Here is a 288358-nt window from a genome sequence, read left to right on the forward strand (position 1 = left end):
ACTCGACTATAGTCGAGTACACGTTCCACCTCGGACCGCCAACACCCACGCTAACACACCGGGCGGTACCGACGGCCGACCTGCTCAACGGAATAACACGGCACGGTGGTCCGCTGCGACAATAACATGGGCCAGGTTCAGATCGGCATCGGAAGCGCCGGGGTGGTTTGGGCGGCGAGACGGACCCAGAAAGGGCTACGGCGCCGTGACGACGAGACAAGATAGCGCGAGGCCGGAGCCGGGCTCGCCGCGACGACCGGCCAGATAGTCCGGTGGTGAGCCTGAAATCCGTACGGTACCGGGCTGTCCGCTGACAAATAAGGGGTATGAAAAGGTGATAAGCACTGAGGGTTTGGATGTCACCTACGCGAGGATTGAGTGCTGGTGGTGGTATGAGCGTGCAATGGTGTATGTTGATGAAATTGCATGTTTGGTAGGCGATGTTGCTTCTGTTGTAGAGGATGCGCCTGGTTCATAACATGAAAATGTCTCTGGTAGTGGCCAAGAACATTGTCACTTTAAGCGTTCTGACTCCTTCCTACCAATGTTAACAGAACATTGTAAGTCATTAGCGAAATAAAACACACCAGTAACACCATCCGAACATCGTCATTAAAACTGCAGCGTCTGGCGGAAAGAACACGAGGAAACTCCCTAATAACTTTCCAGGCGTTCTATGAATTTCGATAACAATGACTAGATTACCGGTAGATAAAGGCAACTATTTTCGTCCGAAAATGTAACAAGTCCACCCTTCTTTTGGCAGCGTGAGTAAAAATAGCCCATCAACAAAACAGTGGCACAAAAGGGCGGCTTCCAGGCGGGGCGATTCCGTCACGAACATCGTCAACGGACATGTGTGCGAGGCCACTGTTTTATGTCGCTTCGGAAGAACGGGGAACAGTAGCAAGCACTGACGCACCATCCTTCCTCTGACAACAGCCTGAGGCTTGGCCTGAGGTGCCATGAGCGTGTAGACAGAGCCGGACACAGTGGGTTAGAGAATGAAGCGACTGGAGGAAAATGATTAGAGACGGAAATCAAAAGGTGTCAATGGTTCTTTTCGAGAGGTAAATGCTTCAAAAACAATTCCGGAGGTGTTTCAAGACGGAAGGTGTGAGATGGGAACAGTGAGATGCTTCAAATAAGTATGCTGCGCTGCTGTCCCCCACCATTCCATCCACTAATTGTGCATCAAATATGAAACAAATGTATTTGATGGCAACAGGAAACGGAACACAAATTTACCGCGCAGGCTCCCAGTGGAGGCTCAAAAGGGATGTGAAGCCTGTCTGACTAAATATGTATACCAAAAGAAACACAACAAATGAGAGCCGGTGGTTCCAGGGCGAGTTTGTGAGACGGATTGGGGCTGGGGATGGCGCCAGTCGGCCCGGAGACGGGCACCCAGACCGGCCCGAGGTCGGGGACGGGGAGCCGGTGGCGCCGCTAGCCGACACTGCCGACACCGGCCGGCGCCAGACCGACGCCGCCCGCTTCCGGTCCCCGTCGGCACCGACGCTGCCCTCGTCGGCACCGACGCTGTCCGCGGCGGGAGCGGGAGGACCACTGACACTACCGACGGGGTGCGAACTGGAACAGCGCATGGGACGAAGAGAGGCGGCCTGCAAAGACTGAATAGCGGGACATTTCCTGGGGCACTTGTGAAATATGATTTTGATGGATTCGTTGCACTGCATTTGACGCACGTTTCTGATGCATTATGCTGTTATTTCGTCTGGGTTTTGTACCAATGCCAATAAACGGCATCACCGACAGTAAAAGTAACTTTTCTCATATAGATACCACGTAAAAGATAAAAATTGAATCTTATTTACGAATAGGTACTTTGGCATTTAAATATCCAGTATGAACGGCCCCCTTGATCTCCAGTAGGCAGTAGCAGCCCCTTTCCATGACATCAACATTCGATCATCTGATCAAACATTGTCATCATATTAACATGATATACGGCACCGGTATAGCTGTTACATCAGTCTCAGATGCAGCTCATTCGAACTCTTTCCTGCAACACACCATCAACGCCGACATTCCAGCATCCCAAGTGGCATACATGTAGTCACACCATCTTCTCGAGACAAATAACGCCCTATCGTTGGACGATCGAATTCGTAGCGGCGCGATGACGGCCCCTGACTGGCCGGCCTATCGGATGTCGCTATTAGACAATGTCGCCACCATCAGTATCACCATACAGCATTAATTCCAGACGTCAGAGAACAGTCGGCGACTATTTCTGCAGACACGGGCGAGCGTAAGCTCCACTGGAGGCCAATCAATAAGCGTTTGATTTGTTCCCGTTGTGCTGAATGTATAATGGCTTCAATCGACGAATGATTGTGTCAGGTAGCTTATGGCGGCCATGTATAAAGTCGGTGTCGTTGTTTTGCAATTCAGCTGTGGCTCAACTGTAGCTGGAAGGTGTTATTCGTGACGATGGTCTTAGACTGGAGACTTCAGACCCCCAGGGCGGGACAGACTTGCGAGCTGGGTGGTAGTGTCTTATGTTTTGCTGGCTCACAACGATGCATTAATTTTCCAAGACATCCACTTCCTACCTACACGTAACACTACTGCAAAAAAAAAACTTCAAGTGACTACACTCATGACAGCTGATTGTGCTGCAAAGATTAGTGTGTGCCTAGTTTTTACCGCTTGGACGAAGCTCGCTTTGACGCAATAAAGTGAGAAAGATTTTCCCCAGATGATTCGCGTTGTTTGCTCCGAGCACACGGGCACATTATTTTTGAAGATTTTATTTACACCACCTAGCGCTCGTCTCCCACTTTGTCACCGTTAGCCCTACTGTTAACGCCAGACCCCTTGAGACCCTAATTTTTCGCGATTACTTTTAAATGCGTGAAGGAATTTCAACCAAGCTCAGGACATGGCCGTTTCAAGACAGGCCGAAACTTTTACAATTTAGATATTTTATCGCCATTTCAATATTTCAGGCACTTGTCATTGACTCGTAATGTTAAATTTCGAGCAAGATTTTCATCCGGTGTGTAGAGGCTATCACCAGTCAGTCTGTGATACGTTATGACGTCACAGCTAAGCCCCGCCTCTGTGGTCTTGGCCTGCGGCGGTTTCGGGCCGGCGCGCGGTCACTCTCGCTGTGGCGGGGAGCGGGGACGGGCGACGGTCGAGCGGTGCCGAAAGCCGGCGGAGTTGTGCGTAGCGTCTTGGCTGACAGTGCCCAGAGAGCGACATGATGACTAAGGAGTCATAAATGCTCAATGCGCATTGCTTCTACAATGCTGATATGTTCGCTGATTTTTTTTTTTATATAAGCTGCATATGACGGGCAGATGGCATATAACTGACATAAGGTTAGGAAATATTCACCTGTATTTAAAGCCTATGGCGTTGCAGATAATGCGCTAATGGGATGTCGGATGTAACCAAGTAGCTGCCGATTTGTACATCGCTATGCAACCATCGAACAACGCAATAATAAGTTATGTAATTGCCTGAGCTTCACATCATACGGCTCGCTCGTATTTCAAACAGATACCCTACATCGAAAATCGTATTTGTTAGGAATCGTTAACGTTTGTTCGAAGCACGACTGAGTAGTAGGTTGAGGAGTGATGGTCCTCTTGGTCCTATATACAAGAGTCAACAAGAGCCTAACATTTACTTGACCGTCTGCTGCAATTGACTCATAGCACGTGAAGCGTCAGCGAAATTCATAGTCCTTCACAGATGGCAGGGGTGTCGTTTGTACAGAGGTCGCTGATGGGCACGGGTCAATGCCGCAGTCGTGGGCGGAGCCTAATGTCATATGACGTAGAAAGCCTCTATCCAGGATGGAAAAACAGTTAACATTACGAGTCAATGACAAGTGCCTGAAATATTGAAATGGCGATAAAATATCTAAATTGTAAAAATTTCGGCCTGTCTTGAAACGGCCATGTCCTGAGCTTGGTTGAAATTCCTTCACGCATTTAAAAGTAATCGCGAAAAATTAGGGTCTCAAGGGGTCTGGCGTTAACAGTAGTTTGCCGCTAAGACATCCTTTTCCTAGCCCTAGTCTGCCACCCAGTCACCATTTTCCTAGCCTTAGTTTGTCACTATGTCGTCATTTTCCTAGCCCTAGTCTGCTACCCAATCCCCGTTCCGAGACCCGAGTCCTCTCGCTGCACATCCGCCACTACGACGTCGCTCCGGGCTCGGAATGAATGGGTGGTCCGACTCATTCATTCTCGAGAGAATGCTGGTTTATTGTCGGCTCGGCCCACCCAGGCCGGTACAGGGCCATAAACTGGAGTTCATCCCCTCCTGTGCTCTCCCGCGGCACCCACATGCGGCTGTCCAGTGTCCAACCCATTTAAACCTGCTCCCCTTCTCCGCCTGGTTCTTATATCACATTTTCGTGTGGCATTCACACCTGCATGTGTGCAGGTGACGAAGTGGTATATGTTAGAATATTTCGTACGATGCTGGTAGAACTCCTGGTTGATTTCTCGTCTGCTCTGGGTGGCCAGAGCGGCTCGCTCTCTCCTTCACTGTCCGGTTCACCCGCTGAGGACCATTGTCGTAATTTGTCACTGATAGTACACCATAAAAGCCAGTGTCCCGACAGGCAGAGCGGACCACCCCAGCTCCAGAACTAACGGCCCACTCGGTGGCCTAAAACTAATCTCAGCTTATCCCTCGCAGCCAGTAACTTTGACACTTTTGTGTGTGAAATGACTCACTTCATGTGCAAGTGCACCATTTGGTATTCAAATAATTCGCTTATCAGTTCACTCATTTAAGTCACATACCTCAGTTGCCATGTTTGCTTAATGGCATCATGGCTTCTGTCCGGGTAGCAAAGAACGCTGGTGGTCACTTTTACAGCTTAATCCGTTGCATGCGACTGCCTGCAATCCTCCGGAAACCTTTCAACAATATCACGTTCAACGACATCCGTGGCGGGAGTTTTAACTCCGGCGTACATTCCAACTCCGGCGAATGGTGTAAAAATACTGGCGTACTTTTGTTGTAGGGACAACATGGCTGGCTGCCATGTTTCGTATTTTTCCCTAGAATAACACGGTCGTAAGGTTGATAATTAATCAGTCAGGTTCCTAAGTCAGATGTTCCAACTGGCATCTAAAAATGATATCATCTCCCAAATGGAATGATTAACGCTGTTAATGGTTTCAATAATAGGAACCAGGTGTTACCTCTCTTTCTAAGTGCCTGATGATCGGCCTTAGGCAAAATTGCGCCTTGTCCAGCGTTGTTTTGTGCAGTTGTTGGGATGTTTGTAGGCTTACTGATTTTGTTTTACTCCTGATTGTCAAAATCCTTTTGATAAATTGGTAGACTTCTGTCTAGAGCCCAAACTTGAATCTCTTTAGAGACCGATATGCGATTCTCTTGACGGAGATGGTCTGATGTTTGTGAGAGAAGCCACGCTTTTATTTATTTTATTTATTTATTTATTCAAGTGATCACCAACAGGGCGGACCCCCACTGACAGGCGAAGTCAAACTAACACTATACATGATAAAATGACATACGGGCAAACAATGCAGAGTAAATAGTAGGTAAATATTACGATAAATATAGCTAAATATATAATGCACAAAAAATATGTGAGTTAAGATGAATCTAAAAAAAAACGAGCAGGTAAAAAGGCTCTATGACTTTAAAAAGATGCTTTGTGGTGAGTCTATGAGTTTGGCCTGCATTACGAAAAATATATGTCGATTTAGGCTTCGAAATTCTCTGCCCCTTATACCTCGGATTCCTATATAATTCGTACAGTGGAGGCAATGCAGCTTATGTGAAGTGTTCAGTGATTGATATGAAGCCATTACGCAAGTAACCCAGAAACACCTGTGTAACTCCGTTTCGAAGTGAAAATGAAGGCTGCGACAACATTGAACGTTATTCTGTCTTACATAATTACAAACGTTCTTTTTGGGCGCCTCATGCTACCGCTTACATTTTCATTGCACATATTTGGATCCACCTTTGTGAAAAAACATATTCTACAGATGTGACAAAATAAATGACGCCCATCGTCAACCCTTTGTTTGAGTTTATTGCTTAAAATGTGTGTCAATCGTACAGACGGTCGCTGATTCGTGCTTCATGGATAAAGGAAACTCGACGGTGTCATTCTGGCATCGTTTTTCATGCATTTATGACCGTGTCACCCAACATCGTTGACGGATAACCGAACGCGAGGCCCTGCAGGTAGTATGTCAGGCTTAGTCTGATGGATGGACAATTGCGATGGCCAAGCACGTCATTGCAGATATTATCGATCCATTTCATGGCTAACAGCGCAGTGTTATACGATACAAGTCGCATATTGGTCATACGTTGCTGCTGCTTCTCCACATATTGATATTTTTTACAAAAAAAAAAAACGGCGAATATCTTGCAAATTATCATCCGCATTTGTTGAGGGTGGTGTAAACAATCAGAGCAAGTCCGGATGGAATAAGCCGCCCGCATTCTAATAAAGCACAGGACTTCCCTGTAACAGCTCTGCCGTTTTGAAAAGACACCGGACCAAGTAATCAGCCTAGCAGACTACCCTGAGCAGCATGAAGGCACCCGGCGTCGTCCGATCAGCCCAGTGAGCGTCCGCCTCCCATATGTCAGCCGCTCGGGTCGGAGGGCAGCGCACAAATTAGCTGTCCAGCGCGTGTTGGCCACAAAGCCGGTCGGCACGGTCCCATTTCTCCGACACGGCAGGGGACAATGGGACGCGGCTCTTGTTTCGGACCGCGGCGGGACGGCAAAGGCGGCAGAGGATCTCCTCCCAGTTCAACAACGGCAGAAAGAAGGGGCGTCCTCGGCGGCAACAACGGCAGAAATATGCAAGGGACGTACTCGGTGGCACCATCGACATGAATGAGAGGTCTCTGCCGCGCCGTGAGGCAGAGTGGTGAGATTTCTGCTCCCGGCGATAACAGCGTGAATGACCGCGGATGTTGTCCGTTTTTGAAACACACTTATCTGGAATCTCCCCTCTTCAAAGGTTTTGATCCTACTGCACTTCAGCTTGCGCTTCAATTTTGTTATGACACTGAAGGGTCTTTCATTTAACTTGTAGCCTTACCTCACCTGTAGCTTACCTGGTTAAAACAGATATTCTACCGACTGATTTGATATTCACATCACATCAACTCGAACAGTTCGCAGGCACAACTGAACGGGTGACAGGGTGGCAATTAGAGTCTTTACGGCATGTAAGGCAGCTTCAACGGTGCCCATATTTCGGTCCCAGCCAATCTGTGCCTCGCAATGTGGTGCTACGTAACGATTATCTGCCATTTAGCTAGTCATTGAGTATGCGCGCTCAAACTTATATGATATTCGGCACTGAATACCATCGTATCTTGGTGAGAGGAGCAAGAAGGTATTGTAGCGTGACATTGCTTTGATTAAGTTGTTGAACTGTGTGCGTCTGAGAACATCTTATCAATATGCAAATAGCCCGTCGTGCCATTAGAAAGACAGCTTGCCGTTGATAAACGTAATTGTCTGTGACTGTGAAATAGTGTGCCTGCTTTTGTCTCCACCCGTCTCTCTAAATATTAGAGTCTCATTCGGCAACACATAGGGCTTTCATTAGTGTCCTCAATAACGGCTAGTGCTTCAGCAAGCATATAGCGAAGAAAAATAAAATTGATTTATCAGAATCGGCAATGAGAAAGGGAGCACGAATGAAAGGTGTAAGCTTTAGAGACAGATGGAGCGTGCAAAACTTCAGAGCTTGTTTTACCCACATAATTTCACTTGAACGTCGTTATTAAATCAGTGGTGACCGCTCAAACAGTCGCTTGGAACGGTCACTTCAAAGTCGTTTGATTAACCCTAGAACGCCTAGGGGGGGGGTTGTATCAACCCCCCCCCCTGAGGTTTTTTCGAAGTGCACGCTAAACGGCTTGTCGTAGCGGGCTGAAATTTTCAATACCCTCTGGGGCAACCTTTGCGCATCTTTTGCCGAAAAAAAAAATTGATCGGGTCATGTCAGGTCACGGAGTTATGACGTCATAAGAGGTACAGCCTCCGGCCGGATTTTCACAAACTGAGTGCCAACGCCCTAGGTTTCCTGCCGGTGGTACGGACATCGGTTGATGGATCGTGATGAAACTTCCCATGCATGTTGGGGCAAGTATTGGCTATCATATGGTATAAGAAATTTGACCGGGTCAGGTCAGGTCACGGAGCTATGACGTCACAAGAGGAACAGCGTCCGGTACTATTTTTGAAAAGCGCCCGAACCACTATTTTGCTAATTCTTGTCACCTCAATGGGAATATGCCGCAATATTAGCTTCTATAGGGAGCAAATGGACCTCCCAAATCCAAAAATACAATCAGATTTCAAAAATTCAAATTTTGATTTTTCGAATTTCTGCCGCCGACTGTGACCTTGCCGACTTCCGGCGCTCCCAACGCGCCATTTTTAGAGCTAGGGAAACGAAATACATACCAAACAATAGAGAATTGATCAAGGAACACGATAGTGAAGGTTTCAAGTCGATATCTCCCACCGTTTTGCCGCAATCGCCGCCGAAAGTTGAAAAAAGTCTATTTTTCCTAAAATTTGACCTTTGACCGGTCAAAAGTAGGTCAAATGTTGACCTAGGACCAAAAAATATACCACCAATCGCGAGATCTCGTTGAGAGCAATCCGTTGGTTTTTTCCGCTAAGCTCTACGACCTTCCGTTTCGAAACGCCAGGGGGGGGTCGTAACAACCCCCCCCCCCCCCCTGGTCGTTCGTGTTATGAGAAATGGCCTGGTCGTGCGAGGGTTAATACAGCACACTTGCGGAATGCTGACATTTAATAACCAAGTTTCAAACCAGTATCAAACCAGAAGCATTGATAGCTGTGAAATGATCACCAGAAACCCGGGCGAAGGTCGAGTTGGGTGGAGAGGAAATCGACGAGGCAACTGTGCATAGAGTGTAGATGTGCTATATGAAGATGACCAAAAGATAAACAGTTGCAGGCTAGGGATTGCTGACTGAGTAAGATCTCTCTCTCTCTCTCTCTCTCTCTCTCTCTCTCTCTCTCTCTCTCTCTCTCTCTCTCTCTCTCTCTCTCTCTCTCTCTCTCTCTCTCTCTCTCTCTCTCTCTCTCTTTCTCTCTTTCTCTCTCTCTTTCTCTCTCTCTCTCTCTCTCTCTTTCTCTCTCTCTCTTTCTCTCTCTCTCTCTCTCTCTCTCTCTCTCTCTCTCTCTCTCTCTCTCTCTCTCTCTCTCTCTCTCTCTCTCTCTCTCCACTCAAATTAGAGCATGGGTTCGGCGTCTGTTTCGATGTAGAACAGGACATTATGGGTGTAGCGCTGTCACCGGCCGCATTCCAAACTCGCCCTCACTGGCCGGCCGGGAGGACGGCGGAGGACGGGGAGGGGTGGGGAGGCCTCCCCTCTCCTCTGTCGGAGGTCCTGTCCCCACTGGCGGTGTGGAGCTCACCGCTGACACCGGCGCAGCGCAGAAACAATGTCCGACACGGCGCCCGACAAGCGGCAGCCGCAGTATGAGGACCGGACGACACAAACGCACCGTGGTGGCGGAGACGGGGTCTCTGTCGGTTATGGCTCTATCGAGACTGTCAGACTCAGGACGTATGATAGTTGTTGGCAGTTCGCTATTTAACCCTTACAACTGTTTATTTTTTAGAACGATGAACTGAGAGGTTTATAACACCGAGTTAAGTAGCACAAAGACGGTACCACATGTATGGTTTACTTTTGATTAACATATCTTATAGAAAGAGCGACACGACTGTCTACTGTGAACCTATCGCTAAATAAACATTCTCACTCGGCAAGAACAACCATCACATGATTTATGAACACAAATATAGGCACCTGCCTCGCAGCTGTTCGTGATTTACCATGAACTATTGCTGGACTTAAGAGCAGTCATGGCCAAAAAGATATCCTCTCACTGAAAATATCGCCATCTTTAGCATCCCCTTCTTGGGTCATCTGAGGAAAATTGGTTGAAGAGATACATTAGTCTACATACTTTCGTTTTTTAGTAAATTGAGCAGCTACTTATGTGTGCTGGTGTCGTGTGTGTGCGTCTGAGCAGGCTCCTCGCCGGTTGTTGTCCTCGCGGGGGTCAGACTCTCTGAGATGGGATCTCTAGCCGGGTGCCGGCGCCAGGGGGAGGGCGCCACTCGGGCGCCAGTGCGTCGGCGGGAGCGTTTTGGGGGCGCCACTGCGCCCCGGGGCCTTAGGTGACCGCCGCTGACCACAAGGTAATAATCTGTTCTATCCGTCCCAGCAGCAGCTCCGGGTTCAGACTAATCTGTTTGCTAATGTGTGTGAGAGAGATACAAGTATGTACATAGATGAGTAATTATTGACATTGAGTCGTGAGAGAAGTGATCATCGTTCACTGGTCAGTACCGGATCGCTCATGCTACCCAGAAAGTATTTGAATGAGCGATCAAATAAAATGAAAAAAATACGTTCTCGGGCTTGGCTTTGAGTCGCGTATTCCTTTCTGTATTCGATAGTCACCACACAGTGCGACCGACCCATGAGTCATCCGCAATGCTGCTGTGTTGCAGTGGTGGGTGTCATGTCGGGTTTTGGACACAGAACAGCAGCTGGGATCGAGTAACGGATATTGCAAGGGTACCGGTAGAGCTCACTGGTCACTTGATCCCTCCAACAAACCATAGTGGTGCGGTTACCGACAAATATCGCTTTGCGATAGGAGTCGAAATGGCATGTCATGGGACATGAACATGACAAGTCAACAATTATCACGTATCTAAAGCCAATTAGCTGGCAAATTGCAGTGTTGGCAAGCCCTATCATCGGATCGTGCTACTCAGCACCTTTGCAATAAATATGTTGCGAAATATTTGAAGAAAATTCATTGACCCTTTCCTCGCTTCTCGAAAAGTACATGTTGAAATATATAAAAAAAAAATCAAAACCGTGACTAGTTTTCGACCCTTTTCTCTCAGCCCCGACAGCGGCGTTATCGGTCAGTCGCCGGCACTGGTCGGGGTGCACTACCCGTTCCCTGTATGTCCGTCTGCTGTAGTCCCGGCCAGGTGTGGGTCCGGTCCCCCGGGCCGGGCCGGTCCGGTCTGTCGCCTGTCGCTCCATAATGGCGGCCGGCCGCTGCAGCCGACCGACGCCGAAAAAATGACCGAGCCGGCGCCGTGCAGCGGTCGGCAGCGGCCCACGCACCGATCGATTGGTGCAGCGGTCAGCCGTGTCGCCGACATTTTATCCCGCCCCCGGCTGCACCGGGTGACGGGCGAATAATGCTAGAGGAAATGTAGATTTAATGGGTGGACATATTATAAATAAATGCTAGTGGGCTGATAGCTTATGGTAAAGATTTGTTGCGTGATGGGTGACGTTGTCGCTGAAGTTACATGTTATGGTATTTGCCAGTGCATTAGTTAAATAAAATAGATGTAATACTCAGAATAGCAATGTCATTTGAATCAGCGAGCGTTTTGGGCGCCGAAGGAGAAGGACGATTCAGAACGAATCAAAAACTTATCTTTTCCATAGCCATTCATGAACGTCCTTTGTCTTACAACCGTCCAAAGATAGTGCGTTTATTCATTAATCTTCATACAACGCCCTGTTTTGAGACACATCCCAAACAAAAAACACAAGCCTCTCATCTGAATTGTCCGGTAAATTCTGAGCTCGAGAAAAACTCACCGGGAGCATGTACAGGAACAAAGACATGACAGTTATTCGTGTTGTCGGTGTCTGCTGCGGCTCGGCCGGTTCCCGTTCGCGGACACTTGACGATGACAGGCAGGCGAGACAAAAGTCGCCACTCGCCCGCCTGTGTTTATCGTCCGCCGATAAGAGCTGCTGGTTTTGGCCTTCACGAGACCACGCGTGCCACGCCGGCCGGCCGGAGGTGGCGCTGATTATTTTCATACGCTCTCTGGGACAGATAACGGAGACGACAGACTCCTGGAGAGCAGATAGTAGCGACGGATGACAGAGAGACTCACGCGAGATTCGAGTTGAAGCCGGGCTGTGGAATTCGGCCGGCGATGACCCGATAGAGATGTGGGATTTAGCCATGGGTGTCCTGGTGTGGGCTTCCGGCGATGGAGTAAATCTGAGTGCTGCATTCATACAAACGACAGCAACTTCAATAATGAGTGACGTTTTTTATTTTGTTGGTTTTGCCGAGCTCTGTTGAGTTTGAGCTACTATTTCCGACATGGAACAGGCATGACCTATCTCATCTCCAAAGTAAATATACATTATCTACCATGACTTTTCAAATCATTTTTGTCTTGTTCTCGGAAGCTAGGGATGACCTCTTCGTGGGACACTCACATTTACGGATAGTTTGTGCTCGAGAAAACAAACAAGCTGAGAGCTTGTTTTTTGGGCTCTTACACTTGGCGGCGCCCAGCGTATTAGCCAGCCGACACTGCTAGAGCGATATTAATCGTGTACTTATCGCAAATACAAAGATACATATATCAACAACGCTCAAATTGCGATAATGAGCAAAACCAAAAACTAGAAAACAGTAACAGAGAATAAGCAAAAGATTCTTAATGACTGCGTCAGGATCGAAGAAATCTTACTGAACTCCACAACCTCTTGAAGTGCCAATTATTCCTCCTAGACCACGATTCGATAGTTCTTCATCAATTCGATAAACCTGCCTCACTGAGTCCTCGCCGAGCAATCTCTTCAATTAGACCTACCGACCAACCCTTTTCAAGCCGTGCCCACCAGCCCACTTCGACAGCCTTTCGACCATGTGACCGTCCATCTTACTGCATTTATGTGTGAATGCATCTAACAGGTGATCCACTGTCCACCCAGTCCACCGGGTGGGTAGTCCACCAGCCTACCGCGTTCACCGACCGTCCCATCTAGTGATGTCAGTTTTAGAAATTTTGGAAACCAATACCAAACCGATACCGACCAAAACCACTGAGAGTATACCAAAACCGAACCGATTTTCAGAAATAGGGTGAAATACCGACTAGGTACCGAATTCAGGGAATCATCAAACAAATGCTTCAAACTTTCTCAAAACAAATGATAAGCATTAAAAGGTTATACTTTAAAATAAGGCAACGAAAACAAGAAAGTTATTTGCACTGCAAAAAATATAACTGTATTGTGTAACTATTAACAAATATTCAGGTCAGTTACTTAACTGGGATGTGGATTCAAGTCATCTGCATGAGGTGAAAGGACAAGAACTTGAACCCTGAATCTCATCCATGCCTGAACCCAAGTCATTCAATTCGAGTCCAGTCAAGACAGGGTTACGTGTGTTATCATGATCAAAAAATGGTAACCAAATGACAATGATGGGCTAGGCTATACCATTAAAGGAAATAGTTCACTTTCACGAAATTATTTTTTTTTTTTGCAACGATTTATGATTTTTTATGTTCAAAATAATCAGCAAAGAAAATAAAACCTTTTTATAACAAAATATTTTTTTTCTATATTTTGATATAGGAAGACCTTTTCAGTTTCTGTAAGGCACACCCGATCCAGTATGAAAAGAGCATGGGTCCCGAAAATTCTTCAGAAACAGAGAAATTATCGCAGCCACCGGCATTTGGGCGATCTGCTCGATCTGATAATGTTCCCCTGAATGTCCTAATTGATCAGTACGAGAATTTCTCTAGAGTTCTCGTAGATAATTTCTCTAGTTTCTGAAGAATTTTCGGGACCCATGCTCTTTTCATACTGGATGGAAATATATGCAAGGCACACATCCTCAACGCAAGACACCTTTTTCGGGACGAGAAATAGAATATCTTTGCCTAGGGTGATCGTTGGGCTGTAAAAGCTCCTGATTTATGCTCGTCTCAGCCCAAGCTACGGAACTGCTATTCCAGTTCAAAACCCATGTTAAAAAGTGAACTATTTCCTTTAATGTAAACAAAATCCATGATACCTACAGTTCAACTGGTGACGATAGTGACGCAGCCAATTTTCATCATAAATAAATGTTTAACACAACAAATCTTGATAAATAATTACTTACGAGGCACACTGATAGATAGCAGACACCACTGTAATGATATCGCGATGAAAGCTAAGTAAAATGTCCATAATTTTACGGAATCATTGACACGTGTCACGCCTGTCACGTGGCATGGCATCACTTCCACTATGGTAGCCTTGAAGGCGGCGGCCATTTGCATTTAGGCACGAAACGCACGGAACTGCATAAAATAAAGTTTTTTTTCTTTTTTGCTTATGTATACTCAATTAAAAAATATGATGCTCATATTTTGGTTTCTTTAAATTAATTCAAGAAAGATTGTACGCCGCTATCGCTAAAAAATGAAGAACCAGAAAAACAATGTTGCTCAATTATTTTCAATTGTTATTGAGCCACATCGGGTTTTGGCGCAGCTGCGACATTTAAAAGTTCTTAGATGTCTTGTGTTCAGTTTTTAAACTGCTATTTGCGAATCAAGCCAAGACCTAATTATATTTTAGGAATGCTTTTGATTACATTGCTAGGGATTTCTTTCTGTTGAGGAGAGCAGGAAAGAGAACACTAAGTAAAAAAAAAAAATTATCCACAGGATCTTTTTGATGTTGAACGAAGTTGAGAATTTGTGGGGTGATGATGAAGTGATAGATGCTGCCTTCAATATTAGATGATATTGGTGAAGCTAGTGCTATAAAAACAGGGTTTTGACCTTGGGATAAGGTAACTGCATTGCAGTGAAATGGAGAGCAAGACAAGGTCAAGAATATCAATCACAGACTCCTCAAAACAAAGTCAAATTTGTTACCAATGAACGCTTTGGAAATTTTGAGTAAGGTAGTTAGAGTATGTTTTCCAGTATACAGTGAGTTAAACATTGATACATGTTTAATGCAATGTATGTAATGTTTAATGTACATGGTTTGCACATTAGCTTTTTTGTAAGATAATTATCCTCATGGTATTGGAATTTGCTGGCACTGATAAGTTGCCATTTAACATTGGTAGACTGATGTGTTTGATGTTGCAGTTAATGTGTTTGCCCATTTGTTATGACATCATGCATTTGGGAGAAATATGTCATGGTTGTCCTTTTTCTTCATCCAATGTCATTTAGCAAATCAAATTTGAGTTCAGAAGGTTTATCAAAAATGTTTTAATTTTTTATCACAGTAGTTGACTTTCATAATACCGACAAAATACCAAATGCTTTTGGTATAAAATACCGAATACCGAATCGGTATCGGTTCGGTATTGGTATACCGAAATTTTGGTAACCGATTGACACCACTAGTCCCATCTACTGGGCGTCCCTTAACCCATCGAGCCTCTCCGGCGTCCCATTCTCTCCGTCCCTTCCTCCGGGCGGGCAGCCCTCTCCGTCCCATCCTCCGGACGGGCGGACCTCTCCATTCCATCTCCTCCGGGCGGGCGGACCTCTCTGTCCCATCCTCCGGCGGACCTCTCCATCCTATCTCCTCCGGGCGGGCGGACCTCTCCGTCCCATCCTCCGGGCGGGCGGACCTCTCCGTCGCCTGTCACGGCAGGTGGGAGGGCCAGAATGGACGGCCACATTTGTCCCCACTTCCGTCGCCTTTGTCTCCGACTAATGCCCGCGAAACGGTCTCAGACGTGCGACAAATGTCGGAGCACTGGTCACAAAAACGGCGCGCCGCCGACCGGAGTCAGAGAGGGCCAACTGGAGCGGCCCGCTGCACGTGCCAGCTCGGGCAGGTGGTGAGACGGAACAGGCAAGGGTGCCGAAACGGTTTAGTTACTGGCTATATTGACAAAAAATTTACTGATCATTAAATACCTACAATCATGGAAAACAGTTGCTTATATCTGAAATATTTTTCATAATCTTTTTTTCATTTTCTTTCAAATATTTTTTTATAACATTTTAAAAAGCATTTTCATTGACTGTGAGCAATGTATCATTGGTCTTGCGAGAAGCATTAGGAAAAACCTGAAGAATGGTCCTAGGACCTAGATTCAACAGATCACAGAATCTGACGTCTTCTTATAAGTAGCTCTTCACTGGTGGACCTCACAGTTCCTGAAGTCTAGTGCTGATACGCACGGTATCGCTATGCACGCTATAAGATCACCCTAATCCTACCGATTAACCGCACCTGAGTGGCCACGATAGGCTGCCCCAGCCACGTGTAATCGACCCTGTTACCAGGAACAGAGGCCCACATCGCCAGAACTCGGGCCCTATCGGCGTCAAACTGTTCAAACAGCGGCAGGGTAGATTGCAGTGTCAACATGGCTGCCGGACTGTCGGGCGCCACGGTTCGTGAGGCCTGCAGCTGCGGGTTTTGACGGCGGGACGCTATCGAGGACCGCTGCACTGAGTTAACGGTTCATGGGATGAGGGAATATGTGGACATGAGTGAAGGAGTTGTCGACATGAATTCGTGCCTGATGAACATTTTGGGACTGTTGATATTTTGGATGAGAATTGGACCAAATTTAAGTCCAGTTAGCAGAAAAGTTAACAAGCAATGAACACAGTGCATGAGATGTCTTAGGGGTTGCGTAATTAGGGTACGCAGCCACGACCCACGTGCAGATGCACAGGGTTATATGCCGCGTTTGTTTTGTCAAGAGTAATTTTGACTGCAAAATCGAGGAGTTACCTGAAAGCGAGTGCCAATAGTCAAAGCAGAACCGGTCAATAATTTAGTGTCTAAATTACTATTATTCACTACAGAGATGTCAAGATTACGAACGATGGGGCTAAAAAAATATTCAATGCCAAATAGCCCAGGGGTCAGGAAAGGTACTTTCAGACCCATTTAAGTAACAAAAATGCAAAATAAGAAAGAGACCCAACAACGATTTCCGACCGAAGGATTCTTTCGTTGTGGACACGGGGCGGAAACAAGCGGGGCCTTGCAGAGTTGCAGAGCCGCCGGTGTGGGTCAGGCGCCACTATCAGATGGATCTTTGTTGATAAATGGTCTGCGACATGTTGAGCGCTTGTTTCCCATCTTTTTCAAAAGTTCCAAATAACCGGCCAACTAACCGGAAGTTATTTTTAGTTGTACGGGGACCCGCAGTTGCTAGTGTACACGAACCCCAAGTCTAACCGTCTGCCCTGTCCAGTAACAACCGATAACATTGACATCGACTGCCGGCCCTTATACAAGAGCAGCTGAGGTTTTCTGTGCATGCACTCTGAAAGCTTATCGTTGTTCCCTGTGAGGATACTGGGACAATTTACTCAGGGTCGCTGTACAGTAGCAACTGCGGGTCCCCGTACGTACATACATAAAGGTTGCAAGCCAAAACTGAAAGAGATTCAGTTGATGCTAAGGCAATCCTATGCTGAGACAAGGAGAGACAGGAGGTATTATTGTGAGCAAATAATGATTTCTACAGACCTTTACTTCATATAGGTAAAGCCAAAGCAAACCTCCTTGCCTCTTGATGACAAGGTGTGTCAAAAGGTTAGTTAGAGACGAATGTATTTAGAGTTGATTTAAACATGTGCAATGTTCATGGTAGCTAAAATGTACAGTAGTGCGACCAGAAAGATTGTCACTCGAATGTGGTCTTCATCAAGTGCAGTAATTCTCGACATGTTGGCAACGATTTATTATCCTCCACCCCAGCGAACACACATTGGGAGGAGTTTGGGAGCCATTCCGGCCTCTCGAACAGGAGCATGTTCTCGTCGCTACCATTGGAAATGAAATAATTAACTGATATCTGTTTTTAAGATAGTTGAATATGAAACACTTTCATCAGTCTTGAACGACCAAAATTATTGCTCATGAATTTATGGATCTGGAGCAAACAAAATGATTTCGCTTTTGCTTATTGCTGGTAATTCAAAATAATGAAACGGAGTTCAAACGGGAGTGAACTTGAAGACAACTTTATTCAATATCTTTGTCCTAGGTTTGAGCGTACGATTAAATTTTCTCCTTTTTATATATATATATATTCAATACAACCCTGAGCCACATAACATGTTTACACCCAACTGCCAGTAATGAAAAAAAAAATCACAGCTCGCTAATGGCGCCACCTGCTGGCACTGGAATCTAACTGACGTTTGATGTGTGCCGTCGCAATATTTTCATAGCAGGCTGCGCCTGCCGTAGTCGGTATATGTCAGGTGGTTGGCAAAGTCCAGAAGTCCCCGGTAGTGCGTGTCACAGGCTAAAACAATATACCGAGATCAGGCGACCAGGCTACTATGCAATGTCTAATGGCAGGTTCACACAAACGGTTGAACGTGGAGTCATTAGTCGTTAGCTGTGCTGGGTGTACGTACAAACCGCGTTGTCATCGTATTCATCATCCTATAGAAATTATGGGAATTGTGGCTTCTTTCTGGTAGAGGCTCTGCAAAAACTTTAAATGTCTGTCCCAGGATTGATAGGATGGACCTATATTTTCGCTGACTTTGCGATATCCGTCTGTAGCGTCTCAATTGGTCGTGCGTGCATATTTGCATTCTTACAAAGCTGTCCGGTTTAACTATTTTAATGAGCCTGAACTTGAGCTTGAACTTAACGGAATCCTTCAGCTGTGGACGGCCCTTCAAGCCAAAGACGCCTTGCCGCTGAGTGTGATGCTCGTGTCCGCTATCCACCCGCGGTGGGTTCCATATGGGGAACGGACACAGGTCGGGACGACCGACTCAAACCGGTCGCGACGGCCGCTCAGCGCTGCCGCTGGGCCTCGAAGACATTGGATTGACGTAGCGAAGACAGGCAACCGCTAAAGGGTAGGACTAACCAATGCAGGGATGCTTATTTCATTCCTCCAGTATTTCATTCGATTACTGTCTTCGACTTTCCCAAAATGCAGCTTGCAGGCAAATCTGTAAAGGCGATTGGGAATGTCTGAAAACGAAAAATAATATAACTGCAACCGCCTGATATGACATCTGAGATGTAGATATCATTTACGAGAAAGTAACCGTTTTCCAGATGCCAAAGCAAATCAAGATAAAATCTGTCTCTTAGACCGGACAGGTGTGGATGTGGAATGACGCAAGCAGCTTTACTTGCAACACGGAATTAGTTGAGATCAAGCTGGGAAAGTCTCCACACACTGCCGTACATGAGTCATCATTGGTATCTTACTAGCTCAGCTCGTTCTTGTTAGAGATAGGGAGATTATTCACATCTCATGAAACTACGCTTCGATCGGTTTCCTTCGTGTGAGATGAACTGATTTTCGGCAAAATTATTGCACACGTTGTCATGTTTCCTAAATCAGGAGCTTGAGAAAACTATGTGTGCTACCAAGTACCGATACATGCCAGGCATTTAACGGTTGCGAAATGACGATAAGGCTGGTTCTCCGTACAGTTATTAGCTGACTCACGCTAATGACTATATTTTCCAACCGCAGCCTGTCGCGATCTGCAGGCAGCGCAGACGCTTTGGTAAAAGTTCGATACTTACACGACACCTTTTGTCAGATTTCAGCCGCTGCTATTCCATTATCTCGATCCAATGACCACTGCTTTTGGTGAGTGTGGAAACTAACTCTCGTGGGCTCACAATCGGACAAGCGTGACCAATTAGCGTTCAGCGCTGGACCAATCGGCTCCATCACCTCTGAGCGTGACAGATCGGTCCATCGCTCCATCTGGTGTGCACCAATCAGTGACTGGACTGCAGAGGTGAGCCGTTCGCCGGGCGCGGCCGTAGCCCCGGCGTACTGTGCACGGCGACAACCACAGGACCGTGTGGCGCATCTGGTCAACTGTAGACTGAGCGGCTGAGCGGCCGTAAATCACCTCTTGTCTCTTCTCTACCGTATTTTGTCTAACGACCCCGGGAGGCGTCCTCAGCAACTCCGGTCACTCGCGGCGCGCACGGCCTCAGCTTCTTATCCGAACAAACATGGCTTGTCCATTAGCCTCGCCGCGGCAAAAACTGGCTCGGTATTTAATAAATTGAGATAGTGGTCCCTGTTTAACGACTGATTTACCGCTGAATGCGCATTGTCAGGCGAAGCACGGGCTACCGGACATGTTCCAACAGCCAACAAGCTACCCACCGTATGATGCGAGCGCGGCCAATGAACGCTATTAGGGCCGCAACCCTTTCCATCATAGCGCTACACTTCAAACCCAATCATCCACCCGTATATCAATCTAACCGAATAACAAATCGGAACCACAACAGCCGGCTGGCCACATCAGTCGCCGCGGGGCTGCCACAGCTAATCTGTCGACATTGTTAATAGACATCAACAGGCCTGCCATTAGTGGTTTAATGGCCGCTAACCATGGGGGCGGGCTACTCGGTGGGCTGGCCTGTTTAGTGGTTATTTTGGTACCGGACGGCGGCCAGACAGTGCTCGAACCACCGACACATTTGTTTCGTGTATGAGAAGCATGGGAGAAGCACTCGCTATGGGCTGCTGTTGACTGCCGTCGCCTTCCCTGCCGACGTTTCGTGGCACGACTGAATGCCACAGAGCGGGCAGTATGAGATTGCGTTCGCGGTGCATTGGCTGATAGACGGACTGAGCAAAATACACGCCGACTATGGGCGACGAAGAACATCATTAGAAAAAAAGAACATCATTAGATGATCTACATACGACGGGAGAAATGGATAGACGATACCAACCATTCATGTAGAGTTGCGTGATATCGACGTCCCTGCATGATTATGAAATATGATTTTTCCGTGGACAATGAATAATCATTGACCATATTCAATCGTAGTCGGCAGCCTCAACTTCTCGTCAAAGGCAACAGCAAGTCGTCGGAGCTCACTGCTTTGGTGCCGCCTTCCGTCAGACTATCCCCAAATCTCATCTCAATTTGTCAGAGCTCCTGTCCCTGATGGACCGGTCAATCTGAGGCCTCTCATCTCTGTTTGTCCCGGACCTGACGCAGATAATATCCAATAATTAACGCCACCTTGAGGTAGCGCTGGCGGTGGTGGCAGTGACTCTGATGGAGGTGGTAAGAGCCAGTCATGCCAATAATGAACGTCACATGAACCTCCTAGATTACTTTTATGCGGGCATGCTAGCTTACCTAACATAACGTCAGCGTCTTATCACACAAGCCTACATAAAACAACGGAGGCCGGCAGACAAGGGTCATGGTTTGTTTCCATCCCACACGCGCCAGCTCTGTTTCGACCCCGGCCTGGTCTGCGGCCTGCGCACGCTCGCGCCGCCTGGTCTTATCGGCGTCAGGGCCGATCTGGGCCTGTCACTCTCTGGTCAGCTGTGGCCGTCTCTGGACTCTATCTGGGTCTCATTTGTCCACAGTCGCGACGCCATGAGAGACAACCTGTCACGGAGAGGAGATGGGAGGGAGGGAGAGAGGGAGGGGTGACGTCAGCGGGCTGCGGGTCAAAGGTCAGTCGGTGCTGAGTCGCCGCACGCGGTCAGGGCAGATTCCAACGACAGTACTTAGCACTGGGAGGATGTGGGTGAATCTTCGCATGAATGTTCGAAAATCGCCACGATATTAGGTACTAATTACGTCCACAAACATATCGCTTATAATTTTGTGGATGTTTTGCATATATTCACAACGGATACTGATATCAAATGAAATGATCGGCCTCATCTATGAAGATTCATTGTCAATAAGGCTAACACAGGCCACTATTCACTTGGATTACAAAATTGTGGAACTTCAATGAATTAATCGCAAAACATGCCACTGTTCATTTCATTATTCAAAATAGCCGATTCTGCAGGACATTGCCAATGTAGTGCACCTACCACTGCAACCAATGTACCTACATGAATGCCTTTCTTCCGCCTCCAGACTCCATCCTCACTAGCGAGCACGCCACTCCACTCGCCCCTCCCTCTGTTCGCACTCTCTCGACGCAGCGCCCGCTGGCCATCCTAGCACCGTCATTAGCCGCTGCATTGTGCGGCAGCATGAGCGGCATTCATCGCGCCTCGTGCAGCGGCCCGGTCAGCCGGTCAGCGTCCGTCCATTGTTGGAGTGGGGCCGGCCATCGGTCCCTGTCGTACTCCGGACACCGGTCATCCATACGAGAGCAGAGCGCATCATCGGCAGGGGTTAGCGATGGTGTTTTTCATGCCTGTTGGATGTTGATTGGAGTGGACCTGCTCTCGATGCACCGGCCTGAGAGCACTTTGATTGTGAAGGGGAAATCTATCCACAACATTTTCGATTTTATCTAGGTAGGGTCGAAAAATACAGTGATTTTCTCATTATGTGTATTTCCACACAGCTGCTGGACCGGACGAAGGTCGTATTTGTCCAATATACCAACCAGTCCTTACCATATTTACAACAGTAGTGGTTACTGGAAATTATCACATATACTTCTACGATGAATATGCAGGCTGATTTATGAAGGTCATGTGTAAAATCCGACCACCTGGATGATACCAAGCACACGCCGTTGATTATGTCCTAATAATACTGGCATGCACTTCTATTTGGCTGCACAAACGGCAATTAACTTCGGTAATTATGGCTCGAAGCCGTCTGATGGTGGCCACAACAGCTGTTTAATGAGTTGTTTTGTTGTTGCTCTTGAAGCACATACACCAGAAAGGTAAGTACCATTTTACATATAATCAAAGCTCTCTATGGAAAGCAACACGTTTGTCTTTAGAAGACAGATTTTGCAAATGGTATTCAACTATTCAGTCTTACATTTTACAATTTCCGTACAAGGTTAACCCTTTTCAGAAAACCCTATTAAGCCTGATAAATTGTTGCTTAATACTTGGTCCCATATTAGATGAATTTTGAATATCTATGTCTCAAACATCTAAGACAAACATCTAAGCAGCGGGTACTGACGTTGTGTCAGGCAGGGGCCCGGAAATGGCTGTGGCCGACGCTCTCTGACTGGTCGCGCTTTCGGCGCCGGATGAGGCTCCTATTAGGAGAGGATTACTGTCTCCGCCTGTGTCACGTGATCACCCCTGTCTCTCCGTCGTGAAGACCGCTGATTGTGACACGTGTCACCAAGGCCGTCCTTGGACGTCCTTGGTGACACGCGCTCCTGTCGTCGCCGGAGTGTTTTATTATAAACAGCGGCCGTATATCACTGGTGAGTGGTGATATAGCCACTAGCCAGCCATGGGCTGTGGGGTGGGAAGGCCGGAGTTGTTGGCCCGAGTCATTCAGGCTGTCTTACCTTCCTTGGCGCTGGGACTGTTTGTCAGCAAAGTGTTCTACAGACCCAAATAAGCCCGAATTTTGTTTATAGTTAATTGTTTGCTATATGCAGCTCAATTTCGCCGATATAATCATACTTTTACCGTAACTTTTAGTAACTCCGAAAGATTTGGTTTCTGAAGAAGTAAATGCACAGTGACCTATGCATCGTATAAAAGTTTTCGAGCAGTGTATTCAAACTTTGAATAGCTGAAAGAAAACCTCACAGTAGCCCTCAAAACTAAACGAGAAGTGAACAGGCCTTCTATGCCACCACCACCACCACCATCGTTGCCGAACTCCAGCTGTCAAACAGCCTTGTTGAAGAATCGCCACTGACTGAAGACCATAAACCATTCTAGATAATCACTAACTGCAACTTTGAGCCACGCCATTACACACATTACAGTGTGCTAGCCAGTGCTTTCACCTCCTAATCGGTACCCATCCAATGTACCGATTAGGCAAATGAAAAACAATGTTAACAGTCATGTACAAGCTAAGAACCGTTTAAGTATTTGTAGTTAAAACAGTGAGTCTGTCATGAGTGCGCCTCTCGCCCCTGTAAACGAGGCTGGGCTGCCAGTTCTAATTTCAACTACCTCCCAAGTCGTTTATCACTAAACCGATACCAGTGTAAACGGCTGTTGGTTGGTAGTTGTCGAGTTATTTGTGTGTCGATTGGTGGTAGACATTTGAACGTTGTTTCGTTGTCCTCTCCAAGTCTACACGGCGTGAATATGCATTCTGGCCTGTTTACTTATGTCCGACACCATTTTTACATGGAGTCACTCGTTTTTACACCGCTCTTTCTCTGCGACATGATTTATTGCATTTTCAGCCATAACTCACTGGTTTAGTAGAATGTTAATGCCTGTAAACCCAACTGTCCGTTCTGGTACTATTTTTCTTTCCCTGGTTTGGGTGTGGCTAGCAGGCGAGTCAGCAAATGTTCAGACTAATTCCAGCCCCGGCCACAATGGCGGTGGGCGGGACCCGGCCTGGGAACGGCCGCCGATTGGCTGGCGCGGCGTGAGGCTCCGCCCCCGGCGCCGCTCGCCGCCCGGCCGGCCGGCGGGCGCCAGTTGCCGTGCTGCGCGGAGCGGGCGAGCCGCGTGCTGTGGGAGAGCGAGAGAGGGCGAGCGACCCGGCGACCGGCCGCCGTCGCTGCGCACTGTGCCGCACGGAGAGAGAGGGAGAGAGATACGTGAACCTGGACTGTCGTGACCTGAGCTGATCTGACCTAACCTGGAGTTCCGCCTAGCCACGATGGCAGGCTATGCGCAGTTTGGGTATCCGTACGCTACGGCCGCGTCGCAGGTAAGCACGGGAGTGGAGCGAACTGAGCACATGCTCCAAACGGTGCTTCGATTCACTAGAAACATCGGCGGTTTGTTAATAACTTGTTCTACCATTTGATTGAATGCTATTATTATTGTTTATCGTATAACTATTCTATTTTTTAGTTCCATTTGGTCACTTTCATAAGGCATATTTTCACGTTATGAATTTCTTAAATATAGGGGTGTTCCGTTTTTCACGCCTATTTGATTTTATTTGGAGACATGCAGGATAATGCGAAAAACTATCGTTAATTTTTTCACTGTCTTTGTGAACCACATAAGAGAGAAGTACCTAACAAATTACGTATTTAACAAGTTTTGGTATATTATCGGTAGAGTAAAGTGCTTCACAACAACTGCAATTTATCGGAAAAAAATGGGATAAGACGCTTTATTCTCCCGCTTCCAAGTCCCAATTAGCTATCGAATCCCGGTATCCAGTGTCATTCTGTTGCTGTTGCTGTTGAAAGTAGCAGTTCAAACGCATTATATTCATTTGCTGCATTCAAACACACAGATTTTCGGATTAAAAGCGCATTCCGGTGACAGGACGGGCTAAACGGAGCGGTAACGGCTTTAGCGGGCCCAGCGGACCGCCTTCCTCAAGTCCATAACGACTGGGCCGATAATATCTATGGCGTCTTCATTACGGGCACTGACGTGAAATGAATGGTCGCCACAATGAACCGATAAGGATCAGAGTGGGCGGCATGATCTCTCCATTGTGTGACATGATACGGCGGTCAAAAGAAAATGACAGTCATACTTTGGAATGTTGCCATTTCTACGAACCTTGTGCATTAGTGTCTATATAAGAGCTCACCTGCGCCGTGATGCGCGGAGCAAGCGAGCCGCGTGCTGTGGGAGAGCGAGAGAGATTGCCCAGACCGTGGTGTGGGTGCTTCTGACTTTGCTGCAAGAGGTAAATTTTTATCGCATCTTTCCACTGAGTCACCAGTTTTCAATGGTCTACGATGACTATTAGGTGGCGAGGCTGGACTGTATCATAGTAAGCTTTATCGGATGACTTTCTACGGCCTGTTTTTCTCACTGGATTCGTGCGGCGTGCTAATCCAATAGGCTTGATTCGTACCAAGGTTTGGGAGGCCTTCGCTGTCAGAACTTAACTATAATTTGCCTTTTTTGTGCATCTCTCTGACCCGTGTTGTCCATCCCCGACAGCTGCTGATGCCGGGCAGCCAGCCGACGGCGACGGTGGCCGGCGGCGGCGGCGGCTCCGGCTCGGGCTGCTGCGAGACGGGCCGGCTGGTGGCCGACCCGGTGACCGGTCAGCCCGTCTGCTCGTGTCAGTACGAGTCGAGTCGGCTGGCGGCGCTCAATTCGTACCCCCGCCTGCCGGCTGGCTCCTCACTGCCGTACGGAGCGGCCTATTCGGGCACCGACCAGGGACCCTACCCCAGCATCGGCGTGGACAGCTCCTACTTCAGCTCACTGGTGAGTGCCGACTTCCCCGACCGAGACTAACGATTGACCGTCGAAGACTGCCGCAAAAGATCAACGTCCAAACATTGCAATACGCTGTTAGCAATAGATCTTCCTGGCTCATTAGAAGACTTGTGATCACTGACCTGTATTTGTCACACTTGGAGCTCTTCACAAATCCTTACACGCAGACCACTTGTGACAGTACTTTGTCTTGCACATTATGTTGCAGATTATTTTTGCGCATTTGCGAAGGGATGGTTACTACTTATCACCTTCCTTCTGACACCGTGCAATACCGGTTTTGATAAATGGCCACACCAGAGTTGCTACGCGGGTCTGCCAGTTCCAGTGCGATCAGACTGATCCTTGCGTGGACATCTGGCAGGCTTTTGTGGCCGTCCTTTGCTTATCAACACCGGTCTTGGGTCACCGCGCCACAATACCGGCCACCGTACCAGTGCATTGCAATGCACAATGCATTGTCCCGCGTTACCGTTCAACCGGTCACTGCCCTTCCGTCACTGGTCACTGCTCCTCCGTCACTGGTCAGTGCTCCTACGTCACTGGTCACTGAACAACCCGTCGCCGGACCGTCACCAGGTCATTGGGCGTCGATGGCTGCATCACTCGGTCACCGGGTCACTGCATTTACCGACACGGACAGTCCCGGGTCACCGCACTACCCGGTCACTCGGTGACCTTACCACCACCACCACCAACACCACCTCCACACAGTGCCCACCCCGCGCCGGTGGGCCGGTGGGCCGTCCCGTCACACCCGTGTCGTCCCAGCCACTGGGACGGTAATTATTGGCCACCACTCGATGGATGAGCTGCCCAGCGAGCTCCCCGCAGCCGTGTTCCGACTACACGTCTTTTCCATTAGGCGCGGCTGGCGCACGGGTCCGCTGTGGGCCGCAGAACTCGGTACCGGGGAACTGGAGGGCGCCGCGGGGAGTGGAACACACGGGACAGGGGGCCTGCGGGGAGTGTGACCCACTGGGGAAGGCAGATGGATGGGACTGACACCTGCAGGGATTCGTGTAGGTGAGGCTGTGACGCCGGGCTTTGCGCCGGTGGGTGTTAGAACCCGGGGAGTGGCTAGCCCATGCTGACAAGTAAGTGAGAGACTCGACCACGTGATAAGCTAGAACTGATGAGGTCGAGCGTGGGATGAGTTGTTACAACAATTCCTCCATTGAATGTTTATCCGTCTAGTGACACACTGGCCCACTCGGGCCAAATGTAAAATTGTGGTTAATATGAAGTTCTTTCAAATGGTTCAGTTCCGTGAGGAATGAGGATCCTCCTCAGAGACTTATAAAATTATTGTCGTCGTCATTGTTCCTTAGGTATTTGGGCTATTTTAACGAATATTGTCTAAGAACATACATATTACATTTTCCCTCTACCAGATGTGTACACTGTCGAGCTCGGGCATCCGTCAACAAACCTCCAATTCCTCGCTTCCATTTCTCGCTTCATCCGCCAACATTTTGGCCGTCTGATGCACACATCCTCCCAGCCAGCCTGCGTTTCCACGGCCTCTCGCGACTCCCCACGTTGGTCGTCGCCCGCACGTCGCCTCTTATCGTCGCGGCCGTCGCGTTTTTGCCGATCTGTGTGTGTGAGGCTGGTCCTCAGCTCTCATCCGAGCGTGGCCCCTGCAGCTGCCACTGACCGGTGGCCGCGCGAGGGACAAATCCGTCCCGGCGCCGCCCCGTCGCCTGATTCGAGTGGGCCTCAGCGGACGGAGAACAGGGGATGGGAGGAGAGGATTAGAGCACTTCACGGATAGGCTTTTTAGGATCCGGCCCGGCCCATATCCGGCAAGTCATATCCAGATCCGCCCATTATCCGCCTTTCTTTGAATATCAGAATCCGGCCCACCCATGGCCCGTATTTGCAGCCAAACTTCCAAAAAATATCCGTAATAATCCGTTTCACCAATAACTGGTTTCACCCAACACTGGACTAACAAATTCATTCTAAGGGACCAGACAGCCATACATCTCACAGACCATCATGGTTCCAAAAAACATGCTTATAAACCTAAAACCACATAAAAATCACCACATTGGTAAACTAGGTATCATCCTGCCGCTTAACACATTAGGTTAATTTTTAACTTCAATGTTGAATGTTAAAATTTTGATCCATTTTGATCCGGGTTCAACCTTCAATTCCCAAATCCGGCCCGCCCATATCCGTTCTTTTTTAACAAATTTAGAATCCAATCCTATCCGGTCCGCGGATTTATCCGTGGATAACGGATTTATCCGGCCCATGAAGTGCTCTAGAGAGGATGCTGGTGGAGGAAGAAAGATGGGATGAGAAATGAGAAGAGGGAAAAGATAAGAGAAGAGCGAATGGACGAGACCTGTAGGCAAAAGTAAGCGAAATTATTACGAGTGATACGAATGAAGAATTTATTTGGACCATTAGCTAGAAGAAGCGGAGTTGCGATAGGAAAGGAGTAAAAGGGCAATGAGTTGACGACGAAGAATGCAAGTAAGGATGCAAGGAAGATGGAAGGATGCGAGGGTGAGGAGAAAAAGGCAGACGTGACTGGGAATCAGTGCCTCCGAGCAATTTTTGTTTGCGACATCCTCCCGACAGATCCGTTCCTTACGAATAGCTCCGACGGCTACAGCCGATCCTGGGCAGGGCCTGACAGATCCGCTTCAAGAGGCGCTAAGCCGATCTGACCACGTCCCGGTCCCTCTGAGCAGTCTCCCTCACCCCCCCCCCTCCCTGACGTCGTCCTCTCAGCTGTCCTCCCGCAGGAGGTGTCCTCCCCCGTCCGTCCTCGAGGGCGGAATGAATTACCGACCGCCCCTGCCGTAACTTGACACACAAATAATTTCGAGTGGCGCCAGCAGTCGGCCGCCGGCCGGACTCGCCGCCGCCGCCGCCGCCGCCGCCGCCGCCGTGCCCTCCCCCGGTCGGCGGCGGCGGCGGCGGCGGCGCGGCGGCTCGCGGGGCGGTGTCGGGAAATCGATATGTTTCAGAGCGGGTTCCCGCCGAGCCACCGCGCACTGGGGCGGCACCAACGAGGCCGACCGTTTTGCATGAGAATTAGCGGAAAGCACACAACACCGTCGGGAGCCCGGGTGATCGATTGAGCGCGGATGACTTTATTGAATGATAATGACGGTGATGAATTATTGTGATTCAGCGCCACCCGCTGCGTTCAAAACCGATGATCGGTTCATCGAGCAGTAGCTCTCAGCGGGACTGCCATGAATCATTTGTCAAAACACGGCAGGGTTGGATGGCTGCGGCGGTGGGGGTGGCGTGGTGGAGAAACGAAACTTGAGTCATTTGTCTCTGTTGCGCCACAACTGTCTCTGAGCAGCGCTTTGGCAACATGGCTCCCATGCCGGTCTAGATTGGTTCTATGTCTTGTTCCGTGAGGCCGTGATTGCCACCCCCTGCGTCGGAGGGTTACACAAACCAGTGGAGTTACACCCGGTGCCAAAAGAGCGCCGGGTCGGAGTTCACGGCATCGCTTCGGCGCGGGGGTGGCGCGACTTGAGCTCTGTGTTGGCAGTTGTGCCAGCAGCTAAAACACTGCCGTTTCGGCCCCGTTGGCTTTTATGGCATTTGATGGAGGTGTTAAACGTGCGAGTTTTCAACCTGTCACATAATCTTTGGGAAAGTGACTTTCTCATTTTCAGTAAAGTGAGTTTACCTTTGACAGGATGTTGTTCATTATCGCTGGATTGTAGATGTTTTTGAACGAATAAATGAATAGTAATTTTTGCTCGTGTATGTCTTAATTCTTTTTCATTTCAGTCCTGCAGTAGATAAGTTATATCGTCAAAGACCTTAGTTGAACTTCGCCTGCTCCGTGGTCTTCTCTCAATGTCTCTCAAGGATAAGAAACAAAATAGATACATTAATTCATGTTATTTATCCATGCTATAATTAACCACGTATAGAAAGTGGATATAATTGCAAGCAGGAAGCGCTGACCGCTGATAAGAAATTGTGAATATGTTTAGTTTGATGAGCGATGATTTTGGTCCCATTACGCTAATATCAACATAACGGCTAGATGATACGACCGAATAAGCCATAACATAAACGTTCATTGTTTGTTTGGGTAGTTAAATAGCGACGCGACGTTTAAAACAATGCCCCACCAATAAATCACGCTGATTATCATAACCGTTACAGCAATCTTACAGCCCTAGTGACTGCTCTTCATTAGACCTAAATATCAATATCCATAGCCATTCATTTAGTCGAGCAATGAGTGAAGTCAGTCTAAATCACCATTACCTGACGGTACGGCCGCGTTACGGTCAATATTACGGACATTACGTGCCGTGGACGTCTGTGAACGACATAGGGCGGCCGTCCGTGGGACTGGACGGCCCATCGGCGCGTCGGTACGTGCCCAGCTCACGATAGGGTTGTGGTGGGTTAGCTGTGGGGCTATCGACCCGGCAGCCAGGGTGCACCTGAACAACGCACGGTGACGTCGGAATACGACGCACTTTGGGACACGGGTGAAAACATGGTAATGGCTTGTGCGTTGACCGTTGAGTTATAGATTGGAGGATTGGATATCATCTACCTACAGAATTAAGTGCGAATCGGCAATGCGTTACAGACTACCTGGCGCATATCTGCATGATGTGATGCTTTTCTGCACTCTTCTGTCGAATTTCACCAAATAATAATGCCTGAAATTTATCTCTGCCTTACCTTACCAGCGAAACTCTCCGTTCAATGTTTACCATTAGCGGATAGATTCTAGTCTCAATCGAATGACGTTTGTGAAAGTCAAAATTGCCGTTTTCGGAGGCACTTTTATTTGACTATCGATCCCCTCTGCGTGCCTCTAACGAAAGGGAGCGTTTTCGCTAATGCGTCCTTGAAAGTGGTTCATAGTCGTGAGTCGTCCATAAAAAGCCCGTCTCGCTGCCGTCCCGTTTGGAACGCGCTCCGTTCAGAAGCTATGACAAGCACGCTAATAAAACTAATGGTAATAGGCTATAAAATGCGTCCGGCTCCAGCAGGCCAGAGCCGAACGTTGGGCCGAGCCGAGGGGTCTCGGCATAAAAAGGGAGAGGTCTCAGGCGACTGGACTTGTGAAAGGCGATTCAGTGTTCATGAAGATGAGGCAGTCATGAACATACCTACTTTTCGCGAAATGTATGCTTGTCTTTGGTGTATGGTGGTGTGATGTTGTGAACACGGCTCTCCCGGGGGACGAATTTTCAAAGAAAATGCAACCATAATCATCCGGTGACCACCTAACAACAGCGAAAATAGGTCTCCAGCTCATTGAAACATATTACCAGTGAGTGGCGGTTTTATGTCCCAGCTACCGTTACAATGTCAAATACACAGCCCACCTCCTTCAGAACAAATGAAGCTGAGAGTGACTTCTGTGCCATAAACCCGACCATCAACAGCCACTCAGACCCTACTTGTGTTCCTTTCTGATCAACATAAACTCTGCGTAAGTCCCAGCTATTTGAGCTCGGCTAAACGGTGGCTAGACGTGTGGGCGGAGTGTGAGCATAGTATCCGCTCTTTATCCCGTTTGACACATGACTGACAGCCGCCGACTACCCCTGATCCGCAGAACGCCCCGTATGGCCTGAAGGACACGCCCGGCACCGACATGGGCGTTTACGGCGGCCTGGGCAGCACAGCTGGCTACGGATATAGCCCTTACGACCCTTACGGGTAAGTTACAATAAGCAGACACTTGGTGCGTTGTAAATTCGGTTTTATATCATACGCCCAGCGTCCGATATTCTCATCTATAGTAATGTGCAGTCTTTCTAGCATGAGGTAGCATGAGGTGTGAGCCATTGAACGGGGGGAAATTCGTTCCGAGAATTGTCAGGTCATAAATCATGTAAGAAGCCGTCTCGATGTGTTACGTGAGAGCTGTTTGCGTGAGTGTTTAAAACCTAAGCCCCTGTGTCAAGAGCATAAAGAGATCAACTACTATCGGTCATAAATCTTTTATGCAGATGCAAAAGAAACAATTGTTCTTTGCCTACTCTCTAACACACAACAAAAGGGCAAATGACATGCAGAGTCGCATTGCATGGTGCATCTACTTCTCACTTATATTATCCCATTTATGCCCAGGAATATTGACCATCATGAAAATCGACGAAATCAAAATATGTTATGCTCCTACCAGGGCCTTGTATGGAATCGAAAATAATTTTTGCCTGCAGCAAAAGTTTCTCGAGAAAAACGTAAAAAACATGCGTTGCGAAATCGCAACGAAGGGCACACCGGGCGCCATCAGCGTTGCGAAAACGCAACGACGGGCACATCAGACGGACATAAAGTACACTGAACTGCCGTATATGCTAATATGTTTTGACAAAACATCAATCAACTGTTGACAACTATTGCTTGAAAATGCGGAACCCACATCCGTCATGCTCTATAACCCGCCTAAGAGCCTCAGTGAGGAAGCATAACTTCATGATTCGCGAACGGGGAGATGGCAACACGGTCATTATCAACCATTTACGTTGTCCATTGCTGTTCATTTAAAGTTGTGGTCGACACGTATCCAGGGTGATGCTTTCTTTTTGGAAGCTAGACAGATCCATTACCTCCACCTATCAGACCCTGCACAGTGCACACTGAATACAATTAAACGGAGGATTGGGAGTAAACCAGTGCCTCTCGTATGCGCGTATATCCGCAATCATTTTTAACCACCCTCCTAGGAGTAAAGTAAATTCCATTGCAGGTTAGTCGTACCCACTCTCAGCAAAAAGAAAAAAGGACCGATCCGGCTCTAACAAATTACCCGCGTAAGGCGTAGCGCATCACAACAAATCGACTCCCAGTTTATCATGTTTACACCTAATCCAAAATTTTCATGGCCCCACTCTCAGCGACCTTCACGTGTAACCTCTTTCTCGAGACAATGCCAGGACAGAATGGTGATTCGACGTCAATCCGTCCTTTCCATCTTCAGGATAGTTGAATCCTCCTCCACGCCTCATCCCCCTGTTCCGGGCTGGACCGGCAAGGTATATCGCAGTCGGGCAGCTCACATAGGAGCGCGCCTGTAGCCGGGTGCAGTGAGTGCTTGGGAGGGGGGAAGGGGGTGGGTCATGGGTGGCGGCTGCCCACTGGCTGGGCTCAGTCTCCAGTCTACGATTGACCGTGTCCGGTCAGACAAATGTCTCCCCTAATTCCAATAATCCTGCTAGCTCTAAAAATGGTCTGATTAGATAAAAAGCCTATCAAAGTAAGAAAACAGGCGTATACTCCACATCAAGCAGCTTATAAATCTATGCGAGTTATGAATCCTAAAAATTATTATTTTCCCATGGGTCCGCCCTCATTACCCCTGCCGAAGGGCTCAGCTACCCTCAGAGGGGGCCTATCCCACTATTTGCCGACCCTCAGTTATCTTTTCTAACGTAAATGCTGGTAGTCAGCAGATTCTATCCAGAGAATGGCGATGCCTATCTGTCGCCTGATACCAGAATACATCCCCGTTATTCATTATTTATGCACAATGTACATAGTAGATCCAATTTCCAAAGGACCTAATTATCTCTCAGCTCCGTTAGCATCGCCGACCGTTTGATGCATGGGTCCCAGAGGTCTGCACCGGCCGGCTGCAGCCGCGGCTGGCTGCAGCCCCACGGCTGTGGGCCGGGGCGGCTGCAAATATCTCCAAGAACACGGCTACGGCTATGGCCACGGCTGTGAGATTTCAAGCTCAATCTTAAGTACTCAAATATAAAATTTTAAATCCTTAATCTTACATTCTGATAAGCAGTCTAGCCTGTAAAAATCATGCAAAGGATGCCCAGCAGCATTGAAAGTGGTGAAGCCTTTGAAAACCTGTAATGTTTTTACCATTTGCTGTAAGGGAGTTTGCACTCTGGTATAGAATACTAATTATAGGTACCAATTGTTCCTTCATCATCAAGAGCTTGACAGTTTCAGAAAATGCAACATATTACATTGTCACATCCCTCTGAAATCAATCTCACCTCATCACCTGGTCATTAGGAGAGCACCTTACAGCTATTGAAGACTTGCGTTCAATAATTCTTTCAGGTGATAGAAAAAGAAATCAGGCCTAGGTAAAACAGGTAAAGGCTTAATAAAATATTATCTAAAATAACTCTTAGATGTATTTCTGGATTTTCGGCAAGTCCAATTACATAATATAAAACTGGCGCTTTATGTTCTAACTGGTGTGTGAGTGACCGCTAACAGAAAATGCTGATCAACGAAGCCAATGGAATTAGATTATAAGTGAGCATGAACCTTACTTACGGTTAATTCACATGATGGTGAAAACCCTGAACACGTAATTCACATAACGGTGAAACCCCTGAACACAATATTTCTTACGCAAGCTGTTGACTTTACTAATAAAATGACGTCTTCTTCTGAAAATGTAGAAGTTTGATACTTAATCTTTGTTTTAGAGCAAGTTTATAACTGTATAGTATTATTATTTATTAATTATAATTTTTATGGCTGTTTATAGTGACACAAAACAATTTATTGCCACTTCTTTGCTATTGACGTCATTAAAAACTCAAGTAAAATTTTTGATTGAAAGAGGCAATTGTGGCTCGCACGGCCTTGGGGATTTGAGCGAAGATCATTATTTGGAAAAATCAAAATAGATGAATGTTTTTCTTTCTTGAATTCTCAATAGTGTTTTGATGCCTTGCATATCAAATTAGTTTGAGACCAAGGCCGTATATAAGTTTGAGACTTGCTCAGAAGGCTGCTTCGAGTTCGAGCCTGGCATATCACACCCCAGAAAATATGCAAGGTAAGAAAGAAGCAGGAGTTTTGACTAGACAATCACTGTTTGACAGTCTATCAACTTCAGTTTCATTTTCCATACCTAACATTGATAATGAAAAGCATCAGGGTCTGTTGCTCTGTCCCACAACCATGCTTCAGGATTTGGCATTAGATGTCTACATTGCTAATGCTTCTATTCCGGTTCGTTGTTTATGTTTTCTGTTGATGTAGGTACTAACCTACCCATCTTTTTTAACCCCTTGCAAGGGCTTGTGTAGGCATGTGTTGCGCATCAGGCTTCAGGACTTCGGCCTAAAGCCAGATACACAACCACTTAACCTATGATGCTTCATGAGCTTGAGAATCTATAGCCCATTGCAATGTGCTTTTGGCTATATGTTTCAACTAAAAACAACTTATATACTATTTGGTTGCATTTCATTGACAGTATCCACGGCCGGCTGACGGCTGGCTGCCCACAGTTTGCCACGGCTGTGGGCGGCTGTGGCTGTGGAGCCACGGCTGTGGGGCGGCTAGGCTGTGGAAAATTGCAGCCGTGCAGAACTCTAATGGGTCCTTTTCCTACCATGCGATTTTCAGATGCATGGGAACACATTGCTTAGTGAACGAACAGCCCGAGGCCGAAAATCTGCGAGAGAAAAAGAAAGGAGTGTTTGTGGCTGTTTGAGCCAGCAAATATGAAATGTGTCGCAACATTTTACGTGCGAACGCACCTTGCACTAAACATACCTATATACGTCCCTCATGGCATAGGCGGCGGAGCGGGGGGAGGGGGCACCGGGGCACCGTGCCCCCTTGATTTTGCCATTTTAACATTATCCCGATAGGCGTTGCATGGAAATGGAAATGAAAAGAATGAGACCAAAAGTCAGCAGTGCTCCCCCCCCCCTTAATTGAAGATGTTCCGCCGCTACAGCCTCATGGCTACAAAATGAGAGAGAGAAAGAAAGAGAGAGAGAGAAAGAGAGAGAGAGAGGGGGAGAGAGTTGGGGAACGAGGAGGAGAGGGAGGAAGATGGGGGAGAGAAAGAGAGAACCCACAGCGTATCACGAGTGAAGTCTACTGTTGATATTCATGCTTCCGCTACCCTGCCAATGTGCCCATCGTTGCGTTTTCGCAACACCGCTGTCTTTCCGATGTGTCCTTCGTTGCGTTCCCGCAACGCGACCGTAGTCATATTTGAAAATAGTCACAAACCCTTTTTGTAGCATTATTTCTTAACAAAATGCATATCTACGCTATTGTAGGGACTCTGCAGAATATGTTTACACAATTTTCATTACGATATTATTAAGCACTTAGCCTACTTATCTTGGTTTTTGTGACGTCATCACTCACAAAACCTTCGACTTCCCTCTGGGAGCTCTAGGCAGTAACTTACCGGCCGCACAGAGTTGTAACTGCGTAGTATCATGCGCACAACCATGCTACACACGCTGAAACTTGTCTCATCGGTTAGTCTCTTTTACACACTTCTCAAGCTTCGATCACGTCGACGCTTGCTTGCGTTGCGAAAACGCAACGAAGGGCGTAAATGGGTTATTCATTTAAATATAATAATATAACTACAAAGAAAGCAATGTTCGCTCACTAATACGTCCTTTCAATAAATCAGACACATTGCGTGTCTGAATAGCCGTCGAATGTTGTGATTAAGCATCGTCGACGCTGTCTATAATTGCACAAAGTTGCCACCGTTCTTCCCCATAATTGCAGGCCAGCTTGGATGTGGAAGTGTTATTTTCCACGAGCAAAGTGTTGCCAAATGACAGGAACGGCAATTTGGGAAGTCATAATAAAAACATAAACGGTACTAATGCAAATTTACAACTAGAAGTAACACTGTTACCAATAATGCATTTCGAAATTTATAATAGGAGGCAATGGTAGTGAAGACAGCGCTGGCCGCTGCCCTTATTCTAAAACAAATCGTGTCTTTTGTAGTTCCGACTGCCTGTTTCATCACCACCCTTTATTTTCTTTCTATTTCCAAATAATTTTTAAGCACTTAGCTCTTTGGTTCACTGCCCTGCGGCTTTGCGATTTTATTTGAGTTTTATTTTATACCTTAAAACATGATCACTGATCAGTGATCACTGGTCACCCACGTCCTTTCCTCTTTTTCCTTACCTAAATTTAATCTTATACCGCCTGCTATATTTCGTAGCGTCGGTGTTTATTTTAGCATCTGTCGTTTGCTTGAAATCTACTCTGCATGTTTCTTCCTCCATACCGTCATCACACACTGTAGAATTTCTTACATACTTTGACCCGCTATGACCCTTTGTGACCCGCTGTGACCTACCGTGCCAGCTATGACCCTTTGTGACCGTCTGTGACCTGTCGTACCCCACTGTGACCCACTGCGCCCCAGTTTCTCCCCGTCCCTCCACGCAGCTTAGCGCTCCCCTCCTCTCGCCCGCATCTCTCCTCTGTTTCTGTCCCGAGACCGGCCTTAATTAATACGTCTCCCCTCGGTCGCGACTGGCAGCTCGCTGCCTTAATGAACAGACGTGGCTGGCCCTACTGCTCTGTCAGACTGAGAACGCGCGGCGGTGACGCTGGATGGCGTCACATCTCCCCAATTTAGCGCTTAGGGAGCCAGTCGTTTAGATTAATTCCCGAGCTATTTAGCACAACTCGCGGGAGGGAACTTTAACAGGAAACGCTTTTGTGGCTGTTTAGTGCTCATTCGCTGTGGTTTTGTTCCGGCTACCGTGAAAACCGTGGGATCTGCTTTCATGTTGGAAAACAAGACACAGAGTCGTTAATTATCCAGATCACTCATGAGCTAATGATGATTAGTGATGCATGTAAACAAAAGCGCCGGTGTGTGAGCTTGTTTTCGAGGCAATTAGGTTGTCCGGTTTCATTATGAATTTTATCCATCAATCCCTGAAAGACGTTCGATTTTTTTCTTATGCGAAACGGCTCCTGTCTTTGAGGTCTACCACACACGTGGCTTTTCATCGTTATAGGGCATAGGAACTGCTCTTCCCGGCCAGGTCGGTTAGGCTAGCGATTAAAAACAGAAAAATACTGGTCGATCGGTGTTATTACTTCTGTTGTTTTGACTTCATTATAAACAATGCGAGCGGATTTGTGTATTGAAAAATACCCTCGCAGTAAATCAGTGCAAAAACGGAAAAATTCCATTTTGTTTTATTTTCTACCACAGTGTACACTCGTGCCTCATGCCGAGTGTTGAAAGTCATAAGGTGACCCTTCCACAACATCGTCGTGGATACCGTGCATCTAGCCTTTGCATCTCCCTGCACTTTGTTAAACTACGTTCTAACAATATTCATACATGCTTCTCTGGCACACTACAAAGTGCACGGTGCATGTCGTCTGTGTTTGTCTCACCCCTCTGCCGCCTGGGGGTCCCCTCCGGTCCCTTACCCGGGGGCCAAACAGCTATGGCTGCCGACCGGCCGACGCGGCCCGCCGGCCCGTTTTGTTCGCCGGCCGGCAATGGCCGTTGAGCGATGTCTACCAAATGGTGCGTAATTGGCGGGTAGCATGCAAACGGCCGGCTAGCATGAGAGACGGCCGACCGGGCCCGGGCGCACGCCGACACGATTGGACGAGCCGGAGGAAGGGGTGAGCGAGCCGGGATGGAGGTCTTAGGTGTGAAATTAGCCGGTTCGGCAGGCGCACGAGGTCGTCCGAAATGTGCAGTTACAGTAGTTTTGAAGAATAATTGGGGAATAGATGTTCGAGCAGTAGCGGCAGCCGGTAGAGTGGCTGTGCAAATGTGTAATGGGGCGCAGCTAGGTGTCTGTTGAGACTTATCTGATTTGTGAAACGGTGGGAAGGAGAGAAAACGCTGCCTTTTTGGCCAACAATGGATCAAAATTACGAAACAGGTCGGCGACACATGTATGCGGTTGAAGTAGGACTCAAAAACGTTTCACAATGCGGCTTTGCCGCGCGATATGAAATCAGGTTTCGGTAGCGAGGGGTAGGAGGAAAGCGGGCTCGTCACCTAAGCTCGCGAGCATGACGCGGTCTGTGTGTGACGTCTTTGCCTTATCACGACTACTCTTTCGCGAACTACACGACCGGGTAGCAGTGAGCAATGCCAGCTTATGTCAATCTAACTAATAATGAGCAGCCCTAATTGTCATATCTGATTCACTCTTCAAAGGGACGTATAGCCCTTGTCGAGCAAAGTATTCATCGAGTGATAAACAAATGAAGGCTAATTGACGTAAAACTGCATCACCTGGGGTGTAGAAGATGTAGTATACAGTGCGACTCTTACCTCCCCACCGTCTCATCTTAGCAAACAGGTTTGTCAACCTCAGCCAGCAGCCTGTCTCATGCAGCTAGCAACCCGTGACATGGCACGTGATGGGTATAGATCCGGGAGGTAGAAAGAAACATTATGACGTCACGTCAGTCACAGGGCCACGGAGTCGTTAAGGGAGGAGCTATAGTAACTAGTAAGAAACATTCAGTGAGCAAAAGGTCTTGACCTAAAGGGACGTGACCATCATGCGAACCAGGCGTGGGCTGTAGTGCGGTTTGCGGGTAGGGACGAAACGCTCAATATTTAGATCCGTGAAACATTGGAATGGCAGGCGTTCTTGGTTACCACGATAGTCAATAGTCCCCTTTTTAGAGAAGACTCCAGTCACTGCACCTCAGAGTTTCAGAAGTCGCCTTTACCACAGTCTAGCTGAAGACGCGGCGGCCACCCGGGTCCGGTCCTGAAGGCCCAGTTTTTACCGGCGCTGGCCCGTCTCAATGGACCGGCCGGAGCAGTTTTTCCCAGCCAACAGCCGACAGACAGGCGCCAACGGGCGACCTAATAGAACCAATAAAATCCAGATTATGTCCGGCTAAATGATACAACTGTCGACCGTGCGTGTGCCTGAGATGCCAATGATTGATGTGAGCCAGAACTGGTTGGTGGGGCTGGCAGGCACGGAACTCCGAGCATTGACGAGTTGAGACAGCGATACAGACTACACGGCAAAAACGCCAACAACACGATTAGAGCCACACAACAACTGATTTCAATTACTGTCGATTTGAAATTGATGTTGATTTTATTAGGGTTTAATTAGGGAATTAGGAATGGCGTTGCGTGCTGCGCTATTCTGGGGTCACCACTAGGCCGTTTAGACAACCATGCGAAGTCTTCAATATCATTGCTTTTTTAATTGAAAGATTTGAGAAGTTATGTGACAGCTTATTAATATATTTCTCAGCAGAATAGGTATCTTCCTGTGCAAATCACTTATCACTTGATACGACTTCGCTCAATCAATGTGAAGTCACAGCTAAAAGGCATTTTGACAATGACGTCATAAAAAGATAAGATCTGAGAGACCTGTTTTTGAATTATTGCCTAAACATTTGTACACAGTATCTCATGTTGCCAAATTTGATGACGCTATTGATTACAACTCTGGTGGCTCTGGAATCACTCATGCCATCATCGGAAGCAGTGTGTCTGTTTGAAATACCCGACGTTTGGCTACTTATCCACACAACCATGTTCAGATGACATGGGTGTGTTTTGGGACACCAAATCAACGTTAACTAGAGCGTGAGTTTGCAGATGATGCAAGCAGTGTCTTCGAAACATCCATACCTGTCTGTAATATCCAAAACGTTGCAACTTATCAAAAGTCGTCGCTGAAAATATGCGTTGGCTCGATATTACTTCCGTTGATATTGGAATGCTTTTATTCATTTCGAATTTTGATGCGTACTCACTGGATTCCAGTGCAAACAGATTTTCTGTTACGCTGGCAAGCTAGATTATCATTGATCCGAGCAGCGAGCTCATGACTGATGAGTGAGGTAATTGCCGCTTTAGGCACGCGATGGTGCCAAAGCCTCTCATTCTCGTTCCTCCCCGAGTGGCAGCGACCGGAGGGCGGTCATTGTACCCGCTCGTTGACAGTAGGAACAGCGAGCCCACAGTCACCCACCTCCTGCTGCGGTCCACTCCTTCCCAGCCGGACATTCTTGTACCACCAATCAGCCGGGGGATCTCGGATCTCGGATCCCAGTTCGGCCTACCGCGGGCCGGGGTAGGTCGGAGTATCCGACGGTCCCCGGCCTGGTGCGCTCAACCCGCCAGCCGCACATTCTACACGACACAGCGCGTGGCCGCGGAACGCGACGAGAAGCGACGCACCGCGACCCGGGTCAGATTTACGGGCTATAATTGAGACTGATCCGGCGCGATACGTCGCCGCCGTCCGGCACGCGCATAAACCAACCAGCGGGAGTCTGTCGGGGACAGATAAGGCAGAGGTGACGGACGGCGGGGGTCGTCCGGACGCCGAGCGGGCTCCCAGAGCTGATCTACGCCCCGGAGGATGGGAGCTGCCAGCGCGGCTGGCCACCGGCTGCTGGCCCGAACAGCTGAACGCCAGGGGGTCCGGGCTGCAGCCAGTGAAGGGCCCGGGCGAGCAGGGATTGGGTGTCGGCAGTAGGGGCGCGCCCCGGGAATCTGCTGGGCTCAGCCTCCCGCTGACTGGACTAGAGATGGTGTCTGACACACTGGTATGCCTGCAGCGAGCCAGGTGGAGCCATACGCTGACGTGAGGCGCTGACCCGACGAGAGATATGTCGTGCTCAATTTCACGCTGGTTTTCATCGCGAATGTTTTCTGTCGTCCAATGATTAACCGTTTTCCGGCAGGTATGGAGGACACTATGATTTGTCGGCGAGGAGGAAGAACGCCACCCGAGAGTCTACAGGAACCCTGAAGGCCTGGATGAACGAGCACAAGAAGAACCCCTACCCGACCAAGGGCGAGAAGATCATGTTGGCCATCATCACCAAGATGACGCTGACACAGATCTCGACCTGGTTCGCCAACGCGCGAAGAAGACTGAAGAAGGAGAACAAAATGACTTGGGAACCGAAGAACAAGACCGAGTCAGATGATGACGAAAGGAAATCAGAGGATAAAGAAAGAAGTGAGGGAGACAAAGATGAAGCAGAGAAAGGTAAGCATGAATTCTCACTAGATTCCTTTGTTAGCACCACTGTCATGTTCATTGCGAGGAAAGAATAAACGTTACAAGTCCGGCACTCACTTGCTAAACTACGTGGAGATTCGAGATCCTGCGTATTATCAACGTTGCTGTATGCTAATTGTTCACTTGCGTTGAACCTTGCGATGTTTGGACCAATGAGCTAACCCGAGAAGTTATATCGTTGTTGAAGCGTAGCGTTTTTCCTTTCTGTGGGCTAACATGTGCCTCCTGCGTCTTTTCCCAGACTCTGTGCTTGGCAACGACACCTCGGACGCCATGTCGCCGCTGACCGGGACAGAGGTCAAATCGGAGACGCTCTCACCCACCGACAGCTGGAAGGAAAAGGCAGCCGCCGCCGCCGCCGCCGCCTCCCTGGACGACTGCAACGACCCGCAGAAGCCCAAGATCTGGTCGCTGGCCGACACAGCCAAGTGCAAGACGCCGCCGCCGGCGGGCGGCTGGCCGGCGGCCAGTGAGGGGGCCACCACGTTCCCGCTGCCGGCCACCATCGGGCCCGGCGGCACCCCCTTCGGACGTTACTCGCACCCGAGTCACTCGCAGGCGCAGGCGGCCCAGTCTCAGGCGCAGGCCGTCCAGTCGCAGTCGCAGTCTCAGCCGCAGTCCACGGCGGCCGGCTACCACCACAGCCCGGCCGGCGGCAGCTACGTGGCCTCGGGCGGGGGCGGGGGCGGCTACGGCGGCATGGCGGCGCCGCCGCCGCCCGGTCTGTCGGCCGCCGGCTACAGCGAGCCACAGACGGACACGCCGCCGCAGACACCGCCCAGTCTGAAGCTGGGACAGCTGGCCGGCGGCGGGCTGGCCAAGCTCTCGCAGATGGGCAGCGGCAGCTCGCTGGCCTACGGCGGCTACCCGGCGGCCATGTCGTCGGGAGGCCGGCTGTCGAGCGGCCTGGAGCGGCGGACGGACGGCTACTCGACCGGCCACCTGCCCGCCCAGCAACAGCATCACTCACACATGCAGCAGCAGCAACAACAACATCAACACCAGCAGCAGCAGCATCAACAAATGCCGCTAGATATGAACTCCTACGCAGCAGCATACAAAGAGTAAGTACTCCTCATATAGTTTTCTCAGTAACGAGTTGACATTCATTCCCCATCAGTTACAGTTCAGTGTTCTCCAAGCAAGCCACGTCCGGAATCTGTGCCTCTGCTCCCCCATCTCGTCCTCCGTCCTCTCTGCGGCTTTTTCTGCAGCGTCTCTTCTGGGAACAATGCCGCGATTATACATCCTCATTCATCAGATCAGAGAGCTTCATCATGTACCGCTCCCGCCTGTCACGCGGCGTCGCATCGATAACGACTCGCGACACCGACCTCGCGCCCGCAGTCCCTGCCGATCGTGAGCCGATTCCAGATCCATCTGACGCGTCCTGCACAGACAATGCACCCGCTCCGAGTGCGCCCCACGCGACCTGTCGGTGACGCATCTGCGGACGCGCTGAAACACTCCCTCGTGTGGCGCCGCTCCTCGAGTCCCCGACCGGGAGCTGTCCAGACATGTCTATATCAGCGCCTTAAAAATGCAGGCCCCCAATGTGCGGCCATCGGTCAGCGGCTGCGATTTCCTCGGATTGTGTCTGGTTCGCACCTCGGCGGCCGAGTTATGCCACGGCTGAGATGGGGCCATCCGTCAGCAGCGGCGCACGGCGTGCCAGCTGGGTCGCGCGCCGTCCACACGACGATGTCCAGCCTGCGAAGGACAGGTGTCCAGCTCGATTCTGGAAGTCCGAGTGACGGCCCAGACGCATCAGCTGAGACATCGAGACAGTTGCATCAGTGCAAATGGGTAGCCATTCAATGCATGTGTTGATCGGACTGGAAATCTGGTTATATTCAGACTGGGATCGGTGAAGGTCATGCTGTTTACGACCCAGCCGTAAGGTCGACCACACCTTCCCTATCAAACTAAATCGCGCCGGCTGCGGAACCCTGCAATCGCTGTTGTCATGACAACGAAGCGTCGCCCCTGGTTACTGTCCGTTGCTGGGCTGTTTTATAGCGATCAGCAGGCCCCAACTCCCGGTGGAATTTAACAGCCTTTGACAGACAGCCTGGTCTCGTTGGTAACTCATCGGGCAACTCCCAGGCCTCCGTTGACCAGTGCTGATGAGTGATGGGCGTTTCCTGTTGCCTAAAACTCGCTCGTGTGCTGCCGTATGCACACCTCGCCTGGCTGTCATGAGCCGTCGCTGGCCGCCTGCCTTATTTGTCGTCTCTGGTGGCACCAAGCCAAGCTGCAAATGAGCAGGATTTATTGCCGCGCTCGTGTGCAATGCCGGGCAGTTGCATGGCACGCTCAGGGTCGCCGGGGATGGGGTCGCGGCGACGTTCACTGGACACTCGTTACTGGTATGAGGTCAGGGTTCTGGTGACCATTTGGACCCCATACCTTGATGGGAAGGGATTGCCAGGTCACCCACCCGCGCCTAAGGTCCGGCTCGCACTTCTGTGCCGTGGTGGTAGACGTATGTCCTCGTTCTAGATTCATCAAGTCGTCTTTTTGAATGATCTGGTCTAAACGCATTCAATTATCCGTGATCTTCCTAACTACTTATCTGGGAACGTCGACGTCGCGCCATCGCCAATGCACACATCGAGTGTGAGAATGTTTGCCCAGCCAATCTCCCGTCACCTAATCAGCGTGAACTGAAGTGTGTTATTGTTTGGGATCTGGATGCCTGTCATTGCTCATTCGGTGCAAAGTGGCCACCTCTGGGCAATGCCGATACCGCAGGCGATTCCGGCACTCCACTGATCGCCGTGGATCACCCACGAGAGCCTGTGGATTAGTGCAGCGAGTCGGTGGATTAGCCCATCAGTTCAGCGGGTGGTTAGCCGGATCAGTCGATTAGGCGATTGTTTAGCACGTGGCCAACTCGGCGGTCGGCGCGGTGGGGGGTCGCTCGTCTCGGGCGTGCAGTGAGGCGGTCAACACTCGGCCGGCGCCATTAATACAATCGAGACGATCTATCCTGAGCAGCCCTGCCGGGAAGTCGGCCTGGGCAGCCGCAGACGATGGGTGACAGGTGGCTGGTGGTGGATGACGGCGCCGGTTGACTGGAGCTGTTGACTGTGGTGGGTTACCGAGAACGGCTGACAGCTGATAGACGGCAAACGATTGTAGAATTATGGCCTGCAATAAATCATCGGCGACAGTTATCACTAGCGAACACCACCTTCCGCTCAGCGAGTGACACCTTGTCCACCTACACCATCTACGTGTACATCTTTCACCGTTCTCACGGCACGCAGCGATTCTCTCGAGCTCCCTCACTAGCTGCTTCTACGTCATCTCAACCTCCACCATTTCCGTCTTCTGCCGATTCCACGTTGCCTTCTGCACGCCGGGACCAGTCGAGGTAGGGACACACTGAGCCGAGACGCGCCGGGTCGGGCCGTCTTCTGCAGCGTGCAGCCGGGCGCTCGATGATGAAACACGACATGTGAGGCGTCTGAGCCGCGGTCAGCCGGACGGCCGAGCCGCACCGGGGTCGCCATCCATCACAGAGCGCAGAGACAGCTTCGGCCGCGGTAGACAGAGGAGGCTCGGCAGATGGAGTAGGCACTAGGCAGGGCAGAGGAGGCAGGGCAGTTGGAGGAGACGGAGAGCTGACGTCAGGCCAGACAGCTTGAGCTGCTCCCGGCCAGGTCGGACAGCGCATAGTCTCGGCGAAATCCGGCAACATGGAGATTCGTAGCGAAACCTGATGAACCATACTTCGCTCCTGATCAGAGTAGGCCGGATCAACTGAGGTTTGCGGCGAAGCCCGGTAGAATTACGTCTCTGCTCCAAAGTATGCCAGACAGCGAATATTTACCCAGATCTTTCTTCTGGTCTTGTGGGTCGAGCCGGACCACGCAGCCGCAGACAGTGGTTCCTGGTCACTTCCTGTTGTGTCCGAGGCCAGTCCCACTAGCCGCTCCTTCACTTCACCACACATCACTCAATGCCTGCCAGAGAAAAAAGGCGATACGCTGAGCGTGGGCTAACAGGCTCGATTTAGTACTCACGTCACGCGTGCCCAAAAATACAGTCTGCAAGAGGTGAAGGTGTGCTTTTGATTGAGTGCTGCCTTCACAATCCTGCACCTGGCCCGCTGATGCACTGTCTTCGTCGCGTTAAATGAGCTAAATGGGGTGATCCGCCCATTGTTAACGAAATCCTCGAGAGATTAGGAAGTACCCAGTGACCTGATCAAATGTCAGACGATGTCGAGTGTCTACTAAAGGGAGTGGGCGCACCTAACGATTTGTTTGTGGCATAGTTGAAGCTTTTAGGAAGGGCTTGATAAATGGTGAAGGACGTTTTCTACTGTGTTCAACGTTCAACTGATTCGACCTGAGTCTAACAGGCTGTGTTTGCCCCGTTTCAGCGGCAGCTCGGCCTCCATACCCCCTGCCGAGTACGTGTCTCCCGTGTGAGGCAGGCCGCCTGCCTCCGCCCGTGTGACCTGACCTTGACCTGACCTCGGGTCGGCCGACTCGTCCACTGAGGTAAGACATCCCGCCGTTCTCGGGGGAGAAGACCACACAGACCACACTGGACCACATCGGGGACCACACCGAACCCCACCGTCCCTCCCACACCACCCACCCTCCACGCAGCCTGGCTGCCTGCAGAAATTAATCCGGCCAATTACTTGGCCAGATTGGCGTGCGATACCAGCCGCCTGTCGTTCCGATGTACGGGCGTACATCACTATCAGTCGGCTAACGACTCCGAGTTTGTCTCGTGTCGCGGACCAGTCAGCCACAACAGCGCGAGCTGTCACATTTTGCGGCTTTTTACACGTGGAGCGTTTATCTGATTACACTCCGGGAAACATTGTCCCGTGTGATCGCGCTAGGATAGCGCCCAGGCTGCAATACCGGACGACCAGTACGCAGCAGTGTCCGGATGAGAGCATGCAGCGACCGTCAGTCCCTCGGTGGTCCCAGGCTGGAGGCTGGTGCTAGACAGGGGATTCAGCTCGGCCGGCTGCAAGCGACGTTGTTGGCTGCTTGTTCGTGGAGGATAAACCCTAATTGCACGTGTACTATCGGACAAAAACACGTTTTCGCTAATGACCGTCACAGAGACGGGTGTATGCGGTAGAGTTGGAGCGTGACTGGTGACTCGAAGCCAGGTGTAGACGGGGAATGGGTGTATAGCATCGATTCAGGTGTTCATGACAGTGGCACAAAGCGACCGGAGTTACTTGCGACACTTGCGAACGCACATGGCTTACAAGAAATGTCAAACTCAGATGTGTTTTTTCATGCTCGAGTAATATGTGAGAACGCTTCAATGAGTTTCTAAACAACCGATGCCTCGCTCTCATGGCTCCTTTGGACAGAATTCAGAAACATATGTAGCTAATCATGTGTGAACGCACATCTGTGTTATGTGGGTCTGTTCCGTTCATTTAGGTCGTGATTCTTCCCTTTCCCCAGCCCTAAAAGAGGCAAAGCTGAATCCACCAGACTAGACCGGAAACTTGTAGATAGCGCAAGAAAATTACGGTATATCTAACCGCAACAATTGTCCCCAGATTTTCCGGTCTTCAGCGCGGTGCGGCCGGACGCAGCCATCTTCGCGCACCATCAACCCTGCGAGCCAGTGACCTGTGACCTGAGACAGCGTGAACTGTGACCTGGGATGGCGTGACCCGTGACTTCATGACCCACCATCGGTCAGCGCACCAGGCCAAGGCGTCACGAAATTGGTGAGAAATACGTGATGCACAGTGTGACTGGCATGATAGAAATGGGCGAGAACGACACATTTGTCAAAATGGCTCTCACATTATGATGATATGTGTCTTAATGTGATGTAAAATATTACACGAGTATGATGCTGACTTTAGTTATTTTAGTGACTGGATGGGCGGTCTTTCATTATTTGGCAATATTCTATGAGAGATACATTTAAAAAACATATTAATTTTGATATACGTTGTATACTGTTTGTGTACAAATGTAAGTTTTTTCTTCAAATGAACGTGTGTTTTAAAAACAAATGCCTAACTTCCCAATTCCTCACCAATGACTGTGAATTCGTTGTGTCCCTAAAAAGATGGACACTGACTTATAATTAACAACAACATTTTTTTTTTCAGCACCGCTTCGATCGAGGGCAATAACCTCATAAGTCGGAGCTATGTCACCTAACCGACGCCCTTCGTCACGAAATCGTCACGTCACAGTTCGGACCGTCACTGAACCCATCCATGGCGTCGCGCCAGACGGGCCGTTCACCGTCACAGCACGGTCCCGCTACGGCAAGAGCACGGCTAGAGCACGGTCGGTCGCTGCGTTCGAGTCGGACCGACCAATTCAGTGGACTGTGAACTGCGGTCAGCAACATTTGCGTGAGCACACAGACAAGGTCATTTTCACACTGTGGTGGGGCCAGCCTGGACTCAAGTGTCTATTGCGTGTCCATGCTTTGTCATTGTAAGTGGTAATTTGGTGACATATGTCAGGCAATAATGGCGTGTAGGCGGTGTCCGGCGCGGGCAAATTACAGTGATAGGGCTAAGCTCAACACTCGCGTAGGTGATCCTCGATACGTAGTGCGTGTGCTAGTGTCTGTGTATGTATGTGTGATGTGTGTGAGAGAGCTGTTTACCAAATGGAGTGGAGCGATGATGGGAAACAGATGTCCGGCTGGCTCATGAATGAGACTGTTCAGTGTTTGTTCGTATAATGTTAGCTATAAATGACCGAGGGTAAGCGGTGGAGACGTCTGAAGCACATGTCGAGCGGCTCATTTAGTATATGACTTCCGTTTGTTTTGGTAACGCACCGATGTTGAGCCTTTGATTTCTGGTGAAAACCAATAATTTTCATGGGGCTTGTGATTTATAATTTACGTAGGCTATGCCAATTTGTTAACTGTTGTTCCTGTTTTGATGTATGAATCAAAATCATCAAATCTTTGGGCGAATTTGTCCAACCAACCAAGGGTAAACAACTATTTCGTTCTTCTTTTCACTCCTCGAAACTATCGCTTGCCTATCACCTGATTTCCGATGAGTGTCCGCACTTAATTTTACGTGCTAGGGGATGGGCCGAGTACAATAAGATAAGTGTCAAACGGGCCCGCTGCTCTTGTGTTGCATTGTTTTACTTATGTCGGTGTACGCCGGTCGAGACATCGAGTCTCAATCTCAGCAGCCGCAGAGCGCTGCAGCGCAAGATGCTCGTGGCTCGCCATCTGTGATATGTAGGGTGGGTGTGCCACCAGTGTTGAGATTTGTTGTCGGTTTCGTGTGACCGTTCACGAAGGCGATTGTGCTGCTGCTCGGAAAACTATGGCACTGTGTGCGGGGGGTGGAAAACTTGTGTGGTCAACGCTTTTCAATTTGGATGCTTGTAAGGGTGGGACTTGCATTGCGGACGCTTTCGTGTAAATGTGCCATAATGTTCTGTCTTGAGGCTTGTTTATGGGGGTGTGGTGATGTAAAATTATCACAAATGAGTCGTAGACACATCAACGTTAGCGTTCGAGGTGCGGTTATTTGCCATGGGTACAAATTAACATGAATACACCTGAGTGTAACAAGAGAAGGTCCGTGTTTTCTGGAATTAAAATAGACGGGTTAAGTTGGTCATATTGGGGTCTAAAACTCGAAATTATAACTTCAAAGAGGCTACCAAGCTTGTCATTACGGGCTTGACACGCAACGCTTGAGACTTGAGGAACATCCGTAGATTAGAACTATACGCCTAGTTTATTTTCTGTCATAATAAAATCAAACCAGCATTCCAGTAAGAAATGTGGTCTTCTATCGTCAATAGGTATTTTCAGCAAAAGCAGCCTCTTATAGGTACGAAACACTGGTCTGATATGGGAACTGAACAGTGCCCTCATGTGCCTACCAATAGCTCCCCTTAGCACGCATCACTGACCCACAAGCGTCCGTCAGGCTCCATCTCACAGTTGACGCCACTGCAGCTCGGCTGTCCGGAGCCGACCCTTGTGAGAGTCCGCACCGCCGCCATCCCCGCCCCAATGACTCACCAATGGGCGCCGCTGAGGTCCGTCCATCCGTCCGTCCGACAGCTCTGCTCGAGTTATGCCCCGGGCGAAGCCGCGCCGGCCGCAGCATGAAGCACGCATTACCTGAGCATTAATCAGTCCAATATTTGTCGATGTGTGTAATTAGACGGCCATTAACGGGGCCATCACTGGCTGTCGGCACGGTTCAGTGCGCCGGCCGTTGATGGTATTCACTCCGCGGGCGGCTGTGCAGTGTGCACGTCTAACGTCGAGTGAAGTCGAGTGAAGTTGGACGATCGACGACGTCAAGTGACGACAGTGTTGTTGGGTGACGAAAAGTGACGGGACATTGATGGAACTTATATAAGTGACGCCAATGGACGCGCATGTGTAAGGCGAGATTAGAGGAATGTAGGTGAACGCAGCAGCGACTGACAATCAGACAGGTCGACTATCAAGGAAACAGTCAAGCGACAAACATTGGCGATATTCGGAGCATGACGGAAGGATTGTGACCGAAAGGAGCCAGTCGACAAGTAGTAGAGATAAGGCGACACAACTGCAGAGAAGGAACAGAGCGAGCCGGCCGGCCATCGAACCCCGCTCTGCCATTCCGCAACAGTAGAAGCCAAGAGAGTAGAGACAGTGGGCGTATGACCGGATGGCGACAGCTTGATGGCGCTGACCCTTGATATGGCGCACAACATGCGGCATGCAAAGTGGACTTAACATCTTCGTCAGGGCATCACTGTCGAACCAGGGCTGCGCAGTCGCCCGGCCGGCGCCACCCCCGCTGATGTATAGCCGCAGGGCTGATAATTACTCATCAGAGGGGTGATAATTAGTCATCGGCGGCGCCTGGTGGCGGCGGCGGTCCACCACCGCAGCCGTCTCGCAGAAGGCACGCTTGAGTTAGGAGGAGGTCGGCAGCAGGCACGTTTGAGGGAGGGGAGGTCGGTACTGGTAGAAGGCACGTTTGAAAGAGGGGAGGTCGGCATAAGGCACACGGAGGGGAGGTCGGCAGAAGGCATGCTTGAATGAGGAGAGGTCGGCTAGTGTCAAACTACACTGGAATAGCTAATCCATTTTTTTCTGATCCGGATCAGTGATGCCCATGAAAACGTGGTCATAGACGGTGAAGGGGTGCGGCAATACGAGATATCCTAACATTGAAATGTTTTAATGATAAAGAATAGTAGCGTAAATGCCGCCCAGCTATCTTTCATGCTTTATGCATGGAAAATAGATGAGTCATGAGTCATGGCTAAATGTTACAGAGCTTCTCAATTTAAACCCGAAATGTTCTGTGTCCTTGGTCGACATCCTACTTGGACCACTACCGTCCCACTACACTACCGTCCCACTATCTGTTTGGCCTTGCCCGGGAATGTGAGTGTACGTTTTGGACCATATTCAGTCAGTAGCTGAGTCCCTTGGACCATCGGCTCATAGACCTTCAGTAAGAGCTTACCTCCGCTGGACCATATCCCTGCAGTGTCTGTGTCCCCAGTCCCTACACGATGACTCATGGCGTCAGCTCGCCATTATAAATGGTCCTGCGTCTCCATGTGCTTACTCCGCCCGGATGCGACGTTTCAAGCCACGATTGATTAGTGCCATTTGGAGTGACGCACATTTATTTTCTAGTGTATACATTCATTGCTGCAGCTCATTAGGAGCATGACATTAAAGCTGTACTCTGTATCATTGATAATAATGTATCGCACTCGGATGCATGTATGCGACTTGTACGAACATACACAATCGAACATTAAGAACGTTTCACGACAAATGCTAATTAAAATTGACCAAGAAAAAGGTCTGAACTATTCGAAGATAATCACTTTTGTATTGGTCCCAACACCCAACTACCCATGACGAATACCTACTTACGCGTTTGCACGTCTCTACTAAATGGACAACGACCATTTCTAAATGGCGTGCCGTGGACGCTTTGCACTGACTTGCCATCGACATTCAACGAATGTGAGTGAACAGTCTTTGAGGCTGTGTATGAGGTTATCGGTGAAACCAACAAATAACTTATTGAAAATACTTTACTCCATCGATAACCTCATACACAAATATGTCCTTATATAATTAGCGTCTTTGAGGCTGTGTTTCATGCTCAGAGTTGGTGGCGCCGTGTTGGCGCGCCAGTGCCCAACACCCGTACCCTTGGGACGGAGCGGCCTTCACTGTAAAAAAATCTTACAAGCCCCTTGTAGGAAAACCGCTGGCGCAAAAATGAGCATGCAGCGACGTGTAAAAATCGCCTCATATTTAGCTAGTAAGAGGGTACAAGCTTGTTTCGTTAGTAAATGACAAGCCCACGCCTCATAAACCGAGCACCCCCGTGTCAGCCCCTCGTTTCGTTATTCGGTACCTCGTTTGAAAACGAGGGCAAAACCAGCAGATCGGTTCGCCGATTATAGGCTCCTTAGCAGGACTCGCCTGGTAACCCAACCAGCTAGCGCCTGCTATTGCTGCCCAGTAGTAATACTAGCTCAATTGCGTCACCCCCCCCCCCCCCCCCCTCCTTCTCCCCAGCCGCCCCTCCGACTGGTGGACGACCCGGCCAACGACAGCCACGACAGCGTGCCAGCCACGTTACAAAAAAGCATACACAAAAATAACGTTTATTACTTATTAGCATACGATACAAAATATCTAAATATATACATATTACAATATCGTAGCGGAGTGGTGCAAAAGCTGATTCGAGTCACCACCAATAACATTCACAAAATAATACGGTTGCATGAGACACGATCGGGCACTTCCACGGGCTTTGACGCAACGGCACTTACAACAGGCGAGTGAGCAAGTTGATCCTGCCATGTCAGGTACATTGTGCACTGTGCAGTCCATCAAATATTTGACATACCTTGCAGATTCAAGCAAATTTTTTTCTGGGCGAGGCTTACCAACAGAAATATCGCTGGCTTCCGGTATACCTTCATGCCTCAGTCTCCCACAACTTTAAGCAACTCTGCAAACAGAAAAGAAAATTAACTGCTGATTTTAAAATATCAGTGAGGATGGCATTATTATCTACATCAACTGACTTCTGTATAAGATAAATCAATGTGAGGCAATATGTGTAGCTTACACATTTGGCAAAAAGGCTAGACAGCAACTGAAAGAAAGTCCGTCTTCCAACAGTCGGAATTCAAACGAAACAGTGGCCCACAACGGTCAAGGGGTGAATTCTATGACGCAACATGTGTTCAGAATATTACAAAATAAATAAAATGTCCCCCATTGCTACGTAAATATCATACAATATAACGTACCTTCGAAATATCCCAGCCCGAGATTTTCACAACGCACCGTGCCACAACACAACCGCACCAACCGCCGGCAGCCGCAGAACTGAACAATGGCGGCCGGAAATGACGGCCCCGCGCCGGAAGTGAAGGACGCGTTTTAGAAGCAGTCTCAGACTCGTCGCTGCTCACCGTAGCAGGGATTTATGAGGTACTACCGAATCAAAGTCGTTTCGCCTCATTCGGCAACACGAAAACCCTACCAGGACTAGTCCGATGATGAGTTTCCGACTAGGCGGCGTGTGCGCAGGATTATATTTAAAGCACGTGCAGGGCGGTGCCTCATTAGCCGTCATAATAATAATATGACACGATAATGAAACACGCATGTAACTAGCATGCAACAAGCTTCTGGCGGATTCAATTATGAGACTATGCGTAGTTTTCCGACACAGCGCGAAATCTGTTGATAAGCAGGAAGGGGTGTTAGGGAAGCATTTAAGTTATTAGGTTACCGTTTGTAACCAATTGTTTCACTAGCCCACTCTTTAACTAACAACCCTCAGGCTGATAATGTCCCTATATGTAACAGCAAGGTACAATGGACGACCGTGTAACCCACTCCTTGTCATAGAATTGGCTCGTGACATTTTTTTACAGTGTTCTGGTCTCTGTTTCGCCGCCCGACACTAAATGACAGTCTTCCGCGCGGCGACTACGGAACGTGACAGTCACATACGTGGGCAAATAATCTGGCCATCATTGTTCTGGGGGAGCTGAGACATCGATGCCGTGGGCATACACTGTAAAAAATCTTACAAGCCCCTTGTAGGAAAACCGCTGGCGCAAAAATGAGCATGCAGCGACGTGTAAAAATCGCCTCATATTTAGCTAGTAAGAGGGTACAAGCTTGTTTCGTTAGTAAATGACAAGCCCACGCCTCATAAACCGAGCACCCCCGTGTCAGCCCCTCGTTTCGTTATTCGGTACCTCGTTTGAAAACGAGGGCAAAACCAGCAGATCGGTTCGCCGATTATAGGCTCCTTAGCAGGACTCGCCTGGTAACCCAACCAGCTAGCGCCTGCTATTGCTGCCCAGTAGTAATACTAGCTCAATTGCGTCACCCCCCCCCCCCCCTCCTTCTCCCCAGCCGCCCCTCCGACTGGTGGACGACCCGGCCAACGACAGCCACGACAGCGTGCCAGCCACGTTACAAAAAAGCATACACAAAAATAACGTTTATTACTTATTAGCATACGATACAAAATATCTAAATATATACATATTACAATATCGTAGCGGAGTGGTGCAAAAGCTGATTCGAGTCACCACCAATAACATTCACAAAATAATACGGTTGCATGAGACACGATCGGGCACTTCCACGGGCTTTGACGCAACGGCACTTACAACAGGCGAGTGAGCAAGTTGATCCTGCCATGTCAGGTACATTGTGCACTGTGCAGTCCATCAAATATTTGACATACCTTGCAGATTCAAGCAAATTTTTTTCTGGGCGAGGCTTACCAACAGAAATATCGCTGGCTTCCGGTATACCTTCATGCCTCAGTCTCCCACAACTTTAAGCAACTCTGCAAACAGAAAAGAAAATTAACTGCTGATTTTAAAATATCAGTGAGGATGGCATTATTATCTACATCAACTGACTTCTGTATAAGATAAATCAATGTGAGGCAATATGTGTAGCTTACACATTTGGCAAAAAGGCTAGACAGCAACTGAAAGAAAGTCCGTCTTCCAACAGTCGGAATTCAAACGAAACAGTGGCCCACAACGGTCAAGGGGTGAATTCTATGACGCAACATGTGTTCAGAATATTACAAAATAAATAAAATGTCCCCCATTGCTACGTAAATATCATACAATATAACGTACCTTCGAAATATCCCAGCCCGAGATTTTCACAACGCACCGTGCCACAACACAACCGCACCAACCGCCGGCAGCCGCAGAACTGAACAATGGCGGCCGGAAATGACGGCCCCGCGCCGGAAGTGAAGGACGCGTTTTAGAAGCAGTCTCAGACTCGTCGCTGCTCACCGTAGCAGGGATTTATGAGGTACTACCGAATCAAAGTCGTTTCGCCTCATTCGGCAACACGAAAACCCTACCAGGACTAGTCCGATGATGAGTTTCCGACTAGGCGGCGTGTGCGCAGGATTATATTTAAAGCACGTGCAGGGCGGTGCCTCATTAGCCGTCATAATAATAATATGACACGATAATGAAACACGCATGTAACTAGCATGCAACAAGCTTCTGGCGGATTCAATTATGAGACTATGCGTAGTTTTCCGACACAGCGCGAAATCTGTTGATAAGCAGGAAGGGGTGTTAGGGAAGCATTTAAGTTATTAGGTTACCGTTTGTAACCAATTGTTTCACTAGCCCACTCTTTAACTAACAACCCTCAGGCTGATAATGTCCCTATATGTAACAGCAAGGTACAATGGACGACCGTGTAACCCACTCCTTGTCATAGAATTGGCTCGTGACATTTTTTTACAGTGTACAGTATACACAAACGACTGTTAGTGTCATCGCTTAGACTACTGTCATGCATTGGTATGTATCATCGACTGACCACTGTCGGTGGTACTTCAACTTCATAGTGTATTGAGACTGAGACTGAAATAAAGAATCTTTTATTTCCATCTCTTCTCTTTTGCAATTACAAGTTACTGAGTAGGTACCGAGAGCCAGGGGTGTCGATTTTTCAAAATGGTTGGGGGTGCTCAACCCCTGCACCGGGTGAAAGATTGCAGCTTTGCCATGGGGCACAACCGTATAGGGTTGGTTATCCCCATAAGGTACTGAATACTGATAATGCCGAGATTTCCACTAATATTTCCCAAGGGCAGAACGTTCTTCTTGAAAATCATTCTGCTCGCCCTAGTACTTGGCTACCTTATTACATAAACATCTTTCCGAAAAAAGTCGTATATTTGCCGGCAGTATGGCAGCAGCCCCGGCACCTCTGTTAAAAGGTGACAGAAACCGATGACGGCGATTAGCACTGGTGCAGCAGTCGCTGCGGTCCGCAGGGGCGGACATTGCGCGGAAACAACGGTAGCTACGATGCTCTGGCAGTAATTAGACGATCACAATAATCGCTGAAAAAATGAAAGGTGATCGCATTTGGATATTTACAGGTTTACGATTTTCCTCAGTGGCGTAGCCAGGTGGGCCCGTGAGGCACGTGCCCCCCCCCCCCCATCAGGTTCAGGGTCCCCTCGGGCTATTCGGGCCTGAGGGGCCCTGCGGCGCCAATTGGCCGATAAGGGTCCATGTTGACCATATTTGGACTCAGAAGGGCCCCACAGGGCTCGTAAAAACACCTCATGGGCCCACAAGTATCAAGAATAAGATCTCCATAAGGGCCCAAGCCAGCCTCTGAGGGCCCCTTACCGGCCTCGGAGGGCCACTTGCCGGACTCTGGGGGTCCTAACCGGCCTAGTCCCAGCCAGCAAATTTGGTCTTGGCCGTAGCTGGTTTTACTCTGGATAGCTCAGGCATTTGCTCCGGCTAAAGTACGGGCAAGGTCTGGGGCTCTACTGGAGCTGACACGATCCCGGAGCTCGCCCGCACCACAGCCGGACTTATGCCGCATCAGCCGTGCCGTACCTCCACCGTACTTCAGCCACAGTAAGCCAGAGCAGCTATGAGGCAGCCGGACTGGTCGAAGGGAGCCGGACTTGAGCCGTGGCAGGGAGCCGGACTTGAGCCAGACTTGGCGGTCCGGAACCATACCAACCCGGGAGCGCTACGGCCAAGACTGGCTAACCGGAATAGAGCCGTATCGACCCAAACCCCGGCTCTGACGGCGTTCCTTTTATACTGGCCCGAGTCTGGCATGTCGGAGTTGCCGGGGCAAAACGGACTTGCGCCGAACCAAATTGCTGGCTGGGTTAGGGGGCTCTGGGAGCTCTCTGGGAGCTCCACACCCGCCTGTAATAGCCCCACACCTATTTCTCTGAGGGCCCCTATAACGGCGACTGTGAGGGCCCTCACCGGCGCCTCTGAGCGCCACACCGGCGTCTCTGAGGGCCCCACACCCCAACTCTGAGGCCCCACACCAATGCATTTAAAAACCCCACATGGGCGGTTCTGAGGGCCCTTGTCAGTTATCAGCGACCCTGACGGTCCCACACAGGTGACTCGGAGGGTCCCAGCGGCGTCTGAGAGCGCCATGCCGGTCTCTGAGAACCCCACAAGGCTCCTGATGGCACCGGTGACCTCTTGATATCTTCTTGTCGGCCTATGAAGGGTCCGTTCCGTAACAGCAGTTCTGAGGGCCACACGCGCGCCTGTGATGGCCCTAAACTAGTGTCTCTGAGAGCCCCCACAACGGCGCCTGTGAGGGCCATACATTGCCATATCTGAGGGCCCCACACTAGTGCCTCTTAAGGCCCTATATCGGCGGCTTTGAGGACCCAACATCGTCGCTTCTGAAGGCCCCACAAGTGCACATGTGATGACCACCCACCGGTGACATTTGAAGGCCCCACACCGGCGACTCTGAGGGCCCCATCGGCATCTGAGCCCGTGCCGGTCTCTAGAGACGACCCCACAGGGTTTCTGAAGGTACCACCGGCCTCTGATGGCACTTTGCCGGCCTCTGATGGCCCGTCGCCGGTCTCTGGAGCCCCCTGCCGGCTTGTAAAGGGTACACGCCATCAGCTCTAAGGGTCCGACACCCGTCTACGACGGATCCACACCAGTGTCTTTGCAACTTAACGTCTTTTTACGCCCTTCTTCTTAAGACTAGCTTTTACTTTCTTTACATCTTTACTTCATGCATTGTAAATTGCGTAATTGTTTTATTTTTAGTAGTGAAAGACTGCGGAACCAATTATTTTCCTCAAGCAGAGTTAGTGGGAGTTTTTGAGGGACCAAATCATTGGGGATGCTAAACTGGAACATTTGGGGGTGCCCGGAAAACCATTGGGGGTGCTCATTTGAGCATTGGGGGTGCTGCAGCACCCCCAAAGGTATACAAATCGACACCCATGCCGAGAGCTGTCTTTTGTGACACAGTAACGATGATGCTTATTCATGTTTATTCTTCACTTTATTCGCGCCAGGCCTCTTTATTTTAAAAGCTACTCAAATCATATACCTATCCATCAACATCCAACACCTAAATTACCGTCATTTCCCTTATACTTCCCCTTATACCCAATACCCATATACCTTATATTCACCGCTATCATCCCTTCACCAAACTCACTAAGACGATCACTATTGTCGCTTCAAGTCTACAGAAAAAGCGCATAAGCGGATGATCCTAATTTCCAGCTGCATAGCCGCCTGTACTCCCACTGAGTCACTGACTATTGGTCAGATCTGTCGGCACACCAAACTGACCACAGGTCTACGCATCCGGCTCTCTTCTATGAGTTCTGCTCAGGTGGTCCGACGAAAGATGAAAGAAACCAGCGGAACCAGCACGAGGGAGAGCAAACATTGGCTGATGCCGTTTGAAATGGTGATGTTCTTTTGAAAGTGCTGGGTGGGCAGCGTCTCTTATTTTGAGATACCTATAGGTTTAACCCGCGCCCTGCTGGGGGGGTGTGTTTGAACACCCCCCTTGTGGTTTTTCGCGAATATCTCAAAAACGGCGGCGCGGAGCGCCGCCATTTTTGGTACACCTTATCATACATCAATTCTACACATGTTGTGAAAATTTCAGACCAAGGTCATTCAAGGTCAGGTCACCAGGTCACTTGAAGTGACCTCACCTCATAAAAAGTTTCAATGTCTGTCATAGGTACACCGAGTAACCGATCGCTTTGAAACTTTTAGCGATTGCTAAGAGCAATAGCATGTACAAAATGTATATCTCAGAATTTTGATATCAATGACCTAAGGTCAGGTCAATTTTGCGACCTCCCCATTATATGTCAATGGGAGAAAATTGAAATGCGCCTCTTTTGGACGAAAGACTTTATAAACACTCCCAAACACTGAATTACAAGTGGTTTAGACACACTGAACATGAAAATGGTGTCCGTGACCCCTGTTTATGCCCTGAGGTCATCTTAGGTCACGAATGGTATCTAACAGTTTTTCGCAAATAACCTTTGATAGAGGCATTCTAGAGCGATGAAAACGCCTTAGATGTGTTCAGCTCGACGATACGGATCGACTGATATGCAACATGACCCTTTCCGGTCAGGTCATGACCTTGACCTGAGGTCAAATTTTCAAGTTGACCTTTTAAGGTCAAGTTATAGTTCATTCGGTGCGTCTTGACGAGAGGAACACGATGCCGGTAAAAGTAAGCTCGTACAAGGCTTGGGTCAAAAGTAATTGCACATAAACTGTTTCCGAAAAAATCGGCTATTTGTGCAGTTTTTGCCCCCTGCAGGCAAAACCGTTGACGTTAGGTCAAATCTGAGAAAATTACTCAGAAAGGGCGTTAATAGGGCCATCGAATGCGCTTTTCCGCGGCGCTGTAGCGCTATTGGTTCCTGAGTTATGCGTTGGCTTCTTGGAAATTGTCGACATTCGACCTGGAAATCGGCGAAATTTTGCCTTCAATGACCTCTGGTGACCTGACCTTTGACCTGACCAAAAAATTGACTGAAGTGATTTCCTCATTATTTTTGACGCTCTTTCGAACGCCGCATTCTGCGTATCGCTACGTGGCCCAGGAGCCGAGTTAGAAGGTGGGGGTGTTCAAACACCCCCCCCCCCCAGCAGGGCGTGGAAATCCAGGACCCCCAGCCGGGCGCGGGTTAAAATGTGTTCGTTATGTTTTTCCTTCTGTTTCCGAAGCTGTTTGAGGATTCATAGGCCACCCACTGTTCATGTGATCAATTGAGCAGCTCACGCAGATCACAGCGTTTTAGAGCTGAGTATAGACGTACCGTCACGGCAAGTTCATTGTTTGGTAGATCGGTCAGCCGACTTACCGCTACAGTGTCAGAGTTGTCAGTTGTGGAGAGCTGGAGCGGAGAGTCTCTGCGGCTGAGAGTGGCGAGGGGCGTCGAGTCTCTGCGGTCCACTCAGGTGTGTGTCATGGCACGTCCGTACAACCGACCCCAGCTCGGCGACTGATCGCACTCCGATACCGGCCAGATTTGTCACCACGCGGCGCCGCGCGCGACCGGCCGGCACGAGTGGCCGCCGAGTGATGACGTGAGTGTGGTCAGTGACGTCCAGACGTCAGCGAGATGACGGAAACGGCACGAGCCGCTGACGTGATGACGTGGCCGAGGTGCGGGTTATGGCTTTTGCTGCCAAATTGATGACTTTTGCACAATAAGGCGGTCTGGCGGCTTTGGCATGGAGGTAGGCTTAGAGTGTATTCGAGCTGAGTGCGTTGGTCAGACAGGGCTTAAGGAATGAGACACCATGGTGACCTGCATTGACTGAAAATGAATCATAGAAGACAAGATACAGGCAGTCATCGTTTTGTAAATTTTAGTGGTTAACTATGTAAAATACGCGAACAATTGCTATATATAGCCGGATCATGTGTTAGGTGTTGCGTTCATACGGCGAATGGTCACAAGTGCTTGGCATCCTTCCCGTTTTGACTACTGACCTTTTACGTCCAACCAAACCACATCACTGTGTTGATAAATATCGCCAATGATGACCGAACCACCCTGGACTGTTTGCTCATTGTGGACTCATTGTGTACGCTGCATTCCCGACCGTACTCTGCTGCAGTGCGTGGCCGGATTGACTCCAGCGCGCAGGGTGGGCTCGCTCGTACAGCGCCGAGTGCAGAGCACCCGACTGCCGCCTCCCGCGCCGCCTCTCACGCCGCAAAAGACGGGCAGCGACAGATGCAACGCTGCCTGAATTGACCGACTGTCGGGCAGCCGTCAGCCGACCACCTCGGAGCCGCCCCCGCCCCCGCCCCCGCCGCCGCCCCCGGCCGGCGAGATCCTCACAGCCGACAGGCAGCGCAGTAAAAACAGACAGCAGCCGCGTCGGCCACGTCGGCCTGCAAGGTCATGTCAATATGGCGCCGTCGACACTGCGCTACTGTATTCGGACCTCCGTACACCGGACTGAGTCTGATCGGCTCACCATTTGGCATATTGTTTGCTTGATTAGCTTCCGAACAGTGGCGTACCGTTCGCAGTTTAATCGTCACCTGTCGTATGAGATGTATGACTGAAATGATGGCACGCTGGCTGACGGACAGATTGACTGCCGGCGCCCGCAGAGGTGACTGCTGCTGAGATCACCAGTCTGCATCGCGACTTCAGCCGGCGGTGGGATTTGATATCACCCCGCGGCAGTCGTGCTGAACAGTTTGTACACTGGCCGGCGTATGCAATGCGTCAAGCTGTCGGTGCGGCGGCGGCGGGCGGATCTGGCTGATGTCGAGGAGCTGGGACGGCATGTTTACTGATGGTGGATCTCTCTGGGATGGCGTGCCGTGCAGGGTGGGTCATGGTCGCTCGGTTTTGGGAGGGACACCGTCGAGGTGACGTGACGGCATGCCGATCAGATAAACACGCCGGAAATGGTGACACTGTGACCGGAAACAGGCAAATTGAGCGGCGGAGACTCGCGAGACTGCTTGTGCACCACTGCAGGCATCTCAGGATGATAGACCAGTCACCCGTTGCACACGGCGGTACTGATAGAACTGCAGCTCTGGAGGGTATCAGCGGCACCAAGTCTGATCTCAGGACCGCCTAGTGGTGACCGAATGCCGGCGCTAGAGAGACTCCCGAATTCGGATTGAGTTACGCTGACCCCGGTGGTTACTCAGAGTTGTGGCATTTGGGTGTGCTGTTTGTGCCATTAGTCATGTCAGTGATGAAATGCAGCTTAGGAAGGTCACCAAACGATAAATACGTGTAGAATAATTTGTGAAAAATGTGGACGTGCTGCACGGTCAGCTATACCTATTAAGCACTTTATCCGCCGATCATTATCGAAAATTAACGCAACATTGGCATTTGAGCACAAAACATAAGACCTGAAAGACTAACATTTTTCTTTGCATGGTTACAGCCTACAGCATCCTCTCCTGAAGCAAACATTTACCCAAGTTCATTCTTTTCAAATGAATGGGCCATTCACATAGTAGACGACGACACATCAAGCTCATTTCAAACACCTCGCTCCTCGTAGCCCTCAATTCAGACGCACATATATCTGGAAGATTATACACACACATTCACAAGTGCCACAGACCTATGTACTATATGACTATGTACTATGGAAGTCTCCAGCCTTAGGCTGGAGACTTCCAGTTTGCGGTTAACTCGCGTTTATTTTGGTGGCTAACTTCCTTACACGCGTGTAGCTGCCCACCAACTTTTACCCGGTGACTTCCATCCGCGGTTAACTGGTGGGTAGCTACACGCGTGTAAATATTTAAATGCCGACTTACACGCCAGTTTAAAGGGCTTCCCGATCAGCTGATCGGGATGCGGCGATCAGCTGGTCCAATGAACAAGTGCGTAATTCCGTTATTTATGGGGCCGGTGGCCCCCAATCAGCGTTTTTACACATGCAATGAGTACAGCCGTAACAATGGGATGTGGTGATGCATTAACCTAACCAGAACAGCGTTTGAAGCCGTGCCAATCAGCATCAATAATGCTAATCGCCTTGTGTTATTTCACTCCGTATGGCCGACCGCCGGTCTACTGCATGATCTTGCAACAGCCGTATCTCAGATTACTCGTCTGCCCTCGTCGGTTCGTCTCCGTCACCCCCCGTCCTCACCCCCGCCCCGTCACTTCACCGGTGAGGCGTCGTCGGTGTCCAATTCAATGTCACACAAAGGACGATTATCACCGAGTGATCAGTTTAATATGTGCGTGTCGCGGGGGTGGCTGACGTTCCAACGGCGCAGGATCCGGTTCACCACCAGTGCCCATTTGCTGCCGTTTAAACCGCTAATAGTTCTTTCTGGCCGTCCTTTTCATATCTCTCCAGAGCTGTGTCAGAGCTTTCTAGTCCCATTTTTCTACTGACCTTGCATTACAGGCTGTAACAATGTTCTTCCAAGACCGTTTTCGTTCTTCATTACTCCTTCCATCGTGTCGCTTATTTTCGATGACTTCTACTTCAGTCTTCATGACATCGGCTAACAAATGCATGTCTCTACTACTGAAATTGCTGCTCCTCTTCTTCCTGTCCATGGTTGTTGACCGGTCACTCGTATTGCTTCCACTGAGCTGGTCCTCGCCCCACTGACACGTAACGCGAAGTGCGGCGACAGGGGCCCGACATGGCCGGCTGGCTCGACGATCACATTATTTCGGATGCGATACGAATCCCATCTCACTATCCCGAATATTACGAAATAGCAGCTGGTGGCAAGGAGATAGGTGCGATGGAAATAGACTAATACCTCCACATTTGAAAATTTGAGTCCTACATCCTCAATTCTGTCAACTCAAATATTGCTCTGATTACTCATGTATGACTTGTTGAAAACATCTGGATACTTGAAGTGATGAAATACGTAATTTGTAACCCCTCAACAAGCACAGAGGCCAGTTTAACCAACAGAAAAATAGACGCCTGGCGGATTTTTTTGCCTAAAGACCGTTTCACATACGGAGTGTAAACGTGATAAGCACGTAAGCGGATAGGGCTTTACCGCTCTCGATCCGTATGTGAATCGGCCTTTAGGCGAAAAATTCCGCCAGGCGGCTATTTTTCTGTTGGTAAAACTGGCCTCAGTACTATGGAAAGGTGACCTCAAATTCGTCTAATCTTAGCAGCCGAACGGCTAGGCCGAACTGGCTGAAAAGGCCAGAACTAGATTATTGCACTATTGTCTATCACTTGCACATAAAATTTGCACAGAAATAAACTTTTAAAACCCCCTAAGGACCAAAAAAAGCACCACCGAAAAGATACCCGCGAACTTAATACATGGGGTGGCTTGCGTGTAAGTTCCTTCGCTAACTTAGCGAACAAACTATTTACCCGCAGATGGAAGTCTCCGGGCAAAGTTACCCGCCGACTTAAACGCGAGATAAACGCCAACTTACCCGCAAACCACTTACACGCGACTTACCCGCGTGTGGAAGTCTCCAGCAAGAGTTAGGACGCGTGGGCCGAACAACGCATAAATCACGCGCTTGTGAATGGCCTCAGTAAACGGTTACTACCACTGTGGTCAAAATGACGCCGAAATCTGTCAGCGAGCAGCCCAAAGCGTATACAGTGACGTAAGCTGAAGGCACACATACATGCATGAAGGCAAACCAAATAAAGAATCTGTCATCGTAAAGCTTCACTACACACACATATCACATGATCAATGTGACGCGGGCACAATCCCGTCAAACGTCCCACGCCTTATATGGTCTGGTGGTGTACGGGTCGGACATTAGCGACGGTGACCTTGAACAGAAATGTATCAGCCGCTGGGAAGCCGGTAACGATAGTTGTTTCATTTGAAAGCTAACAAATAAGAATGTTTCCGGTTCCTTCCTAAGCTGCAACACTGCAAAGTTTGTGTTCGTTTGAGATGCTGAATTTTAATTAACTGAGGTTGAGGATCCTTACGAGCCGCTGTGGATAGTATTGACAGCAGGGCAGTCCGAGGACAAAAGAGTGAAACACTGTACAAGATTTCAACAAGACGAGTGTGCTGGTGTTTTGCTTACATCCTGTCGGAGTCAGTACAAGTTCGCATTGCGTGTGAACGGGGTGCATCAATTTCACCAACCGAATCTCACCAGTAGGAGGGATAAAAATCAAACAAACATTGACACATTTTATTGGTACACTGAGTCAGGTCATACGCCGAGAGTAAGCGTCAGGACAGTCGCTAAATCAGCCGACATCGCTGACGAATGCATTCCAGTACACATCTCAGATCATAACATCAATCTGAAACTGCCGTCCCATTCGAGGCCTTAGCCTGAAACTCTCGTCTCATTCGAGCCCCAGTCTCTTTGGATCGCAAACACCGGCTTTGAGCATAGCACAATGAAAAGAATATGCAGTCAGGGACATGGCCTCACATCAAAATCATGCACTACCAACAACAAATGAATGAACTACGAATGACAGTTAAAGTATGTACAGTCTGTCTTAAAAGTACCGCGCAAAGTGACGGTGGATCCATCAAGCCTGACCGAGGAAGGGCCTGCTATAATTTGAAAGTCACCGAACCAATGGAGCTGGGGAATGGACGAGGATGTCCATTGCTTCGGTGACTCAAATTTGGCAGTCCTTCATCGGTCAGGCTTGATGGATCCACCGTCACTTTGCGCGGTACTTTTAAGACAGACTGTACAGCCCACCGCTAAAGTAATGCAGGGTTTTACCAATCTCAACGGTTGGCTTTGACTGGCGATTGTTAAATGCGGAGTGATCGAAAAGAAGATATCAATAGCTAAAGTTGCAGCTGCAAGGGTGACGATACATATAAGCTACATTCAAAGTTTCACTGTAGTCTGGCTAATCGTTCCTAAGCTTCAGATGCAGAACATACCCATGACTGAAACCCCACATTACTTCTGCTGTGGACTGTACCTACAGTTTGGGCATAAATTAATCGCAAGCCACAGAACATGCATGCCGTTGCCCAAATAGCCGTCGCATGAAGCTACCAAACTATGCAATTGAGACAAAGAACATCTAACATGTACCTAAACACCTTTAATATCTAAAATTAGGGGCAACATGGAGCTTGGCGAGGCAGTGAAAGAACGATCCATTGGAAACATGACATGCTACAAATAGCGTTCTTGGTGGTAGCTCAAGTCGAATAAATGCAGCAAACCTGCCGACAAGCACATTCAACAAAACAGACACCTAGACAGAAAACCGTGAAGCACAATTCAAAACAATCACAACGCAAACGTAACAGCCATAACCAGCAAATTATGATGAGAGCGGCGCACGATACTAACGGAATAACAAACAATTTGTTCCCGAGTGAGCATGCCACCGTTTGTGCCCATACAATCGTCCAGTCTCTGGCGGGAGACTTCGAATGAAGAACGTAACACAATAAGTATTTTCACGTTTTTTTTTGGGGGGGGGGGAAGGACACTTGGTGCAAGAAATTAAACGCCATCTGCACTCTGAACACATACTTATGTTCAAATACTAATGGGAATGACACCAAACAGACACGGAACCCAGTTTTTCCTACAAATAACACTTGTAAGTTGTAATGCCACATCATGAAATATAAAAAAAACTTGCGATCAACCCACCACGAGAATAGCTTTAGGCAAGAGCACTGAGAGCAAACGATTTAAATGGATAGGGAACATGAAAACAACAGGATTGTAACGTCAAATGCATGCATTCACATTAGGCTATTGTGAAGCGCTTTACTACATAAAACACATTGATAACATTGGATACTCATGTGAGATGAAATAGAAAACACCAAGCGACGTCCACTGAGGATTGACACAGATAAGCCACAACGACCTTACAATACCAGCAACAAGAAAACTTGCATAGAGCAAGCAGCCAGGCTCAAGTCACCTATCCATGAGACCGGGCCAGGCAAGTTGGGCGCTTTGGCTATTTACCCAGCTACTGACGCATAGGCGCGTCTTCTAGGCTGTACTAACCATCGAAATGACACTGTGCAGGTTTGGATCACACACGTCATGATGAGCTACGGATGGATTCAAAATGCCAGAAAGGCATGGTGTTGGGCACATAGAACACTAAATAAAGGGCACACAGTTGTGAAAGCACACCGATGAACCATGCACAACATTCACGCAGCTACAGCTAGTCCGTGCCAAGCTGGGATTGACACATACGATTCTCTTCTTCTCCCGTTGTACTTATTGGTCTGTAGCTTGTGTACCGCATTCAAAGGGCGCCATTCTTTATAATATCTTTCGATTTTCAGCCATTTCGATTTTCTGCTAAAATGCTCTGATCTCTGCCCGTTTTATCGATACGTTTCTCTCCACATGACCAGTCCTTGGCTCGGACCAGGGCTGTTTAGATCCTCTCAATTGCCCACACTGAAAGTTCAGTATCACTTCTCATCACGTTCCGTCCGCCCCTGCCTCAGACATGATCACATCGACACTCTCCGCCGCTATCACAGAGTCCTCTAATAACACCCGATCCCCATACGCACCAATGTCCGCCGAGCCCAGAATAGTAAGAGCCGACACGAGCTCCATGCGCGACCCCTCCTCCAGCTGCACAGGGACATACAGCACCAGAGGAGGCTCGGAGCCGGTGCCTACCTCTTCCACTACTGATGGAGCAGCAGGAGGAGGGTCGTCAACTTCACCTGGAGGTGATGGAGGAGGCGGTGGTGATACTGGTGCCTCGGATGGTGGGCGGTCCTCTGTGATGATGACGTCACACTCTGGTGGAAGTTTGACGTCACAGTCGAGCTGTTTTTCCGGGCAGGTGTGAGAAGATACCTCGGAGGGAGGCAGCTCCTGGAGGAAGGGGGGGGGGGGACGGTCAGTGAATGGGCACACACGACCGATACTTCGTCCGTATAAAACAGGCGCCAAAAAACTAGCAAACACCCTATAGAACTTCAGGTCAAGTGAGGATAGCAAGCCGAGGAACTTGCAGAGAGCAGCATAGCTTTGCAAACGTGCTATAAACGTCGAACAGGTACGCTCCCTTATCACAATTAGCAGTAACATCTACCATTATTTATCACCCATAACAAGAAAAGCAATCCATCGACCAGCAGAGACTCGTCTGCTTTCGAGTCATAGATCTAGCAGCTTCACAACTCAGAACAATTACTACACTTCTCTGCTCCCCACACCCCTCCCCTCTCCAGCCCCTCCATCCCGCTTACCTTTCCACAGGTAGCACACGGCACCATCCGCACGCAGCGTTTGGCGTGTTTGGTCATGGCGTCCTGTCTGCTGTAGAGCTTGCCGCACGTCTTACACTTGTGCCGGGCGGCCGCGTGCGTCACCACGTGCAGGTTCAGCTTGTCTGCCAGCGTCATTGAGGAAAGGGCGGTCAGAATAAATATGGAGGCAGGCAGCGTATCATACATAAAGCCCCAGAATGTCGCGATGCAAGCGAGTAAAACACTCAAGTTCCCAATAAACGAGCTCGTGGCTCCCAATACACAAATCCTTGGCCATTTGTCTTTGCCATCGCCCACCAAACCGATGCGGAGAAATGTCAGCTGCACCAGCTAGCTATTGCAAAATCGGAAACAAAAACACTAACGAGTAACGACTACAGAATAACAAACATAAGAACAATACCAGATAACAACATAGGAACATAAGAACAAACATAAGCGAGTTGGTGTACCTTGGTCCTTGTATAAGTGTCACGAATGTACGATCTGAACGACTGAATAACTGCGATGTATTTATAAGAACAATATGACAACAAATTAGCTCAGGTTTAGCCACTGAATATGCCACAGCATATCACCGGACAGTCTTCCGCCCCTAACGTGACCACCACCCTCCAAGGACAGCTGTCGCCACCTACCGGATCTGGAGAAGGTCCGCGAGCAGCCGTTGTGCGCGCGGAACGGGCAGAGCAGCCGCTTCTCGCTGTGGATCACCTGGTGGCGACGCAGCTGGTCCCGACGCTTGAAACGCTTATTGCACGCTGCGAATGAGGTATTGGAATGTGTAAGCATGGAGGACAGTGGTACTGGTAAAAGGCAATGGAAAGTATTGAACTTCAGGAATACAAATGTAGGCTGACTGCAGTTTCGCACATAGTTAGCCATTTTACAGTTTATCAGCTCGTATCCCTTCTCGATACCTCTCCGCGTTTCCCTGATCCTTCTTATCCTAGCATTAGATAAACTTATCAAGTCATTCCCTATGCTTTATCATAAGCATGCAGCCTAAATACATTCTTATGAAGTCAAAGTTACATCTTGATCCAGTCAAATTTCCACCACCCACCAATCGCAAAACTACCCCATCTCCGAAAACCACCGAGCCCCGTCGTTTCAGATTATCCACTCACTCTCACAGACGAATTGCCTCTGGTCGCTGTGTGTCTTCATGTGCGCGCGCAGGTAGCCCTGGGTGTTGAACGCCTTGCCACACTTCTTACAGGTAAAAGTCGGTGTGGAGGAGTGGGTCTGGAGGTGGCGGCGCAGAAACCGCTCCGAGTTGAACACCTGGAGAAGAGGGGTGCGGTTAGAGTTAGCTCAGATGAAAATGTTCAGAGTATGGCTGGAGCAAGGACACAGTAGCTAGTCAGGTAAGTGTCTTAAAAGTGGAATCGTCCAGTCTTTGATTCCATTGATGATTGGATACCTAGTGGAAGTGTGTGGGCGTGTCTGTGTGTGTGAAGGGAAACGGATGACAAAGCACCGAGTGGGGGGGGGGGGGGGGGAGGACAATTACAGAAAGACGCCGCGAAATAAAACTTTAAAAAAAGAAATAACGTGCCCAATCAGACAGCTGTACTAACTCATCACATTTGGTAAAGCAGTGGATATCGACTGCTTACTGAAGCATCACTGCTCTAGTTCGGCGCTCGCCTTACGAAAACCACACGGCGCTGGTTGACACTAAATTACGTACCTTACTGCAGAGTTTGCAGGTGAAGTTGTGACTGTTGGTCTGAAGGTGATACTCCAGAGCGGACAGAGAACTGTACCGGCTCTGGCAGCGGTGGCAGAAAAACGAGGGCCTGCAGACAACGAACAGGTCACGTAAAACTCATGGGTGATTCACTAAGCAGTGGATAGGGATGTCTCATGACGTGTATGGGTGCGTATCAGGGAGCAGGGGTAACACCGCGGTGAACGGCGCGATGAAAACACAAACATCGGGCCTTCTCCTAGTTCACTGGCCACAGCTTCCAGTATCCGACATAAATATAAACTGATAATAGTGAAATGCATTCGGCCTGATTTTCTCCCAGAAGCATAATTAACCCGGCAGTTGCTGGGGTATTTCGCCACCCACCGTTTGCTGGGGGGGGGGGGGGGGGCGTTAAACGCCCCCAGCCGATAACTCGAGAACCAATAGGCGCAGCGAAACGCACGAGGCGGCAAACGAAAGAGCGCGACGAGACGCTTCAGATGAGTACTTTAAAGTTGAATTTTGAGGTCACAGGTCGGGTCAAGGTCAGGTCAAACACCTGAAATCGGGCTTTCAGTAGCATGGATTTCAGGACTTCGCAATAGGCGCCTCTCGTCATAAACTCTGTCAAAACGGTGCACAATCCATCATATAAGGCCTACAAGAGTGTCAGCTCCATGTAGGGGTCAATCAAGCATAGGTCAGGGTCAAGGTCAGGTCAACCGGGTAGGCACATATCCCCGAAAATCAAAACTGATATTCGCAGCCTGTGACACATGTTTTATGGGTACTTCGGGGCGTAGAACACGATGGTCACATTCATTTTATCGTATGTGTACGTGTTTGGCTCAAAAACTTCAATTTAAGAAATGCATGTATCATGGTCGTGAAGTAGTCACGAGAAATTGCCAAGATTCAATTCAAGATTTTGGAAAATGCGGAACGATAATCAATAATCGAAGATAGCCATTTGATTGTTCATGGTATTGGCAGTCTAGTGGCGTTTACGGCATGTCTGTATGTCTATTCTGTGATTTTATATGATTTTTTGAACATATGCCGTTTTTGGTCGAAAACTCAGAAATCATGACGTCACTAAAACTTCGATATCTCAAAAATTTTCCGACCGATTTTTTTGAAACTTTGACACAATAAACTTCAATCAATTCCCTACAGGTAACCAAAATTTGGCGCGCCTGCGGCGCGCCGTTTTTATGCTATGGCCCGGCGAAAAAAGTGGGGGCGTTTAACGCCCCCCCCCCCCAGCAACTCGCGGGTTAAACGGCAGTCAGTGATAAAAGCGAAACACTATCCAGAGTGTCCCAAGTTCCAGTCAGCTGATTTAGCTCGAAGACGTCATGCCAGCCGCGTTATAATTATCATCTCCCTCTCTCCCACACGTACTTTTCCGTCTCCTCTCCGTCTGCGAGCCCGCCGTGACTGGCCGCCACGTGATCACTGAGCAGGCGTAGCGAGGTGAACACGTGGCCACACACGTGGCACGTGAACTCGAGCTGCGCGTGGTGGCGCCGCAGGTGCTCCAGGAAGCGGTCCTGGTCGTCACAGGTGGCGCCACAGTCGCGCTGCGGACACCGGTACACCTGGCGGCGGGAGGGAGAGGCACGAAGGTTAGAGAGGGCGCTTTGATGGTGGGAGGAGAGGACAGAAAGGGTACATGCATGGGGAAAGGGGTAAGATAATTGGTGGTGGGACACGGGTATCAGAGTGCGCCTTGGTGGGGAGACGTGAAGGTCAGAGAGGCCGCCAAAGGACTAGTAGGGACGGAGAGGTACAGATGCGGGTTTGGAACCTGATCGGGTAGCAGTGGGGAAGGGAAAGATCACAGAGGGCGCTGGGGGTCTAGTGGCGTCAGGCAGGATCAGGGAGGCCAGAGAAGACACCAGAGACCTCAACTGCGGCGAAACGAGCTCCGTTCACTAACACGTTCACATGCAAACTACCGCCTGCCTGCCACACCCGTGCTTGCTCCACACAACGACCCATATCTGAATTGTCCCCGCCTTTACCCCAACACTGCGTCTCCTGTCCGTGCCACGTCCTCTCTCTTACCTCCTACTGCAACCCTCTCTCATAACACCACTCCCCTCTTCCCATTGCAACGCCCATAAGCCTCCTTCCCACCTTGATCTCGTCATGCTGCCGAAGGTGTGACTTGAACGCGCCATATCCGTCAAAGGTCTGCGCACAATGCCGGCACTGGTGTCCGCCGGCGGCCGCCGGGTCGGAGGGGAGCGTCTCACGCGCGCCGCCAGGCCACACGCGGTGCGACTCGATGTGACGTTTGAGGTTGGACTTCTGCGTGAAACAGCGACCGCACACCGGGCATCGGAACGGCTTCTCACCTGGGATGGAGATAGAGATGTTTGGTGTTAAACGATGTTCATGAGGGTAGACAGAAAGGTTTACTGGAGTGTCATATTCACAAGTACAAGTCCCAAAGCGTTGGCATAACGTAAGCCATAATACATCTTGGTGGCATATAATTTGATATTGCATTCAAATACGATTACTCCTGTCACTCTGTCGTGCACTAGTGCGAATCAAAGAGCCTTAAAAAAATGAAATAAAATCCCTATCTGCAAATTGTGTGGAAATATTACGTCTCTGTATCCGATGCAATTCATGAAAAAAATAGGGCTTAGTTCATAAAATTCAAACGACGAATTTCGTATTGTACGCATTCATGCGCAGAAAACCACGTTAATCTATGTAATGCGTTGCATCACACAACCACGAATGAAGCTTTATGCAGAGCGCAGATGTTCAGATGTCTGGTGGTTGGCGGACCGAAAACGTTCATCGTACCACCAGCGTGACGAGGTTATAGAGCCGCTTCTGGAAATCGTCCCGCATGAGCACAGACTTTGTGAGGAGAGTTCAGACTGGGTCAGCGGATTGTAAAGGCGCATCAAAGATGGCGTTGTCCGTGAACGGTCAAAACGGGCGCATCTTCTAGCAAACTCATCGCCAGTGGTGGGACTATGGACGATTATGAAGAAAATAGTGCTATCCTGTTTAGACATCAGCCGTGCTCCAAAATGCACACCAACTTTCTTGACCGAGGTAAAACAACCTGGGCAAAGATGAGACCTGTGTGCACGGATTATGCGGTTTAACGGATTTTGGAATAACTAGAATTGGACGGTTTGCTCACGATGAACGCAAAGGACATCGCAGGACGCATGGATAAGGCCTCGCCTTGGGCACACCCGTAAAGGCTGAAAAAGTTCCAGGAGTTGGAGATTGAGGCGTTCGCAGAGCGTAGCGGTTCAGAGGAGCGAGTGAAGAGTTGAGAGTTCAGACATTGCAAAATGACGGCCAGGACATGGGTTTCGTTTCAGATACGAGCTGATTGAACAATGAGTTTGAATGAAATTCATTCAATAAATAGAAAAAGGAACATGCAATGAGACTCGATGAATAATAAAAAAGGCGTAATTGCGAAAGGCCTCGAAGACAATCAAACAACAGTGTAAATCTTCCTGCGCAATAGCCATGCACACAACAAAAAGGCCATTCCTCTCCACCTACCGGTATGCTTCCTCTGATGCTGCAGCAAGTCGAACCGCTTGCTGAAGGCCTTGTGGCACACATCGCACGTGTTTTTGGCAGCGGGCGCGGCGGTCTGAGCTGTGGAGGATGGATCGAGCCGATCCAGCTCCAGACACTCCTGTTCCAGGAGCGCCACGGCGGCCGGGTCGTCGCCGCGCAGAGAGGGGATGGTAGCCACCGTCTGCGATCACCGGGTCACCAGAGGTCAGGTGTAATACACAAACTAGGTACCGGAGGTCAGGAAGTTGCACTTGTATTTGTATTTGTCAGGTAACGATGCGGACACGGCACAGAATTCAGGTGACGATACGACACTAGCTACACGTCAGACGCTGTAAAGGCTACATACAATAACAGATATATTGATGACTGATAATCCTATTCCTGACGATGATAATAACGATGATCAATCGTATCAAATCCATCCTTGAGAACATTCATACAACCCGCAACACTAAATAAAAGGCAGACGTCTCTCCCCGAATAAATCACAATGATCACCGTATGAACGCAAATCTGAGGTAAGATTCTGTCACAACACCGAGAATCAACCGACCAACCGGGTCCAAAACCATTCTACCGTTGCTTGATCAGGCCAGCAAGGCTCGGAATACAGCGAACCAAACGGGCAGCGCCTTCTTATTCCCCGCAAACCGCAAAGTCTGTCGGCACAATTCATAGGTGTCAAAAATACTCTGGCGGGCGTGTTGTGAACAGACCGCTTCGGGAGGGTATTCCAAATAAAATACGGCATCACGATCCATATCATTCGCCGAGATGGCCCGTAATCACATGATTACCAACTATGAACATATCCGGGAGCGTTACTGGAAACGGCAAGCCCACCGGTCGGCCCGTAAGAAGACGGTCGAATCGTACGTCATATATGCAGCCCAGCCTTTGCCGTGGAGGTGGAACATCCAGTCTCAGATATAGATAGAGATCTAAATTAAATCACCTTTGATGGGGAGATAGCTGATACTTTTTTGTCGGTCAGGCCGCACATATTATAAGATGATGAAACCGGCGGGAGAAACATCGGGAAAAGTTTCGTGTGACGTTTCTAGACGAGTACTGGGCGCAAAATGCGCACAGCTCGCGAGGACCGGAGATTTTGACGTGTGGGGCGCTGCTGGCGCCAACCCCACCTTCCTATGACGGGACAGCCGGCGACAGCCACGGTCACATGACAGGCATACATCACGCAGCGGACTTCTTCGGAATGACCGGCCTACATAGGTACAATGACAGCGTGGTCCACTACGAGCTACAATCTACCGGCGTTATCTAGCACTGATTGTAGTACTGATAGAGGCGCTGATAAAAGGTGTATGATCGGGTTAGTCGGGAAGAGATTTCAGATGCACATACGATTATCCTCTCAAACCTTCTCGTCAGATAAGGTAATGCAAATTAATCAAGGAACATCCGCAAAGTTCTTGCATAGTGCACGACGGCTAGTTGATTAAATCTCATTGGAATCGGATCCCTTTATCTTTCACATCGGAAAATCAAGATCCATCATTCATATAGTTATTTACATAATAATGAGTTCTGCAAATGATTGCAGGTTGATAAAACGACCATATTCGACATCAAAAACAAGTATATAACTTATGATCAAACCCAAAATAGCAGGCAACTCTGACGGGTCGACTTTAACTTCCAATTAATAATTGATCTCAAGTTTTGATAAGGCATTTAATCTGCAACAACATCCAGGGAATATTCTTATCAGCAATGCTAATTCATTTCGTGGTTAGTGACCCACAAATCATCGTAAATTTGTCAAGCGGCTTACACAAGAAAAGGTTGACTACCAAACAATGCCGATTTGGTGCCTCCTCAGCATGAAGCAATTGATAGATATTGGAGTCCGATCATCCGATAGGTCAAACCAGACCTACCCTGTACCAGAACACCCATCTTTTCTCAGCCCCTATAGACTAAGCGGCTGTGGTCTGCCGTCCAGTGTCAATGCACTCAGAGGCAGTTCGCCCGGCGGCAGTCGGCACAGTGTCAGTGCGCCCAGCGACCACATCTGGCTGCAATCTACTGCTCGCCGCTCAGTCGGCAGCAGCCACCTCCTCTGCAGGGCCGCATTCCTCACCGCCGATCGGCATCACATCTGTTCTCAGCCGACGCCGATCGACACACGATCGCTGCTGGAAACCCGCCGCCCGCTCATGGCTGACCAGAGTCCGCGGAGCTAGGGAAAGTGGCGCGCGGGAGGCCACCGCCCCCCCGACCGGCCAGAAACCCGGCCAGATAATGACAAACTCAACACGTGCGGCTCGCAAAACCAGTCGGATCGCATTTCTAAAACGAATTAAGGGGCTCTGAACATGACATGGCCTCAGCTGTATGTTTTCAGATTTCATGAAAAAAAATATATTCGATATGCTGAAATGTGACAAAAGAAAAATGGGCAGCAGGAAGGTGATAAAATCAAATTTGGTTGACGAATTGAGCATGCATTGCAAAAAGCATGGCGTCAGATAAAAAACGATCTTCGAAAGTTGAAGATTGCTTGCTAACCGTAAGAAGCATATCACTTTTCATACTGACAGATAAATATACTACTCTCATTTGATTTCATATACTATCCCGAAATCCCTCAGGGACAGTTCATGGTATAACGGAGCGCCTGCTAACAGGACTTGATGCTCTACGGCGAAGCGGTAATCCAGTTATGCAATGATAACTCAACCGGAAAATATACCGTCCGCTTCTAGTCGAGATAGAATCGCGTGCGATCCTTAACGTGCCATAGAATGCCGCGGCCGGTCGGACCGGCGCGCGGTCGCACCGATCCCCTTTACCCAGCGATCTGCGTCACAGACCAACCACGCTACCCCGACATTCCACAGAACTACAGGTTGGGCCTTCGGCGTGGATTTTTAGGGAGCGACACAGCTTCTGTTAAATAAGTACAGTCCGATTTAGAGGTGGTCTAATTGGGATTACAATCTAAGTCTTCGTGAAGAAGGGAAAATAGCTCTGCTCTGTGCGACTGACCCAGACGTCGACAAACTTCTGAGAATTATATCGAGGCACACAGTTTTCGAATACGGCTCGGAAAGCTTGCTTTCAATACTAGCCAGAGAAATTCTCCCGACAACTGAAGGTCGAGGCAAATGAGCTAAAAGAGAGTCCCAAACATCCACCAGAACCCAACTATTCAGCTAAGTGCTCCATAACTAGAAAGTAGGACTGGGAGCTGACTAGGGTAAGGGCAAGACCTCATCCTAATACCCGGCCACCCGAACTTACCAAAGTCCCACCTCAAGGCCTGTCATCTGCCACAGAAGCACCAGTCCTGGAACGCTTTTAGTCAGGCATTGTCCTCCTGTTGTTAGACCTCACCTCACTTCTTCTCCGCTAGAATCTTGGCGCTCTAACTCAGCTCTGAGCTACCACAGCCCTGGCGCTTAAACTCACCTTTGAGCTGCCTACTGACTTCGCCTGACCTGCTTCACCTGGCCTCACCTCTTAGCTGCCAGCTGATACACCTGACCACGGCTATATCCTCCTGGCACCACCCTACTCCATCCCAGCTGCATCACCCTGCCTCACCCAGTGGCCTCACCACTCAAAGTCCTACCTCCCAGTCGCCTACCTGGACCTCCGAGTCGGGGATCTCGATGGAGAACTCCATGGCGTCGTTGTCGAGGATGAGGCGCTCAGACAGATCGCCCCCGGGCGGTGTGACGTCATCATCCAATGGCACGTGCGTCAGTGGCCGGTCCACCACCGACTGAAAAACGAATACATTGTGAACGACGAATGGAGGATGGCCTCTGGTTGATAGATACATAGAGGTACGGTAATGAGTCAACTTAATCTAGGACAAGGTAAGTAAATACAATTTGACTTCAAAAAACGATATTGTACTAGCAATTTTCATCAGAACGATTTAGCTCACGTTTTGATGGGGGAAATGTGTATTGTATATTATCAATGATAAAAGGCTGATAGCATCATTCATCATAATGCATCGTTCTCAGTTTGCGACGAGTGGTGGTCGGATCGTCTCATTCGTTATCAGATTATACCAGACAAATCACTCCACCAACTAAGAACGGCCATGCACCACCACTTGGTGGTCAACTCACGGGAGCAGCACGGCAGTAGGTGCGGACCAGCTTCTCCTGAGTGCGGGGCGCCTCCTCCGGGCTGCGCAGGCTGGGAGGGGGAGGCGGTGGCGGCGGCGAGGGGGCCAGAGTGGATACCATCGCTCCTGGCAATCCTGTGGTTGAATACAAGAAGGCAGCAATGAAGATCCATACTGATACAACACATTAATGTTGGTATATTGATAGGTACTAGATATCAACTCCAGACTTTATCTGGTTCCCAGAATATTACTGACGCTAAAATATTGAAATATTCATAAAAATCGAGATGTTAAGAATAGGTAAGCTTAAAAATGATAACTGGTCATAACTAACTGGTAAATTCTAGTAAAACATTTCCATCACTGAGATTAAGCTGACTAGCTAAACTGCCCTTTCTGGGAAAAGTTACTGTATGAATGTACTGTACCTCCACATTCTTCCTGTTTGTGCAGCACAAAATCTGTGAGAGCGGAGAACTGGGTTCGGCACCGACCACACTGGAAAATGTCCTCCTCATCTAGGGTGATTGTGTTTGAAACTGGAAAAGAGCAAGGGTATCAAATGCATGACTGAATATTATGACAGCGTACAGTGTACACATGACAATCAACAGAGTCAATTTATACAATAGACATAGGTTTTTTTACCAAAGGCATTAATGAAAAAAGAAACTGGCATGAGGACCATGGGCCAGGCGGCAGGCAGTCAAAAACACTTCCTATGCCTTTACGTAAGATAACAATCAACTTTTAAGAACACTTGATGTTTTGACATTACAATATGAAAGGCTGGTTTGGGTTAATTAAAAAGGTGTGATTAGCATTAACTCAATGAAATCATTCTTCTCTTATCAATTTTTCACTTTGGTGTAGGAGCATAAATGACTGAAAAAAGGATTATCAAAAGATATAACAAGAACATCTTTGAAGAATTAGATATGTACCTAATGTATCAGAATGCAGATTTTCCTCCGGCACTGCCAAGATGTAGTCAGCATCAAGCTCTTCTTCAGCCATTCTGAAATGTCAGAAGACGTTACACTCTCACAAGGTAATGGTAATGCAATATGCATAGGACACTCACATTTTGATTCCACTACATGAGTATCCAGAAAATCAAGTATATTCATGTGGGGGAGGCAATCCTACTGGACATTGTTGGAACCCAACCAGGTGAGTATATTGACATGCTTCAAACTTTGAAGAAAAAATACTGAATTGGCTAAACTCAGGTAGTGCAGCTGTATGTATTGATAAAATAATTTTTATTCCAGAACACCAGCACGCTTTTAATTCCAGTGAAACCTGGAAGTCTCGCCAAGCGGCCAGACTTCACACTTCATAGGTCATCGGTGACAGTGTCAATAGCTGCATGCTTTGTTGCACGATATTTATTCATTATTTCGGACTATGTTGTGTTGTAAAAAATCATCACCACCCCTAAATTAAAATATTTTCTATAAAAAACTCCAGCTAGTGTGACATACTGAAATCACGTCAACGTCCAAATAAACAAGGAAATAGCGTAACTTTTGATGCAACATGACCATTTTATGATGGCAAAGTTCAAAATTTCTGAAACTATCCTGCATCTCAGCTTAAAAAATGACTTAACATTTATTTTACATTTATTTTAAAAGCAAACCTTATACTCTAGGATGCACAGCTACTGTCACTTATCCCACTTCGCTAGATGCACTTTGACCTTATCTTTCGAATAGCATAGTCTCAAGGGGCTATTTAAGCATCATAAATAAATTAGAAAACAATATAATCACCTGCATGAAGCACTTCAACACAAAATCAAACGAAAAATTTCCCAGAAACGGCAATAAGACTATTTGGCGCAGCTGCGCCACGGTCGCCGGCAATGGTAGCCAGCTGACTGCCGTGACGTCACGGCAAACAGCTTAACGTTGTGACGTCAGTGATCTGTTGGAGATAAACACCGCGATACTGAAGCGGGGCCAAGAGGGATAGTCGCGCGATAATAGTGTGTGCGGGAGGGTGCTGTGCGCGCGCTCTTATCACCAGCCATGTCGCGCAGAAAGCAGAGCAACCCGAAACCCTGCAAACGTGAGTACAAGTTGGGAGAGGGCGTTTTCAGTGTCTCGTTGGTGTTCGCCTGCCGTGGCGGGCCCTGCAACCTCTGAGAGCTCGTGGCTCGGTGACGGGACCAGAGGTGGGAGCTTCTCCCCATCGTGAGTCGGGTTTGGTTTGCATGAGGGAGGGTGAGTTGGCGAGTGATGGTCGTCCACTGCATGGAATCGATTTTCGGTCTTTGTGCTCCATCCGATGCTGCTGCGTGGTGCCTCCGCCGCTGGTCGCGGCCCGCGCGGGGTACCGCCGCCCGGCCGTCCGATTCTGCCGCTCGCGGTACATGGGTTCCGGCACGGTTCCGGTAGGTACGTTTATATCGTTGTCGGTGGTAGGACCGTACTGGCATAAAAGAGGGTCTCGATTTTAATTTTAGCAGCATTAGATTTCGTTCCCATTGGGCAATAGATGTGCTCGATTCATGAACGTCCTGCGTCAAATGACGTCTTATGCAATATTTATGCTGAAAATGACACGTAATTTACCCAAAACCGTTTAAAGAATTGCTTTATCCCATGTGTAGACCTGGGATTCATTTTATCCACCGACTCCGTCGTAAACGGTGTATTCTGTATTTTAATTCAGCACTCATCGACTCAGTCCGAAGCTTTGTTTTCAAATAAATTATTCCCTGGTTAGTGGTTAGGCACGTTTTACCAAATTTTCATTCGCTATGCCTATACCGGGGCGAAACCCTTTATCGGTGAGCGAACGCCTGCAGGAATATTAGCTCACACTATCAGCATACTTATTCATCCGTTTAAGTTTTGAATCAGAAGTCTGCCTATTTTGAATCAGAAGAGCTGTAGGCCTATATGTTCGTTATTATTGTATATGCTGTTGCCATTATTTACCTACCTTTCCATGACAGACAGACATTCGTAATTCTTTTAGGTCATTCTAGGTCACCTACAAATCGAACCGCACCGCCAGGGGCCTTCATTTGCTCCCTCTTCAGCTGCACAGTGCACGCCACATAGCACATTGCAAACAGAAGTTTCCCCCGTTCTTCACTATCGCGATTCGCGAACGGGCAGTGGTGACGTGTGCCGCGTGCAATGCGCCAGTTACAAGCGTTATTGACCAATATTGGTCGTAGAACACGAAGAACGTGAGTAGCGACGATTTATGACGTGGATTAGGTGGTGTCAAATTACCAGTTTATGGCCTATGAGAGCGCTCTATGATACTCGTTAGGTGTAAAACAAATAAGGGGCTGGTTTTATATATCATAATGACCTGTACTTTCTATCTATTGCGGACACACTAGGATAGTAAAGGCCACTGAAAGTTCAAGTGTTTATCGGAATAAAACGGCCTCCATATTTCACACAACTATAATAACCCGCGCCCTGCTGGGGGGGGGGTGTTTGAACACCCCCCCTTGTGGTTTTTCGCGAATATCTCAAAAACGGCGGCGCGGAGCGCCGCCGTTTTTGGTACACCTTATCATACATCAATTCTACACATGTTGTGAAAATTTCAGACCAAGGTCATTCAAGGTCAGGTCACCAGGTCACTTGAAGTGACCTCACCTCATAAAAACTTTCAATGTCTGTCATAGCTACACCGAGTGACCGATCGCTTTGAAACTTTCAGCGATTGCTAAGAGCAATAGCATGTACAAAATGTATATCTCAGAATTTTGATATCGATGACCTAAGGTCAGGTCAATTTTGCGACCTCCCCATTATAAGTCAATGGGAGAAAATTGAAATGCGCCTCTTTTGGATGAAAGACATTATAAACACTCCCAAACACCGAATTACAAGTGGTTTAGACACACTGAACTTAAAAATGGTGTTCGTGACCTTTGTTTATGCCCTGAGGTCATCTTAGGTCACGAATGGTATCTAACAGTTTTTCGCAAATAACTTTTGATAGAGGCATGCTAGAGCGATGAAAACGCCTTAGATGTGTTCAGCTCGACGATACGGATCGACTGATATGCAACATGACCCTTTCCGGTCAGGTCATGACCTTGACCTGAGGTCAAATTTTCAAGTTGACCTTTCAAGGTCAAGTTATAGTTCATTCGATGCGTCTTGACGAGAGGAACACGATGCCGGTAAAAGTAAGCTCGTACAAGGCCTGGGTCAAAAGTTATTGCAGAAAAACTGTTTTCAAAAAAATCGGCTATTTTTGCAGTTTTTGCCCCCTGCAGGCAAAACCGTTGACGTTAGGTCAAATCTGAGAGAATTACTCAGAAAGGGCGTTAATAGGGCTATCGAATGCGCTTTTCCGCGGCGCTGTAGCTCTATTGGTTCCCGAGTTATGCGTTGGCTTCTTGGAAATTTTCGACATTCGACCTGGAAATCGGCGAAATTTTGCCTTCAATGACCTCTGGTGACCTGACCTTTGACCTGACCAAAAAATTGACCGAAGTGATTTCGTCATTATTTTTTACGCTCTTTCGAACGCCGCCTTCCGCGTATCGCTACGTGGCCCAGGAGCCGAGTTACAAGGGGGGGGGGGTGTTCAAACACCCCCCCCCCCCCCAGCAGGGCGTGGAAATCCAGGACCCCCAGCAGGGCGCGGGATAAAGCATAGTTTGTGCCATGATACATTCGGTCTCGCATTTGCGCCCTTTCCATGCATCTCTTTTACATAAGGTATAGCCCATTTTTATATTTTTTTGGCCAAAATTATTGGAGGTGAGACGATAAGTCCAAGGCAAATATGCGTTGAGGCACTGAGGCAGTCGTCGATTTTTGTTTTAAAGGTAGACTGCCACCTTTTTTTCACAAAACGGTTTTCACTAGAGCTGAGCCACCTATGTCCCAGACTGAAGTCGGTTTTCCGAAATTCGAACCCGTTTGCGAGAAATCGGAGACCAAAGTTCAGTTTGATGCCATTTTTTTAGTCCAAGAAAACCGACATCTCTACTGTTTATCGATAACTTTGAAACATGAATTTTCTTATCTTTTGGTAAATATATGTCAAAACTTTGATTGTTTCGAGATCAGAGAAGAATTTTGGAGTGTCAAAATAAAAGTTAAACTTATATATTCAGTAGTTCATTTTTCCAAAAAAGTGTGGGAAATGGGGTTTAACATGGGCCAGACCCATTCCAAATGAGCCATGATTTTTTAAATGTTTTACGAACTTAAATGCAAAATAAATTAAACATGGCCAATTTCTTATGAAATCATATATTAGTAAATCATAAAATACCTTACTTTTTCAAATAAAATGTAATAATCTTATGACCTTGAAGTCTAGTGATGTGTAAACATTGTCGCTAGACATTAACCGATTGATAATTGTATGATAATCGACAATTTTTTTCGCGATTCACGTGATGATACTTTGTCAGGTGAATTCTAAAATTTTGTTTTGTCCAGGAAATAAATCATAGGCCGATCTGAGAAAACTTTTTGAAGGTGGCAGTCTTCCTTTAATCGAAAATTAAAGCAACTTAAAATTACCGAACCAAAATCAATTTTATTTAATCTTTTAGCACTGCTCGATTTTGCTCTTTGTGATATTGCGCCAGTGCTATGTTATTTTTAAGATTCAAACAACGAATGACTCGACTTAGCAGCCTTTAGTGCATTCGTAGACGATCCTAAATGGTCGAAACAACTTCCTACCCCTCCCCATGAAATAAAGTTACAACGAGCACATTTCTGGATCAAGCTGATTGCTGACTAATGACTATCACATCACATATGCTCACATAGTTTCTATTCAGGCGTTAACTTACACTGCACGGGCCTGTCCCAGGTCCAGGCGTAGTGGCTTCCGCATACCAATTTATGTATTCCCAACAATGGTGAACGGTTAGCCATGCAAGATGCAGGTGGCGCTACCGCAAAAAAAAGACAGATCTAGGCAAGCAGTAATCATTTAATCACGATAAACAAATTTTTATAGTTTGAAGCGCTATGTAATATGCATGACTCCGGTAGTGGGTACCGGTATGTATCAACATTTGGTCCCATGTTGATGATTGCATACTTTACTCCCATTACAGCGGTTGTGTATCCTTGTTGTTTCAGTTTGTCTGGACTTGGAGTAACCTTAGGTTGAATCTTATCCTGTGTTTTATTTAATACTTTTCCAAAGCCCTTCTTAAGAAGTGGCGAATGTATATTTGTTCTGTGCTCTTTATTCAGCTGATGGCTCGGGCCACGACAACATTGAATTTCTGCTGGCATAAATTGTTTTTTTTCTTAGGTCGGTCTTGGGTCTATCTACCATTTGTGTGGGCTTGCGTGAGTTCATTATTGCGTTTATAGTCTTTTTGCCCTCGATACTCGTAAGTTTCAATAGTCTCTTTCGACTCCAGTTTTGTATTATTTGAAGACAATCCACCAAGTGTTTGGCTACGTTTATGTTTAAAAGGATTTCCTCCTTGCGGAGATGGTGTCACGAATTCATTGTTAAGGCATAAAACAGTGAGCAGGTGGTCACAATTTTTCTAGATATCCTGTTCTGATAAATAATTAATTTGCTACCGGGAAAAGATTTATAGATCAATCTTCATAAAATAGTGAGAAGAATGCAAGTTACATGCAATCATGGTAAATTGTGAACATCTTATGGCATGCAATATGTTATCTTTATTTGATAATGAAACCTTTCGTGCGCTTTTTTTACATTTTCCGCAATAAGTGGTAGTCTGACAGTGCATAAATGTGCAATTGGCTCACTGGTATGCAATGTTTTACAAAGTTTCCGGCACGTGTTTTTAATATCTGAGGCCTGTTTCACTAACAAATAAAACTTGTATTTACAAAGAAAAAGCTTGAGTTTACAAGAAATAATTACCAACATTTGAGATTTGGATTTCAGGAAACCTTTGAACATGAATTTTGAGTTTAAAATTTGCAAACTTTTTTACAAGAAAAAGTTTGCTAGAAAACATGGGAATCGCAAACTTTCTGTTTCACGAAGACCAGAAACTTGAAAGAAAACATCGAAATTACAAACCTGAAATTCCAGTGGTCCTGACGTTCGGAATTTTGATACTTTTTGTGCAATAATGCAAAACAGTCATATATTTAGAACAACTATGCTTTGTTGAGTCGTTTCATGCTCAATTTTTACTTAGCACACACCCTAAGAAGCAAAATAATCGGTATTAAAATATCGTCATGTTTTGTCATTCGCGCGCCATAATTGCATTCAACAGTCTTCTGCTGTCAAATGTTTTGAGTGTTATTTTCTTTCAATTATAGGACAATGTGAACTATCATTTATATCTTTTTCCAACAGCATCATTATTTATAATTTAATTAGGCAGCTTTTGACATGAATACTAGACAAAATTTGATAAAAAGAAGCAATATCTTTAGCATGCTATAGTTCTTGATTAAAAACATTTTTACTGTTTACAAGTTTATTTGCAAACATTTTCTTATCGGAGGTGCCACTGGCGATGAAGCTTAGTGAAATCGGTTTTTACGTAGTTGGTAAAAATACTTATGAATTGTAAACTATAATACAAACACTTGTAAATACAAGTTTTTAGTGAAACAGGCCTCAGGTAGTGAGCACCGGGCTTTTATAGCATTATGACATGACATATTGGCATAGTTTACTTGGCCGTTTGCTGCCATTGGCCATTTATGATTTTTTTTTTCTTGCTAAGCTTGCTAAGCATGAGTGTGCATTAATCTGTCTGTGGTAGCGGACGAAAACAAAACAAATGCATGCCAAGCGCTAATTTTAAAGCAAAAAAAAAGCTTCAACTTATCTGTAGATTTCAGTTGCGAAGGACTGAGTGCGGATGATGGACGATATAAGTTACCAGTAAAAGGCTATTCGACTGGCCACCCTTACCACTGTTGACCATCTTTTTGGCAGTCCATGGTCACCCGTGAAGGCGTCCGTATGTCTATCCCAGATCCTGACAGTGTTTACCTGTGTCAACGGTGACCTGTGTCAACGGTGATCTGTGTCAACGGTGACCCGTGTCAAGGTGCCACTCCTGACATCTCCAAGCGGCACGCTATCAGAGCCCCGGAGGCTGTTTAGCGTTTACCCTATATCGCGGCTGCCGATTTCCACCCTTGGGCAGTCTGCGCGCCGGTAGTCTGCTTCGGACATGGCCGGGTGTGTCTAAGAAGAGCCTGTCGTTCATGCTCCAAACACAGATGCCGTGCTGAAGGTACCTGAAGCTTATTCTCACGGTCACGGGTAGCGGTGAGGTCATGGGCAATAGACAGTGTGATCGTGAGCTTCTACCTTCTACCTTCTTCTGAGCTAGTGAGGTGAAAAGCTGTGCTTTATTTCTATGTTGATGAGTTGTTTGCTATTTTCTACGCTGGGAACGCAAAGTATATATCCATTATCCAATATCGATAGCGTGTGATGGCTGCATGCATCGCCTGATAAAATGCATCACTAAAAGGCTTAGCATTCTAAGTGCTCTCCATTTCACTCTCGGCACATTTAACTTAGCATGCAAGCCATTTGGCTTATTTCATTTAAAAAATCTGATCAATTTGCACGTAAAGCAATCACAACACCTGTTCATCCGGACCAAGGACATGCTTCCCAAAATATATGGGTGGAGACTTCCATTTCGCGTCTACCTATAGCGTCGTCTTAGACGCGTCTAGCTGGACGGCAGCTGCGTAAATCTGGCGACAGCTAACTTTAGACGCGTCTAGCTTGGAAGTCTCCGTCCAACAGTTAGACGCCAAGTTAGACTCCAACTTGGACGTCTGCTCAGTTAGACGCCTGTTGGACGCCAGTAGAAGTCTCCACCCATTCTCTCTTACATCTTGACACCAGCGACACTTCCCCCAAGACACTGGCAGCCATTTAGTGCCATCCTTTCACCAGCTACACACTACCTCCTTCAAGCCTATTTGTCACATCCCCTTCACCCCTCCATTACCTCAGTGACACCCAGACCTCAAACAACCCCGGGAGGTACCCCGTTAGACCCGTCCGCCTGCCGTGTGCCCGCCACCCGGCCTGCGACTGTCAAAATACCGTGACGTCTCCTTATAGGCGGGACCATCGGCGGGCGCCCTTGGTGAGACAATTAATGAGTCGCTGATACAATCGATCCTCTATCCAATTTCGTGGCATGTTAAGCGGCCGATCTTGGTCAGTGATGACGCGCGTGACGACGGTGACGCCGCCCACTGGCGAGTTCAGGGACCCGGGCACGGGAGAACAGACACCTAAGCGCAGTCCTTAGTGTTTAGTACAACACACATGTGTGTTGTCGACAGATGCATAGTGCCAGCCTGGGCATTGCTCACTGGCAGTTTGATTGCATCAATTCTAGCTGGATTCAAACAAAAGTTTATAACTAGGTCCACAACTGGGCCACAGTGTAAAGACCGCGTATCTGAATTAAGCCGTAAGCGAGTTGAAACTATTCTCTTGCGTCCTTTACGAGTATCTATTGCTGTAATGCATCGTTAATCACTTGGCTGATTGGGGTTTCGATGTGTGAAGCCATCCTTGTGAACAGCTGGCTATTGAATTATTCAATGCAAAATAAAGTTGATCATTACAACATTTAATGATGTCTTTTTTGTGAAGCAATGCAAAGTTAGCTGCAGCGTGCGCTATTTCTTGGCGACTGCGGGACCATCGCTCACTCATTAGAGGGTTTGGCTTCGGCTCTGCTTTCGATATAGCCGAATACCAAAGCGGAATCAGAATTCATTAGACAGCTATTGGCGCTGTTGCTCGTCATGCCCAAATTGTCTAGCCATCTAATCAAGAATGTTTGGTTCTCGTGAGTCTCCCGCTCACGCTATTAGGCTCTGCTGACGCTGCTTGCAAATATCAGACCAATAAACGTCCTATTCGTTATCTTACTCTTCGCGCTTAATTAATTTTGCCGTCATCGGGCGAGAAAATATGATCCTTGTTTTACAGAACATTGATAAGCCTTGTCTGGGTCATTAATTTCGTCTAATTTTCTCGTGTCGGCATTAGATGCTACTGTTCAACTCGTGTTTAAGCTATGACCCTCCCTTCACACAGTGCTTGCCTTGCGAGTAGCAGCGCACTCATCAATCAGCATTTCTATGATAATTGTGATGTTCCTGTTACTCTCGCGCTTATTCAGTCATTCTTCCCAAGGCCCTGTGGTCCTATCCAGTACCTTGAGGGGTACCGTGACCTTTGGTGGATCTCATGTCCTTTGATGGATCTCGTGTCTCTTGGTGGATCTCGTGGCCCTTGGCCTTGGTGGATCCTGTGCCCCTCGGTGGATTTTGTACCTACTCACTGTTGGATGTGATACCCCTTTCTTGGATATCGCGTCCTTTAGTGAATTCCATAGGAATCGGTTTTCATCAGGTGGTGCAAAGAGAAAGTGATGATGCATGGTCCAGAAGCGCGCTCCGGTGGCAGTATCGCGGCCCATCACGTAACCTGCAGCATTGCATAAGACGTGTGACGGCCGCATATCCTGGTCCCAGACTGAGTGGTGAGGCACGGATCATTGGTGCACTGGCCATTCGCTCGCACTGTTGTCTAGATCCGAGATGTTTGGTTTGCTTCTCCGCTCGAGCTGTTTCCTGCAGCCTTCCGATGCAGTTTAGCGCTCACACTTTTCCTGTCGCCTATTTTGTTCATGCTACCTGCTTAGCGCAAAGTTAATACAGTTTACCTTGTGGAGGCCACACAGCTACCACAACTCTGAGGACATCATCGTTTGGACGTCATCGGTCCAGACGTCATCACGAGCCGTCATCAGACGAGTCTCGCTCCCGGCGGCCGGCTCCGCCACCGGTATGCTGCTCCGGTGCTCCGCTCCGGCACCACCACACCACTAATGAGAGCCGTAACTTACGGCACCGTACCGTCCCGTCTAGGAGGGGCGGGAGCCAGAGTAACCGCTGCACGATCAGAACATTTGGCCCGCTGAGTGGCGCGAGCAATTGGAGCGGTGTGAAAAGGTTAGCCGGGAGGGTGTGGGGTGATTTGTTGTTTGCCGTGCGGGAAGGGATATGAGATGGTGCGGTTACGTAGAACTGGTTTCTGTAGAGCGGATCTCTTCGGCCATTTTCAAGCTTTGGCTGTAAAGCTGATGTGATAATGCTAATCTCTAGAAATGGGATTATATAAATACATTATTTCAAGAATGTATGACGGAGTACAGCTTAGTGTGAAAGCCTTAGGTGAGCTTTATTTAGCCAGTAATGTAAATACCGGTTCATACTCTTACTAAAGTCAAATCATAGTCGCCATGGCTGTTGGATATTCTCTCAACTTGGTGAGGCTATTTAGCCCAACAGAAGGTACAATAAACAAAACAACAAAGCTGGTCAGATGGTCAATGCTCGCAGTCCTGTTAAAACATTGATTCGTCAAATGTTTGTCACGCCTGTTCGCAGATGAATTTATTCAGTTTTGGCATTCTGAAAATTGCAACATGGGTCCCATCCTCTCTCACCCTTCTTTGTTGCATATTAACCCCTTCTGATCAGTTGAGAACGGGCTGTTCCCAGACGGGTGATAGAAGGGAAGCGCTGATCGGAGCCCTCAGTCAACTGCCGTCGGCAGATCGGCTCGCCAGTGCCAGAGCACCCTATTTGACGTACACAGATCTTCTCTGGCACCGAGTGCTTATCAGTGCCCGGCGGCGCTGCAGTGCCCCCCCCCCCCTCCAGCTTCACCCGCCCCGCCCCCTGAGTCTCGGGGGGGGGGTGAGGAAGCGCACGCGGATGCGACCAACGTCCGGCGCTGCTGGCAGAGACGCTGTTTGCGGAGTGCGAACCATTGTTGCCGGATGGAGAGCACGTGCTGGTTACGAGATATCCGTTGGATCACGAGGTCTCGGATGGATCACGAGCTGTCTGATGGACATGCAAGGACTTGACTTTGGTCCGTGAGGTCCGCGTAAAATGCTGGATGCACGTGACTGCCGATGCTTTAGGTCACCTGTGATGTGGTTGATGTGCGCCCGAAACGTGTTGATGACTTTCTTTGCGGACAGTCTAGACTAGTCCACTCGTCGAGGAGACTAGTCCACTAGTCTACCTGTGGACGATTAGCCGTGCTGACTGCTGGCGGCCATGTCTCACAGCTTAGGTGTACCGAGGTCTAATGTAGACAAGTGGACATTAACCTCTGGCCCCCACCCGCCGAATGTCGCGCCTCTCGGCATCGATAACGTTCCCCGTACCGATCTAGCCCCAGTGTATATAGAACCGGACTGCAGCGGACGCGCAGACAAGCGGGACCGTGTTAGCCACCGAAGACAAGATTGACCGCGCTGACCGTTAGGTGACCGTTTCCGACCGCTTCTGACCACTGCACGATCAGTGGTCGCTCGGAGTCGGAAGTGGAACGGGACCGGCACGGGATGCACATTGCACATTGCACAGTTCTAGAAGGAAGGGGGTGTGCAGTAGCAATGGCGATGAAGACTTAGGGCTGTCGGGAAGAGTAACAAAATTTTATGAATGTCATAGAATGATAACAACGTGCCGGATTTAGCTCAGTGATTGCTCTATAGCTTATGGACGAAGAAGGGAAATTTCGTAGACCGTTTTTGTGTTTTTAAATCAAATTGCCTCCCTTTGAGCTGTAAATTATATCGGGAAACTTTCATGATATGTTGTGCGAATTCATTCGCATAGGCCATAAAATCATTTCGCGTAATTTACAACTTGAGTTATACCTAGCAAGGGGGCTGGAGCGCATTCAAAGCCTGCCTGCCTGCAACTCAAAAGCATCGTGCGCGTCCTGTGGTCGATTCAATTATGAATCCTTATGTATCATAAATGTTACACGATAACTGGGCCATAAAGCGCGTGCGTTCCAGAGCGGGCTGCGCTCAGGCCGGAGCGATTATACCCAAACAGCAATGTCGGTCACTTAGATAGTGGCCCAGTGCGTCGCCATAAAACTGTGATACCATCGTGATCTATGGAAGGTCCAGTTTCACCGCCGGTCGCAGCGCAGCATCTGCACTGCCAGTGGGTGCCTGCTAGACAGACGGTCAGCTTTGGTTAGTGCAGTGGGGAACATTAGTGCCGTGCTAGTGCTAGCATGCTACCCGTATGTTTCAAATGCAGAAACATATGGTCATATTTGATCAATCGAGTGCTGCCCTGGTGAATTCAAATTTATGTTTTGTTTGTGTGTAAAGGCCAATTTTTTCACATCTTTGCACAGCCGGAGCGAGCATGCAGCAATATGCAATTACATGAGGAAGCAGTTAACCGTGGACGACAGACGTACGAGTAGCGCAGAGCTCCCTATTTACTGCAATTCACCTGCAATGTTTTTCAGTGAGTCACCTGCTGAATTTGGCACGCCCTTTGTAAAAAAAAAAAAAAAATCCCAAATGACCTTCCTGTTGGCCTGTGACGTAAGAGACTGAGGAAAGGAAACAGCAGATTTATAATGATAATTAGCGTTTTCAGTTTGGTGCGCAGGTGTCGCCGCGCTCAATGCTCTAAGACCGTTATCTGCGAGGGTAGGGCCGTCGATAGTGTCTGCCCTTCCACAAAATCAGTTTTTGTCCGTGTTGTGTGCGGATCGATTGAGCTGCATTGTAAGGCGTTAACACGTCGACAGGCGAACACCAAACAGATTACGTTCAACTGTCAAACGAGATGTTGTGATCAGGACTGCCGGTCGGGGGGAGGGGCACCCGTCGCGTGCGGACTAAGACGTCCCCTAATTGGCGACCGGTCAGTTTTTGTGGTCACCTGGTGGCCAAGGTGTGACATATCCGACAAAAACTCGGCCCGGCGGCCGACCGGGCGGCTGGGGCGGCACTGTGCGCTGCCTGCCGCCCGCTGGCGCACAGTGGGACCGACACTTTTACCGCCCTCCTACCTCGCAGAGCCCCACTGCCGTCCGTCCCGTCCCGTCCCGAGCCCGCCCCTCCGCGATGAGCCCCAATCCCCCAATCCCGTCCGCCAGCGCTCGCGGAGGCGACTATTTGCTGTTTACGGGACTTGATGGGCGAGATAAAGGGACCTCGCTCAGTATCGGTCCGAAATCGCGCCCGCAGACATGCAACTATCGATTGGGAATTTTAATGACCAATCCGTGCCTCTCTAATTAGCCCGATATGTAATTTTTATCGCGGAGATCTGTCGCGCAGGGCGATAAACTACTCAGAAAAACTGGCCCGGCAAAAAGTGGACAGATTACAAGGTCTCAGATTTATCTCTGGTTACGGCGATAGGTGTTTGTGTGCGCCCGCTGGTGCTGGGAACGCGTCCCAGTCAGTATCTGTGTCAGATACATGGCTGCTGTCCCGGGAAATACTATAGCCGTGGAGGACGCCTTTCTTTAGTGTGCTACTCTGCGAGTAGGCGGTGCGTGAGTGGTTGACAGATACATGCGCTACTTGAGATACTCGTGCTGACATACATTATGAGGCAACATGTTTAGAACATTTTGAACGAACCATTATATAACCATTAACCACCTCATGAGCGCTATCTCAAAAACGATTTTCAGAATAGCTCCCCTGCCACATTCCTGACAATCGTTATCAAATCACCACTTATGTTATGAAAGCGCACTTGACGACGATGCTCAGCGTCTCCTAAACAGAAGTGGCCGTCTCGACGGCCCCTCCCCCTTCCTCCTCCCGCTATATGGTCATGTCGAACGGTCGAATCGGCCGACTGTTGCTCGCTGGCCTTGCCGACCGGTCGGGTTGATAACGAGGCTCGGCCGGTCGGCCACCGGGCTCATGTCGCAGTCAGGTGCGTGCATAAGGCGGTTAGTCGAACGACCAATGGTCAGAACCATGGCAAATTGACCAGCGACCCGTTGACTATTGGCCGACCAGCAGACAGTTGTCTTTTTGCCTTTATGACCAATCGTTTGCGAAAAAAAAACTGTCAAGTCGATCGTAGCGTGCCATCGTCCGCCCAGTGACCAAAACCTCTGACTCCAGCTCGTAGGTATTTGGTGATCATTTTGTGTGATATTATTTAATGACTGAAAATGTCAAATTTCTGAACCTCTGGGTCAAACCTGGCCTGGCATCGTCTTTTGGCTGAAATTGACAGGGAGAGATGAACTTACTGTCCTGTTCACACTGACCATTGGCAGGGGATTTCTATGTTTACTCTGCAAACGATGGTGGTGGCATGGGGGAGGGGGCTAGGAGCAGCTGAGGGGGAGGGCACACAGTGTATAATCTCGTGTCTGGTTAGTCAAACCAGTTGAACGTCGATCATTGATGGCCAGTTACTGGAAACAGAGATCACCAGATGCCAGTGTTGATGGACAGTTTGGATCGGCCTAATCCGAGGCTAGTTATGACGGACATTAAGCGGTTGTCTGCGACTTCTGCTGCTCAAAATCGTGAAGCAGCCACGATCGCACGCTGGCAAGTGTTAATGCCGTTGTCGTGAGGCGTTCAAAGACATTTATTACCTGAGGCTGAGTCCAATGGCGTCTGTGTTATATTTATGGTAGGATATGCATAGAAAAGCTTTACGCACGTAAACTCAAACGCTGGCAAGTTTTTTGTATGAAATACAATGACGGCAAGCCACCGTAGCGAGCAGTCAGCTCTTAGGTAGCTGTGGGCTGTCACATTTGAAATCTACGTCGTGACGCTGTCCAAGAAGTCGAGCGTCACGGCCGCTTATCTCCACTGTTAAACAGTCCGATCTGCGAGCGGGCAATGTTTGGATCCGTGCCGTACGGTGTTCCCCCGGGGGAAACAGTTCCTCTGAGCGCTGGGCTGTCGACTGATTGTGGGGTGTACGGGTGTCCGGCGTCGAGCGGGCACCGCGCTGCTGCCGCCGCCCGCCGCCGCCGCCGCCGCCGCCGCCGCCGCCGCCCGCCTGCCCCGCCTCTGGCCAGGCGGGAGAGATGCAGTCAGAGATAGATGTGCCGATATGATCCCCGGGTGATAAGGACAGCGGTGGAGGCAGGGCGAGGGGAGATACGGCGGTCCGATCGGCAGGGGCGGCTCCAGGGTAGGCAAAACCGTCGGTCCCCCTCCCCTTGCCCTGTCAGACTTCTCTTGCTTTTACCGCTATTCTTGCTTCAAATTCAACTCTACCTCTGTATCTCCCCCCCCTGTTTCTATCCCTCCTGTCCCTACCCCTGGTCCCTTCTTGTCCCCATCCCCTGTAATACCACACCTCTGCCCCTGCCCAACTCCTGCCCGTCCCTGGTTCCTCCCTCTCCCTCTCCCCGTCCCTGGCCCCTGGTCCCTCCCCCCCCCCCCGTCCCCGTCCCCCGCCACGGAGAGTATCAGCCATCACATCAAGTGATAGGCCCAGCAGATGGGTGGCGCCCGTGACCCATGCGGGCGGCCGTGGCGAGTGCCCCCTGGTGACTGTGAGGCACAACACAGGAGTACCCCATGATGTAACTATGGTGATGATGTCAGCAATTTTGTGGAAAGGTTTGTAATAGATTTCGGAGTCGATGATAACAAACAATCACGAATGTCTTTTCACGAATATTTGGAGGCTTGGACGTAAAAGTTAAAACAAAATTGACTTGTGACTGGATTAGTACCTACGTATTTGTCTCTATCCGTTATTTAAGTCTAAAAATAGCACTGCTAGTTGACCTGATGAGCCACACGATCCGAGACCCATTAGTCGCTGCTCTCATTAACCACTGCTGCAATACTGAGGGTGGGGAGGGGTGAGGGGCACATGTCCCGTGACCGGCCAGCGTTCCTCGTGGTCGTCACAGGCGCCTCATTTGGCGCAGCCACCGGATTCTGGACGCCGTCTGATATCACTGGCCTGCTATTTAGCGATAACCAACGCCAATTAGTGGTACGCTTGTCTCCGCTTGCGCTGGTGCACGGCGCCACAGATAACTGGAGCTATGCGCAGGCGGTCACTGCAGTGCTACATTGCCGGATTTTAGGGAGCAGGACCTGCAGTCTGTCTGCCGCGACTTACACACACTGATAAGCTCTCCAAAGTCATTGATCTAGGTATGTGCGCTTATAGGAGACACAGGCTTCCAAGACCTGCCAGCTTGGTGGTTTTAACTTTGTGGATATTTCCAACGTCCTCGTCTGCAATATGGCATCCCCGAGTTCCATCTCGCTGGACCGATTTCGTCGCACAGCGCTCACTCCCGACTGTGTTTGGAAATCCTGCGGAAGCGCGGATGTGATAGCCGGGAGGTCGGCGATGCCAGCTGGCGTCTACGGTCGTCTCGGCCGTGTATCGCTCCAACACCCGGTGAAGGAGCTCATCTCTTTGTGCCTCCCCCTCCCAGAGAGTAGATGCTCGCCGATACATCGGCTGCCATCTTTGGGTTCTGATCTTCTTTGGCATCAGCTGCCGTGCGGCTGGCGCAGGAAAACAAAATCTCCTTCACAGTGTGGCGACGCCTCATGTTTTTCTTTTCTTTACGGATATATTTTACAGAAAGGTGATATTTCTGTGCTAAGTGCCCTCTGATGACGCTGTCCGACCAGGTTTGAACTGACGTAGGTCCTCACCCTTCCGGATAATTAATCAACTTGGCTCGGGTCGATGAAGGTTTCGATAAGAGTCATCAATCTTGCCCGAGTTCTTACACCGTGCAATATCTACCGTCCAGTTCATGGGGCTCCATTCCTCCTCATGGCTCCGTATCTTTCACCTGGGTATCCGGTGCCCTGTCCCTTCCCATGTCCCTACGGCGGCAGTCCCATCGCGTCCCATCCCACCGGGCCACGGTTCCCTATCGGTGGCCGAATCTGCTGTTTGTTTCCTACGCTGAGAGATACGCTACGTTACGCCGGACCCGTGTCGTGCGATTGTAGAGAAGACTCGAGTGTGCTGATAGGCTCAGGTGAACCGCCATTCAACATTTCATAGTGCAAATAGATTACAAACATAGTGGGTGTCTCAGCTAAAGAATTTCGAGCATCTAACGTGGGTGGCATTTCACAAACGCCCTCTTGACTCAGACGCTGTGCGCATGAAAATTTTTGATGAAACCTGTGCTATGGAGTGTAGCACCTATACCTAAATTACGTATCCCTGCAGATATTGCACTGTTAAAACATTCGAGCCCACCATTGCCATACAGCATGCCTCCTCCGTGCAGACCGTGCCACTGTGGACGACCGGCGTCGCAGTGGCGCCGCTGCTGGCGCTGCTGTGTTCTCTCCACTCTCCAGACCGGGCTTATCTTCACAGAGATAAGGCCCGGCTGGCCTTCGGGCCCCGGCCGCGCGATAACACTGCAGCCGGGCTGCGGCGCGGCCCAGAGAGCGATAACGCTGGGGGGCGAGCGGCCGACGGCAGCGGCGCCGCGACGACGGGGGGGGGACGCTGGAGCCGCCTCCGAAAACGTCGACCCTGTTTGCGTCGCCGCAGGGCGCGGGGGACGACGGGAGACGAAGGGGAGGGGACATCGACGCTATCGCTCGACGGGAGGACAGTCTGAGATTGTGCTGAGGGTGGTTCTTGGAGACAGATATTGGATTTCTTGAAAGATGGTTTCTTGGAAGATCTGGACGTGGCTTTGAGAGCTGGGGAAGGGGGGTTAAATTTGTTTTCCCATGTGACCTGGTGCAGTATAGCACGGAGCTAGAATACGTGAATCACAAACGCGGGGAGCTCGGGCATAGACCGAGTTTGAAATGCAGGAAGCGTGACTGTGACAAGCCAAGGTGAAGCAGGCACGGCTGGTTCCCGAACCGTGTCGATCGAGCCAGCCCGTCAAGATGAACATCACACCTGGAACGATCGAACCAAACCGGCCGAGCGGTGTGGCGTGTGATTGGGCGACACGCGCGAGCTCAGTGGGGGCCCGACGAGTTTTACCGACGCCAAATTAACAGATGTGCGGCCTCGTGCCGATGACGCCGTCCGCCGAATTCCCCGATGACTATCGTCATGAGCACGAACTATGCAGAACCTCGGCGTCGCGTTGACACGCAAGGAGTGCTGCTTGCCAGGGACGCCGATCAGTTGGTGCCGCGAGACGCTGGTCGATCTTTTGATCGGTCGGTCGTTGAAGCTCTTGCAGGCTCCCTGGTGTGGGTGAAGCTGGAACAGGGAGCATTGAGCTCTTTAGATCATAACTACGTGCATTGTGCGCCCTGCATGGATGTCACTTCCTTCGCGCTACAATATCGCATTGCGCAGCGCGACGCTCCAGGCATATGCGTCCTTCTTCGCTGTAAGCCCAACGAACTGGCTCATATGAATTCTCCTCATGACGTAAGGCGTGCTGTCTTTGATGCCGCACTGCTAATAAATAAGTCGACTGGATTTACCCAAAATGCGCACTAACCTGCTACCTGCCTGCCAAAACAGCGCAGCGTTACGCCTGCTGACTGTGTTGTGAACGTTTCGAGTGGCTCAGTAAGGGAAGCTCTTTATGCGAGGCCGATGACAAAGGCGGCACAGTCCTCACAGCGACTGGTGGCACCAAATATAGCGTGCTGCAGTCGACGTGACGGTTATCACCGACATCTAGTGGCATGTGGAAGCAACTATCGCGGTGTTTATCTTTGGCGCTGATGGGGCGGTTGGTGACGGTCGGTGATAGGCCACGAGTGACCCCGCGCGCCGCCACGGGGTGCCCGCCGCCCGGTCACGCCGGAAAGGGGCTGGGGTGCCAGGCGATAAACTATAGGGCTGAAAGACCCCGTGCGCCGCTGCTGTTGGACTTTCTGTCATGGAGTGGACCCCTCGAGACACCAGCAGGTCTGAGGAGCTGTTCCGTCTAACCTGAGGGGCCTTACCCACCGGATCAACGAACAGATACACAGAAAAGAGAACTGATGAGTCCTGGACTGTTCCCAGTCCATATCTCGAACTAGCCTGCCTTCCCGGCCCCTAACCTTCATCCCGCGCCATGCAGGTGACCCCCAGTTCTGGCCTGTGGCTAGCCAGCGCTGCCCCACCCGTCTATAGTTGAAGGCTGCCTTCTCCGGCTGGTGAGCGCTTTGACCTGACCTCTGGGCCTGTGGCTTGCGGGCGTTGCCCCACCCGTCCAGTTGCAGGCTGCGTTCCCCAGCACTGGACTAGGACCAGCCGCTGCCGGTCATTACCGCTGCCCCACCCGCTCCGTTGCAGGCTGGGCCGAGGACCAGCGGCCTATAGGACCGGCCGCCGCAGCCACACCCGCTCCGTTGCAGGCTGTCTTCCCCAGTGGCTAGGACCAACGGCCTCAGCCCTGAGGGTAACTATACAACTGAGCGGGTGGCTCCGTTGCAGGCTGCGTTCCCCAGCGGCTGTGTCAGCCAGTGAGCGCTGTATCGGCGAGACTATCTGGCACCGCGGGCCGCCGATGGATTTACCGGCCGGCTCGGACAATAGGTGGCACCGTCTGTCGCGTGCCGATGTCATGCTGGACGACAGCGGCGCTGCCTCCTCGGCGCTGATGTCACCGCCCCGGCCCGGGGCAGCTGGGCGGGCAGGGCTGCCCGCTAGGACACTGCCACGGCTAGATGGGCAGGGCTGCCCGCTAAAGGACACAGTAGCGGCGGAACACCTGCAATTAACCCGCGCCGGGCCGGTGCTCTGAAATTCCGCGCCGGGCCGCGGGGGGTGTTTGAACACCCCCCCCTTCTAACTCGGCTCCTGGGCCACGTAGCGACACGCGGTAAGCGGCAATCGAAAGAACGTCAAAAATAAGGACGAAAACACTTCGGTCATTTTTTGGGTCAGGTCAAAGGTCAGGTCACCAGAGGTCACCAAAGGTAAAATGTTGACTATTTCAACATTTTGGAAACTGACAACGGCTATCTCGGGAACCAATAGAGCTACAGCGCCGCAAAAAAGCGCATTTGATAGCCCTTTTACAGACCTTTCTGAGTAATGTTCTCAGATTTGACCTCAGGTCAACGGTTTAGCCTCCAGAGGGCAAAAACTCCAAAAATAGCCGTTTTTACGAAAAACGTTTTTTCGGCAATAACTTTTGATCAAAAGAGCTATGACATTACTTTTGCCAGCATCGTGTTCCTCTCGTCGAGACGCGTCGAATGAACTATAACTTGACCTTGAAAGGCCAACTTGAAAATTTGACCTCAGGTCAAGGTCATGACCTGACCGGAAAAGGTCATGTTGCATATCAGTCGATCCGCAACGTCGAGCCGAACACATCTAAGGCGTTTTCAGCGCTCTAGCACGCCTCTATCAGAAGTTATCATCGAAAAACTGTTAGATTCTGTTCGTGACCTGAGATGACCTCGGGGACATAACGAGGGGTCACAGTTGCCATTTTCTGGTTCAGTGTGTCTATTTTACCTACATCTCGATGTTTGAGAGTGTCTAGAATAGCGTTCGTGCAAAACAGGCGCTTTTCAATTTTCTCCCATTGACTTATAATGGAGAGGCCGAAAAATTGACCTGACCTTAGGTCACCGATATCAAAATTCCGAGATATACATTTTATAGATAGTGTTGCTCTAATCAATCGCTGAAAGTTTCAAGGCAATCGTTCAGTCGGTGTAGCTGTGACGAGCATTCTTATTTTTTCTGAGGTGAGGTCACTTGGCGTGACCTGGTGACCTGACCTAAGGTGACCTGGGTCTGAAATTTTCACAACATGTGCGGAAAAGATGCACAAACAGGTGTGCCAAAAACCGCAAGGGGGGGTGTTCAAACACCCCCCGGCCCGGCGCGGGTTAAGGGGGGGGGGGGCACTGCCGACTTTTGGTCCCATTCTTTCCATGCAACGCCCATAGGGCCAGTATTAAAATGCCAAAATCAAAGGGGGGCACGGTGCCCCGGTGCCTTCCCCGTTCCTCCGCCTATGAAAAGACACTGACATTGCTGGAGGGGCAGCTGGATGGACAGGATTAATCGCTACAGGACATCAACTGCTGGACGCGCAGGGCTGCCCGCTATAGGACATCCACGGCTGGAAGGAAGCGGCCATGGAGAATGAAGGAGAGACTGCAATGCAATTGCTTCTTATGTTTCTAAGCACCGGGCTAATAAATGGAAGTGGTGTGAGTGGGCTATGGCCATACTATCCTGATTCTCTTCCCTGAAGCTCTGTTTTGTTAGGCACTAATAGTTATTATTCACTTAACTGAACGGTTAACTGAAGATTTGCATTGGTGAGGCAATGCGCAATCGTTTTGCATGGTTCCCTGATGGGACTGGCTTCGGAGCTTAATAAGCTCATCAGTGGTGCTGTATGGAGCCATGCGGCTTGCAGTGGCACTATCTGGAGACTGGTAATGGCCTTTGGCCCGAGATGATATCACATTGCGGTTGCACTCTGCTCATTATTAGCTGTTTGGTGGTTGCTAATGAACGTGTTTGCAGGCCGATTTTTTTTTTTGTAGTCGTCCCTAGAGGAGTCTATCAGTGCCATCGCGCAACAGCCACCGAAATAGTTAATTTATTTGTTTGTGATGTTTAAAATCAAATACCCCCTAGGCCCCTATACAATTATCTAAACAGGAATAATTTTAACAAACATATGTTTGTTTTGTTGGGTTAGGCCCTTTCGGTCGACAAGACCATTGCAGAGCCGGAAGGATGATAGGATATAGGGGGAGACATTGGTCTGGGCAGGCACCCTAGTGAGTCGCCGGGGCTGAGCCCGTCCAGAGGACAGGCCACCCTGCCCCAAGGCACTCACTGCACCCGGCTACGGGGTGCGCTCCCTCGGGAGCAGCGGTGCCGCTCCAAGGGAGCAGCCCGCATGAGATAAAGTTACCTGTCCAGCCCGGAAGGTGGTTGCGGCGTGGAGGAGAAGGATTTCAGTATCCTGAGGATAGAAGCACGGATAGGTGAACAAACATATGATTGGAATAAGTTTTCTTCTGACATAGTTAGGTATGTCTCGCTCTTTGAAATCTTGCATCAAAAAGCTCCATCATCTGTCCTCCAGATGTCCCAAAGACCTGCAGCGACCCTGCCGCCCCCGCCCGCGCGTCCGCCCGCGCGTCCGCCCGCTCCGGCGACGCCAGCTTTCATGCAAGGCGCGCTGTTTTGCTGTCGTGTCTATTCTAGATGGGGCCGATACGGCTATCAGCGCCATCTCTTATCGACCCTATCAGCTCCAGTCCGCCATTGCCGCCGCTCGGCGGGCCGATCCAGCGATACGTCGCCGGCGCACTCGCCCAAACGATCCTATCGCCAGCGGCCAATGTAAAAACCCAAGGAGAGCGGCACATAATGGCTCCAATAATAATCCAGCCGTCTCCGGTGTATAGTTACCGAGTGATTATGCGTTTGGTCTGCCAGGCGAATCGGCCCGAACGCGTGTTGACGCCCCGACATGTGAAGGACCAGCCGTCGGGCCGGCGAGGTGTCTGGTGCCATATGGACAGCGTATGAGCGGTGCCGGTTCCGTCTGCCAGAGAGCACATCTAATGGAAGAGGTCTTCGAGTGCTGGACGATGGGGCCTCCGTGGACCAAATCTGCGCCAGATCTCACTGCTGCTGATGGTGGACACTCGAGGACGCATATATTTTGGTTAATTGTCCTTATCTCGACTATATGTAGTAGTGGCGATTTTTAGATTACATTCGATGAGGGAGGCTGACTTGTGCTGGAACAGTCGACTGGCATTCAGTGTAAAAGTGGCGAACTGACCTCGGAAACTACATACTGTTTGGTTGCGATCAGTTGGGTTTTCTCACTCTTCAAACCGATAAGTTATTGTTTTGTAGCTTATTGAAACTAGTTAGAGAATGGGCCGTGAGGAGAATAAATCAATGACCATCTTTCGTGCAATACAGCAAGTGGCTTGTAACCACACTCTACCAGGAGCCCTTCGAGCATTTGCCTGGCTTGTGAGTCAATGTTGAACCGAGCTCGTTTCGGCCAACTGAGCTGTTCAACTGAGTTTTGGGTTGAGCTGAGATGTCTGTTGGACTCAGCTCATGGAATGGAAGTCGGCGCTGGACCGATATGGGGAAATTTAGGGCATGCTGTGGTATTGAGGCTGCTTGGCGGAGGTCAAGAATGAAACTGATGAAGCATTGGCTTAATCTGGTGGTGATGCTGGCACTGGGACAGTGACTGAGCGAAGTCTAATGATGAGACTGAGACCACCGAATGAAACTGAGTCGGAAATAAACTGAGTCTGGGTCCGAGTCGGAGACTGAGTCTGAGTCTGACTCTGAGACTGGACTGGTCCTGCTCCAGGTCCGGCCGGGCCATCTCGCCCCGCCCGTCTCTGTGTCGCCGTACATCACCGGATAAGCCACGGTCTGCGATACCATCGGGCCTTCTTTGGCCGCGCGGCCGCTGCCGCGGGTACTGCCGCCTCTGCGCTGCACGTGCCACGGAGCTGCAGCCGACACCCGTGGCATGGGACAATGGGACGGGAGCCTCCGTGTGATCACCAGATAGTGGAACAGGACGCAGTAAGACAGCAAGAGTTATTGCAGAAGTGCGTGAAAGTGGTGCCAGATTAATGGATGGTTGTGGTCATGTTCCATTCGTGCATTATGCTTCTTGTATGTCGTGCTGCAATTGTTTCCCTGTTACATTCTAATTGCTTGCATGTTCTCCGCACTATTTTCTACTTCCCTATGGCTTATATAATATGTTCCCTCTATATCGCGTTGTTCGCTGTCCCGTTTCCACTCTGTGGTAGCCATGTCATGCTGCCTCGTCGCCTTTTTCACTTCTCTCTGCTCCACGAAATGCCCTGTTCTGTGGTTAATCCTCAACTGCTTCTCGTCTGCCTACTTCTGTAAATCCCAATCCGGAGTAGCCCGTTATCCCACCTTTCCGCTGGCGGTGCCACAGCCATCGTTCGACCGGAGCTAAAGAGTTCCAGCGCTCGCGCGCGACTGGCACTCACCGGTATTTCCAGTAGCGCGGCACGAGAAGGCAATTCGGCCATGTAGCCGTCATTGGCGAGGCTTTACCGGGCGTTTCATGACACCTTGGCGCACGCGCTCGACTAGAGCGTGCCGCTAGTGGTGGTGTGATAGCACATCCTAATCAAGGGTGATCAGCGAATAGAAGCTCACATGCGATGGATGGACTTAGGGGAACCGAAATAGCAGAGCGAAGGAATGGGTGTGGTAGTCAATAGTAGGTAAGTGCCATGCAGTCATGTTACAGTCATGTTACATTTTTAAGGAAAAATCAACACCTGTGCTTTTGGGGGACTATTCGAATGATTCTACACTTTTGCTTTAGAGAACAAAAACAATCAATTCCGATATTCGGGAGGCTGGTAGCACATAAAGTGCGCTACCACAAAAGAAGCCTCCTTTTTTGTACAAGAGACCGAAATGGTATCTGTTACGCAACACGATTTCGGACTTTATACGTAGCTGCACTATTTTGAGAAATGTCTTACCGCAGCGCATGCTACCACACTGGAACTGACGCACAGGATTACACCCCGGCCATTCCGTGACGCACTGTCAGAGCTCGTGATTCATCTGACCGAGGTCACGCGCTCGAGCTGTTCTAATCGACTGGAAATAGCGACTGATGTCGGCAGACTGCGGTCGCACCACGCTGGAAAGACCAGTGCGGTCGAGCCGCGATCATCCAGCACGGGATGCTCTAGATGCTATATCATCGCAGGGTACTTCCAGTCCCCGATAAGACCCGGACACGTGACTCGTGCCCTTGTGTGACCTCACGGCTCGTGGCCCACAGCCGGAAGCGGCGGGCCGCCCAAGTGTCCCTCGCTTCCCTTCTGGCTCCTGGCGATCCAGATCCATCTTCCATCCTCCCAAAAAGCTCCAGTTCGTGCGGCGGCCGGCGCTTTTTACGGCTGCCGCGGCGGCGCGTATCTGCCTTATCACGCTGCGCCAGCGGCGGCCGGCGCGCCAGATACGCCGCACTGCGCTGCGATCGTCGGCCGCGCCGATTTATCCGCATTAGAGCGGCGGTTGTGTTGTCGAGCAGAGATAAGCGCGCGCTGGAGCCATTTGGACGCGAGCGATAGACGGAGTAAAATAGAGATGTTTCTGGGATAAATCCGCGGCCCGATGGCTGGACAGATAGGCCGGAATCAATTCCCATATATGCAGCCGGCGGTGGCTCGGTGGCTCGGAGAGAGCTGCGCCAGCACAACAGAGCTGCTGGCTGCTGGTGCTGGTTGCTGACTGCAGTGCTGGTGCTGGCTGCCGGTCGATGTGAGGGAGATTTCTAGAGCCGCTGAGGGTGGCAAGTGCCCGCGACCATCCCGCGACAGCACTGAGGTGTGCGTCCATGACTGGCTGGCTTCAGCACTCCCCTACATATATTTTAGGTATATGAGCATGTGGGTTTGGTTGCATGGGGTGAAATGTAAAGGATTACTTTTAACAAAATATCCCAGGTGCCGTCTGTTTGCATAAAACAACTAGGTATAAACAACTGACAAACTGTCAAAATGCTAACCCGATCCTGTCAAAACCAAACCCTTCCTCTGATTTCCAGGCCTCGGTGAGTAACTCCAGCCGGCCTATATTTGCCCCTAACCGTCATCAGCCCATTCTCGACTAGCTGACGGACCCTGCCGCCTCCTCCAGAGTCTCTGGACCACTGACAGGGCTGTGACATCCGGTACGCTAATCAGACGGCGATGGCTGGCCTTATCTGAGTTTATAGCCGCTGGCGCCGCCGGCCGTCGGTCGTCTGGCCAGTCCGTACTTCCGTACGGCCGCTGCTCCCATAAACAGAGGCCAGTGTTACCCCAGACAGCCCCCGGGAATAGTGCGTGGTGTGGCCTGTTGCATGGTGTTGCGATTGCAATAATATGAGGCGAATTGAGTCATCTGTGATGACTTTTGTCTGAAGAGTGAAGGGATCATTAACTGGTTATGGAATGCCATTGGAAAGCTGGCTGAATTTGACCGCCTTAATGTGTAATTCATGTATATGAAAAATAACCGAAACTAAACGGCGTGACGACATTGCGGACAACTACAATGTTGTTGTACGTTACTTGCCATGTAGCCGCTTATATAACCGTGGCTAATAATTGACAAATCAAAGCCACTTTGCTAACAACATTGTCTGCACTGAAATAGCCGCAAAACGGACCTATGACACTTGTCATGTGTTGTGGCATCACGAATGAATTTTAACAGCCGATTTGTGTCAAATCTGAGACACTGCCATCACCAACCGCTGGTGTTCTAAACTCACGGTATTCGGTCACTGCCGTTAACTGTTGTCGTACAGCACGAGCGACCCCAAATCGGCCAATTTACCTGCCGACGCGCGGCGGGTGGGCGATTTACCGAGAACCCCAATACCGTTGCATGGTGCGGCTAAAAACGTGGGCTCTATCACAATATCAACTGAATGGTAATTAGTGCCGATACCATCAGAAATTACGACGGCCTCGGTCCGGATAGCCATCTTTGGCGGCCGGTATGCGACGCTTGATATGGCCGGGTCGTAGCTTAGTCCTCCAACATGACGTGTCGCTTTACATGTGGCAAGGAGGCCCGTTCGCCTGCCGGTGACACGCTCGTGCGCATGCCGGGCCATCACCGGAAAGCGGGGTGGCCTTCTGTCGACAAACGGGTGCAGTTTGGAGCTGCTCTGTCAAACTGTCAGTGGCGGCCCGTCGCAGCGACCACAAATAGAGACGCGAAGGCCCGCTGCTGTCGGTACCTGTCCCTGTCGTGTCCTGTCCTGCCGGGCCGCTGCCGCCCCGACCGCCCCGGCCGCTGCTGTTGCTCCTTTGTCTTGTCCCGTGTGAGATTGTCCGATTCGCTCACCAATCCCTCGATCCGCTGAGCCGCAGATCCATCTGTATCCGCTGACGCGGCGATCTCGGGATCCGGTGTAGCGGCGGTTCAACTCAGCGGGAACCGGCTCCTGACGGGAGCCTGCGAAACGTGACTGGTCATTAAAAACTGGCAGATAAGGTGCCAGATACGTGGGCAGATAGTGTGGCCATCTGACCAGGGCTCTTGGTGCGGTGGGCGGTCGGGGCAGCTCGTCTTTCCAAGCGGATGCCGACCGGTTACTGGGCAAAGATACTGTTGCCTTCCCACAAGTAATAGATACCTTCTGCAGATTTTGGACCCCTGAAAGCCCTGCATTGTTCGTGCAAAGCTTGGATTCATCTGACAGACGTTTTAGTCTTTTCGCACCATCGCAGGAGAGTGCGAGGGTGCACCCTCTGCGCACCTTCAATCACTACCTTTTCGCAGGAGTCCTCTCTAAGTAGCTGGAATCATATCAAAGATGTTGGACTCATCCATCAGACACCCGCGGCCCGCCGTTACCCAGATGAACCCCAAAGAGCCCCGAGTGTCCCAAGAGTGTAAGTGAGCACAGGCGTCATGAACCTTTCCATATGCAAGCGGGTATTTCCCAGTGATTGCGTACTGAATCTCTGATCAGTGGGTAAGTACTTGCAGTCCCTCTCTTGTGGCAAGCAGAACTTGAGGACTATATACGTCACAGAGGGACAAATTATACAGTTATATAAGGTGTCCAACGCTTTGTCATCGGCACCAATGACATGTTTAAATCAATTGTAGTTGTATGTCTAGCTTTTAAAGGGTATCTCCTATATTTTTTGTTTGCGTTGTCATCCATGCATGGCACAAAACGGTATTACTCACCAATATCAGACAACAAAAGCACGATTTTAAAGCCATGGTCGCTACCGAGTAATCATGCATACCCATTGTGTCGATTAAGTTTGGTTATTCCTCAAGCCAGCACGCGACTTGGGGAACAGATGGGTAAACGCGGGGTTTCTCCCGACTTCCCTGATCTTCCAACCCGGTGGATCTGGGGCAATCACAAGAACGCAGGTGTTGCAAGAGGCAATAAAAATGATCGTACAGATATTAATGTGCTCCCAGAAGCTTTGGAAATGACTGAATAGCAAGAGCGTCTGGAAGTGTTATCTCTGCTGCCGGTGGGGATGAGCTCAACTGTTTCAGTAACTCGTCGTTGTGGTCAGGTCAGGGTGCAAAGGTGAGCTCCGACCAAGGCGGTGAGAACGTGAAGTAAGCAGGTGCAGATGGCGAACGAACGAGACTGTCACAGTTTATATAGAGCTACTGTGATTTACAGCCTTTATCGGTGCACGACATTGATTAAACATGGGGCAAAAATTGTTACGCTATTTACATTCGGTGATCGATAATGATTATTATATGGCATCATTGATTACGATTGAATCATTGCAGTCACGAATGCTTGAGAGGCACGAACATCTTCCATTCCTTCTTTGCCATCCGCCTTCGTAATAATCCCACCTATTTTCAGCATGGGAATATGTACTCCGAATCGGTCGGAAACTCGAATTAGGGTATGCGTGACTGACTGAAACTCACCATATCCGGTACAAGTACGTGACAGTAGCCTCTACACACCCTCCAGCGGTAGCCTCTGACGGCCGGCCCTGATATACTGGACTGGGTGCGTCGTTATCAGCGGATCACAATGACCACGGCATCACAAAGCGATGCATGCAGTTGCCGCCCGCATTGGGGGCAGCGCGCGCCCGATACACATCGAGCCCGCGCACTGGACACCGAATTTTAATCGTGCTGCCCTTTTTGGGCCATTAACAGGGAAAACGGAATCTGCTCCAAGTCACGGAGAGGGATAAGATACTATCGGGATTCCACCCCTCCCACAGGCGACATCAAAACAAAATGGCCGCGGTCACCGGCTATCCGTGGCGTCAACAGTGGAAGCGACCAGGTGGCGGCGAGATGAGGGTCGGAGATTTCGCTTCCGGCGCCCGGTGGCAGCGGCGATGACAGTCTGATTTGGTGTTCATGCTTGCGGCGTGCCTGTGCCGCGTGCGGTGTTGATGTCGGGCATGAGCCACATTGACTTGCTGTGAGCTACTGCAAGGGCCACTCTTTGAGCTATGGCACCACAGGTATATAGCCTGACCTGTGAGCTATGACGCACCCGTGGCAGGTGTAGAGAGCCACTGTGTGTCATGGATCGGCGAGATATTGCTCCATGGGACCCCTGGCTACTGATCTCATTGCATTGTAATCAGGACTTGGCGAAACATTTTGGAGCGCATTAAAATTTGCATCTTGTCATGTGTACGGTGTTAACATACAATACGAAGGTGTCGTGCCACTCAAAAGTTATCTGATGCATGGAATAAGTAATAAACACGTAGTCACTAGCCCACCTTACAACGTATAGAGAATATCGCTTGTTTCGACTCCTAACTACGGGGCTCATTCAAAGTCAAATAAATTAATGCATGCGCTCCCTGAACTTTCTTGATGATCAAGAGCAGCTGAAAATTAACCATGTTGCTTATGTGACGTTTGAATGGCAACAAACTAGGCTACCATCTTTACACGATAAGAAAATAAGGCAAATGTTGCTTAATGCTTGTACGTAGTCATTTTTGGGCATTTTTAATGTAGTCGGAGTGTTTGTTGTTTGCCCAGGTGCTGATGTTTGCGCATGAAAACATGTATTATCTAGCTGGGCAACGGTGCGAGTAGTGCGATATCCCATTCAGCACCCTTTACCCCTGAACTTTGCAGTGTGAACATTCGTTGCTGCAGGTGAGCCGGAATCAAATATGCAAATACGTCACCCCGCCCGCGCAGCAAATGTACATAGTGCGGCGATATCTCTTCATCTTCTTGCATTCTGAAAAACCCAGCTCGACCGGGAACGGTTAGGTATTTGTTCGTGGTAGTTTTCTGTATTCATATTGCTCACCAGTAACCGTAAAAAAAGATTCAAGTGTAGCTCTAACCTGTATATATTAATTTACTGTCTGGCATCCCTGCCATTTAAAATGCCTTTTTGATTACTTTGCCCCATTTCTTTAAACTAAATAGTTGATTGTTAAAAGGAACAGCAAAATAAAAGCATGGCTGTTGAAAAGCACAAATGTCAAAAACAAAAACAAAACCAGAACCGATTCTTATTAAACGCCCCTAACCAAGAGTAGCAGCCGTGAACTACTAACTCGGCGCAAACTGTGATATAGAATCAGTACATTTTTTCAACAAGGATTTCCTGCTTATCCATGATTCTAGCTGCCGTCTATTTTGCATTTAAGCCCGTCGACACAAGGTTTGCAACCCAAATAGACATTCCTAATTTCGTGGTCGCCATGTAGTTGATAGTTTCCCTGTGAGACGGGAGGGGCTCAGGTGGACAGTTTCTGACAAATGCGGCGTGGGTTGATGCCATGAATTATTCGTGGGCGATGGTAAAGCGACTTTGTAGCGCAGTTCGGGGGAGTTTGGGTGCCCATAATTGCATGGTGATGAAAATGCAATCACATTGCTGGCAGCGGTTGATAGCGATTGGCAGTCACGAACCACCGTGCGCTTCTTGGGCGTGCCATTTTTATGTCGCGATAAGCTAGGACGTTTTGCACATTGCGATTCACATCGCAAAAATGCGGACGATTGCGCATGTTGACAATCAAGGAGGTATTTATGAGAAGTTTGATGTGGCGGCTTTTGCGGCATGCCTTCCATGTAAAGGGGACTCTGTCACGCTCTTGCAGCATAATTAACCTCGCTTGACGGAATTTTTCCACTGTAACTGTTTAATCACAGTGCCTAAATTGACCTTCGTCACAACATTCGATATGGATTGCCTGTCTTTTGTCTGGCATTTCTATCATCTCGATCTAGAGTCGCGGCTCGGGGAAGGCCATCGGCCCAGCTTCGTCGGTGGTTGGCGCGTGCTCGCGAGGCAGCTGCGGTAGGGGAAGGAGCTGTAGCAGCAGTGGGGGTCCCGCAGCTGCCGTCTGCTGCGCCGCTCCTACACACCTGCTTGCAGTGGCACGCAAGGAAACTACGTAGTCACTGTACTGGTGTATGTACAGGACCAGCAGAACCAATAACCATCTTAGTATCCTAGATCCGTCTTAGAGTCTCGCAGTGTCCAAAGACTCGGCTGAGCCTGGCTCAGTCCAGCAGAGGACTATCTGTGGCTCAGAGGAAGACCTCTCTGGAGTTCAGCTGCCAGTGTGGATGCATCTTCCGTTTCCTGTCTGATAGCAGTCGTTGCGTTACCGAACGATGACCCGACTCTACCTTATCGCATTGGGCTTCCTCTCCTCTCATCGACGGACTTCCGTGCTTCTCCCGTCTTCCTGACCGCCTTTTCCTTCCGATATTTTTAGTTTTAAGTTTGAATGCGAACTTATTCACTATCATATTGTTTTTATATCATAAATATCATCTTGTTTTGTGTACCTTTTCTTGATTTTTTTAAAAATATTTCCCAATCCTTGGTCCCTTGTGCTCGTTTCTTATTTATGTGTCAAAAGGTATGTGCGTACATGTGCCTTTTTACTTGTCCGTAAAGCAAACTTCTTTTTCGTTTCTGTATGCGTCTCTAGCCGGTCGCGCTGCGCTGTTTTGTGGTAGCCTTTCTCCCTCTCTCGGTGTTCCTCTGATCCGTTTGTTCTGTGCTCTCCGGCCGGTCGCGTTATCGGCGCATTAATCGAGGCCTCTCTGCGCTATCGGTACCCGTATCGTCGGTCTCCGACCGTATCTGCGCGTATCGCTCCGAGTGGCCCGTATCGGTCGGTTAGTGTGGACAGGACGCCGGGGCTCAGGATCGGTCACACACTGTCACATACACTCCCGAACTGTCAGATACTTTTTGAAGTGTCAGATACTCTGAAACTGTCGGATAAAGCCCGAAATTGTCACATAAAATTGCTGACGCATTCAAAACATGGACAATAAACATCCGACAGTTTTTGCTCATATTATTGAAATCATGCTCGGCAAAAAGTGGGATCTACCTACCGCTTATCAATAGCAACTCTTCGCTTTTCTTCTCTGAATAAAACAAGAGAAACCACAGCGCAGATGACATGAGTTTCTCTTAACCCGGCCATGCATATCCGTTACATCTCAACGTGATTGTAGTTCTAGCTGAAAGCCAACCAGTGTCCCTGACCTGCCTGAAGAAAACCATTTAGTCTCCTAGCGCCTGCTCATCAGGCACGCCGGGCACTCCAAGCACTGATACTCTATCCTCACGCGCTTTCTTATCTCGTTCTTCTGATCCTGCCCGGCCACGAGGCTTGCCGTACGAGAGACTCGGCCGTCGAGTGTGCTGGTTAGCGAGACATATCGCTAGGCAGTAGGTAGGCACCTGACTTGATGGCCATCTTATGGAGATTTGGGCAAAGGAGGATTCACCTCGATGCTCGATCTGATAGTCGGCGAGCAGTGTCGTCTGTCCTGTGGCCCGGTAACCGACGTTCACTGAGCAGTCATGCAGAACGAGAACTTCACCAGAGCTGGAGACAGCTGCCGTGACGGGATGTGACGCGGATACCCGTGACGGTGGGTTGTCTGCTCTGCCGAGTGCACGACTCAATGTAGACAGCGAAGCTGCCTGAACATCCTCGTCAAGGAACATCCGCAAGACGAATCGTGCGGAATGTTTGCTGCACTGAACCGTATACCTACGTTTACCGTGCAGAATGCGGAATGCCACTGCTATCGGATCTCTTAACTATACCCAAAGGAATCTATTTAGTTTAAAACGTTCCAGTGTTTGTTTTGCCATAGCTGTGTCTTTTTGTCAGTTCGCAGCTGCCTTCTGCGTGCCGCGGCGGTATCGATGGCAGTCGAAGTGGGTTCCTGACGCCTCGATGACGGTAGGAGCGGTGACACTAGTTCGAAGGAGGGGCGTTCTGCCGGTCGTCATCAGATAGCGCCCGCTTTGTCCGTTAGAACAGGACGGTCGGGCGCGGGCCAACACGCCGGTCCATTTTTAATGGCTGCATGGTTGTACATGGAACGACAGCCAGCCATACGCACATGCATAATGCATGGCGGTCACGTGACCGCCGCTATCTGTCCCAGGACTCCGCAGTAAGATGATGCAAGGCATTTGGGTGCATTCTTTCAGCCCCTGATATCCTTATTGGCTGGTGACATGGTGTATCGGCGGCACCTTTGGGCTCCAACGAAGAGGTCATTGGCAAAGCGATCTAGAGGACGTTCGAATGATATTGCAATGCGTAGGTAGCTACGGTGAGCATCGCTAACTGCATGGTGCTGCTTCAAAGCCAGAAAGCCTTTATGCAGCAGGTGTCGGTGAAGACCTGTTTATCTATTCATATCATGCTGTTCACTAATTTACTTGACGTGCAAGAATGTTTGTTTGTCTTCTGTGTGACATGCAATGGCCACACAATAATGACTGATTCATAATAACGATTATCACACCCATCAGATAAGGAAGCCATGCAGGACCTCCTTTGGCCTTAATTGTGGTTAAATATGCATGCATAAGTGTTACTTTCTCCTCTATTCAAATTTTTTCCCTCGTTGCTGTCAATCATCCACAACTGCACCATTCCTCGCTCGTGACGCTCTTGCTATCCGTTCTCGAGCCGAGGCAGCCAGTGGCAGTATCGCTGCCCGGCAGCCCTCGAGTGCCAAGTTTGCTACAATAAGACCGACTTGAGCTTAATCGGCCCGTATAGTGGGCGCTCAAGAGCCGCGTGGTCGGCCTGCGATAGCGGCTCGCTCAGCGCACTCGGTAGTACGCTAGGCCGACCACGTGTGCAAGCATGATTGCCGATACACCGCACTGTATTCTCCCAGGCGCCAAGCAAAGGTCACGGCCGCTCTCCCTCTCTTCTCAAACTCTTTTGCGGATAACTGTTGCCTCATTCGTGCCTTCTCGGGATGGAGTCGGTTATTTGGAATTGGATACAGGTAACGGTACGTGGTAACATACGCTGGGTAAACAATTTTAGTTTTGTCGTATTCTCTTTTTTCCGTACTTGGTGCACGTTTGCGGCCGATTTTCTGCGAAACTCTGGCGCAGCAGGTGTGCCAGATAACGCTTGGATAGTATCATAACCTCGCAGGAGCGACGGTGCCAGCGTCTGGTCAGAATGGCTGCTGGTCAGTGGTCACTGGTCACCTTACACCCTTGAACACGTTGTGCGCCACATTCGCTCGTACCGCGTCGCTTCCGGCGACAGCGCTAATCACGACGCCGCGATTACGCCGGTAGCGTCGCATCGGTCCTGTCAGCGACGCCCGCACCACCCGTCCGCTTCCCACAAACACGGCGTCGGCCGGTATCAACTAACCGCTATCGACGCGACTATCTCTGCAACTGTGTGCAGCCCAGTGATACCGGCGGTCGCTTCGGACAGCGCTGCACCGGTGAGTGTACTCTGCCGCGATAATATGGCCAGCACCTGGCGAGTATCTCACACTATCAGTCAATGCACGGGAAACGGCGGACGGCCCCACGAGACGCTGATTTGTGAAGCCTCTGATGGGACTTGACCATGACCTTGGCGTTGGGAAGCTGTCGCCAGTGGCGCTGCTCTGAGTATAGCACGCAACTGGTGAATGACTTCATCGTGACGCAATAAGGTGACACAATCATACGGCCGTATGATGTCTGCCAGCGTCGTACGAAATCGAAAGATAGCGCCGCAGCCTGACATGGCCTCAAGCAGCAGTTTGTTTTGTTTGGGTGATGGACATCCCGCGAAATGCGCATGCTCATCGCCCAAAAAAGTGCGATTGCAGGATGTGTGCACATGAGGGGCGTTTATATAGACACACGATGGGGGCGGCGCCGCTCTCCGATTGGAGTGGGGGGGGGGGGGGTGGACGCCCCCTCTCGGCCGACAGGTGCGCTGTTATCGCGGCGATAGTGGCGCACTATCGCGCCGCGCCAGATAGTCCGACATCGGGCGACGCCGTGCACTCCTCGTGCTTCAGTCGGGGGCCGGGACGCAACGCGACGCGACGCGACGCGACGCGGCCGAACGGTGGGAGCTGAAACTTGCCGACGGCGTACACCACGCGTCTGGCGACGCTAGACTGCTGGACTGTCGCCACGTGTCTCCACGAAATCACCTGACCTGACAGCATCAGGTAGGCAGCCGATTCGCACCGCAGAGATCATTCCATTACTCATTGTTTGGCAATGCTTACCATGAATATGAAATCATCACGAGCTGTGAGATGAACGTGGTTAAAATAGACCTGCATATTGATAACGGCAATGCTCAGCATACATTTGATGACGTATATGCATCCCAGATTCTTTGTATTCTAATGTATAAGGACGTACATCTGCGAACATGATATCAACACGCTGATCGCATGGTGACGATCCGTGTAATTAATTTACCCCGTCATCGCGGACGGCTTTGCATACACGACCACATCTCCACTCCCCATGACACCCTACTAACACTGGCGCTCAAGTTTGTCCAGCGAGGCATATGCCACTTAATTAATGAGCGGATATCTGTGTGTACGGCGTTGCGCGATAGGTCCGTATAAATTAAGTAATCGCACGTGCTGGTTGGCTCTGGTGGTGCTGTATTTGCCGGTCGATGGGGTGGTGCGGATCGGACAGTCGACCGTACCACAGTGAGGTGTGTTCGGAGCCACCCTGAGGGGTTCTGTGCTGCTGAAGTGTGTCCGCTTCTGTTCCTTCCTAACCGGCTCAGGGGGTAAGTTGTGGGACAATGCATGGCTCCTGAAAATGTTGGGGTCCTTTGAGATATGCTCATGCTATGTGTAATTTCGTCAACACATTATCAAGTCATTAGGTAAGGTTCCCATCCAGCTTGTCTTTTGAATATCTTCTGGCATATGTGTTTCTCTTCATTTTTGATTTGTTAGTAGCATTCCCCATTCCCATACCGATACCAATGGCATTTGTAAGATCAGTTACCTAACCATTATACTGCCACAAGGCCAAGAGGCCCACTTATCAAACTAAATCCGTTATCAGCCTGTTGTCTCTCTGTCGCTTCGCTTATCCCCGATAGGCTACAAGACGAACCAACTCAAGTGTTGCGGGGAAGCGGGTGGAGTTAATTTGGAAAAAAGGTCCGGTTAACTCAAATGTGAACCAAGTTGAATTTACCCAGTGTCGCTTGGGTAAAATATAATGCATGCGGGTACCGGTAAAGCCACATTTTATAATTTTGTCCTAAAAAGATTTTTTTCTACAAAAATTACAAAAGTTTGTAATTTTTACCCCGTGTTCATAATGCTCAAAAAGAATGACATGAATGTTTTATAACAAATAAAGTAGAAAGGCTAGATTTACTTGTCTCTTGAATTTAAAATTCACTTTGCTTTAGGGCATATACAAATATTCGTTTCACTTTGCCTTCGCTTAATTTACAAGTCAGCGTTTTTTTCGTTAATTTGCCCTTGACTGACGTAAACGGCATAGTCTGCTAAATGTTTTATCAGCATCTTGTTATGGTGTTGATTATGTGCAGAAGTTCATCGTGCTGTAAATTAATTAGAATGTCGTGGCATGCTGATGGTGGTTCCTTTTAGCACACCTTTTCGTTTATTCCTGTCATTATTTTTGTAGCTTTTTGTGTGAGCAGAACAGTGTGTAAGCAGTGGTAAGAACAACGGCTACATTTTAAGAGTGTCGTGTTTTATACATACAATGCCGCTGTAGCAGAAAGAGTCACGTACATTCACGGCACGCCTTATGACGCGAGCGTGCTAATGTCAGCACATACAGTAATGACACTCTTTTAGCAAGGCCATTTTGTTTAGATTGTGTTTCGCATGTGTCAATTTTTGTCTACTTATTGCTAAGAGATATTGGAAACCGTACTCAAATAAATTAGCACCTGCATGGGCCTCCCCATAGGTCTCAGACACGCAATTTTGAAAGCACGCGACCCAAAGGCGCCAAAATTTGTTGTCAATATTAATGAAGGCGACAAAAGTGTCATTGAAATATGCATCAATTTGATCGTCTCATGTCCGCTGTTCGTATTAGGCATGTACTGATGACTAACCATGTTGTAAAGTGGGGTCGGAAACGAGTATCTATAGTTCGGCGAAGTGTCGCTGTTCGGCGACTCGAACGCCTGCCGCAACAAAGAAACCGAATGGCGGATGTTCTGCCGCTGTGTGCTTACAAGCCAGGTTTTCACGAAGGCTATCTGGGGTGGAGAGACGCTTCTTGTTTAACATTGGCCGTATCACGAGCTCCCATCTGTGTCATGCTTTTCTCTGCCGTATATCTCTGAACAGATGCGTCATCCGCCACAGATGCGCCACATACGCCACAGAGCGCCAACGCACGGCCCAGGTGTCGTATCAGAACATTGACTTTTTCACGCAATCGATACAGATTATCGCTTTGCTATCTTATCTCACGTTGGAAACATTTTGGCTTGTTACTAAGGTGACTTACGTAAACCTGATTTCGTTCTCCACGATTTATCTACGATTGTCAGTCACTCCTCACGTATGATCCGATTCAAGATATTCTGCTTCTGCCACAATGCTCCCCCGTTTCTTCTGTATTAGTTATCACCTCGCCCCTGCTATATGAACCTATGGAGAGGCACCACTGTAAGCCATAGCCTCCTCAGACGACATACGGTTACGCCTCCCTGGAACCGCGCACACCAGATCCGACCTCTGAGATAGGAACTCTCGGAACCAGAGGCCGTGGTGTGCGATGGGTGTGCCATGTTCGTCGGCGCCGCTTCTCATTAGTCTGGTGAGGAACCCTGCTCCTGATCAGTGGGGAGGCGGACTTCCCCCTAAAGGGCTGCCGCTCTTGATCGGTGGCAAGGGAAGGGCGACTCCGCTACTGATGGACCCTCGCTACCGATGGGCCCACGCTCCATGGTCGCCATTCCAGTCGGCGAGGGGGCCGCTTCGATCGCCAGCTATCCTCTGTCCTTGCAGAGCCTCAGTGTGGCGTGGCAGCAACACAAGATCGTGATTAGATGTGACCAGTCATGTCGCAGGCGAAATAGGATTTACGCCGATAAGATGCTTTGAGCGCGGCGTATGGAAGTAAAAGAAGTTTGGAAGAGTGGTGAATACAGGCGGCGCCGGCGCGCGGCGTGACGAACGGTGTGTTCCAGATTACTGGAACGAGCAGGTCTTCTGTTAGGTGGGTTTCCGCCGTTCGTCATCGCCCCTAGCAGCCGTTTTTACATGGGCACGGCCTTGCCTTACATACTAATCCGATGTTGGGCGATTTTTGCATGTTTACTGTGCATTTTGTTTGCTGGCGCTTTGAACTGCGCTTTACTTCGTGACTGGGTGTTTTTGTACGTGTCAGGAGGGTGTCAAAGTGGGCGCTGCTTGCCCGCACGAAACGGGACTGCGACACTCCTACTCTTAACAACTGTTTGGTCATAGCTCGGCTGATGGTAGGTAGCATGCATACCAGATTTGTGAAATCCCGCCGACATTTTCGGTGCCAAGAACGGATCGTTTATCATTGCAGGCGATAAGGAGTAAGGACTAGACTTCATATTGATTTAATGTCTCATGGACGCTCAACGATTAACAATCTTTGTATATACGATGTGCATATTTGTGTGGATGATAGCTCTCTTTCTTCTATTGGTGCTTTTTATCAGCATGTTTTAACAAATTTATTTTGAATGATTAATTATATCGACAGTCTGATGAACATGAACGCGATCATCCATTTCGTTTATATCTCCCGATAACTTAATCTCAACAATAGGCTCATCGTATGGGACTCAAGTGCCTTTCTGGCGCCCTTCAAAAACAATAGTCCTCATTCAACTCGCTTTGTCTCTCTTCTTTATTCTCCCATCAACCATCCAAAGCACGCCTCAAACTCCGTTGCACATCGTGCTACCGGCATGACACACCGTGCCGCTCGCGGCGCAGTGCGCCGGCATTTGTCGCATGAGCGGCACAGTTGACGCAGTCAATATTTGAACATCGCATATGGCGCTGGCCGCTACACACAGACTAACCACTTGTGCATCTAATCTTATCGTCTCTAAACAGAGCACTATCTGGCCGACGTCGCGTACAGTTTGTGTTGGAGAATAAATAGGCGCCGCGGTCAGCCCCGCGACAGCTTATGTTGATTGCGGAAATCAGTGACAATCCCGGCGCAAATCAGGCGCCAGATTGCGCACGGCTGTGTCTGTGCCCTATTTTGCGCATACAATATGTGAGGATGAGCGCAGTACTGGTACGGTCTGCTGGTGTTGAATTGAAGTCTATATTTGACATTGTTTAATGTTTATTTACCCTTTTGATAGAATGTGAAATTCCAACTAAAATGATTTACCTAAAAAGAACAAAACCCCTTTTTTATTGCAATTTCAATAAAAGCTCTCTTACTACAATAAATATGTTAAAATAAAAAAAATATTAAAAAATAAAAAATACATTAAAGAAAAATATATTAAAAATAAATTGTGAACATACATATTTGATATTGCAAAGGCACTGATAATTTTACTTAGATTTGTAAAATTTCGGTCCAGTCGGCACGTCACGATCCTGCCAGCTTTCCGCTTTGTCAATCCGCGATCGACATTCGGCGGCCGATAGCCCACGCTCCGCTCAGTGCGCGAGCCGCGAGCATCTCTCTGTGAACACGACACCATCACAGGCGCGCCACTCGACAGAATCTCCCTCCATTGTCCCGTGCTCTCTCCGCGGTCCTCCGCTGCTCTACCCGCGGTCCTCTGCGGACCATTGAGCCACCGAGTCGCGTGCCGGATGGTCTCTCTGAGCCTCAGATCACGCTGTCTCACCGAGACACAATGGACTGCCAACCGCAGAGACTCAAACTCGATGGCGGATGGTCGTCTGCCGCACAAGTGGTCTCGCGGATGACACGCTCCTCTCCCTGACGAAAAAATCGGCGACTAAGCCGACCGAATGTCGTCTGCCGTCGTGAGCACGTGTTGCGGTGTGACCTGACCAGACCGGTTGGTCTCCTGGCTTGCCAGGTGACCTGGGGTGTTCTAGTAAGGAGGACGCTGCTGCGCTCGTCGCCTGCGCTGGCCACAGCAGTGTGGTCGACAACAGAAGGTGGCCGGCCGTGGGGATTTCCGTAGCAATGCGTCATCAACAGAAGCGTTGTGTTGCATGTATACAGCAGCTGCTTGGGCCACGTCAGCAGCTTGATGGCGATGCTGATGAGCTCACCCAAATCCCCAGCGGTATTCGGATTTAGTTTATGCATTAGATTTACGGATTTGCTACCTGCTTGTTTTTGCAGTTTTGACTGCAAGCAAACAGTAAACTGAAACTTCTGTTTGGTGTGATAGTTCAGGCTTGCAAATTTGCATATAGTTAGATAGTTTACCCGTGCACGTTTAAAAGATTTGTACGGTTTACACTGGAAATTTATTCGTTACAATCCATGCTGGTGTGGGTATTCTGGCTAATGGCTATGGCCGGCCGCGCCGGGCAGCCGCCCGTCGGGTCTTTGAGCCCGCCTGGGCGCGGCTCTGCGGTCGGGCCTGCCTGGCTGGTAAGGTAGTGTCACTCCTCTACCAAGCCGGACCCGGCGAACTGGGCCCTGATCCGCTGCTATGTCGCACTCCTATTCCCCAGATATCATCGCGGCTCAACATCTATAATTTAGTGGGGCTGGGGTATTTTATTCCGACTATCAGGCCATTTATCTTGGCCCGGTGCGATGTTATCGAGGGTTTAATCAGCACCAGTTTGCCAATAGCATGCTTTATGACCCGGCAAAGGGTCGTTTCCCTGTGCGTGTGCCGCGCTCCAAACACGGCGGCCGAGGCCCGGGGGCGGTGTGTGCCCGGCGGTGCAGCATGCCTCCAGGCGGCCCGGCCGCGGAGACTGCATTCGCGAGTGGGGGTCTAACACCAATGCGGCTGCCGGCCCTGCACGCGCCCGGATACGCACTTTTTGTGAATGCCACCAGCTGGGACAGGGTGGGCTTCTTCGATTACGTCACCAGTCATCTATGTATGGGTAGATGCAGACAGAGGAGACAGTCAAAGCTGTCATTTTTGCGGATGGTATGCAAAAGCGTTGCGAGTGGCCGCTCGATGGCCACGGAAGCGGCCGTGGGGTCGGGTGCCGTGCCCGGCCGTGCCACAGGGCGGCGCTCCAGTCCGACAAAGCGTCACAATCCATCGCGGCCCGTGATGCTATCACTACCGCGCGTGATTTGTTATGGCGTCCGTGATTATAAAAGCGAGATGCGCCCAGCGAGCCACTACTAAATCAACTCGTTTTCAAATAGATTACCTGCATGTCCGTCTCGGTAGTGATGACTATCGGGACGGCTGATTCCAATGTTTTATCGCGTATAAAATACCACGATGGAGCCGGCCGATAGGCGGTGCGAGAGGCTCGCCGATCGTATCGCGCTGATCTGTCAATTCCAGCAGGCGACTCCCCGATGCCATTTTAGATAACGGGGCGCGCCGGCGCAAAGCAAGGCGCCTCCGCAACGTTGAAGAATCGCGAGCGAGACGAACTCGGCGAGCCGGCCATCCGGGCTGACAGCTCACACGTGCGGCTGAGCTGCGCGTGCACCGGCTCCGGCGGAGGTCGGCAGGCGCGCCGGCAGTGGGGGCTAGGCGTGAAACGTGCAACATGCAAGGCCTCCAGCAGAGCTGGCGCTGAGCTGCTCAAGGATTTTAGACAAACACCTTCAGCTTTGGAGAAGTGATTTTCTTTTTCGCTCAATGGTGGGTGCTGTGCCATTTATTATGACGTATCTTGTTTCACGTTTGACCGAGTGTTGAATTTTAATTGTAAGGACGAGCAGCTCGGGCATTCCTTGGCTCCCGGACAAGGATTCCATTCCTGAAATAATGTTCGTCATGACATGTGCCGAAGACTCGTTCCGCACTTGTAAATGTTTAAATGTCGTCAATGATAGTCAAAGTTGTTCTTTGGCATTATTTCGCATAACATTTACGTGTCTTATAGTCAAAAGCACCTGCACGTGACTGGTAAATAATTCCTTATGTTGCCCAATCAGAACACCCATTTCCTAACCTAAGCCTCATTCAATCACCATGCATTAATTCATGATTCATTACAACTCTACCGGATTCCGCCGACACCTGTGGCCCATGATGAACACTGCGGCCCATTTTGTTGTCGCTTCCGTCTAGCTCTGACCGCCGTTTCATCGGTGAACTGATGAAGTTGTTAGCTGCCGCTCGGCGTCACGAAACTCTCAGACTGTGCACGACTCCGATCAAATGCCAGTGGGCCACGCTCAAACCGTCCGCGTGGAATGCATGCTAATGCCATCTGCCTGCCGTAGAAAGTTTATCGTCACATGGATGATGGCTAGTGCATCCTTCATTTTTGACGGGCAATGTTTCTCGAAATGCTCGTCTTACCACCGCTCTGGTAATCCGGCACAGTCTTAGCCACTGCGCCGCGACTGCGCTCATTTGCATTGCCAATAATATATCTCCTCTATCGCACCTTGCAATCGGCGCCTGGGCCTGCAAGCAGCCCCCGATTGAAAACCAGATAAGCATTGCCCTAGCAGATGGACGGATCGCATCTGGTATTTATTACCTCACAGCGGGTAGCCTCATAAATCGATGGAAACAGCAATGCTTTTTTAGATACGGATCGCACAATGCGGCCTGGGTGCAGATGGGTTGCAGGTGCCGCGCTGGCCACCAGTGCAGGCTGTGACAGCGGACTCCGCGGGGCGGACTCCGCTGGGCGGACACGCCAGAGGAGCGGCGCGGAGTCCGCCCATATGGAGCAGTCACAGGCGGTCGCTAGTTTCCGGTGTCGCCGCCAGGGGTACCACCGTCGCTCATGGCACTGACGTCCACTAGAGGGCACTGGGCTGAATGATAGGCTGAAGTTGGCCCGATCGCCGTTCGGTTTACCAAGACCAGGGGAGGGGAGGGTAGTTTGGGTCTGGGTGTGAGGCGCCCAAACCACCGGGCGCCGCCGGCTGCTGCGCCAATGCCGGCCCTATCAGCTGCCATCTAAATCTGACGACCAAGGAGACGTTCGGTTTTGCCTCAGCCGGCGCGGATACAATCGGGTTTTACCTGCACCGACCGATACCGGCGCCAGCTCGAGATGTCCATCTGCAGTAACTAATCGAATATTCGATATGCTGGCGAGGATTAGGAGGCAGTGATAGGATCGAATAGTCATCCCAGAAGACGGTAATATCACAACTCGTTCCAAGAGACTGCAGGGATACAGGGTTTCGGAGAACGCTGCCTTATTCAGGATCAGAAAGCCATATCCGTTTGGCCAGATGGCCAGATGGCAGCTGCATAGCGTGATTCAATCGCAGGTTTTCCGTGCATGAACGTCATAAGTTGGGTTTCTGACATGCCTCCGAAGGGCGATGCGGCGCGGAGATAAGTTTGCGGTGGCAGGGTGTAATGCCTGCCATGTTTCTGCCACTGCCAGACTGCCAGAGTCCGGCGGAGCCGGAGCTGGGGCGGTGATGAAGATGCACTTGTCAGCTGGATGATGACCACGGCTTAGCTTCAATTAAGCTCGCAGGAAAACCCTGCCATGATCTTTACTCATGGCACTTGAATCTGAGATAACATCTTAGTTAATTGTGCTGTGATACTGATACTCTGTGCGCAATTTGATAGTATTAAGAATTTCAGCGTCTGCTGGGATTTTTGCTTAAATATCTTGGCTATTTGTGTTTCTGGATCAATTGCTGTTCCAAATGCCTTAGCTGTCGTGATTACTGATAATTTGTATTGAGGCATAGATGTTTTATGAAGGATGCAGCTTGCCATAACCGTTTAAACAGCACAGAGTTTTGGTGTTGGTCTCTGACAAAAATTAAAATGAACAAGTACAATTTGCCTCTACATTTTCAGGCAAATGGGAAAAAGGGAAACCAGTGCCCGGTGTTTTAGACAACTCCAGTTATGGACGTCATATGTCCAGCTCAGTCCGCGCTGAGTCTCATGGCTCAGCTGCGTTCGGTGCTGAGCTCAATATGTCTAAACCCAGTCCAGGCACTCGCTCAGTGTGAGCAGCTGGCTCCGTGTCACCAGTCTTAGCGCTGTCAGTATCACCATGGACGACTGAAGTACTTCCTCTGTCATTTCCGCACCGGCTCAGCCCGGCACCTATCGTCACCTCAGGCGTCCGCTATGGTGTGGTGATAACCTCCTCTGATGGGTCCATCAAGTGGCATGGGCTGAATTAATATTGAAAGGCTGGGTCTCAGTTGATATGGTGAGACTTGATATGAGCTTACCTGGGAAGATCTGAAGTATGTACAAGGAAGCATAGTTAGATCACGGAATATACATATAGTCTACGACATGGAATGGACAGATCGCGATTTAACCACGTTAAACGTGTAACTCGAAAGTAAGCAAGGAGGAGCCCATAGTATAAACGCACACAGTGTTCTCGCGCTACAAAATCAAATATTTATCGCAAAACCACGAAAAAAAAAACTCGACCACCTAAACCAAGACCTAAACAAAATTCGACATTTTTGTGCAGACCAAGGCCACATATAGTGCGCAGACTACTACACAGTGCAGTAGTGATTCAAGGGTAGAATCGACGGTTTATTTAGTGCTGGTAACGGCAATTTACCGTTAATCTTTTCATTCATTTGATTTTTTTTTTGTACTTTTTGATTGTGATTAGGATTATTAATGAGTTTGCGGATTGACGTTTTTTCGCAAATTTGTGAGCTTGAAAAGTGATGTGGCCCAGCGCGGTCCGCTGTGGCTACTGCCAAAAGACGATATCAAAATCGCAAATTTCGAGACACCGGAGAAGGCTGCATCCGTGGTTGCCTACAACCCGGCCCGGCCGGCCCCGCAAAAGCGAATCGCAACCGGCTGATGGTGGTCCTTCGCCAGTGGAGCTGCTGCTTCTGGCTGCAGGCACATTGCCGGGTAAGTTTGTATCGCCTTATTATTAAAAAAAAATAGTGGTTTATAGCATTAAGTTAGTGATTTATGTATTAGTTAGTTATTAATACAATTATTCTAGCCTTCGCGCTATCGTGACCGCCGACCGCCCGTCCAGTCACACGGACAGTTATAGGTACATACTTCTGATCTCCCTGTTCTACGAATTTGTTCTGATCTGTGGTCTTCGCGCATTAGTAACTAACTCATTTTTCTTTCGTCACATATTTCACTGTACCCTTGACGGGGAGCCCCAATGTAAATGTGAATACCAATTGCCTTTTTATACTTAATGTTTTTACTATTGAATATTTATATAATAAGTGTGTCGTAGACTATACATATATTCCGTGGTTAGATCGACAAGAATTTGAGGCGAGAGCTTGGGGCTTAAATTCGCATGGAACAGTCATTTGGTCACAGGGACGCCGGGCTTTGCCTGGCCTGCCTTGCAGTTTGCAGGATCATTTTGGTTTTAAAAACCTGACCTTTATGATACATTCTTAGGCTCAGTAGGCACTACTCTGCTTTCACAGAAGTATTTGCCAACTTTACTACTTATAAGCATATTTTAGCTGCATAGTGCATCATATGGCGACGGATGATTGAGATGGAGATGGGTATCCTCGGAACATCCTAGCACTACCACCTGACTAACGGGATGTTCAACTCCCCCGCAGGGGGTTGGCAGTGGCGTGGGTCGCTGTTGGACTGGGCTCCTTGGGCCCTCGCCCCGCGGCGGCCCTGGCCTCGGCCAGCAAGGGGAGTAGCGCCCCCTCGGCCCCAGCTTGACCCATGCTTGCTTACGATTTGCTTTTGATCACTGGATGGACAGATGGTACGGCCCGACTTTTCTTGGTTTCCGTGGTTTTGTTTCTCTTGAGCGGTCTTTGTTTGCTTTTACTTTGCTTTTCACCGGATGTCCGCGTTTCGTTCGATCACAGCTTTCTGATTCCTTTCCCCTTTTTTCGTTGTTTTTTACACCCGCAGGAACACAGCCGAGTTGGGCTAGTGTAAGGGGAGTGGCGTCCCCTCGGGTACCAGCCGGTTTTACTAGGCTAGGCGAGCCGACCCGTACCCCAGGACAACGGGATCCTGGAGGTTGAGCCCCCCACCGTGCGGAGCCAGTCGCGGTGGCTGGGCAACACGCCTCTTTGGCCCTGAGTTCTGTAAGGGCGGGACACTCAGTGGGGCGCCGCACTTGAGGAGCCATTCCCAGTCGTGATGCCGCCGGGGGTGGTGTCGGAGAGGTGTCGCCGGCGGGGTTCGGGCATTTGTGCTCGTCCTCCGTCGGTGGGACTGATCTGTCGCTGCCCCTGGCGGTGACTCGGCTAGGCGTCAAGGGAGGAGACGGTATCCGACCGTGGGGGGTGGTGAGTCTCTCTCTCCCCCTCGGAAGGTGCCGCCAAGTCCCGTACAGTCAGCTCGGCCGTCCCAGGCCTTGTAGCGGCGCCGTTGCGGAGCGTCGGCGGCCGAGCTGGCGGAGACCAACAGACTCGCATGGATACCTTGACCAACCCCTCCTCCCCCTCTCTCACCAATCCCTCGGCTTCGGCCGATTCTCGGCCGCCGGCCTCGGCCGACGGGCGAACGTTGCACGTTCCAAGACCGAAAAATCCCAGAATCCTCATCTTCCGGAGCGCAGACAGGGAGCTGAGCTCCTTGTCGCCCTTCCAGCGAAAGGACGGTTGTGACCGGTTTGGCAGCATCGTCCGCTGCGACCGCATGCGGGACGGAGCACTTGAGGTGGAGTTCCGTAAGAGCGAAGAGGCGACGAATGCCTTAACTGCCACTCGATTCGTGTACTCGGAAGGACGTGCCTCCGGTCGGAAGCTCGTTTCTTTGCCGCTGACGGTGGAGCCACACCGCTCCAAGAACTCCTCTCGAGGAGTTATAAACTGCTTCGACTTGAGGAACGTGAGTGACGAGGACATAGCGGACGGGCTCTCGGAGTACGGCGTGACAGCCGCCCGCCGCATCCTCACGCGAAGAGGCACGGTCCCGACAAATAACATCATTCTGACATTTGACACCACCGACATGCCGAACGAGGTCCGTGTGGGGTACATCAAGGTCCGCGTGCGCCCATACGTCCCGGCACCCATGCGCTGCTATCGGTGCCAGAGGTTCGGCCACACGAAGGACAACTGCCGGGGTAGACCCACATGCTCCAAGTGCGCTTCTCAGGACCACACTGACGATACGTGCGACTCGGAGACCCCTCGATGCGTCAACTGCGGAGAGGGGCAGAAACCGCACTCCGCGTATGACAGGTCCTGCCCTACATACGTCAAGGAGAAGGAGATTAACACCATCAAGGCTACCAGGAATCTGTCATTCAAAGAGGCCCGGGAGGTATATAACCAAAATCACCCGAAGACCTCGTATGCCCAGAAGGTGAAAGTGACAAACGCTACCGATGCCTCCCAGATGAGCGTGGCACAGCTCGTGCAGCTTCTCAAAAGATTTGGCCTCACTGTCGTAGCCACTGGTGACTCCGCGGACTCTTCGGCGCCTGGTGCGCCGCCGAGTGACACAGCAGACTGCTCAAGAGTCAGTGTGGGGTCCACCCAGTCCCGCTCCAGCTGCGAGCGGTGAAGGAGACGATTGGACCGTCGTCCAGCGCCGACAGGGTGGTCGGCGCCCCCCGGCGCAGGGTAAGGCGCCATCCACCCCGCCCCGCCCCCGACCGCCCACGGCGGTGCAGGAGGCTCTGCGGCGGGGAGAGGAGGAGAGGAGGGCACGAGAGGCGAGGAGGGCTCGCCTCGTTCAAAAGGCCATCGAGGCTAAGGAGGCCTCTGTTGCCGCCTCCGCCTCCGGGAGTGCCAATGCGGCTGTCGCCGCTGACACCCCGGAGACCCCTCAGGCGGGGACTCGGCCCATCATGGGTCCCCCGCCCCCTCCCTCGCTCTCGCAGCAGCGGCGGCCTCCGCCGTCGCTGCCAGACACACCTGTGTCAAGGACACAGGCCGCCGCCCCGACATCCCCGTCGGGGCAGCCTCAGCCCCCTGCGGCTCCGGGGCGCCTTGCCAAACGGCAGACGCCCCCGAGCTGGTCGCCCTCGGAGGGTGACGCTCCTCGGGCGAAAAAGCCCCAGCAGGGCTTGAGTCACGCCCGATCTGCCTCCGCAGAAGGCAGACTCCACCGAGAGGGCTCGGGGCACCCCCGTATCCGCTACGGGGGGAGCGCCTCTTCGGAAAAAGAGGACTTAGTCTAGTCATTTACTCTAGTCATTTCCTCTTTTATCCTTTTATCTTTTTCGCGCTATTGCGCTTTTTTACCAGGTGCGTTTCTCTCGGTGTTTTTTACCTTTTTTGTGGCCAGTCAGGTATCTGCGTGCGCCTTTGCCTCATGTTATACGCGCCCTTTTTGCGCCTTTTTAACCACGCCTTTTATTCTACAGTGGAACTGTAGAGGCCTCCGGGCCAACTACCAGGACCTACAGTCTCTTATCCGTTGGCGCACACCCTTGTTTTAGGTCTCCAGGAGACCAAGCTAGCGCCAAATGTCACCTTTGTCATCAAGGGCTACTCTGTTTTTAGAAGAGACCTAGATACCCCGACCGTTGCCCATGGAGGTGTGCTTCTGGCGGTTCACCATAGCGTACCTGCGCGCCAGGTGCCGCTGCAGACTCCCCTGCAGGCGGTGGCCGCCAGAGTTGATTTCAACCACCGGGAACTGACCGTGTGCTCCTTATACCTACCACCAGGTAGAGCGCTCCCGGTGGTTGAGCTACATCGACTTGTCGATGAACTTCCACCTCCGGTCCTGCTAGTGGGCGATTTTAACGCCCATAGCCTGGCGTGGGGCTGCGACACGACTGGCACTCGTGGTCGACTTTTAGAATCTTTTATCCGCGATGAGGCGCTCTGTATTTTAAATACAGGACAGCGCACCCATTTTACAACACCCTCCGGTCAAACATCGGCTCTGGACCTGAGCTTAGCCAGCCCGCAGCTAGCTCAGCTTTTTAACTGGTTCGTCCATGACGACCCACTCGGGAGCGACCATTTCCCGGTGTGGCTGGAGCACCAGGAGTCCCCAGTAGTAGGCAGCCGTCCACCTAGGTGGAATCTTCGGAAGGCCGACTGGGGCGATTTCCAGACCGCCGTAGAGGCCTCTGTTCTATCCAGAGCCGACACCTCTGTGATATCCACAGAGGAGTTTACGTCCCTACTCATTGATTCCGCAAACGGGTGCATACCCAAGACGTCGAGTCAGCCTCGTCGTCCTCCTGTTCCGTGGTGGACCAAGGAATGCGGAGACGCGATTCGTGCCAGGAAACGCGCTTTTAGAAAGTTTGACCGGAGTGGCACTACTGAGAACCTCATCGCTTTTAAGAAAGCGCGGGCTTTTGCCCGACGCGTTTTAAAAGAGGCAAAGGCTGTTTCATGGCGCACTTACGTAAGTTCCTTAAACCGTTTTACTCCTACGACCCAGATATGGGCACGCATGAAGCGCATTGAAGGCCGGTTCAGCTCTGTTCCGCTTCCGGTTTTAAGAGTGAACAACACGGACATATCTCACCCTTCAGACGTCGCAGAGACGATAGGCCGTGCACTCTATCAGCGCTGCCGAGGAGAGTCCTCACGACCTGCACCAGCCGCCGTGGACTTCAGCACAGCTGAAAATTTCGTGTACAATGAGCCTTTCACCATGGTTGAGCTTACGTCTGCCATCAGCTCGTTGCGCAGCGTCTCAGAAGGTCCGGATGCTGTCCACAACGACATGCTCCGTCATCTCCCCGCAGTAGCCCTCGAGGCGCTGCTAGCAACCTTCAATTCGCTTTGGGAGACTGGCACCTTCCCTGAGACCTGGCGGGAAGCCATTATCATTCCTATCTTGAAGGCTGGCAAGTCGGGACATGACCCTCTCCATTATCGGCCCATCTCTCTCACATCATCGCTATCAAAGCTGATGGAGAAGATGGTCAATGTGCGTCTTAGCTGGTTTCTGGAACATCACGGTGTTTTTACAAACGCCCAGTGCGGTTTTAGAAAACACCGCAGCCCTGTGGACCACATCTTAGCCCTTGACACCGAGATACGCACCTGTTTTACTGAAAAGAAGCACCTTGGAGCACTGTTCTTTGATATTGAGGCGGCCTATGATACAGTGTTACGACACAGAATACTTTCCAAAGTACATAAGTACGGCATACGTGGCCGAATGGGTCTCTTTATCAAGAACTTTTTATCGGGTCGTCGGTTCAAAGTCCGTGTTGGCAGCCGTCTTTCGAGCAGTTTTATTCAGGAGAACGGAATTCCTCAGGGCGGAGTGCTCAGTGTGGCGCTGTTCGCTGTGGCGATCAATGACATTGGCGACAATCTCGCACCATCTATCGGCAAATCACTATTTGTCGATGATTTCGCGATCTGGTTTTCAGCTACGACCGCCCGTCACGTTGCCAGACAGTTGCAGCTCGCTGTAACCCGTCTGGAGAGGTGGAGCGACGACAACGGCCTTCGTTTTTCAACAACGAAGACCGTCGCTATGCACTTTTGCCGCCGCCGCTGTGACGACTTAGCCTTGGGAATCAAGCTCCATGGACAGGTGATTCCTACTCGGCCGGTGGCGAAGTTTCTTGGAATCTTTTTTGACAGTCGTTTGACGTATAGAGAACATTTTAGAACGCTTCGGGAACGATGTTTTAAATCCATGAACGTTTTAAAATGTGTCGCCCGCACATCTTATGGTGCGGACCGCAGGACCCTTCTTCTTCTCTATCGATCGATTATACGATCGAAGCTGGATTACGCTTCCTTTGTCTATGATTCAGCGAGTGAATCCAGCAAGAAGGTCCTGGATACAGTCCATCATGCAGCACTCCGAATAGCCACCGGAGCATTCCGCACCTCGCCCAGGAGCAGCATTCTTGCTGAGGCGCACGAGCCGCCACTTTCTCTCCGCCGTCAGACGCTGGGGATGCGTTATGCTCTTAAACTACGTCAATTCCCGACGCACCCGACGTACCCGTACGTCTTTTCGCGTCACATTGCTTCATCTGGTAATGGGACGAGTCATCCATTCGGAGCACGCATGAGAGGGTTATTCTCTACATCGAATATAGCCTTGCGCGGCGTTCGGCGTATCTGGGGAACGCCTTCTCCACCCTGGAGAAACGCCCCGCCGCAGGTAGACCTCTCGCTTTCCGAAGTAAAAAAGGATAGCCTGCTGTCCTATGAAGCACAAACCAGAGCCTTGGAGCATATAGCCTCGTATGATGGTTTTATTTCAGTCTACACAGACGGCTCAAAAACATCCGAGGGAGCGGGTTGCTCTTTTGTCGCTGGTCGGGACACCCGCTCGTTTTCCCTTCCACCCAGCGCCTCGGTGTTTTCCTCAGAGCTAGTCGCCATCGAAAAGGCTCTGTGTTTTATTGAGGTGTCCGACGGTTCTTTCTATTTGATTTTATCAGACTCACTAAGCAGTCTGTTGGCTTTACGACGGTTTAATCCTGACGACCCGATCATTCAGGACATTTTAACTCGGCTAACTTCGGTGGAACAGTCCGGAAAAACTATCCGGTTTTGCTGGATTCCCAGTCATGTTGGAATCCAAGGCAACGAGCTTGCTGACGCCGCCGCGAGACGCGCTGCCGCAGCGCCCTACACTCGGCGATTTCCTCTGCCTGCCCGGGATTACTATCCCGTCGTACGATCTTCCATGCTCTCGCAGTGGCAGGCAGAGTGGGACTCGCGCGCGAGCAGTAAGCTGAGAGATATCAAGCCAACTCTCGAGCCTTGGTCGTCATCCATGCAAAGTAACAGACATAACGAAGTCGTCTTATGTAGGCTGCGCATCGGCCATACGTATGCCACGCATGGTCATCTCCTCCGCGGAGAAGAGCAGCCCACCTGTCGCAGGTGTACCGTGCCTCTCACTGTCTCTCACGTGCTTTTATCTTGTCCTCTTGCTGAACCGAACCGGACACGCTACCTCGGGCGCATCGCTCCGGGTACCACTATCCGCCGCTTACTGGGTGACGAGTCACCCTGGGTTTTATCCGGCAACATCTTTTCTTTCATCCGTTCGATCAATTTCCAAGTGATTTACTCGACCTGACCCCAATCCAACTAGCCCTCTCTAGTCCTTTCATCTAGTCAGTTGTCTAGGACGACACCTTTGCGCTGTTTTATCTTACCTTGCTATTTTATATCGAGTCTTACTTTCTAGTCTTAGTATCTAGAAGGTTCTTTCTTGTGGCACACTTGTTTTATTAGTACGACGTTATGGGCGCAAAATGACCTTAGCAGTCGGCGCGCCCTAAAGCCCCAATCAACAAACAAGGGATGTTCAACTCATCCTGCTCCGTCAGATTTTTTCCTCCAACCCCGAACTGCGGCGGGATGGTGGCGAAACGGGATAGTTAGGAGCGAATCAGCGCTATCAGATGACGCCCAAAATACAGTGATAAGTGTCGAGGAACGGTTGTCGATCGCCGTGGTAAAACAACACGCCTGATCCGGCAGTTGGAGGTCTGTTGTGAAATTCTCATCTCGGAAAAATCTCCGATCGGGCCCCATCTGTGCGCGGGGGCTCAGGGCTGTCACACGTTAACCACCAAACAAAGCGGCACGACACTCTTATCGAGACGTGTCTGACAGGCCAGCCGGCCAGAGGAGATCTATCGCGGGGCCTTCCGCTTTCACTGGCATCCATCATTCGCGCCGGTCCGCCGGGATCATGGGAACGGCGGTGGAGGAACAGACTCCGATACCGGCCGTGGACACCTGTGTCCGCAGCGATAGATCGACGACGATTTCGGCGTGGTGATTCCGGCGCGGCGGTGACATGGCGGCGATCTGTTCGTATTATTTTCGTGAGAGCGGCGCCAAAGCCTCTACTAGACCTCCGCTGAATCTTAGTGGGAACTTCAAATGTTCTTACGCCCTCCATTAGCACTTCGTGGGTCCTCAACAGACCTCCAAATGTCCTCCGCTGCTCTTCCGCTGGTCCTTTGCTGCCCCTCCACTGCCCTCCGCACGTCATCCACCGGCCTTCGCTGGTCCTTCGCTAGCCCTCTGCGGGCGCTACTCTGGCCCTCCGTGGGTCCTCCGCGGTCCGCCACTACTGGTGTTACCTCCGGGAGCTGTCGTATGACGGATCGAAGCCTCCAGGAGGGCGCGGCTGAGCTCGCCAGCCTTGACACGACCCCCGCCGATAGAGGCGGCCGCTCCGATACCGCACAGACCTCCCATGGATACGAGCCGATGGCGGCGGGGTTCCGACGGCTCGGCACTGATCGGGCTAGAAGCCATCGGTCTATGTCGTTCACCGGTCTTCCAGAGCTCCTGTGAACGCCGAACGTCGCCGGAGATCGGCAGAGCGGTGTTTTTGCGTCATATCTTGTGGTTGTGAGGCTCCCGGGGGGCCACTGGGCGGGAAGGGAAGGTCGTCTGTGCATGCCGGTACCCCGCTGGGCCCCATTTGTCCTATTGATGGGAGTCATCGCGATGTTGGAGATGGCTACTTATGGGGAACATCTGACGCAACAAAGGCGAAACTGACGCCGATGGGGTGGCGGCAGTCAGCGAATGGATGCTGGATCGAAGCGTCATGCTTTTCGAATCACGACCAGTTTTCAGTAATCGTGGTTTGTTGGAGCAGGACAAAACATCACGAGAGGAGAAGCTCGTACCTGGTTGTTGATATGAGGGCATCGTGCTTCAGAAACATATGTAAAGCTGTTGCTCATCTGCTGGGGAGTTTTACTCTAACCTTAATTGCAAATAGCATAAGGTATTTGATGTAGATCTACGTTAGTTATGGTTAACATTAGCCACAGTTACTGCTAAACATTATTTTCACCTCTAATCCGATGAGAGGATTGCAATCTCTGACAACGCCACCTGCTTCCTTTGCTGCATTATTAGATACTTTTTCGAACACCATGGATTTGGAGATACCGAAAACACTGGCAATTCGTAATGTCCATCCTATCTCTGTGCTGGTCTAACACTTTGATAAGCACTTTCATCCCGTGGAGTTCGTAGAACCCTCCCTCCTGATTGAGCCGATCCTCTGGTCAAAAATCGGCGCGGACACCCGTGCAGCTCTCCCGGACACGACAGACACCCTGTGCCGGCTCACCGCCGGGCACTGCTCTGTGCACAGCAGTGCACGTGCACGGCCGGCATTCCTCGGCGCGCGCGCGGCACCGGCCAGCAGGGGCGGCCGCTGGCTCTGCAGGCCGTTCTGACAGGTGCTGATTTGGACATCATCGGCGGTGTCGCCGTCCAATCGTGCCATCGGTCGCGGCCTCGCGCCGCGCCGCTCTCGTCCTGCCTGCGTCGCTCGGCGGACGCTGATAGTCAGTGTCGATATGCAAAACGTCGCGTCGTGGCCCCTCCGACCGGCGGCAGGGCGCTCTCCGATCGGACCGGGCGCCGTCGTCGCGCCGATTCAGCCGATAGCGGCATCGGGACAGCGTCCGCGGGGCGCCCGACTAGGACTGAGGTGACCCGCAGCCAATGACCTGACCTTGTGACCTGACAGAGACATAGCCTGAGGCCGTGGGCTGCAGTCAGCAGTGCTGCTGATGAGTTCAAGAAGAGATCTGGTCAGAGACATCGTTCTCACGAGCTTTGTATCCACATTCACTACTGAGCTTAGGTTAAAAGGGTGGTGAGCTAATAGGATATCAACTGGTTCATTGTCGAACGATGGCTTAGAAAATGGCCTATTAGTATTGATTTTGAACAATTATCTGATGGATGAAGCTCACCGGATTGCTGAGCCGACCTAGATACTCTGGAAACCATTTGGTGTTGCAGATACAACACAATATTTGAGCTACTTCCCGTTGCACCGGTCGGTGACTCCGTGGGTCAGCGATCCGAGACCCAAAATCACCTCAGGTCACCAGGTCGTCTGGGGCGCGTCAGCTGGTGGAGCGGCACCTCAGGAGGATGTTGATCGGCCCGATTCCCGCGGAGGTGATCCGTGCAGCTGCTGGGTCGCCGAGATGGGCCCACTGACAGGCCGATGGGGGCTGCAGCGGCCGGCGCCCGACCGACAGACATAATGCGGTTTCCTTGCTGGCCGCTGGAGATAAGAGCCGCGAGTGTCGGACGCTCGCCTCTCGGCTATCTGTTAGCGCACGCCGTCCGTCTGTTCAAAAGGCGAGCACACGCACCCGATCCTGCTGTTCGCAAAACTGTGTCGGAATGCAGGCAGAGAAACGCCGGTGAAATGCGGCCGACGTGATTTTTGAGTTTCCTTTCGCGTCTGATTTGGGAAAATCCGCGGTCTGATAATTTGTGGCTAGATACTCTGCTATGGTTTGTGGCTATATACATACGCCGCTTCAGGTGATGCTGAGCTTCTATGTAATTATCGGCTTAGACCTTCGGTGCTTATCACTTTCTGGGCAACACTGGGGATTCTATCAGTACTTCCCAGTCTCCGCCTCACACCTTGGGCCGAGATTGACGTCACATGTTACATGTGAGCCTTTTTCGCTTTCGGATCAATTATGTTTCGGTAGGCAGATAAAATTCCACTGTGCTGAGACTTTAGAAACAGTAAGCTTAGAAGATATTATCTAGGTATTTGTCTTTACCAGCCCTGTGGTGTGAGACAAAAACCAGCGTTTAGTGAAAAGATACCCACTAACCCTCCTCAGACCCCACCCACTTCTTATAACCGTCATGTGGGCTGCCCTTACGGCCATTGACCGACAAGGGTGCTTTATTTCATCTGCCGACATCAACACAGTGTTTGGCCACTCATTTTCACTTTCACGACTCGCTGGGAAGCTGGATTGGGGTATTTGCCACTGGAAAATCCGAAACTTGATATGATTGCCGTATTTCAAGCTTGTGGCATAGTTAGGGGATTGCTGATTGTTAGGGACACGAAGAGATGCAATCACTGAAAATGTATGACGTACGTGTGACGGATAGGTGGTAACGGGAGCATTAGAAAATTAACTGTCCTCGTAAATTTCGTCTTATGTTGTAATGCACCTCATTCTTAGGGTTCCACCGTAATGTAATAACGCATTGCATATTCATCGCCGAACGGAGTGAGTCATTGCATTATTTTACAGCTCCATATAATTATTTTACGGCTCCATTGAATTACAGGAGTGGCGCATTCCGATATTTCCGTGAGTGCCGTGCATGGGTCTGTAATCACAGCGCCAGCTCGCTATCGGCACCCTCTGGAGCCTTGCCGTGCTCAGAGGATCGTCTGCGTGCGCAGAGATTTCCGCCGAGATATGGCAGCTCTCCAGAGCATATGGCAGCTCTGTGGCATGTCGGATCATCAGATGTGGCCCGATCGGAACAAAATTATAGGTGCCGCGGTGCCGGCCTCTTGTGGAGGTGTTCGTATCAGACACACGACTCCGCCGCATCATACCGCATCATGGCATCGCGTTTTTCAATCAAACACGCTCCATGTGATCTGACCTGTAACGCCAATGGTGACATTGAGGTCATTCTTATAAAGCTACCTGGGCTCTCTAACCCGTTTGGAACATGATAAACACTCTAGTAAATTTATATATAAATCAACATATAATGAATATATGTAGTCTACAAATCAATATGGATCGGATTATGAAAGCAAATCAAACACCATTTGCGCGATGGTGCCTTCAGCGAAAGGTTCATCGATTGGGCTGTTATTTTAACATTTGAACTTATTTCTACCAAATGTTGCACTTTTGTCTTGACGGTGGATTTTTTTTGCGTATACTTCGTTGTCATATGGCTCACTCTACCGCTGTAGAGCAACGCTCACAGTCACCATCATATCTTCCCAATTTGTTTCAATGCTGCTGCTTTCTCGCTCGATGGTTTGCCGCAGATATTTTCTTAGACGCAAGCAGCCACATCCTGTTGAGGTGAGGATGCTTTCCATCCACACCAATATATCGACGCTAGCAACCCTTCGTCACATAGTTAATCCACACCATAATTGAATGGTTTACATTCACAGCACGAGCGTGGCTCCGAACAGCCAGATAAGACATCTATGAAGTGTTGCGGCTGATTGCATGGGCGTCCCTGTAAACGTCGAATATTTATGTGCTGTCAAGTGTGTAGCCAGTGATAAATCACACACCCGCGGCGTCTTGGTGCCACCGCGGCTTACATAGCAACTCAGAAATGATGCAAACTCATTCAATGTTGAGTGCTGGTTTTGAAATACCTGTCATGGATTCAATGGGGTCCTGCCTGATTAGCACAAAACATTTGATGGGCGGGTTTGTTAAATCATACAAGATGCTGTACCAAATGGTTTGGTGACTGTCCATTGCCCATCATTCACCACGTAACAGCCCAACAGCCCTTGGTAGCACCAGATTGTCTCCTCTAATCCAGCTCTACCCCCCCCCCCCATGTCTCCCTCTCATGGCCGTTGACCTTGGTCATTCACACCATGTTCCCAGCACTGGATTCCTAGCTGACGGGGTGATACCCGTTATAACCGTCCGATAGGGGATGCTATCTTATCCACCAGTGCACTCCCGTTGGGGACAATGGTAGGACAATGAGCACTGGCGTGTTGATTTCGACTCTGATTGACTCAGTGACTCGGGGCCAGTGTCTTTCTGACTCGCGACTCCGACTGTGTTGGTGGGACTGATAAATGCGACTCAAACAGGCTCTATCATCCTGCTAAGCCAGTTCACGTATGCTGGTTGGCTACTTAATTTCCATTAGCTCACCTGGGTCGCATTATATTATTTCTTACGGTTAAAGGAAGGGTGCCACCTTCCGAAATTTTTTGTTCTATGAATCTATTTTACTTATTTGAATTTTTAGACGTGGTTAGCGCGTCCACAATATACAAAAAACCGAAACATTGCATTTAATACATTGGCCAAAAAAAAAAAGATCGTTGTTTATATCACCACTACAACTCAAGGTCGTTTGATGTGGCAGCTAGGACGGCTGGCATATCCTGTTGTCATGGCAACATATCATTCTGCCATTTGCATTGATGGCGCAACTGAGACAAAAAGATGAACAAATAAAAAGGAAGAATATAACATGATTTGAACTAAGTTGTAGGTAACCAAGTAGGTAACTGTTGGCCATATTTGCCAACAGTTAAAGAACATCAAATAAGTCGAGTAAAGGTTTTTCCTTTACAATGCTTAAGAGATCTATGGAACCCTTCACCCTTCATGCAACTTACTAGAAAAACTTCCCAATTAAAATTTTAAAACTTAAGTGTATACCATAAAGAAAAAATATACCCTTTCAAAATGATAAAACATGCTTCAAAAGTATAACTTTTATACATACCTTTGCTGATTTCATGTTTTATAAAATACCCTTAACACGACGAGGAAATAGTGCTGAAGATTTTTGCCTGCCCGAATGCTGGCAGCAAAACTCGCAAATGATAACTTCACGTGCGGATTCAATGCTGACCGTCTCGAGCATAGGTAAGTGAAGCCGGTTTTTAGGTTCATGTGAGGCTAATCTTGTAAAAACTGCGTTGTGTCCAAAAGGTGGCACCCTTCCTTTAAATTTGAGACCAGCTCGCTGTAATCTGACATTCGGGACGCAAAATGGTCTGGACAGTCGGCGCGTCCTAAAGTCCCCAATAAACAAGCAAGCGAAAAACGATGTTATTCCATGTGAAATGCTGTCTGCCTGAGTCGGCAAAGCAGAATCTACGCCGTGACTGGGGCGGCAGATTCAATGAAACGCCGCCTTGCGGCTCCCAATTACAACACCGCTAAGCGAGAAAAACTGTAATCTGGCCGGCCGGCGGAGATATATCAGAAATGCTCGTTTCTCGTGCTGCCCGGCTGCTGTCGGGATGTGGTCTGTGATCAAAAGATAGCGCTGACATCGCTAACACTGTGTGGACAGAGGAGAGGACCAATGAACGCTCGCGGCGGTCGACTGACGGCGCACGCCGAACACGGCGTCTCGATGACTGCGGCTGCTGATGGCTGGCCGATGGTAGAGATGAACCGGCCACCTGAGAGGCACCCAGGCGACTCCTGGACGGACCCAGGGCGACAGATGGTCGCGGATCGGTGGCAAAACCCGATCGCAGATAGACGGGACCGGTGTTGGGAGCGCTGAAGCCGAACACTGCGGCAGGTGGCTGACCCTGCCGACTGCAGCTCTGTCTGATGCTGATGCCACGGCCGCCGGTTTTACCGCTCCACTGATGGTCGCCAGTCAGTCATGGCGCGTGTAATGTCGCCTTCAGAGCCTTGTCCGGGGAGTGGCGGTGTTAATCGATCGCTGAATGACACGCCGCGACACGGACTCTGAATACACTCAGCGGCGAGCTGACTGAGAGATTCATACACCACTCTCAGATGAAGGCCGGAGCTTGATTCATTTGTTATACATTTTGTGCGTGTTATTGGACACGAAAACATTCGGAGCTGCATTATCGATATTGAAATTGGCGATAACGAGCTCAGTTTTCTTTATTGGTTTATTTTAAATCGCTTGAATACCCAATAAAATCTGAACGAACTCTAAAATGATGTACGTAAAACTGTTATCACATTTTTTGTGTTCACTTACTGTAAGGTTCACTGGGTACAATTGGGAGCATCCACATTCCACATGTATTACTTTCAAGCTTCCACATCGCTTTTAGCGATAGAGGGTCGTACTACACAACAGCAGTGTAGATTGCAGTCTCGGCGCGACACTCACCTGGGCAGGGCATGCAAATAGGGTGCCGGCAAAATCGCACACACGCGAATCGCTGACAGATCGACATCGCCGCAGTGCCGATAAAGTTATCGCATGCGGCACCTTCGGAAATCCAGAATAGCGTCTCAAATCGAACACGGCTCGACCTCGGGTCGGCGCGATGTCGTGCATGCCGAAGGTGTCACTATAGTCAGTCTGTGAGCGTCTCAACAACTGGAGACGTTCCGATAGCGGCTGGGGACGGTCTGATAGTGGCTGGGGACGACCCGAGCACACGATTGTTGCAGTCGGGAGCGAGAGGGACATTCCAGTGGTAATTTGCGTTTCGCCATCTCAATCTGCCATCTGTAGTAGCTGGTGGTGGTTCTTTTCCTATAAGCCTCTGAGGAGTTAATAATTAGGAAGGAAAATGAAGCGTTGATGGGTGTGTATTCTTATCAGTTGGTGCCTTTGGCCTGTCATACCACAGAAGGATTGGCATGTTCTTTTACTTGAGTCTTTCAAACGTGACCGTTCTCATAACATGTCTCGTCCATAGCCAGTAGCATCGTTTAGCAAGTATAATGGAGGGCATTTGGCCACGATGTGGCAGTATTCCGCTCATAACTCTATTGCTGGCCCGGTTCACGCGATCCAATCGTATCGTCAGCCTGTCGTCGTGAGTGGCGTTGTGAAGGGAAGATACACGTCAGCCGCTGGGACGCCTCGTCCCTGAACAGCCGCGAAGGTCTCAGAGATCCCCCCAGCGCCCGGCTCAGGCCGCAGAAGGGCACGAGGGGACCGGGAGCGCCATCGTCCCGTATCGGCAGCGACGACGGCAGCGGCCGCTATCAGCCGGCCGCGGCACCCTTCACCCGTCATCGGCGCCGACGCGGCCGACGCTATCGCGCCGCAATCGTCGACGCGTCGGGGAGCGTCGACACTGCGGTGGCGGCCGGCCGTTATCATCGTTTCCACCCGGTTGTGCCGTCGGAACCGCTGTCGGAGTCGTTGCCGTCAGGAGGCTGGAAATCTGGACCCTTGTCTGTCCGAACCCTATGGGTCCCTTTCGTTCCCTGTGGGATTTTTGGCAAGGAGTCGTTGCGGAGTCTATTGGTAGTGCTGATGATTGAGACTATCTGTTCAGGGCTGTGTGCAGAATGGTCAGTCGAAGTAGTTACGACTCTGGAGATGGTGATATTTGATGTCGATAGGCAATAGAGTAGATAATGAACATATCTGCTGGATATAATCAGCTGGATAATTACTGACTAAGGGGAACTGTGGCTGTTGATACAACTGGATAAAAATGAAGTAGCCTGCTTGATCTACCATATTTCCTGCTTCACACTGCTTCGGTGCTGGGGGCTGCCGTTTTCATTGTCCTACTGAAAATGTAATTAAGCGTTAAGCACGCGTCTTTGTGGTTATATGTGTGGCTGCAATGAAGTGATCCAGGCTTGTTACATAACCTTGGCATGGTCGTTTGGTTGTTTGAATAAATGACAAGCTCTTTAAATGTTAAATTCGTTGCGTGCGTGTATTGAATAATATTGAAGTCCCATCTCCATATGAATTCATAAATGGTATCAATATTATAAATGCTACGCTATCCATTAGTCTGAAGAGGAAGTTAGTTTTTATCACTTTAGCTGCTCTAAATGTCCACTTTGAACTTGCGTGAAAAGCACACAGAATCTGAACGAGGGGAAATTATTCGGCCGTGTTTTATGCGCTGTTTCCCTTCTAGATGTCACTAGCGTCGAGCGCCTGAAGTTATACTGCACCGCATGGCTGCGGGCGAAGGAACCCGCGTACGCAAACGGATGCGAACTGCGAAGTCATACGCGGTTGAGCGGGCAATTCATTTCGTTACCTAGTAGTCAATGCAGACATTTCTTTCTGGCATATATTTTGTGCTCCCAGTAAAACTGGCTACCCTATTGCATTGAGCATGTCAGCAAAAACTGCTAATCCAAAACTTATACATCCAAACGATTTAATCCACAATGTCCCCTTGCATGATAACGCGGTGTTAACCTGACCAAAATGAAACACCAGACTAAAATATAAAAAGACATAGCTTCCAAGTGACATAGCATAATATAAGATGGCACTCAGAGACAGAGGGTATAGAGTGACACGCCAGTCTCCCATCAGCGGACTGCATAATACAGCCACAGGACGGCCGGCGGCCGGCACAGTGCGATAAGATACATATCTAGAGGCGCTATCCGGACCCATCCGGCGAGCTGTGCGATCCATCAGAGCGCCTGTGGGCCGACACGACAGGTCCGGAGTGGGGAGACACACCTTTCCAGGCACCAAACGGCCGCATGATGGCGCCAATGATATCTGTATTCTCCGCCGTCAAGACGCCCTACAAAATAAATGAAAATAATCGTCGTCCTGTTCGGATAGACAATTGGCGAGTTTTGTTTCCAGCAATAATTCTATTGTTTAATCGTTCCTAGATATCCCAACGCATGTGATGTTTGACCACTGTTCAACTGCTCTTCATCCTCCAACAACCATCAAGACCCAACATCTAACATCCCGCCACTGGGCTACGAGCTCCCAACTGCTCTTCAACCATCCCTAAATCTCCTCAGCCACCCCCACCAACCCCCGACCACCCCCACCCAGCCCTCAGCTGTGGCCTCCGTAGATTGCTGAGTCGGGGAGGCGGCAGCGGCGACGGCGGCGGCGGCCGGCCGGCTGACATCTTTTCAATTTTGTGTCCCGTTTATCGTGGCGGCGCATCTGGGGGCGAATGTTTAAGTCTATTAGGCGGTTATCAGTGGCGAGCACCCATCGCTGCCGCTTTTTGATATCGCGCCGACGAATCCGCAGCGTCGCACCCGACGCGCGTTGCATTGAGGCGATAGGCGACGGCGCTGTTGATTTAGAGGCAGCCAGAGAAGCCGGCCCGGCGATAGAAACATTTTCCAATTTACAACGGCTAAGTATAAATTAGGCGCCGCCTCAGAGTCGGCCCCATTCGTGCCCTGGGGGCGGCGGTGGTGACACGGGTGCCGCGGTGCTCTGTCGTCTTGACCTGAACTGGCCCTCTGACCTGACCCGGGGTGTCTCCTCTGAGCTGACCTGGCAGTGTCCAGGCTGGACCGACGAGTTGACCTACCCGAGCAGGCGCCGCACGATCTCACACCGGTGAGAGGGCGATTCACGGATAGCGGTGAGTCGGAATAATCATCATCGACCACGCCGGCGTCTATAACCTTTCAAACGCCTGATAATAGCGTGGTTAACATGCATAGGAAAAGGACTTATGTCTAATGTTGATGCATGCATTCAGAAGTCGATTAGCAGTGTCATGTTGAGCGCGGCCCGACAGTAAACTGGTAGACCTGATAGCGATGGCGACTCGTGTCTGCTGTAACTTGTTATCACGCCCGTTAGCACACATCAAACATTTACAGAGGCGAGACCGACTTCGAATTGGGCGCTAATATTGGCGCACATGGCACCTTTTCCTCACAGACGGATGCATAGCAATGGAAGTGAGTTTCTGCACAACTAAAATGGTCTCTTTAATCATTATAATAGCATGATGAATCAGTTGTAAGGCGTAAATATGTTAAACGGTGTATGGTGAGTTTAGCGAAGTTAACCTCCAATTCGACGTTTTGTCATTCTTCTTTTTTTCCAATAAATATGCAGGAACGATTACCTCATTTTTCATATTGTCGATCAAGTTGACCATTTTTATGGCATGCTACATGCAGAATGATGATCAAAAAGCAACGCCTATTCGCAATTGCATTGAAAACATGCAATCACGAGTAGCTGCTAGAACCCTTACGTTGTTGGTTGATTTGTGATGTTTTATGTTATGATATAAAAGTGATAGGTATAGGTTTATATCTTACGAAATCGACCTCAGTGCAGTGTAAACGGCTTACCGAACAAGGTGGCTTACTAAGCAGATAAGATATGGAATAGAAGGCTCGATTCTATTTGAATAACTCGATTTGACTATTGGCCCATGGCGTGCCTCAGTCTGTTTACTGTTCTTGCAGTATTCAGCAGGAATGTTTTAGAAACATGGACTGTTTGCTTCCCTGAGATGCAGCAGCGAAAAGTTGTCTGCATAGAGGGGAGTTGCGTTTTGATTTGGTATGAGGAAAGTGTATTTCTTTTTGCTCGTTTTTTTAATTTTATTTCCAGAGAGACCTACATAGCGGAATAGCTCAGTGAATAACGTTAAACTGAATTATCGCCCGGATCATTGTGGACCTGATGAGCCAAAGCAGCGCTGCCATTCAATATTTTATATTTACATTAATACATTAAAACGCCAATTTCTAACTTATCCATGATCACATTTTCGGCCCAATTCCGAAATGAATCGAATTATCATTAGCTAAATCCCGCTGCACCTCCATTTTCATCAGTGGCTGCCCTGATAGGCTGGCAAAGAACGCCGTTTCCATTAATTCACATTCAGTTTCCTTGGCGAATAACCTGATAGTGTCATCGTGCGAGATTAATACTCCCGTATCGCATCCGGCCAGTGGCTACAAATCTAGCCACCAATCATAGGCATAATCTGAAAAATATGACGCCACCAACTGAGGATATGCAGGGTAATAGGATTTCATTTCGGCGCCCCGGTCTCTGTCGCGTCTTGGCGGGGGCGGCGGCGGAGGGGGGGGGGGGCGGGCGGTGGGGGGGGTGGCAGGGGGAGGGACGAAGGGTGGAGCCCTCAGCCCAGGGTCGGGCCCCTGTCCAAATCGGGTTCCAGCTCACCACAGAGAGGCGTAGCTGTCAGGAACACACAAGTGACAGATGACCTGGGTGATAGAAGTCGATTGTCGTGTCCAATTTCGTCAGGTGCATCTGACGAAACGTGCGCTCCCGTCGCCCTGCGGGTTTCCGACTCCCGGGCACGGTGTTAAACCCGCTGTTGCGTGTTTGTCGGTGCGGTGCAAAATTTGCATGTCAAGTTCAGGAGGAGACCACGCGCACTGGAGCTCCGGAAGCGGCGAGCTGAAATAACAGGCCTGGAGTGGATATCATTGGCAGGAAAAATCCACCATCGAAACGATTGTTTTGGTCAAAAGCGAACGAAATGCTAAGAATCATGGATGCATGATTCATCATTGGTCCTATCTGTTCAGTGCTGAATATGTTGTTGGGTTTGTGAATCCGTGGTGCTTTGTTTATTATTCGTAATATTTTTTACATTTCAGGTTCCGCAAAACAGCTCCTTGTGCATACGTTTATCATCGTTAGTCTTTGATGAGCTATAGATGCATGCGCCGCGATGCGATCTCTAGGTCCATCTCTTTGTTGACTGTATATGGTTTGCTATCATGCCCTGAAATCTGTGGGGGTTTTGGCCATCAATCTGTTTCCTGCCACAGCCCGTAGCCCTCCCGTGGCACTATCTCAGATGTCTGTCCAAGCGGAGCCCACCCGTTTTAAGGCGCCCTACCAGAGGATCCCCCGAGCCCGATACGTGTATGTACGACCGTCCCAGACTTTTCTTTTTGGAAACATCCTATTAGAGATAAGGTCGTCTTAAATCGACGTACATTGACAGTTGGGGCATCTGTGGGCCGTGTACAGATAAGGATACCAACTGATGAGACGATACGCCCTCCCTCCGCCATCGCCGCGCTACACTCAACAGTGGGACACTGATTATTTTTTTTTCTTCTTCTATAAGACCTTAAACCCCTCGTTCCAGTTCAGCCGGTGCGCTAGACACTGAAGCCCATTTTCCGGGAACTGAAGCATACCAGTTATTGATGCCAGCTTGCCGTGTAATCGGCTGGAAGCGGCTAAAAACGCGCCCAATATGGTGACAGCACGGCGCGGCGGCGTGCGGCGTGCCTGCGCCGTTTGTGCACGACTTTGTTGGCACGTGCAGCGAGCGGCCCGCCCGCCGCCGACGGTCGACGACGTTTTCCGCCCTCGCGCCGCGAAAAAGTGGCCCGCAAAAATGGTCATCGTTGACTGTCCGATCCTATAAATTGGTGACGCGGTCCGTGGATAAGGAAACGACGCCGATACCGTGCCGGGCGGTGACAGCGGCACGGGTCGCGCTGACAGGCCGGACAGGTGACAGGTGCTGTCAGAATGTCGGTCTGCTGACGACTCTGCCACCAGGGAGATGTCAGATGAGTCAATTGTGACTCATTTATCAATGTTTCTTTGACTCTGAGGCCCTAGTTACTCTGGGAGAATAATTTCCCCTTATAAGGAGTAGCTAACTGGAGTGGTGAATCGAACATTTTGAAGGGATAACTTTAAGAATATATGTGATGGTTTGGAATGTTTTTGCGTATGAAAATATTTGCATGTCAATTATTATTTTCTTTAGTGTTATTTTCTCTTGTAATATTTGGTTAAATACTATCCATTGGTTAACCCTCGCCCTGGCAGGGCATTTTTCATAACACGGCCTGGCAGGGGGGGGGGGGTCGATGCGACCCCCCCCCCCTCGCGATTGGCTCCTATGGCACCTAGAAACACCAAATTTGGTAGGTAGGTGGGCCCCCTGGAGTTCTCGCCCCTGTGCAAATTTGGTTGCTCTAGGTCAATATTTAGGGGGGTTTTGGGGGGTATAAATGTAAAAATTTCGCTAAAAACAGGTCAAAAGTTTTTCGCTTATAACTTTTGATCTAATTAAGATAGAGCAAAAAGAAAAGCACCAGTGAACTCAGCACGTCAAGGCGCGTCGAATGATATACTTTTTAGCTTGTTTAAGTGTACTTAAAGTTTTTCTTAAATTTTAAGTAAACTTAAATTTATAAATTAAGTTCAAGTTAACCAAATTGCGTCATATCGTATATCATTCGATTCGGCTGATCACGAGGAACACAATGGTACCATTTTTTAAGCTCTAGCGTCATTATGTGCCAAGTTATTGACAAAAACGTCATTTGACCTCAGTTGACCTCATTTGACCTGACCCATGGATAAGTACACCAAACAAAGAAGCACCAAGTGACCTGCTGTTAAGTACTGTGATTTCAAAGCACAAAAATGATAGAACGAAGCGGATAACTCCAGTATTTTCCGAATTTAGTATTTTCCCATAGGCTTAACATTATGACGTAATGACCTCTAACTGACCTCAGGTCGGTGACCTCAACAAACCCGAACTATATGTTATACAACTCGGTGAACTTAGCACATCCTGAAAGTTTGAAGGAAATCAGTCCAAAACTGTGAGTTGGACAGGTGCAAAAAGAAAATTGAAATTTGACCATGACCTTGTACCGGTTTTTCTGACCTGGTGACCTGACCCAAGGTCATCCGGACCTGAAATTTTCAGGTCATATGTAAAAAGGTTGCCCCATAGGCTGTGCCAAATTTGGCGGCGCTGCGCGCCGCCGTTTTTACGCTATCTTCGAAAAACCTTAGGGGGGGGGGGTCGCATCGACCCCCCCCTGCCAGGGCGAGGGTTAAATACTATTGAGCCCCCCCCCCCCAAACATAATAAACATCAAATACTTTAATAGCAAACTTTGCATGATTATGACCGTTATATCAAACACAAGTGTTCTTTTTGTTGCTGGATCATAAACCAATCGGCTCAAAGCTCTTCCACGTTAGGCGGCACGGGCGGACATCGATAGCAGCGCCTCTATCGGTCAATAGGGAAAGCTGGGCTGTAGGCGACGAAATACCGGCTGAGTTGTCACACGTTGAATAGGTTTATAGACATCCGTCTTGTGAAAAAGTTGAACTTTTGCCTTCAATATTTCTACAGGCAATTTTAGAAGTGTCTTCACATAGATTACAACACCGTTTAGATTATTGTATTCACTTCAAGCCTTCCCTATTGTTCTTGATGATGCGGGAACTATTTCTAATTAGTATTTCTAGCTTAACCCGCGCCCTGGTGGGGGGGGGCTATTTTTTGCCCCCCCCCTCCAGACTTTTCGATATATCTCCAGAACCGCTGCGCCGATCGCCACCAAACTTTCAGTACCCTCTCGGACATCAATTTTACACATCGTGACTAAAAAATTTTCCAAAGGCTATGATAGGTTGGCTGGAAATGACGTCAGAGTGACGTCATGTTCTGCCGTTTTCGACCAAAAAAAGGGTTTCGCGGGAAGAGCTGTCAGGCCTAAAGCTTTGCAAATACAGAAAAACGATATGGACATAAAAGATGTAAAATTGACAGGGCTACAAAACTGCTATCTAGGATTTTTGAAATTTTTGGATTTTGACCCCCAAAAATAAAAAAATAGATTTTTTGAATATAATAACCGAAAAATCCAAAAAGTTTTTGAAGTTTCGCAAAAACCGGAATATATATGATAGTCCTTACCGCCTTCTATCCACATACCAAATTTGAGATTGATACCTCATTTTTTGGCGAAGTTATAGCGAAAAAACTGTTCAAAATTGATGACGTCAAATTTTCAAACTCAATTTTTAGCAATTCTAGACCCCGTAGCGCAAAACAAAGACCACCATTAGACTCCCCGTGACGAGCTGCATCGAATCAATACCCATTTTATGCAAAACTATCAACTTTAAAATTTGACCTTTCTTGACCTGACCTTGACCTGACCTTCACCAGAAAGTGACCTAAGCCGTACCTGATAGTCTTATAACCAACACCATTGAGTTGGAAATGAAAAATTGGCCATAAAACATGCATCGCACAACCTTAGTACCTAATGTTAGGTTCATGTGACCTGACCTCTGGGCTCTGACCCTTGGTGACCTGACCTGTGACCTGACCTGGTATTGTCAGTGACCTCTTATAGCAACATATGTACTAGGCAACTGACGCCCTATCGCTGATTCTCGACAAAATGCGTTTTCTTCGGTGTTATAGCGCATTCCCTAGATGACCCGTGAACGGTGAAACATGTCATCTTTGACCTGACCTGTGACGTCATCGGTGACCCCGAGGTCAATGAAATTTGGTTTCCCTCGACAAATTTGACAGGCCTTTCGAACGCCGTTTGAATTTTGAGGATCCGTCAAGTAGTTTCGGAGATACGAGGGGGGGGGGGCAAAAAATAGCCCCCCCCCCCCACCAGGTCGCGTTATAAACATACCCCACCAGGGCGCGGGTTAATAAAAGAACATATTGTGCAAACGATGAAAAAAGCATAGATGGAAGATTTCAAATGCAATTTTCTCTAGCAATTAATGGTAAATTCTCTACAGATCAAGGAAAAGATGCATGCTAACTGATAATTTAAAGTTTTTGGGGCCAGTTGTTTTCTTCTTTTCTTACGTCGCCCCAATGGCCGCGAATACACTTGTGATAACGCCTATCGAAGGGTGGCGCCGTTTCTGTAGTTTCAACGGACGCCGCGTGTACCGACCGCAGTGCGGGGGCGAAGGCGGGCCCCTGTGGATGAAAGTACCGATAAGCTGTGTAATTATTTGACCAAAGCCAGTGTCCGTTCCGGAGCCGATATAATCGGACCGATATTGTCCTACGATATCCCTGATCGGCGTCGTCTTCCCACCGGCCGGCCGGGCAGCTTTTCTTCCCGGCCCTGGCGCCGGCCGGCGCGGGAGATAGAGGTCGACAAGTGGCGATAGAGAGGAGAAAAATGACCTCCCGGTACCGATAGCCGGACACCAGACACAGATGATCAATGGACGTGCCGAGCGAAGCCGGCCGCCGCGGCAGTCGAGCTGTCGAAGCTGGGGCTGAGGTGTGCTGCAGCTCCACTGCGCAGAGCTGTCGATTTGTCGATGCTTCTGCTGAGGTGTAGTGCAGCTGGTTGGTCTCTTCACTGATTGTTTCTAGCCTATCCCTAGTGATTGATTCCCATATCAGATGATGAAACTTAAAAGTCGATGATTAAACTGTGATGAAGCCTTGCAATTATGGTGTAGAAAAAAAGAAGAGAACGGGCATGAGTGAATGCTTCGACAACATTCATCAAATTGAAGTGTGTCGATATCGATCTTAAAAGCTCTTGTGCCACCCAGCCGAGGGAACGAAGTACGGATGATACCGTATAGGTGAAAGATCATTGTTGGCCAAATATCGTTTTCATTGAGTGGAATATGTAATAATATGATGGATAAGCGCTCTATGTATATGACAAAATGATCATTGAAATGCCGTATTTTGAACTTCGTGTTTACGTCACACTTACCGACTGAATTGTAAATAGGTTTATGCTATTTTTGCACAATGATATCATTCGATGTAACAAAAAAAAAAAACTCTTTGAACAGTTCTATCTCAGGAATCAGAGTGTTTGCAACTGATGATTAAACTCCGTTGTAGGCAATCTGAAAGGGATGACGTTTCGTCCACAACACTTCTTATCTCCGATATCCCTTCCTCTTACTTCAGCCTCTATCGAATGGCGCCAGCGGCTGCGGCCCGGTCTGGTTCCGTCCCGTCCAGGCCCGATCCGCACGCACCAGTGAGCCTTCCAGCGCGCTTTTTACGACGGCCTTATCACAGCCGGCCGGCGCCTGGCCGCTGCCTTATCAGCGTTGGACGCCCGCGCCGCCCGCGACGTCAGCGACGCCGCCACGGCGGGGGCGGGGGTGGTGGCGGCGGCGGCGGCGGCGGCGGCGGCAGCGGCGGTGGCAACAATGCTATATCAATGCTGGTGGCGATTGGTTCGTTGCCGCATTCTGATAACGGCTCTGGTTAGCTGGACGGACAATAGCCAGCGGTGCCCCGTCCCCCTCCGAGAAGAGATAGAGCACCCCCGGTCCCGTTGCCCCGTCGTCGTCGTTGCTGCAGCTATCGTCGCGGCCGATACCTCGGACGGTGGCGGCAGCGACGCCAGATAAGAGAGAAGGGTGGGGATGCAGATAACGGCCGCTAGAGTCGCTGCCTCGGCAGATACGCTTCACACGCAAATGCAGGGCGAGGGAAAAAGTGGCCGAGCGCCGCAGAGTGTGGCTGAGTGATGGTATCGTGATGGAGAGAGGGGGTAGAGGGGGAGAGGGGTCGCTTCTGGGCAGGTCCAGTCCGGTATGTGCCATAACTGGTGGGCGGGACTCGGCCTGACTGGGCCGCTGTTCAGCCTATCTTCTAACCTCAGCTACTCAATGGGGCCTCCAGCTAGGATCAATGTGACGGTTGCCTGAAATTCGCTCGAGGCAATAGATGTTTTAAGCCCAGGCACACTTCTCACTGCTGATTAGTTTTCGGCTATAGTTCTTATGCCACAATGATTCCATTATGTTGATTAGTGTTTTACGTAATTTTGCAACGCACATTGAATTGTTTTAATTTCCTCAAGCCGCTTATCTGACAAATCCAGCATTTCCCACATACCTTCAACCGCATCGCTGACAGTCCATCTCTGGGAGCGTCAGCAATCAGCGCCGACTGATTGATATTAGCAACGACCAACGCATGGCCTACACTTTGGATCTCTTTGGAGCCTCAGAAACTCTGAAGCTGCCGCTGTGCCGCAGTGTCGCTGTGCCACTAAGAGCCGCTGAGGGCTGCAGGACCTCTGGGTCTCTGTCCATTGCCGCTGTCCACTGGATCGCTGCCTCTGGGCTGCTTAGGGCCGCTGGGCCGCTGTCTTTCCCCGCTGTCCGCCACCGCCGGTCCGCTGGAGCCGCTGCCTGGTCCGTTGTCCAGTGCCACTGGACCGCTGGGCCGCTGTCCACTGTCCACTGCTGCTACCGCTGGGCTGTTGGGCCGCCGTCCGCTGCAAGATGATAAGCGTTCGGCGCGGCGCGTGTGCCGCGGCAGCTTTGACCCGTCGATCGCAATTCAATGAAGTGGATAGTTGTGTCGTCGGCCAATGGGTATCGCGTGTCGGGGCGCGAACTGCGATCGGCGGCGCCGGCGACCGATAGCCGGCCAGAGGAGCCACCGCGTGTCGGTTTGAGGACGCTCTCGCGATCGACCTCGGATGAGGCGGGACGGTTAGAGACTAGAGAGTGACTGGGTATGACACGGCCGGTGGGCCGGGCGGATTGTGGGGTCGTCCGAGCAGGTTCCGTTGAACAGTTTAACCCTCGCCGGCCGAGGGGGGGGGCGGGTGCCGCCCCCCCCCCATAGGGTTTTTTCGCGATAGCTCCGAACACGCTGGCGATAGAGAGCTGAAACTTGGCATACCTGACCTTTGATCCAAGCCGGATCTTTTGACACCAACCGCATTTTTGGGTCAGGTCAGGTCACTGACCTATGACGTCATAGGTGAACCTCTGCACGATCTTCAGATGTCGCAACTTCGTAACGCCCTCACTGCCAGAGGAGATGTCACAGGGAAATGAAACTTGCAGGATCTAGTATCCATTATGAGTCCCACAACTTGTATATCTCGGATTTTTCCTAGAGGTCATATGAGGTCAGGTCATTTTCGTGACCTCACCATTATAAGTCAATGGGGGAAAATGAAAACTGCTATTCTGGCGCCGGGAACGATCTCCAACTATCTCAAGCACACAGAATCGTGATTTGATGCACTCCTTGCAAGGTAAGATGCGTCACTTTTGCAATGTTGACCTTGCGTGACGTCATTTATGACGTCATCAAGGTCATATTAGTTTTTCGTCAATAACTCTTGATCAAATTGGGGTAGCGAGTCGGGAAAGCCACCAATGGACTCAGGAAGACCTGCCGAATCGAATGATATGCGACATGACCTATTTCGACCAACTTCGTGACCTGGGGGTGCTGACCTGACCTTGACCTGAGGTCAACACCCCAAGTTGACCTGACCCGGACAGAAAGTATATCATTCGACGCGCCTGAGCGAGACGAACACGATGCTGCCAAAATCGGCGCTCGGCGGCCGTTTTTTGCGAAGTTATTCACCAAAAACTGAACCGTACCTTGGGGCACTTGACCTGACCTCAGAGGTCACCGGTTGACCTAGGACCTTAAAATCGGGTACCAATCTCTGCGTCTCGTAACGGCGCACACGCTCGTTTTTTCCGCGACGCGCTAGCTCCACCAGGGGCGAAACGGCGAGGGGGGGGGTCGTACCCGCCCCCCCCCCTCGGCCGGCGCGTATGTAGAAAACCAATAGGTCCGGCGAGGGTTAAAGGAGCGGCAGTAGCTCCTGGTGGTTGTAACTGCTGAGCTACGTTGTTCTTCATGTAGAACTGGTGCAAGTTTGGGGAATTATTTAGGGCTCAGGCCATGCTTTCCGTGATCCTTTGTTGTCTTTGTTTCTGTCACTTACGTGTCGTGCTCTGACGTAATTCCAGTATTATAGTAGGCACTCCGAAAATAAAATTCGTCAGTGAATATCAACCAAGCATGCACGCAGAGTTTGAGGAATATTTCCTCTGGGTAGTGCATACTCAATGCTTGTGCATACTGAGCATCCAATTCCTTTATGTGGTCCTGAATACCGTAATGCACAATGCACAAGCCCTATCAGTTCCAACACCTCAGGCATGCCGTTTGAACGGTCTCCAGCGCCCTGTTCTGGCACAGGTCCGTCTGAATGTTGAGTGACCTCCCCACCCCTAGTGTGACGCCTCGGGTGACACGGCGGGCCCCTATCGCACCCACTAATTCATTTGATCCCCATCACACTAATGGAATAATGAATAATGACCGGCTTATTCCCGCCGTGGCCCTATGATTCATTACTGGCCGGGCCGTCGCCGGCAATTCGCGTGTAATCACGAACCAGCCCGAGACGCTGTCGAGGGGGTTCACGGTGGGAGGACGGGGGGGGGGGGGGCATGAGCCGAGGATGATCCGTTGCGTTGGTTTGGATAGTATATGCTAATAATGTAGGCTGAGTCATCTAAAGTTATCTTCATGGTGGTGATAGATGGTCTGAAATTGGTTGTTGCAGATTGTTCGGAGGGCTAGAACTATGCAACCTGTTGCAGCTAAGATCAGTTATCGATCGCTAATTCCGTCCTATCGACTGTAGATTGTCAATGCAATGCATCAGTTACAGTCTCGAACATTTCTCACTCAGCAAGTCGAACTAGTCCTTAGTTCAGTCTACTTGGTCCAGACTGATACCGGGTGTTCCGCAACTATAGCTCGACGTCCTGCTTTGCCCTGTCGTTTGGCTGCACGCTATCTGCGCTTTAGCTGTAAGTGACGGGTCGTTTGGACCGCAGGTGACCTGCCGTTTAGCTGCAGGTCACTTGTCGTTTAACCGCAGGCTACCTTCCGTTTAGCTGCAGGTGACGGGTCGTTTGACCGCAGGTGACCCGCCGTTTATCTGCGATTGAGCTGCAGGTGACCGGTCATTGTGTCATGCAGTATCATTGTATATCTTATGGTCAGAGAGGTGGGCAGCCACGATCTCCACGGCTCTGCTCCGCCACAACCGTGACCGCTTCCCGGTCCCATCAATCGGCCGTAGGCAGCACGGATTTGTCAACGCTCTGGACTAGCATCGAGCCAGCTTTATGTACGGCCGATATCAGTGCAATCGGTGTGCACAGAGCTTCGTCCGACGATATACGGTGTCGAGAGGAACGCCAGACAGGACGTCCGTCGTCTCGACGACAGCGGAGACACATAGAGACAGACTGCGCCTGATCGACGCCTAATGGGCAATTACTATTGGGGACATTTGATAGGAGATGGGTGCGATTTGTTAACGGGGCGCGGTGCGGCTTCGGGAGATAATAGGATGCAGTGTTAGTGAACGGGGGGAGATTCGTGGAGGAGGAAAATGTCCTTTGGATAAGGATGATCATGTGTCTTGTGTGTGTAAACACATAGAGGAAGTTGTTGGTAAGATAGGGTATCTTCCCGCCGGGACTCACCGATTTCAATGTGTCATGTGTTGATTTATGCAGCCATGAGTCGGTGGTTGTGTCGCAACTCTGAGCCACTGCGTTCAGGAGGGACACCCGGCTCATTTCAGTGGTCCAAGATGATTATCAAACTTCCTGGAAGCGACACCGATCGATTAAAACATACGGGGAGACATGTTGCTGGCGAACCGTGTAGCCTCATCAAATATTCATGTGCGGACGGATTCTAATCTCTCAGGTCACGAGTGCTGGTGAGGTGTCATTACATTCATCGCAAACCCCAATCTAGACCCGGCTTGACCTGGCGTGTCACGGGGCGTTCTATTTTTCAGACCACTTCCGCTCTAGTGTTCTGAACCTCAGTGCAAAGGTGTCGGTCAGGCTATGTATTTTACATGGCTGCGGCGCCGCTGCCCAGCGGAGCGCCGTGCCGAGGTGTTGGGTGCTTGGAGCTGGCTCAGCGGCCCAGGTGGCGCCCCCTGGGCGGACCAGCAGGGGGCGGCGCCGACGGCTCCTCCGCCAATGGCCTGGCCGGTCGCTGCCATCTCTGCCCCGATCGCGCGATCGCACTAACACCGCACGCTACACATGGCACAGCGCGGCGTGGCAGGCAGACCGCGCGCGCCGCGGCGCCCTGTTCCACGCCGTAATTGCAACGAGTGCGCCGATCGCGCCGCCAGACAACCGTCTCTGGCGCGCCGCCACTGTCGCTGCCAATGATATGCGAGGCCGCAGTCCGTTTCTGTGGTGACTGTATCTCTCCCGACGACATATCCCATCCTGTTCAGATATACAACGCTCGGCGGCGCTCTGGCGGCGAGAAGCGGCGCAGAGCGGCTCCGGCGCCCGAAACGCCAGATATCGGTCTATGGTAATTGTCGGAGAGACACGAACAGTGTCCGAAACGCTCAAGTGAACATATCATAGCGTTTTCTATCCAATCACCTTGTCGTTCTTCGTCCGGCAGAATTTTAACGGCATCGTCACGGGTGATAGGCGATGATATCAGTTCAGAAAGTTTTCAGTCACCTTGTTGGGGCGTTGTGGTCGACAAGTCGCGTAATGATGGGGTGGGATCTAGTGAGAGGCTGGCATTTTATTGGGTCGGTCGTCCTAGGTGCTAAGGGCCTAATCAGCTAAGATTCGCTGCTTCTGGATGCGGCACCTGGCAGCCTCCCGCACGGCACTGAAAACGTGCATAGCCTGCTGAGGCTGTGCTACACCCAGTGTTCACTGTTCACCACCATACCACGCTGCCGTGAGCGTTAACAAACGGTCTCCTCCCGCTCAGCACGGCCGGTCGATGGCTCAGTATCTCACAGCTCCCTGCCGTACCAACGACCGCAATGTGCTCTGAGATGAACGTTACGACCGTCCGTCCACGGCACCGGACGGACCAGGGGTGGGCCCACAGAACGGATCACTCCAATCAGAATCAGGCGCCCGCTGATCGGAGCGCGATTCCGGGTCAGTTTGGAGTCAATTGTCGACGATTAACGCCCCAGGGGCTGATGAAGGGAGGGGAGAGCCAACACTATCATGGTCGTTATGTGTGAAACCGATCGACACCCTGCCGTAGATAACGACCACTCTAAAACCGGTTAAAGCGAGCAGCTCATGTCTGAATGGCCGATTTCAAGCCCTTCCATCCATTGTTGTCGTTTAAGAGCGGATAAAGACTGAGACAAGCAGATCAAGCTGATGGTAGGACCATACAACCTGTCAGAAAGATACGGAAGGCAGGTCAGATCAGGCGTAGGGCGTGAGAGAAGTGGTTACCTACTGGTCAGCGATGAGCGGATTCTGCAGGTTTGAGTTGTCGTGATCACCTCTCGACACACACCAAGATGAAAATGACGACTGCTAGGTGCCAATGGGTGCCGCAACTGCGTCTTTGGCTTAGTGATAATGTATGAATTTTTTTTTAATACGAGAGGTTCATACAGATTCGCTTAGCAATGCTGCCGCCTGGTAGTATTCGGCGCTCGGTTGAACATATTATCTGCAGTTTGGACAGCAGTAAATATAAATTAAAGTAGACGCAGCTAGAAAATAGCTACACAAATAAGGGATTATGACCTGTAGAGTGTAGACCTATTTATTTTAACGACATATTTAGATAGTTTAATCCAAGATGGCCATCAGTAACTGGGTAGCAGCTGGGTCATCCGTGACGACTTGGCACTGCTCAATGCAGACCCAACAATCACCAACAGCCCTTTGACACATTGCAACTGAGACATCAACACTAAAAAATGGGCGTCCAGCTCCGGGCTGGAATCTGAGAGCCGATAGCCGTGTAGGCCAGTCGCCGGTGCCGTCCTATTTTTCACCAGACGCTGATCGCTATCCCGTCACATGTACTACAAATGTCACAAGATATTGCTCTATGTTTTTATGCAGGCTTATGAGCGATGGCGTTGCCACAAGGCGGCCAGATTGCATACAGAAGTGAGCGAGAAGAGAAACTCATGCCATATCGGGTGGCGGCCAATCATGATCGAAGGCTTTGTGGTCTGGCACCCTCCTTTGATTGGTACATTAAGTTATGTTGTGCTCCTGGGCTCTATCAATGGCTTCGATTGGCGTGCACTGTTGAGTGTATTTTGTGTCTGATTGAACCCACAAATAACGATTCTATTTCGTGGGTGCAATACTGCCAGTCGGCATAATGCCAGCTGCATAATCAAACCGTGCGAGGAGAAGCTCAGTTGAAGTATTCTGCAATGAATATGTATGTAACTAAGCAGAATTTCTGTTGCAAAGGATGCGCTATCACTTATGACCGAAGGAGCGGACGGGGAGACGGTCATCTCGCCTCTCGGGGAGACGGTCACCTGCATGTCTGAGAGAAACAGTCACTGATGTAGGAGATTCTTCGTTGTTGTTGTCCCACCAGTAATGTTTTGATCGCTTTGACTTTTGCGTATTTTGGTGCTTACTTTATAAAAAATAGCGGTATGCTAACGAGCTCGGCCTGTCGTTCATGTCGAGCCACCCTGTCTCACGTCAGGGCACCGACACCAGGCTGGTGCTACCACGCTGACACCACGCTGGTGTCGCCACCTGCATTGGTGCTGCTCTACACCGCCACCTACTTCACCCATACCAAGCAGCTCTGGTCCATGCAAGACGTGCATTTCCACAGCAAAGGGGTCATGTCTATGAACGCTAATCAACGCTTATTCATGATATTGTTTTCACCCTCTGCTGTTATTTATATCAAGAAAGAGTACATGTGTGTACGTTTAAAAAGGAATTTCAGGACATATTGCTGACGTGTTTCTCCTTTTGATTTCAGACCATTCGGAGGAGGAGGAAGAGAACCTTCACACTGTCCCCGACATCAAGTCTGAGCCGGCGCTGTCCAGCTCGGGACGGACCGACAGGAGCACATCTCCAGAGAAGGAGAGGCTGGCGGAAGAGACGGCGTCCACCGACCGGGAGCCCTCCCCGTCTCCTGCTGCGGATCCCGGCTCCGCCGCCGCGGAGCCTGCTGCCGAGCGCCCGCCGACCGAGGCTGCTGATTCTCGCAGTCCGCCGCTAGGTGGCTCTCCGGACCGGCCGCTAGATGGCAGGAGCAGCACAGTGACGCCGCCCGACCCTGCGATGTTCGTCTCGGCTGAGATCAAATCGGAGCCAGGCAGCCCGCGAGGAGAGCGAAGGAGCCCGCAGAGGGCCAGTACGAGTCCTTCATCGGCACAGCCGACTTACCTTCCGATGCTGCCTGGACTGCAGAGTAAGTGAAACTGATTGTCCGACTGAGCTGAGCCTACATTCATTCATGTGTGCACCAATTACGATAAAAGTTCCATCAGCGGATGCTCTCAGGGATAGTCGATGATGCATCACATTTTGAGGGGGTTGCTTGTGAATGACATAAGACATTCCAAAGATGTACCGAAGGCTCCCTCCTAAACATTACGGCTCTATCTCTACGGCTCCTTCTCCTCCCTCTTTCCATAGTCCATACCATACCCCTCTCCCTCTCGTCCTCGTTCCCCCTGTGCCCTCTCCCCTCCCACCCACCAGTCCCATTCTCTTTCCACACTCTCTCGTCCTTTCTCTCTTCTTCTCCCACTCATTCTCGTCCCTCATCTCTTCCTCTTTCTCCCTCTCCTGGTCTCCTCCCGGGTGGTTAGCACAAGGATCGATGTGCCATCTGCACACGGGCGTAGTGTTACCTCAGATTGGCAGTATCCTCGCACCGTTAGCACGCTCCTTGTGACGTGCGTGACGTCATCCTCCCAAACACGTGCTATGTCACGTGCCGTTCTGTATGAAAGACGGATGGCAGGTTTGCTCTCAAGCTGGTCCGCCTAAATCCCTACAAATCGCACGGCCATTATCTCATCAAGGCGGCAGAATTACCTGCAAATTTTGACTGACTGATTTGCATTTGCCTTTAACGTTCTTTTCTCATTTCTGAGGTCACATATATATTGCGTTTGTTTTGTTATTACTTCTATTACCCATTGCTGTGATGACACATGACATCACATGACACATGACACATGACACGCCGCGCGGAATTATCTGAGGTGGTGTGGTCGCTGAGAGAGGCAGAGTGGTGTTTTCCAATCTACTGCGTCTGAACCGGACCAAACCGGCTCACACCAGCCCCAGTCGCCTCAGGGGTGCACCATTGCGTCTGGCATCCTTGTCTCTGTGCCACAGTTTCTGTGGAAAAGTCACACTTGGCTGGACTCGTTCGCTGAACGCGATATTGGTCTGATGCCCCGGTAACTCCGACTCTAGACACATTTTCGACTCAAAGTGCGTGACTCTCCAGGCGTGTTTAATTCAATTTGACCCCTGTCGCGAAGAAGCGGCTGCACTGATAAATGTGCTTGCACGTGCAGAAGTGCGCTGAGTCTTATCTTTCTATTAAATGGATGCAGACATTCGACCACCCATGCTTCGGGGAATCACATGTTGAATGCCTCAATAGCTTGTTCTTGCCAAGCGTCATTTGACGGGGCCAACTAACTGTGTTGGAGCAGAACGTCACTGAGACATTTTACTGCATCGGTTCAGTCGAACAGGCGTAAAATTGTTATTTTCAAATATCGTCTGAAATAATCGAAGCATCGGCAATCCATATATATTTCAATATCTTTTCCATGTTCTCGAGAAGGGCATTTAAAAATTTGAAAAACTTTTCATATAAGCCAGTAAAAACCTTTTACGTAAGAAGTAAGTGCGATAACTCAGGGTCTGAACGCGGGGCTCGTTTGTCCCCCTGACTCCCACCCGGGGGTCGGAGCGTGGCACCGCGCCGGCCGGACGACAGTGAACGGAGCACTGGAGGCTTTCAGATGATATGAAGCGTCGATGGATGATTGGCGACGCTCTATATCCGCTAGCCGGCTCATTTCCTTCGACCGAGAATAAAGGAAGTTATCGGGATCGAATGGGAGAAATCGAGGCATCACAGCTATGATAGAATGCCATCCAGACTCAGCTGCTGCACGTTAGAAAGGATTCGGAGATGGCCGAAGTCAACGTTACCACCAATGATTGAAAATGCATAACTCCTTTTGATAATTCATCACAGAAGCTTTGTTGAAAGATTAACATCAGGCATATTACCTACATTTTTGAAGGTTCTCTATGTTGCCCATAATGGTGGTTGCTGGCGGGGTGTCTTCCGGAAATTGCCACTACCTTGCAACGATTACTTCGGGTTTTGATAAAGAGCGTGACAAATATTGTGGTCTGGTAGACACCAATGCAGTATCAGGAATCACAATAACTGCCCTATTCACTCTTTTGTCCATCGACCCTTGCACTGCAGTGCATCGAATCATGTTTTCCTATTGACATTTATGAGTATAGGCATAATACAAATTCATGTCATTACAACTACCTACTGAAGAGCAGGCTGAAATTATAATTTAATTAGTATGGATTGACTCTGGCTGTGCTACTATACAGAATAAAAAGTCCTTATGCTGTGTATTTTTTGGAAATCACTCATCCGTACATACCCCTTGGCATGGGGCTAACAAGCCTGCTTCATTTTAACTTGGCAATCACTTGAGTCGATGCTCTTTCAGTTTTTGAATCAACACTCGGAGATAGCATGATTTCAGCCATTTCAGTGATAGTTGCTGTCAGTTGAATGGCCTCCGATTTTCAGCACAAGAGACCTGCCGCATCTAATGACATTTTCTGAATGCTCTGGTTCTGGAAAGGACTGGTAAAGATGACGACATATTTTCCGTCAATATCAAGAGATGAAAATTCTGAAAAGACACATAAAAGATGGTGTCTTATATACGCACTACGCAGCTGTGATCTGGACCTTTATAAACCCAGGTTTCATCACTCAAACTAGTTAAGTTAATTGCTCGAGCTGATATCATAGCTCACTGCACTGACAAGAGCAACCGCAGGCGTAAAAACGTCGGTGCGGTTTTCGATAGAACTGCCTCCGCAGCTGCTTTAGTCAGCGACACTTGGCTACCAGGGACCCAAGAGCGTCGCGTCGCTCAATTACCTGTGGCCCCGGTCGGCCGGCAAACGAAGCGTTTGATTCGCGCACGGCTGGAGGGGCACGCCGTGCCATCCTACTTGATCATTCAGTCGGGCTTGGCACGCCTGGCCGGCTCCGCGGCTGCCTGGCGGGCACTTGCGGCGGCGGAGCATGTATCTCATCCAACATCAGCGGTTACTTGCGGCTCAGAGGCGGGCTTTCATCCGTAAATTGCTGCTGATGACGTCACGTACTGTGACGTGTCATGATCTCTGACCTCTGACCCCGCGACGGGAAGGGTCCGTGAACCGTGTGCTATTTCGCTGCCAGCTGCTGGGCTGACGGCAGGGATTTTCTCCCAAGTCTTGTTGACTGTTCAGTGTTCATGCAAATGTTATATGTATTTTGAAAATAAATTGAGATTAATTGACAAATACAACTAATGATATAGGCAGCATATTTCATATGTGCATGAAATACCAACAGGGAGTTCTGGAACTGAAAAATAATGAGTATTGACTGGCTGTGAAAGGTACAAAAAAAAAACATCAAGCCTCCTTCATACAAATAGCATCGGCTAAAGCATATTATATATCGAAAATTATAGCTGTTAATGTCGTAGATGCATGATCAGAATGAGGCCGCATTAAGTGCCTTTACCATGGCCTAAGTGCCAAACCGGAAACGGTCTGTTTTTTTTATCAACAGCTATCTACATTGTAACTTGCCTATATGCTGCAATATAATTAAATGACTAATTATACTCATTTTATATTATATAGCATACTAATTGATATTCACTGCATATACACAGTTACCAATATTAAATTGTTTCTGTGGCGGTCTGACATTTATGTGACGGCGCTGCTATGTGCTGCTTAGTGCTTACCGTGGTGTTTTTCGCCCTGCACACATAAGTTGTTTGCGAGGCACGTCCCTGGTTGCGCCTGTGAGGTAGTCTGTCCCGCCGCCCCCCGTGCTTTGCGGTGCAACATACCTCCGCAGGATCTCTGAGACGTGCGCTCTGCGGGAACCTGCAGTCGTTCGGCCTTACATACTAGCGGACTCAACGACAGAAAAAACACGCAGAACGTCTCGCCCAAAGATTCAAGCCACTCCATAACCTGTGTCTTGTATTTCACAGCGCGCGGGATGCTGTGCTCGTGTGGGATCAACTTCAGTTCGCTCAGCACGCTGGCGGCTCACCAGAAGTACTACTGCACCAACAGGCCAAACGCTGACGATACGCCAGGTGAGCTGTTGGTTACGAATAGACTGTTAGCTTGTCCTACACTCATCTCCCACCTTTATCCCACCATGTCCTATTTTATCTAGTCTAAGTCTTTTCTAGTCCTTGTGTGTAGTCGGTTCACTCTGGTGGCACACTCGTTTTACCATTTATGTATGAATGCGTGCGAACTCTTCTACAAAATAACTTCTTCCAAATCAAAGTCAGCTACTGAAGCCTCAACGCTTTTACGGATAACCTATATCACCTCGTGAGGAGTGAGGACTGTATATGTAGATAGCTGCTTAAACGAATAATCATACGCTTCACTCATCTCTCCCCCCCCCCCACCGATTTTTAATTAACAAACTTTTGTACAGCGTACGAAAAGGACGCATTATGTAAATAGCATTCGAATCCGATATCGACGTCGCTTCACTTCTGATGCCTCTAACTGCACTGCGCTTCGGCGCGTGTAACTTCGGCGCGCGTGTTATATACCGTGAGGCGTGAACGTTTACGAATAACAGCCCTGTCAGATAGCTCAAGCGGAACGAGTCGAAGCATTTATATTTGTATTTTACCACCAAATCGTAGATGGTTCGTGCATGACTGGTTTGCTATCACAAAGAAAAACTTTCAGAGAACACGCCTTTCGCTTTTGTCACTCACGCTCGTGTTGTGACAGGAATGTCAGCTGCGTTAGGCCGATCAACATCAGAAGTCAACAGGGGTTGACAGGTGCCGTCAGGTGCGACCCAGCGAACATAGTCTTGCCATTTTTCATGTTTCAGCAATGATCGTAAAAAAAACTACATTATTACATTATTTTAGCCACACTTTCTTACTACATTTTTTTAAGCATGGTACTGAATTTGTTTATAATGCATGATTTAAACTTGACTGACAAATGTAATGTAATTCGGATCATATGGTTGCCCATGGTTATCATAGGCATGAATGAGAAAGTGCCCACTGGCGACTATCTCATCGATGGTGTAGGTAATGCTGCACCGCTATGCACTCTATTTTCACCAGTGCATTCCTGCCCACACTCGTGGTCCTCTGACATTTACCCAGGCATCATTTCGATGCAGTGTCGCAAGGATAAGTGACCTTTTAAAGCTAAGGTAGACTGCTTCACTGATGAGATCAGTGAAGACTGCTCGCCTTCAAGCTTGCCGTTGCTATTTTATTTACATTTTCTGCGAATTGTTCGCGATCTATATTACCTACCGTTTCTGAATATTTATTATGTGCGCAGCTGGTTGCAGAAACGCATATGTTTCCGTTCTCGTCCTGATGACTGGGAAATGCGGATCGTCTGTGCTGGGCATTGCAGCTTGATTAATTAGGTACCTGTCGACGTCAAGTTAATCTCAATTTCCATCCGCCTGCGCATCCCTCCTGCCACATGTTGACCAAAAATATTCGTGCATGACAGTTTTCGTGGTGATTTTGCTATAAAGTTACCAACCGTTTCGTCTCATTTGGTCTGAACGAGATAGGGCTCGGTAATTATTTAGCACCTAATGATATGCTTGTAGCATTTTCAAACAACCTGACTGTAATGTCCTGTTTATCGTAACTAAATACATTTGATGTCAGTTTGTGACATTCGCTGCATCACAATCCAAGCTCTCGGACGCTGAATCGGAAACACATATCTACCATTATAGACAAATGCAATCCAAGCTAGCACCGTGAAAGATGCTCGGCCGTAACAACGCCGCTGTCTCGGAAGCCCGGGGGACAGAGAGACGTGTTGATGATCAACGCGGTCACTGGAGCCCTCCGTCAATGATCACAGATCAGTGTGACTAACAGACGTCCAGTGCAGCGGCGCGGAACATATGACTTCTGACGCTGGATTTGCTGGGAATCCGTGCATGTACGACGTGCGTACAGCTTTCTATCGATCCCTGTTCTGTAGCTACAGGTTCTGACTAGTTAGGCCAGCGCTTCTGACGTGTTCGGCGAGCAGTGAGCTTAGGCGCGCAGTAATACGACAGGAAATGACACATTGCCTGAACGGTAAATCGAAGGTGTCAGTGACAGACATGACTAGGACGGATAGTTATTGTATACAGGATAGTTAACACGGTATCGAATCTGACAATAACTCGAGAGTGCAGTGTTTTCGGGCTTGGCTAGACACAGGATGACAAAATAACCAATGCCAGTTTTTCAGCGATTGCTACGAAATCTGAATTAAACAATTAAACATTTTACAAGGTCTTCCGAGTTACAACATATCCATCAATTGCTTTATGTACCAGAAAAAAAGTAAGAGAAAAACTTAAAAATGATTTGATAATAATTAAAGTTTAGAGAAAGTAACAACATTTACATTATATCCATCCCATTGAATCTCAATTCCTTATAATACAGGCGTAAAACCAGCTCAAAGACCGTCTTGATGTTCCAATTCAAAATCACCTTTACTTCCAACTAAAACATACGCTGGGGTTCATCCATCCAAGCTCATCTGTCATATCTGTAACGCCACCTGCATCGCTCAGAGCGGTCATCGCTCACTTGAGCGTTAAAACTGAGGGCACGATGGACCAGCACACTCATATGGGCATCCGGGACGGTTTCGGCTCACCACTTGCGATAGATCTTTGACGCGTCCTTTTCTAGACGAGCCTTCATCGAAAATTAACCAGCTCGCCGCTCGCAGGGGCGCCGACACACTCACGGAAGCTCCCTGCGGAGTTCGGGCCGCTCAAGTGGAGACAATCTATATGGGTTCGGCGAATTTAAATGCCAGACGGCTGGCAGCGCCGTGATCGAGGCTCACCGGCTGATGATCGATATACAGTGCACGTCTCTGGTCATACCGTGATGAGGTGGTGGCTTTTCATACCCGGCAGGGGTGGCAGACGCCGTGCTGTCCTCTCTCTCTCTCTCTCTCTCTCTCTCTCTCTCTCTCTCTCTCTCTCTCTCTCTCTCTCTCTCTCTCTCTCTCTCTCTCTCTCTCTCTCTCTCTCTCTCTCTCTCTCTCTCTCTCTCTCTCTCTCTCCCTCTCTCTCTCCCTCTCCCTCTTTCTCTCTCTTCCTCTTTCGCTCGCGCACACCACTTCCTCTTTCCGTCTATCTTTTGTGTCACCGTCTCTTTTTCTGTCGTGCCTCTGTCTTTCCCTCCGTCTCTGTCTCTTTGTCTCTTTCCTCCCTGATCTCTCTCTCTCTCTCTCTCTCTCTCCCTCTCTCTCTCTCTCTCTTTCTCTCTCTGTCTCTCTCTCTCTCTCTCTCTCTCTCTCTCTCTCTCTCTCTCTCTCTCTCTCTCTCTCTCTCTCTCTCTCTCTCTCTCTCTCTCTCTCTCTCTCTGTCTCTCTCTCTCTCTCTCTCTTTCTCTCTCTCTCTCTCGCTCTCTCTCTCTCTCTCTTTTTTTCTCTCTCTCCATATTCAGAACGAAGATAGAGCAACATGTAGGCTTATGTTTCTCTGGTATTGTGTTTTCTGCTCAAAGCTGACGGGAAACCTACTCTGCTGCATTCAGTCGGCAGTCGCAGCTCCTTTTTACTATAGGCTGCTTCTGAAGTAGACTGAGCCCTAACTAGCTGATGTAAAATAAATGTGCTCTGCGTTTTCATTATTTGCGGTTAATTAGACCTAGTGTAAAATGACACCGGGCTTTACATCCGCTGACTTCATATAACCTTTTCCAGTCGCATTTAGTTCAGGCGTACTTCGTTTACATACCCAAGTTTGTAATGCTAGGCTAGTTAAACTGATTTCAAGCTTTTACGACTAGACATCTTAATTCAAGGTAGGTACGTTTTTCGGCTACTAGTCGTTTATTGTTCCGGAAATTCCCGGAAATTCCCATTCCCATTCCCTTCACACGATGCATGTCATTGTCATTGTTATAAGTTTCTTGACAACGACCTCGATGCGAAGGTCGAAAATTCGAAACGAAAACAATAAACGACTAGTAGCCGAAAAAAACGTACCTACCTTGAATAGTTAAACTGAGTTGCAAGTTTTACGAACGAAATGCAAAGTTCCCCAGAGTCTTCACATTGACATGTCGCTTCAAAGTATCCCTATTTCAAAGATACTGAGGATCGAATGGAAATTGAGAAGGTCTTTAAATTGATGATAGGCCACCGGGCGGCTCCGGCAATGGAGTTCGGTGTTATGTGTGTTCGTTGCCGTAACGTCCACTCACGGCGCATATGTTCACTGAAATATTCAGTCCAGCACATCGCAGTCATAACTACACGTTGATTGATTTACCGATCTGTGCGATAGCTACCGTGTACCGACAATGACTCCATATCCCTCTGGCGCCCCCACTGTGTGGCCGGGCGACGCTCTGTGACCTCTGACCTTTTACTGACGCGCCTCTCCCCTCTGCCCGCAGAGCCGGTGGTGGGCGGCACGGAACCAGTGGTATCTCCAGGACCTTCCGAGTCGTCAGTCTCAGAGGCGGCCTGCTCCCAGACCGACGCAGCCGCCAAACGACGCGTCTTCGCGTGCCCAAAGTGCGCCTTCACAACGGACAAAGCGAATGGACTCAATCGGCACATGCGCATTCACGTGCCGCCTGCTGGAGGTGCTGGTGACAAGGAGCGCGTCGAGGAGCGCTTCTGCCACAACTGTGACATTCAGTTCTCGTCGATGAAGAACTACCACGTGCACAAGCGGCACTACTGTCAGACGAGGCTGGGGAAGGCGCCGGGCGGCGGGCCGCCTGAGCTGGAGCCGCCCGGCGCGGGCGACGATCCCCAGCATCACATGCTGGCTCTTCCCACCTCGCCAGTGCTGCTGATTCCCTACCAGCTGCTGCAGGCCGCCAGTTTGGTGGCCAGTCCCTGTCCTCCCGGCTCACCGCCGACGGCGTGTGTGGTGCTGCCGGACGGCACAGTGCAGCCGCTTAGTCAGCTAGCCCAGCAGTTGGCTGCTAAAGAGGGAGCCGAGACCCCGCGACCAACCGTGCCGCCCCTGCTGCCGTTCCCTCTTCCTGCGCTGAACACAGCGGCAGCGGCGGCGGTGGCGGCCGCAGCCGCCTCTCAGCCACTCGACTGGTTAGCTGCGTACGGCAAACGGGCGAGGACAGCTGAGAAAGACTCGGCGCTCGACCTGACCATCAAGCGGCCGCGGATTGGCGCCGTGCCGACCGACTCGGAGAGCGAGGAGGAGCGTGGGGCGCCTCTGACGCCGGCCACTCCGGGGCGACCGAGCTCAGTTCGCTCTGGTGCCGCCTCTTCGGGAGCGACGCATCTGGCGAGCCCTCGACCCGGGTCAGCGGGATCTGGGGCCGGCTCGTCGAGCGCTGAGCGCCGGTCGCGCTCGCCGGAACCGTCGTTCCGCATCTCCATCAAGCCGCCGGATACCATATCGGAGTCTGACTCTGTGACAAGTCGCCGTCCGTCCGAACTGGCGGCAGAGCCGGCCACCGAGGCTGCGGCTGCGGCACGCTCGCCGGCTTCTGCCAGTCCGGGGGCAGCGGCGGTGACTACCAACGGACGCACGCCTGATGCTTGGCTTCCTCCGGTCCTCTCCTCGGCACTGGCTCGGCCTTCGTCAGTGAAGAGCGCCGACTCCAACGTCAGTGCGGGATTCTTCAAACAGGAGAAGAACTTTGAGCTAGCTAGACAGCGACTGGCATCAGCACGCAGCAGCGGCGATGAGCGCACCTCGCCATCACGAAGTCCTCCCGCTGTGAAGACGGAGTGTTCTCCTGCGACTGACGCTTCCCCTGCCATTGCCGCCGCCGCAGCGGCCGCGGCAGCCGCAGCCGCCGCTGCCGCTGCTCGCTTCCAGTTCCACTGCTCATCATGCGGCACGAAATTCACCTCACCTGACACACTTCACGCCCACCAGGCTTACTACTGTACCTCGGATGAAGCCGGGAAGGTGGCGGCGGCTGTGGCAGTGGCAGCGGCGGCGGCTGGACAGGAGAGTGGCCGTCGCTCTGCGTCCCGCTCCCATCCTGCGCTGGCCACCGGCTGGAAGTGTCCCTGCTGCGACGTGTACTCTCCCACGGCTGCGGCAGCGCAGAAACATCTGGAGACACACAACAACGTGCGTGCTTTCAAGTGCTCGCTGTGTGGCTACAAGGGTAACACCCTGCGTGGTATGCGTACCCACATTCGCATGCACTTCATGGACAAAAAGTCACCAGATTTGTCTGAGGAGAATTTCATCACTTGCATCGTGGCAAACTCTGACGAAGAGGAGTCTGGTCGAGAGGACCGCACGGAAAAGTGTCCGCTGTGCTCGTTCAAGTCAGGACACCCAGAGACGATGCTAAAACATTTCACCCTGGCACACCCGCGGTCTCGCTCACGTGTCTCCACTGCGCCTTCGATGATCGAGCACCGGCGGCGCGGCTCCGGCTCCCCGCTGGCGTCTCGGCCCTCGGAGAAGTGCCCGCACTGCAGCTTCTACACGAACGTCCCGGAGACGATGTTGACCCACCAGCGACAGCGGCACCCGGAGCGTCTGAGCCCTCCGCCGGACGGCATCCTGGCGCGGCTGGCTCGCGGCTCTCCGGAGGCCGGGACTGGTCGGAGTACCGCCCCACCTCCTGCCAGCCCGGCTGGTGAGCGACCCCCCTCCTCTGGTAACACCAACGGCGAGTCGCCGGCGCCCGACAGCCTACACTGCCACCACTGCAAGATCGCCTTCAAGCAAGTGGCCAGCTACGCGGCGCACACGCAGTTCTACTGTCCCGGTCGAACGGCCAGTGCTGTTCGTTCAGTAACGCCGGTCCAGTGAGAAAGCGGGCCCGCCCAGCTGCGGCGTCCCAGCGGACAGTGTGTGCGGTTGACTAGTCCTGACCCCAAGCGGCTGTGTTTTCGTTGGTTTGTGTGCCGGTAGTTTTGCCATCGTCGTGTTAGGAACTGGGGTGGGAGGGAGCGAGTGATGTGCGCATATCACCCTGCGGGCCAGACGCGAGTCATACCTGGTCGGGCCTGAGTCACGCGGAGGTCGAGTCGGCTCCGCGCGCGGGAGGGCCTTCCCGGTCTGCGTCTGTTCCAGTAAGGCTGGAGCTTGTGTGGATGTTTGTGGACTGTGGATTGTCGATGTTGTGATGGTTGAGACCGTGGCCCTATGCAGGAGCGGTCTGTTGGTACACGTCACGTGGCCATGCCCCACTACTCGCTTGTTAATCAGCGTTGAAATGTGTAATTCGTGTAAATTAAAAAGATCAAAATATGTGGCTTTGTGGACTGTGATTTTGCATACTGCTGCCAGTGGATGGCATTGAGATAGGAGCAAAACTCTTGCAATGCGTTGATTAATGACCGTAAATTAATTACTTGAGGAAAGATTACACGTTTCAGTAACGGTAGACGTCTTGAATAAAAGTGAACATATTCACTTGATAAAATGCATATGTGGTGCAACACGAATGGCACATCCACCAGGCGACTCATTTCGTAGACATTGCCACTTTTTATCTCTAGGAGGCATTACGGTCCAAATGTCATGTCAATGCAATTATATAGTTAGAGCCTAGAGGAAACCACACGTAAAAGCTAGCTCTGACGGCAGGCAATATTTCTTTCTGCGCCTATCTGCCGTGATTAATCAAACAGAATCCAGGGCAGGTGCCTAGGGAGCTATTTTGGGCCATGTTCATCTATTCGTTAGAGCGACAGCTGCTTCGGGGATTCCTGCATCAGGGACGAGCTCTGCAATGTTCACAGCGGAGACGACCTACGACTATGAGACTCAGCGACGCTCAGAGTGTTTTTACTAGTAAAGCCGAGCTCCGCAATCTTCAGTCTTCACAGCAGCGGGACCGAAAAACGAGCTATGCAATGTTCACAGAGGTTGGGCCCAGTGAGAAGCTTTCAATTATTTTCGCTGATGGGGAAGGGGGACTGTAGCAAATATAAAAGTTAAATAGACAATTTCTTGTTTCGTGATAGTCTGTTTCGGTAGGACCTCTTGTTATTGCCGTTCAACCAACACAGTCTTATCTTCCAAAATGTATCACAGGTTTAGTATATAACAGAATCCAAAATGACGGGCAATTGGCCGAAACTTTAAAAACGGAACGTCAGGCCACGACGGTGATCAACTTAAGAATGTTCCTCTCACACACACAATGTCTGGACGCGCCGGCCGACTTCACCAAACGTCACACACGCGTCATACATGCAGATGTACGTCATATCAATTATCATAGCACCAATCAGAAGCGGGCCAGGACAGGCGACACAGGTGAGGAGCGAGGACATTATATGGATTTGTTAGTGGTAAGGGGGCTGGACAGTAAGTACAGAGGGAGGTAGAGGACGGGGTAGGAATGAATTTCGTTACAGAGACAGGAGACTAAAAGAGGACCTAAATAAGGATTTTCGTAGGTATTTTACTAATTCTTACTTATACTCATTCAATGTGGTCCGCAGTGAGATCCAGAGGAAGCTCCTACGCACCGCTTCGGGAATGTGCCTATGCCGTACTGAAAAAGCCAGTGGGTTGAAGAACGTAATAAATATAGCATGGGTTACGACAAAAATAGGATGGTAAAAACTGAATACGCGTCAATCAGTGAACATAAGAACCATGAACCAGGCGATACCAGGACTTGGTTTACATATTTAGATCTGCAGATATTGCACATATACGTGAGCCGTTAGTTGCGTGACCCAAGGCAGCTTACGGAAGATACAAGAGTAACGGAACGATGTTATAGTTACCTGCATTTCTTTCGTCTCTCAACATATAAAACAGCTTCTCCCGACTTACCCGAATCCGAATCCGAATCAGAGCCATTAAATTAATCACACTCATAACTTCTCTAAACTTTAAATGAAGTTCTTCATCTGTTGCAAAGCTGGATGAAACGAGGTCCTCCATTATCACTGGAGGAGAGGCAGTTCCTCATTGCTCTGAGCTCTCATCTGAAGACTGCGGTACGTGCCAGAAAGCTCCCTCAGCTCGTATAGTCGTTCTCAGAAGGTCTCACTCCGTGTATACTCACTGGTCAGCACTCTCTGCAGGGTGTGTCACATCCAATAAGCCCGAGAGATTGCTGTTCGGCATGCACGTATAAATGTACTGACGTTACAAGGCTCTCTCAGTACCGCACGTGAACGCGAGAACGTGACTCTACCGGCATGAAGGAGCTGCGGGACATTTCGGTCTGCGCCCTGTCGAGAAGGCACTGTTCGAGCGTTTTTCGTTTCTTTTTGTACGCCATTGCACTAGAAATAGCATAGGTATGTATTGACCACGTTACCTCAATGAGTTGAGTATTTATATATCATTGAACTATTGTAAGTACAGTTTTATTCAATTATCGTTTACTTTCCAAAGGCTTCTCAATTTCTTTTTTCATCACCACATTCACGTTTGTTACTAGCTGGCCAGCTACCTACATAGCTACCACATGTCTCTTGAAGAGCACCATAAAATACATGGATTTGTTTCAAGTCCCACCATAAAGCCAGGCTTGATCACTGGAAAAAAGAAAGTTGCAGTACATGCCTTTGCCATTTTGTAACCTACGACGAGACATAACTAGGTAGATATACCAACGTGTCCTTCTACATCGATGGCATCAATAAACCCTCACCGTCTTCATCACCAGAGGGGGAAAATCGTTAGCGACCGCCGACCAGTGAACAGTGACGCTGCAAACGCCCAAAGCTATTATTATAAAAAAATGTGCTAAAGGCGTGCTAAAATACCCCTGTGTCTCAATGTCGAGCAAGTTAACAATACTCCTAGCAACCGTGGCTTTTCGCATTAGTACAGGGGCGGATCCAGGAAAACTCCAAGGGGAGGGTCATGAATCGAAGTGGTGCCCCTACCTATACCCAAAATTAACCCGCGCCCGGCTGGGGTCCTGGATTTCCACGCCCTGCTGGGGGGGGGGGGGGTGTTTGAACACCCCCCCTTCTAACTCGGCTCCTGGGCCACGTAGCGATACGCGGAAGGCGGCGTTCGAAAGAGCGTAAAAAATAATGAGGAAATTACTTCGGTCAATTTTTTGGTCAGGTCAAAGGTCAGGTCACCAGAGGTCATTGAAGGCAAAATTTCGCCGATTTCCGGGTCGAATGTCGAAAATTTCCAAGAAGCCAACGCATAACTCGGGAACCAATAGAGCTACAGCGCCGCGGAAAAGCGCATTCGATAGCCCTATTAACGCTCTTTCTGAGTAATTCTATCAGATTTGACCTAACGTCAACGGTTTTGCCTGCAGGGGGCAAAAACTGCAAAAATAGCCGATTTTTTCAGAAACAGTTTTTCTGCAATAACTTTTGACCCAAGCCTTGTACGAGCTTACTTTTACCGGCATCGTGTTCCTCTCGTCAAGACGCATCGAATGAACTATAACTTGACCTTGAAAGGTCAACTTGAAAATTTGACCTCAGGTCAAGGTCATGACCTGACCGGAAAGGGTCATGTTGCATATCAGTCGATCCGTATCGTCGAGCTGAACACATCTAAGGCGTTTTCATCGCTCTAGCATGCCTCTATCAAAAGTTATTTGCGAAAAACTGTTAGATACCATTCGTGACCTAAGATGACCTCAGGGCATAAACATGGGTCACGGACACCATTTTCATGTTCAGTGTGTCTAAACCACTTGTAATTCGGTGTTTGGGAGTGTTTATAATGTCTTTCGTCCAAAAGAGGCGCATTTGAATTTTCTCCCATTGACTTATAATGGGGAGGTCGCAAAATTGACCTGACCTTAGGTCATCGATATCAAAATTCTGAGATATACATTTTGTACATGCTATTGCTCTTAGCAATCGCTGAAAGTTTCAAAGCGATCGGTCACTCGGTGTAGCTATGACAGACATTGAAACTTTTTATGAGGTGAGGTCACTTCAAGTGACCTGGTGACCTGACCTTGAATGACCTTGGTCTGAAATTTTCACAACATGTGTAGAATTGATGTATGATAAGGTGTACCAAAAACGGCGGCGCTCCGCGCCGCCGTTTTTGAGATATTCGCGAAAAACCACAAGGGGGGGTGTTCAAACACCCCCCCCCCCCCAGCAGGGCGCGGGTTAAAAACTGAACGGATTTCGTCCACTTCATTTTGGTGGTGCCCCCATTTTCAGTTTTTTCTTTTTATTTTTATTTTTAGTCAGTATCTTAACTCTTAGCCACAACCACATTTACCAATTGTAAGCAAGTATATATGAATGTGCTATGTGATTGTGTATATACCGGGTGGCCCAGAAAAAACGTTCCCAACTTTAAATCAATATTTCTCAGAAAGTGTTAAAGATACAACATTGAAACTTCAAATAGTCAATGCGGCACACATTTTCAGTAAATGGTGTGATTTTCATGGTGTTCGGTAAATAACTTTTCAAACGGTTCGTGTTTCAAGCATGCCATGTAAAAATTACTTTTTTGCTCCGATGTTTACTAAAAAATGTGAGTGAACGGGTCACTTTCACCATGCGGCACCGCGGCCTATAGAGCCATGACTTCTACTGGCAGCTAGTCTCATTGATGGTTCGGGTCCTTCGGGTCTCAGGATGACACATTCCCTCAGAAAACCACGATGGCTCTGTGCCAGCGGCATCGGAAGAAGTTTCCAGTTTTCTAACCATCTTGTGGCTCAAATGCTTTCCTGGCTGACATTCCTGGGAAAAGGTAGCTTTTCAACCAGTTTTTTTTTTGTCATCTGCTGGCAATGTTGTTTTCATAAGCTATTCTGTGGTCTTCTGGCACAGGACCCAGTCTGCTTTAGTTTGTTTTCCTTAGGTCGATTTACTGTTTGATCTACTGAAAGGAGGGTAATCAGCAGTAATCCATGCACCGTGCCACTCATGCTCGAAACATGATTTGGTGTTGAAACGAATGACATCCATCATGAGCCCCATTTTGGCTCAGTATTTGAACATTTGGCACATAAGTGAGACAAAAATATTTAAAATAAGAACATATGTGTTGGTTTCATTCACGTGCTCTATTTTTTATTCTTTTTATAACACGGGACGTCTAACCCAAATCACTATCGTTTGACATCGGCAAAAAAAGCAAAAACGTCTTGCTTAATTCAACTCAAGATTGCCAGCTTGAAAATGATGGTATAGTGTTATATTTTGGCATACCAATGCGCAAAGAAATGACGCAAACTTGATGAAAATTTTGGCTCGTTATTTGTACTCGTATTTGATTTAAAGGCCTCCAAAGTTCGGAACGTTTTTTCTGGGCCACCCGGTATGTTGTGGACGCTGAGTATTGAGTACTTACCAGGAACGTTATCAGGTAAGCGAATCGTTGTCAGTCCGATGAACTTGACCCTGGCGTCTAAAGGGTCTGTCCTTGACACTTCAGGCTTGTCAGGGGCACCAAAGTCCTTCCAGAGACACCACAAACCTGTCAGGGGCACCTACGGCCTTGTAGGGGCGCCACAGGCCCGCCAGGGGCACCACAGGCCCGCCAGGAAGCAGGGGCACCACAGGTCTAGCAAGTATACACGACAGGCCTGTCAGGGGCACAACGGGCCTGTTGGGCCCATGAGCACCCCTAGGGGCAGGGGCACCACAGTCCTTCCAGGGGCACCGCAGGCCTGTGAGGGGCACCAGCGGCCTAGCAGGGGCACCAGTCAACACAGGCCTGCCAGGGGCACCACAGACCGGCCAGGGGCACCACAGACCTGCCAGGGGCACCAGAGGCCTGCCACCAGAGGCCTGCCAGGAGCACCACCGACCTCGCAGGGGTAACTTGGGCCTGTCAGGGGCACCACGGGCCTGTCGAGAGGCACTTCAGGCTTTTCAGGGGCACCATAGTCCTCTCCGGGCGCAGGGGTAGCAGGGGCACCAGAGGCCTGCCAGGGCACCACTGGTCTATCAGGGGCACCACGAGCCTGTCATAGCCAGGCATCTCAGGCTTGTCAAGGCCCAGGGGCACCACAGGTCTGTGAGGGGCACCAGCGACCTAGCAGGGGCACCAGTCAACACAGGTCTGCCAGGGGCGCCACAGACCTGCCAGGGGCACCACAGACCTGCCAGGGGCACCAGAGGTCTGCCAGGGGCACCACCGGCCTCGCAGGGGCACCTTGGGCCTGTCAGGGGCACCACAGACCTGCCAGGGGCACCAGAGGTCTGCCAGGGGCACCACCGGCCTCGCAGGGGCACCTTGGGCCTGTCAGGGGCACCACGGGCCTGCCGAGGGGCACTTCAGACTTTTCAGGGGCACCAGTCCTCTCCGGGCGCAGGGGTACCAGCGGCCTAGCAAGGGCACCAGACGCCTGCCAGGGGCACCACAGGCCTAACAAGGGCACCACGGGCCTGTCAGGGGCACCTCAGGCTTGTCAGGGCCCAGGGACACCACAGTCCTTCCAAGGGCACCGCAAGCCTGTCAGGGGCACCAGAGGCCTGCCAGGGGCACCACAGGCCTGCCAGGGGCACCACCGGCCTTGCAGGGGCGCCTCAGGCCTGTCAGGGGCACCACGTACCTGCCGGGGACACTTCAGGCTTGTCAGGGGCGTTACAGTCCTGTCAGGGCCCAGGGGCACCAGGCCCGTGGTGTCCCTGCTAGGCCTGTGGTGCCCCTGGCGGTCCTGTGGTGCCCCTGTCAGGACTGTGATACCCCTGATAGGCCGGTGGTGCCCCTGGCAGGTCTTTGGGCCCCCGGGCCTCAAGGGGGGGCCATGACCCATGTGACCCCCCCCCCTGGATCCGCCACTGCATTAGTACCTGGTAAGTGGTAGACTTGTATCATCCGCTATCCGACATAATACCTATGACGATCCTTTACCAACACAGAGATATAAAACTCATGAGCTTGTCCTAAAAAGCCGCAGGCGGCAGCATATTATCTATCTCTGTCCCTCCCTTCCTCTCCAGTCTCCACTTCCCCATGCACAGGACATTGACCACATGACAGTCACTGCAGGTTCATTGGCCATCTATTCGTGCATCTATCATATCATCTGAATGTCAACATTCGTCGCTGATTGGAGTCTTGTGACGACGCGAGAAGGAAGTATGGATCGATGATCAAGTAGTGGGCGAGCTGTCCGCTCTCGAGCAGTCTCGTGTATTTGTTTCTCGGAGAGAAAATGAGGGAGGGGGGGTCGCACTAAGTCCCTATATATGTGACTCATATCGTTATACATATCTAGATATGGATAAGATAGGCCAAGAGAAGTAGGTAGTGGTACACACCTATTGAACAACGTCCATTTAGACCACATATTCGCAAGTTCTGCTTTGTCTAAAACAAACGTGTCTTATTCGAGGTAATACCGAACCTTATATAGTTCCCTATTACAGCGAAGGGTCACACTCGCAAGAACGCAGGTCCTTACACGCACTAACATGCATGCTCCTTTCCTCTCTCCTATAAACCCTCTCTCTCTCCCTCTCTCTCTCTCTCTCTCTCTCTCTCTCTCTCTCTCTCTCTCTCTCTCTTTCTCTCTTTCTCTCTCCGTTTTACGGCAGGGATCCAGGCTAGGAAATGCCAACAGGATCGTTATTGCTAGCCGATAAGTGCCACCGACTTCCGTCCTTTGCGCTCTTTGGTCGCCTACAAGCCCGTTACGGTCCGTCCGTATCCCGTCAGTACATATATGTACGGATAGGACGATGGCGAACGATGTGTGTCGTTTTAGCCGTGGAGTTCATACTTCATGATCAGGCATGTCAACGTGTTTGTGCGACTATGCTTACCTTTACCTACGTTTTTTTTTTTAGCTGAGTTCTAAGTAACGACCATGGGCCAGCATCTCATCGTTTGATCATCGAATGATGATTTATCATTATCAAACCAAAGCACGGAAGACCCTGTTTTCTGCTTACAGTCAATTATGTGAACCGGGTGCTCGGGAAAAGTTAGAGTGGAGGGTCTATCATGTCAACGTATTCCAGTAAGTTGCTATGTGTATGTTGGTATAGGCTTCACCGGCGGTTGGCGGCTGGCGCTGCTAGGCAACCTTTCATCTATTCAACCATTTAGCGTTTCTAAAGCATTAAACTAGGCTTCAATGGGCTGTGGAAAATTCTCAACGACCAAAACAACGGCGTTAAATTTTGAAATATCATTAATTTTAGACTTGTTAAATGTATGGCTTGCAGCCGTCAAAAGTTTCTGTGTGTGTACATTGTACAACTGTGCAATATGCTGACAAATACCGTAACTCGTTCGCATTCGAGTATTTCATCGTTTGCCTGCAGGTACTTATTTGGCTGTGAACTCTGTGTTTTGTAACGCGCAAAATACTTGGCGCATTTGACGTGACAAGTTGTCGTGTTTATATCTGTACAGTGCATACGCCCCTTCGGAGTAGGTATCTGTTTAGTTATAACTAACAGGAAGGCATTGCATTTATAATCTAAGCATGGCCACCGCGTGTTTAACTGAAATTAAAGCCATGGCTCCTGTCTCATGAGACAGCTTGCCGAGAAATTGGCCAGGTCTGTCAATAGCTTCGTCTGTGAAAAAAACTCACCACCCTAGTCCCTATTCTTTCGTTTTGAGCTCTTCTGCTAGCTAATTGAATCAAGTAACGCGAGAACATTGTATTAGCACATGTATTCAAATATGACCCTTGAAGATCATGTTTACAAATCGGGTATAGGGTAACAACTGTGTCGCTTTTGCTGCCCTTTTTTATTTTTACGAAGCTTACACATTTCAAAAACATTTGTGGAGACGTAACTGATAACAGAGATGAAATTTAACATCACAATAAACATAGCACACCAAGAAGAAAACATCACATAAATTTGTTTAACCCTCACCGGCCGAGAGGGGGGGGTGCCACTCTCCCCCGCCCCCCCCCCTAGGATTTTTTTTCGCGATAGCTCGTACACGCTCGATAGCTCGTTTTTCTGCGACGCGCTAGCTCCACCAGGGGCGAAACGATGAGGTGGGTCGTAACCCCCCCCCCCCCCGGCCGGCGCTAGAAACCCAATAGGTCCGGCGAGGGTTAAACATTTTACTTCCGAAACAAACCTACAACGGAAACATCCTTAAACATACACGAACATTGGTGAGAACATTTGAGGGCTTGTTTTAGGCTTCAAGTATAATATTGCAATACAAATTTCACAAAGTACTCAAACAACTATTAAAGTAAACATGAAATCAGGTATTCTATCCCCGACTTCCTACCACCTAAAGCATTCCATTGGGTACACATGAGAACATAATGACATACATAGTGTAATACACAATACACATATAGAATACATCAATAGTGTCACATAACAATGCCGATTAAACCATTAGACATTATAACATCTTATCAGTTCGTAGTTATAAACACATAACGTATGTAGTAGTATGTAAAACAATATATCGAACCTGAAACGAAGTTACCGACAAAGCGGTATCCGTTAGCCCGGATATTATTTCTGCGTGTATCTAATACCAATCTCAAGAACCTCATTGAAAGCATTCATATGCGGTTGTCAGTTGTGAGTATCATGAACTACATATGTTGTTAATATATGTATAAGCGGATAATGTAGTCATTTATGATAGGGTAACATATACCTACATACGAGTACATGTGAAATGGATAGCGCAACTTGCCGCAGCAGACGTGGGAAAGGACGTAGCCCAGCCAACGCTGAGGTAGATTTCTTGATTTACAACAAATCAACACTACCTTTCGATACTCACTTTTGTTCCATTTCCCCCCCCCCCCCAAAAAAAAATGATCGAGAAAATCCCCAAGGAACGTTATTTTTGTCTTTTTTTTTCTGCTGATATTGTAAAAACACAAAACATATATAAATGCTCCAATAACGAGTACCTACCTAAATAAACATTCAGCTGTCTGTACATAAGTTTTTAGAAAAAAGTAGCAATGATTTACACGTTGGTGAGATCTTCCAGTGAGCTTGAATCTTACACATATTTCACAAGTCATATAGTCTGTCACAGGTCAGTACAGTGTAGCTTACGGTAATACGTCATGTCCTCTCGTGTGATTGTTTCATATATGTAGTTCCTCACACGTATGATGTTACCTGGAGACAGGAGTTGATCCATTCAATACCCCCGTCCCCCACACGCGGTCTTACTGCGGCGCTCCCAGCAATCAGACTGTCTAAATGATTCTCAGAGCAGCTGAGTGATGTATCACTCGGCTCACACTCGGACGAGGGGTTACACATATGAGCGGTGTATCGCGCGACTCACACGCAAACGACGAGTTACACGTAGGAGCGGTGTACCGCCCGGCCCGGAGTGCCACGAACCGTCACTCCAGAGCGTTGCAGACCACTGCTGATCACCTCCATACCATAATAGGCTGCAGGACGCTGCTTACCTGTCACAAAAGGAACCCACATGTCAAAGGGGTAAAACAGGGCGTTTTGAGACCAACTCCCTCCCCACTTAGACCCACCAAAGTCCTTCACTTAGGACAGGGCGTGAGTTGATTTTAACCCATTGGAAAGGCATATGAATGTGTCTTCATAAATGACAATTTCCCATGCAGTAATCGCTCTAAGGATATTACTTCTTTCCACTTACACCGGATTAGACGGAACGCCTGACGAAACGCTCGACGAAACTTGGCCGACATGGCGTTGTACAGAATCGGATTGATGGCGCTGTAACAAGAGACCCGTGTTGAGACGAGCACAGTACTGGCCGGGTACGGGGAACTGAGGGTAATATTCTGTAGCCAGTGGAGACCGGCGCGGTCCGACTGAAAAGAATCGCTCGCTGAATATGGCGGGACGAGCCCAATGACGGTATTGAGCAGCGCCGGGTGGGGTGATAATGACGGGCCACAATACAGAGATGCTGTCTCTGCATTCAGGTGTACGTAGCAGCAAGCGAACTTTTTTCTCTTCACGACAATTTATGTATAGAACGGAAAATAACCGTGTCTGACAAAGCGTACCTCAGCGGCAATAAGGGCTAGAAAACAGGCAGTTGACGGCATCACTGACCAGAGCATGGAAACACACAAGGACACAAGTAAAAAAGCTAACAAGAACTATTGGTTGACTTTTTTTGCTCTGATAAGTGTCGAAGGGCGATAATCTCGCCTCTTATGGTCTGTCCGTAGATGCTAGTCAAAAGTGTTTAATGGTGAACATGTGGCTAAAACGGCCGAGCCTTTTGACATTTATTTGCTCAACCACGTGGAAAACAAGGAGTTATTAATCATCTGTTTGAATTATGGGGAGGTAAGCTATTTTCGTTCGGTAAGCTTAGAGTAAATCAAACCTTGAACCTGATCTGCACTTTTAGGCGTTCTGACAGTTTTTTTTTGCCCAGCCGAAACATTTTAGGTTGGTCATACATTGGCTACTGGTGCCGATCGTCCGCCCCTAAGTTATATCTCAATCAGGGCACTTTAGAGTCGCTCAATGAATGTAAAATGCGATAAGTACCGAAAAAGAGCAGAAAGGGCTGGCAAAGAAAGTCAGTCATTAGAGTATCATTGAGCTATCTGCAGCCCTGTGCTGGCAAAGCGGATATATGCCTGATTTGTTCCGAATCACCAAGCCTAGAGGCTTGGGTTGAAATCTTTCTTTCACTTCCCTCCTTCACTTCACCTTTTTCAGAACTCACTCATAAGAGCCTACCTGTTGATGTAGACGCATGTCTTGGCGAACATGAGGAACCACAGGTCCATGTACTTGTCTTCGGCCGTCTGGGCGAAGGAGTTGTAGACGAGCATGCTGCGGTAGGGCAGCCAGAGCAGCGCGAACAGAGACACCACCATCACCAGCATCTTGATCACCTGCGCAATAAAGAAAAATATGCGAATGCCGGGTCTCCCCTATTTCTCAAAAATATCACAATCACCTTTAAAAGCTCTGAAGCTTTGTCTCACATGACATGAATGCTCGAAAATAGCTTCGCACCAAATATGCATATAAAAATATGTGTGCCTTTGCAGTCTGCAACAGTCGACACCAGGGCTGGGGAGTCGGAGTCGGAGTCGGAGTTGGAGTCGGTCGGAGTCGACAATTCTGCCCGGAGTCGGAGTCGGAGTCGGAGTCGTCAAAATCTTACCGACTCCGACTCCGGAGTCGGAGTTAACGCTGCATGGCTCCACGTCATGCACTGCACCTGCTGAACTGACGATACTCCTCTCGAAATTAGATTTTGTCGAAAAAATGACCACTTCGCTGTTTTGGACGAACGTTTTTGCAGTGAAAGAAGCAGACTACGGTGAATTCCCCAGAACCTGCTTGTTAATTCTGAATATTGTTGTTATGCATATTTGCAACGCAAAGCCCTGTAACGCACTAAGGATCGTTTCAGGCAAAATAAAACATATCCATTATGAGCTTCAGTATCACGATATGGATTTTAACCCGCGACCTGTGGGGGGGGGGCTATTTTTTGCCCCCCCCCCTCCAGACTTTTCGATATATCTCCAGAACCGCTGCGCCGATCGTCACCAAACTTTCAGTACCCTCCCGGACATCAATTTTACACATTGTGACCAAAACTTTTTCCAAAAGCTATGATAGGTTGGCCGGAAATGACGTCAGAGTGACGTCATGTTCTGCCGTTTTCGACCAAAAAAAGGGTTTCGCGGGAAGAGCTGTCAGGCCTATAGCTTTGCAAATACAGAAAAATATTTGGATATAAAAGCTGTAGAATTAACAGGGCTACAACACTGCCATCTCGGATTTTTTATTTTTTTTATTTTGACCCCCAAAAATCAAAAAATAGATTTTTGGGATATAATAGTCAAAAAATCCAAAAAGTTTTTTGAATTTCGCAAAAACCGGAATATATGTGATAGTCCTTACCGCCTTCCATCCACATACCAAATTTTAGATTGATACCTCTTTTTTTGGCGAAGTTATAGCGAAAAAACTGTTCAAAATTGATGACGTCAAATTTTCAAACTCAATTTTTAGCAATTCTAGACCTCGTAGTGCAAAACAAAGACCACCATTGGACTCCCCGTGACGAGCTGCATCGAATCGATACCCATTTTATGCAAAAATATCAACTTTGAAATTTGACCTTTTTTGACCTGACCTTGACCTGACCTCCACCAGAAAGTGACCTAAACCGTACCTGATGGTCTTATAACCAACACCATTGGGTTGGAAATGAAAAACTGGCCATAAAACATGCATCGCACAACCTTAGTAAAGTTGGGTTCATGTGGTGACCCTTGGTGACCTTTGGTGACCTGACCTGTGACCTGACCTGGTATGACCAGTGACCTCTAATAGCAACATACCTATGTACTAAACAACTGACGTCTTATCGCTGATTTTCGACAAAATGCGTTTTACTCGGTGTTATAGCGCTTTCCCTAGAAGCCCCGTGAACGGTGAAACATTTTATCTTTGACCTGACCTGTGACGTCATCGGTGACCCCGAGGTCAATAAAATTTGGTTTCCCTCGACAAATTTGACAGGGCTATCGAACGCCGTTTGAATTTTGCGGATCCGTCCAGTAGTTTCGGAGATACGAGGGGGGGGGGCAAAAAATAGCCCCCCCCCCCCACCAGGTCGCGTTATAAACAGACCCCACCAGGGCGCGGGTTAATAGAACCGTCCGGAGTCGGAGTCGGAGCTGGAGTCGGAGTCGGAGTCGATTTTTAAAGCCGGAGTCCGAGTCGGAGTCGGAGTCACCCTAAAATCCATCGACTCCGCAGCCCTGGTTGACACAACGCAAGGCTGGGCAACAACTTTTCTTCAGCTGAAAATTTGTCGTTTTAGAAGTTGTTGCATCAGCTGAAACGAATACCCAGCACAAAAGACACCCTGACTCACACCAACATCAACACAAACACACGCACACACGCACGAACTCCCAAGCATTCACGAAATGATGTGGTGACATGGCTGAGCCATCTAACTTGTAAGTTAGGTATTAGGTAAGCTCCATATCCTTCCTGAGGAAATCGATGGTGCGCTCCGGAAATTGACCCACCGAATGTCTCCAAGTACCTACTCTTGACACGTGACAAAATCTGTTCACCTCTTCGCCGCACGTGTTTACGTGTCTAGAAAGATGGCAAATGAAACAAACCGTAAATATCAAAGATAACTTACATTCCTCTGGGTAATTTTGAAAGCAAATTTCCACTTTCAACCAAATAAAAAAGTCACTCCAGGAATCCTACGACAGCATGAAAAAGCAAATGAAATACCGACACAGATTTGGTCGCGGCACAATAATCGTACAACAATGGAAGGATGGCAAAGGTATTTATTTTTCGTGTTATTGTTGTTTGTAACTGTAGAGTGTATATCGGGGAAGCATGCCGAAGCCATTGTCTTTTATTCACGAATCATGACACATGGCTGGTTGATATGGATTTTGCTGCTTCGCATTGACATGTCCGACCAATGAGTAGCCTCTATGTTCAACACTCGATAACCGGCTGGCGGTCGTGCTGTATCCAAACAACACGCAGGTGTCACACCACGCTCACTTTGGGTAATGGTTTTCCGTTGACACACAGACAGCTAACGGATCATACCCATCGAATACGATGGACACAGTCAACAGTCAACGCGTGACTTTGGGTTCTGTGAGGGTTGCCGTCACGAATATCATAATTAAAGACTACAATTTTATCCGAGTCACGATCCAATTAGGCTGTATTGTGAGTTCTGTGAGTCATTGGATCGAGTCGTGGTCAAAGTAAATGCTGCAGTTGAGTGTGCCCATGTGTAAATCGTCGCAGCTTTTGAAGTATCAACCGTGTTCCAAGATACCCATGAAACAAGCAAGTATCTGCGTCGTGTAGCCGGTAATGAAGGTAGTACTAGCAATCGCTACATGCATAATTAGTTGACTTTCAGGCGCGGAGTTGGTCTCGCCGCCTATAGAGACGACAGTTTAGTGAACTTCGGGGGAAAATCACCCATATGAGCTACCATTAACGGCAAACCATACGGAAGTCCACCTCGTATAACATTAGAAATGCAGTATCCATTACCTTTGAAACCGTATATTGGACAGCATTAACGAGCAAAGACCTTGCGTTCAGCTGGCGTATCGGGAAGTAGGTATCGCTAGAGTGGATATATATAGTGTCAGCCTTGGGTATCGGTAGTGGAAAGCCGTGGGCAACCGGGTGCACGACCAGCAGACCCCACCGCTCATGTGGTGTAACCAAACGGGTCAGTCTGTATTGACCTGCTCCGGTTTATAGAGTGAGTTATGGCGACGGTTTTTATGTCGATTGAATGCAGAATGACGGCGGGCAATTGAAACCCTATTTGATATTCTCCCGCAAATATCGATGAAGTTCGCCCGGCGCAAAATAAAGACATCAGTGCTAAATTTGACAGTGCCACCTCTCTACTCTCGCTCTGCGCTGCTCGTGACCTGGAGATTCTGATCTTCAGTGAAAAATATTGCATGAAATAAACAAGAATTGCGAAAGCAAAAAGGCTCCTTGATATAATGGAGACATCCGCACATATGAATGTCTGTGGTCGCGTTGTTTTCTAATGAGGGCCAATCAAATGTCTGTGAAAATATATATCGTAATCAATATCCAAACTCTATTCCCAATGATAAACTTAAATCATTTTCTATAACCTCATTCGCTTCAGAGGCCCATAAATGAAACTGTTTGTATGCCAGGGAGCCCATTGCCTTTGTTGCGAGCAGCGAGGAGGGTTTTGTTGATATAGTGGCTGGCGTCCTATTAAATTTAGGTTCCTCCGCAGTATGAGCCAACCCCATTAAAGCTGACGCACCCGTTCACCATATTCGACAGTTGAAACTGACTGCAGATACAGCGTCGCCTTATTAAAGAACACTGCCCATCAGTACTATATACATATAGAGTGCCAGTAAAGATGAGTCAATAAGTTTATATTAAAATAAACAAATACATTTTACCTATTTCTTGTTATTACATATTTACAGACATGCTAAAAAGAAAAACGTAAACAGAGAGTACCTGCATGCAGACTGGGTGACCATGGGCCAGTCCGACACGGTGTGTTCAAGGATAAGGATGGTTTAGTGCTGACGAATGAGGGGTTGGATTACTTGGGGAGAGTCAAGCCTTAGCCCCTTACCGACTACAATGCTAATCCCCAGTACTTCATCCTTTGAAGTGCAAAGGTCGTCCGGCAAGACAAAGCATGCCGCTCAACAGTCAACAGTCAACACCAATGGAGGACGTTGAGCAAAGCACGCAAGCCCTGAGAGAGAGAGAGAGAGAGAGAGAGAGAGAGAGAGAGAGAGAGAGAGAGAGAGAGAGAGAGAGAGAGAGAGAGAGAGAGAGAGAGAGAGAGAGAGAGAGAGAGAGAGAGAGAGAGAGAGAGAGAGAGAGAGAGAGAGAGAGAGAGAGAGAGAGAGAGGAGGGAGGGAGAGAGAAAAATAGAGGGAGAGAGCACCATACTTACAGTTGATTACCTGCATTTGCTCGCTTTCTGCCACGCACGGCAATTATAGATCCCTTAGGACTCCCCGCGGGCGCTTCATCTGCATGGCAGTACACATTCCAAATATAGATGCTCCCCGCCTTTTCATCTGGCACTGAAGGGGAATGTTTGCCGGGTAAATATACGAAACCCGGCTTACAAAGGAGGAGGCGAATATTGCCCGAAAATTGCAAGCTACAGAGTGGGAAAGAAGTCATGCCATTGGGGCGAAATTCTGTCATTATTTCGCAAAACGCAAACATAAATGTGAAAGCAAACACATTTCTCAGGTACTGCTGAAAGATATGAAAGAACGTGAGGCATTGCTAATAAAAAATCCAACACTAGAGTAAACAAATTGCTTGTGCCTGCTTAGAATCATGGTTCTGGAAACTAATAAGTAGAAAAGGCAAATAAAGCTGTGCACTCGATGTTGCACAAGGCTCTCCCTCGGCAATGCAGTACCTACCGTGCCCGGTGAAATTATTCAGCTGCGTATGTTAGTGATGATCTTTATGGGTGCTTTCTTCCTTTTCACCTCTCGGACTGCGCCGAATAATGAGAGTGCATCCATGAAACAAGCACTGCACGTGTTCTCATAAAATCTCGGGCTCCTATCGTAAAGTAAGGAAATGTTGGCAAGGCAAATGCCTTATGGAGGACGGACGTTAAAATACGTTTTCAGCGGATTTTAGTGCAGTTTTGATGTCCGATGCAAGGCAGAACGGTGTGATGTTTCCTCAGTGAAGCAAATCAGGACCAGCTGTTACTCGAACCAAAGATTTGGCCACATTATTGGGATCGGACCGAGCCAACGTACGCCCCGCCGGTGATCCGGCCAGCACATCGGCGGCCCTCTCGTAGATGAAAATCGCCATAGTTTTGCGCGAGGCTTCGGAGTCAATGGATTTCTGGTGACTCTGACTCCAACCGCGACTTCCAAAAACCAACTCCGACTCCGGGCTGGGTAATCAACTCCTACCGACTCTAACTCCGACTCCGCAGCCCTGGTTTTGCGTCTATTTCGCCCCATAATTAAGAGAGGTTGTGTGAACTGCACAAACCGAAATTGTACCGTAGGTAACACAAGTATATGTACACATTCCAAACTTCTGACTGGAACGAACCAAATGCGTACACAATATACCGGTTTATGTCATACCATAAATCGTAGTTATAAAAAAAAAACATATTGGACAGATTGGTAGAGGACAAATAAGGCACAAGCCTAATCTCTTGCGACTTGAGTAGGTACAATAAAATGCTCCGAACTGTCGGAAAGTTGTACAAGATGTCGCCTCTCCAAACACAATGTGCCGATTGACTCCGCGACAGCCAGGAACCGGGCAACATAACACGTGAAACAGAGCGGTGGCACCTCAGCACAGGCTCCCCAAGCTCGTCAAGGCGGCGAGAAAGGTCCGGCAAGTCAGTAACAGGTTCACCACGGCAGCGACAGGTCAGGCAGGTCGGCAGCAGATTCACCAGGGCGGTGGCAAGTGCGACAGGTCGGCAGCAGGTTTACCAGGGCGGCGACAGGTCCGGCAGGGCGACGACGGACCTGTTTCACCAGGGCGGTAGCGTAGACGCGGCGGCAGGCCCGCTGGGGTGGCAGCAAGTCCCAGGGCGGCTCAGGCTCACCAGGGCGGCGACAGGTCCGGCAGGTCGGCCTCAGCAGCAGGCAGTCAGCACTAGCAGATTCTCGGGGCAGCCCTGGTTGAGGTGGGATGTCATCAGAAACTGCACGTCTGGGTGCCGGTGTCGGATGTCGTACAGACCACGCAGCGAGGCTTTACTGCGCAGCACGCCCTGCTGGCAGCGCAGGAGTGTCGGCAGCCCAGCGGGTGCTTTCGGGTTGCCTTCCTCAACTTCCTTTCGGAAACTGGCGCTCGCCACTCAGGGACTCGGGAGTCGGGCGACGTCTCCAAAGCTGGGAGACAGATGCTGAAGTCGATATGATGTGATTTTATACCCTCAGCTCGGTGCCAGTCATTGTGTTGTTATGTGCAGGTAGCCACTCCTCGCCGTCCTGCACGCCAGAGGACCAGCCCCGGACCTGCAAAACACATTACCAAGTTTATTAACATAATACAACATGAAAAAATTGACTAGGCGATGGCAAGCAAAAATAATCAATGCCCAAAGGTGCCTTTTCTTCGATTGCCTTTTCTATGTGCTGATATGAAGCCTCAAAACATGTACCTATTTCATATTTATGTATTGATTGCAGGCCTGACTCAGAATTCAAGTGAAACAAGCAAATAACACAATTTTCCATTAATATTTTGAATTTGGGTCTGGCATTACTGTTCCATGCACAGGTGCGTCTGCGTATAAAATCATATGAAGCAAATGCATTAGGTAAATAGTCTCAACAAATAGAAATTAGTAGTAGCACAGGTGGTATAAATAGAAACCAATATATAGACATTAGACAAGGATGAGCTTGTTTAGTTAGCAAATGTCAATTACATAACATTTACATAAACAAGAATGGGATTTTCAGCAATAAGCATGTCAGAAATCCTTTTAAATTCAAAATTTGCATCCAAAATTTGAAAGTTTAGATACAATTATAAAATCTGGCAACTAATATTGAAAAGAAGTAACAATGAGCTTCAACTTTGCACAAAAGATGTGCCAAAATTTTGGTGAGAAATCACTTGCGCTGAATTTTGAGACCCGAATGCCCCTGGGCCCTGACGCATCTGACAGTGTGTGAATTTTTTTTCCAGTCTGGGAGGTAAGCATTGATTGATTTGTTATTTGATACTATCTAATTTGACAAATAAGTTGTTATTTTCACAAAGCATTAATATTTATAGAAGCTAGCCACTTCCGAAACAATTTACAACTATTCCATCTCCATTCTCCTTCTCATTAAAATGCTAAGGCATTTTACAACTTAATATGAGTTTATCATGCTCCCTTTGAAAGCCAAAAATGACAAAAAAGGTTAAACCGGGTTGAGCTGAAACGGGGCTGATCTGCCTATGATACTCATGCTTATACAGTTGAATTAATTGAATACCTGAGCTGAACTGCTGAAGCTGGTCATTCTTCATGATCTCTGAGACGACAAGTGTGTGAATGCCACTTATGTGCATGCTTTTCCGATCTTCAAACGCATAAAAAGTGATATTATTATCAAATAAATAATATTCAAACTCCGTATAACAATACACGCAACGGCTGGAAAACACTGCGCCGGTGCGCCAGAATTGACAGCATCGCCTGAATCTCAGCGACCAATCAGCTTTCGACCATCCCAGTGACGTCACATTGGCAGCATTTGGTAGCAATTTTCCTCCTATGGCCCGGTAAAGGGACGGACCCCCCCTGAAAGATAGCATGGTCCACATAGGCAATTACTGAGCAGGTTTCCTTCCACCATGCTTCCTTATAATTTAAGTGTTTCGTCAAGTTTCGTTGCGAAAATTCTTAATATAATGAAAACCCTGCTAAGTAAAAGCATAAAGTGCATGACACAAACCTGAAAGAAATGTTGCCTCACGAAATAAATAGGGGTGTGATAACAGCGATTTGATATATGCGTGAAAGACAGAGAGAGAGAGAGAGAGAGAGAGAGAGAGAGAGAGAGAGAGAGAGAGAGAGAGAGAGAGAGAGAGAGAGAGAGAGAGAGAGAGAGAGAGAGAGAGAGAGAGAGAGAGAGAGAGAGAGAGAGAGAGAGAGAGAGAGAGAGAGAGAGAGAGAGAGAGAGAGAGAGAGAGAGAGAGAGAGAGAGAGAGAGAGAGAGAGAGAGAGAGAGAGAGAGAGAGAGAGAGAGAGAGAGAGAGAGAGAGAGAGAGAGAGAGAGAGAGAGAGAGAGAGAGAGAGAGAGAGAGAGAGAGAGAGAGAGAGAGAGAGAGAGAGAGAGAGAGAGAGAGAGAGAGAGAGAGAGAGAGAGAGAGAGAGAGAGAGAGAGAGAGAGAGAGAGAGAGAGAGAGAGAGAGAGAGAGAGAGAGAGAGAGAGAGAGAGAGAGAGAGAGAGAGAGAGAGAGAGAGAGAGAGAGAGAGAGAGAGAGAGAGAGAGAGAGAGAGAGAGAGAGAGAGAGAGAGAGAGAGAGAGAGAGAGAGAGAGAGAGAGAGAACAATTATAGTGATAGAAAGTAAAGGGGAAAATATAAAACGATGTAGAAATGGGGAAGCAGGAATTGAGGCAAATAAGTGATTCGAAATAATCGAATTGGCGAAATCACGCAGCCTTACAGATAAAGAAATTATTTTATAGGTATATAGAATTGAAACTACGATTGGGTGCACAATGCACATGGTTAAGTTGGACCTGCATTGGCCGTCAAATCTCAGCATCTCTATCAAATGAAACTTGGCAATTGTGATCTAAAAAGACCAGGAACAGAAAGTGAGCCTGCGCTCCGTAGGGTCATCAAAGTGAGATAGAAGTAGCCCATCCAGATAGAGAGCGATAAGCCTTGAAATGCTTAACAGGAGTTCGAAGCCCTGGCGAACGCTGATGAAAGTGTCGTTAAATTCCATGGCAGTTTGTTGATGGCTCTAGTCATCTTTCGCTTAGTGCTGTTTTATTGTGAAAGCGATCGTTGAAAGAGAGTTGGAGCATAAACTTGTCCAATGTTTTTTATGCAAGGAGCAAAACAAAATAAATGCATAGCCTAATCTGCCCTGACTTGACTTACGTACCTACTTAAACTATTGTCAGTTGCTCATTAAGTTGAATATCTGAGCAAAGTCGACAAACATGAAGAAACGCTTTATAACTACATTTCAGGGACTTAGAAAAAAAACATAGAATCAGCACCTATACCTTCCATTATCCTAACACCATATAATTCCATATTCGCCGGATAATCCACCAGTGCAGATAGCGTCAGGGTCCCACTCACAACAACATCTCGACATATGTAGCGGTTTACTCACCCGCTATAAACGGCCAAGCATTCGTCTGTGCTTCACATCAGGTCATAAAGACCATTCTAATCTGTTCTCGCGTAGCTGGACTGATCTGTGCTGCTGTTTGTTGGACTGCTGTGAGTCCTCACATGAGCCTTCATTGAGTTCAACCGTGTGTTCATCTGCACCACTTTCATCGGGGCGCTGTCTGTAGCTATAGTTGTTATCTGTGCTGTCACAGAAATGCAAATACGTACCCTGACCACTGCCATCGCCACCATGTGTTTTTCTGGGATCACTCTTCACATGTGCCACAAATGTACTGCAAAACCTTACCTTTTCTACTTACAAAAGTGTTCCGCCAAATCTCACACGTGATGCCAGTGTACCGCCATTTAATCTCACCTGTTCTGCAAATGTATCACCACCAAATCTCACCTGTGCTCTGGCGTTGTTTGTGTGGCGTACCTCCGCCACCACTCCGCCAGGTCCTTCGGACTGCTTGAGCACCATCGGAGGCCGGAAGACCACGACAGCGATCCGCGTGTAGAGCACGCTGCTCACCAGCAGAGGCACCACGTAGAACAGTACGATGTCGGCAAAGAAGTAGCCCAGGTAGGCCTGGCGGGTCAGCTTGAAGGTGCACTGCTGCACGTCGCTGACGCCGATGTAGCGGACGGGGCTGACCTTGGTGAGGAAGACCCAGGGGATGCAGTAGAGGAAGGCGAACACCCACACGGCCAGGATGATGCGCTTGGCGCGGCTGACCGTGCAGATGGTGCGCGCCTTCAGCGGCAGGCAGATGGCGATGAAGCGCTCCACTGTGAACGCCGTCACGCTCAGCGCGGACGCGTTGATGCCCATGTTCTGCAAGAAGACGAGGATGGCGCAGCCGGCGTTGCCCCAGCGCCAGGCTTGCGCTACCAGGAAGTACATGAAGACCTCGTTGGGTACTGCGGCGATGAGTACGGTGATGTCCGCCACTGCCAGGCTGACAAGGTAGCAGTTGGTGGGGGTGTGCATGGCTCGGGACCTGTACACCACCACCACCACGAGGATGTTGCCGAGGAAGCCGACCACGAATACTGTGCCCTGGAAGATCGCGCCTACCGCGCGGTAGGGCATGGAGTAGTACAGAGGAAAGTGCAACTGCAGACGCATCCTGTCGCTGTACTGCTTGGTGCAGTTGTATGCGGTTGCCAGAGCGTGGCGGCTTCTGCGTAGCTGATGTCGAATGCCAGTCTCCAGATTCAGACCGTTGTCAGTCAGGCAAGTGCAAAACGCTTCTTCTGCGAGGGTTTCATTCTTGATGCGATTGACAACGGAGGTTGTGATGTTTGCCATGCCTTCGAATGTGTCACTGACATTGACGGAGGGCTGAACATTGCCGAAGGGATGGACTACTTGGCCGGAATTTTCGGCAACACAGTTGGACGGCAGGAGGCTGAGGATGTCGCCCGCCTTTACCGATCCACTCAGTACCAGGAGCAGGAGAGCCACCTCCATCGCTAGGGTCCTCACGGCAGCGCGACGTCAGCCAGCCAGGTCTGGGTTCTATAAAAGACAGAAAAATTGGTAAAAAAAAAAAACTAGAAAAAATTATCGCAGCGTACCGTGATGGTCAGGTCAGAGTGAAATTGTATTAGACAACATGAAGGAAAATGCACCCTGGTGCATTTCAACATTTATTCGTCCGTTTCTTAAAAGATTATCATGAGCGGCATCCAGAAACAAATACATTCGCAATGAAATTAAGGACATTCTCTGAGACTTGAAACTTTGTGTTTTGTAGTTAACTACGTCTAACTATGCAAAAATGTCTGTTTTTGCATACCTAAGGCCTGTAACCGTCTGAGAGATTCAATATCTAGCACCTTGTATTTCTAATAAGTCTGCCTAAACGTCACCCTCCAAACGGTTCGCATACCTGACTAGAAACACCTGACAATATTGCGTGTTTAATTAAAAGCTATCGAGCAAATCGTTTAGCGCACGGTGATCTCTCGGCTAAATGCTGCAGTGGACCCAGCATCTGGTCTGTTGGCTGGATCATGGAGCCGGCCTGCTACTGATACCATGATTGATTGATGGCGAGGCCAATAAATTCTACCCCTCATAGAAGATTGCTTTCTTGGATGAAGCAGCTTTACCTTAAACGTTAAGCACACCGCATGATGAGTGGGGTAGTCATGTCTGGTGTGGACTCGCGAAGCAAATGCACTTTTGCCTAACGGTTGAACGTGTTTACAATGTCTTGAACACTAGGTCCGGTCCATGCAAATCACCATCGGTAAAAGTGCCTTTGGTCAAATGGTCATATTTCTGTGTTGTAGTTCAACGCAATAGGTTAAAGGCACCCCGTGGAAAGTATGTAATCATGAAGTCATCTATTCAAACATTCAGTCAGCTCTAAACAATACAGCTTTTCAATTTTATGGTGTAGTCTAATCATGTCAAGATCCTGTCATCGAACTTAAGATGAAAACCATTGGGAATTAATCCTGCTCGCGTTTGTCTTAATGGATGTTTCCCTTTTCCAAACATGCATATTTACTTCAACCACTTCAAAATAACAAGTATAAGATAACCAATACCGTTTCGTGTTTGTTTCCTTCGTTTTGTTTCAACAGCCTTCCCATAGCTTTGGTCTTATTCCTCAAACACTCAGCCTTAGCCTGCTGGAGCGAATGACCGGACACTTGGTTGTTTATTGCCCCCCTGCGACTGACCGGGCTGTTTGAGCCGGCTTGGGAGGTCGCCTTCATTCGGCTAAGTGACTGAGCGATGGACGTGCTGAATGGGCACTCGTCTTGGGACGCTGGTCGTTAAAACATAGTCCACGCAGAGTCGTCTCAGCACTGCTGAAAATGCTGTCCGGAAATGCTTCGCGGCCTTGCAGGGAGAAGGCGGGGAGGTGGGAGAGGCCGTAACTCTGCTGGAGTTTGGAGTTCGAGAGATGGTAATAAGGAAAGTGTGACAGTTGATAATGATTTCAGCAGATAATGATCTGTTGTTGTTGTTGCTCCCCCCGGCTACCGCCGGGATGGTAGCATAGCTGGTGGATAATGATCTCGTGGGCTATCACGGCTCACAGCTGAAGCACATCAAAGCTACCTATGATATTAGGATTAAATGAACTTCTTCACAATTAGGTATGTAGACATGCATATCGCATAATTGTTTCAAGCTGAAACCAACAACACTTGGATGCATTCAATGTTTATTTATCTTCGACTTAAATCTAAAGCTTCGACATCATAGTTCGAAGTTCGGTACAGGACATAAAGCAAATTGCCATAACTTTATACATCTATCCCTGATGAAAATATCGGCAATGCATCGTAGAACCACGATTGTTTATTACATAACGTCTGCCATGACCGTTGACGTTATAGCATGGAGTGATCTGATAAAACTGAAATGCATTTATCATTTTACGGACGAACTTCTAGGTCGCTTTATCCATGCCATGATTTTGTCCATGCCATTATTGTCGAGTGGCCTCTATGTACTTGTATGTTTGGAAAATGACGTGTATGCAATTATCATGTTATGCGATTGTGAAAATACGGGACATACTTGTACCTTAAAAAGGTACGTCTCAAGCCTTTCCGTCCGTACCCACCTTTTTGCATCGAAATGTGGTAAACAAAGCGATGAGTTGTTGGTCTCACCATCCATGCAAATTTGGCTTTTATAGATCCAACACGAACCAATTGCCGTAAAAACAAAAGACTGCCCTGCCCCTCAGTCCTCATCCTAGGCGTTATGAAAATGCAATAATTTTAAGTGGGTTTGACGCTAAAGCTGCTGGAGCGAAACGTACCATAGCAATATACGTCAGAGGCTGTTTTATGTTTCTACGGACATCTTTGTACACATGTGTAAATCATGCAATAGATATGTGTGAGAAATATGTAATGACAGATGATCGTTAATTAGTCTTGTCACACGCAGGAAGTTAGCCTATGGACGCAGTCAATACGGTGCAATATCCAATATCCTCATGTACTAACTTTCAACAGTGAGCGGCAGGGCACTTAGCAGTTGCTCCAACAGTTGCAGGATATCATTCCAAATGACGCATTCTCTGGGAATACCAAGCGATCACACTAAAACAAAAATCGCAATAAATGTGATGATAGTATCATAAGATGACCAAGTAATTAACAAAGAGCTAATGCGGGCAGTTATACCCACTGGCTTATTTCTCCACTAATTGATATTTGTTTCAATACATTTTACGTAAGCATAGATTTGTGCAAAAATGTCTTATATAATGTTTATGGATTGTAAAAAGTTCTCCGGTCTGACAGATAAGTTAAAACATTTCTACGGAAATCAAAGAGATTATGAAAACGAGCAACGTTTATATGTGTGCAAGCGAAGATTTGTGTTCAAGTAAAATTATTCGTTAGAATTGTGTTTTTTATTGAAAAACAAACCTGACTTCCCGGACATTTTTGCATATATGATCAACAACATGTGTATTGTGTACTACATGTGTAAATATCTGTCTTCATCTCTAACGTATATATGCTCTTCATCTCTGTAAATGTATATGCAATAAGATTATTTACATGCATATATGTAGCTTACATTATTGTTATAATACATACGATTAGCAATTCAGGGATGCCTTCGAGACGCTATTCATCAAACATACATTAGTGAGATGATCAAACGGTGAAACAACTTTTAAACAAACGGCTAGTTAATTTACAAAGTGCAGTCAAGCTGTCCAGTGTCCACCCACCTATCCGTTACTTGATATTCCCTTATCGACTATTCGATTATTGATTAGTTTTTAGCGACAAAAACGGCTACAGCATGCCGACTTGACGTTTGGTACACACACAATTTGTCTGCTCAGGTCGCAAGACTGCATTAAAATAGTAAACTTGCCGCCCCCTCCCCCCCGTGATGACACTAAAGCGCGCTGGCGTATGCCGTTAGCCAGTTTCATGTGAAACGGAAACATGACTGAATAGTCCGGGTATGTCCAGATAATGACGGATAGCGTTGCTCGTTGTAGGGCAAACTTGAGTCCCACGGAGTCGGGCTAGAGATGAAGATAGAGTTTTGGCAGGAAATAGGATGACCGTGTATAGCAGGGAATGGGTAGCAAAAAGTGAGGCGATTTGAACAAGTTGAGGAGTAGCGGTAGAGCGCTAGGGTTTTTTTCTCTCTCTCTCTCTTTCTCTCTCTCCCTTTCTTCCCCAGGCCATTCTCTATCTCTCCCTCTCTCTCTTTCTCTCTCCCTCACCTGTCGAGCAGAAACAGCCGCGAGCTGCCCCCTCAGTCCCTCGCCAGACCCCACAGACTGAGGCCTTCAGACCGACTGGCTCCCTCCACGCCGGGAGGGGGAGGGGGAGGGGAGGGGCTGGCGCGCCAACCAGCCGGCGCAGCTCCGGATGAGGAGCTGGGCGACTCGTCATAACCTCCGCGCCACCGAATAGCCATTCAGGCCGAATACTTATGAACAGAGCTAAATTTGCCGGCTCAAGTGCTAAAAGGGCAGGCGTCCGCTGGGATGCGATCTTATGAGTAGGATGATGAATTTGATAAGGAGCAGCATGTTAAGAATGTGACTTCGTGAACAGGCTCAGTATATTGTGGATGGAGGAGGTAATGCAATCAAAATACCTCATGCACTGTTGAGTGCTGAAGCTTCCCCTTCAAGCTTATACTATCGATAATAGATGGCACTAGCGGTCAGCGCCTGCAGGTTATGCTGTGCCGCCGAACACGTCTGCTGCTTTGGAAGTGGGACTTTAGCTTGCACAGGGAAGATTAGGTTAGGTTAGGTCAATTACCAATTCTGACTGCTTTTGCCTCCTGAATATACAGAAATAACATAAATTATCCTCCTTATCAATGTTTCTAGGAGGTGCTTCTTGACATACACAGATTGCAGGCATCGACATAGGCTATCCATTAGTACCTACTAGTCATCCAAGCCTCTGCAGTCGAGGTTAACTAACGCGACCGGATGCGTATAACGCAATCCTGGCTTCTTTTGATTAAATATTCTTATGGTTTTCCCTATGACTTACTAGGTTGAAATGTCTAGCAATTGACACCTATTGAGACGAGGATTCAGCCGGTCCCCTGCACGTGACTTTGAGCTAATTTCCACGGATGAAATAATAATGTCATCCCACGCAGCTAGACAGCAACTATGGTTTCTATGAACTCAGCTGAAAGATTAACGTTGTTTGCTTTCCATTTATTGACGGCTGACATTAAGCTGTAGGCTCATTTCGAGAAAACACGTGACTGATTATTCGTGTTAATGAACAGTGGGATGGAGTGATTGCAAGATGTTAACGATGGGCGATGGCAGGACATTCAATATACTGGCTTCTGGCAATGCCGTTTTACAATGACCACCGAACTGTGTGAAAGTATTCTAATAGACCTGATGATAATCAATAATAAGATTGCAGCATCTTAAGCGAATGACAGATGGCAGCTCAAGCCAAACAGTGCAATAGTAGCTGAGAAACATGGGGCGGCTAAACTTGCCCATTGGCTCATCTTACCTCACTCTCTCCTACACTTTTTGGTTTTCTGAACTTACCGCTCAAACTACGCAACTAAGCTGTACCAAATTTGATCACATGGTAGCTGGATCACTTTCGAAAGCACATGCAAATTTTCAGTTATATAGGGCTATTCACTTTCAGTTGAATGACAGAAAATCATACAAGATTTTTGGGGTAAGTTGGAAAATTGTGGGGCAAGTTGTACACGATGTGGGGTGGGGTAGCATGCTACATTTCTCTATCGCGGTTCCTTCAGAAGTATAACGCTCTTTAACCATCTTATCGTAGACGATCATGAGTCTCCCTTTTGATAAACGCTAAATACGCTCTCTTTTTATTGCCAAACAAGAGCAAAAAGGCTTAAATCCCTACTGATCCTCATACGCCTGAAACTGACTAGTCTAATATAATATGGCTCTGTCTCTAAGTGACGGCACATTTATCCTCGCTCTAACACAAAGGGCACTGAAGCGTTGCCGAACTGACAGGGATCGGCGTTTGTGCACGAAATTCAGGCCCAGGTGGAGGGATGCGCGCCAATAAACGTCCTTGGACGGTCATGTTTCAACTCACCCCGACCCTCTGGCTTCCGACCTTCTCACGGTTGAAGTCCAATTATTGAAAACATCATAAGACTAGCGCTTCTTACTTGATAATCTTACAAAATAAATGATCAACTAATATTGACATACATTCCACATTGTAACACAAATGGCATGGACGAGAATTGACTCGAAGTTTCGATCAGCAAAACTTACTTACGCTGTCACAACTTACCCCAGTGCGCCTACAGGGCGATATAGCGTTTTATCGGATCTGAGCCCACGTTATAACGTAAAAATACGTAGCCTTTTTGCTAGCGTAAATATTGGTGCCATATCAACAGTATCTTAAAGGTATTTGATTTGTAACAATTTACCCCTGTAACAGATAGCCCTACTCTCCCCTACCTATCTTATCCCGACGTCTACTGCCACAGATAACAGTAGGTAGTGCTACCATTATCTGTGATTCTGCCGTTTTGGTATTCACACCTCCAGATGGCGCAGCGCTGTACCTTAAACAGAGGTCGCTACGAGCGGGGTTTCCCACTGCGCGTGCCACTCCAGCCCACTCCACCGATCCTTGAACAACCAGTTGGCAGCTCACACATTTTCCTGGTGGTTATACATCTAGCTGAAGTTGTATTCGTCTGAATGTCTGGACATGTTCCACCAACGTTTCTGGCTATTCTGCTAGCTGCCAAACGAACGGGGCATTTATAGGATGCTCTGGCTCAGAAGCATTCAATATCTACCAGTCGTGATCATTTGTTCCGAGTCTTATCGCGTAACATCCAGTGCGCTCGTATACCACTGTTTTTGTGTGCATCTTCATGCAACTATTAACAGCAGTGCATTTCCTTATTTTCCGTTTTCGCTTATTTCATATTTCGTGGCTCTTTGGGTCTCTTCAGATTCTTTAGCGTCTTGTGAACGCGGTGGTGGGATGAGGAATCGGAAGTTATAACCCTCGCCCTGGCAGCGGGGAGGTTGATGCAACTAAGGTTTTTTCAAAGATAGCGTAAACACAGCGGCGCGCAGCGCCGCCAAATTTGGCACGGCCTATGGGGCAACCTTTTTACATATGACCTGAAAATGTCAGGTCCAAGTGACCTTGGGTCAGGTCACCAGGTCAGAAAAACCGGTACAACGTCCTTGTCAAACTTCAATTTTCTTTTTGCACCTGTTTAACTCACAGTTTTTCACTGATTTCCTTCAAACTTTGAGGATGTGGTAAGCTCACGGAGTTGTATAGCATATATGTCGTTTTTTATGTCACTGATCTGAGGTCAGTTAGAGGTCAATACGTCGTAATGTTAAGCCTATGGAAAAATACTAAATTCGGAAAATACTGGAGACATATCCGCTTCATTCTATCACTTTTGTGCTTTGAAACCACAATGCTTATCAGCAGGTCACTTGGTGCTTCTTTGTTTGGTGTACTTATCCATGGGTCAGTTCAAATGAGGTCAACTGAGGTCAAATGACGTTTTTGCCAATAACATGGCACATAATGACGCTAGAGCTTAAAAAATGATGTCATTGTGTTCCTGGTGATCAGCCGAATCGAATGATATGCGATATGATGCAATTTGGTTAACCCGCGCCCCGTTGGGCTCTTCCGAGCAACGCGCCCTGTTGGGGGGGGGGGGCAATTTTGCCCCCCCCCCCCCCCTAAGATCTCGAGAACCACGCAACCTAGCGACAAGCGGCAAACGGTGTTGGATAGCCCTATCAGGGAACTACCTTGTGACCCAATTTTATTGACCTAGGTGAAACCGATGACGTCACAGGTCAGGTCAAATGTCGAATTTTCACCGTTAAACAGGCATTTCAAGAAATGCGTCGTAAAATCGAGTGAAATGCATTTCATTGAAAATCATCGATAGGGAAATGTTCTTCAAACACATATTTTGCTATTTGAGGTCACTGATACCAGGTCAGGTCACAGAGGTCAGGTCACTAAGTGTCACAATATGAAAATATCATGTGATGCGTGTATTATGGTCCATTTTATATGCCAAATACGATTATGTGGGTCAGGCAGCCTTTGGGGTCAGTTTAGACTATGTTTTGGTGAAGGTCAGGTCAAGGTCAGGTCAAATTAGGTCAAATTTCAAAGTTGATATTTTTGCATAAAATGGGTGTATTCATTTGATGCAGCTTGTCACGCGGAGTCCAATGGTAGTCTTTGTTGTGCCCTACGTATTCTAGAATTGCCAAAAATTGAGTTTGACAATTTGACGTCATCATTTTTGACCAGTTTTTCGCTATAACTTGGCCCAAAAACGAGATATTGATCTGAAATTTGGTATATAGACAGAAGACGGTAGGTAGTATCACATATATTCCGGTTTTTACGAAACTCAAAAACTTTTTGTATTTTTTGGCTAATATATCCAAAAAAATGCATTTTTGATTTTTTCACAAATTTCAAAAATTCGAGATAGCAGTTTTGTAGCCCTGTTAATTCTACACCTTTTATGTCGTGATCATTTTTCTATATCTTCAAAGCTGTAGGCCTGACAGCTCTTCTCGCGAAGGTCTTTTTTCGGTCGAAAATGGCAGAACATGACGTCATTCTGACGTCATTTGTGGCCAACCTATCATAGCCTCTGGAAACATTTTTGGTCACAATGTGTAAAGTTGATGCCCGGAGGGATCCTGAAAGTTTGGTGGCGATATCTGCAGCCGTTTTGCAGGTATCGACGGAAAAGGACAGGGGGCCGTTTCGGCCCCCCTACGGGGCGCGGGTTAAGGAGGCCCTGAGGGCTCTAGGGAAGCACTGCGAGAACTGTGTTTGTCTTAACAGTGGTTATTTGGATAAAGGAACATTTTTAGTCTGGTAAGTCGATGTCGTTTCTCTACTCCTTCATGGTCGGGCCGAGAACTTTTTGAACACCCCTCGCGTACATTAGGGAAGCCATCTCACTTCCCCATGGGGCAGTCGGTAGATTAACCCGCGCCCTGCTGGGGGGGGGCTGTTTGAACACCCCCCTTGTGGTTTTTCGCGAATATCTCAAAAACGGCGGCGCGGAGCGCCGCCGTTTTTGGCACACCTTATCATACATCAATTCTACACATGTTGTGAAAATTTCAGACCAAGGTCATTCAAGATCAGGTCACCAGGTCACTTGAAGTGACCTCACCTCATAAAAAGTTTCAATGTCTGTCATAGCTACACCGAGTGACCGATTGCTTTGAAGCTTTCAGCGATTGCTAAGAGCAATAGCATGTACAAAATTTTAATCTCAGAATTTTGATATCGATGACCTAAGGTCAGGTCAATTTTGCAACCTCCCCATTATAAGTCAATGGGAGAAAATTGAAATGCGCCTCTTTTGGACGAAAGACATTATAAACACTCCCAACCACTGAATTACAAGTGGTTTAGACACACTGAACATGAAAATGGTGTCCGTGACCCCTGTTTATGCCCTGAGGTCATCTTAGGTCACGAATGGTATATAACAGTTTTTCGCAAATAACTTTTGATAGAGGCATGCTAGAGCGATGAAAACGCCTTAGATGTGTTCAGCTCGACGATACGGATCGACTGATATGCAACATGACCCTTTCCGGTCAGGTCATGACCTTGACCTGAGGTCAAATTTTCAAGTTGACCTTTCAAGGTCAAGTTATAGTTCATTCGATGCGTCTTGACGAGAGGAACACGATGCCGGTAAAAGTAAGCTCGTACAAGGCTTGGGTCAAAAGTTATTGCAGAAAAACTGTTTCCGAGAAATCGGCTATTTTTGCAGTTTTTGCCCCCTGCAGGCAAAACCGTTGACGTTAGGTCAAATCTGAGAACATTAATCAGAAAGGGCGTTAACCCGCGCCCTGCTGGGGGGGGGTGTTTGAACACCCCCCCTGTGGTTTTTCGCGAATATCTCAAAAACGGCGGCGCGGAGCGCCGCCGTTTTTGGTACACCTTACCATACATCAATTCTACACATGTTGTGAAAATTTCAGACCAAGGTCATTCAAGGTCAGGTCACCAGGTCACTTGAAGTGACCTCACCTCATAAAAACTTTCAATGTCTGTCATAGCTACACCGAGTGACCGATCGCTTTGAAACTTTCAGCGATTGCTAAGAGCAATAGCATGTACAAAATGTATATCTCAGAATTTTGATATCGATGACCTAAGGTCAGGTCAATTTTGCGACCTCCCCATTATAAGTCAATGGGAGAAAATTGAAATGCGCCTCTTTTGGATGAAAGACATTATAAACACTCCCAAACACCGAATTACAAGTGGTTTAGACACACTGAACTTGAAAATGGTGTCCGTGACCCTTGTTTATGCCCTGAGGTCATCTTAGGTCACGAATGGTATCTAACAGTTTTTCGCAAATAACTTTTGATAGAGGCATGCTAGAGCGATGAAAACGCCTTAGATGTGTTCAGCTCGACGATACGGATCGACTGATATGCAACATGACCCTTTCCGGTCATGTCATGACCTTGACCTGAGGTCAAATTTTCAAGTTGACCTTTCAAGGTCAAGACATAGTTCATTCGATGCGTCTTGACGAGAGGAACACGATGCCGGTAAAAGTAAGCTCGTACAAGGCTTGGGTCAAAAGTTATTGCAGAAAAACTGTTTTCGAAAAAATCGGCTATTTTTGCAGTTTTTGCCCCCTGCAGGCAAAACCGTTGACGTTAGGTCAAATCTGAGAGAATTACTCAGAAAGGGCGTTAATAGGGCTATCGAATGCGCTTTTCCGCGGCGCTGTAGCTCTATTGGTTCCCGAGTTAAGCGTTGGCTTCTTGGAAATTGTCGACATTCGACCTGGAAATCGGCGAAATTTTGCCTTCAATGACCTCTGGTGACCTGACCTTTGACCTGACCAAAAAATTGACCGAAGTGATTTCGTCATTATTTTTTACGCTCTTTCGAACGCCGCCTTCTGCGTATCGCTACGTGGCCCAGGAGCCGAGTTACAAGGGGGGGTGTTCAAACACCCCCCCCCCCAGCAGGGCGTGGAAATCCAGGACCCCCAGCAGGGCGCGGGTTAATAGGGCTATCGGATGCGCTTTTCCGCGGCGCTGTAGCTCTATTGGTTCCCGAGTTATGCGTTGGCTTCTTGGAAATTGTCGACATTCGACCTGGAAATCGGCGAAATTTTGCCTTCAATGACCTCTGGTGACCTTACCTTTGACCTGACCAAAAAATTGACCGAGTGTTTTCCTCATTATTTTTGACGCTTTTTCGAACGCCGCCTTCCGCGTATCGCTACGTGGCCCAGGAGCCGAGTTACAAGGGGGGGGGTGTTCAAACACCCCCCCCCCCCCCAGCAGGGCGTGGAAATCCAGGACCCCCAGCAGGGCGCGGGTCAAGCAGCACCCTGCACCCACTGTTCTACCTACAGACAGCTCGCTTTTCCAGCCGGACCCGCCGCCAGCAGCCTGAACCATTTTCTCCTGCTCTCTACTCTCTGCAGGTGCGCCGAGCGGCTCGCCCCCCCCCCCCGACCTCGCCCCCCCCCCCCCGGGCGTGTGTCGCTAAGAGGGGCGGGTCGCCGCGCGGTAGCGCAGTCGCCCCACGACGCCGGGTCAGGTCTGGTCCTTAGGTGCGAGCTTACGGTGAGCGCTGGAACTCAGGAGGGGAGTGAACTGGCGGCAGTAGAACCAAAGCACAGTGCAGTGAGCGGTCTTTGAAAAAAAACGAACTCTGCCAAAAAGCTGACGCGGTGAAACGCTTGTACATACATCGGGATAACAACACGTAAAAGCAAAGGTAAGTGTTTTGATCGAGAGGGCATACTGTGTAGTTGTGTGCTGGTGTATTCACTTCTGCAACATTTACATTTTGGCTAAATTATTTAACTTTATTTTGATTCAAACTGCATATGATTAGGTATTAATTATTTTTACGCTATGGTGGAAAAGAAACAATTGCAAATTTTCATTTTTCTCTTACCTTGAATAATTGATCAAGCTGCAGCAATTTTGTCCGTTCTGATTAAACAAAAACCATTCGGAAACATTTGTCGAGAATCGAAGTGGGCAACTCATTCTCATTCAGCTCGAGCTTGTCCACATGTCTGTCGTTTATTTTTCCATAGCAATAAATTATGTACATTCAACATTGCATAGATATACAAAAAAGCACAACTTTAAATGTCAAAGTAAATAATACGACCGTTGACGACAAAATATATCTGTCTCTAAGAATTCACCAACAAGCTAAAGTACGGGACAAGCTGCTAAAAGTTATTGCATCTCAACGCATTCAAATGAATCTGACCTTCCATTGTGTTCACGCTGAAGTAGATCAGCGCTACATCGACCGTTTAAGATGGTTGTTATGGCCAGTGGTAGGTTTTATGGAGTACTTGTAATTAAAGACCGTGACTTGTCAGCAGTCAACTTTTTGAAGTGATGGTCAAGTAAAGCTATAAAGAAAACTCCCCTAGAGGCGGTTCACGACCTCAGTGGTCAGCTTCCCGCCTTTTCGATGCGTTGGAAAGAACCCACTTTGAGTTTCTTGCTCGCCCTGATAAACACTTCTCAGGGGCAAGGAAAGAATAATCGAAAGACAGAACATAGGTATTAATGATAAATCAAAACACCAATAATGCGCGCTTCACATATTTCTCCATTATATGTGTGTTATTTATTCATTTATTTATGTTCTATTCTTTCTTCTTCTTTTTTGTTAGCCCTTAGCAATTATTGCAGGGTGCAGGTTTGATAGTTTATTGTTGGTCATTGCATTATCCATAGAATGCTCTACCTAAATATATAGCAAAGTGTGTGCATTATCATATTTATTCATGCATGTATCGCATCAATAAACTAATGCAAGATATAAAGCGTCCATACCTTTTATACAATTGCGAAAGCTAACTCAATTACCAACAGACCAACACTTATTTTTCAGATGACCCCTCGTGTGCTACTGAATGCTGCCTTGGCCGCTTCCATTATCGTGGTAAGTGTCCAGCATTTTTTCGTTTGAATTTATTGCTGCATATCGCTTGCAATCGCGAAGCCTCGAGAGCATAAAAGAAACAAATTACTTGTTGCCGGTAACCTTTATAGTGCTAATACTTGATTTCCACGCACAGCCCTTAGGTCCCAACGATGCAAGTATGAATATTATTCGGAAGTAATATAGCATCTGATAGCCCATGTGATAAGCAAAATCTGTATAGCAAGAAGTAGACTTTGGGATAGAAAAGCATGTCACTGTCATGTTTCAAATGCAAATGAGCAACGACGTTATCGAAACAGAACTTATAATCAGATGTTCAATTATCAAGTGCAGAAACTTAAGGATTCTTCAGGGCTACCGGCAAGTTGCATTACTTCTTTTTTATCGATATTGCATGGGACATTTAGGATAGATAATACGGTTTCATCACATATCTACACGTTGTCACTGTTTTCCAGGTACGTTCCGAGTTATCTTACAGTCAGTTGCCTTCCGGGAAGTTCAAAGCATTCCAATATCTGCTTGGTTCACTTTCCGCCCACTTTTCCTTTATCTGCTCTAGATAACCCAAGCAGTTGACAAAATTTGAAACTTATGATTTCCTGAGGAAAATATTTGGTGCGCTGAACAAACGCGTGAGCTCAAACCAATATTCAGAGTCTTTAGCGCTATCTTTTTCTTTGCATCGAATGCTCTCAGATTATTTTTGCATCACCATTCGTCAGATCAGACATTACAAAGTATTATGGAACAGGTGGGGAAGTGAATAACTAATAGCGTATTGATTATGATTATCATCTCGAAAAACAAGGCTATAAATATAAAAAAATGAATTATGTAGGATCATTGATGACGACTAACAAACTTTTGCCAACCACAAACCGTCGTATTGTGACACTGGCACCTGCCTGTCTGAGGCCGGGCTCGGCAGCTGTCTCACTGTCTCACGCCGGGTTCGGTACTTGTCTCACTCACTGTCTCACGCCGAGTTCGGCAGTTGTCTCACTGTCTGACCAGTTGTCTCACTGTCTGGCGCGGGGTTCGGCAGTTGTCTCACCGTCTCACGCGGCGTTCGGCAGTTGTCTCACTGTCTGACCAGTTGTTTGTTTGTTTGTTTGTTCGGTATATTGCCAACGGGATAAGGCCTTCCACGACTAGGCAAAGTCATCCGTATAAAACAATTTTGTTGTCTCACTGTCTGGTGCGGGGTTCGGTAGTTGTCTCACTGTCTGGTGCGGGGTTCGGCAGTTGTCTCACTGTCTGACGCGGGCTTCGGCAGTTGTCTCACTGTCTGACGCCCGCCACCAGGTGTGCAGCGCGGAGAGGGTCACACAGGAGGTCTACTTTGACATCGATATCGGTGACCGGCCGGCCGGCACCATTCAGATCGGTCTCTTCGGAGATGTGGTGCCGCGAACCGTCAATAACTTCGTCCGTTTGGCCACCGACGGCGCCACCTTCGACGGCCACTACGGCCGCTACGAGGGCAGCATCTTCCACAGGGTTATCCGCAACTTCATGATTCAGGGTAAGTGGAAAGGGAGATGAGTAAGCTGAAAGACGAAGTCGAGGATCCAACTCAGGGCTGATCTTCCAGTGCATTCTCAAAACTCAGCGATCCTGCGACGCTTCTTGAATATCTCATCTTCCATTTTGTGTTTTGTTACGGAGCGAGCGAAGCGAGCGTAGTCTTTCCTTAGATTAACGGAAATTTCTGAGTATGAGCGGCCGGCCGGCCGGCCGTGGTCACGCTTTTGCGAGGCTTATATCTCAGCAACCACTTGACCGATTTACACGCGGTAATTTTTGTAGGGTAGCTTCATTCCTTCTACCAAGTATTGGACTATTCCTGATGCATGTGGGTGACCCCTTATGCACGTGCCACGTGCAAAACGAAGAGGTGTCCGTTTTGTAATTGTTGCAATATCTCGGTAACTACTTGGCCGATTGCGCTGAAAGTTGGCATGTAGGTAGGCACCCACTAGGCACTGCATATCCATGTGCCACAGTTGGGGTGCTGCTGCACGTGCGCACGTGCAGGGGTCGTTTCCAGATCTCGAGAACGGCTCGACCGATTGCGCTCAAATTTGGTACACAGTTAGGGACCAGTTAGTAGGGTGCCGTGCACAAGTCAGTTGGGACCCATTTTGCACGTGCGCACGTGCAGGATGCCGCTTCCAGATCTCGAGAACGGCTTGGCCAATTGTGCCCAAATTTGGCACATCGCTAGAGACCGGTTAGTAGGGTGCCGTGCACAAGTCAGTTGGAGGTACCCCCTCGCAATTTCGCACGTGCAAGGCCCACCCTCTCGCTCGCTCCGTTAATCGCCCCAAAAGGCGTTATACTGGTTTTTAAATATGCCTTATGAGTGTTTCCTGAGCATGGTCTTGATAGCTTAGTGTTTTAGTTTTCTATTAACTCTTTTGAACCTCTTTTCCCGCTGGGTACGAAAGTGGCAGCACTTTACCCAGATTATTTATCGCAGGCGGTGACTTTGAGCGCGGTGACGGCACTGGTGGCTTCAGCATCTACGGCGGCACGTTCAAGGACGAGAACTTCCGGCTGCGTCACACGGGTCCCGGCATGATCAGCATGGCCAACTCGGGCCGTGACACCAACGGCAGTCAGTTCTTTATCACGACAGTTCGAGCGCCGTGGCTGGACGGTACTCACGTCGTCTTCGGAAAGGTCAGAGACGACAGCGTGAAGTGCGATCATGAGAAGAAGAAGGTCGCTAAGGCCCTGGATACATTTTGAACAGTCAAAACTTCTAAGATAACCGAAATATCTAAAACATAATATACAATTACCAGTGTTTCTATTTTTTGGCGATAGCGCGGCATCACACATCAGTAATCTCTTGTTCTCTTATGACCAGACAACTTGACATAGGTGACATGTTATATAAAACGGTTTGATTGAAGTGTGATGGCTGAAAAAAACTTCCCAATGCCTTGTATTACCCTCCGCTGATCGTCTGTGACCACAGGTGACCAGCGGCATGGACGTGGTACGTCAGATTGAGCAGCTGGCCACAGGTCCCGACGACCGGCCCCTTCAGGAGGTGCGCATCCGACGCTCCGGTCTCACCAACACGCTGCCCTTCGAGATGGACCTGCGCGACCCGCTCTTGTAAGTAAGCTGGCTCGGCAGTGGCCGTCGACAAAGGAGCAAACGTTGCTACGCATGAGTGGTAATTTTTATGAAGTTAAGTTCAGCATCAAGCGCTCATTTACTATTGAATATAAGGCAATTATATCTATGCTTTCCTTTGAAATGTTTCGAAAAGTGGAGCACAAATTATATCAAGCTTAGGTATATAACTAGATGCCTTGACTTGTCTTGTGTCCTTTTATATATTATGTTTCATCACTTCTTTTGGTTTTGATTGTCCGCCACGCTTTCGCCCCCTTTCAAGTGAATCTCACTTTCTTGCATGCCAGGAGCAACATGTTCTGGGTGAAGTTCGTCGTCATACCAGCGACCATAACAATCATATTAGCTATCTTCTTCCGGCATGTTCTGAAGAAATTTGACGTCATTGATAGCGCATATTATGAAATTTGCGAAAAGAGACAAAAACTAAAGAAACAAATTAAATCGGGCAAAAAGGAAGAAGAAAAGCTTGAGCCTGTCCCAGAAAAAGCTGAGGCGAAGAAGGATAAATAAATAATATATAAGGTTATACAACATTAGCATTTTATAGGTATATTAGCATGGACCCATTACCGATTAATATAGTTAGTATCTGCACTATTGCGTCTCCTTTTAGCACAAACATTCCCTATTCAAGAAAACTCGATTACGATTGTCCTATTTTGACTGCAAAGCGTTATCTAAGTAGAGCGCAGTCTCGCTTTAGGTAACTAGCGTTTTTAGCACAGTTTGTATTCCATGGCATGCTTAGATAGCTCTGACTTGTACGCCTTGTCATGTTTCATTTTCTTGCTGCTGTGTGGGTGAAGCCCAGCAAAATCTGTTCGCCTTACAAGGAAAATGTTCTCAGAAATGACACAGAAATTCAGCATTTTCCTCTTTCTTTGCAGAGTTTCCGTGAGACTTTGCGGCTACTCGTTGTATTAGTTTGTCACCCCGCATGTGTGCATTTTATCTCCAGTTCCTGGAATTTCCTCCAGAAGTATGGAGTCAGTCATCGTTCTTTGTATTTTGATGCTTTTATACATATTGATTTATGTCTGTCCACTTATCAGCCTGGCATCCAGCAGCAGTTAGAAGAGCCTCGCTATGAAATCTGAGATTTAGATGCAATACATATATGCGGACCATTAAACTTTTGCAAGTCGCAACCAGCCATGTTTCGCTTTGCCCTCTGATGACCCTGATAACCTCTAATGACCTCTGACGACCATTGATGTATACCTTTCTAACTGTGCTGCGTGCTTTTCACAGCGGTTCCGCAGCGTCGGCGGTACCATCTTTCCTGACGCTGGCTTTGGCCGTGGTCGCTGGACGCCTGTGAAGTGCATCTCACACCACCCAGGGACGCGAAACAGCAGAAGAGCGCCCCTCACTTTGACCTGCGTGAGCGCCCCTTTCGTCCCGAATGGAAGTCTTTTTTTAGGTAGCTGTCGCGAGGCCATACAAAAAGCATGGTCATCACTGCCTTGGTCGAAAAACGAAGTCCTACAAGCTTTATTCGGGATTTGAGTGATGCTGTGAACGTCTGTAAAAGTGTGCGCACGTATGTACCTTTACGTGGCTAGGAAGTATGTTACGAGCAGTATGAGCGTCGTTGACGCCAAAGAGCTTTCTGGAGAAGTCATCTGGCGTATTGCGACGCTTACTGCATGAATGTGTTGAAAATAACTGCGGAAACGTGCATTGTATTTGTATTTATATATAATCAAAAAGGGATGATACATGGAAGAGAATAGAGAAGTAGTGTGTACTTGTAATGTCTCAGCTGCGAGAAATCGTATCTCAAAATGCTGAAACACGGTATGAAGCTTTACAAGTCGTTTTTAGGGCGAACGATAGGGTACCATCTACATAGGTGACCAATGCTGAATTAGTAGAGTTTTGATTGTACAATCTGCGAATTTACATAGACGGTTTCTTTTATTTTGAGTGCTGACCGCTGTTTTGTTTGTAAAAAAGCAATATGACACGTGCTTGAAATGTAAAACAAAAATGCGTGTTTGATGCGTGTTTGATGGGTCACCTGAAAGCTGACTCATACTTGTTTGACAACATCACGTTCAGATAAATCGAAAATAAACAAAATGTATGTAGATAGCCAAGTGTTTATATCAATTTTAGCTCCAATTCAGCTTACGATGGAAGACTGCATTCATAGGGATGGGTAAACGTAGCTGGCACACACATATGTAATTCAGCTCGCAATTGCTTCCTTGAAACAAATGCTACCACAGAACCGATTTGAAATTTATCTTGGCACGATACATTAAACACATTTTGTTTTGACCTCGCTTTATTGCAAATAGGTTGGCTCGCCAGGGAAAAATCCATTTTTGGCAATGTTAATGGGCTGTTTGCGCATCTCTACAATGTTTCATAACTCAGTCTTTATATCACACAGCAATTATTACATAACTTGTCACTACGGAAAGATAATTCTAGAGTGAACCAGACAACCTGCACAGGTAACTGCTATCACTAAACGCACGCGATGTTCAACCTTTCCTCTATGCTCTCGCTCTACTTTTACGAGACTCAGATACGCATCAGTCGCGCGGCCGATCCTGGGCCAGACACGGACAGTGTGCGGTGGAGATAAGTTTCCTGATCGGAGAGTTTCCTGGTAGCAATGGTGGCCTTATCTGCTCGGATCAGACCGGCCCCGGTTGCCTCCACGGCACGACAGTGCAGCCTCCCTCTGCAGCACGTGAGTCTGCGGGAATAGAGCTGCAACCGGGCTGCAAACTGTTACCCACAAACCCCGCTGACACACAGACACATTCACACATGCGCATTCAGTGGCTGCTAAACGTCATGTCTCATTGTGGAGATTGGAATGTTTAGACTCAGCAAACGCAGTGCGCAGAGCGGGCACTTTCCTCTGGCGTATCCGGAACTGCACACTCGCACAGCTGCGTAGCGAGAGAGATGACGTGCACACCAATAGACGGCTAAGTACTCAAACCCGGTGAAAGCAATAATTTCAGTTTGTTTTGCCGATAAAGAAACATGGAACGTTTGCGACGAACTTAAATGAATGGTCGCTCGTTTTGTTACTTTGTTTGGCACTTGTTTTTACAACGTTTACTGTAGGTTTATAAAGGTCACATAGAGCAGCCAATAAAGAGGAAATACACCACGAACTTCGTGCATCATAGATCAAACAAACATCAAACATTAAACAACATATAATTTTCGGAAACATTGTTAGGTTGAAATCACGTGTCGCTGAAATGGCACACAAATAGTCGTTTTCACGACGGCAATCTGGTACACATTCTCTTCACATCTGGTGCAGATTTGGGGCAGATATGGTCAAATTAGGTGACTAACTGTGTTCCTGAGTCAGACCTGAGACATTATCAGTTCTTGTTGCAGTTACTTATACACCTCATGTATTTCAAATTTCCGGACAAAATTTTCGTTTTGGGCAAAATTTTCGATTAAAACACTGAAATAAGTCCATGAAGATGTTTGTTGAAAATAACTTTGATACATATTTGGTAAGGTTTAGTGCATTTGCTAGAAAACCCGAAGTGATAGTATATAGTAGCAGCGCTGCGTCATAAAATCTGTTTTTGTGACCTACAAATATATGCATTGATATTAATCACTCCTTAGTCCTTATCTTCACAAAAATAATCGCTCCCAATCATGCCTGGAACGCGGCAGAGCATTTTTGCTCATTCCATGACCCTGACCCAATGGAGTTGTCAACGCGCTCTGCTACCAAAGTGCCGAGCACGGGTTGACAGTTTCTCTCACGCTCTCGATCTGTCAAAGTGTGCATCAATCGTGTTCCCGCAGTTCCCACACCCTGGACACGAGTCAGCGATTGTCACAAGTCGGCAGGAAACGTTCAGTTGAACAAATTGGCTCCACGGCGCAGTGCCTGACGGGACCGGCGCCCCGCACCCGTGCCTCCCTGCCTCGCCGGATCTACTGATAAGACGTGACACTCGAGTTCTACCCCCTGCAGCTGCCTGAGCTGCGGTCCTGCAGGAATGCACGAGGGAGGAGCAGGCTGGGAGGAGGTGGAGGCGTGCGTGACACCCGCCGATCGGTCAAGGTGACGGTAATTGTTACTTTGCCGAGGTCTACATAGATTACGACAGCGCCAATATAGTAATGGACGACATCCGCCGGAGAAAAAGGCATACGCGTTTCGTATCACGTCCAAATTGAGCGATATAGCGAGTTTGAACGAGACCTTTTCCTTCACGTTCACCGAGTATTTGTGAAAAAGCCGGTGCTGTACTATTTCCCTCGGCGTTGATTATTGAAACTTGGGAAGCAGGATTTGTGTCTCCTGTCTATGTATAATACCTTGAGCAGCATCTTAAAAAGAGAGCAGTGATTTAGGCAGAGCTAGATGATAATGCCTTCTTCCTGTTTCCGGGTGCACCAAGTGGGAGCCCAGGTTCCATCCACTCCCAAGCGTTTGTAAAATTGATGGCTGACAGGGATGGCCTGTGGCTGATGAAGTGAGCCCTGCAAACTCGGAGCGGCACCGATCAATAGGTCTATGTGACGGTATATTGTATCTATCTACTACAAAACCATTATCGAGAGCATCAGCATCAGCACTCAGCAGCATCAGCATCAGCAGCGTATATAGCATTAACTTTGTTATAAAAAGCAGCTCCATGTAAAGCCTCAGCAGCACTGCAAAGCTACAATGTAAATTACTCGCCGTTGCAATAGCATATATATGTTTTGCGGGAATACCTTACCGATTGCATTTAATGTAAAAAATAGCCTGATGTCTAAAAGATTCAGAAAAACGCGCCAAAATATGACCTAAATAGTTCGGTGGTGGAATCCAGGATGCTGTTCACAAGTCTACGGTTTCCTGTACGGACATTGATTTGTGAAGCCCTTGGGGGCGCCGGTGGCGGCCTGGGGTGGGTTCGGGAGGGGGGAGGGGGTACGTCGGTGGCGGCCCTGAGGCGCGTCCGAGCGAGGGGAATCCTTACACAGACACACGCCCCTACCCTTCCCCCAACTCCCACCACCCTTGTTCACGGAAGAGACAACCATCGAGCTGGGACGGGCCCCTATCAGACCACACCATGATTTGCAGGACAGTTCAAAAAGGCAATGATCATTGATCATACATACATGTATATGGTGCATGCGTAGTCACTAGTCAGCTCCGTATAGTTACCACTTACCAGTAGCCGTTTTCACGACGGGATATCTGGCGAAAGCATCTAATTTGACCAAATCTGCACCAAATTTCTTCTACGACAAAAATCTTACTATCATTGATCTATTTCAGTGTTATAAACGAAGATAATGTCTGATAATTTGAAAAATCAGGTCTGTAAGCATCTGTGCAAACCAAACTGACAATTTATAAGAAACACAATGAACCTAATTTGACCAAATTTGCACCTTATCTGCACCAAATGTGTACCAGATGGCCGCCGTGAAAACGGCTAATCTAGTTGGCTAAGAACGGTCAATAAAATATATTATGCACTGAATGACCAATGTTTGATCTGAAGAGGGTTTTGTGTTTGAATTCGGACCGTGACAACGCCGCGGGGTCGAAACTCACCAAGCCGATGAATGAGCTTGGTCATCTATCGTTTATTGGTGAATTTTCAAGGTCATTTGTCTTATTAAAGCATCCCGGCACTACCATAACTAATTTGCTCGTTACTAGTATAATCGATCCTCACTGAGTTTTTAGTTTCCGTCTAAACAATCGAGGCCCCAGCGCAAACTCAGTCCAATGTGTCCGTACACTCCGGTGAATAAACCGTCCATCTGTAAATCGTTCAGGATGATCGGGTGTTCAAGGCTGGTTCAAGCTGGCAAACAGCGTGTGGTGATCGTTCGGCCAGTGTAGCTGCTGGAAACTGGCGGATAAGGATCACACTGCTACACCAAAGAGGATCAGACTGTCGTCTTAGTTTATGGATTTACCTACAGTTTGAATGCCTGAGCGCCGGTGAACCAGGCGAGGGATGCACGGGCGATGGGTTCGTGGTGTCACTTGCAGCAAGTTCACTTAGCGAGGCGCCGGGACTGCAGGGCCACAACCACCCACTTGTCCATTCGGGTAAAATCTCATTTTTATCAAACACTAGTTAGAGTATAATGTTAAAGTATAGTTAAAGTATACCTACCTGTTTTGCATGTCATCACTTGTGTATCGTCTTCGAGTATTTTCGTATTTCAAACCAGTGAACAAGGCTACTCAATAAAGCCTAAATATTTTTTAAAACAATTTTTGTACTTCAGTGTAGCCCGAAACGAATACGAAATATAATCATTTACATGAGGAAGATTGGAAATGACACTTCGTCAAAATAATGGTGTTAATTAACCACTTAGCAAACACCTCAACGTTTTAAGTTCATTAATGAAAGTACGGGATAAACAACACTACGCTGGCTCCCGATGATGAAAGATGTTTTGATGACAGAGAGTAAGTCATTTCCTTTGAATGAATATCTCGAGATTGCCATTGATATGAAGGCACGCAATGGCCTTGAAATAACGACCGAGTGACAAAGCAATGCAGCGGATGTAGAGTGCGCCGCTCAGGCGCTGTGCCCCGGATGTGTAGCGTGCCTTTGTGGCGTGATGTGCCACCATCAGACGCAATATATCAAGGTCACGATCGTTCGCTTACTCATATGCGGGCGACGTCTCTGGTCAAGGGCAAGGACAAGATTCAGGCGGTGTACGTCGCCCTCCAATCGCAGATCAGTGGGATGTGGGTTGAAGCTGCCATTTTACGTGAGCCTGAATTGTAAACCGGAACCATTTGACACGGGACACCAAACAGTTCAATCAGAAAACGGTGTTGGTATTCGTAAGTTGATGTGACCGCAGGCGGCATCATAGGGTGTCGCGTGCCAGCCGACACGATTACCAGTGCTGCCATTGATTATGGCTGGAATAAGACATTGACCTTACTCTAAATCCTTTGAAGACAGTCATCATCGAGCGGTCGGTCCGTGCTCCGATATGAGCATCCAAGAGAATAGCGAGAGAGATGTCATAGCATAACTTCAGTTCACCAAACCCATAGCGTTCCATAGCGATAAGTATTGGAAAGAGCAGTAGTAGGTTGTCGCAGTCTTTTGCAAGTACCTAATTAATCTTCTGCTTCCATTGTAAGGCAGCATTATGAAATGAATATATTCGGGGCGAGTGGATATTTTGCAGCGATACTTTCCTTCAGGCATGGTACCTGATTTTGTTATCTACCTACCCGACATGGCATGTTCTAGCACCTAACTGACACAAAACGACAGATCGTCGGTACTCTTGTTTCTTGAGAGGAGCCATGAAAACAGGCTATGCAGCAACACACGGCATTTTAATTTATACACAATTTGACTGAATCGGGCACTAGGTACCGTATACCGTGTACCGTGAGAGTGCCGTAATCAATCACACAGCTCCCCATTTTCAACCAATTTTCAACCATACAGGTGAGGTCTTGACGGCGCGCAACGCGAGCAGAGAACACTGTCAACTGGGTTTGGTCAGGATCATATTTTAGCTGTAGACACGGCGCTGGCTTTAGGCAGATACCTTGTGTAGTGTTTCCCGATTAGAATTAAGCGTTTCGTTTGTACCGAGTACTATCGCCAGTGGGTACTTGTTTCTCTATTACGTGCTCCTCTATTGGCCGCCATACTGGCAATGCTGAGCGAGAATACAGTTTAGTGACGAGTGGTGGCGCGGCGTGTGGGACCTGGCGGTGCGGCTGAAGCGAGAGGAAACGCTATATTTCTGGCGACGAGATATGAACCTCGACGGGCTTAGGCCGCCTTCAGCCTTTTTACCCACTCCGGGTAAACCAGTTGTACCGTGGGAGACATGGAAGCTACGTTTTAATACTTACCTGCTAGCGACGGGCGGTGACGCATTCGCCGCAGAGCGGAAGCGAGCTATTCTTTTGCATTGTTTAGGCGAGGAGGGCCAGCGCATCCAGGAGACGCTTCCTCCAGCCGTGAAGATGGAAGGAGACGATGCCTTCACGTTGACCCTACGCCAGCTGGACACATTTTTTATCCCACGAGTGAATGCCATTGTCGAACGCTTTTCATTTCGACAACGAGCGCAGCTGCCGCAGGAGTCTACCGCAGAGTATGTATCAGTGTTGCGAGGTCTGGCAGTAAACTGTAAGTTTGGCAGTATGACTGATGATATGATCCGCGACATGGTGGTGGAAAAGACGATCCACCCACGCCTGCGAGAGAAGTTGCTCCAAGATGCAGAGCTCACGTTGGACAGGACGCTCGCTACAGCCGACGCATATGAGAGGGCCCTCCGTGAATCGGCAGTAATGGCGGGCCAGCAATCTTCTGCTCCAGTCGTCGCCAAGGTGTCCCACCCTCGTCAACCGAAGAAAGTCAAGGCACACAGCGGACTGCCTGAACGTCAGGCCCCATGTACCAACTGTGGTAGATCGTCACATCGAACCGGCTCCAAGGACTGTCCGGCTCGAGGTCGCAGCTGCAGCTCGTGCGGCCTGCGGGGGCACTTCGCTGCAGTCTGCAGGTCAAGCGCCTCCGCTTCAACCGCAGCTGCCGCCCCACGACGCCTGAAGGACACAGTTAAGGAGGCTACCGTGCTGAAGGTCAGTGACTCCCCTCAGAAGGTGCTCTGTCCTGTCACGCTCTCTGTGGGTGACATTCAGCACTCGGTCGACATCCAGGTCGACACTGGAGCTACCTGTTCACTTTTGTCTCTTCAGTACGCCCGAGATCTCTTCAAGGGGAAGGAGTTTCAGCCGAGTAGCTCCAGGCTTTTCGGGTTTGGCAGGAAGCCAGTACCAGTAGCAGGAACACTCCCTGTGACTGTCACGTTTGGTGATAAGTGTGCTGACGCCCAGTTCTTCCTGGTAGAGACGCCATCGACCGAGGCCATCATGGGTCTCGATCTGATCCAGCAGCTGGGCCTGACGCTTCACCCGGCGTCTGGACAGATCTTCAGTGTGGAGCTCCAGTCCGAGCAGCTCCCAGCCATCGAGGGCTACACGCACAAGATCATCCTCAGGCCGAACGCCCGGCCTACTGCCTACAGACTGCGTCGTCTGCCGTTGGCAGTGAGGGAAGAAGTCAGTGCTGAGCTCCAGCGCCTGCTGGACGCTGACATCATCGAGCGTGTGGACGCCTCTGAGTGGGTGAGTCCACTGGTGGTTTCGAGAAAACCGTCAGGCCAGATCCGACTGTGTGTTGATCTGCGTGGGCCTAACTCACAGATTGTTGCTGAGGTGCACCCGCTCCCTACCATAGAGGAGCTTCAGTCTCGACTCCTCGGATCTGTCTATAGCAAGATAGACCTTCGGTCAGCTTACCATCAACTTGAGCTTCACTCTGACAGCCGTGATGTAACCGCTTTCATCACCCACGAGGGCCTCATGCGCTTCAAGCGTGTCCCTTTCGGACTCGTCTCAGCTGGCAGTGCCTTCCAGCACCTGTTGGATGACCTGCTGCACGGTATTCCAGGATGCGGACATTATCTGGACGACATCCTCGTCTCCGGATCCAGTCAGGCTGAGCACGACCAGCGTCTCCAGGCGGTGCTCGACCGTCTCCGAGCAGCACGCGTCACAGTCAACCACGCCAAGTCGTCCTTCAGCCAGAAGGAAGTCGACTTCTGCGGACACCGGATGTCTGCAACAGGAGTGACGCCGACTGCCTCGACAGTGCAGGCCGTCACGGAGGCCCCGCGCCCAGAGTCTCTGAAGGATCTCCGCAGTTTCCTGGGACTCACCGGCTGGTTCAGTCGCTTCATCAGCGGCTATGCCGAGGTGGTTCGACCCATGGCTAGCCTGCTGAAGAAGGACACACCCTTCGAGTGGACTCCATCCGTCGAACGGAGTTTTCAGCGCATCAAGCAGCTGGTGGCCGGCCAGCCGGTGCTGAAGCCGTTCCAGCCCGAGCTGCCGACCATCGTGACGTCAGACGCCTCGGACCGTGGCGCGGGCGCCGTCCTCTCCCAGATACAGGAAGACGGCTTCGAGCATCCTGTCGCCTTCTGGTCCCGCAGCTTCACCGACGCGGAGCGCCGCTACTCGGTCTCCGAGCGCGAGGCGCTCAGCGCCGTCCAGGCCGTGGAGAGGTGGAAGGTGTACCTGTGGGGGAGGAACTTCACTCTCCGCACCGACCACTCCGCTCTCACCACGCTGCTCTCTCCCAAGTTCTCGGGTAGAGCGGGAGCGCGCGTCGCGCGCTGGCAGGCGCGGCTCCTCCCGTACGCCTACGACGTGGTGTACGTCCCGGGACACCGCATCCCAGCGGCCGACGCGCTGTCCCGGCTTCCCCTGCCGGACACCGGGCCAGCAGAGGAGGATGATGAAGTCATCGCCCTGGTGACCGACGATGCAGCCGACGTGATCTCCGAAGATGACGTCAGAGAAGCGTCCCTGTTGGACGACACGCTGGAGCGGCTGCGGTCCGTCATCGCTGCCGGCTGGCCGGACTCGGCACGGAACTGCCCGCCCGACCTGCGGCCGTTCTTCCACGTCCGACACGAACTGCACGTGCGCCGTGACGCCGTGGTCATCCGTGGAGCGGACAGAGTGGTCGTGCCGGCCGCACTGACCGACCGGTACCTGCAGCTGGCTCACCGCGCTCACGACGGCATCGTCAGGATGAAACAGCTTCTCCGAAGTCTGTGCTGGTGGCCTGGAGTCGACCGTGCCGTGACAGAGGTCGTCAAGGCGTGCGACCTGTGCCAGCAGAGCGACAAAGTGCTGTCACAGAAGGTTCGACCTGCGCCGCTGCAGCCAGTCCCGCTTCCCACAAGGCCGTGGTCGAAGCTGGGTGTAGATATCGTGGGACCTATCGCCGGAGTTCCCCAGTCTGCACGCTATGCAGTCACCCTCACGGACTACTACAGCAAGTGGGTGGAGGTGGGACTCTGTGCGAAAGTCGAGACAAGTGACATCATCAGGATTCTGTCTGTGATCTGGGCCCGCGAAGGATATCCTGAGGAGATCGCAACGGACAACGGGCCCCAGTTCATCAGCCGCGACTTCGAGACTTATCTACAGCAGAGGAAGATCAAGCATCTGAAGTCGTCTGTGTACTGGCCGAGGGGCAACGCCGCCGTGGAGCGATTCAACCGATCGTTCAAGTCCTGGGTCCAGGCGGCCGCACAGCAGAGCCAAGTTCCGTTCCAGGCCTACCTGCAGGGCCGACTGGCGCGCTACCGTGCCACGCCGCACTGCACCACCGGTGTATCGCCGTCTGAGCTGCTACACGGCAGGAAGATGAGGCTGGACCTGCCGGTGTTCGACGACTACTGCGTCACCTCTGATGTGGCACGACGGGTCGTCAAGCAGCAGCGCCGCAACCGTCGCCACTACGACAGCCGGCACCGGGCGCGGCCGACCGAGATCGCTGTGGGCGACACGGTCTGCGTCCGCCAGCCCGGTCACGTCCAGAAGAAGGGCGCCAAGTTCAGCAAGCCGCTCCGCGTCGTCAGCCGTCACGGACCCGCTACGTTCGGTCTCTCCGACGGTTCGCGTTGGAACGTGGCTCACCTGGCCAGGAGGGAGATCGGCGCCGCCCCGTCGACGCCGACTCTGCCGGTCAGCACTGAAGCTGTTCCTGCGCCGCCGCCGCCGCCGTCTCCGCCGCCTGTGGTCGCGGCGGCCCCGGCATCGTCCGTGTCGTCTCCAGCGGCTCCTGTGTCTTCACCGCCGGCCGGTGCGGCCGCACCTCGCGATCCGCTGACCGGCGAACCGACCGCCTGCGCGCCGGCGCCGCCGGTCGGTGCGGCCCTGGGCCCGCTACCGAGCGAGCTACCGAGCGCGACCGAGATCGTGGCGTCCCCGTGTCCGCCGGCGCCACCTGTACTAGCGCCACCTATCGATCCGGTTAACCGAGTGGACCCTCGGGTCAGTGATCGTGGACTACCTGCCTCTAACCGCAGTGACCGCGAACTTACCGCGTCGTCGCGAGGCCGTCGTAGGTTTAAGCCGACTCGCTTGGACCTGTGATTGTGTTCTCCAGCTGAACTCGTGTGTGATTGTTCTCCAGCTGAACTCGTGTGTGATTGTTATCCAGCTGAACTCGTGGAGTTTAAGTTTAAGTGCGGGGGGATGTAGTGTTTCCCGATTAGAATTAAGCGTTTCGTTTGTACCGAGTACTATCGCCAGTGGGTACTTGTTTCTCTATTACGTGCTCCTCTATTGGCCGCCATACTGGCAATGCTGAGCGAGAATACAGTTTAGTGACGAGTGGTGGCGCGGCGTGTGGGACCTGGCGGTGCGGCTGAAGCGAGAGGAAACGCTATACCTTGCACTTACATAGGCATAGGCACACTGTTTTTGCAGATAGGTACCTATACTGTTTGACCTCAAAAGACACCGGTCCAGTTCCTGCTCAGAGCAGGAGGAAGGATAGTGTCACCAAGAAATATGCCGAAAGCAGTGCCATGATTTAATCGCTCCTCTTAGACAGGGAAAATAGAGCAAGGAAGTCAGCAGTGAGCGAGCTGGCGAGGACCGAGAGCAAGGGAGCAATTTTGTTGACAGCGCCCCCTACAATAGAGAGGAAATTTCCTAGTTCCTTGTTCACGCATACATTCATACCGAGCTGAAATTAGGACTTTGTGGCCAGCGTGGCAAAGGTAAATTCTAGGTTTGAGCGTCTATTCTCGACAGAGTGATGTTTATAGGCCTGCACATACCTACAACAGTCACCACTTGTTTCACTGTCACTACTTTCTCATTTGTTGGTCAGTTTTGCAACACTGAAGTCTGAATGTCATCAAACCTATGATGCCAATGAATGCCATCAAAAGGTCAACCATAAACTGGCCACTGGGCGGGACTCTTGCTGACAAAAAAAAAAAACTGAAGACATGGGCAGTCGGAGTAACGTGCAAAGACACTAAACCAGACAGTTTTACTGTATAGCATCATTCATTAGGTACGATATGGGCGGAAATATTTCAAACAATACCCAGACGATTTATCTGAACAAATAATAAATTTGGCGGACATATTTTATTTCGACATTTCATGGGTTCCGACACACACACAATACACATTGCATTCTCACAATATATGGCAAACGTGTACGTACCATTAAATCACTTAAGCCATTATATATCTATTACACATTCATGTCCAAGCAAACAGAAATAAAACGCTGTGTTGCACGATAAATCATATAACAATGTCGCGGCCGTCAGGACGAGGTAAACAAACATTGCCCCTCAGCAATCAGCATACACCCAATGCAAGCGAGTCACCAAAATCGTCACACAAGTTCTCCTAAGTTTTTTTTTTATAAGACCTCCTTCCTTTTGTGACGATTCATGACACCAGACATGCTACTTTATATACGTCCAGAACCATGTCACCTAGGCAGCATCATTGTACTTCTCCAGTGAAGTCACCTGACACGAGAACATTAAGTTTGAGTGCCTCGTATGCCCTGCATAGCGGTAACTTTCTATTATGCCATCGAGTACGGTTATCATTTCGGCATACAAAACAATAGGAAGCTTGCAAGAAGGCGGCGAAATCGAACGGTATTTTCATTCATTTCATAAAACGTGACCGGGAAGAAAAACGGTTACGTCGGAAACCTAAATAGGGCAATACGAGTATATGTTTTTTTCTAAAATAGAAAATAGCATAACCCAGCACAAAGTGATAATTGCACAGTTCCGACGTTCGATGCCCAAGATAAAAGGTGAACATTAACGATTTTATCGATTGCAAATCTCCTTATTGACAGCCTGGGGCAAAAACTAATCAACGAAATACACGGAAATTAATAACTATTATCAAGTAACCGCTACGTTATTCCGGTAAAGTTCTGATTGCTAATTTACCTTCCGGAAAACAAACAAAATCACATCGTTAACAGATAACTGGCCAACGTTTCCTCAACAATACTTCATCTAACACCGACGGAATGTATCTCACAATACCGTATCTCAGACAAGTCGTGTCAATAACAGTTTACAGACGAGAAAACTAAACAGACGATTTTTCGAAATGCTCTGCTATACAGCGAGTATTAGAAAATGTTTTGCTGAATAACTTTCAGTAGCAATTTACCTACCTGTAGTGATATTTCTCAATATAGACCACCTAAGATCTCACAAGGATCTTTCCAATAACTATCATGAAAACATACACATACGCACTCGCCGTATTAATTGTTTTAAAAACAATTTTCATAAAATGATTTGAAATTGCTCATACTAGGAGCAATATCTTGAAGACATTTTATCCAACGAAAAATAAAACAAAATCATATCCAGCGAAAAAAACAGTAAAATTACTAAATCTTAATAAAACAGCTAACAAGAACAATAAGGCAAAGCGTGCAGGTAAGTTGATTGCGACTACACTTGTTGGCGTTTTCATGGGTGCATTCACATATGAAAGTCGTTTGACTCTGATCACGGCATGACCCGCCGTTCGTTGTATCCTGCAATAGTGAGCCTTTGATACGCACACTGCCCGAACATGATAATGATTATGCAATTGTGAGCCATGCCTCATCAGATCCACCGCGGCATATTCTACTCCTAACCTAGGGCACTATGATGCTCTAAACGATACACCAACATTTCCACGCTTCCACCTACAAACTAATCACCACATAGCTCGTCTATCCATTCCCAGAGATTACCATGTTGTGGCACGATGAAGCATGCGTCCCTGATAAGCTTCTGTATGGCTCAAATAAAACCTCACTGGTGAGCGACCAAAGCAGCCTGAGCGCCCTTTTCACCCCATTAAAAATTGCACTGAAAGCTCCTCGGCTCGATGCATGTGGGGGCTGACTTAGATTTGTGACACAAGAACCGATGGCTTCGTGGATGCACACGAGGCTTCCAAATCCCCACACAGCTATTCTAACACCCTGAAATATCGCAAAGCACATTTCACCAACGCAGATCACCTGGTTCAAACTGGCGTGACCTTTGCACATTCGCTTCCCTTCACTTGAGATGACCGGATCACTCACGCTCGGCGTCTTTCACAGAGTAGTGACCTGTAATGGCCCATTATCCCCCGCAGGCCGATGATCCAGCACCACATATTTCGTCGCATAGCCGTTGATGCCAGAGCGCAGCACCGGAGTGTCTGGCGGCGTCACTGGGGGCGTCACAGGCGTCACGGGAGTCACGGACCGCTCCAGTAGGTGGCGCGCCTCAGCCGGCTCCGAATGTTCGTGTGACTGTGCGCGCTGTGCTGGAGGTCGGGGTCGGCTGGTGGCCGGTCGTCCACAGCGACGTCCGTCTGCCAGCAGACTCTCTGCGCCGTTCAGTTGGACCACCGACAGGGGCTCGTCCAGACAGCGGGAAATGAGACGAGGGTGCTGCACGCCCAGCACCTCGACCAGCCGACGCGCCTCGGGACGGTCGTCCGGGTCAAACGACCAGCAGGCCTCCAGAAGCTCAGCACTGGAGGGAGATTGGAAAAGGGTCAGTGGCAGGCCACAACGATCAGTTCACTGCACCTGGCCTTGTCTGCTGGTGTCCACATCAGGTGAACACCAGTGTTGATCATACTTTTAGGGACTGCAAGTAAATGTGGATCGGATTCCTAAAAAGCCTGATCAGTGATCGACCCGTATCAAAACACGAAGCAATTCACATTTCATCCTTTGGCAAAATCGCCAACATCGAAATTTCCAAGCATATCTATACACCAGTACAACGCCTTTTTGGGGCGACCAACGGAGCGAGCGAGAGGGTGGGCCTTGCACGTGCGAAATCGCGAGGGGGATACCTCCAACTTACTTGTGTACTGCACCCACTAACCGGTCCCTAGCGATGTGCCAAATTTGAGCGCAATCGGCCGAGCCGTTCTCGAGATCTAGCAGCGGCACCCTGCACGTGCGCACGTGCGAAATGGGTCCCAACTGACTTTTGCACGACACTCTACTAACCGATCCCTAGCTATACACCAAATTTCAGCGCAATCGGTTCAGCCGTTCTCGAGAACTGGAATCGACCCCTGCGCGTGCGCACGTGCAGCAGCACCCCAACTCTGGCATATGGATATGCTTGGTAGAAGGAATGAAGCTTCCCTACAAAAATTACCGCGTGTAAATCGGTCAAGTGGTTGCTAAGATATAAGCCTCACAAAAGCGTCCGCACGGCCGGTCGGCCGCTCATACTCAGAAATTTACGTTAATCTAAGGAAAGACTACGCTCGCTTCGCTCGCTCCGTAATAAGTGCCGCGCCAGTCAATTACACCTATGCAGTGTTGAAGGCAATCACGTGATATAATTGTCCATAGCTGGCAGACTGATATGTGTGTCTGCCATTTCACTAAGAACACCTCTGGTGACTGGCGAGTGAACTAACAGTACGGAGTTTCTTCCGATAAGGCTTTGTATGTATGTGACCGTTTTCAGCCGCCAGGCCCGACTCCACGAGGCTTTTCTGAGGTGTGGCCGTGTGGGGCAGTAAATCGACAGCTTCGGTTCTCGACATGGCTTGATAAATAACGTCACACCATATGTATCATGAAACATGGTGATTTACGTTGTGCTATAAATGAAAAAAACAGCGTCCCAGGCATTAGACACGTACTTTCGAAGGGGACTTAATCCTGGACAATCCTGTTTTTTTTTTTATTAGGTCCTTTCGGTCCAATGGGACCATTTCAGAGCCGGGAGGATGATAAGATATAGGGGGAGACATTGGTCTGGGCAGGCACCCTAGTGAGTCACCGGGGCTAAGCCCGTCCAGAGGACAGGCCACCCAGCCCCAAGGTACTCACTGCACCCGGCTACGGGGTGCGCTCCCTCGGGAGCAGCGGTGCCGCTCCAAGGGAGCGGCATGAGCTAAAGTTGCCCGCATGAGCTAAAGTTGCCTGTCCAGCCCGGAAGGGGTTGCGGCGTGGAGGAGAAGGATTTCAGCATCCTGAGGGTAGATGCACGGAACGGTGACAATCCTGGATAACTAACTGGTCTTTTGTGCGAGGACAGCACCCATGACAGCACATTATACGTCAGGAGAGGTTACTATGCATGTGACAGCAGTCGCTCGCAACTACATATCTAAAACTCCCCAGCTCGGGACAGAGCTGTAGGCCTATACAACTGTCAGTGTGATGATGTACTGATACTCACAATTCGGGCTTCACGCCGGGTGGGATGGTGATATGCCGACCACTGCGCACGATATCAAGCACCTGCCCGTTCTCATAACCTTGGAACGGGAAGCTACCACAGGTGGTAATCTCGAACAGTAGAACTCCGTACGACCAGATGTCCGACATTGGTGTAAAGATACCCTCAGCCAGCGACTCTGGCGCCATCCAGCGGACAGGCAGCATGGCTGAAGTGAAAGAACAGGCCGTCAGAGTAAATCGATTCGATTGGCAATGGGAAAGCACAGGATGGTCAATGCAATGTTAATTACTCGGGCTGAAAGGGTCGCACAGTCGATACTGCCACATCATTCTGACCTGGCAGCATCGGCGATGCTGCTTTGCGTATTTTCGTCACAGTTCACGCAAATCACTCAGAAGTCACGCAAGTCACTCACTGACGGTCTGACCTCCACTGCCCGCCAGTTTGACCTGACCCGCCGGCACCGGGCGCGGGGCCACCCCAAATGCGTCCGTCCCTGGCCCCGCGGGCCCGACCCGACTCCGATATAGCCGATGTGAGTGCATTTAAGTATGATATATGCACGATGTATGAGTCCATTTAGACAGGAGTATAAACTAGCGCAGTAAAATGTGCCAAAACAAACTACATAATTTATAATAGCCTACATCGCTAGCGCTCCCAAGCCGCACGTATTCGTATTACCTTCTCGGTGAAACTTGTAGTAGTTGTTCTCGCTCAACGATCTCGTCATACCGAAGTCGGCCAGTTTCACCACGTAGCTCCCGCTAACCAGACAGTTTCGGCAAGCCACGTCCCTATCGGCACAGCATGGTCATTGCTCAATGTGTGGCCCCGCAGCAGCCAACCAATGTGTTGTAATCTGTATTTACGAGCAGAATACGAAAGCTAAACAACATCGGCAATTCCTGTTCCCACCACTTGGGCACGGAGTTTATTGCCACTTGTCCATCTAGAGCAAGTACTTTGCATAGTGTAGCGAGGTCTCGTCGATAAAAGCAATCATCAAAAGCTAGGTTTCCTGCCTTTTCCTCGATAACGCCAATGTATAATAAACCTATAACGTAATTCCTATCATCATGATGATCATGACGCTTAAATTTTATAACACAGCGTGATGATGCAGTATGCACTAAAATAGCAGATGTTATGCATTTTGTAGATAGCTTAATGCTTATGAAATGTTGTTGGATGGTATAACAGACAAGAAATTTGTTTCCATTCTTAATTTCATTTTGCATGCCAGGTACGACATAACATTGGGGTAACGTTATCTACTACGTGACCATTTCTAGTTTTCACTATTCGATACCCCGCGGTGCTCTGAGATTCCGCGCCGGGCCGGGGGGGGGTGTCTGAACATCCCCCTTCTAACTCGGCTCCTGGGCCACGTAGCGACACGCGGTAAGCGGCAATCGAAAGAACGTCCAAAATAAGGACGAAAACACTTCGGTCATTTTTTTGGTCAGGTCAAAGGTCAGGTCACCAGAGGTCATCAAAGGTCAAATGTCCGCTATTTCAACATTTTGGAAACTGCCAACGGCTATCTCGGGAACCGATAGAGCTACAGCGCCGCGGAAAAGCGCATTCGATAGCCCTTTTACAGACCTTTCTGAGTAATGCTCTCAGATTTGACCTCAGGTCAACGGTTTAGCCTCCAGGGGGCAAAAACTCCAAAAATAGCCGTTTTTACGAAAAACGTTTTTTCGGCAATAACTTTTGACTCAAAAGATTCATGACATTACTTTTACCACCATCGTGTTCCTCTCGTCGAGACGCGTCGAATGAACTATAATTTGACCTTGAAAGGTCAACTTGAAAATTTGACCTCAGGTCAAGGTCATGACCTGACCGGAAAAGGTCATGTTGCATATCAGTCGATCCGCAACGTCGAGCCGAACACATCTAAGGCGTTTTCAGTGCTCTAGCACGTCTCTATTAGAAGTTATTAGCGAAAAACTGTTAGATTCTGTTCGTGACCTGAGATGACCTCGGGGACATAACGAGGGGTCAGAGTTGCCATTTTCCGGTTCAGTGTGTCCATTTTACCTACATCTCGATGTTTGAGAGTGTCTAGAATAACGTTCGTGCAAAACAGACGCTTTTCAATTTTCTCCCATTGACTTATAATGGAGAGGTCGCAAAATTGACCTGACCTTAGGTCACCGATATCAAAATTCCGAGATATACATTTTATAGATAGTGTTGTATATATATATATAGATATATATAGATAGTGTTGTATATATGTAGCCGTAGCAGTTACTGCGTATATTTCTGTGGCGTGGCCCCGACTCTGTCTAGACGAGTGGTGTGGCCGGTCGCGGCGCCCGGGGCCCTGTGACGTATTGGACCACGTGACCTCGCCGAGACCGGGGATGTGCGGGCCGATGGCCGGCAGAATGGTGCTGGCCTTGATGCTGGAGTGACGGCCAATACAAATGCAGTGAGTGACTCCGAATGTGAGAGTGCGGCAGTGCAGTGACTGGCTACATTTGGTGGCAGCGGGTCCGGACAACGCTTTTTCGGACGCCTGTACGAGACCAGTTTGTCTCGTGCCTTCTGCGATTTTCAGCGCTGCATGTGTCGTGTGTCGCCGTCTGCACTCCGCGATCACTCGTGACGCTGCCTGTCGTCTTCGCTGCCGAGTACCTGGTGGCGACGCGTCTGCTGGTATCTACTGGTGGCGACGTGTCTGCTGGTGTCTGCTGGTATCTGCTGGTGGCGACGCGTCTGCTGGTGTCTGCTGGTGGCGACGTGTCTGCTGGTGTCTGCGCGTCTGCTGGTGTCGGCGCGTCTGCTGGTGTCGGCGCGTCTGTTGGTGTCGGCGCGTCTGCTGGTGTCTGCGCGTCTGCTGGTGTCTGCGCGTCTGCTGGTGTCGGCGCGTCTGCTGGTGTCGGCGCGTCTGTTGGTGTCTGCGCGTCTGCTGGTGTCTGCGCGTCTGCTGGTGTCGGCGCGTCTGGTGGTGTCGGCGCGTCTGCTGGTGTCGGTGCGTCTGCTGGTGTCGGCGCGTCTGCTGGTGTCGGCGCGCCTGCCTGAGCCCTGACTTGGTGTCTGTGCGCCTGCCGGACTGGTGTCTGCGCGCCTGCCCGACTGGTGTCTGCGCGCCTGCCCGACTGGTGTCTGCGCGCCTGCCTGACTGGTGTCTGCGCGCCTGCCCGACTGGTGTCTGCGCGCCTGCCCGACTGGTGTCTGCGCGCCTGCCCGACTGGCGTCTGCGCGCCTGCCTGGCGTCTGCGCGCCTGCCTGCCTGCCTGGTGTCTGCGCGCCTGCCTGCCTGCCTGGCGTCTGCGCGCCTGGCTGCCTGGCGTCTGCGCGCCGGCCTGCCTGGCGTCTGCGCGCCTGCCTGCCTGGCGCCTGCCTGATTGGCGTCTGCGCGCCCGCCTGCCTGGTGTCTCTGCCCGGCGGCTCGTCTACGGACGCTTCTAAACAACCGGTAGGTTCAGCCCTGCAGTTTTTTACCACCCGTGTTCTTGTAGTGTTTTGCCGTGCAACCTGTCATAATGGATGAAAAACCATGTTCTGTGTCGCCCGGTGCCACATCGGGCCCTGTAAATGTGGGGATGCCTCGATTTTCGGGAGAGGGATGTGTTCGTCGTTTTCTGGATGATTTTGATCGGTATGCTCGCCTACAGTACTGGACTGATGAGCGGAAAGTAGATATCCTTCCTCTCTGCCTTTCTGGGATCGCCAGAGACGCGTTTGACGCTCTGTCCAGGGAACAGCAGCGGACGTTTCAATCGGCTGCAGATGGTCTCCGGGCTGCTTTTTCGCAGCGCAGTGCCATTGACTATCACCTAGCCTTGCGAGGCCTGCGATATGATCCACGTGAGTCACTGGATAACTTTGTAATCACGTTCCGCAAGCATGTGGCAAATGCGTTTCCCAACCAGCCTGCGGATGGTCAAGGCGAGCTACTCTTTAACCATTTTCTGTCTGCTCTGCCTGATGATTATTATGCGGCTGTGATTGCTGACGGTATCACCTCGTTCGATGCCGCTGTCGCTAAGGTGCGAAACAAGCGCAATGCTACCAAAGGCGTTCCGCATGACGCCTCGGTGCGTTCTCTAGCGGTAGGGGGCGACGATGAGTCCATAATTGCTCAGTTGCAGCGCCGTATCGCGGAGCTCGAGTCACAGCTGCAAAACCGGCCAGTGGGGTCGCGTGGCGCTGGCCCCCGTCAACCGCGAGACTGTTTTGCTTGTGGTAAGTCTGGTCACATGAGGTGGCAGTGTGCCAAGCGGGACCGGTAAATGTCAAGTTTACGTCCTAAGCACATTTCAATGATATTTCTTTCATAATCTTACATATTTTGACATGCTGAATCCAAAAATCATACTTACATGTCTCGCAAGAACAAAATTATCACCAATACACTAAGCAATTACACCTTCCCACAACACACGATCAAAACAAATCGAGAGGAAATTGAAAGTGTCCAGCGTTGCCATTTGTGAAAAATATTTTGTCTTTTTTTAATGTCGAGAAATAAAAACATTCAATATATTATAAAAATAGATAGGAAATATGTAAAAAATATTTATTTAAAAAGAAATATTATTATTAGAAATAGAATAGCAAAACAACAAAGGGGAAATGTTGGGAACCGGGGTTATTGGGTGGGGAGGGTTAGAAAAACAGGGAAATGTTGGGGATCGGGGTTCATGGGTGGGGGAGAGAAAAAATGAAAATGACGTCATAGGGAAATGTCGGGAACCGGGGTTTGTGGGGAGGGGATGGAGAAAAATACGATAAGAATGGTTACAATATTTGGGAAATTTTAGGAATCGGGGTTCTTGCCTCAAATCTAATTGTTACCTAACCTAACCTTACCTGACTTGACCTAACCTAACCTAACCTAACCTAACCTAACCTAACCTAACCTAACCTAACCTAACCTAACCTAACCTAACCTAACCTAACCTAACCTAACCTACTGATTTTTGCCTACCGGGGATAAGGAAAAAGTTGCTTGCAGGAATAGATTGCAGGCAAGAGTAAATCAAATATTTTTAGGTTAAGTGGTCATGCATCAGGCTTCAGGCCTTCGGCCTGAAGCCAGATACATAACCACTTAACCTAAAAATATTTGATTTACTCTTGCCTGTAATCTCTCCTAAGGCATTGCCTTCGGCACTGCGCTGCTTCGCCGCGAGAAATATTATGACGTCATTATTCACAGTTGAATAGCAACTGTTAGATATCATTCTTGATTTTGGCCAACTTTGCACAAGTAATCGCCCCCCAGTTCTCAGGATTTTCCTTTCCTCCCCCCCCCCTAGCCAATAACCCCGGTTCCCAACATTTCCCCTTTGTTGTTTTGCTATTCTATTTCTAATAATAATATTTCTTTTTAAATAAATATTTTTTACATATTTCCTATTTATTTTTATAATATATTGAATGTTTTTATTTCTCGACATTAAAAAAGGACAAAATATTTTTCACAAATGGCAAGGCTGGACACTTTCAATTTCCTCTCGATTTGTTTTGATCGTGTGTTGTGGGAAGGTGTAATTGCTTAGTGTATTGGTGATAATTTTGTTCTTGCGAGACATGTAAGTATGATTTTTGGATTCAGCGCGTCAAAATACGTAGGAATGTGAAACAATTATCTTTGATATGTGCTTAGGACGTAAACTTGACATATACCGCGGGACCATCGTTGTCAGCGGTGCGGGTCCCTGGGGCATGTGGAAACTGTTTGTGGCAGGTACCCTCAGGCGGAAAACTGGCGGGGAACCGTCCCGGGGTCCGGGGTCGGGTCCCGCGATCTGACGCAGGGCCAGCCGACGGCGTAATCACGTTGCAACCGGATATGACATTCACTGCGCTGTTGAACGGAGTCAGTTGCACATGCTTACTGGACACTGGCAGTAACATCAGTATAGTCAATCGTTCGGTGTTTGACGCTCTCCCGGGCCGGCCGTCGCTGCGCAAAACCACGGTGCGTGCCAAAACTGCCTCTCTGGATGATCTTCCGTTGTTGGGAACAACCGTCTTGTCGTTTGATTTTGGGGTAACTTGTGCATCGGTTCCTGTATTTGTATCGGAGTCCATCGATGTGCCGTGTCTCCTTGGGCTGGACTTTTTACGTGTGTGCCCGTGCGTCATTGATGTCCGACGGAGCCGGCTGGTACTGACGCCAACAGCTGCTGTGCGTTCGGTGTCGGCCGAAGCCGTCTCTGTGGGGAATGTGGTGGTGAGTCGTGACACGGTGATATATCCGGGTGATGAGGTACTCGTACGTGGTTTTGTGTCCCGCTGTGACTATCGTGGCCCAGCTGTTGTGCAACCCCAGCTGGAGATTGTGGGTCTTGAGTTCGTCAGTACGCTAGTCGAGGTGTCCGGGCCATCCGTACCTTGTGTGGTTCGGAACATAACGACTGAACCGATATCGATTCTTAAACGTAGTGAATTGGGGCAACTTGAAGTGGGGTTTGCTGAGGAGATTGCGGACGCGCCCATTAGCCCTCACGGTAGAAATGTTTGTGATAAGTTTGATTTGAACACATGTGGGCTATCTGATGAGCAAAAGGACCAGGTAAGGGATGTACTAAACAAACACGAACAGATGTTTGACGGACATATTGGTTTTACCACCCTAGTTAGCCACAGCATTGACACGGGTGACAGCCCGCCGGTGCGTCAGCCACCGAGACGCATACCTACCCATCTTGCCACTGAAGTGAAGGCGCAGATAGAGGATCTTGTGAGACAGGGTGTGCTGGAGGAGTGTATGGGAAGCTGGGCTTCCCCGATCTGCCTGGTGAGACGGAAAAACGGTAAGATTCGCATATGTGCGGATCTCCGGCGGCTCAATTCCGTAACTCGACCATCATCTTATCCCATTCCTCGTGTGGATGAGTCACTTGAAGCGCTATCAGGTTCCAACATGTTCTGTGTCTTGGATATGAACAACGCGTATTTTCAGGTGGGAGTGGATCCGGATGACAAGGACAAAACTGCCATAATCACTCCTTTTGGCTGCCATCGCTATTCTCGGATGCCGTTCGGCTGTTCGGGGGCCCCTTCCACGTGCGCTCGGCTGCTTGATGTGGTGCTCAAAGATGTGCCATCTTCCAGTTGTGTTCACTATTTTGACGATGTGATTGTTCATGGTTCTGATTTTAAAGATGTGCTGGCCAAACTAGACTGTGTTCTGACTCGTTTGCAGGATGCTGGTCTGACATTGAACCCGGAAAAGTGTGAGTTATTTCGTTCCAGCGTCACATTTTTAGGTCATGTTGTTTCTAGTGAAGGAATTGGAACCGACCCAGAAAAGGTTAGGAAAATTTTGGAGTGGCCGCAGCCGTGCAATGTGAAGGAACTTGGTAGTTTCCTTGGGTTGGCATCTTACTTCCGCAAATATATTCCTCACTTTGCAGAAGTGGCAGCCCCGTTATTCAAACTTACCCAGAAAGATGTCACGTTCTCTTGGTCACCAGAGGCACAGTCTTCGTTCGAGGCGCTGAAGACTGCTCTGACGGACGCTCCAGTGATGGCCTTTCCACAGTTCGGAGACGGTGCTGGTGTCTTCACGCTGGACTGTGACGCGAGCGATGAAGGCGTTGGAGCGGTCTTGTTACAGGAGCAGGGTGGCGTGGATCGGGTCGTAGCCTACGGAAGCCGCCGACTGTCCAAGGCTCAGCGAAATTATAGCACGACGAGGAAGGAGCTGTTGTCGTGCGTTTTATTCACGCAACATTTTCGGCACTACCTTCTTGGCCGTAAGTTTCGGTTACGTTCAGACCATGCCAGTCTCCAGTGGCTTTTAAATTTCAGACATCCTACTGGAGTGATTGCCAGGTGGTTTGAAATTTTGTCAGAGTTCGATTTTGATATTTTGTATCGTCCAGGTGCAGAGAACGTTGTCGCCGACGCGCTGAGCCGACGACCGGCTGACCGGGTGGAAGTCTCCACACAGACCGACGAGCCCACTGTCCGTGCAGTTTCAGCCCTTTCGTGGTCGTCCAGCTACCTCAGGGAACAGCAGGATCAGGACGGGGCTGTTGCTGAAGTAACGCGTTTTCTGTCCGCGGGTGTGAAACCTCGAAGGCGTGAGGTGTCTGCGGCGGTGTCGCCGTTCCTCGGGCAGTGGTCTAGGCTGACTCTTCTGAATGGTGTTCTTTACAGGATGTACAAAAGACGTGCTGGTGAAGCTGAGAGACTGCAGGTTGTCGTGCCTGAGTCGCTGGTTCCGGGAGTGCTGACATCGCTCCATGCAGGTCCGGCTGGTGGTCACTTTGGAGCTGAAAAACTTCTGGAACAGATTCGGGCCAGGTTCTGGTGGCCTGACATGGCTCGCAGTGTTGAGACGTTTTGCAGGAGCTGTGAGCGGTGTAACACCAGAAAGGACCCGGTCCCTCGACCTCGTGCTGGTATGGGGGAATTGTATGCAGCTGAGCCTTTTGACACTGTGTGCATTGACATTTTGAGTGGATTGCCGACAACTGGTAGGGGAAATAAGCATCTGCTTGTGGTGTGTGACGCGTTTACACGATGGTGTGAAACATACCCTCTTCCTGACATGAAGGCCACGACTGTAGCCTCAACTCTGGTCAATGAGTTTTTTGCCAGGTACGGCTGCCCTCGGCGACTGCATTCTGATGGTGCTGCAAATTTTACAGGTGCGATTCTCGCGGAAACCTGTCGGTTGCTGGGGATTGAAAAGTCGAAAATATCGTCCTATCATCCAGAGGGGAACGCTAAGGCTGAGCGCCTCATGCGTACCATTCTCGGCATGCTCTCAAAGTACCTCGACAATAATCACACGGAATGGGATCTACACCTCCCTTTGCTAATGCTGGGGTACCGCGCCCAAATCCATTCTTCGCTGGGGTACTCACCCTATTATCTGATGTTTGCGCGCGAACCAAAACTGCCAGCGGAGGCGGTGTTGGGTGCGCCAGTGCCGACGAGTAGTCGATCAGTGGCAGAGTATGTGGACGGGCTTTGCGCTAGTCTGCGGTTGGCGCACCACTTTGCCATCTCTGCATCTGATCGCCGGCACGCTCGCAACAAACGAGCTTATGGAAGTAAGTTGAACGAGTTCACATTTCACCCAGGCGACCTGGTTTACCTACACAAAGCGGTAGTTCCCGTTGGTCAGTACTACAAATTCTTGAGACCTTGGAAGCCCGCTACGATACTCCGGAAAGTGGGCGATATGAATTACAGGGTAAAGCTCGATGGCAATGGTAAAACGATTTTGGTTCACCATAATCGGCTAAAGCCTCGAGCTGTGTCCCCGAGAGACGTGTCTGAGGAGCCCGAGTCCGAGTCTGTTGGACCTGATGTTGATGGTGTTCCTGATGTGCGTGCCGAGCAAATTGTCCCCAAAGCCGGCCGATACGGAACGCACAGTGCATTAGATAATCGTGGTTCCCTTGAAGTTACAGCGCCGGATGTGTCTACCTGTGTTGGTGTTGTGTCAGATGTGTGGAACAATGGAGGGGAGTGGATTGTGTGCAGTGGTGTCCCGTCTGACGCCGCCTATGCCCCGTCTGACGCCGACGTTGTTCCGTCTGACGCCGCCGGTGTCCCGTCTGACGCCGCCGGTGTCCCGTCTGACGCCGCTGGTGGCCCTCTCGACGTTGTTGTGGCCCCTCTTGATGTTCCTGATGCCTCACCTGGCGCTGCTGGTGCCCATCCTGACGCTGTTGGTGTCCAGTCTGGCGCCGCTCGTGCCCCTCCTGACGCTGCTGGGATCCCTTCTGGTGCTGCTGGGATCCCGTCTGACACTGCTGGTGTCCAGTTTGACATCGTGGATGCCGGTGCCACGCCTGGTGTTCTGGGTGACGTTGCTGGTGCTCGGGGTGACTCTGGTAATGCGCAGGGTGATTCTGTTCATTATCATGAGCGGGGTGACTGTGTTCCGGGCTCTGATGTTGGCGCTGTTGTGAGTGGGAGTCAAGGTGCGTCTGTGGACTCCGATGCAGGTGCAAGTGTTGAGTCTGAGTTGGGTCCGGGTGGTGCGCGGCGGCGTCCGGTTCGGTTGCGTAAACCACCCGATTACTATGTGCCATGAATTTTGTCATTATGCTCGTTGATAATGACTCTCTGTTGCAGTGCCCTGCGATCAGACGCTTAGTGCAACTGACTCCAGTGACCCGGAGGCCCCGGACTCGTGGGTGCCGAGTCTGACCGTCTGGTCATGCCCGCGGCCGGCGCTCGTCTTCCTGTGATGTAGCTCCGAGAAGATGCGCGGCATGCGCGGCCGCGATCGTGAGCGCCGGTGGTTGTGCGCCCTATCCTACGGTTTCGCCGCGATTTGTTGCTGTGTGTCCTGCTGGTGGCTGTGGCCGTGAGAGTTTCTGTTGGTGTCGGACGTCTCCCCGCGATGTTGCGCCGGTCAGATGCGGGGCCCGCGCGGCCGCGCTTCTGGGCGCTGGTAGCTGTGCCGTTCCGATCGACTGTTTCGCCGCGATATGTTTGGCGTCGTGTTGCGCCTGCGGTTGTAGCCGCTAAGTTTGTGTTTTGTTTCACGGTTCTGATTGCGGGAGTCCGACAGCTTGCTAATGTATTTATGAGGGGGAAGAGTGTAGCCGTAGCAGTTACTGCGTATATTTCTGTGGCGTGGCCCCGACTCTGTCTAGACGAGTGGTGTGGCCGGTCGCGGCGCCCGGGGCCCTGTGACGTATTGGACCACGTGACCTCGCCGAGACCGGGGATGTGCGGGCCGATGGCCGGCAGAATGGTGCTGGCCTTGATGCTGGAGTGACGGCCAATACAAATGCAGTGAGTGACTCCGAATGTGAGAGTGCGGCAGTGCAGTGACTGGCTACATATATATAGAATCAATCGCTGAAAGTTTCAAGGCAATCGATCAATCGGTGTAGCTATGACGAGCATTCTTATTTTTTCTGAGGTGAGGTCACTTGGCGTGACCTGGTGACCTGACCTAAGGTGACCTGGGTCTGAAATTTTCACAACATGTGCGGAAAAGATGCACGAACAGGTGTGCCAAAAACGGCGGCGCTCCACGCCGCCGTTTTTGAGATATCTGCGAAAAACCGCAGGGGGGGGGGTGTTCAAACACCCCCTCCGGCCCGGCGCGGGATACTATGTAGAATATGTCCAATAAGAGTCAAAGTTCCTTTGCCTGCAATTGTTTTATATTAGAAGTTCAAATCAATGCTTCAATAGTTGTTTCAGGGGCTGCAGAGTCGGCGTCGGAGTCGGAGTTGCAGTCGGTTGTAGTCGACAGTTCTGCCCGGAGTCGGAGTCGGAGTCGGAGTCGCTAAAACCTTACCGACTCCGACTCCGGAGTCGCAGTTGACGCCGCATGGCTTAACGTCATGCGCTGCACCTGTTTGATTGACGATACTGTACTCAAAATTAGATTTTGTCGAAAAAAGGTCATTTCACTGTTTTGGACGAACGTTTTCAGCGAAAGAAGCAGAGGACGGTTAATTCCCCAGAACCTGCTTTTTAATTCTGCACGCTATTTGTAATGCATATTTGCAACACAAAGACTTGGAACGTATACAAGGAATCGTTTCAGGCAAGATAAAACATATCCATTATTAAAGGGACCCTCCCACCTTCAAAAAAGTTTATGAATTGGCATTAAAGTGATGTCGCTCGGTTCAGAAAGAGCGAAAACGAATGTAACGCTGGCGCGTTTCATTTTCCCTCCCCAAATCAACCCGTTCCCAAATTCATCCTTCATAACAGCAGCGCGCCGGCGACCAGACACCGATGACCCGCCGACCATCTGGCCGACACCGGACGGCAGGACAAACACGGATCCGAGACCGCGCCGCCAAATGCTATTATCCGGCGGCCCTTACAGAGCCGTCTCACCGCCGCCGACCGTGGGAAGGGTCCAGCAATGGGTCCCAACCCCGGTCAAGGGGGGCCGGGGGGACGGATGGACAAAGGCACGCAGCCTCCTACGCGCGGCGAACGGACACCGTCAGCCTGGGAAACAGGACACGACAGCGCCGCTGCGGCAGCGGGAGGCCGGGGCGCCCGGGACCAAATTGACCACCGGTATCACACTTCAAAGGCAATTTCTTCAAAACACGGCTCGAAATAGCACATTTCCAGGATGTGCCGAGACTGGCGCCGACAATCAGCATCGTGAAACTGGGACAGCCGACGGAGTAACAATATCCAAATTCCAGTATGGCACGGCACATCCGCATTCCCGGGCCCATCTTCCCACGCTGGCAAACCTGGCCGGCGTGGCAAATCTGCCGGCATCGCCAGGGGCAGAAGATTCAAATTCACCTATCGGCGCCAGAATATTTGAAGGGAGGAGGAGCACCCAGAGAGGATGGCAGTCACCATGGAAACGGCACGCCGGAGGCTGCACAGCGGAAAAACGCATACGTTTCGGCCCAACATAACGTTAAATTTAATAGGAATCTCACCCTTTCGGCAACCAGACTCAGCAGAAAATACAGAAGACTGGTTAGACGGAGAGAAGACCTGGAAAATTGGCCCTTACTGGAAATTCAGAGAGCAGCAGAACTCGGAAGAAAGAGGCGGAGCGAAGACGGCAACTCTAGAGACAGCCCGAGGCAGATGGAGCTCCAGCAAAACTTTGAGGATTTTGAGGATAGAGGGCAGTTCGGGAAGGAGGACGCTGGGCAGCAGTTGAGTTCGGTTCTGGGGAGTGCAGTTGGTAATTTGAATTATACCTTAGTGGCCGGCATTTTTCCGCTCCACTTTCATTTAATCGAAATGTGACCTACCTGTGAAATTAACATGCTCTACCTAACAGTTAACGTTACCTGGTTTGTATTTCCGGCAGTATACCCCATAATCATCATTTGATTTCACGATTGTGATCGAGTGTGGCCAGAACGATTTTGCTAAGCTTAATTTTAAATTTGCCCGAACGCCGCTCATTATCTCCGACAATTAACGACGATATCAATACCGTTTATGAACGATTTAAATGTCCCTGCCCGCGCCGTCCGGACCCATCAGCCGACTGCCTGTCGCCGGCTCGGCCCGACCCGGCTAATCCCCGGGAATGTGCGTGGAAGGAGGGGGTGTCCCGCCCGTGGGGAGGGGTTACCTGGCGGCTGGTCAGACGGTGACGCCGGCGGTGGGGGGCCGGCGCCGGTCGAGAGAAGCGGCCATCTTTGGGTGCCTGATCGGTCCCGGCCGCCGGTCCTGCGGCGGCTAGAGCAATTAGCGCGTGCCACTGGCCGTCCAGCGCGGGTTCACAGGGAAACTGGGATGGGGCGCTAGGTCCGACGGCGGCACACGATCACTCGACGCGGTGGTAGAGCACCGACTGAAGACGGATCATGGATGCGCCGCGTGTAAGAATACGATCTATCGACTTTCCTCCTTTCCTATCATTCTTCTCCGATTGATTGGTAATGCAGTCTCTGAGTGTCGGCCAGCCGGTCTGTCGGCTTGTTGACCTGTCAGTCTGTCGGTTTGCCATTCACGGTCTGATGGTCTGTTGGTCTGATGGTACGTCGGTCTGTCAGTTTGACGGTCTGTCAGCACGCCGGTCTGTTGGTTGGTGACCCCTTGACTCGTCCGTCCGTTCGTTCGTCAGTCTATCTATACGTTCGGCCATCTGCTTCCATCTGGCTCCCTTTCTCTGTCTGTCCGTCTGTCTGTATGTATGTCTCCCTCCCCTTCTCTCTCTCTCTCTCTCTCTCTCTCTCTCTCTCTCTCTCTCTCTCTCTCTCTCTCTCTCTCTCTCTCTCTCTCTCTCTCTCTCTCTCTCTCTCTCTCTCTCTCTCTTCTCTCTCTCTCTCTCTCTCTCTCTCTCTCTCTCTCTCTCTCTCTCTCTCTCTCTCTCTCTCTCTCTCTCTCTCTCTCTCTCTCTCTCTCTCTCTCTCTCTCGCACTCATAGCTACCAGCACGCGTTTCATGTCGTCAGTCGGTAATCCGGGATTGTGTCGTCTGGTCTACTGCGTACATGACGTCACGGAGGAGGTGCTGTCTCGGGACGCGTGGGGGAACGGACCCCAACCCGCAGGCGCGGCGACGCCCGGGCCGGACGGGCTCGGCCGTGCTAATGATCAGGGGATCGGCGGGTGACCCTCGCTGCTCGCACCGCGCTGGGGTGCGGGATAACAATGGCTGAGCCGAACCCGCAGTCAGAGGTGACCTGTGGCCCACTGAGAGCGGCTATCGCTACACGGACCGCCGAGTCATTAACAATTATACCCGGATTGACATAAACATCACCGATGATTGAAATAGGGTCAGGCATCGCTTCCAACTTCTAATTGTTAAAGTCGGACAATGTTTTTTTATACGAATGGGTTGAGTTAATGCTTTGTCAGAGTTACATGATTTGTCGAAATTAGAACACGTTTTTTCACTCTACAAAATGCTTATCGGTAAAACTCGAGGAAAGGAATTAAGATAAATCGTATCGAATTAAGGGGTACTATATTAGGGAATAAATCGGGGCTGCGAGGCCAGTCTATGCGTGTCGTACCCCCGTGTACGTTGTGTTCATCGACACGGTTGTCTACACTTACGGGTGATGGGACGGGTTTTTGTCTGGGTTGAACGATTGAATGTGTAGTTATGATTGATCTGATGGCATTTGGGCCGAAGCTCATTTTAAACTTACAAATAGGATTATTGGTTAAAGCATCAGTGGTAGGGGGTTTAACGTTGGCGATTTAGAGGTGCTTAATTCTAGCGATTGGTTTGTTCCGGAACGGTAGATTAAAACAGCTAGGTTATAGAGGGAATACTGCTTTCTGAATAGGTTTGGTCGGAGAAAGATCTGGTGATTGGATCTGGTGACCTGGTGATCTGGAAACTGTTCTGATGCGGTAAATAAGTGGCAAGGGAAATAAGTATGTATGGAGGTCGGTTCAGGGGAACCAGGTCATTGTAGGGTTACTGGAAGCATGTTGCAGTGGACGTAGGCACTCTGGAAGTAGGCTCTGAGAAGATATTGGTTGGTGGTTTGCAGTTCAAAGGACGGTTCGACGCTGGGAGTGCGCGTATTCATGTTTGGAGGCATCGTTTTTTTTTTGGGGGGGGGGGGGCTCGTTTTTAAGGTTTCATTATAGGTTTCATTATCGGTCCGTTCAGTGGTGGTGATTCCGGGCGACGCGTGCAGCATGCTTTGTTCTTGTATGGTTGCTCTCGTTCGATGCCCCAGGCCGGTGGCACGTCGTAAGTCGGGCAAAATAAATAGCCGTGTCTTGGTCTCGGCTAAGGTTCATATGATATATAAGTCCTGATAATTCAGGCGGGAAACCGGTGGGGTGCGACGGAGCATTCACGATGAGTGTACAGGCCATCGCACCACCTGGCTTTGGGGAGGTGCCAGAACGGTGCCTTTCAGATCTTATATCTCCCCAATGACCAGTTCAGAGGGACACAGAAAGTGTTGCTCGATTACGGGAGGTTCTCATGCATGAATGTTCGATTCAGGGTGTGAGTTTTCCCCGGTATTGCGTGAGGGCACAGCGTCTCACGAACGTGGATTGTCGCGGAGAGAGCCACCGTACGGGATTGTTCACCCGTTCGTCAACATTTCGGCCGCCGGAGTGGTTCTAAAGCGAGGGTCGATCGGCATGGATCGGTATACCCCTCAGGCAGGAAGCATCCCACCCGCCTCTAACTCCCCACTCCGGTGATAAAAAGTTAGGATGTATCCGGCGTGTCCTGCCGAACGGAGTCCACCGCAGGAAACCGCTCTCAGCAGGTCACGAGAACGGAATTGGGTAGGACCTGGTCACGCTGCTAATTATTGCGCAGGTATAGCGCGGGAAGGCATTCAGGGAGGTACAGGAAGGATATTGCGCCTGGAGGGCGCGGGAAACCGGCTTGAGTTCCGGGGCCGACCAGGTAACATTATATACCACGCGTGCGAACCATGTGAGTGCTGCGAGCCGACACTGGCCATGTCGTGAACAGCCACGTAGCCATGGGCGCGCGTTGGTCATTTCGAGTAGGGTCTGCGACGGCAGTTTAGGGAGGGGACGGCCGGGATATCGGGGTCCAGGGAAGGGCGGTAACCCGAAGGCCGTGTAGACTGTAGAGGCTCGGGTGGCGTCCCGAGGGGGGGGGGGAGACTAGCGTATCAGAAAGATGCAATATTATTGTCTCAAGATCCTGGAAGAGGGAGGGCTCCAGAAAGGTGCACTAAGTACTCCCTCCGGCCAGATGCGGGGTAGTGGCAGATAGGTCCGGCTGCTCCAAGACCCCTGGGCGGGAAGGGACCCGGGGGGTGTGGGAAGATGGAATACCCCACGGGCGTGGTTGGGCGCGGTAAGGGCACCACGGGGCGAAGTAGCTGAGTCGTCGTTAAATTTCGGCCACCCGGAGTGATTCGGAAGGAGGGTTGGACCCTCTACAAAGCAGGGAAATCCGGCCTGCATTAAAATCTCACTCCGGCAAAAAGGATAGGTTATGTCCCTCATAGAACCCACGGTGTAGTGTTACCTGCGGAACCTAACTGACAGTTTTATGACCCGGGGGATAGGTAGGGCACGGCCGCGCCACCGGCGACGTGCGGGTTAGGCCCATCACATGCCGGCACTAAGACGGCGGTGGCACTCGTTTACATCGTGCCACCACGCACCCTTGGTCCGTCTCGCGTCGGTCATGTGACTGTGGCGTTTAATGTTAGGGTTTTAGGCCTCCGCAGGCGTGTGCACTGGTCAGTGACGGAGACGGGAATGACCAGCCAAGACGGATGATGCCGGTGTGCGTCAGACATATGCCACCACTGAACGAGACATGGATTAGATTAATTGGTTGGGAAGTGGAAGCTATGGGATTTTAAGGAGTTTTTTTTTTTGGGGGGGGAAGGTTTTTAAACGCTCGGCGAGACGTAATTGTGTTGCAGTGACCTGAGCAGCTTTGGGGCCAGTTTTCTTTTGTCATGTTCGGCGATGTCATGGGTCTGACATTTAGTATGCTTACATTTAACGAGCTTCTGTACACCACTGGGGGGAAGTTAGGAAAATAGGGAGGGATCAGACTGGAAATCTGACATTTTATATGTGTGCAAGGGATGTGAGTGAGAGCATGGGTGAAGGATGATTGTGTGGAAGCATGGATGTGTTATATCCAGTGGGAGTTATCCACCTCCGTGCAGTTGCCGTAATGTCAAGCGTGTTCCGATGTTACACGGTAAAAAAAATGTTTAATGGGGGGGGGGGGTCCCAACCGGGTTGAGAGAGAGCCTCGGGCAGCCAACCTGAGTAAATTATCCTCTTTGAATGCCCGTAACCCAATGACCCATCACTGTACAGTTGTAGCAGCCTATATGCCCCAGTGACTGACCAGCCTCGCAAATCAAATAAACAAATAATTATCTTGTAGCTGAGCCCCGCTACACGAATATCTACCAAATTTCACCGAAAAATATTCACCGGTTTTCAAGATATTAGACTTTTACTTTTGTTTACTTTTTTGGGATCTCCGCTGTTTCTAGCGACTTTATTTTAGAAGTGCGGCGTTTGCGGCAGATGTTGCGCGCAAATAGCATATACCACCGCGTGCTACAAAACGTTTTAGTCAAACATTTAAAAATCGTTAGATATTTGCGCTGACGTCACACATTCAGAGGGGTATTCCTAAGCATTAGCCCCTCTGAATCAAAATGCTGCAATTTTGAAATTCAATATTTCCGATTTAAGGGATTTCTCGATGTTGTGAGTGCCGAAACCGGTAATTGTGAGCCAGGGACCCCATTTTGGCTATCTCAACTCAAATCTAATGTTAAGGTGGGAGGGTCCCTTTAAATTCAACATCATGATATGGATTTTAAAGGGACCCTCCCACCTTCAAAAAAGTTAATGAATTGGCATGAAAGTGATGTCGCTCGGTTCAGAAAGAGCAAAAACGAATATCTACCAAATTTCATCGAAAAATATTCACCGGTTTTCAAGATATTAGACTTTTACTTTTGTTTACTTTTTAGGATCTCCGCTGTTCCTAGCGACTTTATTTGAAAGTGCGGCATTTGTTGCGCGCAAAGCAGCATATACCACCGCGTGCTACAAAACGTTTTAGTCAAACATTTAACGGACGTTCGAAAGCCTGATGACGTCATCAGATTCCCGTAATGGTTAAGAGATAGGGACCACGCTGGTCCCACCCTGCAAGTAAAGGGAAGAAATTTCTTGAACACCATAAAGCTGCGGGGGTTGCGACCAGGATAAATGGTGGTTTCTGAGCCTGGCCGCAAACTTGGCTATCTCAACTCAAAACTAATGTTAAGGTGGTAGGGTCCCTTTAATAGAACGGTCCGGAGTCGGAGTCAGAGTTGGAGTCGGCGTCGGAGTCGGAGTCGATTTTTGAAGCCGGAGTCGGAGTAGGAGTCGGAGTTAGGGGAGAGTGGGGTAATTTGGCCGTTTTTTTTAGAAAACGATATAACTTAAAATTGACGACACATTTCTGCATTTTCTCAACGCTGGCAGGTGTCGCATTCATTTTACTTTACTGGACTGTGAACTTGAAATGATAGAGTAATTACTTATATTGAAATTGTGACGTATTACAAAGGTCTGCAAGGCGGCCAAATTGCCCCACTAGCAGGGTTATTTGGCCGGGGGTGTGGGGTAATTTGGCCGGTGTTAGTTTGCGGTCGGGATTTTCTGTTATATTGCGAGTCAGCTTCAGATTCAGCAATGACGTGTGTCCTATGACGCATTTGCCGCATTTTGGAGGTTGGCTCAGGGGTCACAGGGGTCAAAATAGCCAAATTAGCGGCTCTAGATGCGATCACAGTTTTTTACGAATAACTTTTGAAGTAATCAAGCTAGGCCAAAACTTCGAGTACCATCGTAATTCACTCGTCAGTCCGCATCGAAAGATATATGTGTTGACCTTGAGAAGTCAAGGTCAAAGGTTGACCTCAGGTCACGTTGCATCAGGTCGCTTGACCTCAAGGTCACGTGATTTCAAGGTCATCATGCATATCATTCGATGCGCCGTGGCGAGCTGAACAGAATGAGACCATTTGTGCGGCTGTACCATTTTTATGTAAGGATTTATTAGCAAAAAACGTTTGGTAACCTTTGATGACGTCACATGCTCTTACAGTTGACCAATCGGAAGTAAGGCATCAAAGTAGTCAAAGTTGGTCATGAATCATGTCATTTATGGTACAATTGACCATGAAAACTCGGCCGTCCCAGCATAGTGACCATGAGCGCACCGGCCAAGTTGCCCCGCTAGTCCCGGCCAAATTACCCCACATTGCCATTCTGAAAATTTTTGTCTATAAAGTCATCACGGCTTTACGGAATTAGATAAAATTGCTCTTGGAACCGCTGAACACCCCCAAGAATGGCGCTATAATGTCTGAATTCGTTTTTAGCCCAAATACTACATGTTATACAACTTTGTAAACAGAAGTAAAAGTTACCATTTTCTAATGAAATTAACGTTTTATTAATTTTGAATAAAACTACGAGGGGCAAAGTTTTGACATTTGTCCTCCAGTTATTTCTACCCATGACAAATGAATAGAGACTAGAGTTATTTCACTCACTTTTATTAGACATCGTACAGGTGGGGGCGGCCAATTTACACCACCGGCCAAATTACCCCACTCTCCCCTACCCTAAAACCTATCGACTCCGCAGCCCTGGTTGTTTCACAGCGACACAGCTGGAGTGTGCATACATTTTACTGACGATAGCATGTCGTCAATTCTTAACAAAGCTGCTCATTAATATTCAGTCGTGATTAGACTTTCACGCTGTTGAATGGCTATAACTCAGTTTAATAGGCAGCCTTCCTCATTTGCCGCAGAATTATGTTTCGTAAATATTAATGGAACATTCATGCATGCTTCTATCTTGTTCCGAGAGGATAGCAGCATCGTTTCCGACGAACCATGAACACATTACGCCGCTAGATGAGCAATCATTTCAGGCGCGGACCCACCAATCTAAGCCACCCACGCACCTGTGGACGAATTTCCGATCGGCTAGATAACTGAGAGCGCACGCCACGTCTCTCGCCATCGATGTGAGGTTCTTGTCGGATATTTCTCCGCATTCATCCTTGGGGTTCCGACGAGACAGCAGGAATGTCTTGAGGTCGCCTGCAATATTGTCAGGGTGTTAGTATAAAAAGATGCGTAACATAAGTGCATCTTTTATCAGATGTAAATACGCTGGCCATTATCATAAATATAATAATAGTTGACTTTATTCCCAAATGCTGACTTCCCCATATGTGGCTGCCTGGTACGATTTACAGACAGCTACTGAGCCGAAATCTCCAAAGGTGAAACACGTAGGCAAGCATGGAGATCGGTCATCAACAACACCATTTTCTGACAGCAAAACTCCTGCCAGCAGTGATAAAAAGGGTTTATAAAACTCTCGCTCTGGTGAGACCTATGATTGACAGCACGAAATTTTATTCTGGGTCCAGGAAGTTGAGTTGCATGGAGTAGAATGGGCCCCTAACAGCACGGACTAACTTCCTCTTTCGTTCCCGCTAACTCGCTTTAGAGCAAAGCTGAACCTCCAACCGAGGTACAACACCAAATGGAAACGGCGAGTCCTAACTGATCCCGTTTGGAGAAAGTGCTTTGGAGCAGAATCATTTCGGGAGCGTTCCACTTCGAATGAAGCGTCGTGAAATTGTGTCGGGCGAACATGGGGCGAACAACTTTTTCCTGAGTGCTTGTCTGTTTGTCCTCAGTCCTCCTGACCTTTACTGCTGCTAAAGACTTTGGCCAATCAGAATTTACTACGGGGTAAGGAGAAATGCTCAAAGGAAACGTTTAATGACGCATTGAGCACGGAGCACTTTCAGAGACATGATGTCAAAATCGCACACAAGTCAGCAAATGATCGATATCAGTCTGGAGACATCGATTCGAGGGCGAGGGCCACAAACCCTCGCCCCGACTTACCGTGCAGCATGAACTCCATAACGGTCAGCAAGGGTTCAGCAAGAGTGCAGACGCCCAGCAGCCGCACGATGTTGGTGTGGTCGAAACCCTTCATGATGTCCGCCTCCCGCAAGAAGTCCTGCTTCTCCTCCAACGTAGCGTTCAACTTCAGCGTCTTCACGGCTACAGAACACTGGAGAATACAAGTCCAAAACGTCACCGTGCTGGGACACATGTTCAATCCGTGAAATCGCCTTTGCGAGATCATACATCAACAGTTGTCATGATAACGTCAGTAAATGAACATTCATCATCAAAATAAGACAGTTCGCTGGACTGGGTACGACAAATGTGACAGTAACCGGGCACCCAGACGTGCGCAGTACCCCATCCGCGCTTCATTAACCCGGCCGGGCCCGGGGGGTAATCCCAACCACCGCAGCCCGGGGGGGGGCGTTTTTCGCCCCCCCCCCCTGTCTAACTCCGTAAATAAGGGAGCTACGGAAACAAAAGCGATACCAAACGAAAGGTCCTTACGAGACGATTCTAATGCACCTAAAATTTTTGACCTCAGGTCAATTTTCAAGGTCAGAGGTCAAGGTCAAAGGCCAAAACCGGCACATGTGTAGTGATCTCAAAGTAAGCCTTCTAGAGGACGGCAGGCTGCATCAAACCGGCAAAATTGGGTGTCAAACGAAAGAAGAGAATCTGAGGATTCTGAAAATGTGCTCCAAATCAAAGGTAAAGGTCAAGGTCACGCTCAAAATTGACCTCAAACTTGGCACTTTTTCGCACATCTTGCGTGCTAACTTCCAAGATGTTTTGAAATGTTTTGAGGCTTATCAGTTCCCTATTTGTGGTTCATCTTACGATACAAGGCTGCTCAAAGGTCAAGGTCACAGAAGAGTATCCCTGCTAGAGGCTATTTCACTGATTCAAGTTAGTAATAATAAATAAGACAATTTTGCCATCCGGAAGCTCTAAATGAAGGCTTAGAGGAAAATAGATGCCAGATTCGTGATCAGCGGGTACAAATCCATCATAAACGACCTTTCATGTGTCAAGGTCAACCAGAGGTCATTCGAGGTCACATGAGGTCAACATGAAACTTGACCTTTTCCGAACAAAATATATATCATTCGACGCGGCTTGACAAGGCGAATGCGATGGTACCACTGCCGAAGCTCTAGGACCATTTTTGTCGAAGTTATTTGCGAAAAAGTAAAACCACATTTCGGGGTCGTTGACCTGACCTCTGACCTCAGGTCACCAAAACTATTTTCCTATTTTTATCTAGGTCAAACGCTACACAGTCGTGCTCGTAATTTGTCTTTATCTCTAAAACTCTATTTTTAGCAGCTATTTGAAGTTTGCGTCTGTGACGCCGATTTTTGCCGTGCAGGGGTCTAGGAAAATGGACCTTGTGACGTCATCAAGGGGGCTAGGTCCAAATTTTTTACTTCAGAAGATGTCAAATTGATGGAAGAAAAGGTACTGAAAGTTTCGCCTTCCTATCCCTAAGCGTTCGGGAGTTATCGCAAATATTCGCCAGGGGGGGCGAAAAACGCCCCCCCGGGCCCGCGAGGGTTCAGGAAGTGCGCAGCACCGCAGCACGCCCCCCCCCCCCATCCACGTCCGGCGGACCCCCTGCCCCCCCTCTGAGGGGTCCACCGGAACGAGCCGATTGGAGAGCCGATCAGGCACAGGGCCGGGTCGGGTCGACAGAATGACAGGCTCACTAAATACCTAATCGTCTCCGGTGCACAGCGTTAGGCCTCCGGCGAACTCCATGCAACGACGATCCGTGTAATTCGGCGATCCGTGTAATCCGTGTAATTCGGGCGCAGTGGAACCAGATGGCACGAAAATCCACTCGCCATAACGGCCATCAGGAGATAATATGGACCAAAACATGACGGGGCGCTTAATCGCATCCACTGATCTCAGAGCATTTACGGAGAACTGGAGGCCCGAGGTCATATCAATCACAAATATAACAATAGACACTGCATAGTGCATATCTATTGTTTACAAATATTAGGCCTCGTTATGCAAAAGCTACCCCAGTAAGTTGATGGTTGAGGGAGATAAATTTATGCAGTATTCGTCATTTTTATTTCGAAGTTGTTAAAAATTCTTCGAACCCTTCGAATCCCCACGTTTCCTGACGTCGCAATCTAAACAGTAAACACACTAGCATTTGACGCATAATTCTTCATAATATTTTGCAGTCCCGTGGTTTTCGCTTATTATTTGATGTTCCAGAAGGCTCTGTTTGGGTTGTAATACTTGATAAAAAAGATTGTTCACTTACGCCTATTCATGTTGTATTTTGAGCGGAATGCGTGCTCCCGGGCTCTCGTCTCGGCACCGAGGCAACCAACAAGCCCGGTCCCCAGAAAGGCATGCTCGACGCGTCTGCCTCCTACGCGTCCCACGGCTCGCTCAGTGCCAATTTCGGCTCTCTTCACGGCTCACCGCACAAAGGAAGCGGCTGGGAGCGGCGTAGCGCAGCTCCGGGCTGTACCAATAACCCTCCTCTCCAGCGCCACGGAGCGTCACTGACCACCAGGACAAACTCGGAACTCCTCTCGCTTTCAGGGCAGCTCTAATCACGGTCCCTCACGTAATATCGGCTCTCGCTCGCGGCTGCCACCGGCGCAAAGACGGTCACACATCAACAGCCCCAGGAGACGTGGCCGCGCATGAAGACTGAGCTATTTTCGAGAGCCGATTGCGCCCCCGAGCTGCTGTCCTCAGCGCCGCTGACAACAGTGGACGGACGTGCCAACACTGTCCTGAGCTCGCCGGGAAAGCTGATCAGTGGAATCCGGCTCCAACACTCCGATACGGGCTGAGCTCAGTGGACATTTTTTACAGACAGCGGTCTATAAATAAAGACTTTTTACAAACAGAGAGGCTCAATGTATCAGTACGCAGGCGATATCCAGCATAAGTTTTGCAGAGCTCTCTCTTTCTCTAATAAGGGTGTCATCCAGAGCAATACCTCGCGGTCGTTCGGTTGTCTGCTTCCATTAGGGGTCCGCGCCATGCCATATCACACGCCTGATTGAGGGCGGAAATGGGTCGTCTAATTAAGCCAGGATGACGTCCCACCCCTGCCGGAGTCCGTCACATAGCTATAAATGGCCCGCTTCATTACTCAGTGAATTGATCATATGGGTGCCATGTAAATTGAAAATAGAAAAGAACCTATTCAATTTTATTGATCGCATGCTCAAATTCGTAATAAGAAATGAATCGTATCCGTTCAATCAAATGCGGTTTACCTCAAACCTCGCTTGGGATCGCAGATTCCCACATCGTGCCGTGTAGGATTTGCGTGATTTGAACATGGCCCTGCTATTTGTAAACAATATCACAGCGAGAAAATTGCTATCCTCGATTATCATCAAAAGGCTATGCAAATATGCAGCCAGTCATTTTTAACGGAAGCAAATAGTTCCGGTGCCGTCATTATGAACGATCAAACGTCAAATTGTGGGTTCTTGCGGCTCACGCTGCATGTTCCTATAGTAGCACTGTTACCCATGGACTGGCCAGAAGATCTATAAAAACGGCACGAATAAAGCTCAGTTAGGTATACATCCCTGTTGGTAACAAATGTCAGTTGAAGTTCGCGCACCTATGAGGCTGGGCCTAAAAGCCAGTCAGACTATTACCTATACCAACTTTTGTTGATAAGCGTTTAGGAAGGCCTTTAAATTAAATATTCATTTGCTTTAAATTAAGAATAAAGTTAAAATTGAAAAAAAACGATATAGAGCCCGACGTTTCGCATTTATTGCTTATTCATGGGCAACTGAGAATAAGCAATAAATGCGAAACGTCGGGCTCTATATCGTTTTTTCAATTTTAACTTTATTCTTAATTTAAAGCAAATGAATATTTAATTTAAAGGCCTTCCTAAACGCTTATCAACAATTGTCAATCTATATATACTCTATACCAACTTTGTTTCTTGACGGGAAAAGTGCAAAGGTCATTAGGTACTCGAACATTGCGTGAGTGTTTCAAAGAGCACGTCGTATAGAACCCAATGATTGCGATGCGACGAGACCACCTGTTTAGCACCTGTTTGTCACGATCTATTCTACATAGGTTGATGTGGTAGAATGCCGGAGTTACGAAATAAAAAAATAACGAGAAAAATGAAACAAGGTGTCCTGATGAGGTCGACGCTGAAGTGTTTTCTCTGGCATGTTATCTACCGAAACATTGTTGAAAGAGTGGCAAAGCAGTTCTAACATATAACAAACGTTGAGAAACGAGAGATTGACTTGAAAACGAAAAGCATGCAGTCACAGGACTACCGAAGAACAAAATGTATCTCATTAACTGTTCAAAAATCAAATCGTATGTTTTTAGTGGTTCCTCAATCCTCACACTATGCACACTCACCCATTCCTCCGGCTGCTCGGCGTTCTGCACACGTTTCTTGTCCGGCTTTCCGCCGGCTTCTCCCCTTTCCCGATCCTTCACGAGCAGTGCCTCGCCGCCGTACACGGTGCCGAACGCACCCTCTCCCAGTTTCCGGTTCGTCACGATGTTCTCCCTCTTCAGTTCCCACTCGGGCGAGTAGGCCACCCAGTTACCAAGGCCCATCTCCTGTAGCCGTAACATCTTGCGCTCGTACCTGGCCAGAAGAGGAGAAAGTTTGTTGGCTTATTAGCAATCACTGTTCAGCTCTTTGCCTCTTTTGACAGATGAACATGGTAGAAAACGAGCTACGTAACAAGGAAACACTCGCCGTCAAAAGTTACACACGTGATAAAAAGTTGTACTGTTCGAGAGATAGCTAGAAAGAGATAGTCCTTCAGACAGGGTTCCGAATTTTTAGGCGTAATTAACATTTGCATGGGCCTACCTATATGCTGCAGCGTTGAGCTGCAAAGAAGCTTTTTCGTTTCAATATGATCGCAGAGTGGAAAAGGTTCTTTCAGCCATGCATGACAAGAAAACCAAGCTTCATTCTTTCGCTAAAGCTTCTCCTCAACTTAAAACAGCTCAAGCAAAGGCGCACGTTCCCCACCTTCTCTTATAGAATAGTGCGCAGATGAGGAAGAGGAGTATGACGGGCAGCAGGCCGACCACGTTGGCCACGATCATGGCATCCTGGCAGCTAATGTCCAGCAGGTCTGCCAGGGGCTGGAGGTCACACGGGGGGCTGGAGCCGTCCACCGGCCGCAGGCCGTTCGGAGTCAGCCAGCGGATCTTGGATTCGTCCATTTCCAGTCTGCAGAGGCCAGAGGAAGGCGTCAGCCAACAGGAGTTGATATCGTAATCTGTATGTATCTATGTATTGACATCAAATGTCACCCATATATAGCGTGACGATTACTGCTATCTGGGTATATCAGGGAGTGAGGTGGCGAAATCGCACGAGCATTTTTCACCTGATCGTGTCAGAATCAAGGCAGCTGGACGCAAGTTACAGGTTTTGATAGTCTCGTCCCCGGCTAGTTTCGTCAAAGGAGCTCAAATCTCACTTAAGTGACAATAAAGGCTTCCTCTGGTATGGCATGACCAGGACCACCACCTATACTCATGCCTATACCTGTCCTGAGGGGATGTCTTCCTCCCACTTCCCAAACCCATTCTCATCCCTCTGGTATGCCAGGGACCTTCAAAAACCCACCCGCCTCCCGCGGGTATGCCAGGGATCCTCAAATACCCACCTGCCTCCCTCCGGTATGCTGTGATCGGGGTAGAAGCGGCCGACCACGTGGTAGCCGGTGCTGTCTCCGTCCCTGCGCCACTGTTTGACCTCCGTGACACTGACCCGGGACGGACCGACGAAGCGCAGGTGGCCCGACACGCCGTGGAAGTCGGTCACGTTCAGCAGCTCGACGAGGCGACTGGCGACGGATGGAGCTAGATGTCAGGATGACCTTTACACACAGCACACACAACACACCTCATATGGATCTCGGATGCCTTCGACATGTTTATAGTTTTGCCACTTTAACTCATCTCTTAGCATGGATCTCGAAGCCTTACCCGAAGTAATAATGAATGTTTTGAACGCTTTAACTCAAAATTAAGCAAGCAATTTCATAAATCAGGGGAGCGAATGTGTCGTATTCATAAGGATAAGCACGCATTTTAAAGAAGATACAACCCGCCTTTCACGGCCGTTGAGCATACTGTCAAAGAGCATGTGACGTTCGTTTCGTACATTGTGGTGTTGTCTCTATGGAGGTCTTGGTATCGCGATGACTGCTCACGTAACAGTTTATCCAGCGCCAAGGCGTACGTCCACGTAGCATCGTAAGCGTAACTGGCGTACTTTGACTTCGTAACATTTAGCTGAAAAAAGGGAAAACGCATCTCAAACTGGATAATACAGCCCTGAGTTGCTTCCTTGAATTTTCATCGACATGACGACGGAAAATTTATTTCTCCCAACACATACGATGAGCTATAAAATAACAATTAATGGCCACCGAAGGGGCCAAGCCAACACATACATAGCTGAGGACGTTTCGCATATGGCGATCGTTGTAACGACAGGTAAGAAGATGCCACGAACTTACGAAATAAATGGCACTCATGCTGAAAAATATTACCATGTCATGGAAAATTGATTACCTGTATGCAGCCACCAAGTTGGTCATTAGCGCCCTGCCATATTTTGCATTCATGTTCTAGTTAACAAAAATATGCATTTTTAATATGGAAAGTTTGCCGGAACCAATTAATAAGCGAGCGTTTTAAGTGCAGACGGTCACGAACTGTCTGATGTTTAGCACTAAGTCAATCACTGATTTAATTTACCGCTGGGAGATAATTGACGCATCGATCATGGCATCAGGGCCATCAATTGACGATTTATTTTCAAATATAAAGCGTGAATAACCCACAATCACCAACCTTGGAGCATTGAACCTCGTAGAGTTCCTTCCAGCGACTGACAGTGATGTTTTCCTGCATGATGGACTCGTTACTAGCGTAGTCGGCATGTGCCAGCGCCAGGTGACCGTCCAGCGCCTGAAATGGATGTGAGGTGAGGCATCGCACCAGCGAGGATACGTAACATAGTATTAGGTAAGATATAGGAACTCTCATTACATACTGTGACGATACCAGCTGTACCTAATGATAACTTTACTATCGTCTCACCGAACTCGAAATTTGGAAGCGTAATCTGCATCTCTCTTCGTAAACGTTATAAGGAAAATAACACATCATTACGTTGTCGCTAACACACATCCATCCTGCCAGGAATTAGCAGAATGGATATATGTCATTACGTTATCGCTTACACATATCCATCCTACCAGGAAGTAGAATGGATATGTGTATAACATCAAGATACTACTAGGAAGTCAGCAACGGAGGAGCAATGAGCTACACCGACTTCCTATTCCTGTCCCTCGCTCGTTAATTTGTCACCACTTGTAGGCACTTCATCAGAAGAGGTTGTCCCAACGGAATTAGCACGACAGCTCTTGGGAGGAGCAGCGACTACCTCTCAATATAACCTGCGTCCACCAACATGCCCTGCGTCAACCATCCTCTGAAGAGTACGGCACCACTACCAGTACCTATCAGTCCAGTGTTTTCCCAATACTGCCCAACCAAGAGACAGCGCCGCTAAATCAAATTTCCTGTGATGCGTTCATCAATGGGATGTGTGCGTACTGCTGCGTAGGTGCCGTAAGAAAGCACGTCTGTGTGCGTGTGCGTGAAAGTCCACTTCCAGCAAGGAAAGCGTAAATAGGGGAGGCAAGGAAACGCTCTCAATGGAAAACTGGTTGAATAATCGAATTTATTTTGAGGGATGCATAGTGTTTATAAACGTCAATTCACTAAGTACACGAAGTCCTCACTCTACGTTAGTTATCAATCACTATATAATCCGACTCACAAGGTATATTGGGAGGCTCCTAAAGACGAAGCAACTGGTATGCACCTAAGAAACGTTTCTCTAAAGCATTGCGTCCATCGAAGACTTACGCGGAAACCAGTACCTGCATAATCTGATCGATGGAGCACCGTTTGTTGTTGCCGGAGAAGGCGGGCGTGTTGAACCAGCCTCCGGAGAACCATTCCGGCAGGAACCAGAGGTAACCCTGAAACGAGAAGACACCACACGTGTCTCATAGGTGGTATATGCTATCATGAAAAGCTTCGATTTATTTCAAATATTTAAAGAATACAAATGGTATACTTCTGCGCACGAGCAACAGCAGCAAAGACAGAGCGAGAGAGCGAATGAAGTAGAAGGGAAGAAAGCAAGAGAGGGAGGGAGGGAGAGAGAGAGAGAGGAGAGAGAGAGAGGAGAGAGAGGAGAGAGAGAGAGAGAGAGAGAGAGAGAGAGAGAGAGAGAGAGAGAGAGAGAGAGAGAGAGAGAGAGAGAGAGAGAGAGAGAGAGAGAGAGAGAGAGAGAGAGAGAGAGAGAGAGAGAGAGAGAGAGCTTGAACGAGAGAGCGGGAAATGAGACGGGAAAATCTGTTCGCCTAGCCAAGGGCTTTTTCTCTCGTTCTGCTGTCTCTAGATCTTGTTGAGTCGGGCTTGTTTGACCCCGATAGCGTCCACACTTTACGTGACTGGCGTGTCAACGTCTGCCAGTTGTCACCAGCTGCGACACACGTTTCCTGTCCTATGCGAGTTGACGTATAAAAAGTTGAGTTGCAGGCTTGATTGGACGAAAGCTTTCAAAAGACAGATGTGTTTACCGCTGCCATACGCAGCGAATATTCAGTGTTAGGTCGTCGCAAGAACCACCCATTTCTCGTAAGGACAGGTCGCTGGAAAACGAACTTTTTATACAGTGATAAATGTTACTTTCATGCCGCAACTACGTCGACTCCGCAAATTTGTAAATACGCCATGAACAGACACCAAACGGTTAATCGCTGATTGAGCAATCCTGCCTATAATTTTTCACTCTTGTGTGCTACTGGTGCTTTACACAACACAACAAGGCAGGACCGTAACACCTACCTCCTTTGCAGTCATGTTCTGGTGGTATGCCTCGCACATGATGGCTCTTGCGGCCACTTGATACATGTCAGCGATGATAATTCGCGCATTCTGCTCCCTCAGATCCTTCAGATACTGAAAGAAAACGCAACGGGTGAACTTCACGCAATTCATGAAATGCGCTTCGGTAGACAAATCATCTGCAATGTTTCAAAAATTGAATAATTGGCACCAATTTAGAGACGCATTTTTATTTGGTGGATGGTCAATATGCGTGTGAAAGACCGGGTCCGGGACTATGCATCATTACCTGAGGAATGCACCACTCTTCGACTATTGAATGATTATTATGGTCAGGAAGCAATTTGTAAACTCTCAATCCCTTCCCACCTAAAAAGGAAAAAAATGAGGAACGGAAAACGCCTCGCCCGACGGAAGATGGAATCGCGTTGGGTTCACGATTTCTCTCGGACATCTTTCAACAGCTAGGAGTCTGAGGGGATGGTTGGTTACCCCGACGGCACCACCAGCAGCCGTCCGCCCACCCTGCACCATTTAGCCGGTCGTCTCGACCAGGCCAGTCGGTGTCGGGAGCACAGGTTTGGTGTCGTAACCACCGCACTGTCCATGGTATAAATACGGCCGGTCGGCCGGTGGAGGCGACGGCTCTCGTTACCCAGCGAGCGGAGCCGTACAGAGCTGGGTGGACTGGGACACCGGCCGGCCGAGGGCGTAATTGGCAACACGAGGCTGGCGCCGACGGTGAACCGGTGAAATGAAACTGGAAAGTCGTATCTCAATTCTGAACCATGTGTTACGCCTAAATAAATATCCAGCCTCGTGGCGCAAAATAATCTTATTATATGTTTAAGCTCATAGTGACATATATGGCAAAAGTCAATTATTCAAAATAATTTATATTAGGACCAAATTTGGTCCTAATATAAATTATTTTGAATAATTGACTTTTGCCAATCTTATTATATATATGATCGACACTGGCCAATATATTTATGTGATATATCCGTAAGTACATTTCACCGTAGCCCCCGAAATTCAAATTTGCCGAGTACACAAGTTGTATGATGAAACTAGCCAAAACGGACATCAATGTAACCGTGTACCTAATGGCAAATACATTCCAACGAATCTCTACTGGGAGCATAAACATGTCAATCACTAAAGCATGGCTGCCTGTTATAACCGATAAACCTGGCAAACATCTATGTATATGCATACGGAGCCTGGGCCGTGAGCGGGATACACTCACAGGCGTCATATTGATCGTGTCACTCGGGAACTTTCTGTTGGAGACGAAAGTGACGCCCGATTCCTGCAGCATGTCGTGCAGCAGCGATATGTACTCGGAGTACTTCTGGCCGGCTTCGGTCAGCGAGGCGACCCGCTTGAACTGCAGCTGCTTCAGGAGCTGCTTATAGACAAACCTGCCGGAGTGGATATACGGCTGCAGCGATATTTTTTGGCACATTGTAATACATCTGCCAAACCAATCGCATACCGGGCTTCGGTAAATAAATGCGTCGGTGTACGTTCAGGGCTTATTGAGAAGCATTTAAAAAAAAAAACCTAAGTCTTTGAATGCAATGGAGGCACTATTTCAGCCTAAGCTACTGCAGTCATTTATCGGTGATACCTACGGCTCACCTGAACTGTTTGTTTTCGCCAATAGTGCGGAAGAAGTACGGATACTGCGTCCTATTGGTGAGCAGTACGCCCTCTGCGCTGAACGAAATGACCACTACCTTGAAGTGGCGAGCCACACCCACTATTGGCTCCAGAGTGTTAGAACAGGCCGGTCCTGCCAGGCAAAAGTCAGTACAGGGCAAATCAAAGCACTCTGGCCAGCTTCATTTATCGTGAAATTAAGATTTTGCGATAGCGGTATCAGGATTTTGTAACGGCGTATGTGGCAACGCTCGCTTTATTGGAACGTATACAATAATACTGAACTTGTCAATGCATTTATAATAATCAGCACTGGGGTTTGGACACTTGGCTACGTTTTTACCCCTGCCATTGCCGGAATACTGTTGGTTATGTTATTCGTCTAGCATCCTCGGTGAAATTGTCTCGGGAACGAAAAGCAATCCAGGGTGATAACTGATCTTATCTCCCCACATCGGACTAACCTAGAACGCCGGCCATCTGTGGGAAGATGGGCATTCGCAGATAGTTGATGAACGTCTTCATCACCATATCGGCACTGCACTGGCCGTCACTGATCAGCAGGTCCATCTTGTACTCGCTAAGCAGGCTCGTGTTTCTGTTGATTGCATCGATGGCCATCATCACCGCTGGAAAAGGGACAGCTCGATATTCATCGTCCATGGACGAAAAAATAGGGAAAAGTATGCGCGTTGTGTAACTATTCATAACAGCTCGAAAATTCGTTGATTGGATGATGACAAATGATTTGCTGTAAACGTCAGGCTTCCACTGCGTATGGCTGGCGCAGTTCATTTCGTGTTACCACTGTTTGAGTTACCCAAGGTGACCAGCAGAACTTGTCCAAAGCTACCAACACATGTTCCTTGTATTGAACACCACCAGACAAGGCGATAATGCACGCATTGGGCACGGCAAACATGCTAAACGCGGACAATGGAGCCATGCGGGCAGGCACGTACCCACCATAGCGGCACAAAAACTCCAATCGATATCAGCACACAAAAACTCCATCAATCCACCGCTATCAGGCCCAGGCAGGTCCTGATATCCCCTACATCCTACGTGCGATTGCAATTACACGCATGACTAGTGAAAGGTGCTACAAAACACTATTATTACATTATTACTTTACGGTTTATTGATGTGCTACCTACACAGCTGCCATTCTGGACGTCGAAAAAGAAAAGAACGGGCATTGCGCAAAGCTATTTGTGGTTGAGCTGAAATCAACGGTTAAAGTGAGTTTGTCATTAGTTGAGTGAAAAAGGTTCAGGTTACGCCTCACCCTCCATATCAGAATAAAATGCTTCCGATGTTCGCACAGCATCACGAGTGGATAAAAAAAGACTCGGGCGGATTCAAAATGACGGAGGTCTGCTATCCTCGCCAAAAGTGAAAGAACAACAAGCTGCGTAGACCGGGACAATTTCATCAATGGCAACAACATCTTTTCTAACTATTTTTGCCGGGAAAGAGACCATTTAGTGCTTCATTGCAAAACACTTCACTTGTGAAAACCTTCAATTCTGCTGACGATGGCCATCATGTGGACGATTTGGTCCATTTACTATTTAGACCAAACGGGCGACCGGCGATGTTGTGTCTGTTATAGACACATTAGAAATGTGCTGCAATTCGATTGGGTCGCGGATTTGCGAGAAGCTGAAGCCTGGCGAGTATAGAGCACATACGAGTGAGCTCAAATGACCTAATTAGGTCACGCTAATGACTGCAGGTTTGCATCGGCGATGGCGTTTCAAAGCGACAATATAGCGTATCATTAGTTGATGGAAATTGATGATGAGCACGATGTTGTGACAACCATGGGCAGTCATTTGTGACAACCAGGCAGACATTGAAGCCGTGAATCGTTTAGCTGATTTATCACAGTTCGTTTGTCTAATGACCGAGTGAATTTAAAATAATTTGGTCTTACATACTTACCTGTGAAAATTTTGAAAATATAATAGAGGAGATAAAAAGTCGGTTTTATGTATGCAATGAAAAACGCGTATCATTGTTGCGCATCATTCATAAGGCGCGCATTTAGCAATGCATAGAGTTGTTGTCTATCTATGGTTGCCTTCATTGAAAAGTCTCCCTTAATCCGCCATGTAACCGTCCTTACCGGGAATGACACCGGGGTCCTGGTAGCTGCTGCCCATGATGGGGAATATGCCGCCGAGGTAGATCATGTTGGTGGGTCGTATCCTGCTCAGCCACTGCTCCATCAGGGTGATATTGTTACGCCTCATCCAGTCGCAGGCCACCCGGCCAGGGTTGAAGGACGGGGTTGACAGCGCCATCAGTTCCTCAAACTGCGACTGGGAGAGACGAAAGTCCGCCAGCGCCTGGTGAAGCAAGAGGGGAGAGTTTTAGGAGTTAGAGCTAGGATAATACAAAATCCTTCAAGGCCCCAATAACAATTTTATTCGAAATATACCTTTGAAACAGTTCGCATGACGTCAACCTCCTTGCAACGGAGTCCAATAATATTTATCAACGAACCAAAGTTCATTCAAATTCAAGTCCAATCTGATCTTTTATTGCATATAATATTTCCTCAGCTCCCTCCCGACACATCTCAACCCTAAATTATATTTCATCTTACCTTATATGCCAGACCAGCAGCCTCCTTCAGTCCGCTCCAGGCCAGTTTCTTCAGGTAGCGGGCGCCGGTGGGGCAGGTGCTGCCTCCCAGGCACGGTGGGAACGCCACCTCCACGTAACTCGAATGGAGCGTGAGCGGGCTGGGCGCGTGATGCGCAAACAGCACGGGTCTGGAACACACAGCGAACGTTGGGGATGGAGTGATGAGGAGTTGGAACGTTGGAGCTATGCTGCTGGACTGTTGAAACGTTGATAAAAGCTCTAAAGGGATTCGCACTGACGCCGATGGAAGATGACGGCCCGACCACTGGTTTCTGCAGATAGCGTTTACGAGAGAGCAAAAACAGCAACAGCACGATGACGATAACATTTTGATTTTAAACTATCATAGGGTACGCGTGCTACAGCGGCACTCAACAGCATGATAACATCAACAACAACTTAAGCAAAATAGCAGCTGTTATGTCAACATTGACCAGAGAAAGATGAGTCTTACTCGTTGTTGTCAGTCCTTTGCCTCACGATGTCCCCCAGGTTGTCTCCCACCCAAAACACTCGCACTTGAAGGTGGTACTTCAAGATAAGCTCGATCACATAGCCAGATTCATCTGAAAACAACCACATCGCGGGAAATAACAGTCGCTCCTGTCACCTGAAAAAGCAAGGATATTTGGCATTTGCTCACCTAAATGAGATCGCAAATGACTTGTGTTTACAAATCTAATCTATCCCATTGTGAAATTCGAACAGGTGGAATGACTAGTTAAATTCGATCGTTATTTTATCAGGATTGTGCATTATTTTTCATATTACGCTATAGATAGTTATGCCTAAAAACAAAAACACATTCAAATTTAAACAGGTAGATAGTCCTTCCCATGCACCATTATCCTCCCTCTAGATAGCATGCTGCTGAGTGGAGATCCCACTATTCCACTTACTCGAGGTAGAGGCGAGCAGAACAGCGCAATGATTTCCACGACATGCATCAGGAACGAATACACCATCCACGCAACGAGCATCTTCACAGTTGTACCTGGCGGAAAACACGCCGAGCCATTGCAACCATTGTAACCACTGCTCAGCCTAATCCAACCTAGCCTAACCCAGGGCGTAGCTTGAGATTACACACAGGAAAGATTTAGGTACACTCCTTGGCATGGAAAGGACAATATCCGTACGCAGTCCGAAAAGATCTCCAAGATGTACTTTTCTTCAAATCTGAATAGAGAAGGCGACTGTCTGAATTTATTTCGGCAAGTAGAACTAATTTATCAGTGATTTCAATTATGCCGACTGTGACCCACTGACCTATGGCCGTCCCACAGGTGCCTCCTCAGCCGCTGCACCTCGGCGTCAGTGTAGTTGAACACCCGCGCCGTCTCCGGGTGCTGGAACGCCCGCCAGTGGTCGACGATACTTCTGCTAGAATTGCTCACTCGCTCCTGTAGAAACCAGCCTATCCTGCAGAAAGGTTCGTCCCGGTAGCGGTCAGGGTCAGCGAGTAAACGGAACGATGGAGGACGGGAAGAAAAGGCAAGACAGGCGCGAGATAGAGAACAAGGAAGCGGTGCGGTAGGATATGTACTGTGCAGTATGCAACTGCAAGTTGCAACATACTGGAAACGAAAGGAAGCTCCGAGTGCTGCAAAACTCTATTTGATACTTCATGGCTCAAAGAGATATGTGTGCACCTAAGCTAAGCAAATGAAATGTATCTCGGGAACCAGGAATATCAAATATAGGGAATATTTTGACACAATGCCTATCATCATGACATAAGACGGTAAAATCTTGATCGCCACACAAACTTAAAAAAAAAAAAATACAAGCCAACCATACCCTATATGAAGCATGACAACCATATGACAACCATATGACAACTATATAAAGTACACGCATGCACACTGCACGCTGCCCACACACATCATGGCGGTACACTTTACCCTGGGCGCAACAAGCACGCACCAGTCACCACCGATGCAAGCTCTGGCGGACCATGCCCGGCGAACCAAGCCGCATCTACACTATATTCGGTGTCTGTGTACTGACCTGGTTTCGGGCCCCAGCCGGCCGGCATAGAGCACGTTGTAGTGAGCCCAGAAGTCGAGGTCGTAGCTGGCCGGCGTCCAGGCCTGCAGGTTGATCAGAGCACTCGGGATGTGACATGGCGGGCTGAAGGTCTTGCTGTCACAGGTTTGATCCTGACAGGCTAAGTTCTCCCTGAAAAATCACAGATGGGAGATATGTTCTTGGTTAGGTGTTTGTTCACAACATCTTCGTTCAGTGCACTTCTAGCTTTTTGTTAACCCGCGCCCGGCTGGGGGTCCTGGATTTCCACGCCCTGCTAGAGGAGGGTGTTTGAACACACACACACACACACACTTCTTACTCGGCTGCTGGGCCACGTAGCGATACGCGGAAGGCGGCGTTCAAAATAGCGCCAAAAATAATGACGAAACCACCTATACCACTTTTTTGGTCACGTCAAACGTCAGGTCCCCAGAGGTCATTGAAGGCAAAATTTCGCCGATATTCAGGTCGAATGTTGACAATCCAAGAAGCCAACTGATATGTCGGAAACAAATAGAGCTGCAGCGCCGCGAAAAAGCGCATTGGATAGCCCTATTAACCCGCGCCCCGGTGGGGTCTGTTTATAACGCGACCTGGTGGGGGGGGGGCTATTTTTTGCCCCCCCTCGTATCTCCGAAACTACTTGACGGATCCTCAAAATTCAAACGGCGTTCGAAAGGCCTGTCAAATTTGTCGAGGGAAACCAAATTTCATTGACCTCGGGGTCACCGATGACGTCACAGGTCAGGTCAAAGATGACATGTTTCACCGTTCACGGGTCATCTAGGGAATGCGCTATAACAACGAGTAAAGCGCATTTTGTCGAAAATCAGCGATAGGGCGTCAGTTCTCTAGTACATATGTTGCTATTAGAGGTCACTGGTCATACCTGGTCAGGTCACAGGTCAGGTCACCAAAGGTCACCAAAGGTCACCACATGAACCTAACTTTACTAAGGTTGTGCGATGCATGTTTTATGGCCAATTTTTCATTTCCAACTCAATAGTGTTGGTTATAAGACTATCAGGTACGGCTTAGGTCACTTTCTGGTGAAGGTCAGGTCAAGGTCAGGTCAAGAAAGGTCAAATTTTAAAGTTGATAGTTTTGCATAAAATGGGTATTGATTCGATGCAGCTCGTCACGAGGAGTCTAATGGTGGTCTTTGTTTTGCGCTACGGGGTCTAGAATCGCTAAAAATTGAGTTTGAAAATTTGACGTCATCAATTTTGAACAGTTTTTTCGCTATAACTTCGCCAAAAAATGAGGTATCAATCTCAAATTTGGTATGTGGATAGAAGGCGGTAAGGACTATCATATATATTCCGGTTTTTGCGAAACTCCAAAAACTTTTTGGATTTTTCGGTTATTATATTCAAAAAATCTATTTTTTGATTTTTGGGGGTCAAAATCCAAAAATTTCAAAAATCCGAGATAGCAGTTTTGTAGCCCTGTCAATTTTACATCTTTTATGTCTTTATCGTTTTTCTGTATTTGCAAAGCTATAGGCCTGACAGCTCTTCCCGCGAAACCCTTTTTTTGGTCGAAAACGGCAGAACATGACGTCACTCTGACGTCATTTCCAGCCAACCTATCATAGCCTTTGGAAAAATTTTTGGTCACAATGTGTAAAATTGATGTCCGAGAGGGTACTGAAAGTTTGGTGGCGATCGGCGCAGCGGTTCTGGAGATATATCGAAAAGTCTGGAGGGGGGGCAAAAAATAGCCCCCCCCCACCAGGGCGCGGGTTAACGTTCTTATCATTAATCTCAGATTTGACCTAGCGTCAACGGTTTTGCCGCCTGCAGGGGGCAAAAAGTGCCAAAATAGGAGACTTTTTCGGAAACAGTTTTTCTGCAATAACGGCTTTTGACTCGAGCCCTGCACGAGCTTGCTTTTACCGGCATCGTGTTCCTCTCGTCAAGACACATCGAATCAACTATAATTTGACCTTGAAAGGTCAAATTCAAAATTTGACCTCAGGTCAAAGTCATGACCTGACCCGAAAGGGTCATGTTCCATAATAGTCGATCCGTATCGTCGATCTGAACACAACCAACACGTTTTCATCGCTCTAGCGTGCCTCTATCAAAAGTTAGGTATTCGCGAACAACTGTTTAACACCATTCGTGACCTGATATGAACTCAAGGGCATAAACAGGGGTCACAGGTGTCATTTTCATCTTCAGTGTGTCAAAGTTACTTGTACTTCAGTGTTTGAGAGTGTTTATCAAGCAGCTTTCGTCCAAAAGGGGCGCCTCTCAATTTTCTCCCATTGACTTAAATGGGGAGGTCGCAAAATTGACCTGACCTTAGGTCATCGATATCAGAATTCCGAGATAATTTTTTTTTTATACATACTGTTTCTCTTACCAATCACTGAAAGTTTCAAAGCCATAGGGCACTCGGTGTACATAGCTATGGCAGACATTGAAACTTTAATGAGGTGCGGTCACTTGAAGTACCCTAGTGGCCTAACCGTGAACGACCTCGGTCTGAAACTTTCACAATATGTGTATGAATCGATTTATGATAAGGTGTGCAAAAAACCACGGGGGAGTTTAAACCCCCCGCAGGGCACGGGTTAATGCTGTCAAAATCAGCTCAGGGTTATGGGTTGGTTGGCTTATGAGTCGCCCATGCTCTGATGAGACCATCAATTTATTTATTTATTTAGCTCGTGGTGGGTTCTTTTTCCGGTCGCTATCATGAGTGATATGACAAAAAAAAACTTGTGAACCAAACAAGAAAAAAAATAAAATAAATGAATAAACAAATAACTATAAAAATAGCGATAAATGGATTAATAATAGAAAGCAAAAAGATGCTCCACACAATTGCAAGATACACACACTTGCAATATACATGTATTGCATATATTTGACAACCACTAAGTTTTGTGAACTCAATGTCGTAAATAATGAAAAGGCAGCGGTGTTCCAAAATCAATAAAGCCGGCGTCAAAACAGTCGATTCAGCACATTCATACCATTCACCTTAAAGCCTTTCAGAAAACTGATCGGCATAAACTTACCGCACAAAAAAGCAGCTTCATCAAAGTTGTGGTGCGTAAGCGTGGCACAGTGTATAGGGTCATAAATGTCCAGCATGATCGTTAATAGGCGAAACCGAGCGATGTATAGACCGATGATCAGTGGATGAATTTCCCGACTGTGCGAATAGTGCGAATAGTCTTTTTAATAGCGCACAGACTCGCCTGAGCCAGTTTTCAGCTACCACTGGGCGAAGAAGGACAGAAGCTTCTGGACGCCCTGAGGACCTTCGCTCGGCGCCCAGGATGGCACCGCTACGGAGAGCGCTGCGCTACCTCGTGAGACTCACTCTAGTGGCCGTGCTGGTTGGCCTGGTGGGTCAGCAGGTTTGGCTGTACCTTTCGGAGCCCCTGCATACGACCGTCTGGCGCGGGCGAGCCCCCTTCCCGCGGCTCACCATTTGCCCGCAACATCCCGCGCGCATAGCTTACCTAATCCCGTCTCTCAGCTTGCTGGGCAACGGCTCGATCAGTGTCACCGAGTTCTACCACAGAGTTACCACGAATCTGCGCGAAGAAGCGGGATCCGTTGAATATAAAGGAAGGAGCAGGTCCTTTTCGATAGATGATGCTGATATTGGCGTGTGGAGAGAGTTATTCTATTGGAAGGGAGTGTCTGGCTCAGATCTGGGGTATATTCGTTGCATAACCTTCATACCGAACAAGAAAATGAACGATCGCGGCAGACGTGAACACAGCTTTCAAGTGGACATTCACGAGGCTACTCTCTTCAAGACTCCTTCTGGACAGATTTCCTACCGACTGTTTGTACATGGAGAGGACGTGCCCAACGTCGGCGACCTCCCGGATTGGGCGCCGTTCACGGAGAACGTCCCACTCATCTCCGGCAAGAACGTCCACTACTCCATCACCGCACGTCGCACGGAGCGGGTTAGCGCGCGCCGGCGACCTTGCTCGTCCCAGCCCCGATACTCGGTGACACAGTGTCTGAAGGAGTGCCTGTGGAGGAGGCAGGTGGAGTACTCGGGCTGCCAGCTGCCGCACATGGTCCCACCTGGAGTGTTTCTACCGAGGGTCGGCGGCTTCATAGACAACCTGCCACTCTGTTCGAAATTGCTGGGCGACGGGAGGCCGATTTCACCGCTAAGAGGTAGAACTAGTAGACATCCATGCATTGAACAAAACAAGTCGCTGAATATTTCACATCTGTTTGAAGACTATCTTCAGTATGTAAACAGCAAACAGCCTTCGAATCAGCCTTTGACCTCCGAAAGAAATATGACGAATTCGTCCGTCTTCAATCATAACAGACAGATGACCAAGAAAGACGTTCCAGCCTCATCAATTCAACGCTTGACAGTACCAGTTAAACCACCACCACTGCCGCCGCCGCCACCTCCTCCACCAGTGAACATCTCACTTCCATCGGGTGTTTTCAAAAGAATTCCGACGGACGCACTCCACCTAATTTCCAGCAGCTGCGACTGTCCACTAGCCTGCCACCAGACCGAGTACACTCTGACAAGGAAGAACACCGACGACCAAGAGGGATGGAACACGTGCATGGCTTTCGTCTCGTTGACGTTTGATTTCACTGAGGAAATCAAGGTAGAGAAATTTGCGATGTCACTGGCGGACTTGCTGGCAAGTATCGGAGGGCTCATGGGACTTTTCACGGGCATTTCGCTATTCACATTCGCTTCCTGCATTGAAGCGTCCATGGATTTGCTTTGTGATAGAATGAAGACGTGGAGAAAGCTTCCACATAAGACCAATGCTAAAAATCATCGAATTGTAACAATTCACGTATCTGGTGCAGACCATCCGCGTATAATCCCTTGAAGCCTGCCAAGAAGGGAAACTGGGTATCTCTAGGCCCGCATTTATTATCGAATACCCGTATGTGACTCATGTATCGTAGCTTATGTTGGTGCTGGCTTGTGTATTGTATGTAGTTGTGCACAGCTTTTGCAATTAGTTGATGTAAATTATGTGCTTGTCGCGTACTTCTACTTCCCGCGGGTAGTCTCACATGGCAGTACTCACCGTTGACAGTCTAGCAAGTGCCAGTCTGCAATTACCAAGGGCAGTCTGACATGACAGTCTGCACGTACCGCGGACAGTCTAGCGAGTGACAGTCTGCAGTTACCGAGGGCAGTCTGACATGCCAGTCTGTACTCACCGCAGACAGTGTGACATGACAGTCTGCACTTACCGAGGGCAGTCTGACATGCCAGTCTGTACTTACCGCGGACAGTCTGACATGACAGTCTGTGCTCAACGCGGGCAGTCTGACACATGATAGTCTGTACTTACCGCGGGCAGTCTGAACATGACAGTCTGTACTTACCGCGGGCAGTCTGACACATGACAGTCTGTACTTACCACGGGATGTCTGGCATAGCACTTGGCAGTTGGCAATCTATACTTACCGCGGACAGTCTGACATGACAGTCAGGTAGTCATCCATGGAGAATCGGTCGGGTAGCAGCACCAGACTGGTGTTACGGTATCCGTACATCTCCCGTAGAAACAGTTTGAACACCCAGGCGATGAGCAGCGAGCCGGGCCTGTCGGAGACCTGTAGACGGATGTCGAGCGGGTCGCCCATCCAGTCCAGACCTCGGGAGAGAGACTCTGAAACGAACAGACCGACACCACTGACTCACAGCAGGACAGGTGAGCGAGCGCGCTGCGGGCCGTGCAGTGATGCTCAACTGTAGCCAATAATACATTACACAGGTGTTGCCAATGTAAGTAAAATTATAAGTAGATTGTTAGTGACTTGCCAGAACTTTTATAATTTCGATCGGGCTCGATCTATAGTCGCGTCAGCGTTGCAACCACATGACATCCGCAACAGGTGGATATCAAAGTCAAACGCAACCATAGGAATTCACGGACCGAAGTGACAAACATGGAGGCCTATTGAGTTGCTCCGCGCCCGTCCCCCTCCACCAATAATTGTGGCGCCACCAGACTGTTTGCCATACTGCCACGTGGGGCCCTCCATGTCTCGCCAGGCGCCCGAGTGGGCATTTGACCAGAGATTTAGAGCGTGCCTGTCTCTCATGGCGCCTGTCGCGCTAACCTAAACACTCGGTCACCCCGACGGGACGACTAGATGCTTTCTGCCTCCCCTACCCCTCCTCTCCCCGCTGAACCCTCTCAGTCTGAGGTCTGAGTTTGGAGTTTGAGCTTCCTCGCTCCCTGCAGGCGCAGCTGGCTATCGTCTCCTCCACCAGCCCCTCACCAGACACCATGGTGACAGGACAGAAAGGTTTTTGCGAGCCAATTGAAATGCCCAGTCAGCTGCTGATCGGACGCACCAGACAGCCCATCCAGTAGCGTGTCAAAGAACTTTGAACGGATAAATCAGCACCGCTTCAGTATCCATAGCCAACCAATCGCTTGGCCAAATCGTCACAATCTTTTGCTAGCTATTGCAGTTGAATAACAGACCACTCGTCCTGCCTGCTGACTGAGCTGCTGAGTGCTGCTGCTGAGTACTGCTGCTGAGAGTATAGATTTATTTAGTAAATTAGAAAGTAAATTTGCTAAAATCTAGATGTTGTCCAGCTCGCCTGCAGAAAACGACAGAACTCTGGTCGGAATCGATCCCGCAGTCCCAGCGCAGCGTCCGATTATTCCGAAGCAAGCATACAAGAGAACACCTCTCTCGGCAGGATAGATGCTAAAAAGAACGGATACAAGAATACGCATTAGCATTACGCGGATGCGGCAAAGTCATAAACAATGCCCGACGGCGCCGGCGGAGGTGATCATTACGTCTGAGGCCAGGCGGTCTCCGGTAAATTCGAGGCATCCGGCCAGGCAGGGCGGGCGCCGGGAGCGAGCGCCAAGGCCAGCCAATGCTTCTAAGTCTATGACGTCACCCATGGCGTCACAGTTACGATGACGTCACTCCTCTGGGTCGTTGGCGTGGGAAGTGCCGAGCGGCACCGATCGACGGTCTGATGATAAAAGCGGCGCTCACACAGACAAGTTACTTGTAGCGTGACGGTGTGAACTCTCTTTGAATCGTGAGGGGCTGAGTTTTGCTGTATGCATCTTGCCTAACTCACCTGGCTGGTCGGTCATGCATCTCTCTAGTTCCGCGGTGGTGACGGGCGATACGAAAAGCACCGCCACGATCACCAGGAGTGGCACCAGGAGTGGCACCAGCCGCCGAGCCGCGCCGACGGAGGGCGTCATCACGCGGCTCCAGTTTCTCCAGCTAGACCATGACGAGCTTCATTGGCCGAGCCGCTGAGGACCGGCATCGCTGAGGACACAGACATACGACACCGGTGAGAACACAGAGGACACGTAGAAAACGTGCTGGTGAACACATGGCCCGAGCGAAAGGTCACAGTGGACACATTCTCCAAGCGTTAGAGCACAGTGGTCACGACGACCGAACGCCAGGACACACACTACACAGTGGGAACATGGTCCGAGCAAAAAACATTTAAATGAACAATGAACATAAAGGAACGGCTGATGTCATGTAGGTACATACGTACACTACATAGGTATTGAGCACCGGTAAGAACACAGAGGACACATCACACCGGTGAAGGCGGAGCATTGCACAGTCGTACTTTTATCGAGCATAAGGAAACGCGTGCCCAAGGGTGGAATATAAGGACGCAACTGACACATAAGCGGAGCAGGATGCGTTAGACACACCCACACGGTAAGAAACAAACAGGGCAAAGTTTACAATCGAGTAAATAAGACACGGTCAGCGGTCCGTGATGACACAGTAATTTTACGGACACTAAGGGGCACATAGGTATCGCGGAGCCGGACACCGAAGGCGCTAACAGCGGTCTAGGAACAAACTCACTACGGACACATATGTACATTGCTGAGGACACAGGGCACACACGAGTGGAGCGTATAGACATGGTACGAGTGCTGGGTACGGGGTGCTCGTTTCAGAAACGCTCGGGACTACTTCCCAGTTCTACTTTTAAAAGACTCGAAGCAAGTTCGGCAATGCGGAATATGCCTAACGAAAATAGTTCCCAATCGTCTGAGCGTTTGTCGAAGTTCTCTAGGCCTCAGAAAATGTTCCCCAGCTCATGAGCAAAAGCAGCCAGTCTGTTGATCCAAATTGGTGGGCGCACTCAATGCTTTTAGACTGATGAGGTCGCCAATACACTCACATTGGTCGGTGTGCCTGGAAGAAATCCGATTTCACCCGCGAGTTGCTGGGGGGGGGGGGCGTTAAACGCCCCCACTTTTTTCGCCGGGCCATAGCATAAAAACGGCGCGCCGCAGGCGCGCCAAATTTTGGGTACCTGTAGGGAATTGATTGAAGTTTATTGTGTCAAAGTTTCAAAAAAAAAATCGGTCGGGAAAATTTTTGAGATATCGAGGTTTTAGTGACGTCATGATTTCTGAGTTTTCGACCAAAAACGGCATATGTTCAAAAAATCATATAAAATCACAGAATAGACATATAAACATGCCGTCAACGCCATTAGACTGCCAATACCATGAAAAATCAAATGGCTATCTTCGATTATTGATTATCGTTCCGAATTTTCCAAAATCTTGAACTGAATCTTGGCAATTTCTCGTGACTCCTTCACGACCATGATACATGAATTTCTTAAATTGAACTTTTTTAGCCACCATCGTGTTCTACGCCCCAAATTACCCATAAAACATGTGTCACAGGCTGCGAATATCAGTTTTTATTTTCGGGGATATGTGCCTGCCCGGTTGACCTGACCTTGGCCCTGACCTATGCTTGACTGACCCCTACATGGAGCTGACACTCTTGTAGGCCTTATATGATGGATTGTGCACCGTTTTGACAGAGTTTATGACGAGAGGCGCCCATTGCGAAGTCCTGAAGTCCATGCTACTGAAAGCCCGATTTCAGGTGTTTGACCTGACCTTGACCTGACCTGTGACCTCAAAATTCAACTTTAAAGTACTCATCTGAAGCGTCTCGTCGCGTTCTTTCGTTTGCCGCCTCGTCCGTTTCGCTGCGCCTATTGATTCTCGAGTTATCGGCTGGGGGCGTTTAACGCCCCCCCCCCCCCCCAGCAAACGGTGGGTGGCGAAATACCCCAGCAACTGCCGGGTTAACCAGAATGATATGTCGTGTGCACATAGTCTCGACAACTTTTAAGCTCCGGAGTACTGAAATTCCGAAGAAAACAGAAAATTGAAAACAGTAAAAAAAAACGCAAAGGAACGATTATATTCTTCCATTGCACACGGGCATTGAAAGACCAACAGCCGTAGCTGCAAACTTGAGCGTTGGACATCAAAAAACATCCTGTCGACGCGGCATGAACAATAAAACCACCCACTGAATACAGCGACCTTTGTTCGATGTACCCTATAACCCCTCTAACGTGATATGAATTACTATGACATGAATTTAGTATGAGCTAGATATGGGCCCGGAGATGACGCGTTACATCCCAATAGGCGGATCTAGTAGTCGAGTTGTGCAGTGGGGACGACAGGCGGTTTTTACGGAGCGAGCGAAGCGAGCGGAGTCTTACGTAGAATAACGGAAATTTCTGAGTATGAGCGGCCGGCCGGCCGGCCGTGCGGACGCTTTTGCGAGGCTTATATCTCAGCAACCACTTGACCGATTTACACGCGGTAATTTTTGTAGGGTAGCTTCATTCCTTCTACCAAGTATTGGACTATTCCCGATGCTGGGTGACCCCTTATGCACGTGCCACGTGCAAAACGAAGAGGTGTCAGTTTTGTAATTGTTGCAATATCTCGGTAACTACTTGGCCGATTGCGCTGAAAGTTGGCATGTAGGTAGGCACCCACTAGGCACTGCATATCCATGTGCCAGAGTTGGGGTGCTGCTGCACGTGCGCACGTGCAGGGGTCGTTTCCAGGTCTCGAGAACGGCTGGACCGATTGCGCTCAAATTTGGTACACGGTTAGGGACCAGTTAGTAGGGTGCCGTGCACAAGTCAGTTGAGACCCATTTTGCACGTGCGCGCGTGCAGGGTGCCGCTCCCAGATCTCGAGAACGGCTGGGCCGATTGTGCTCAAATTTGGCACATCGCTAGAGACCGGTCAGTAGGGTGCCGTGCACAAGTCAGTTGGAGGTACCCCCTCGAAATTTCGCACGTGCAAGACTCGCCCCCTCGCTCGCTCCGTTAGTCGCCCCAAAAGGCGCTATACTGGTTTATTTGTATTCTCACCGCTAGATGTCATCAGGTCAGTAGGTATCCCACTCATTGCTTTATTAAATATGGTGCAGCCTCATGGCATTGTGCCAGTTTCTCTTCGAATTTGTCACTGTTGATCCTTCATTCGTAGTGAAGGATTGTAACAAAAACACATTTACCCTCACTCTCAGCTACATCCGACCTATAACAGTGCCAAGATGGAAAACAACGGCACATGGGGGCCTCTGCCCGCCTCTGTGACGGTCTGGTCTGTGGGCACAGCGCCAGAAAGGCATCTCATCTGATTCACAACATGGCTAGAGCAGCCATTCTATTTACACGCTCACGGTCAAACGGCCAGACAGAACGCTCCGGTCTAGACTTCATACGGTTCGGGGTGATTGGAACCATGAGTACGAAGCTACATGGCCAACGGGACATGCTAGACAGTCTTGTGCGTGTGTTAAAATGTGCTAATACGTTCATGAAAATGCAAAGCATATAACTGAACTATCGCTGGTCGATAAACTTCAGGATGCATGGTGAACAGTTGTTGGTATAACGACGTTCGATTCAGTCTTTGTGACGTTCTGTTTAAAGTTTGGCCTGGAGTTGTGTTTGATCAAGACGACCTCAGGCCACTGGGTTCAGTGTCAGAGCGTCTGGGCCCCGGCAGCGCGCTGGGAACCATGATGGTAAGTGACATCGCCCGGCGTGTTTGGCTACGATCACACTGTGTGAGCCGAGAGTAACATGGCGTATCTGTATTACCAACGCTGTTATCGTGTGTGCAGTGCGATATGAGGATGTGTCATATTGGTTACCAGCAAATGTGATTGTTTGCCTGAGCTACATTATCAGGGTGAAGAACAAAACACGTATAGGTAGGCTTTCATAAAGATGTGTACGATTCGCAATATTGCAGTTCTACTTAATTAGTTACTTTGTTGCCTGTATATAATAACGGAGAATTTCCCGGTTCATTGTCAAACGACATCAAGGAATTACGAAGCATCAATAATTTTTAAAGACCAACACCAATAGCACTTTATCTGGGAGAATGTAACGACCACGATGGCATCAAACAGTGGTTCGCTAACTGAAAAAGTTTGGCGAATAACTATCTCTCACTAGCCCGTCCGGCCACTCGTAAGGAGCTAAGATGCATAATCATAATGAATGGGCTATTTCCATCTTTTGTAAATGCAAACAGGCACATGTATTTACAAGGTGTGCATTATCTGCAAAATGTACACCCTCGAAAATGTGCATTGCCTTGTCAATGCCACAGCAAAACAAAATATAACGATAATAACGAAAAGGTGATGCATTCAAGATGTTTCAAAGGTGACATGAACACAAAAAAGCAGTTGAACCTTTTTAGTTCGGCGTCCCATGGCCTACAGCTTTTCGAGAGCCGACCTCCTCAATGAAGGGGCTTGATGAGTCCCATGCAGCGGTCAACGACCCTGACCGACACAACGCCACGGCGCCGTACCAAATCCCGGCGGGCCGTGCCGAGAACGGCCGTTCGATTTCAGCCGGCCGGGCCGTATTTTTCGGTCGGCATTCCTCTGACGCAGCCGGTTGGCCGCCGTCCAGGCCAAGTCAGGCCTGTCCCGGCGGCGCCGGCCACTTTTCGGACGAGGTGTGTGACGTAGGCGCGTCCTCAGCACTACACTGTAAACCAAATTGACAAGTCTTGTGTAATATAACCAATCATCTCTTGGTATGTTTACCAACTGATACTTTTCAAACAAGCCGTTGTCTGGTGCATTGCTTGTCAGATGACAACTACGAGTCAATAGTTACTATGCACACCAACTTCTCAGTATCCAGACTAACTCTACATTTGTTTCAACGTTTGTTTCTTAACCAGTTTTGGAAACTTGTTGCCGCATGGTTATTTAACCGGCGCCTAACTTGTACTGGTCAGCTGGTCAGCATACACATGGTCAGCTGCGCCCGTGACGTCAGACTTGGCGGACCAATCAGCGGTCGCCGTCCGGCCCCGGCGCGGCGGTTTCAAACCGTTCAAACCAGCAGTTGTCGCGCGGCCGCCGTGCAGCATGGATCAGCGACGAGGGCTGTCGTAGCGCCCAGACTGCGGCCAGCGGCGCGGGGTCCGCCGGTAATAACGGAACGTCCGAGGCCGACCGGCCCGTTCCGTTATTGGAGAGTGCTAGTGGTGAAATTACATTTTTTTCTTAAAAAAGGCTTTGTTAATAGAAAATAAGATTAAAATATTTGCTTAGAAAATTTTAAAAATACAAATAACAATTATGTTAATACATATTGTACATTTCTTATTTAATATTTTATTATTTTGCTCCTCTATAAACGCAACCCGGCGTGCGCCATTCCGGATTCCCGTTGGTGTTAGAGGCATTTATCTGATCGTCGTTGTGATATTGCGCTTATTCAGGCTATTATACAGTATCGTAGCTACCTGAACTACGGTTCTTCGAGTCTGAAATGGGAAAAAGTCGGGCGAAGCACAGTCTGCGAGTTCTCCATATCGGTAAGAACTTATCTTGAATGTGCGCCATGTTTGTGCCATCTTGATGACTGTGGTCAATTCATGTGGATTTGTATGTGAATTGGTAAATTAATCCTAGTTTTTTTGTATCATCTTAGCTTTGTTGAAAATATAGCACAGTAAAATTTAGATCATACCTGGCAAATGCTGCAAATTTAAAGCAAATTAATCCATAGTTTGCCTCAGCAGTTTCGTAGTTTCTGTAACGCATGTGTCACCAATAGCTGAATGTGGACTAGTATGCTTAAATGATTATTTGTAAGTGTATATAGCCTCACCTTACCTAACCAAGCTGAATCTCACTTTAACAAACCTAACCTAAGCTGCAACCAGGGCATATTTTATTTTTCAATCTACTTACCTACTGCGTCCCATTTTGGGACGCAGGCCTAAGATTTTGAGACGTAGGCCCTGTTGATTTTAGCCCACCACGTCTCAAAGATATAACTGTTTTAAACATAAACAAAAAGTTAATGTTTTGCAACATTGCAAGTTCACTAAATAGTGGCCTTTTGACCATCACAAGGTCCCTCCGAACAGCAGCAGGGTGCTGATTGCCAATATGGTCCTCATTTGTGGCACATATAACCAGGGTTGTGCTCGGCTCAAATTTTTCGGGCTGACTCGACTCTGACTCATTGATAACCTAGGTGACTCAACTCTGACTTGACTCACCACTGAAATTTTATTGGTTGCCTCAAATCTGACTCAACTCAAATTCCAAATTTCCCAGCCTGACTCAACTCTTACTCAACTCATTTGAGTCAGAATGAGTCGGATTTGAGTCAAATATGACTCATGACTCATCACATTTTGCCTAATTTCGCCAAAAGTTGTTGACCGGGAGGGGGTGGGGGTGCGGTCGAATGTGGCTGGAGGTTTGTTCTCTCCATATAAAGCTTCAGATAAAGTTGAAATATTAGCGTTTTCTCTTCGGCAGAATCAGTGACTCTAAAGAGTATCCAGTTGACTCAACTCTGACTCTAATGACCATCAGCGTGACTCGACTCTGACTCGACTCAAATCAGTGTCCCAAAATTTATTTTGGTCCTGGGTGTCAGAGTGGAAAATTCAACCTCCAAAATGATGAAGAGAGTGCAAAATTCAGGTGTGAAAAACCCGACATTAACATGCTTACTCATGAATTGTACATGCGTCAAGAATTGTAGGTATGTTTCTCGGCAGGTGAGCGTGGGACAAACTTAGATATTTAATGTGAATTGGGAGTGATAATCCTGCTAATTAATTTATATTAAAAGTAACGTTTCAGGGCTGTTTTAGGAGTGGAAAATTGGCTCCAAATGTTTCGCATCGGAGGGGAAAATTGCGGCCGTTTTGGGTGTCAGTTCTCACCCAGATCGGCAAATTTTGGGACACTGACTCAAAGCCTTGATTTTTACGGCTGACTCAACTCGACTCGACTCATTTGAGTCAGAGTCGAGTCAAATTTGACTCATGACTCATGAGTCGAGCACAACCCTGCATACAACAATCAACATGTTGCGTGGTGCAGCATTTTTTTTCCAGATCGGGTAAACTGCTGCCTGAATTCCATGAATACTCTCCCACATACATATAGTAAATTTGTAATACTACAATATCTATTTACCAAATATTGAACACCCTGGACACTTTCCTGCTCAAAATTGTGTGAATGCTCGTCCAAGTTTTACAGAATTGCCATAGTTTCTACCATAGCCCAGTTATCATTTTCATTCTTCCTTGGTGTTTGGTATAGTTGGTCGGCTTTTTGTGATAATCGAACAACAACTTGTTCTTGACGCAAATTTATTTTCCGCAGGTGGTGAGCACCTGACGATTCTCCGGAGGCTGGCTGCCCGCGCTGCAAAGACCACAAAGAGGGACCACTTCACAGTACAGCAAGTGTGCACTGCTCCGCAAGTCGCCCTGTTCAAGGAGCACAAAGCTGTGTTTGAAGGCCTGATAAAGGACTCGTGCACGGTAAAAGACGGTAACCTCGTCGTGTTTGCGGAGTCAGTGACTCTGAGTGTGCGGAAGAAGCCTAGCGTGGACTTGTACACGGTGACGGCAAAAATCCACGTGCGCCGTGACCTAAACATTTAGCTCAAGATGTTCCAGCTTGGTGTGCCGCTGGGTGAGGTCGTTGAGTTTTTGAACGTTGGTAGACGCCGACATGTTGTGATAGAAGAGGCATCGATTGAGCAGTTTTTAAAAGAAAAGGTAGCAGCATCTCTTCCAGCATCAGCAAAGGTAGACATCCAGAATGTGAAATCCATCTGTCAGTATCTTAGGAGGCTGACAAAACGTGCTACTGCGGGATCAAAACAAGTCGAGCAGCTGCAAGCAAAAGTGGCAAAGGCGCCTCCCATCAAGGTTCAGTACTTTGTTGGTGATGAATCGATCAAGGCGTTTGTGGACTGCCTGCAAATGAACATTCGCCGCCTGGAAAGCAGCCAATCCAAGAAGAAGTCCAAGAAGAAGAGTAAGCCGCCAAAAGCGCCAGGAAAAAGCCCACGGAACATCCGGAGGATGAAGAGCATGGTGCTGAAAGAGTTGAAGGAAAAGACAGGACAGGAGCATGTTCTGGTGTCTAAGGAGTCTCCAAGGAAGACCGTCACCAGGCTTGATCAGGCGGGAGTCAGCCTCAGAAAGTACCGCCAACTGAAGCTGTCCAACCAACCATCCGAGAAAAAGCTGACAACGGCCAGGAACACTCTAAATGAGCATGCCACCGACGTGGGCATGCTCCTGAAGAATCTCCTGTCGAAATGTCGGTGCGACGGGCCTGCCCGTGTGAAGGTGTCAGTGGACGGACATAACCCGTCGCGCAACATTAGCGCAGTGACATTCTCGCTGTCCCTGGTGTGCGAGAGGGATACACAAAGCTCCAAGTACATCGTGCCTGTTATCAGTCTCCCCGGTGCAGAGACCTACGAGCTGGTGAGAGACTCGAGCGCCTGGGAGCAAATTGAGCGTGAGCTCAATGCAGTGATTGATGTAGGGGGTCGCCACGTGAATGTGGAGTACTATCTGTGCGCGGACTTGAAGTCCATTCTGCTGTACCTAGGGTACAAGAGTGCTAATGGTAGAGACGTGTGCATTTATTGCAGCTGCAATAAGGGCAGGTGGGGTGCGTGCTGTGCGGACGGGAAGTGCCAGGCGAGGTTCCGTCAGGCACCAGATGGTTCGATCGCGTTGCCTGCACTGCGACCCAGTGACCCGGGTTACAAGCAGCCGCCGCTTGTGGACATTACGAGATATAAGTTTGTGATCATTGACATTTTGCACTTGTACTTACGTGTAACTGATCAGCTGTTCGTGCGCTGCTGTAACTTTATGGATAAGCGACAGATCGGTGAATTCCTAGCCGTGTGTCAGCACCATAAGTTAAGCGCGTTCCATCTTCGCGATGAGAACGGAAAGCTGAGATTTTCAAATCTGGATAAGTCCAAGAGAGAGAAGATGATGGAAGCCGTCTTCCTGAAAGAGGCAGTGCTGCGCACGCTGATGCCACCGTCTAGGGCAGATCGGGTGATTGCTGTCGTGGAGAAGTTCCAGCAGGTGTGGAAGCTCATCAACTCCGACGCACCCAACCTCGAGCAGCTGCAAGCATCGGTAGTGGCCTTCACAAAGCAGTTTCGGAAGTCGTTTGCCTCAGACGAGCTTCCAAACTATGTGCACATGATGTGCCATATACCACTGCTGATCGAACATTTTGGATCGCTACGAGCGTTCCAGCAGCAGCGAGTGGAGGCGCTGAACCACGCCATAAACGTCAGGGTGAGGAGCGTCACCAGGCCGGGTGCCATCCAGATGCAGCAAGCCGTTCAGGCGGTGAACAGATCATTGTGGTATGTGTGAGTGTGTGGAATGATGCGGAGAAAACGGTGCTGACTGATGTGAACTGATGTTTCGGCCTAGGTGAAAACGCCAGTGATTTAACTGTGTGTATTGTAATGTGTGCTGCGTTCATCAAGAGCGCTGATGTTTCGTGGTTTGTATTGTAATGTATGTAAATAACTGTATCTAGTAGTACGTCGGTCCTTTAGTATGCAAGGCGTGCAGTGCTGCTGAGGAGATGAGATTGATCGTGAACCGGTGTTCGATTTTAGGTGAAGACCCGCATGTTTTTACCTTCGTGTTGTACTGTAGTTTAATAACTGTATTAACCCTTGCCTGGAATGATATGCGATTTCATAAGGCACGCGTAATGTACGAAATATGTGCACGCCCATTTGCCGTATATTGTTTGGTTGCTCGATTTGTCTTTTGTCTACGCATCAACATCGTTGTCAAGAGCGTTCTGGAGGGCGCTCGCGATGCTAAGTTGAAGTTCTACGATTCATGATGTGACTAGCAACCGCTTGTTTAGTTTTCTCATATTTGTATCTGCTCTGTTTGCAAGTAAACTGCACCTGCAATGCATGTAAGCAAACTGTGTGTTCCTACCTGGTTTGTAAATATACTATTGAGGTTCCCAATACTCGCTGATTTCCTTGTGCGTGGGGAGGGGGAGAGGACGTGAGTGCTTGGAGCGGTATCTGACATTGTGATGTTCATGACACTGGATGACATGACACTGGATTGAGTTGGTCAATTTATTTAGCGTGAAATACTAGCGGTCTTAACACATCAACGACGGGGAGATTTGTTCGAATCGATCCAAATTCTTAGATTTAGTCGAATTTTAAATTTGAAGGACATTGCAAGACCTTGCACATGATGCAATCGTACAAACTGAAACTAAATAATTGCAAAATATGTATTAATAACTAGTACGGCGACTCCCAATTAGTGGAAATCCAGTTTTGAGCGATATTGCAAAATTTTGCAATGTTGCAAGCAATTGAGCATCCAACTATTGCAAAGCACCCTGAGGATGTTGCCATTGGACTCAGCCAGCATCCTCGAATTGGACTGAGGAACTACAGAAACGTCGAAAAACGTCATTTTTCATAACCAATGCAATTGCAAGTGCAATAACGCCGAACTCCCGTGCATCAATGCGACACCTGGTGCACAGTACACATCGCCGTTACATATACACACAGCTCGGTCTCTTAGAAGCGTATGACTCCTTATGAAAGGAATTCAGCAGCAGCTAGAGTGGAAACCTGCAACTTTGAACGTTGACCTAACCATGACCTGACCTGACCCCTCGTGACCTTATGAGAGAAAGTTGATATGGCATAGATGCTCCTCGTTTAGACCCTTCGATTGCTGCCTCGTGCGTCGCGCTATGACCACCCGTTCTCGAGATAATAACAGCAGAAGCGGTTGACGCCGTTAGCGGTCATTACACGTTACGGCGGAAATTAGATGGCCCTACCTAGATTTGAACCCACGCCATTGCGCCACATTTCACTGGAACTTCTCTTTGCCTTTTGCCAAAGTACCGCACCTATTTTTTGTCGTAGGTCGTCCAAATACATACCAATCGAAAGAGAATTTAATAGGCTTTCAATGAAGCGTGAAGGTGAGGGTATGTGGCCATGAACGTTCGACGCAGGGACAGTCAAACCCGAGCTTGGCTAGAAAATGATGCTGATCGAAGGTTAAACCGAGGCTGAAATTTTTCTTTGAGCCCCCGGTACCGCAGTTAAATATCATTTAAATTTGTTTTCAATGGCTGATTCATGTAGAGCTTGAACAGACGATTATTTTGAGCGTGAAGGTGGCTGTGCAGATGGTCACTGCAATGTCACTGCAGTGTCTTTTATGTAAATTTAGCACAATTTCCCTATGGCAAAGGGGTGAACTGAGGTACCACATTTAGGTCCGTGGCCGCAATCTGGGCGCTACGTTCCAGCATTTGTGCAGTAAAAAGTGAAATCTGTGAACTGTGGTGTTCGTGCTGTGAGTGAGGCCCGCTCTGGCCTGCGGGACGCACTAATCGTGCCTATACCCGCGGTCGAGACGCCTCCCTTCCCCTGCGCGCGCAATGTAAGTGGGCCAGACCTTTGCATGCACATGTGAGCAGATGTTTTGCGGTCGGTGTTTTTTTATATATAAATACATTTATTTGCCTTTAATTCAACTCTTTGTATTTTTAACTTAACTGATGGACATATATGGGCTGTAAAAGCTAATCTGGTTGGCGATCATGCTTTATTCGAATTATCTGCGTGATCGTGCAACTGCCATGATTGTTATGGTCAATGTGGAAATATTCGTCATACGGGCATGTTATACTTCTGGCTTGATGCGATGCACAAAACCATGTTCTTCCACATACGCAGCAGTTCTTGCTTCAAAGACTTATATGCTGACGGTGCACGATAGGTATACCTTATACCTCATGCATTTACCACATCCATTCGAAAATATGCACTTGGAATTGTCTCCAGTCAATAGTAATAATTACATACTACGTGATGTAGGTACGTGACCGTAATAAATACTAATGATTCCAGAAACTTCCGAATGGATGTGGTGTATGCATTCATCGATTATATAACCCATCAGTATTTCGTTTCTTGTCAGCGCAAGCCTTTGAGCAATAACTGATGCCAGTCATGATTTTGTGCACCACTTCCAGCCAAAAAATGCCTGTCCGTATAGAAAATATTTCCTGAATCAGTATCGTGGCAATTGAAAACGAACGCGAATCGTAAGTTCTTAAGGTTATCAACGCAAACAAAGCGATTGTAAGGAAGAACAAGTTCGAACTGAGCGTTAGTACACTTACTTGTTGACAATTTGTAAACTAGCAATGCCCAGTCAAAGGCTAGTTCATCAACAAACCAGGGGTTGTTGAACCGACAAGGAAACGGCTATGCCTATCCAGAAGTTGGTAGGTTCACAAGGCCCAGACTAGTACTCAACAAGGTGACGCCTATGCGAATTGGAACCAAACTTGTAGACAAACTGTTAGTTTGTTGGCCAACACGCCTGGGGTTGGTGAATCGACAAGGTGACGCCTATGCGAATTGGAACCAAACTTGTAGACAAACTGTTAGTTTGTTGGCCAACAAGCCTGGGGCTGGTGAATCGACAAGGTGACGCCTATGCGAATTGGAACCAAACTTGTAGACAAACTGTTAGTTTGTTAGCCAACAAGCCTGGGGCTGGTGAATCGACAAGGTGACGCCTATGCGAATTGGAACCAAACTTGTAACAAGGAGCCAACTTGTAGATTTGGTTTACAGTGTATACGGAACCGCGGCGACTGGGTCGTAGCGATGGCACGGTCAGCTGGCTGTCCGGCCGGCAGACAGGGCCACAGCGAGGTCGCGCGGAGCGCCCAAGGTCATCAGTCGTGTGTGCAGGCAATAGAACAGCCGACATTGCCATTACGGGGCAATAAATGGCGGCGTGGGCATGTGATATATTGCAGGCGCAGCAGACATGACCATGGAAATGGTAGTGGCTACTTGGTAATCGAGCATAGACCTGTATAACGACAAACGAGTGAATGGTGCGGCCATTTGGGTTCATTGATATCGAATTAGACTTTTACCGGCGTTATGTGGGTCAATACTACACTGAGCGTCGACATGGCATTGCGAAACTTCGTATCGAAGGATATACAGACTCTGGTGGTTCGGATAAAGGCGCTTGGTCCTTTTGCCCCTTTGCATTTCTGAGAGTCGAAACTGGAAAGAAATTCACCACAACCATCCAGAAGCAACTAATCAAAAGCAGCAATGAATTCTTACAACCGTATTATGCCTCAATCTCTAATCATATATGCTTGAAATATTGAGGCATGACTAATGATTGTTAAAATAAACAAACTCATCTTATTATCCACAATCCACTTTCTAGCACCTATTTAACCGCCAAGTGTCGTAGCAACCAAAATGTCAGTCTTACGAGAGTGACGCACCTGACAGAAACACGACAGATTGAACGTATAGGTCAGCTGTCCTGTCAAGTGCACCAACACACGATAGGCCACCCACAAGCCGCGGGGTAGCATGGCGTGATAGCACCGCAAAAATTACATAACAGTCAACAGGCAGTCTGGTCACACGACTGATAAAACGCTCACCCACAGCAGCGAACGCTGAGTAAAGTCACAGGCTCACAGCCCACCGGATATGCCCAATATCCGGTGGGCGGGCCGACAGCGATTGATGCAGATCAACAGGATGGATGAATCGTGCCGGCACAGTGCCAAAACGGCGACAAAGGGGAGTCGTTCAAAGAAGCAGTTGTTGAGTTTTTAAGTGTTATGAATGGTTTTCACTGTGCACAGGTGAAGTGAATACTGGCTGAAGAGATTGAACGGAAACCAGAACGAAACTAAGCACATATAAATTAGCCTGGTCGTTCAACACTTATCGCTGCTTTACATAGAACCAGCCCAGGACAAAACATGGCATCTTAAATCAATTATTTTCCCCAAATTTCAAGTGAAAAAATCAAGACTTTGGTGATCAGTAGAAGAATGCCGAAAATAAAACCTAAAGCCACACAAAGCGACATCGACCAAAACTTAGCCTGGACTAGCAGCGTTTGAAGTATTTCGTCAAACCATGTCATTATTGGACAATCACGCGATTATTTTCAGTGAGCCTGACGGAGTCAAAGTCCCGGTACACAAATGAAAATGAAAGTGCATCGAGAAACAAAAAGCCATTGAAGGATGTGGTCGTTCTTTTGATAAGCAGCATTCTAATCAAATTTGTTGCACTTAATTAGACGTTATACATACACGAGCAGCGAGTACGAGCGAGGCCGGACGTTTTCCAAACAGGAGAGGCCAACGTTGAGCTATATTGGCGGGCGTTAGCACACATAATCGACCGTTCGACCGGTGACCGCTCGAGAAGGCCTTAGGGCAACACGCTTGGCACCGCCTTTCTACATAGCAACAACACCGGAGTGGCTAACCCAATAGCAACAGCAGTGAATGGCCATAGTAACAGACTGACACTCACGGATGGCGGTAAGCTCACACCAAAGCGAAGAGTGGTGGGTGGGTGTATGTAGTACGCGACAGGTGGTGAGAGTTGCAGGAGTCGGACCGGACCTACCACAATGCAACGCGCTACTTTGTTAGGTCTGACGCATAGGCACGCTGACTTGCGTAAGCTGGCGTATGAAATAATCCGCACGAACACAAGTGAGTGCAGTTTCCGGTCTGTTTTGTAGTCATGCCGGGGGTTATTCAGCTACCAATGTCGAAGCCAGAGACGTGCTATTTTACGGAATTTGTGATAACATCGCTGCCACCGTGATAATTTGTTTAGCGTTTTGACAAGTTTTTTTTCTAAACGCTCGTTTTTATTCCTGCCTTTGTGAAGTTTTCCGTTGCTTCTAGGATTTATCCTGCAACGCATTCGATTCGAATTGGGCACAAGAATCCTGAGACATATTGAAAAGAAGATTCCGATGTAGGTCGAAGTGGATGGTCTTGATTTTCAGTGGCCAAACTACAACAACCATGATTCGTAACTCTAACATACATCTAACGAAATTGAGGTGTTATTTCTCAGAAGCACATACAATCTTCACCTCAGTGCCAGCCTGTCAGGCGCTCTCTAAAAATAGCCTAGATTTCAGGCTGTCTTCCGCTGGTGATAACATATGCCGCAGAGCCCGTAACCAATCCGCCGGCAAAAATGGAAAAGACAGTAATTACGCTCGTAGCATGCATGCCCAAGTCCAATATCCAGGTTAGAATGAATACAAATGACGCATCGGCAGATATGTTCGAGAGCTCAGACAAAGGCGATACGTGGTTGCGAAAGAGCAAATGGGTTCAAAAGAAGCTGGATTCAGCAAACCATCGCTTAGTACTACCGTTACATGGTGCGATGAAATATTAGAAGTACACACCTCGGGGCCTGTCAATTTCAAATGCTACAACACGGGAGCGCTGGTACTTCTTCAATCATCCAAGTCGACCTATATAAGAAGGTATAAAAGCAGCACAGCGTTGCCGGTGAAGCTCTCTGTGGCGTCCTACCTGTCTACCGCCGGCAGGGGACGTCGAGCACTGCTCGCAGTCCCGCTGGGAGAGATCCGAAACACGTTCGGACCGCCTGTCACGCCGGCAGACGCGGCCGAGACGGTCCCTAGGTGCTGACTCCGCCGCCGGCGTGTCACCCTCAGACGGTTACATGTATGTAGGAGCAGCTGCGACCACCGGCGACTAGGCGGAAAATCAGCGTGGGCCGTGGGGTGGCAACACAGCAGAGGATCATCGCAGGAGGACAGTGACGTGGCAGAGAGCCTCCGTAGCAGGGCGACGATACGGAAGAGATTGTCTGCATCGATATAAAAGAGCGGGACACAACAGACAATATCCGGACCAGAGCAGCAATACAACAGAAATATATGTAGGTGGACGGTGGTACAGGAGAGAATATGGAAACTGAAATGTCAAAGGATTGAAGACTGGGTCACAAACTAATAACCTTGGGGCCGAGCTATCAACAATATAGTGCAACACGGCGGGACATTAACGGATGTTTGCCTAAAACTAGCATCACTGAAGTGTGCATCCCAAGGTCAGCACTCAGCAGAACGAATATGCATTAGGCATTTCCCAACACCCATGCCTGGCAGTGGCCATGGCATTTACACCCTGATTTTCTCCACTGCCGATGTCGTGTGGCCATTATTTACCTCTGCGACAGCCGGTGACCTCCCGGCGCGGTTAAACCGTCCACCAGCAAGGAGAGCCGGTCCGGCGGCACCTTCGTTCGACACAGGGTTTACATTTGGTCCCGGGAGTGCAGGAGAGGAATGGTGTGGTCATGGGGGACGTCTTTGGTCACCGCCAGACGTCGGGAACACGTGCCACGCTCGCAGACCGAGACCCTGGTGCCCCGTCAGAGAGGCCCGCAGTATGTATTTAGGTAGGTATTTACTGCTGGGAACGTGAAGGCTGTTCACTGTTCAACTTTCTGTGTTCATGACGTACTGCTGCTCTCGACTGCACTGCACTGCACTGCTCTCTGCATTGCCGTGTGTTGCTAAAATGCTGGACCAATCAGAGTTGACGATCAGGGCTTTGGGAGGAGCTGAAAGGAGAACGTGACCAGTGGCGCACTTACAAGCCGTCATGGGATGGTCATCGGTGGCCAAATATGTGCCGGGGTCACGACATTTGACGTTAATTTCGGCAGAAGTACGCAGCGGTAGAAAAGGGACGAGCTATATACACAGCGCAATTGCGCACTGAAAACTACATCCCAATCATTGATTTTGTTATTTTCTGTCGATGCTGTCGCCGCATTATGTCTGGCCGTTCAGAGTTTGGTGGCAAAATAACGTTCGCATGTCACTCGCCAATAAAACTCGTAAAAGATCGAGCGCCATTTTAACAGACAGATACTAACTGCTCACTGAAACCTTAGCCGGGTCGTAGAGCCTATATACAGACGACTCTAGTTTAAGTAGGAGACATTATTCCTTAATTGTAAGCATTAGCTAACTCGGTTCTACTTGGTGACGTTTCGTCAGCTTCATTGATGGCGTAACTTGTGACATTATTTGCCCCAACCATTTCAAGTAACGGCAGTGAATTATGCTGGGATAGATGGCCGACGGACATGTCAGTTATAAACTTAAATGCTAAACGTTTCCATCTAGAATATGTAACTGAATCGCGCAAGTTTCTTTCGTGTGAGACGCGCGCTAGAACAATGTGACAAATGATCACGTTTTCCTTGTCGAACAAGGATGTGTGGCTACGGGAATTCAAAACATCGTCATGCACAAATGCATGCATTAGTGCTAAGGCCTGCAAACTGAACTGCCTAATTTGGTCGCGCAAACAGCTCCGATTGATACACGGTGAAATTTTGCGGGCAATGACCGATTAATGTGTTGTTAAAATGATCACATAAGCGGATGATATAGCCGTTCATACTCACCACCACAACTTAAACGAATATATTTTTATATAACTATAATGTCATTAGTGGCCTACAACACACCGCGAGCCACAACATTGACGTGAACACAAAGACATAGGCGGCGGAACGGGGAGGGCACCGGGGCACCGTGCCCCCTTTGATTTTTACATTTTAACATTAGCCCTATGGGCGTTGCATGGAAAGAATGGGACCAAAAGTCGGCAGTGCCCCCCCCCCCCTTAATTGAGGGTGTTCCGCCGCTACTGCACAAAAATACAAAGCGGCGCGGTTTTCCGATTGATGTTCACAAATGCGACCAAAACGGGTGCATGGGAAGCCCATTCCTGGGGCCGAGAGGAATCTCAATACAATGGAACATCACCCGGGGTGATAATACCAAATATATGTCACTTAGCTTTCGTATCACGACTTCTTTCAATGGATTGACGAGCCTTCCGCGTAACTTGGCGCGGGGATAGGTGATTTTGAGTGCCAGAAGGAAAACATTTCTGGCGCCCTATATCGAATGTCTGATTTGACAGACACACGATGCATCACGAGATCAAATTGAAGACGTGTTTTGTCTGTCGATACTCGATGATATTTTGGTGACAGTAAATCAATTTTAAATAAAGCTACTGAAGTCCGGTGCAGCATACCTTTTTCTCATATAAAGTAACAAGCCACCAAAACACAGCTTCGCAGTGCGGGCCAAAATAACACTAGACCACCCTAATTTTGTAACAAAACGGATCATCTTCGCGCAGTACAGCGCAAGCCAGTGGTGATAAAACAGACATGCATTCTAACGGTGGCAAAATAGACAGCTCCCAGCAAACCGTAACAAACCGTGACACACAGTCTCAGTGACTACACAGTCTCAGCACTGTAGACTGTGTAGTCACAGCACTGTAGTCTAGAGTGCACTGTAGACTGGACAGTGCACAACATTTACAGCCTCTCTGGTGCCCTGGTGCTGGGCCGCGCACCAGACGGCCGGCGGTTGGCCCCACGCTCCACAGTGTTTACATGGTGTCCAGAGGACTGGCCGGCGCCGCCAGTACACGCTAAACGCTGCCAAGGCATGTGGTGCCGTCAGCAGAGACCGTGTTCACAGCTAACACAGAGACGTGTGCAATGTGTACTGTGCAGTGCGATGTGCGGTGTGCAATGCAGGTCGTTGTCTGTCCTGCAGACAGACACAGCGATCACGTGTGGTTACCGATATGCAAAGCAAACATAGATGCTCTATTTGCATATCAATCATCACATATGGATAATACATGGCAAGCGTGCCATGCTGCGCTCAGTGTGTATTATGCCAGCCCGATGTGCGCCACAAATACGCTGTTACCCCGCTGAAACACTACACGTGTACCTACGCGGATACAACCTTGGTTATCGGCGGCGCCGATGGTATCTCGCCTGGCGCTGACGGGAAACTGTCTCTAACGATGGGTCATGGGTGGACGCCCACGTGCGAGGTGACCTCGACGGGCGTACTGGTACGGGCGGGCTGTCAGATGAACTCACCGTAGTGACACCGGGGTGATAGCCGTAGTCTCCTCCGTAGCAACGGACGGTCGTGTCAGAGGTCCTGTCGCCAAGCTGGACTCATTAGTGAAGCACTGCTGATGCTCAGAAGCCCATTCGGGGAAGTGTTGTTCCAATAGCTCAATCAGCGGAGGAAGTCAATCATGCTTCCTCACCGTAAACACAGACTTTCTCGGGTTTCACTTATCAGTATCGTGTTACAACGCTGCCTCCAGCACACCGCTCACAATGTCACGTTAGAGGATGTCCCAGGAGCAATCCGGCGGTGCCTGGATGGCAGACTGTTCCGCTAGACTCCAGAATGACTACACAATACACACATCACTCCCCAATACACACACACACACACCCGACCGCCTCGGGCGCAACTGACGGTCACGCCGGGCCCCAGCGCCGCTCGGCCCGGACAGCTGGCACCACAGACAGCCCACGGAGGCCGACTTTGGCCGGCTCATATTTTGGCGAGGCTGACGCGCGTACTTAAAATCGGTGTGAGTAGCCAGCATTAGTTGGACTTTTGGTGAGAATGGTGGGTGACATGTTCTTTTCAGCAATCACGCAAAGAAATTTTATGAGATATCAAATATGTGTAGGTACTCGTGCACTATATGTTCCGGGAGGGGGGGGGGGTTAAGTCGTGCCGTCTACATTTTACACACTCACAGGCACATGTTTTGGGGCACGACATCTGAAGTGGCTGCCTGTTGATGTCACCAGCTTGGCGGAACTCGTTGTTCAAACAAATCGCCGGTAGGTACACATTTACTGGCCTACTTTATTGGAATGTGTAATGAAAGCAGTCAGACGGTCACTAGCATTACGGGCCCAGCCGTGGCCTGTGGCTTATTTTGATGCTCCCTTCCCTGTCTTTTTTTCTTGTGAATGTCGCATACGTGCAGCGTGCTACGTGCCGCCACTTCTCACACGCATTATTACTTGTACACACCTTCTGTGAATATTCTATCACAATAGATCACCTTAGCTCAGCTCACCAGGTCACCGCAGGCAGGGGGCAAGGGAATTCTTTTTGATCTTATGGGGGCCTAATCCCGCATATGATAGATACGAGTGCAACCGTAGCTCCACTTTATACCCCTAAGGTCACATTAGGTCAAGAGAGGTCACCAAAATCATAGGCGGCGGAACGGGGGAGCACCGGGCACCGTGCCCCCTTTGATTTTGCCATTTTAACATTTGCCCTTTGGGCGTTGCATGGGAAGAATGAGACCAAAAGTCGGCAGTGCCCCCCTTAACCCTCGCCGGACCTATTGGTTTTCTACATACGCGCCGGCCGAGGGGAGGGGGGGCGGGTACGACCCCCCCCCCTCGCCGTTTCGCCCCTGGTGGAGCTAGCGCGTCGCGGAAAAAACGAGCGTGTGCGCCGTTACGAGACGGAGAGATTGGTACCCGATTTTAAGGTCCTAGGTCAACCGGTGACCTCTGAGGTCAGGTCAAGTGCCCCAAGGTACGGTTCAGTTTTTGGTGAATAACTCGCAAAAAACGGCCGCAGAGCGCCGATTTTGGCAGCATCGTGTTCGTCTCGCTCAGGCGCGTCGAATGATATACTTTTTGTCCGGGTCAGGTCAACTTGGGTTGTTGACCTCAGGTCAAGGTCAGGTCAGCACCCCCAGGTCACGAAGTTGGTCGAAAGAGGTCATGTTGCATATCATTCGAGTCGGCAGGTCTTCCTGAGTCCATTGGTGGCTTTCCCGACTCGCTAGCTCAATTTGATCAAGAGTTATTGACGAAAAACTAATATGACCTTGATGACGTCATAAATGACGTCACGCAAGGTCAACATTCAAAAGTGACGCATCTAACCTTGCAAGGAGGGCATCAAATCACGATTCTGTGTGCTTGAGATAGTTGGAGATCGTTCCCGGCGCCAGAATAGCAGTTTTCATTTTTCCCCATTGACTTATAATGGTGAGGTCACGAAAATGACCTGACCTCATATGACCTTTAGGAAAAATCCGAGATATACAAGTTGTGGGACTCATAATAGATACTAGATCCTGCAAGTTTCATTTCCCTGTGACATCTCCTCTGGCAGTGAGGGCGTTGCGAAGTTGCGACATCTGAAGACCGTGCAGAGGTTCACTTATGACGTCATAGGTCAGTGACCTGACCTGACCCAAAAATGCGGTTGTTGTCAAAAGATCCGGCTTGGATCAAAGGTCAGGTATGCCAAGTTTCAGCTCTCTATCGCCAGCGTGTTCGGAGCTATCGCGAAAAACCCTATGGAAGGGGGGCGGCACCCGCCCCCCCCCCCCTCGGCCGGCGAGGGTTAACCCGCGCGGGGCTGGGGTCTCCAGCCGAACGCGCGGGGCTGGGGGGGGGGGGTAAATTTTACCCCCCCCCCCCCGCCCCCTCTGTTATCTCCCGAACTAATGGTCCGATTTGGAAAATTCAAACGCCAATCGAAAGATCTCATCACGACCAGCTAAAAACATGTACTTAATTTAAAGTTTGAGGTCAAGGTCAAGGTCAGGTCAAGGGTACAAATTGCAAGTTCCTACAGTATCGGCCTTGCACCGTAGTTGCCGAAGAATGGAGTCATGGACTAAGACTGATTGCCCAAAACATGTTCTTAGGCTACCAAGACAATATTCGTTACATACAATATCATTCAGAGGTCAATGTCAAGGTCAGGTCAGGTCAGGTCAGGTCACCAAAAACAAAATATAGAAAAGGGCATGTGCGACACATGTTTTATGGGTCATTTTACGTATAGAATTTAATAGGCACACTCAATAAGTGATATGGACCACCTCTGGATGAATCTCAGGTCGAGGTCAGGTCAAGGTCAGGTCAAGTGAGGTCAAATTTTGAAGTTGGTTGTTAAGGCCTAAAAAGGTGTCTATCTGATGCAGTTTTTCACGTCGAATCGAATGGTGCTATTTTAGTTTCCGTACGAGGTCTAGAACTTTCAAAAAAATCATTTTTCAAAATTTTTGTGTGTCGTGACGTCATAAAATTTTGAATAACTCCCACATTTTTTAAACCGATTCTTCTAAAAATTGGTATGTAGGTCCACATAGACCACTTCTCTGACATATGTTCCGGTTTTTTCGATACACTCAAAATTCTGGATTTTATAATTATTTTCCAAAAAAAGTCAGTTTTTTGGAAAAATTTGGGCCAAAATCCATCATTTTTTAAAAACCGGGATGGCCATTTGATAGACAAAGTAGAATTACGCATAATCTTTTTGTTACGTCTTGATTCCTTTAAAAATAAAGATGTTAGCGGCGTTTGAAATTTTGCCGTTTTTGAGGCGAAAATGGCGAACATGACGTCACTAAAACGTCAATTTCTCAAACACTTTCCGACGGATTTCGCTCAAATTTTCAGGGAACGTTGACTGTTGCCTAAGCAAGTGCACGCATTGTGTGCAAGTTATGACCTGCGAATTTGATAGGTCAGGTCACCAGGTCACTTTGAATGACCCAACCTTAACCCTCGCCCTGGCAGGGGGGGGTCGATGCGACCCCCCCCCTAAGGTTTTTCGAAGATAGCGTAAAAACGGCGGCGCGCAGCGCCGCCAAATTTGGCACAGCCTATGGGGCAACCTTTTTACATATGACCTGAAAATTTCAGGTCCGGGTGACCTTGGGTCAGGTCACCAGGTCAGAAAAACCGGTACAAGGTCATGGTCAAATTTCAATTTTCTTTTTGCACCTGTCCAACTCACAGTTTTGCACTGATTTCCTTCAAACTTTCAGGATGTGCTAAGTTCACCGAGTTGTATAACATATAGTTCGGGTTTTTTGAGGTCACTGACCTGAGGTCAGTTAGAGGTCATTACGTCGTAATGTTAAGCCTATGGGAAAATACTAAATTCGGAAAATACTGGAGATATCCGCTTTGTTCTATCACTTTTGTGCTTTGAAACCACAGTACTTAACAGCAGGTCACTTGGTGCTTCTTTGTTTGGTGTACTTATCCATGGGTCAGGTCAAATGAGGTCA

The 288358-nt window shown here is 49.1% G+C and overlaps 7 protein-coding genes and 2 long non-coding RNA genes across 14 annotated transcripts; 5 read left to right on the plus strand and 4 right to left on the minus strand.

Annotated features, from left to right (window-relative positions):
* The first annotated feature begins 24208 nt into the window (after positions 1-24208).
* Positions 24209-49297, plus strand: LOC122389042 (homeobox protein araucan-like). The gene is made up of 8 exons (XM_043380700.1): positions 24209-24445; positions 25651-25923; positions 31517-31620; positions 41383-41693; positions 41968-42790; positions 46120-46240; positions 47278-47451; positions 47845-49297. The coding sequence occupies exons 1-6, from the start codon at positions 24395-24397 to the stop codon at positions 46166-46168; spliced, it is 1611 nt and encodes a 536-aa protein (XP_043236635.1). The 5' UTR covers positions 24209-24394; the 3' UTR covers positions 46169-46240; positions 47278-47451; positions 47845-49297.
* Positions 49298-65501: 16204 nt separating this feature from the next.
* On the minus strand, positions 65502-79040 carry LOC122389037 (zinc finger protein 341-like). The gene is made up of 13 exons (XM_043380693.1): positions 78964-79040; positions 78130-78203; positions 77614-77724; positions 77184-77317; positions 76688-76825; positions 73048-73249; positions 71638-71858; positions 70900-71096; positions 69493-69601; positions 68927-69083; positions 68435-68557; positions 67776-67918; positions 65502-67398 (listed from the first exon to the last, which is right to left on the minus strand). Exons 2-13 carry the CDS (start codon positions 78200-78202, stop codon positions 66991-66993), a joined length of 2016 nt encoding a protein of 671 aa, XP_043236628.1. The 5' UTR covers position 78203; positions 78964-79040; the 3' UTR covers positions 65502-66990.
* A 71-nt stretch (positions 79041-79111) lies between these two features.
* Positions 79112-166922, plus strand: LOC122389038 (zinc finger protein ush-like). 2 transcript variants are annotated; one of them, XM_043380695.1, is made up of 4 exons: positions 79112-79261; positions 155349-155786; positions 159670-159777; positions 164122-166922. In XM_043380695.1, the coding sequence occupies exons 1-4, from the start codon at positions 79222-79224 to the stop codon at positions 166479-166481; spliced, it is 2946 nt and encodes a 981-aa protein (XP_043236630.1). In that variant the 5' UTR covers positions 79112-79221; the 3' UTR covers positions 166482-166922. The 2 variants fall into 2 exon arrangements, with proteins under 2 accessions (XP_043236630.1, XP_043236629.1); XM_043380694.1 differs by lacking the exon at positions 79112-79261 and adding an exon at positions 122249-122720.
* A 9444-nt stretch (positions 166923-176366) lies between these two features.
* LOC122389041 (thyrotropin-releasing hormone receptor-like) lies at positions 176367-189575 on the minus strand. Its single transcript, XM_043380699.1, has 4 exons — positions 188367-189575; positions 178247-178404; positions 177180-177259; positions 176367-176973 (listed from the first exon to the last, which is right to left on the minus strand). The coding sequence occupies exons 1-4, from the start codon at positions 189402-189404 to the stop codon at positions 176858-176860; spliced, it is 1392 nt and encodes a 463-aa protein (XP_043236634.1). The 5' UTR covers positions 189405-189575; the 3' UTR covers positions 176367-176857.
* Positions 184165-186363, minus strand: LOC122389054. The gene is made up of 2 exons (XR_006257905.1): positions 186061-186363; positions 184165-185085 (listed from the first exon to the last, which is right to left on the minus strand). It is a non-coding gene; the product is annotated as an uncharacterized LOC122389054 (long non-coding RNA).
* Positions 189576-200509: 10934 nt separating the features above from the next.
* LOC122389046 (peptidyl-prolyl cis-trans isomerase A2-like) lies at positions 200510-207185 on the plus strand. 3 transcript variants are annotated; one of them, XM_043380704.1, is made up of 7 exons: positions 200510-200731; positions 201878-201928; positions 203240-203459; positions 204417-204619; positions 204921-205063; positions 205375-205612; positions 206342-207185. In XM_043380704.1, exons 2-6 carry the CDS (start codon positions 201878-201880, stop codon positions 205598-205600), a joined length of 843 nt encoding a protein of 280 aa, XP_043236639.1. In that variant the 5' UTR covers positions 200510-200731; the 3' UTR covers positions 205601-205612; positions 206342-207185. The 3 variants fall into 3 exon arrangements, with proteins under 3 accessions (XP_043236639.1, XP_043236638.1, XP_043236640.1); XM_043380703.1 differs by having other exon boundaries at positions 200523-200731; positions 205375-205633; positions 206340-206471; XM_043380705.1 differs by lacking the exon at positions 205375-205612 and having other exon boundaries at positions 200523-200731.
* A 10881-nt stretch (positions 207186-218066) lies between these two features.
* On the minus strand, positions 218067-284791 carry LOC122389034 (receptor-type guanylate cyclase gcy-5-like). 3 transcript variants are annotated; one of them, XM_043380688.1, is made up of 24 exons: positions 284367-284791; positions 265419-265618; positions 263766-263970; positions 258303-258473; positions 257562-257714; positions 257192-257286; positions 256747-256858; positions 256252-256420; positions 255769-255991; positions 254102-254266; positions 253617-253770; positions 253222-253396; positions 251973-252086; positions 250997-251098; positions 249897-250013; positions 249202-249332; positions 248702-248881; positions 248056-248259; positions 247425-247659; positions 243024-243195; positions 242063-242201; positions 222872-222984; positions 222185-222392; positions 218067-220504 (listed from the first exon to the last, which is right to left on the minus strand). In XM_043380688.1, exons 2-24 carry the CDS (start codon positions 265546-265548, stop codon positions 220078-220080), a joined length of 3894 nt encoding a protein of 1297 aa, XP_043236623.1. In that variant the 5' UTR covers positions 265549-265618; positions 284367-284791; the 3' UTR covers positions 218067-220077. The 3 variants fall into 3 exon arrangements, with proteins under 3 accessions (XP_043236623.1, XP_043236624.1, XP_043236626.1); XM_043380689.1 differs by lacking the exon at positions 284367-284791 and adding an exon at positions 283493-283574; XM_043380691.1 differs by lacking the exons at positions 263766-263970; positions 265419-265618; positions 284367-284791 and adding an exon at positions 263582-263599.
* LOC122389036 lies at positions 225497-232935 on the plus strand. The gene is made up of 2 exons (XR_006257894.1): positions 225497-225623; positions 232259-232935. It is a non-coding gene; the product is annotated as an uncharacterized LOC122389036 (long non-coding RNA).
* Positions 270753-275503, plus strand: LOC122389035. The gene is made up of 2 exons (XM_043380692.1): positions 270753-271020; positions 272840-275503. Exon 2 carries the CDS (start codon positions 273130-273132, stop codon positions 274879-274881), a length of 1752 nt encoding a protein of 583 aa, XP_043236627.1. The 5' UTR covers positions 270753-271020; positions 272840-273129; the 3' UTR covers positions 274882-275503.
* Positions 284792-288358: the final 3567 nt, after the last annotated feature.

This window comes from Amphibalanus amphitrite, unplaced genomic scaffold, assembly GCF_019059575.1.
Source record: "Amphibalanus amphitrite isolate SeventyFive unplaced genomic scaffold, NRLGWU_Aamphi_draft 000342F_arrow, whole genome shotgun sequence".
NCBI classification, from domain to species: Eukaryota; Metazoa; Arthropoda; class Thecostraca; order Balanomorpha; family Balanidae; genus Amphibalanus; species Amphibalanus amphitrite.

Coding starts and splice junctions, on each gene's coding strand:
- LOC122389041 (XM_043380699.1), bottom strand. CDS start 189,404: ATGGAGGTGGCTCTCCTGCTCCTGGTACTGAGTGGATCGGTAAAGGCG. Junction 177,260..178,246: donor ACATGCGTCTACATCAACAG/GTAGGCTCTTAT, acceptor CTCTTGTTACAG/CGCCATCAATCCGATTCTGT. Junction 176,974..177,179: donor GGCGTTCCGTCTAATCCGGT/GTAAGTGGAAAG, acceptor CTTTTGTGACAG/GTAAGCAGCGTCCTGCAGCC.
- LOC122389035 (XM_043380692.1), top strand. CDS start 273,130: ATGTTCCAGCTTGGTGTGCCGCTGGGTGAGGTCGTTGAGTTTTTGAAC.
- LOC122389042 (XM_043380700.1), top strand. CDS start 24,395: ATGGCAGGCTATGCGCAGTTTGGGTATCCGTACGCTACGGCCGCGTCG. Junction 25,924..31,516: donor GCTCCTACTTCAGCTCACTG/GTGAGTGCCGAC, acceptor CCTGATCCGCAG/AACGCCCCGTATGGCCTGAA. Junction 41,694..41,967: donor CAAAGATGAAGCAGAGAAAG/GTAAGCATGAAT, acceptor GTCTTTTCCCAG/ACTCTGTGCTTGGCAACGAC.
- LOC122389034 (XM_043380688.1), bottom strand. CDS start 265,548: ATGACGCCCTCCGTCGGCGCGGCTCGGCGGCTGGTGCCACTCCTGGTG. Junction 252,087..253,221: donor ACACGATCAATATGACGCCT/GTGAGTGTATCC, acceptor GTTTTCTTTCAG/TATCTGAAGGATCTGAGGGA. Junction 222,985..242,062: donor GATCGGAAATTCGTCCACAG/GTGCGTGGGTGG, acceptor CTGTGCCGATAG/GGACGTGGCTTGCCGAAACT.
- LOC122389037 (XM_043380693.1), bottom strand. CDS start 78,202: ATGGCTGAAGAAGAGCTTGATGCTGACTACATCTTGGCAGTGCCGGAG. Junction 77,725..78,129: donor TCTGCATTCTGATACATTAG/GTACATATCTAA, acceptor GCTCTTTTCCAG/TTTCAAACACAATCACCCTA. Junction 67,919..68,434: donor GCGGACCTTCTCCAGATCCG/GTAGGTGGCGAC, acceptor TGACGCTGGCAG/ACAAGCTGAACCTGCACGTG.
- LOC122389046 (XM_043380704.1), top strand. CDS start 201,878: ATGACCCCTCGTGTGCTACTGAATGCTGCCTTGGCCGCTTCCATTATC. Junction 203,460..204,416: donor CCGCAACTTCATGATTCAGG/GTAAGTGGAAAG, acceptor TATTTATCGCAG/GCGGTGACTTTGAGCGCGGT. Junction 205,064..205,374: donor GACCTGCGCGACCCGCTCTT/GTAAGTAAGCTG, acceptor CTTGCATGCCAG/GAGCAACATGTTCTGGGTGA.
- LOC122389038 (XM_043380694.1), top strand. CDS start 122,525: ATGTGGCCCAGCGCGGTCCGCTGTGGCTACTGCCAAAAGACGATATCA. Junction 122,721..155,348: donor GGCTGCAGGCACATTGCCGG/GTAAGTTTGTAT, acceptor TTTTGATTTCAG/ACCATTCGGAGGAGGAGGAA. Junction 159,778..164,121: donor AAACGCTGACGATACGCCAG/GTGAGCTGTTGG, acceptor CTCTGCCCGCAG/AGCCGGTGGTGGGCGGCACG.